This window comes from Megascapheus bottae, unplaced genomic scaffold (assembly GCF_031878675.1).
Source record: "Megascapheus bottae isolate mThoBot1 unplaced genomic scaffold, mThoBot2.hap1 HAP1_SCAFFOLD_208, whole genome shotgun sequence".
Classification (NCBI taxonomy): domain Eukaryota; kingdom Metazoa; phylum Chordata; class Mammalia; order Rodentia; family Geomyidae; genus Megascapheus; species Megascapheus bottae.
Window position 1 is genome coordinate 1 of NW_028327395.1, and position 243,821 is coordinate 243,821.

At 41.3% G+C, this 243,821-nt stretch overlaps 1 protein-coding gene and 3 pseudogenes across 1 annotated transcript; 2 read left to right on the top strand and 2 right to left on the bottom strand.

The window, feature by feature from the left end:
* Positions 1–17,563: 17,563 nt before the first annotated feature.
* Positions 17,564–25,717, bottom strand: LOC150039893 (poly(A)-specific ribonuclease PARN-like; annotated as a pseudogene).
* An 18-nt stretch (positions 25,718–25,735) lies between these two features.
* On the top strand, positions 25,736–197,924 carry LOC150039894 (piezo-type mechanosensitive ion channel component 2-like). Its single transcript, XM_090327524.1, is given in 49 exon segments — positions 25,736–25,774; positions 28,713–28,765; positions 35,227–35,389; positions 49,307–49,517; positions 50,986–51,199; positions 81,597–81,759; positions 84,559–84,678; positions 91,961–91,999; positions 93,245–93,380; positions 95,355–95,503; positions 99,550–99,780; positions 107,111–107,234; positions 109,296–109,582; positions 112,831–112,979; positions 115,481–115,654; positions 127,480–127,667; positions 129,881–130,041; positions 133,534–133,710; positions 133,984–134,109; positions 135,541–135,741; positions 136,538–136,742; positions 136,836–136,937; positions 138,504–138,669; positions 139,051–139,294; positions 143,075–143,171; positions 144,406–144,565; positions 145,955–146,044; positions 147,732–147,853; positions 148,703–148,774; positions 153,378–153,484; positions 158,960–159,074; positions 163,164–163,223; positions 167,275–167,441; positions 167,951–168,117; positions 177,214–177,382; positions 177,482–177,726; positions 178,597–178,706; positions 178,709–178,854; positions 180,814–180,993; positions 182,509–182,761; positions 183,815–183,947; positions 184,279–184,426; positions 184,508–184,722; positions 185,438–185,596; positions 187,475–187,622; positions 193,886–194,074; positions 195,106–195,198; positions 197,030–197,202; positions 197,854–197,924. Coding segments are annotated over 49 exon segments (7,395 nt in total). The 3' UTR covers positions 197,909–197,924.
* Positions 197,925–222,949: 25,025 nt separating this feature from the next.
* Positions 222,950–223,802, bottom strand: LOC150039895 (AP-1 complex subunit sigma-3 pseudogene; annotated as a pseudogene).
* Positions 223,792–232,269, top strand: LOC150039896 (proteasomal ubiquitin receptor ADRM1 pseudogene; annotated as a pseudogene).
* Positions 232,270–243,821: the final 11,552 nt, after the last annotated feature.

Consider the following 243,821-nt stretch of genomic DNA (forward strand, 5'->3'; position numbering starts at 1 on the left):
TACTCCAACACTTTTCTTAGAAGGACTGATGACTTTTAAATATTCTCTAGTTTTAAATTTCTAGTTCCTTCTCTCTTTCATTTATATATTTCCCTTAATTAGATTTTGAACTGAGAGCTTTAAGCTTCTTCCTAGGTTGGTGCTTTACCATTGAAGCACAAACTGTGGGTTGAAGAAGAGGATCTCTCAAACTATTTTGCCCAATCTGTCCTTGAATCTGTATCCTCTCCTTCTCAACTTCCCATAGCTAGGATGATAGGTGTGAGCCACTGGCACCTGGCTTGAGATAGGAGTTTTATTGTTTTGAAGAATATTCACAGGACAGAGGACATTTACAGGTGTTCTGTTTCATTTGACTGGGTACCAAGTGAAATCTCATGACTGGTTAGTCCAAATCCTGGTCTTTCCCTTTTACTTAGTAAACCACATTGGAACTCAGCTGGATCACAGTGATATCATCATCCAAGCATATAAGCTTAAATCTATTTCAAATTTATGTATAGTTCATATCCAAAGTGCAATCCTTAATGATTCCATAAAAATATTTAAACATTACTATGACCAATTAATAGAGACCCAACTTTATAATGAACTGATCCTTCCATACTATCTTTGACCTAGTTTCTGTATCCCTGAGAAATAGCTCTGTTTCCCTGGGGACTACCCCTGACTCCCTGGGGACCATTTCTGTCCCCCCAGGGACTAAGTCTGACTCCTTGAGGTCTAGTTCTGTCTATCATGGAGCTAGCTCAGACTTCCTGGGGCTACTCCTTCTAGTGAGTGCCTGGCTTTCCTCAAAGTCTGGCTAATGTCCTTTGTGGACACATAAAGATATACCATTGGAGGCAGAGTTTGTAAGAAACTTAAACACCATTCCCATTAACGTTGACTATAGAATGGTCATCAGAAGATGTTATTGGCCTAAAGTGAATGAAGTCCTGCTGCATACTTTCTCAGAAAAGCAGTATGGATGGGACACTGTCTTAGTACTCTACCGTGGCTATCAACCAGAACATCGCATGCTAGGAATTCAGGGCAACATGAATCACAGTAGTTATTAAAATCAAAGAACTTTTGCCACTGGTTTTAGTCTCAAAATCTAAAAAGAATCCAAGTTCCCCACATATGACACATGTCGAATTATTTTTATTAAAATGATATTGGAGGGACAGGGTAACAGTTTCCAAAAAGAAATATACTTCATACCTGACTTATGTAATTATAATTCCTCTGTACATCACCTTCACAATAATTTTTAAATGCTATTTTACATAAATGAACACATTTTGGCATCATTATTATATGCCTAGCAAGTGAGGAACAGTTATTACATGGAAATTTGTAGACTTCAAATCCCAGTTTTGCATTCTCCTGACTAAAATTGTTAGCATAAAGCTCTTTTGTTGTTTTGAGGGCTTGTTTTGGGCTTGAACTCAGAGCCTAAGTGCTGTCCCTGAGCTTCTTTTGCTCAAGGCCAGCACTCTACCAGTTGAGCTACAGGCCCACTTCACCTTTTTTGGTAGTTTAGTAGAGATAAGAATCCCACAGACTTTACTGTCTAGGCTGGCCTTGAGCTATGATCCTTAGATCTCAGCCTCCTGAGTACCTAGGACTACGGGCATGAGCCATTGGTGCCTGGCCTTCCAAGTTCTTTAAAAAAATGAAATATTAAACTCATGATTGAACCTTAGTAACAGGAAGATGTGATGTATAAGGATGGAGATTAGCAGTGTCGATTGGATATCAGCCAGCTTCCTGAGATAAGACCTGAATGCAGTAGGGCAAATCTCACTCTCTTCTTCCCTTCTCTCTTTTCCTTTCACCCTTCCCTCCCCTCTACTTCCCTCTTCTTTTTTTTCCTAATTTGTGAAGTGAGTGTCACAAATTGCCAGGCAGGTGCTGTTATCACTTGAGACATGCCCCTAGCACATGTTTCAGACTAGTTATTTTTGAGATAAGAGTTTCACTTCTTGACCTGGTGCTTGAGCTGCAATCTACCTAATTTGTGCTTCTGTTGTAGTTGAAAAAACATGTCCATGCTACTGAAGCCAGTGATGGGTTGAGATTGGGTTTCACGTATATGTTTAAGCTGGGAGTGTAGGTGTGACCCACCAACACCCAGCCATGTTTTATTTTTGTCCCTAGCAAGAGTTTCATTCATATTCTTCTGAAGTAGACATATTTAGAAGTTCAGAAGGGTGGTTGTCTGGACATTTGATTTCATCAAATTTGATGGATTCCCATTTGTACATTTTTGCTTTGTCCTTATGCAGAATCAGAAAGGTTCATTTCCTGGAACTGGAGAGCAAAATTGTTGATCAGTCTAAGGGTCTTGGGTCCTTTCCTCCACCAAATAAAGAATTATGAAGTAGAAAAAGTGGGAGTAGAGGTAACATTTATTTGCAAGTAAGAAGCCAGAGAAGTGCAGAGAGCCTTTTATTTATGATAGTTGGATTATTATAAGCCCCCAACCAGTACTCTTAACTAGATGGAGGAGAAGAGTACAGACTTCTCATTGAAAAAGAGACAGGAGGACCAAAAATTAGTAGCCCGATGGAGGCTAATGGAGTTTCTCTTTTTTATTTTTATTTTTGCCAATTCTGGGGCCTGAACTCAGGGCCTGAACATTGTCCTTGGGCTTTCTCAAGGCTAGAGCCCTACCTCTTGAGCTACCGCACCACTTCTGGCTTTTTCTATGTATGTGGTACTGAGGAATCAAAGCCAGTTCTTCATTCATGCTAGGCAAGCACTCTATCACTAGACCAGCTTCATAGTGCCTCTTTTGTCGCCCTTTGGGATAACTGAGCTGTCTGGCATCTGTTTAGATCATTCTCCTCATCCCAAAGGGAAAGGCACCTGTCTACTGCACAGATCTGTTCTAGGGTCATCACAGGCCTTGTCTTTGGGAAGAAGAGGTGTTACCTCTACTTGATCAAGGTCTCTCCAATATACTCAATTGTTCACCCTTTGCCTCACCATAATCTTCAGAAGCTAGAGAAGGAGAAAAGTGGCGTGGCAAAAAAAAGTGGCTACCAGGTACAAAGTTCGATAAGAAATACTCTGCTGCTGATTTGCACCATAGGAGAAGGATTATTAATAATTTATATATCTCCAAATAACAGGAAATGAGGGGTTTGAATGTCCTCACAAAGAAAAGATCTATAATTCAGGTGCCACATATTCTCCTTCTCCTCATCTCACCATTCACAGACATAGACTGCCAATGAAAAATCAAATCAAATCAAGTGACTGAAACATAAGGACTACATGTAGACTGGAGAGGAGAGCCAGGCCTGGGAGGGAAAAACCAGAACATTTCATTGGAATGGAATACCATGCCCCGGCAAGTCTGAGTAACAATAGAACAGGCTTGTCTGAGACCGGAAGTGCACTGACCACTTCTTCTTCCCTTACAGGCTCCACATGGGAGAAGGCTTTTCGGCAGATTGGCTTTGAAAGGTAAGCTGGAGTCAACAAGTCCCACTTTATTCTAGGTGGTTTTCCCATGCTAGATCAATATGAAATCCTAAGGGGTGAAAAACCCCTATTCTGAGGATTTCAATCCTCAAACCCCTCATTTCCTGGGCTTCCCATCCCTGTTCCTACACACCAATTAAAGAGACTGATAAACATCAGAGATCAGAGAAAGGAGATTTAGTGGAATGTAGCCATGTTGGAAAGACAGGGAGGCTCATGGACCCTGGGGTTGTCTTCAGAGTATTTTCATAAATTTTAGGTGTGTGTGTGTGTGTGTGTGTGTGTGTGTGTGTGTGTGTGTGTGTGTGTGTGTTGTGATGGTCACAGTTGAGAAGACTATTTTCTGCTATTATCACAAAATTGTTACCCATTAATCTTGTTACCCCAAGGTGACTTGGGAAGACTATTAAGAGAAGAAAACTTTAAAATGGCACTGAGTTGTCCCTCAGTTGTTAGGCCAGTGTCCAGGGAATTTTTGCTTTAAGGGGTCTGTCTTGCACCATTGCTTCAACTCTGTGGCCTTGGGTGAGTCACCTCTTCCTGAGTCTCAGGGTCTTTGTGAAAACCTGGGCTGGACTCACAAGGAAAATAGTGAATTGAAGCAGTGTGTGTGCAAAGTCCTGGCACTGGGATCCTAGTGATATGAAGGTAAGTTGGCTACTAAAGAACCTCTAGAAATGGAGCTAAATCTCCTCAACTGTCAGTGTCCTATATGACCTTCCCAGGGTGTGACTTTTCTCTGGAGAAATTTGTGCAGATAGTGACATGTACCTCAATTATTAAAATCAGGAGTAGGAAAAATTGGGACCCTATCACTATTAGCTGCCAGCACCTCTTTATCAGCATTTTCTCCAAGAAAAGAAGATGGATTCATTATCAGCATTCGGGTATGGGGCCTGCTCAGCATCCTAGAACCACTGGCTAAGAAAGTGAGAGCAAAGCAGAGGGCTATGTCCCAGGACCTTTACACCGTTTGTGCAACTGTCAGTCTAAGTGTAGCCACTAACAGACAAAAGTACTTTTCACTTTCTTTTGGTCTAAAAGTATATTTTACTAGTTCTTTTAAGTTTTTTTCTGGTGCTCAGACTAATTCTTTGTACTGCTTGGCTCCTGTATAATCCTAGCTATTCAGGAGGCTGAGATTTGTGGATTGTGGTTTGAATCTAGCCCAGGCAGAAAAGTTGTTGAAATTCTTATTTCTAATTAACCTGTGGAAAGCCAAAAGAGGAGGTGTGTCTCAAATGGTAAAGCACCTCACTTGAGCAAAAAAAGCTCAAGCATGGCTCCCAGGCCTTGAATTCATGACCCAGAATGAGTAATAGAAAAAAAATCAAGACTTAAAAAAGAATAAAATGTTTAAAATGCAGCCTTTCTCCAGTAGCCACAGAGAATACCCATCTGCAGCTCCTCTCTTGAAAAGCCATCTGTTGATGGATTCAAAGCCTCTTGTTTCTCTGTGCTCACTTTCAATCTTCTTGGCACCATTCCTGGCCTTTTTAGATTTGGCAGGGGGAGGGCATACAGTGCTGCTGATACTTCTCAGTTTTTCTTTGTGGGCCAGAGAGCTCCACAAGTAGTCTATAATCCTTGTTGTTTGGGAGATGAGGATGCGGGATCACAGTTCAAGGCCTGCCAGAGCATTATAGTACACGAGACTCTATTTCACCCAGTGGCTGGGCACCAGCACAAACCCCTGACATCCCCACCATCAAGCGAACTCACAAGTAATAGGCTTACAGCCAAAGCCAACCCAGGCATAAAGATCCTACCTTGAAAATAAGTTGAAAGGGGCTGGAGGCAGAGTCAAGTGGTAGAGCATCTACTTAACAAGCCCTAGGCCCTGAGTTCCATCTGTGAGAGTTTAGAGCAATTCTAAGAGATACTGATCCTGTCAGTGCTGCGTCCTCTTTCATCCACTACATCATGTTAAAGTGATCACATTAGAAGGGAAGGAAGTGATATTGTCAGCCGAAGCTTCGAAGCTTTCTCCTAGAATAAGAAAGCACAGATGTCTCAAACTATATGTGTGTGTGTGTATGTGTGTGTATGTGTATATAGGATAACCTAAAGGAAGAATTGAGGGGGCCACCCCTTAAGCCCTCCTTGGGAAATGTTTGCTTACTGGGGGGAGGGGCAACCTACTTGACCCTACTTGGATGATGTTTGCTGGGATGTGATCGGCTGTCCCTGTGGATATGTAGATACACACACATATACATGTATACATATATGTATGTACACATACACATGAATATATATAAATGCATGTGTATATACATATATACATATATATACACATATTATATGTACACGTGTATGTACATATACACATATACATGTATGTACACATATATTCAGAGGCAATATACATCAGGCACAATTGTACACATTGTCACAGTTTGTGTGAACAAATTAGTGATCTCAGAGCACGTTTGCCTTGCAAACAATTGAATCTCCATTCTTATTTTATTTTAGGACTCCCTATATAGAGAGATATTTTGAATCCTGAAAAGGAAGTACCCTATCTTGTGTGTCACCTCCAACACAATATTACGATGTTGCTGTCAACACAACAAAATAGTCTTAATTGTTTTCTATTTTTTTTATTTCCTAAACTTCAAAAGCTTGTCCAGGTGGATTACAATTTAATACGTCCACCTGAGTGTTCACTGCTTCTGGATCAAAGTCATCCCTTCCATCATTCTTATCTATCTTGTTGGTTCCCTTCTCCCACACACATTGCACATTTTTTTTGTAATCCTGAGGCTTGAACTCAGGGCTTGGGCACTGTCCTTGGACACTTTTTGCTCAAGGCTAGTACTCTACCACTTGAGGCACAGTGCCACATTTTGCTTTTTCTGTGCATGGAATTGAACCCAGAGCTTCATACATGCTAAGTGAGCACTCTACCACCAGGCTATGCTCCTGGCCCCACTTTTCACATTGTTTACATCCTTTTCATATGCACATATTGAAGATCCTGGCTGTTTGTCCACTCTTCCTTTACACCTTTGTCTACTTCCTATTCCCATCCCCCTTCACAATCTCATTTCAGCTTCTTGATACTTAAATTGTCTCTTCATGTCCAAAAGGTTTACTCAAAGTTAATTTAATATTTTGTTTTAAAAGAAACAAAAAACAATAACAACAAGACCCTGTACTTAACATATTAGAGCTTCCATCAGAGAGCTGGTGGTTCTGTGAAGCTTTTCAAAGTTTGTAATTAGAATAGACTCACATTTGTAATCCTTACACAAGACCTGAAGGATGAGAGTTGAAAACCAGCATGGGTACAGGCAGTTTCTGAGACTTCATCTTCAGTTAACCAGCCAACAGCCTGACTGGAGAAATGTATTGAGGGGTGGTAGAGTACCACCCATGAGCAATAAGCTAAGTAAGAGAACGAGGCCCTGAGTTCAAGCCCTGGTGCCAGCAGAAATAGGAAGAGGCAGACATACATACAGAGACAGTGACAGAGATAGAGAGACAGAGAAGTCCAAGACAGCAGCATCCAGCCATTTCCATTTTGGAAACCGTGTGTGTGTGTGTGTGTGTGTGTGTGTGTGTGTGTGTGTGTGTGTTGTGCATATATATGAATATTCAGATACAGTTTGTTATATGCATTATATACATTGTCACAGTTTGTGTGACGGAATCAGTAATCTCAGATCATATCTGCAACCTGCAAACCTACATACATCTCACCTCCAAATCCACCTTTGGATTGGAGTAAAAAGATTTGAGCATAGCAACTTGCCAGGAGAGGCAAAGGCTCTGCTTTCTGGGAGATCTTACTCCTACCTATTGAAAAATAATAGTCTTTTATTGATCACTTGCCATTTTCACTTAAAAAGAAAAGACATTATTGTCAATAATGGCACATAATCAGTACAGTGATTCAGCTTACATTAGTAATAACATTACTGTGTGTGATTTTATTTGATGTATGGAGTGGATTGTGGAATGAAATATCTTAATCTTCCTAAGAACGTATTAGAATATAAGCCACCCTAAAAATAGAGCAGCGCAATGAAACACATATGCTCCCAGGACCCTGTCCAATGTAGACGTAACTCAGAAGGCCCTGCATGGTCTTTAGAGGGGACTCCAGCTTTCTGCAGTGCTGTCTCGTCCAGGTCTGCTGTGACTCACAACTCAGGGCTTAGGCATTACCACTGGGCAAGATCTTTCCTGAGGGCTTAGGTCCACAGACCTCTCATGATACTTTTTACATCCTTCCATCATCACGTTAGATGTATTGTGTGGACATGATTTTCCTGTATGTACTCCCCACACAGAAGTCCCTGAACAGCTAAGGAGCCCACCATGCATGCAGGCTAAGCCCAGAGCTGTGGAGTAAATTCCATAGGGAAACTCATGGGCATTTGGTTGGAGCGTGCTAACAGAAGAGTAGACTCTGCAAAGAGCAAACTGGGAAAGGACCCCACCTTTTCCCAACTACCTTGTAGTAATCTGGTAGACAGTCACACTACCTACTGATAGAGCAGGCTTGCTTCTGAGAAGAATGGAAGGAAAATGTGACTTTAGTATGTGCATGGCATTATCTTATGTTGCTGACATGTCTGTCACTAACACCATTTCCAACTCTCCCTTCTCTGGGTTAATAAACTAAGCCTAGCACTAGTCACTCCCAGTGAAATGACCCTGTTGTAACATCTCCAGGGCAGGAATCATGCCTGTTTTGTTGGTGGAGCTGCTGTAAATCAAGTTAAATCCTTAGTCCTCAAGGACAGGAATGAAAACTTATTTGTGTCTGTACCATGCTGCCAGGACTATGAAATACCCAGCTTTTCACCCTGTACTATATTTGGGTAGGTTCCCGCGTTGCCATTTGTTGGAGCTTTGTTTCCCAGAACATCAATACTGAGAACTTTTCTTTTTTATTGTTGGGGTAATGTATAGAAGGGTTACAGTTATATTTGTCAGATAGTAGATGCATTACTTCTCAAACATGGATGTCCTTTCTCATGTTTTGGTGCCCCTTTCCCTCCCCACACTCCCTCCCAATGATCTTGTTTTACCCCTTCTGTTTCCTATTTCAAATAAACAAATATGTATATATATATATAATAAACTAGGTAACAAAGTCAGCTACCGTAACCACATGAGATTAACCATAAGGGGAAAAATAGAGAGCAGAAATAACTGAGAACTTTAAGAAGTGGGCGTTTAGTGTGTGTAACAGAAAGAGAGGAAGAAGGAGAGGGAGAGGGAGAGATGGGGGGGGACAGGTAGGCAGACAGAGATTGGCCGTAAGACAAAATAGGAAAAGTGGCCAAACTCATTCTTTTATTAAAAAATAAATAAATAAAGCCCCTGCTTGAGGGCACTCAGCCACTCCTATAAGACACAGACCCTGAAGATTTTCAGGAGCAGTCCTGAGCTGACACTTTTTCATGTTGAGTTGAAACTCTGTTGTACAAGTATTTCAAGATAACTTTTGAATGTGTTTAAAAATACTATTGTGAAATAGCTAAGTATTTTACTAAGTGCTAATATTGTTTTCTGTAAACACCCACCTAACAAGAAGCCACCTGCAGCACTTAAAAGGATTTTACATTTTAGATATGAGACCTTTGTCTGTTATATAGCTAGTGAAGATTTTCTCCCACTCTGTGGACTTTCTGTATAACTTGCTAGCTATGTCCTTTGTCATACAGAAGCTCTGCAATTTAATGCAGTCCCATTGGTCCAAACTTTCTTTAATTTGTTGTATTTCTGGGCCTTTGTTAAGAAAGTTTTGACTTGTGCCAAGACGCTCCTATTCTTTCCTGTAAAGTTTCAGGGTGTTGGCCTTTATCTCAAGATCTTTAGTCCATTTGGAATTAATTCAGGTGCAGAGTGACAAATAAGGATCCAAGTTAAGTTTTCTACATGACTTTAACCAATTCTTTTATTGTTGTTGTTGTTGTTTGCCACTCCTAGGGCTTGAACTCAGGGCTTCAGCACTGTCTTTCTCAAAACTAGCAATCTACCTCTTGAGCCACCACTTCTGCCTTTTACTATGTATGTAGTACCGAGGAATCAAGTCTGGGTCTTTGAGCATGGTAGGCAAGCACTCTACCACTAGGACAAACTCCCAGCTCCTCATGTTTAACCAATTCTGCGAGCACCATTGTTGAAGAGGCTGTCTTTCTGCCATCATATCATGGGATAAACATCATATCATGGGATAAACAAATTGGAAAATCACACACTGTGTCTTAAGTGCTCCCATCTGAAAATGACATTTGTCATTGTTGCTCGTGGTTCACAGGTGACTCTGTAATGTTTTCCAAAGAGACTAAAAGCAAAAAAACTACAAAGTTCTAGCAGTAGATGCAACAGTCAGGTCTGAACAAGGTCTGAATATGTTTGCTCTTTTTTTTTTTTGCCAGTCCTGGGCTTGGGCTGAGGGCCTGAGCACTGTCCTTGGGTTTTCTCAAGACTAACACTCTACCACTTGAGCCATTCTGGCTTTTTTTATGTATGTGGTTTGGAAGAATTGAACCTGGGTCTTTGTGCATGCTAGGCAAGCACTTTACCACTAGGCCAAACTCCCGGCCCCAATGTTTGCTCTTTTGCATCGAATAATAAGATTTGAGCATAGCAGCCTACCAGCAGAGGTGAAAGCTTTATTTTCTGGGAGATCTTACTCCCACCTATTGAAAAATAATAGTCTTCTATTTAGTTATATTTGTGTATCTGTGAGGAGATAACAAAAAATACATGATTTACATTCTTTCAGGCTATAGAAAGCTTTGTCTTCCTAAATTGTTTGCTTCCAACTAGAAAAATAATCAGCAAGTCTTTTATAAGGTTTAATCTGAACTTTATTTTTTTTCCAGATTTCAAAAGGTTGTATGGCCAGGGGAGTTCTAATTTCTAATGTGTCTGTCTGTCTAGTGACTCCTGTTCAGAGTTACCTTTCCCATCATTCCCCACTATCTGATCTGTTCCCTCCCCTCAGACCCATTTCACATTTTCAACTTTCTTGATCACAGACATATATTGACTATGCAAGCTGTTATTTGTCCCCTGTTCCCTTCTTTCATGTATTCTTCATTTTTCAAACAGTAACACTAGATAATGTATACTTGGTGACAAAATCTATTTGAAAACATGGCTGAAAGAAAATATCTACAGTCTTATGAACTCTGTCTTTGTTAAATAAGGTCATTATAACTAATATAGTCTGTGAGTTGATCTGAGCTATAGAGAACACTGTGGCCTGGAATGTAACAGCTGGAGTCCCCAGGGGCTTTGTTGGCACCTTGATAGGCACAGAATGGATCAGCATAGTGTCTTAGGCTTCATTAATGGCTTGTACAGTTGAGCTGTACAGCAAATTCCATGAAGAATTCAGGTCAAGTGTGGACAGCATGATGAATTAGAGGCAGGATCTCAGGGTGTTAGTAGCGGAGGTTGAATTGCAGTGTTTGGGGGCATGGTGTTAATTACCGATTATCCAAAAGCCAAAGGTTTATATTTCTTACTTGATCTGATTCCTATTTAGAAGTCTGAAATTAGCTTTGTTATAGGTTTGCACCCCTTTCTTATCTCAGCCAGTAGCATACCTTACTTAATGGCAAAGATATTATTGTTAACCTGAAGTAACAGCTTCAATTTAGGAGATTTCATGGGAACTGGGTTTCCCATCAGAATCCTGGGAAGTACATCATCCTAGATGAACAGCTGTTAATGGTTCTTTTATTTATTTTTCTGATTTATTTCTCTCTATATATCTATCATTTATTTTTTCATATATTTTTATTGTAATTAATAGAAGGGTTACATGATATTTGCCAGATAGATGGTGCATTAATTCCCATACATTGATACCCTTTCACATGTCTTGGTCCTCATTTCCCTCCCCCCCATCCCCACCCCTCATCTTGTTTTCCCCTCTTCCCTATGCAATTTCAAATAACCAAATACAAATATATCCGATATATCAGGTAACAAAGTGAGATACTGTAACAATATGAGATAACCAAGGAACAGCAAAAGAGATGAGAGATAACATAGCACCTTAAGAACAACAGTCATTCATTATATGGCTTATGTTTCTATATCTTAGAGATCCTTTCATTTAGCATCCTACTATATGGCCTTTTGTATCAAGGTTTTGCTCTATTACAAATCTCTGCTAGGAGAGCCCAAGGTTTCTACTGATTATGACAAATGAGGGAAACCATTGAGCTTAAGTTCCTTTGAGTCTGGCTTACATCACTTAATATGATCTTTTCTAAGTCTTTCCATTTCCTAACAAATGGGGCAATGTCATTCTTTCTGACAGCAGCATAGAATTCCATTGTGTACAAATACCACATCTTGTTGATCCACTCATCAACTGAGGGACATCTAGGTTGGTTCCATATCTTTGCTATGGTAAATAGTGCTGCAATGAACATTGTTGTGCTGGTGGATTTAGTATGTCTTTGTTTCTGGATGATTGGGTAAATGCCAAGTAGTGGAATTGCTGGGTCATAGGGGAGCTCTATGTTTAGTCTTGTGAGGAACTTCCATACTGCTTTCCATAGTGGTTGAACGAGTTTGCACTCCCACCAACAGTGTAGTAGTGATCCCTCCTAGCCACATCCCCTCTAGCATCTGTTGTTATCAGTTTTCTTGATCCTGGCCATTCTGACTGGAGTGAGGTGGAATCTTAAGAGTTGTTTTGATTTGCATTTCTTTTATGACCAGAGATGTTGAGCATTTCTTCATGTGTCTATAGGCCATTTTTGTTTCTTCTTCAGAGAATACTCTAAGTCTTTGGCCCATCTTTTAATGGGATGGTTGTTACTTTGGAGATCAGTTTTAGATTGATTCAATTTTTTGAGCTGTTGATATATTTTAGATATGAGGCCTTTGTCTGTTGTATGGTTGGTGAAGATCTTCTCCCAATCTGTAGGCTTCCTGCTTAGTTTACTAGCTATGTCCTTTGCCATACAAAAGCTCTGCAGTTTAATGCAGTCCCATTTATCCAGCCTTTGTCTGATTTGTTGTGAATCTTGGTCCTTATCAAGAAAGTTTCCACCTGTGCCAATGAGGTCTAGTGTATCTCCTATTCCTTCCTGTAACGTTTTCAGAGTGTCAGCTTTTACCTCCAGGTCTTTGATCCATTTGGAGTTAATTCTAGTACAGGGTGACAAAGAAGGATCCAACTTTAGCTTTCTGCATATTTTAACTAGTTCTGCCAGCACCACTTGTTGAAGAGGCTATCTTTCTTCCATTCTATTTTTTTGGCTCCCTTGTCAAAGATTAGGTGGCCATAGGTCTATGGTTTAATATCTGGGTCTTCAGTTCTATTCCATTGGTCTTCAGGCCTGTTCTTGTGACAGTACCAAGCTGTTTTGATAATTATAGCTCTGTAATAAAGTCTAAAGTTTGGAATTGAAATTCCTCCTGCTCTGTTCTTTCTGCTAAGAAGTGTTTTTGCTATACGGGGTCTTTTATTATTCCATATGAAATTTTGGATTGCCTCTACTGTTTCTTTAAAGAATGACATTGGGATATTGATTGGTATTACGTTGAATTTATAGATTGCCCTTGGCAAGATTGTCATTTTCACGATATTGATTCTTCCAATCCAGGAGGAAGGGAGGTTTGTCCATTTTCTCAGTTCTGCTTAAATTTCCTTTTTCAGGGTTTTAAAGTTTTCATCAAAAAGGTCCTTTACATTCTTAGTTAAAGTAATTCCTAGGTACTTTATTTTCTTTGAGGCTATTGCGAAAGGAGTTGCTTTACTGATTGTTGCCTCATTCCTCTCACTGTTGGCATAGAGGAAGGCAGTTGATTGTTGAGGGTTAATTTTATACCCTGCTACTCTTTGAAAGTTTTGAATCAGCTTAAGGAGCTTGGAATAGAGTCTATAGGATTCTTTAAATACAGGATCATGTCATCTGCAAAGAGGGAAAGTTTTACTTCCTCTTTCCCTATTTGGATTTCCTTTATGCATGCTTCTTGCCTTATTGCACTGGCTAGGAATTCTAGTACTATGTTAAAGAGGAGTGGAAAGAATAGGCATCCTTGTCTTGTTCCTGATTTTAGAGGGAATGGCTTTAGCTTTTCGCCGTTAAGTATAATACTAGCTGTGGGTTTGTCATACACAGCCTTTATTATATTGAGGAATGCTCCATGGATTTCTAGTTTCTCCAGAGCTTTTAACATAGAGGGGTGTTGGATCTTGTCAAATGCCTTTTCTGCATCTATTGAGGCAATCATGTGATTTTTGTCCCTGCTCCTGTTGATGTGTTGAATTATATTAATTGATTTGCATATGTTGAACCAGCTTTGCCTCCCTGTGATGAAACCTATTTGATCATAGTGTATAATTTTTTGATGAGTTGTTGTAGACAGTTGGCCAGTATTTTGTTGAGAAGTTTTGCATCGATGTTCATCAAAGAAATAGGTCTGTTGTTCTCTTTCTTTGATGAAGAAATGCTCAACATCTCTGGTCATAAAAGAAATGCAAATCAAAACAACTCTAAGATTCCACCTCACTCCAGTCAGAATGGCCAGGATCAAGAAAACTAATAACAACAGATGCTGGAGTGGATATGGCCAGGAGGGATCACTGCTACACTGTTGATGGGAGTTCAAACTCGTTCAACCACTATGGAAAGCAGTATGGCAGTTCCTCACAAGACTAAACATAGAGCTCCCCTATGACCCGGCAATTCCACTACTTGGCATTTACCCAATCATCCAGAAACAAAGACCTACTAAATCCACCAGCACAACAATGTTCATTGCAGCACTATTTACCATAGCAAAGATATGGAACCAACCTAGATGTCCCTCAGTTGATGAGTGGATCAACAAGATGTGGTATTTGTACACAATGGAATTCTATGCTGCTGTCAGAAAGAATGACATTGCCCCATTTGTTAGGAAATGGAAAGACTTAGAAAAGATCATATTAAGTGATGTAAGCCAGACTCAAAGGAACTTAGGCTCAATGGTTTCCCTCATTTGTCATAATCAGTAGAAACCTTGGGCTCTCCTAGCAGAGATTTGTAATAGAGCAAAACCTTGATACAAAAGGCCATATAGTAGGATGATAAATGAAAGGATCTCTAGGATATAGAAACAGAAACCACATAATGAATGATTGTTGTTCTTAAGGTGCTATGTTATCTCTCATCTCTTTTGCTGTTCCTTGGTTATCTCATATTGTTACAGTATCTCACTTTGTTACCTGATATATTGGATATATTTGTATTTGGTTATTTGAAATTGGATAGGGAAGGGGGGAAAACCAAGATTCGGGTGGGGGGTAGGTGGGGGGGAGGGTAATGGGGAACAAGACATGTGAAAGGATATCAATGTATGTGAATTAATGCACCCTCTATCTTTCAAATATCATGGAACCCTTTTATTAATTACAATAAAAAATTATTAAAAAATATGTGTAAAAAAAAGGACTTGCAGAGCTCTGTTAAAGCTAGACCATCATTTCTAGCAGAGAAAGCTGCCTTCGTTAAGGCTGAACAATCACTTCCTATGGAAGAGGAAAGAATAGTAAATTTGTTTTTTGCATAAAAGTCGTTCTTATTGCTGATGGGTCATATGATAGAGTTACGCTTCATTGTCAACAGATTACATTTTCCGTTTATTCTGCATATATGTGAAGCTATCCATGTGCACTCTAAATATGCTTATGGTGAAGAAAACTCTCATGGCCACACCTGTAATCCTAGCCACTCAAGAGATAGAAAGTTGGAAGATCTCAGTTTGAGACTAGCGAAGGCAGAAAAGTTTGCTATGTCCCATTTCCAAAATAACCAGCAAAGAGCAAGGGTGGAGGTTTGGGTCAAATGATAGAGCACCAGCCTAGCAAGTATGAGGCCCGGAGTTCAAAACTTAATACTGCCAAAAGAAAAAAAGTGTTTAAAGTTATTAGAAAGCAATAGGCTCGGGCCATGAGTTTGGTGAGGTTCAATTCCTCAGTACCACATACATAGAAAAAAAAAGCCATAAATGGTGCTGAGGCTCAACTGGTAGAGCTCTAGCCCTGAGAAAGTCCAAGGACACTGCCCAGGCCCTGAGCTCAAGCCCAGGACTGGCAAAAAAAAGCAATAGGCTATTAACAGGCATGGCCAGAGGAGGACTTAGTGATATTTAGTATCTTTATTTTTTTCTTTCAGGAATTGTAGGATTTAGAAATCATCTGGACATGGGTGACTCATGCCTGTAATCAATTTTTCAATTTTAAGAATATTTCCTTATACATAATGAGCTATTTTTTGGATAGACTTAACATGAAAAAAATTATTTATGATCCAAATTCACATAGCCTGGAGTCATTTACATGGTATTTTTAAATTGTATTTGTATTATCATTAATAGTTATGGAATTACCATTCCATGGATCAGTTTATGAATACAATACATCTTGATTGATGATATTTGTTAAACAATTCTCTATATGAAGCCAACCTTCAGGATTTGGAAATTTCCTCTCCTGTCGTCATCTTGATTATTGATAAGCTATCAATGTTCCCAGATTTGAGATTTTCAGACACAAGGTATTCACCCTGCCTTTGCATCCATCTACTAAGGTGAGTTCTAAGTGACGCTCTTTATTCTGAGAGGTTCAGAAGAATTTTTTTTTATGGATTGTGTGGAAGGCCCTGTTAGAGAGACAAATAACTGTGAATATTGCACCTCTCCTGGCCACAGTATGTGGTACCAGACCAAACTCCATCAGTGGACAGAGCCAAGTGGTGACCCAGGCCAGATCTACCCACCTCAGTTTGCTTGGCCTTGTAACTGTGAGCAATAAACAGTCTGAGAGGATGTCATTCCAAGAGCAAATGGAAAACCCTGATCAATGGCCAAGGTAATAGCACAGGAAAGAATAAATATCAGATTAGAGACCAGAGAGGCTCAGACAGAGCTTCAAATGGCTTGCACCAGAAGCCATGTATTGACTTGCTTGCTGTAAACAGAAAGAACACTGTTTTCACTCGGCCATCATGAGAAATGTTTGGGTTTGAAAACTTCTCTGCACTCTCCTCTGACCAGCTAACCATATTTATTTAGTCATCCCCATAGATAATCAAATTTCTTATAGGACTGGATGTCATTTTAGTGAATTTGCCAGTGATTTTCATCTTCTTCCTCTTCTTTTTGCATTAGAACACTAATGGATATAGATCACAGGGCAGGAGTAGGGAGGACAAGGAAAACTTTCTCCTGAGAAATCTGAAACCAAAAGATCAGCTTGGCCCTGGAGTTTCTGAGTGGTCATCAGATGTATCAAAAAACAGGTGCTTGACTTCTTCAAGAAAAAAAATCATAGTGAATAATATTAGCTCTGTTGGAATCTTTCTTTGTCACTAGGACACATTTTCCTGGGTGGCTTTGGTTTAGTTCCCATACCCTAGGAGAGTTACTGTGTTTTCACAGTCATGGATTCCTTAGTTTAGGGAAAAGAAAGAAGAAAGTTATGATCAAGGAAAACAACAAGCCCAGTGCCACTTCCTACTAAGAGAAATGAGAGGAATAGATAAGTGCTTCAGCCTAAGGTGGAAATGACAGGCACTGAGGTCTGCTGCTGTGCTCAGTAAAGGGTGCAAACAAGCAGCCACAGTCCCCACCCAGCACTGTTTTCAGCCTCACAAGTCATTGACTCTCTGTCCTCCAAGTCAGGGGGAGCCCAACGCCCTCAGCCCACAAGCACTGCAGTGACCTACGAGCTCTCTAGGCTGATGATAGCTGGTTGAACCATCCAGGGGGCTTTCAGTACCCAGAAACATGGCCCAAATCTTGGCTTTACGTGTTAGTGGCTTCCCAATAAGAAGAGAGATGTCAGGGGCTGGGAGTTTGGCCTAGTGGTAGAGTGCTTGCCTAGTATGCACGAAGACCCGGGTTCAATTCCACGGTACCACATACATAGAAAAAAGCCAGAAATGGTGCTGAGGCTCAAGTGTAGAGCTCTAACTTTGAGAAAGTCCAAGGACAGTGCTCAGGCCCTGAGCTCAAGCCCACGACTGGCAAAAAAAAAAAGAGAGATGTCATAATCTGAAGACATCTAGTCTGAGAACCTTAGGAGGAGAAAGCTGATAGGGAGCCCCACCAGGGGCTCTCGGCCTTTGTAGGCACCCAGAGGACATTGAGTGGAAGTGCTTGTTAAATGGCGTGCTAAAAGGAAAAATTCATTACAGCACCAACAGGCCATTACGGAACTTTTAGCCTTGCCAAATTGATGGGCCATAATAAATGATGATTTCTTGTTCAATTCAATTAAGAGATATTTAGTAAATAAGGACCACATGCCAGCCTTAAGCTCAATGTGGAGACAGAAGAGAAGCAGCAGAAGCCCCCTCTGTGTTGTTCACTGTTCTCAGAATGGACACAGGACACTGTGATGTCCACGTCCAGACAAAGCTTGTATGAAGGATCAGGAATCCCCAAGGAGGGAATCATGGTGGAACAGGAGAGGAAATGCATCTGACTTGGGAAGCTGGATGTATGGAGGTGAGTCAGAGGTTTAGTATTTGCCCTAGGAAAGAAAAGGGCAATGACAGCATTCAAGACAGGCTCAGTAGTATGTGACCTGGGTGAAGGGCAGTGGGATATGGTTCCCATTAGACTAGAAAGCTTGGATCTGGCCAGTAGGATCAATGGATAGATAGATAGATAGATTCTGTACAGATGTGAAAGTATACATGTATATATACATATACATATATATATATATATATATATATATATAGTACCGGTAGAGATAGATAGAGATAAATAGGTAGATAGATAGAACGATAGATAGATCCATGATGTTCTTATTTATGAAAATAACAAATCTTTCTGCAGGAGAAAAATCTCTCAATAACCTAATCACATAAATCAGTGATTTTTAATAGGTCTTGAACTTATTAAGACATCATTTCCCAACATTTCAAGCAAAATGATTCACCAAAGAAACAATTTCCACTGCATCCAGAACTGTTCATCTTACCCTTGCCATAAATTATTGTAGCAGGGAACTCCCTGGGGAGAAGAGCCAGGAGTAGCTTCTGTTAAAATAATACCATGCTTTAGGCTCATGGACCTCTGGACTGTATTGCTTTTTCATGCTGAGATGTCATAAAGAATTCTCACTAGAAATTAGTACAATTTTTGTTACTTTCAACACTTACACACTACCAGATATGGCTTATTTAGAATGCTCCTTTATATCAAGTGTCTGTTTTGGATTTTGGTTGCCATTGCTTCTTCACTTATTCATTTAAATTTTTACATTGTCTTTTTTCTATGTTTCTGTATTACACGTGCCTTTCCTCTCTGTTCCTCCTTAGCGTTATTTTATTTTGTGTCAATATTAGTGCTTAGACTCCAGGGCTGGATGTTGCCCCTTAGCTTTTCCATTTAAGGTTATCAGTCTACCACTTATGCTACAGCTCCACTTCCAGTTTTTTTTTTTTTTGCTGGTTAATTGGAAATAAGAGTCTTAAGAACTTTTCTACTTGGTTTGCCTTCAAACCAAGGTCCTCAGATCTCCTCCTGCATAGCGAGGATTACAGGCATGAGCTACTGGCTCATGAGCGCTCATGGTAAGGAAAACAAGCTTCAACCTCTACTCTTTTCTTATTTCTGGATCCTTTTCTCTCCTGTCTCTCTCTTCCCATCCCCTTCCTCTCAACATTCCTACCTTGATTTCTCGTTCTCCCTCTTCTTTCTCTCATACCTTTTCTTTTCCCTCTTGTAGCTTGTTATTTTCCCATCCCCCCTCCCTCTCTCTCTCCCTCTCTCCCTCCCACCTTCCCTCCCTCTCTGCCAGTGAGGTGTTATCTACATTCACTATGCCAACTACCTACTTCCAGTCATGGGACCCCACCACAATAAAAATGCATAGTATTTTCACCCCCAAAGTCTTCCCTCAGCAATGACTAAGCAGATGTGTTACAATGACTCATAGCTTTGGCTAGTCGTGGGCTAGAATCCTGCAGTCTATGCCTTTGTCTTCCTCCTTCCGCACAGCAACAACTTTAGATTTCTCTATCTGTGGATTCTCAACAATCCATCAGCCTCCACTTCTACTGGGTGGGTTGTTAGCATAGACTGGGTCACTGGGTGGAGTAATGATACTCAATTTACATGACTATGAATACAGCTACTAGTAACATTACGTGCAGGCCTTTGTGTGGCTGAGCACCTTGGTTCCCCTTCCTTCAGGGGATCCCCACTTTCCACTTTTAGTCTATCTGCCTCAACTCTGTGTCCCCCATAAATGTTTGTTGAATAGCCCCTGGTACTGGGACTTGACCTCAGAACCTTGCCCCTGCTTAGCCTGTTTATTTAAATGGTCTCTCTTGCTAGAGTCACTCCTTTGAGTGACAGCTTTGTGCTGTTTTGGGGACTGATCTCCTGAACTTTTCTTTTTTTTTTTCTATGAAAATTTCTTTAATTTGATCCTTTTGGAAATACACTTTCTCATTTTTATTTTCACAATACAAAAATGTTCAATGTCTACTAATGATCTATTGGAAGCAGACGATAGGGAGGAGGTTCTGAGCATGCAGTTGTCACTGGTGCTCACATCCAAGTCAGGGTTCACCATGATCTGCCTCTCCCCACCCCCTCCTCTCTCTCTCTCTCTCTCTCTCTCTCTCTCTCTCTCTCTCTCTCTTCTCTCTCTCTCTCTCTCTCTCTCACACACACACACACACACACACACACATTGCGTACACACATGCACACAGAAACATCAAGCAAGGATGAGCAATGAAGAAACTCTGCAGAGCGAGCCAAGCACTCACTTATAACAGCATTAGATTTTTCTCTGGGCCACTTCACAAAAGCTGGCATGGCAGGAGAGTGTAATGGCCCACGCCGGCTCCTCCAGGGATCCACCCTGCATCATTCCCACAGGAAACAAGCCTGACTGATGTTTTCAAGCAGCTGTGGTGGGAAGCTGTGGCCTCCAGGAGCCATGCCCTTGACCTCTGACTGCCCCACAGACTGGGACAGGCAGTAGAGAGCTCAAGCCTGAACCTGAGGCCAAGACACCAGATGTGGGCTCTGTTTTCATACAGACCAGCAGGAAAGCTTTCCAGGTGCAGAAAATAATTACCAGGTTAGTATAGTAACTCCGATGCTCACAACAGCCCACAGCTGTGATGTGTGTCCATAGTTAGTTTAGATTAAAAAGGAGAAAGAAAGAAAGGAAAAAAAAAGCAGCAGCCACCAAAGTAAAAACTGGAAACCCTCATGGTTTTGCCCCTTCCACACCATGCTTTTGTAACGCAATGCAGTGTGGTTTCCCAGCATGCTCCTCAGGTCTTGGTTACCTGGTGTCAGGAACTTCGAAGAGCTTGGCCAGGCTGACCATACGGCTCCCTAACAAAAGAAGCTCTTCCTTCATCCTTTTCAATTTCTTGGCCTTCTTGCATCCCTCCTTCTTGCTCCATCTCCCAAGCTGGCTTCTCCTGCATTGTAATCTTCTCTCCCACTGTGCTGGTAGCCAAGAAGCTGTTGGTGCAGAAGTCATGGTTTTGTCACTTATGAGACGAGGTTTTCGTGTCCAGCTTCTTCTGCTCCACTTCTTGCCAACTGTCTTCTTTCCGTTTTCTCTTGGTCTACTTGTCTTCCCATTTCTTCCCAACATTCTCAGCATAGTTTTGGATCCATAGCTTTCTGCATATTTGCTGGTATTCATATCAATCTTAACTAAGTCAGGCTGGCTGAGAGATGCGAAGGCCGATGTGCCATCAATCCAGGATTTGTGAATGTTACCAAAGGCACTGAAAAGCTGGTAAAGGTCACTGGTTTTCCACACCTTAGGAAATGTCACATAGAGTCATGGTCACATTTAGACTGCAAGTCTGGCCCTTCCAGGTTTAGATCAGGGGGTCTAGGATCCCCATGAGAGATAGCTTGTTTAAAAAAAGCTCGGTGAGTTTTGATTTGGCAGACACATGAATTTTTGGTGGACCAAGAAAAGAACCCGGATGTTCATGTGGGGCTGAAGCGCAGTCAGGTGATAGAAACATCACAGAGCTGCTCGCAAGCTTGGAAAACCTTCCGCACTTTCAACTTTAGGAAGGTTGAAAAGTGTCTCTTTTAACCACTTTTCCAATTCTGCAAGGGATGTGTTGTTAATGATTTCCTTAAAAGGCTGTGTGCTGGCCATCAATTTAGTATCCCAGAGCCTGGGAAAGACACACATCATCATCTCCTTAAAGCCATTCAAATGCGGAGGCAGAGGGCAGTAGAACTGGTGGACTGAGTGCATGATGTTCAGGAGCATATTGTGTCCCAGAATGAGTGATGGCATGAATGACTCTTGAGAATCCCACAGTGTCATTAAGTTCCTCCTGTTCTTTAGCATGTTTCTGCTGCTCCCTTCTCTTGTGTTCGTCCTCATTACTTTGCAGACAACTATGTACCGCTCCTTCTTTTCTGTTTCTCAAGTCTCAACATGAATGCTTTGGGGATACTTCCAGCTCAAAGTTTGATTAATTAGCTTTCTTTGGAACCCACTCCATGGCTCTAAATCCAAATTCTTGTTCTCTTCGCTTTGTAGTAAGTCTTCTATTTTCATTACAACTTGCTCAATAAGCTTCTTCTGATCTTCAGGAATCATCACAGGACACTGTGAAGTGTCGGGAGACATGTAGGCCAGTGCCCCCTCACCATTAGCCTGAGAACGTTTTTCATCATATTGCTCTCTCAGCTATCATTCTTCTTCCTGATTTAAATATGGAATTCCATTGAGAAAAACTTTATTAAAATCAAATCCTTGGCTTGCTAGGAAATCAGTGCTGGAGCTCTGACAAACGAATTTGACATCTGGTGAGGATCTACTGAAGGGCTTGGGAAAAACATAGAAGTTCAATGACTTTGTTATATGTTTTGAATCTGTGTGGTCTGTGTACTTAAAAGTGCAAAGGCCAAACTGAAACGGCAAAAAGTCCATGGAATGCCTTTTAAGCTTCTGATATCTCTCTTTTGGAGTGTCAAAACCATAAGTTAATGTGGTCACGGGGATCCATCACTGATTCCCCATCGATAGCAGAGGAATCTGCCTCCTCTATGGCCTGGTACACTTTATGAAGATTACTCTTCCTGTGGGGCCAGGTAGCTCATGAACTTTTCTGTCAGGACTGGCTTTGAACTGCAAACCTCTGGCTCTCAACTTCCTGATTACCTAGGATTACAAGTGTAAACACTAGCACCTGACTTGAATGTGCCTTTGAATACCATCACAATTGAATTGCCCAAGGAAGTATAATCTAAGGTAATTTTAGCAACTATATCCTGTAATATATCCCTGTTATAATATATAACTATATCCATGTTAGAATTTATTTTATAAACATATACATTCACTATTTGGGTTTATTTAATTTCCTTCTTATTTTTAATTGATACATAATAACTTCACGGATTTGAGTCTTGCGATGGGCTGTGATAAACTTTAGATATTATGTGATAATTAAATCAGTTGGTTTCGCTCCTTAAACATTTATCTTTAGGGTGAAATATTAATAATCCTTCTAACAGCTCTAAATGTACATTGCTGTCATCTCTACACCCTCCTGTCAGCAGAACTCCACTACTGTTGCTCCTATCTAATCATGACTTAATAGCCATTCATAAATCCTGTCATAGTAGCTGCCTTTCCACTCTGTGAAATCAACTACTGTGCGTGCGTGCGTGTGTGCTTATGTGTGTGTGTGTGTGTGTGTGTGTGTGTGTGTGCGCGCGCGTGTGTGTGTGTTGTATATGCCAACACTTGGGCTTGGATTCAGAACTTGGGTACTATCTTTTTAGTTCTTTTGCTCAGAGTTGGTACTCTACTACTTGTGCAATGGCTCCATTTTTTGGCTTTTTTGGTCCATAGTGGGAGATAAGTCTCATAGACTTTCCTGCCCAGTCTGGCTTTGAACCATCATCCTCAGATCTCAGCCTTCTAAGAGGTCAACTATTTTTATTCCACAAAATAGGAAGATTGTGTGGTATCAGACTTTCTATTCCCGGCTTCCTCATTTAACGTAGTGTCCTATTGGTTCATCTATGTGGTTCCAAGCAACAGCATTTCATTCTCTGGCTATATATCCAGATCACATGGTCATTCCAGTTGTGATTTTTTTTTAAAGTCCATGCTGCTTTCCACAACTTAGTCGTAACTAAACTAATATCTACAGTTTGGTTTGTAAAGGTTCCCTTTTCTTAACCTTCTGACAATTTACAACTCAGTTTCTCTCTCATTGATTGAATATTTTATTTCTGTAACAATTTTGATCTGTTTTTACAGCTTAACCTTTGTTAGAATAGACAATGACAAATTTGAAATACCTTATCTGTAGCATCACAGTTCAAATGCATTGAAAAGTTTTTAATCTTAATGACTAAGCCTGACCTAGCCTGAACTCACCAGGTGGTTGCAGATGGGGGAGGGTTTAATTTCTTGCATTCTACTACATTTCTGAAAACATAAAATATTGGTTGATATGCCCTTACTTTGTATTATTAAAAAAATCCTTAGTTATGGCTATAATGTTTTCCTAACTATTGAAAAGTAATGCCCAGTAAGGGAACTGCAAGCTAGGTAGCACACTATAATGACATACCTGTTAGTTTAGTTGTGGCTGTTTTATGCTGACTCCCTGAAAAGACAGCACAGGCTGATATTTCATGACATTTGCAAACTTCCCCACCTGGAGAAATGAGAGCTGCTCTTTCTCAGCAATGTGCATTCTGTATTCAAATCACAATCCTTACCCTTCCAAGCAACAAATGGAGTCCTCCTTTTTCTTTGGATATGTTCTGGTTTGAGCAGGGGCAGAGGGGGTGGGGAGGCAGGAGGGACTGAATCCCAATCTCTGCAGTGAGGCCTTCGGTTCAAGCAGAGCAGGTTTACACTCGCTTCTCTTTGACAAGGATTCATCAAAGTTTTGCAGGCCAATGAAATATTTATGACAGGAATTGTCTGGAAGCAGTCTGGGTGGGTGGGAGTATGTAGAAGAGTCAGTGCATTGTGGGTAGAAGAATTCATCCTAGGATTCGGCCCCTATAAAGTGTGGCAAGGTTGGGGAAGTGAAGTCTGAAAGGGAAGAAGACCAGTCGATCTGAGAACAGAAGTGTCTAGATGGGTGACATTCTGGAGGATCTCAGGGAACTCGTTCCTGGATATGGCTGCCATATTGAAGAAGTGTCAGTGAAGCGTCCAGAAATGGGCCTGCTGTCACTCTGGGCTGTCTCACCGAGAAGCACTGTATCCCTAGTGGAGGAACATAAGGGAGATGCAACCTGCCTATGCCTCAATGTTAGCTTTTACTGCACAAATACCTTCAGAAGCAGCAATTCAGATTGTGTGTCCATCTGTGTCTAATTCAGAACCATAGAGGGTTAGGAGGAGTCCCAAGCTTGATGGATTTGGGACAGCCACAGCCCAGCACTTAGGATGCGACTCTAAAGTGCAAATTACTGTTTTATACATTCATTCCCTACATCATCTTCTGAAAACATGAAGGATGAATTTCTTGAAGGCTCAAAAGACATAACAGTCATATTATGTAGAATACAGTGGTTGGCATTGTGGTTCAAAGCCTTAGGGCTTCAAAATCAAAAGATTTCTCAGTAAGTATTGTGAGTTCTATTTAATACACATTGGTAAAAACGCTCATGCTGTCTTTTTCCTTCTCTTTAAGCACTTTGGGACTCTTTTTCACTTGGTAACTCAGAGAATGGGGGAAACTCAAAGTCCTGGGAAGGGCTGGAAAGCTGGATTTGGAGTCAACAACATGGTGGATAGCAGATTCTGTGTATTTCAGGGCTGACCTGCATGTGGTTGCATATCTCTCTCCACCTGTGGTTTTTAGCTTTTTCTTTAGCCTTTTAAAAAATCTAATATTTAATTTTTTGTTATCTTCAAGTAGTTGCCCAAAAGGATTTCACTTCATCATATCAGTTTATGAGTACAATGAATCTTGATCAGGGTCACCTCACCCATCATTTCCCCTCATCTCACCTAACACCACTCATCTTCTCAAGTCACCTGGCTCCGTGTTGGCTAGACCTCATGTGCAGAACCTGTCCGGTTCTGCACACCTTGCCCTGATTTCTTTCCTTTCCCATCAAGCATTTAGGGATTGGTTTCTGCAACATGCACCTAATAAAGGGATCACATGGCACCTGGAATGGTTACCTGAAGCTCGTTAGTCCTGGCAGAAGCCAGGATTTGGGGGCAGGGATCAAATGGGGGCGTGTTAGAAGTGGACTCCATGTAGGGGTGGTTTATAGCATGGGTGGCAAAAGTGCAGGAGCTAAAGCAGCTGTGGTGGTTTGCAAATTACTTATATTAAACAACTAAGTGATTTGGTATATAATTAAATATATTAGAAATCAAGGGAACCAGATTTCTCACCACTAAAGTGAAGATTATAAACATAGAAAGAAAAGGCAAGAAGGAAGCCTGAGGTGGTAATTTTAAGTTGAAGTGATCAGAATGAATGCAAAGGTTTAAAAAAACAAACACAGAGAGTCATGGAAATAGTCACAATATGCACATTCGAGTATATGCAAATACATAGAGATATATTTCCTATTGGTCAAGTGAAAGAGCCCAGAACCAGGATCCCAGGAGCACGGCTCACTTAGAAAGCCCGAATATGTAGGCCAGCTCTGAATCTATGCCTGCACACTTCAAGCCCACAAACAAGAAAGGTGGAGAAGTAAAAGATGGGCCTGAAAATCTTGTTGCAATAGAGAACAAGCCAAAACCCCATTAATTGTGGGAAGAAGTCACAGACGCCAGCTTGGAGGGGCTCCCACAAGTCAAAAGCAATTTGAGCCTCATATGATTAACAATCATCTCAGGCCATCTAATAAAAAACAATTCAAGGATCAACACTGTGGTTAGGAAAGTAAATGGAGAGAAAAGGAAATGTTTACAGTCAGCAGAAAACTAAGTAATAAAGATAGGCAGAGTTCATTGCTACATGGTTAATATAGAATATATATATGTACATATATATGGTGGTTAATACAGAAAAGAATATTCTTTATCTGTAGGTTCAAATAAGGGATAGAACACTGATATAATTGGGGAGTGTGTCCCTCCAAATTTTAAATCAACTGCAGTCAGAAAAATGGTGATTTTTATTATATGTGTTATATATGTTATGTATATTACCTAAATATTACATTATCTAGTCATTGTTATAAAAGTATAATAACATATTATATATTATGCATTCAGATGTATATTAATATTATAAGAATTAATATACTAATATATAACATGTTTATATGTTATATATTATATAATATATGGCATATTATATATTAATATATAAACATATTGTATTAATATATTATATATTATATAGCAATATATACCAATAAATATATATTGTTATATATAATATTAATAATAAATAGATAATGCAATATTTAGGTAATAAGTTAAATAACTTGTTCTATGTTTGACCAACAAGAAAGTAGCTTTGCCAATACCTCTCCAAATGTCAAAGATTCTCACAGACCTGAAACCAAATAATCTTCTAAAGTACTTCTACCATTCATTCTTTCTTTTTTTGCCAGTCCTAGGCTTGAGCTCAGGGCCTGAGCACTGTCCTTGGACTTTCTCAAGGCTACAGCTCTACCACTTGAGCCTGAGCACAATTTTTGACTTTTTTCTATGTATATGGTACCGAGGAATCGAACCTGGGTCTTCGTGCATAGTAGGCAAGCACTCTACCACTAGGCCAAACTCCCGGCCCCCATTCATTCTTATATTTTATATTACAACATGACCACATGGCTTTTAATTCACTGGATGTATCATATTCTTCCTGATATCCTTCAAAACCCATCTCAGACTTGACCAACTGAAGGAACTGTCCTTTTCTCCTTTGGGGTACTGTAAATGGAAGTTAGTACTTCATACGTGCTGATAATATGCTAATCACTGAGCTACAACCCCAGTCCCAGTTCTTGTTTTTGGCTGAGCCTCTCATGTGCACACACACACATACACACACACACACACACACACACACACACACACACACACACACTTCACATGCTCTATTGACCATAGTTCATTGTCATGGTTCATTATACATGAAGACCTTATGAAACCCAATGCACATGAATCATAGTGCCTTACCCACATAGCAAAGTGCCTTACACACATTTTTTTACAAAATATGAACATGTTTTATTTATACTTAATAAACATTTATCTTAATTTATTTTTAAAGATTTTTATTAACATTGATTTTTACATCCTAATGCAAATGTCATGTTTAACAAACAAGCATTCAGAAAAGGAATCTTTATATGCAATCACTGGCACATAGATTTTAAAACATAATTAAAATAAAGCTGAGGGTTTGTATGTCATAGATATATATTAATCTATGTAATAAAACATTATGTCTATAGAGTATATAGCCCATCATTATGTCTTTGTAGTTATGTTTGTATCTCCAAGACCATGTCCATAACCTTGGGGACCCAAGTATTGAGTCATTGCTTTTGTACTGTTTGGATCTAATATCCACATATTTAAGAATACCTTGCGCCTTTTGTTTCTTTGGTCATGATTTCTCTCACTCAACATGATTCGCTCTAGTTTCATCCACTTCCCTGCAGATGCCATTATTTTATCTTGTTTGTTGGCGTGTGCGTGTGTGTGTGTGTGTGTGTGTGTGTGTGTGTGTGTGTGTGTGTGTATTGTATCCATTCATCTGCAGTAGGGCATCTGGGTTGTTCCCATCGATTGGCTATTGTGAATAGTTGCACAGACATTATTGGCTATTGTGAATAGTTGCACAGACATTATGGTGCTCACACATATGCTGTCATAGTGCCATGCACATATGCAATTTCTTGGTAAACACATTGGGCATGATATCTTGCTAATATATCATGACATCTGGTACACACATGTTATGGTGCTTTCCACACATGGATACTATGGTGCCTTACATACACATACCATAGCTTCTTGCACATGTATACATGCTCACACACATGATCAGAAGACTTTATATGTCATTTGGAGACTTGTTTGACCTTATATCGATCTCTCCTGTCCTAAAAAAGCTCATTGTTTTCCTCATCCCTTTGGACAATGCCTGTTAAATGTATATGTTACAGTAGACACACATGTATTTCTTGACATACAAATATTCCTACTCTTTCCTGAGGAGAATTTTTAGAATGTTTATCAGGAGGATATATGTGCCACTCTCATCCCATTTTCCTTCTAGCAGAATGAATTTGGCTCATTTTCTCAAGCTATTCCAGGAACCAATTTAAGCAGGTGAGAAGGCCTGAGCTAGCATTGCATTTGTGTCAGTGTGGTGGAATGATGGAGATGTGTTGTAAATTTCCCAGGAAGTGCACTCTAAGGAGCCTCAGTTGGTCTGTGTGACTGAGGTTGTCTTTCATCTGGAGGGCCAGCCCCCGAGGATGCATCCCTGTGCTTGAGAATGTTATGGTGCCGTTTTCTCTTCTGTTAAGAGTAGTTCAAGGCACGGTCCATCTCCCAGGGCTGGAGGAGATCTACAAATTATCTTTGATCTTTGGGCCATGGTTTCCTGGCCTGGGTGGATTAAAGAATTAAAGTTAGACACTGGTGGCCCACCATTGCAATCCCAGCTACTCGGGAGGCTGAGCTCTGAGGATCATGGTTTGAAGCCAGCCCAGGCTTCAATTCCCTGAAGTTTTTATAGCCAACTAACCAGCAAGGAACTGGAAATGGAGGAATTAAAGACTCAAAATGGAAGCTTCTGTTATTAGTTTTTATTTACTCTGAGTTGACTACATGTACACACAGTCATGTCCTCCGGTAACTCCTAGTCAAAATAGTGGTTTGGAGTGTGTAAGTTAAATGAGGTCCAGCCACAACCCAGGTAACCTTTAGAATTTTTGGTGAGTGAAGCAGTTGGATTCTGGGGTCTTCTCTCTTTTAGCATGTTATTATTAAATACACAGTCCCTGTCTATAAATGTTCATGCTATTACAGCTCAACCCAATGAAGATGCCTGAACTAAACAGAACTGTAGTTAAGATAAAGGAAAAAAACAATGGATGCATGTCTTGGTGTGTGAACTTCAGAAGCCATCAGAAAATCATGCACAAGCATTTTAATAGCTGTTATTTGCTTAAACTGTGCTCATTTGATATTTTAATCATGTTATTGCCATTTATTTGAAGTTGACCTTTCTACCAACTCCTCTGTACCAAAGGATTCACTCTTCTAAAGAACTGCCTAAGTGTAATTATTCTTTGTAAATTTTTATGTTTGTTTTTGGGTTTTTGTAGGGCTGGGTGTAGAAGCCAGACCCTTGCACATACTCTGCAAATGCTCTGTCTGAGCCTTACCCCAGTCCTGTCCTACTGTAACTGGAGGATTCTATTTCTATCAATACATTGACACACTCCTTCATTATTAGGACATGGCACTAGTCAGTCAAACTTAAGGAAAATTTTCAGAATCTTAGCATATGGAGAAATGTAACAGGTGCTAGGTCTTGTGACTGTTCATTGGGTTGGCCAATGCCCTGGTCTTGTTATTCTGGCAATCAGGGAACCTGCCTCTGTCTGGCAAACTGTTGTTTTAGGATTACTTGAAAGGAAATGTAGTATGTTGTTAAATGTCCTACAATACCTAGACTAATTAAGAGAGCCTTGAACGTATATTTTCTTTATACTATTCATTGCCTAGGATGCAGTTACCCTACTGACTTTGGTGAACACATATGAAAGGATAATTCTTGACTCTTCCCCTGTAACCAGGACTTCCTTTCTTGCATGTACAAAGCCCATATGACTTTCATTTCGAACTGAAGCTTTGCACTCCAGACTCTTGGCATCCCTCATGCACATCTTTAGTTTCAGAACCCATGACTATCTCTCCTGTGGCTCAGTGGCCTTCATAATCAGGGTCTTTCTTCCTTTGCTCCATATCTTTAAAGTCTGGCTATGTGAACTCTTTCAAAAAAAATCTCTAAGCTTAGTGCAATCTGACCTTGCCTTATCTTTCCATTTCTTTGATAAACCATTATGGCCCATACTCAATACTTTAGTATATGGTGATGAGTAAAAACTTAATATTTTTAAAGTAATGATGAAGATTTCTACCAGATTGATCCATTTAATATTCATAGATAACACAACAGCAATTATTTTTAAATGTTTCTCTTACATATATACTAAAATAAAGTATATATATATATGTAAGTATGTGTGTATGAGTATGTGTGTATGTGTGTGTGTGTGTGTGTGTGTGTAGGTAAGGGTGGGAGGGGGGATCTGTCACTGGATTGTTACCCAGCCTTTTTATGCTTTAGTTACTTTTTTTAGATAGCATCTCACATGTTTTTTTTTGTCTGGACTGTGAGTCTTACCCATGCTTTCTGTGTGGCTAGGATCTCAGGCAAACGTGCATCTAGATGCATAAAATATTTTCATTAATACTTTAAAATGTCCAATTTTGACAATTAAATCTTTCTGTAAATACAACTGGGGTTTTATTCATGGATCCTGTGATCTTCATGCCATTTCCTGGGCAATAATAACCTTTTCCTCACAAATGTTAGTGCTTTATTTTCCACAAACTATATGACGAGGGGTTTTGTGGTCCTATCTTATCTAATTCATCAGTCATGTTTGTGCAATCTTCATTTCTAGGAAGCACAGTGAATATTTGAAGGGCCACAGTGTCTTGGGCCGACATGCATTGAGCCGTCCTCTGAGTCATGCATACTGTTCCACACACTGAAAGTCCCCAGGACCCAGTGATAAACTAGAAGGAAGCCTGGTACTGGGTACACTGGTAAACAAGGGATTGACCCAAGCATTAGTCATTTTCAACCCCAGTGTGTGCAGAGCACAGGTTTCAATAGCAAGAAATCAGTTATTTGTGGACCATGTAGCTGAATAACAAGTTTGAAAGGACTCTACAATGGGGATGCTATGAATGAGACTTGCAAGAACATTTGTTTGTTGGATTTGTTTTCTTCGTAACGTCTGCTGGCCTCAGATTTACAGTCCTTCTGACTCAGCCTCTTAAATGCTCAGATTAATAACATGAACCACCCTGCCCAGCTCAGAAGAGAATTGAAAACGCATTCTTATCTGCATGCTAGTTGGGAGGAGAAACAAATTGAGGATAGAAGGAAATCATAGTGAGATATAAGGCAATCAAGTCCTGGGGAAACAAGAACTTAGTTCCCTGCCTAGGCAAAATGGGTGTTTTCTGAGGCTACAAGACTGGGCATCATCAGCTCAATGCTTCTAGAAATTAAACTCTGGGAGCAATGTGGAAGCTTGACTGGCAGAGGGGCATCCTGAGACAATTATCAGGATACTGTTATAGGCTGTACAGGCTAGACTGGGCCTGTCTTTGTGTACCTTAGTATAGTTTCTAATTTAGCCATCTAATTTTGTTAAAAAAAATCTAGACCGATGAGCATGGTCTCAGCTAGTGTCTCTCAAAATCTATAGAATGTCATAGATGCCAGATGTTATTTTGTGGTCAAATAAATTTGAGAAACACAGCTCAATACATTCAAATCATTTGTTCTACTTCAGATCTTCTCAAGTCTTTTAGGATAATAATATGAATTAGGAGTTTCTAACACCTTTTTTTGCCATGTGATTATACTGGAGATTTAACTCAAGGCCTGAATACTAATGCTTAGCTTTTTCAAACTCAAGTCTGGAAGTTTACCACTTGAGTCACAGATCTACTCTGGCTTCTAGGTGGTTAATTCAAGATAAATGTCTCATGGACTTTTCTCCCTGGGCTGCTTTTTTTGAACTTGATACTAAGATCTCAGCCTCCTGTGTAGCTAGGATTAAGGCATAAGCTACTTGTACCAGGCTTTCTAACACTTTTTTTCACCAGACTATTTTCCTTGTCTTACTTTTACTGCACAGCGTTCTGAACATTTCAGTTGAAATGAATATTCTTTATAAAACAATGATCAAAACAAAAAAGAAAGTTTTATTGAAAAGAGGGACTCTGAATGATATATCAATTACTCTATGACCTACCTGTTCATTTTATATACACTTTATTATGCTCTTCAAAAGTCTCATTGTTTCTGTGATGACAGTATATGAACATTAAATCTACAAGGCAAGTTTATAGCTTAGTACCTCAGTGCCTGACTCTATTTCAAATGAAAATCAGAGCCCAGCCCTGGAGCCTGTAGCTGGGTTTTACCACAGCAGGTGGTATGATTGCTTTTGCAAGCTATGTTCATTTCATTCTTCAGTACGTGTATGCCACAAAATGTCTCTTTGGGGACCACAAAGCACAAAGCTTAGGCTGTTGACTCAAAGCAACAGCAAATTGGACACTTAATGAAATCCACAGGTGGGAAAAGCCAAGTTCTGGCTTTTCTCCGCTGTATTGTGTGCAAGAAACTGAGCTCACATCAGAGCACATTACCTTTCTTTAATAACTTTTTTCTTTTTTTTTCTTTGATAACTTTTTACTTAGCCTCATCCTATATGACCATGTATACATAGCTTTTGAGCTATTATGACCCTATGCTGGGAGAATTCTGGACATATACTAATAGTTATAAATGAGGAAAAACATGGAGCCTGTGTTTCTTTGGGTCATGCTTACGTCACTTAATATGAATGAACTCCAGGATATGGAAACAAGAGCTTTATATTTGTGATTGTTGTTCTTAATGTACTATGTGAAGCTATTTATTTTTTATTCTTTTCCCCTTATGGTTTATCTCATGTTGTTACTATATCTGAATATGGTACCTGATATATTATATATGTTTTTATTTGTTTATTTGAAAAAGGGAAAGGAAGAGAGAAACAAGATGAGTGGGAGGGGGTAGGGGAAGGGAATTGGTAAAATAAAAACATGTTCAAGAAGTAATGTACCCATTACCTGATGAATGTAACTATAACCTCTCTGTACATCACAACAGCAATTTAAAAAAAGAACTTTTCCCCACAACTTCACTTTCTTTGTGAATTTCATGAAGTGCCTCAATTATTTTGCACAAAGATGCTTTAATGATATAATGTTGCTGGGTGCTGATGGCTCACACCTATAATCCTAGCTACTTGAGAGGCTAAGATCTGAGAATTGAGATTTGGAACCCAAATCCAGGTAGGAAAGTCTGAGGTTCTATTTCCAATGAACTAGTAAAAAGCCAGAAGTAGAGCTGTGGCTCAGGTGAAAGAGCACTAGTCTTGGGCAGGAAAAAAAAAACTAAGGGGGAATGCCCAGGCCCTGAGTTCAATCCCCATTATTAGTGCGTGCATATACATACATACACACATATAAATACATGTACACTCATATACTCATTGGGCATTTTTTCCAAGTTAAACTGCAGATAAGAGTCTCTACAACTTTTGTGCTCAGGCTAGCTTAGAACCAGGATCCTCAGATTGAAGCCTTCTAAGTAACTAGGATTACAGGAGTGCACTATCAGAATCTGGCAGGGTTTTCTTTTCCATATGTGAATGACAGGTAAAGATACCTAACTCTATTCAGGATTAATTAGATTAAATATCTCTTATTTAGCCTAAACAAAGTACTCAGGAAGTAGAGATCTTACTCAGATATTTTTATTGTGTAAATGTTAATAGTGGTCATCTCCAACTGATGAAGGTCATGTTATTTATTATTCTTTTAAATACAGATAATGTCAATGAGTATAAAATGCAATCACACAAAGTGGATATAAATACATATTTAGTCAGCCCTCTGTACCTACAAGTCCCATAGTTGTGACTCAACCACCACAGACTGAAAATACTCAGGGAAAAAATTACATCTGTGTTGAACATCACAGACTTTTTCACTTCTCTAAGCAATACAGTTGCGTTCAATAGTATTTGCATTGTTCCAAGTCATTTAGAGAAGAGTTAAACAAAAGGATATGCATGACAGTCATTCACAAATACATATATATTATTTGCCCCTGACTTTTGATTCATGTCCCTGATCAAGTTTTATCTCTGATGAACATTTCCTTCTTTGATGTTCTATTCTTTTTTTTTTGACAGTCTTGGGGCTTGAATCTCAAACTTGTTTTGATTTGTACTTCTTTTATGGCCAGAGATGTCAAGAGCATTTCTTCATGTGTCTATAGGCCATTCTTATTTCCTCTTCAGAGAAGTTTCTCTTTAACCTACCTTTCTTTGGGGATTTATTTTTGAGACTTAATATTTTTAGCTGTAGGTATATTTAGATATGAGGACTCTTCTTATCCTAAATTGAATATTCTTCCCTGAGATTGGAAGAATTAATCGAGGTCTACCTGTCTTTGAATAATATGAGAAATAATAGCAACTTAGACACAAAATAATCATGTGATCCCAGATTAGAGGATGGATTTCATGTCTTCTCCATTTTACCTGTTGGCTTTGATTTACATTTAGGATAAGGTATTTTCTAGCTGCTAACATCTGTTTTGTTGTTAATTGCTTCACCTACATCACAAGCAGTCGTATTCTTACTGCTCATGTGCCTTATTTAACAGCAATATAATTGGCTAGCATTCATTAGGAGTAACCATTGACTTAGAGTTCTTTGTAGTTCTTCAACTACCGTGAAATGCTGGGATCTTCCTGAACAATCGATTTCATAAGATGCCAAAGTCAGTGCAAAGCTTTCTGAGACTTACTGGGTAGAAATTGAGCACCTTTGACTTGAAATCATTAAAACTGAATAGAATAATACAACTAGAAGAACTTACTAAATGTCCTCTTCTCATTTTTTTTCCTTCATAGCTTAAAAGGAGCTGATGCTGGCAATGGCATCAGGGTGTTTGTGCCTGATATTGGAATGTTCATTGCAAGTCTGACCATCTGGCTTGTGTGCAGAAACATTGTTCAGAAGCCAGAGACAGAAGAAGCAGCACAGTATAATTCAGAGTGTGAAGAGGAAGAATTGGTAAGTCTGACTCCATGTGTCTTTCTTCTTTGAATGATAGGGCTGTGATTCATCCTTCTTTGAATGATAGATACATAGAACAGGACAGTAAGAGCTAAAGGGGCAGAGCAGAGGATGGCCAACTATGCACTGGCATGAATGGCCCTGCCAAAGGCATCGCCCCAGACACATGTCCTCTCCCAGACCTCAGAGATGAGGAGACAGATACAGGAGACTTGACATCAGCCCTTCACGAGGCCCTCAGCAGCTAGGAGCCAGCATTCACCCCATGGTTCTTCATCACACCCAAGCAATTGCCTTGTATTAGTTCAAGTGCCCAACACCGAAAAGTCATGCACAGAATTCTGACCCACTTGGTCTGGAAACCTTAGTTATTGCAAAATATTCAGCAAAGAAGTCGCATCTAGTGGGTTTTAGTGAAAGAGAATATTAGTTTTCCCTTGAAGTTTTCCCCTGTATCTTGCCCCTCCAAGTTTTATTGCCTTGGTTAAGTGATTTTGAAGATGACTAATAATTAAATATAATCCTATACTTTTAAAGGTAGGAGAACTTAAAGAGTGGCACAAATAATGAGTGAACTGTGTGTTTGTTAGCTTGTGGAAAGGTTTCAGACACAGCTGTTGGACCAGAAATGTGTTCTTGTTTCTGTCATGGTGTGTGGGAACAGGTCAGACACCTGTCACAATGTCCTGGGGCTTGCTCTGGAATACTGTTACATGATAATAATAACTTACTATGTCACAAAATCTGAGGTATCCCTCATTTCTACAAAGCCATTGAGCTTTTTAACACAGAGCTTAAATTGACAAAGAAAAAAGTTATTTAAAAATACTTAGACTAGATATTTAACACAAGATACAACTCCCAGATGTTTTTAGTCACAGGTTGTGGGGAGAAATTAAACATGTAAAACTAAAATTAATTGACATTGTTTGCTTTAATAATGTAAACCGCTAAGAAAGAGCTAAAGGAAGAAGGGTTTCAATTATATTAAATGATTTGTCCTTCATAAAAAGGCAGAAAATTGCCTCATATGCTTTAAAGGAAAGTAACTAGTAAAGGAAAGATATAATTCCATCCCATCCTATTGAAACTAGAAACTCTATTGCCATAAACTTTATGAGTTGAAGATATGGAATCATATTATGTGTCGATATTCTGCTGTTTTTTAGGGCAAAAAGCTGCAAAGTGTAAAAGACAATTAAAGCAAAGCAGCTTCTGAGGAGATTTTTTCCCCTCAAGTTTACAACTCCTAAAACAGGAGAAAGCTATAAAAGTGATTTGCTTTTGACTTTACAATTTTAAGACAGGGAACTAAAATGTTGAATATCTGGTTTTACATTTGGATTTTACACTATGTACAGTGTTAAGATTCTTTTTAATCATTACTAATTGTCCCTAGTTGGGTGGAAATAAATCCATTAACTCAGGTTTGGTTTGGTCAACTTCCAGCTTTATGCTAGCTAATTGGAGATATGAGTCTCTCAGATTTGTCTGCCTAAGCTGGCTTTGAACTCAGATCTTCAGATATTAGCCTCCTAAGTAGCTAAAGTAACATGTGTGAGCAATCTAACTCATAACTCAGGTTTTGCAAGCTTAGGACATTGTATTATTAAGAGATGATAATTTGTCAGTTATTTTCCTATCACAGTTGGAGTTGAAAAATATTCATGTTGATTGAGTTATCTAGCAATGATGGTTGTGTCATATTTCAGACAACTGTTGATTCTCTTCTTTGCTACACAGTGGAATGATCCATCTCCACACCAGAAAAAAACAAAGGCATTAATCACTTAGCACATAGTTGTCACCAATACCAAAGAAACTGTCAAACAAAGTCACTACCCCTTCATACCCTTCTAAACACCCACCCCCACAGTGCTTGCTCATTTTAGTAGCTTAAAAGTTGCTGTTTCTTTATGCCGTTCTTTGATTTGAGAGGTAGTGGGGCAATTTCAAAGTTGGGCTCCTCTAAGACTTACAGAAGCTTAGAAGCTTAATTTGGACAGTGTTTTTGAGGTGAAACAAGTGATCTGTGCCAATCATAACAGATCAGTGAACTACAAGACTTCTTATGAAGACAACATTCATCGTTAATCATAGACTCTGTTTGGCTTGCCAAGGCTAGGGAAATACTTGCTGACCCCCAGAAAGGCAGTTAAGCTCTGAGTGAGGGTTTTACCTCTAGAGAACACATTAATTCTTTCTGGAGAGCATGGGTTAATTCTCAAATCATGTTTCCTCCTGTACCATACCCCATTTTTATGTTTAGGCTTAAATATCCAAAACTTATGTATTATTAATTACATTACCTAAAGATAACAAAATATTCTAGACATCTTTCATTTCCAGCTTTGAAACTACTATGGCAAATAGCGGGGCTATTTTCCTCCTCAACTAAATTATAGATACTAATTTTCCATTTTCTTGGCCATTCCAGTCCACTAGATAACTTAAGAGAAACAAGATGCTAGGTGAATTCTTCCCAATTAATCTACAGGGAAATAATTCCTGCTTGTAACAATCTGGACTTGAGTCTGAAAGGAATGGGAACACACAGCCAAAATAAGCAGAAGAATTTATTTTATTTTTCAAGGGCCCAACATACTTCCTCTTGCTTATAACTCTTGGCTTTTACACTCCAGAATGTTTGGTTTTTGAGGATGCTGGAAGAATAGTGTTTGCTGGCATTGTTTCTTCTTTCATTTATCTCAGTGGAGAAATGGCAAGATTAATCCTCTGGAGCCCAAGAGAATTCTTTTCCAGCTGTAGCACTGTTTTAAAGTAGCAGCCAACATCAGGACAGGATTGCTGTCTTTGGGTCTTGGTTGATGTGATAAGGAAGCTTTGAGAAGTGTTCACCAATCCCAGGCTTCTATGGAAAGTACCTGGGAAAAGTGGAAGCCACAAAGCCATCTCAGTTGCCTTTGGCTTGCTCTGAAATTGCACAGAAGACAGACCTAAGCAAAGTACCCCATCTCTCACCTCAAAGAAGTTCTATCTGGATAGACATGATTCATTTCCTTTGTGTGTTTTCATTCAGAAACAGATCCACCAGTCAGAGCCAAAAAAATAGGTTATCCTCCAATATTTTGCTTATAAAACTTTATATTGTGAAAGCAAAATTAGGTAGAAAGTGTTATCTCGCAATGAAACAATACTAGACTGATGTCATGTGTATGTTGCTTTATTTGCAACCATAGTTTTGAAGCCTGATGTTTTTAAGCAAATAAAATTTCACGTGTTTTTAAACCACATTTCTGACAGATTCAGTTTTTTATCCAGTAGCAATTACAGTCATATCTTGCTTACTTAGATGTATCTTTACAAAGTTTCTTTAAATTCAATTAACTTTGTATCTTTAAATAGTTATTCAAGAGGATTCCAATTCATGATGTTAATTTATGTGTATATTGTGTAATAATCAGTGTCTCCTCTTCCCTCCTTCTTTTTTCCATCTAGTCCAACCCCGCCTAACCCTTCAAGTCATCGAAATATATCTTTTTAATAGCCAGACAAATCAAACAAATAGAAACATGAAGTATAAAGCATATACTCTTCCAGGTGTCCTTAGTTCACTTGGCAGCCATCCTAGGCAGAAAAGTGTGTTCGATTATCTCCAAAAGCCAGCCCAGGCAGAAATGTCTATGATACTTCATCTTCAAAATAAACAACAAAAAGCAGTGATGGAGGTATGGCTCAAGTAGGAGAGCAAGCAGAAGGCCTTGATACCAGCAAAAGTTCAATTAATTGCCAACATTTGGGGGGTGCAGAATTTAGACCCTGCTAATGTTCTTGGCAAGCTCCTTCTGAATCTCAGGTTTTGCCCTCTGCTCTCTTATCTACCACACCTCTTGGGCTGTGGTGACATCTGAGATAAATGACCAACCACGCTGTGCTTTCTACTTCAGCTTTCAGACCTTAGTTAATGTTTCTTTACAGAGAAAAAATGAGCAAGAAAGGGAGAAATCAGTCTTTATTGATGCCTTCTAATTAGGCATTATACATTTTCTCCATTCCAACCTGAGATTGCCTCTGAAGCCACTGGCTTTAAATTTCCTAGACCTGCTTTTCAAGTAGACAAAGCAATTATTTGCAACATGGAACCATTCAGGGCAGTGAAGAACTGGATAGCTGCCCAGGTGTCTTGCAAATCTTGCATTTTATGACTTGTGCCGAATGAAAACCTGTCCTGTGATTGTTCTAGGGAGGATGTTATTTCCAGGAAAGAAGAAATAAAGGAAGGAAGATAGGAAGGAAGGGAGGAAGGAAGGAAGGAAGGAAGAAAGGAAGGGAGGGAGGTAGGGAGGGAGGGAGGGAGGGAGGGAGGACAATTACAAAATATTTTTGTCTTATTTTATCCATTTATTGGCCATGTATAACAGTACCTGTTCTCTGCCTTTATCAAGGAATCAAAATGTCAAAGGATTTTTTAGTCCGTAAGGAGATTTCTAAAACAATATTTTTACAAATTCTTAAGAGTATTTTCTTCTGTTCTTGGAATAAATGATAGGTGACTTTATTCAGCAACGTACAAAAGCAAAGTATCTGCATGGAAACTTAGAGAAGTTACAGAGTTCCGGGTCCCTTCGTGGCAGATTCTGATCTCCCACATGAGCTTCCCAGAATACCAGCTATTGCTGTACCTGCTTTGTTAAGATCATAACCTGTCGTTATTCTCCATACTGCTCTGCATTGGTAATTAGCACCTCTCTCACACTAAGTCTATGAGGATGAGGATCCTTACTATCTTATTCTCTGTTGTAGACTGGAACATGACAAAATCAATGAAAACTGCACACTTCGTAGTGCTCATATGCTTACCAAGTTCATTGACGAAACACTAACTGATTCACACAGAAGCTTGTTCAAAGCAATCCAAATATAAACTGAAGGAATCAAAGAACAAGAATATGACTTAGGTCAAGTGTGGCTCAAAAGTTTTTATCTCCAGAGATATGGGGTGCAGCTATATGTTGGCAGGCCTATTTTTGCTTGTTTTTTGGTTGCAAAGGCAATGTAAAGAGGGGTTACAGTTACATATTAAGGTAATGAGTACATTTCCTTTTAAATAGTATTACTCATTCCTCGTATTCTCCCTTACCCTCTCCCTAGGACTCCCCTCCCCCCAAGTTTTAAAGTTCATTTCCAACATGGTGTCAGTATCACTGTTGAATTGGTTTACCCCTTGTCTGTGATTACCCTTCTCTTTCCCAAATCAGATAAACTTATACACAAGACAAAAGGGTATCAAAATCAGAAACCGTAACCAGGAGAAATAAACCAGAGGAGAAAAAAAATGAAATAACTGGGAGAGAGAGAGGGAGAGAATAACCACGAAAACTGTTCTTTCCATATCAAAGAAATCATTTTGATTAGTATCATTTATGTGGTCATAATTACATAGTTTTTGAAATATTCTGAACCTCTATTAAGACTATTCTAGGCATACACTATTACAAATGAGGGAAACCATGGAGCCTATGTTTCTTCGGGTCTGGCTTACTAGACCTAATATGATTTTTTCTAAGTCTTTCTATTTTCTTACAAATGGGGCAATGCCATTCTTTCTTAGTGAAACATAGAATTCCATTGTGCATATATATTTTTTGATCCATTCATTTACTGAGAAACATCATCTGGCTTGATTCTATATCTTAGCTATGGTAAACAATGCTGCAATGAACATGATTGTGCTGGTAGCTTTAGTATGGTCTGGTTTGTGATCATTTAGGTAAATGCCCAGGAGTAGGGTTGCCAGGTTATAGGGGAGCTCTTTGTTTAGTCTTTTTTTCCTAGTCGTGGGGCCTGAACCCAGGACCTGAGCACTGTCCTTGGACTTTTCTCAAGGCTAGAGCTCTACCACTTGAACCACAGCACCATTTCCAGTACCGAGGAATCAAACTCTACCACTAGGCCAAACTCCTGGTCCCTGTTTAGTCTTTTGAGGAGCCTCCATACTGCTTTCCAGAATGATTGAACCAGTTTTCACTCCCACCAACAATGTAATAGTTCCCTTTGGCCACATCCCTGTTAGCATCTGTTGTTATTTTCTTTCTTGATGGTGGCTATTATCAAGAAAACCTTATCACCTGTGGTGAGAATGAATCTCAATGTTGTTTTGATCAGCCATTCCCTAGAAGCTAAGAACATGTTATTCATCCAAAGAGGAGTTCACTTACTGGACATTTCTTCTGTATGGTTCCCACTATGTGTCAGGCGATCTGCAACTGATATCTAACAAGGATTATCTTTATTCTTTTTTATTTGCTTGCCAAGAATTTTTTCCTCATTAAAATCACATCAACTTTGGGAATAAGTCAAGTAGAGCTTTCCAAATCCCTGCAGACAGGTCCAATCCTTTCCACTCACAATGTCCTTAGGATCTTACATTTCAGCTTTATCGAGTTATATATACTTGGCTTATTTCCCCTGAGTACTAGATATTCTGTGAAGGTTCTCTGTCTCTCTCTGTCTCTTTCCCTCTGCCTCTGCCTCGCTTCTCTCCTCTCTCCTCTCTCCTCTCTCCTCTCTCTCTCTCCCTCTCTCTCTCTCTCTCTCTCTCTCTCTCTCTCTCTATATATATATATATATATATATATATATATATATATATATATATATATCTCCTTATTGCAGAGGTGATACCCAGTGGGGTTGTAATTATATAAGGCTAGTAATGAGTACATTTCTTTTAAGACAGTGTCACTTCTCCACTCTTTCCTCATTTTCTCCTGACTTTTTTCCCTCAGGGGGTGGGGAGGAAGGAAATGGGTGAAAACATGGGAGGGGGTAACAATATTCAAGAAGTAATATACTCATTTCCTTACAAATATAACTGTAACCCCTCTATACATCACCCTGACAGTAAAATAAAATTTTAAAAAAGACAAAACGTACATAAATCATAAACAGCAACAAAAGAGAAAAAATAGAATAAAAAGGAAAAAACACCTGGTATATTATATATGCATTTATTTGTTTATTGAAATAGAGAAGGGAAAGGGGAAAACAAGATGATTGGGAGGGGGAGGGGTGATGGAAACATGGGAAAAAACATGAGAAGTGGTGTTAATATGTGAGAAGTAATGCACCCACTACCTGATGAATGGCTGTAACCCCTCTGTACATTACCCTGACATTAAAATAAATTTAAAAAGAAAAAATAAAAGAAAAAGAAGAAAACAACACAAAAAGTAATATAAAAATTCTTTTGTTTTCAATTTCATAAGCTTTATTTTATATGATCATATACACATAGCTACTGAGCTTTCGTGGTCCTCTCCTAAGGATGCCCTCCAGGCTCTCTTTTCTACTGCATCCTGAACTCAAGATTTCGATTGAAGTAGAGGTTGTGCTTGATAATAAGGTGATGATAGGAGGATAAGTATTGGAGGAGTGAGAGGATGGATGGATGGATGGATGGATGGGTGGATAAATGGACTGGTAAACAGGTGGATTGGTGGGTGGGTAAGTATATTAATGGATGGGTGAGTGGATGGCTGGCTAGCTGGCCGCATGTATGAATGGGTATACAAATGGATGGATAGATGGGTAGATGAATGGAAAGACAAAAGGATGGACAGAGGATAGATGAATTTGTAGGTAGATAGGTAAGTGGATGGATGGATGGATGGATGGATGGATGGATATGGATGGGGAAGAAGGGAAGACTGTTGGACAAACAGCTTTAGCTACACTCAACCTTTATACCTTTATAACACATGTGTAAAGATATTTTTAAATGTTTCTTAATTTATTACAAATGATTATATGAGTTATGTGTTATGTGTCTTTCAGGAAACTTTTGAGACCGGAAAGACTTGTCTATTGTCAGAAGACTGCTTTTGTCTTCACTTTTTTTTTTTAATTTCCAGAAAAGCACCAGGATGTGGGATGTGTCATGTAAAAGGGCCAAACTTAGATACTTCCTATAAGAGAAAATAGATATAAAGCAAGAAGTGTTACTCTGGGGCCAAAATAGGTCCTACAGCTATGAACTTTCAGGTTTAAAGGGTGTGTGCTAGAAACAGGACTGTCAGGACTTACGGCTAACAATCTAGTTGGTCCATGTCATCTTAGTCTGTGCCTGTCTTTTATTAAACTCTCATTGCTCTCTATATGGAGTTTGAAAGAGAAACCTACATATTCACTTTTCCAGGTGGAATAGGCAAGTAATAAAACTGCCTTTATAAGTAAGGAAAAATAATCTTCCCCAAAGCAAGTCTAGCCAAAGAACATAATATTTGCTTCATCTGTGAAATGCTGTCACGTTAGGCTTGCATAACACACGTGATCACTCACAAATAACTCTGCCTTCCTCTCTCCTACTTCCTGCCTTCTCAGGGAATACTGGAAAGGCCATTTGTTGTCTGCTGTATGTCTCAACACCGTTGCCTCCCTTTCTTTGGCTCATCTGTTGAGCTGAGCCCATTCTGCTAAGATAAATTGTTAACTTTTAATAACAAACAATGCATAAACAATGGTGACACTTGAGAAAAATGCTCCCTATATCTCCCAGTCCTTTTGGCTCATTATATGTGAATATGATAAACTTCTAAAGAAATGTTTTAAAGTTTAGTTTTCACCATAGGGAAAAAGAAACAGATTTCCATCAAACATAAAGCTTTCCTCTGGAGTCAGAAGCGTCACTGAAGCCTAAAGAAGGTTACAGAGACTTCTTCAGAATATTTTCTCAGGAAGGGAGTCTGCTGAGCTTTTGCTCAAACAAGTTGTATTCCTACCGTGCTTGTTGTGAATTCCACTCCATTGTAAGATTCACCAACAACAGCTCGGGTATAGGGTCCAGCATGGCCACCAAGGGGCTTTTTCATCACATGCTCCTAGAACCCAATCCCATAATGCTCTAGGAGGTCTGTTTGAGCTGGGTGAACCTTGCTTCTGACCATCCCCAAATGGCCCTTCTTATTTTAGTATTTGTTCCTCCTAAGATGGGATTATATAGTGTTAGGGATATGGAAACATGAATGCTTGGGTCCTACCAAAAATAATTATGTCCTCTGTGTCAAAAGATTAGAAAGGACAGCTTGTAGTAATTAGGGTGAGATGTGAAAGCTGATTTGTAGTTAGGCTCTTATCTGGATACAGAGAAAAAGAAGCTTTGTATGAAGCTAATTCCACAGCACTATATAAAATGAGAGTTCTACCCTGCTGGGCATACATGGCTCATGCCTGCAATCTCAGCTACTCAGGAGGCTGAGATCTCCTAAAGCAGGGGATCAAAGCTTGGAATCAAGGATGTTTTGCAGTATTCATGGTGTTTTTTAAAATTTATTTGTAGTTGCTAAGAGCATTTATAATATTTATAGCATTCAATTTGCTATATTCTTGATTAAGTCATGGTATAATCTCATCAAGTCTTGCACTTTTAGCACAGCTATTAGCTGAAATGCTTATTTCTTTGTATTGAGTATATTTAAAATAATCTCTTTTAGCTATTTTGAAATACACAATACATTAGTAAATACAGTGGCCCACCACAGTGTACCATCTGTAACTAGAAAACTTTCTCCTACTCAAGTGTTACATTATACCCTTTGGCCAGTCTCTCTTCTTTCTCTGCACACCTCCCTACCCTCGCAGCTGACAAACACGATTCCACTCTGTGGAATCAACTTAGGAGGTTGACATTAGATTCCCCTATGCTGTGTGAGATCATACAGTGTTAGTCTTTTCAAGCTTGGCTTATGTCTCTTAGTATAAATCCTCTGGGCTCATCCTGTGTCACAAACGAAAGGATTTCCTTTGGAGAGCAGCAGCTTTTTAAAAGCGATGAAACAAAGGACTTTAAAAATGTCTTTCTGTGCGCCTCAGATTTTGACAAGGCTAATAAGTCTCCAAGCTTTTTCATTTGACTCTTTAAACTGTGTAGGGTTCACTTCGTTGTACATAGCTCATGGAACCAAGGGAATTAAATCTTTGTATCCAATTACTTCTTGTTGGCTTAAAGACCAAGTTGTAGTTTTTAGCAGGGACAGATGGAGACTCCAGCAAGCAAGATTTCTGTTAGTAAATACGACGGGGTGAGTCTCTGCTCTTGGAGGGCTCCTGTTTACATATCAGCAGATGAATCACTGAGAGGGAAATCCTGTGGGCATAGAAGCCAGGCCAATGGAGGTGACGAATGATAGTTTTGCCTCCCACCATCTGGGACAGTAGGGAGTTTCAGAGCCCACCTCACTCTGTTCTCTCTCCCAGCTTAGGGTTTCAAAAGCATTTCTAAAAGGGGACCCCAGGAATGTGGTATAAAACTAACAAATGTCTCAAGTACAGTGTGGTCTGTTGATAGAAATCACAGGGAGAAATACCCAGGAGAGGTCAGCCCAATGCATATGTGTGACCTCACTAAGGCTCCTGGACCAGACTTCTATTTGATTTCATCTACATCCGTAGCCATTCTGTAATTGAATCATAAGTCATTTGATAGGAAACTTTGCAGTGTGTTAACTTAACCCAGGAGGCCCTGGATGTGTTCTTTTTTTCCTTCCTCTTCAAAGGAAGTGAGGAAAGAGCTGAAACAAACTTCCTACCAGGAGAGAGACCTTCCCTGTGTCACTCCTCTAGGCACCAGGAAAGTGATGCTATACAGACTGGATTCTAATAGTGATTCTGCCTTAAGTGTGAGGAAAGGGGGCCTCTAGCAGGGAAGGCAAAGAGTTCTCCAGTTCCAGAGGCAAAGAGTTTGTAGGTTCTGGTTCCCTATATCTTTCCCTGCATGATCTGCTTCTAGGCTTCTAGGAAGGTCAGGTGGTCTCAGGTGGGCAGCATACAGGTGAGCCACCTCTAAATTCTCTCTAAGGGAACCCCGCAGAGCCCTCATGTAAAATCTACCAGTGTGCCAGGGAATCCCAGATGGACCATTTCTGTCCAACCCACTGTGCTAGCTGCTGGCTTGGTACTTCCAGACAGAACTTCGAAACAGTCTTCTAGATGCTCTATCTCAACAAAAGATATAAAGACAGGAATGACTTGGGCTCTCTACCTGCCATTCCCACCTCAGGTTTGGCAGCTTGACTGCCAAGCCATACTCTGTAGATTCTCAGCTTCAACTCAACTCCCCCCCCACACCCCCAAGCATCATCTGCTCCACTTCTGATTGCTCCTTCCCACTCATGTTCATTCCAGGCAACCACTAGAGAACAGAAGTACTTTGTAAAATGAAGCCTACCATATCCTTTATTAGAGCCCAAAGTCCAATCAGAGCAGGTTCAAGAGGAATTATGCATGGACACATGGAATAAATATCTACCCAAAATTTTTGGAAAATTTCATTTGGGAGTTAGAATACTTGTGAGAGAGGGGTGTATGGCTAAGGCCAGAAATCAGGGAATATTGTTTCTTAAATGGAGCGATCTGAGAGAAATGGAGACCAAGTAAGACAGGACTGAAGTGTCAATGACTAGGCTGTACTTCCACCTACTGTCTGAGGCATGTACAGCTTGCCTAACTCCAAGAGGAAGGCCGAGGGTATGGGGTATAGGCAGCCAGAGGAGAGGTAATCTGATGGACTAGACACAGCTTTCTCATCTTCCCTCTGTGAAATATAAAGCATGGCCAGCCAGTGAGAATTAGAGGAATGAAAATGTAGGAGTCGTACTCTGAGGGAGTGGGAGAGGTTATGGCATGGGACACATTCCCTTCCCTCGGGGCACTCCATAGAGCCTTTGGCCATCTCCCTCATCTGCCAGGAATGCTGTCCCCTGGGACCTCCATATGGCTGGTGACTTTGTGACACTCAGGTCTTTGCTTAAATTTCACCTCCTTGGGAAGGCCCTCCCTGGGTTCGAAACCTAAGTCATAGTCATGTCATGCTACGTGACTTTTTTGAGTAGCATTTATTCCTGAGATGCTTAACTTGTTGGCTTATCTTTTAGTTGTTTACATTTTTGTTGCTGTATCTCTTCATACACACACACACACACACACACACACACACACACACACACACACATATAAAGGGGGGGACGGGGGACTGGCCTTATATGTATACAAGCATTGTTGTAAAAAATAGCATGAGATATTTTTTCTGCTTCAGGGGAAAAATATAAAAGCAGTGATCTCTTAATGTTCACAGTTACTAGTTCCAAGATCCCTTGTGGATAGCAAAGTAGGTGGATTCTCAAGTCATTTACCTAAAGTGCATAGAAATGTGCATCTCCCCACATGCTCTTTAAACACCCCTAGATGGCTTCTAAGTTCAAGTACAATGCAAATACCATAAAAATGGTTATTATATTATATTGTTTAGAGGGAAATGTTTTGTGTATTCAGGATAGACATGGTTCTCTTCAAGTTTATCTCTACTGTGCTAAGCTAAATCCATGGATGTGAATGAAACACAAGTACACAGTTCCAAATACTTGCAATAGAACAGAGTGGAATCCAGTTTACCCGTGTGAACAGGAGTCAGCCCAAGATGAGGTCCTGTTGGGGTGTATGTGTACATGTCTATGCACATATGCACATGTCCAAAAGGTGTGTGCATTTGGTGATAATGTGCAACGGTGTGTACATGCATGTTGGGAAAATCTGTGTAAGTATGTGAGGTGCATCTGTATATGTGTGTATATGTATGTATAGGTATGTAGGGATTGTTTGTGTATATGCATGTGTTGTTGGGGTGTATTTCTGAAAGCATGTATGTGGACATAGGTATGTATACATGTGTATACATATGTCTCTATGGGTATGTTGTGTGTGGGATTTGTGTGTGTATGGCATGGGTGTGTACATGTTGTCTATGAGGGTGTGAGTGTATGTGCATACATGTGTGCATGTGCATTTGGAGGGGGAAGGGTGGAGGTGTATTTATAACCTGAATTCCTCAATTTCCTGTGGTTTGTACCTTCCCTGATCAACAGAAGTTCTCAGAATCCTCAGGGCTATTCAGGATGTCCTTAACCATGGTATTATCCTTCCTGGGTTTTTCCCTCCCAGCCAGGGAATGAAACATGCTGAGGACCAGACACCATCAGTGTGCAAATGTTTAAGCTGAACATCTCCAGAAAGAACTTGTGACATGGAAACCTGGAGGCCAGGCTTCTCTCTTTCATCTTTGAAGATGTCTGACAGGGCCTAAGTGCTGTGGCTCTGTGGCCAGCTGCCCTGTGCTGCCTCAGATGTGCAGGCTATTGGCCTAGGGACAAATGCAAACAGCTTCACAAGTTAGGCAGAATCTTTTGTCTTAGAGTTATTGCTTATATGGGAGATTTGTTAAAATTCCTTACCCTCCTAATGAGCAAAAATAAAAATCCCGACCAAGACTTCAACAAAGTAGCAAGATCCCCACCGCATTGCATTCCCAGTGGGAAGTAGCACAGGGAGATGTGTGTAGATGTGGTCCTTGAGTTTCCCCTACATGGCAGTTACACTGTGCTCACCAGGAGCCAGCCAGGGTGGCATCTCTGGAAATGTAAGGGTTAAGAAACACTGCCATAAGTAGCCAAGCAATTGGAGACTGCTCATCTTCTGGGCAGAAAACACTGCAGGTGGTGAACTAAGAGATGACCTGCTGACAGCTAGGTGCTGCTGTTTAAACCACCAGAACCTCGAGGGAAAACTAAATTTGAAGACTCAAACCCAGACATCCCCACATTGATATTGTTAATAGATGTGTCTCAGTTTCTTCTGCCTATCAAAAACAAGCACGCATAGGTTACTACCCAGGATTCTATGACTAGAGGCCTTTCCTAGGAAATGGCTTCTTCAGGATGGATCCAAATGTTTGAACTTCAGTACAGGGCTATCAGAAACCTAGGGATAAACTGGTGATCTGAATGCTTCCTGATTGGTGAAATTGACCTGTATGGTTAATTCAGAAATTGGGACCTGTATCACCTACCATGTTGAGTCATCAAAGATGTACACTGGAAGATATTTTGTTTGTTTTCTATTTAGGCTGGAGGAGAAAAAATGGACTCAGAAGAAGCACTAATCTATGAGGAGGATTTAGATGAAGGAGATGGGATGGAAGGAGAGATGGAAGAAAGTGCAAAGTTAAAAATGTTCCGCAGGCTGGCCTCAGTTGCTTCCAAGCTTAAGGAATTTATTGGCAACATGATAACCACAGCAGGCAAAGTTGTGGTGACCATCTTACTGGGCTCCTCAGGTGAGTATGATCTTTACTAAGAATCTACTGAGAAAACAGGTTGGTCTGTAAAGGAATAATGAAAAGCATGGTTAAAGCAAAGAAAAGCAAGGAAACAATTCTATTCCAGGACACTGGAATAACACTAAAGCTTTTTAAAGCCACTCACATATACAAACCACCCATAGAGAGTTCCTTTCCTGTTCATTTGTAGTTTTGGTGTTTGGGGATGTTTTCTCTATCAAATAATCTTTTTTTCCGTATCTAAGTCACTTCATTTTCTGTGTTTAGAGCAGAATAACAGCTCTTCTTCATCCTCTAAACCTTTGAATGGTGATCTGTTTCAATTAGTGATGTGAATGTACCCCTGACTAGTATATTGCAGAGGCATGTCTGTATACATGCAGTCATTTGAAATCTTAATTGAGTTCTCCAGGGTAAATTTCTTTTCCTTCTCAAGTTAGATAGCAGTCTTCCACCGCAGACACTTACTTCCTTTCAATTTTGGCCACCATTTACTTATTCCATGATAATATTGTCTCATTCTTTGCCCTCCTTCCATCCTGCTGCCCACTAGCACTCCAACTGTTTCCATTACAAAGACAAAAATAAGTCAATTGGCCAGGTGCCAGTGGCTCACACCTAGAATCCTAGCTACTGAGGAGGCTGAGATCTGAGGATCCCAGATCTAAGCTAGCCCCAGGAAAAATATCCATAATATCTTCTCTCCCATCAGCTCCCAAAAGGGAAGCTGTGGATCCAGTGATAGAATCTGAGTGAAAAAACTAAGAGACAGTGCTCAGGTCCTGAGTTAAAGCCATATACTATCACATACCCAGGCCACATAAAATTAAATTAAATTAAATTAAAATAGCTGCTTCTTCATGGGACAGGGCAAGGAAATAGGAAATTCCTCAAGGAATAACCCAATATTTCAATGAGGTAATCTTTCTAAATGGTCAAGAATATTTTAAAATATGTATAAAGCGTTGCCTGATCTTACATGTCCTCTTCTGGAGACCTTACCAGGTAGGACAAAGTTTTCATGAGACTTAAGCTGCCATCATGCATATTATTATAAGTCTTAGTCAACAGAAAAATATAAGGGATTCTAAAGAAAACAATGGAATGGATCTACATATGCTTCTGAAAGACTCCAGAAGAAGAAAGAGGGAAACATTTGAATATAAATGTAAATTCTACAGATGTGAAAAATTGATCTTTTCAGCTCAACTACCATTGGGATAATTTCTTCAAGTGCTTTCTTAGAGTACTTGTCAAATTACTATTTCATGTGTGACTTTTTTGCAATACATATAAGCAATATTCTGTTTACATCGATAGATTGTGGTGAATATTTTGAAAACTGGAGTGATTATTTTCATATGTAGAAAGGAAAATGACATCACTTCCATTTGTACATGTGCTGAGTGAAAGATGAAGTTCTATGACTGTTCCCTGTTACCTGACTGTGTTTCTTTCTCCTTAGGCATGATGTTACCATCTTTGACATCAGCTGTCTACTTCTTTGTATTCCTGGGCTTGTGTACCTGGTGGTCCTGGTGCCGGACTTTTGACCCTTTGCTGTTCAGCTGTCTCTGCGTTCTGCTGGCAATTTTCACTGCTGGGCATCTGATTGGGCTTTATTTATATCAGTTCCAATTCTTTCAAGAAGCAGTTCCCCCCAATTACTACTACGCAAGGTAAGATAAATTGCTCAGGCATTGTAAGTTGAGGGAGTTTCCTCCCCATGGCTTTTATGGTCTTGGTTAGGCCCTGTGAAATTTCAGGCTGATTCTGAATGCCAATTGTTGGATTAAACCAAGATTTGGTGGGGTAGGGAAGCAATCTAGCACTTTATTTTTGCTGATTCTGGGTGACACAGGGTAGAAGCCAAAGAATTTCCTGGGATACCTAAGACCTAGGGTCTTAGCTGTCAAAGGATTTCCTAGAAGAACTTATATGAAGAATAATCAGGGCATGTTTTAAGTATTCAGCTTTCACAGAAAGCTTTCACAGGCCAAAAAGATCATCATGAATTAAGCATTCAAAATAATAAAGAACTGATTATAAGAATTTAAAAACAAGCTAGGCACTGGGGGCTCATGCCTGTAATCCTAGCTACTTAGGAGACTGAGATCTGAGAATTGCAGTTCAAAGCCAGCCCATGAGATTCTTCTCTCCAATTAACCACTAGGAAACCAGAAATGGCACTGTGTCTAAAGTGGTAGAGCACTAGCCTTGAAGAGTTCAACACCCAGGCCCAGAGTTCAAGCCTCAAACTGACCCCCCCCCGAAAAAATGCATTAGAATCCAAGCATTTGGTCTAATGTGGGGGCAGGGCAAATCTAATTTTCCTCGGTAGAAAGGCAAGTAAGTATTATATCAACTTCTTACCATGGACATGGGAATTAGAGATAAAGAACCCAGAACTTTCAAAGTTTCTGAAACAATTCTAGGGCCTTTCTCCATTAGAAAGGGAAGACTTTTGACAAGGAAATGCCCAGAAAGGAAAAGTAGAAACAAAAAATTGCTATCTGTTCATCTTTTATGATTCTGACTACAGTCTGAGATTCTTATTTCAAGTGGGTCGAAAGCTGATTCCTGATATCAGAGTGTAACCACATTGATTATTTACTAAAGAAAAGTATCATAAGTTACAAAGATAGTTCAACAACATACTCAGTTGATCAACATTAACATTCCTAGCTAGGTGCCTGTGGCTCATGCCTGTTTTCTGAGCTACTCAAGAGACTGAGACTTGAGAATCATGGTTTGATGCCAAGCCAGGAAGGAAAATCTGTGAAACTTTTAAATCCAATTAATCACCAAAAAGCTGAACATGTTGTTATGGCTCAAGTAATAGGACAATAGCTTTGAGCAAAAAAGCTAAGAGATAATGCCTAGGGATAGCACCCAGGCCCTGAGTTCAAGCCTTAGGTCCAGCTTTGAATAGGTAAATGAATAAATAAATAACATTATCCAAAATGAGATGGCCTGATATTTCAGATTTTCTGAGCCTTTCAACATCAGAGGTACATAGTGTCAAGCCTTTTGGTTCAACCTGTACTATATTGGACATGCAAAGGATAGACATAGCTAAAATGGCTCCACGGGAATGTGGGTCTATGGTACATATATACAGAACATATAGAAAACAAAATTGTGGCAGGGAGTGTGGCCTAGTGGTAGAGTGCTTGCCCAGCATGCACAAAGACAAGGGTTTGATTCCTCAGTACCACATACAGAGAAAAAGCCACAAGAGCTGCTGTGACTCAAATGGTTGAGCATTAACCTTGAGCAGAATGTCCAAGGACAGTGCCCAGGCTCTGAGTTCAAGCCCCAGAACTGGCAAAAAAAGATTTATAGACAAAATGTGCTAAGAACTACACTAATTTAAAGGAGAAATCAATATCAACATTCAACACCAACACACATGTACAGTATGCCAGTATATTATATCACTAAAAGATGTTAGGAAGTTAGAGGAGTTTTCAATGTTCAGTGGACTTTAGGAAGTAGTATGCAAGTTTCTCAAGTGACTTAGTGGCAGGACAGGCAAATGTTGATGCTCTAGAAACTACTTAGGCACTTATTCACGAAGCCTCGGGATGTCTGCAACATTTAAATGATTTAACAACAATTATGACAGATCATAAAAGAAAGATAAAGACCACAAAATTATTTACATTAGGTCATCAGTAGAGGGTTTTCTATTGTCCTATTTGTCCTTTTCTGTCTATCAAAAAGTTCATAATTTAAAGTTGCAGAAAAGGAATCAAAATGTCAGGAAAGGCTGTGGAAATAAACATTGTTCCAGACTCCTGGTCTCCATCACTGAACGGTTCAGTGTATCTTGTCTTCCTATTCAGAAATGAGGAGACCATATTTGAAAAGAGCAGGATTGTTCATTTTCAGCTATACAAGTTTACATCCTTCTTTTAGCTGGTCTCAATATAGTTTGTATGCGGGCTTTATGTCAGATTTGACTGTAAAAAAATTCTAATTTGTGGTTATGTCCATATAATGCTGTCAAATGATAATCAAACAAATTCGAATACTATTTAAGTTCAGTTAAAGTAAATGGTGACTTGAAAACTCAAAAAGTCATATTTAGTGTAATGAGAATAGCACATTATATATATACAGCAAAAGTGGAGAGGCTCTTTAATGGTGCATATTGTATAATATTTATTAGGCAGGAAGGAATAAATGCATATATAAATACATTTAAAGTAAGGACTTTCTTTAATAGTACAAATTGCATCATATTTATTATATTTAGGAAGGAATAGATCTAAATTTTAGTGCAGTTTTTTATTTGTGGTTTTGTGAAACACATAGAAAATATGTTTTGTACTATTGAAAGAACCAACTATTATAGGATAACTTAATTGGAAATTTGCAAGTTCTCTTTTGGGCAATAGGTTGTGTGTGTGTGTGTGTGTGTGTGTGTGTGTGTGTGTGTGTGTGTGTGTGTGTGTGTGTGTGTGTGTGTGAAGCTTAGGATCTTTTCTGCCATCTAGGGGCAGCTAATGGGAAATACAACAACTATAATCATCCTAAAGCAGATCAGGCAAACTTTCTCAGTCCAGTGATTCAGACTTCGAAGGCTATAAGTCCGTCACAGGTGTTTCAAAGTGCAAGAACAGTGAAGACAAGATTTGAAGAATAATTAGAGATGTGTTTCAATGAAACTGTTTATGGACATCAACAGGAAAGGAAGAAGGAAAGAAGGGAGAGAGGGAGGGGAGGGAAGGAAGGGGAAAGAAAGAAAAGAAAGAAAGAGGAGGAAAAATACTATTTAAAAGATGTAACTCCACCTCCCAGACCTAAACACTGTTGATTTTAATATCTCTATTCTTCCTATGCACATATGGACATTTTCCAAAGCAGAGTTTGAATTCTACTGTACACCATGTTTTGTAATGTGGTACTGAATTTATTTTCCTCTGCCATGAACTGTTCTTCTAGAATATGTTTCTGGTAGGCTGCAATGTGTTGTATTGTGTAGTCACATTACCCTGCAGTCATCCCTGGGGTTTGACCAGCTAGATGAAATAAAACTCAGGATGAGCAAGCACCCTTTGCTTGACCCTTTGCTCTCTTAGTGTGAAGAGGCTCTCTGGGGCTGGGTGGTGCTTGACTCTGCTGGAGGAACTCGAGGTTCCCAAGGTCGGTGTTCATTTGGTGACTTTGGATGGCTTCAATCATGTGGGTGCTATGTGTGGCAATCTCAGGCCAGTTTGTCACACATCTGACATTTCCTTTCTTTCTAGGGTGACTTTTTCTTTAGCCCAGTGATCCCAAAATATTACAGGTTTCCTTTCACATTTACCCAGACCATGGTGAAGTTTTTTCTGTCACATCTTTTATTCAGAAGAAGATATAGAAAAGATGCTAAGACCATGTTGAAGAGAACAAAGTTGACATAGAACTTTGATGTGATGTTGGATCAAGAAAGAAAGTATGTGTGCCGGCACTTGTAATCCTAGCTTCTCATGAGTCTGAGATCTGAGGATCAAGGTTCAAAGCCAGCCACGACACAAAAGAACTTGAGACTCTTATTTTTCAATTAACCCCTAGAAAACTGGAAGTGGGGAAATTGGCTCAAGGGTAGAGCAGTAGCCTTGAGCTGAAGAGCTTAGGGACAACGTCCAGGCCCAGGGGAATGATGGTAGCCTTGAGCTGAAGAGCTCAGGGACTGTGCCCAGGCTGAGTTCAAGCCCCATAGCCCACCAAAAAAAAAGAAGAAAGAAAGTATGTGAACTTCTTCCATTTTTGTACATAGGAGTGATAAGAATGCACTTTCTAAAACAAATTTCATTATTATGACAAGTGTTCTTATGGGAACATTAAGACACTTATCCAGTGTTAAATTATTCTTGCAAAATTTGAGACAATTCAGTTTATTACAACCACAAAAAAAATAGTGCTCACAGTTTTTGGAGTAGATCCAAAAAATAAAATATCAAAATGAATCTACTTAATAGAAAAAAATGAGCATGTATACCAGTGGAAATAACCTAATAGGAAAAGGTCATATTAAAAAAAAACTGCCATTCTGGCAAGTATTGTTAAGAAACATGGCAAACTAAAATTTTGCCTTAGCTAATATATTTTCATGGAAAATTTCTGCAGGCAGTACAAACATATTCTGTTTGGAAAGATGAAGGAAGAATGATTTCACCAGCAAAATCTGTGCTAGATCATGGCTCAAATGGTATGGTGCCAGCCAAGCAAACAAGCTGAGTAATCATGCCACATTGTGTTTACGCAATAGAACTAGTTAAATGTCCAGATTTGTCCATTTATTTGGGTATAGATCCTTACCTGTTCCTGCCTGGAAGACTATCTGTCCAGCTATGTAATCTAGGAATACTGAACCACTTCTGTCCTATGGAGTCCTTGCAAAGACGGTATGCTGGGTAAGGGACAGGAGGTAAAGTGAATAATCCAGTGTGTACTTTGCTGTCATGAGTGTGTAGTTCCCATGGAGGGAACACACATATCTGCAGTGATCCCTCTTCTGTAGTCTCTGGTGACTCTACTAAGAGCCAATTCTAATAGCTTGGCAGCATACCTTTTACTGGTTTCCCTGTAAAGATGATACCTAAAGTAATTCTGAAGTGTATTCGTCTAAAAGCAGTGTTGGCATACAGTGAGCCTGTATTTGCTTTTTCGTATCCAAAGCAGGTAAGTGTGCTGGGCAGGGCAGGAGGCAGAAATAAATGATCGTCGTTTTCTTCATCATAACGTAGATACTGTGGAAGAGCTGGTGCCAAATACTCACACAGGAGGATGGGATCCTGAGGATCTTTGTTTGAAGCCATCCTCGGCAGAAAAATCCTTGAGACTCCATCTACATATGACCAGCAAAAAGTTGGGCTGGAGGCCTGGCTCAAATAGCAGAGCACCAGCCGAGCAAGCTAAGCAGGCATGAAACTCTGAATTCAAATAACAGTATTGGCTGCATAGATGATAGATCCATAGAAGTCAATGGATGGATAGAGATAGAGTGTAGATCGAAAATGGATGCTAGGTAGGAAGATAGGTAGATAGATAGATAGATAGATAGATAGATAGATAGATAGATAGATAGATAGATAGATACTCTTAGGAAGATAGATAGACAGACAGACAGACAGACAGACAGACAGACAGACAGACAGATAGATACTCTTAGGAAGATAGCTAGATAGCTAGATAGATAGATAGATAGATAGATAGATAGATAGATACTCTGAACCCATGTATTTATTTCTCTGACCTACTGATGAACACTTTGCATATAATATATAATGCTGTAAGGCAGAGGTAATTTTAGATTGTCTCTCTTACTCAGTGGCTAGCTTTTATTCTGACCCCCAAATTTTAAGGAACGTCACTCCAAGGCTGAACTTGTTTATTTACTCTCAATTTGTTATTCTGTGGCTTTGTTCACCTTAAATTTTGGAAGTGGAGAATGAAGAAATGGGAAGTGCTGGGAAAGATTCTCAGACTGTTCTCATGAAAATAGCACTCATATTAAGTAAATATACAATAGCTGTCCTGTTACCCTTTTTTATTTGCTATTTCCATGAATCGCAATGATTAGAAAATACATCATGTGTAATGAAGGAAAAGTTTATGTTTATTTCAGAATTAAAATGATGTAAGCAAAAGAAACAGCAAAGCTTGGAACATCAGAGGATTTTGGTTCAAAGCCAAGCCAGGCAGAAAAGGTATTGAGACTTCATCTCCACTAACCCAGCAAAATCCTGGCTTGAAGGAGTAACTCAAATGGCATTTCTCATTATGTGACAGCGAGTTTTATGATCGAGAATGAACCAAAGAATGTTAAAGTTCAATGTCATTCATATATTTATGTGATCTGTGTGATAATAGTCGTTTCTGGGTGAGCAGAAATAAAGGTCTTGGTGTAGGGTATCTCTCCAACTTCAGTACTTGGACTCTGAGTCCATTTGAACATGTACCATATCTTGTGATCAGTCACCCCTAAATGCATAACCACATATATGGTGTGGTACCAAAATCCTGCCCAGCCATGACACCTTACCTTGGGCATGCAACAACTGCTGCTTTTTACCAAGCCACAGGGTGTTTGCATGGATGTTTGAGTATTCTAGAATAGTCCTGTTTTGTCCTGCAAGTTCTTCTTAACCCTGCAATCAAGGGTCAAATGGTCCCCACGTATTAATAGTAATAAATGCTCTAGCTCAGAAATCTTGAATCTTAATTCCTAAGCATTGTACATATCAAAATCCTGCTTAAATACTCTGGCCTCATTCTGCTGGCTTGGTATGGAGTGACTTCACACTGAGCACAGCGTGGTGGTTGATGGCAAAGAGACTAGGCTATGGAGAAAGAGGTGATAGTGACTGGCAGGTGGCAATCACTTGCTATGTCTGAGACATGAGGAAGATCACAGCATAATGAGTCCAGCAGGAAATCAAGGAGTTAGGAAGTGGGCAAGATTATTACCCTGATTACCATGCCTGCCTGGCATAGGGATGCATTTGTATGTGCATGCTGATGAAAATCACAGACTACTGAAGGCATCAGACATTTTCAGGATTCACACACATGTCTCCTCAAATAATCCTAGCCTTATCTCCATTACACTGTCAGGGCCCTGCATGCACAATGAAGACCCCAGCCCAGCACCCCTCCCTTCACTAGAACGGTCCTTTCCTGCTTGCTTACTCATCTCACTGTTTTCTTTCCTCAAAATATTGCCTGGGCCCTTCTTTCTGGAACTTTCCCCTTCTGCTGTGCAGAACAAAAGTCCTCCTGGTAGAGGCAATCCCTTCTCAGCAAACACCTATCACTTGCTGAACGGTGTCCAGAGACTGTTTTTGGTGTATGGCCACCTAGCTAGGCCTGAATTCTGCCAGTGGTCCTTACGGGCTTCTGAACACCCAGGATTTAACAGGATGACCCCACATTGGACACTGGGGAACTCTTGGATCAACCTTGTTTTCTCACCACGTTTTCTAGTATTTTAGCTATGTGGACATAAACAGAATGTGAGATGTCAGTGTTCCAAAGGATCTGATGTGTCCGTACTCACTGGATCCCACTCCCGTGCTCGGTGTCCCAGCCCCTGGTTACTCACCATCAAGTTCAGTTAAGAAACTAAACAAGGTGCATGGAGAAGGAGTGTGATTCCTTAGGGGTGGGGCTAGCTAATATTTTGTTTTAGCTTAAAAAAAGAAATTAGAGGATAGGAGTTTGGCCTAGTGGTAGAGGGCTTGCCTACCATTCATGAAGCCCTGGGTTCAATTCCTCGGTACCATATACATAGAAAAAGCCGGAAGTGATACTGTGGCTCAAGTGGTAGAGCTCTAGCCTTGAGAAAGTCCAAGGACAGAGAAGTTAGTAATGGTTTAAACCAAGCATGATAGCTATTTCTGTAATCCCAGCACTGGGGAGTAGATGCAGTGGGATCATGAATTTGAGGTTAGTTTGGCCAGACCTTGTCTCCACAAAAGAAAAAAAATTATTATTATTATTATTATTATTATTATTATTATTATTATTGCCAGTCCTGGGGCTTGAACAGAGGACCTAAGCACTGTCCCTGAGCTTCTTTTGCTCAAAGCTAGCACTGTTGGCTACAGTCAGTATAGTTAAAGAATAAATAGATTTGATATTTGACAAAATAGATTTGAGATCATAATCAGTATATTCTTCTTGGGACACCCGGAGTTCTTTTCTAATCTGGGGCCTGCATGGCTGGCAGGGGAAGCCACGGGGCTGCAGAGTGATGTGCTGTGCTGGGCAGTGGGTGGGATAAATAACACAGGGTTTCTCAGTGCCTACTTGTAGGATATAACCGAAAAATGTTGAGTTCATTTTCCTTCTGCCACTGGAGTGTGTATATAAACTCTTCATGGTGTGATTTTTTTTATTAAATTTCCCTCTTTGAAAGTTAATATATAATATGTTCTTCAATTCTGATGGAGTTCCAACTTACATAGCATTCATGGCTTCAGACAACCGAACGCAAACACAACAAAGCAAGCCTCTTTTACTTTGTACCTTTTCTTAGCGTTTACTATTATCTTTTTATCACTGATCCAAAATTAATCTCTCTTAGTCCTGTATCTGGGAAAACTTAATTCCATTATTCTTAGTTTTTAATTCTAGATTTAGTTTGATTATTTTTAATGTTTTTCTTAGTATTATTTCTAGAAAACATAATTCAGTCGTTTACCAACATTAAGTTGAAGTTCTAAGTATGTATGTATGCCCATACATAAATGGGATTAAATGTAAGAGTAGCTTTTCTATGAATTCCATATTAAGTGATTTAATGTTTATGAAATAGTGCTTATAGACAGTAAAAACTGTAAAAAGGTGTTTGGAGCTTTAAGTTTGTTAAACAAGTTATCCTGAGTGCAAAGTGTTTGGCATTTGACTAGAAATTTAATCATAATATGTAAAAGAATATATCACCTATTTGGGCTTCAGGCAATTTAAGTTTGAGTGCAATTATCTAACTTAGAAATTGCTATCACTTTTGTGTCAGTTATTTTGTATGAGGCTTTTGTTGGTGACATTTGTTTTAATTCTCTCCAATAATACCCACATGTGCATGTGTGTGTGTCTTCTGGGGCTTGAACTCAGGGCCTGGGCATGTTCCCAGAGTTTTTGTACTAAAGGATGGTCCTCTAAAACTTGAACCATGGGTCCACTTAAGGCTTTTTCTTTTTGATGTTTAATTGGATAAAAGAATCTCATAAATTATTCCTACCTAGGCTAGTTGTTTGTTTGTTTTTTTTTTGGCCAGTCGTGGGACTTGAACTCAGGGCGTGAGCACTGTCCTTGAACTTTTCTCAAGGCTAGAGCTCTACCACTTGAGCCACAGCACCACTTCCAGCACTTTTTCTGTGTATGTGGTACCGAGGAATCAAACCCAGGTCTTCATGCATGCTAGGCAAGCACTCTATTAGTAGGTCAAACTCCCGGCCCATACTTACTCAAGTTTTGAACCATGATCCTCAGATCTCAGACTCCTGAGTAGCTAAGATTACAGACACAAGCCACCAGTGTCTAGAACCAGGTTAACTTTGCTTTTATTTTTTTTTGGTGCTAGTACTGAGGCTTGAACTCACTGTCGTGTCCGTGAGCAATTTTACTCTAGGCAGCCCTCTTCCACTTCAGCCAAAGCTTTATGTCCAGCTTTTTGGTAGTTAATAAGAGTCTCATGGACTTTCATGCCAGGCTGGCTTTAGCCATGATCCTCCAATCTCAGTCTCCTGAGTAGCTGCATTACACAAGTTGGCTACCTGCACCCACATATTAATTTTTAAACCCATTTTTTGTGTGAGGAAACTCTCAGATTTACAAAAGTTATAAAATGCATCCTAAGCAGGTTCATTTAATAACTATACTCTCCATGAAACAAAAGACCCAATTTATAATGTTTCTACTATCTTCCTTGAATATTTATGACAATCCCTTTACCAGGTTACTGACACCTTAGAAGCCACCCAGCCTTTGCATATTGCCACAGGAAGGCCTAGGCACTCAGTCATTTACATCCATTTTGAAATACATTAGCAGGCAGCCTAGCAAGCCAGACCTATTGGGTATGGAGTTGGCTGATTTCTCCAGATGAACAATTTCAGGATCCAGGCCAGTATATGAAAAATTAACTCTAAAGAGATTGTTTGAGAAAGAGTATTTTAGAACCAAACAATTATTTAACTATCAGACTTTAACAGAATGTGGGATCATCTTGTTTGTGAAAGTTAAGATCTTCCTTCATCTGAGTTCTGGAGTTTAACTGATTGCAGCAACACCTCATTAATTTTTCAGTTTGATTGTAGATAAGCCAATTGGGCTGCTTCCTAAGATATTTTAAGGATAAATATACAGAGACATATTGTCTGATGACTGCTGGGATTGTTGAAATTGTGAATGTCATTTGTGCAGTAACTTCTGCTTGTTAGTTCCAAGTAACCATGACTCAGTAATAAAAGATTTTCTTTGAGCATTAAGCCTAAGATGCTTTCATTTCTCTCCTCTGAAGAAACTTTCTGCTAAGAGACTTTTGGCAAATGTTTCCATAAACTTGCTAGTTATTCATTATTGATCACATTAGCTTGGTGTTTTCTTAAAAGCTTTCATGAGATATAGTTGATAGGAAATCAACTGGATACAACTGAAGGGTACATTTTCCTACATTTTGACAGAAACACTGGCAACACCATTGCCACAGTCAATGAGGCACACATAACGCACACTTACCCGTCTGATCTAAAGATTTCCTTGTGGCTTTATGGGATTTCTCCATTGCTCATCTTGCCTCCCTCTATAAACCAGTAACCACTGGTCTGCTTTCTGTAACTAGATGACTTGAGATTTTTAGGATCTCATAGAAACAGAAGCATGCAGAATGCCAAACATGGAGGCATGAGGTACTTCACTGAGCCTGGTCTAGTGACTGATACTCACCTGTGGTTAACCAAGAGTTCCATCTCCCTTGCATTCTCATTCACTTGTGGTAAAGTGAATTCTAGGCATTTTAACAAGTGTGTACTGACAATTTCTCCTGGGTTTCATTTGCTTTTCCCTAATGATGCAAAAGGCTGAGAATCCAGGAGCTGATTACATAATCGTATTTCTTTAGATGAAGCCTATCAAAATATTTGCCACTACAAAAGTTAGATCTGTTTGTTTTCTTGGTATTGAGTTTGGAGGAAACAACTGGGATTCCTGTTATTTGCCAAGTCATTATTTTGCTATGATCTCCCCAGTCTGGGAAGTGTTTCACCTAATGGTGGCTGTGCTAGAGCAATACTCTCATTTTGATAATGGCTACATGGCCAAATTGTTATTTTATCAATCATTCTTTCAATGTGGCATTTAAGAAATCATTTCCAAACTCTAATTCACAAATTTGATTTTTTCTAGAAATTGTATAGAGTATTTTGCTTATGATGTCATTTCAGAATATTCCTTCAAAATTGACTATTTATCAGAGTATTACCTTATATATTTCTTTTTTCTTTTTGCCAGTCCTGAGTCTTAAACTCAGGGCTTGGGCACTATCCTTGAGCTTTCTCACTTTATAAGGGTTAATGCTCTACCACTTGAGCCACAGCACCACTTCCAGTTTTTTCTGTGTATGTGATACCAAGGAATCAACCCTGGGCTTCGTGCATGTTAGGCAAGCACTCTACTGTTAGGCCACACTCCCAGCCCTATAACTGTAATTTTTAATGGGGATATGTTTAAATAAAATGCAGTTCTTTAAGTATGTCAAGACATTTAGATTCCTAGTTTATGTTTCACCCTAGATTTATTAGGTTATACAGTTATGGAAGGTTAGAAGATAAAAATATAAACAACAAGCATATTTTTATGTACTAGGGACAAATAGTAGTGCTACACAATAGAAGGGAGTCAATAATTTTACATAGCTCATGGTTGTGTGTGTGTGTGTGTGTGTGTGTGTGTCTGTGTGTCTGTGTGTGTCTGTGTGTGTGTGTTACTAAAGGAAGACTGTTGTTTTGGGTTAACAGATCAGAACAAGTCCAAATTAAGATCCACAAATTAATCCACAAAGCTGGAGGAAGGCCCCCGCCCAACAAGGATAACTTTCATAGGAAGGTACCAGTCCTGGTTGTATTGACAGCTACCTTTTCTGGGACCCCTATCTGGTGTAATACTTGTGGTATAATATTTGGCCCCTGCATTCTCATTTTGTTTCTTAAGCTTACATCTTCTGGAGTCCATACAGCTCAAAAGGCCATTAGAATGAGGAACCTCCTCGCCACTGTCCTCCAGAATTTTCACTCTAGAAGGTTGGTAGGGGGTCTTTCTTGTTTTGTAGGTTCCACATTGTTTTCTAAAGAAAGTATGTTACCCACAAATACTGTTTACCTTCATTGGTTTCCATTTGGATGCCTTCTTTTTCTTGTCTTTTCACACTTGCTGTGAACTTCTTAAAATGTGTTTAGTAGGTTGATAAAAAATTACCATCTATTCCCAGTTTATAAATATATAATTAAACAGATACAAGGTCATAGGCACATGCATACTACTGTATTAACTGAGTTATGGTATTTGTATTGGAGAATTCAAATGATGTAACGCCTTAAATAACTAACTGTCAGTGTAACGAAATCAAATACCAGGAATCTGATACTGAACATATGTGTGGAGAGGTAAAGGGAGATGGTAATGAATGAAAAGAATGAAGGGGGAGAATTCAGTCATAATAATCAATCTGGATCCCATGAAACTAGGAAAACTGAGAGTGGGTTTGGGAAGGATGGAGGAGCGTAATGAAAGGAGTGGCACTGATCAAAATACATTGTGCTTCTAAAGTGACATGTTGAATTATAACCCTCGTGTACAGCTACTTAATAATAATGAACACAAAATTTGAAAAATAAATGAAAGATCAGACAACAACAAAAGAGTGACTGTAGCAGAAGACATTACTAAATGGTCTAACTTGTCCACTGAAATCACAGTTGTGCATACAATACCTCCTGTACTAGGTACAAAGTTGTCCTTTGGACTGGATGCTGTACAAAGCAGTATTCTGCAAATCTAGCATAAAACACAATAACTGCCAATTGGCAAATCCCTGAGACATACATATGCCCCTAGAAACTTCAAAGGCATGATGCAGAGCCCAGGAGACTCAATGCAAAGTTTTCCCAAGTCTGAAAAAACAGCATAGTGTAAAATTTGACAGATTACAGTTTCTCACACAGAGAAAAAAATAAGTATCCATAGTTTTTGGCATGGAAACATGTTTAAAGCCAGAGTAAGAAAGTAATGAAAAGCATAGTTAAACATTGGCTGTTTTCCCTATGACATAATCCATGCAGGGAGATGGGGAAGGGAGGAGTTAGAAGCCAAAATTGAAAAAAAAGAAAAAAACTAATGTATAATTGGCTGTGTTACACTGAGATTGGTGGGATGCCATGAGAACTAGAGTGATCTTGCTGGAAAGAGTTCTTAGAATTAAGTCTTGTTCCCACAGAGAAATGCGTCTAACATGGAGGAGAAATTGTACAGTAGTTGGAAATACAGAAATTGCTTTCTGTAGATAACTGACAGCCTGTACGTATTCCTCTTGTGTGCACATTAATCCTACTGGGCTCTCTTCCCCTCACCCCACTGCCCAGACATTGGAATCTAGACCCTTTGGGTTGCACTATAAAACTTGGAATTGGGAAGAGATTTTGACTCTTTTTTTCAATAGCCCTGATGGCCCCAGGACTGTAGAGGCAAAGCCTTGTGCCAGGCAGTGACGATGGTCTGTCCTACTCACTGTCTATTCCCTTAGCAATCACTCCAGCTTTTGAAGGGTGATGGTGCTCCCTGAAGCAACCAGATCTGAATGATCAAAAAGATCCTCAAGACATTCTGCTTCACCCAGAGGGAAATTCTCTTCTCTCATCAAAGATTGCTGAACCCAAAGTCTCTCTATGTGCTAGTCTTGGAAAATTGCAACAGCAATAATATTATGTCATTTATAGATGAAGAGATGGACCAAGAAAAAAAATTATGCTAAGTAAAGTAAGTTAGTCTCAGAAAGACAAAGGTAACTCCAGTAAGTTTCATCCCTGTCATAAGCCAAGTTCATGCATGAATCATCTTTAACAATCACACTGATAATAAACAGAAAGTCTAGAACAACTATTTTGTGCCAGATTATGAGATATTACTTTATATGCATGAAGCGGAGACCCAGTTTTTAAACCCCAATCTCCAAATCCAGAAGTTCCAAGTTAGGTTTGTCCCTATGTGCCAAATAAAGAGATAAAGGGCTGAGATGGGAGATTGTCTGCACTCGTGGGAAGACAACACTTCAGTACATCTTTGGCTGAGTTCAGAGGTATAGATATTGGCTTTAAATTAAATAAGGATGCAAGAGATGAGAAATAAGCAGAGTTAACAGAGTGGCAAATTGAAGGAGCGGCTTTGTTGCCTATTAGCTCAGTCCTGACCATTGGAGGAGTTCTGAAAAATTATTGACACTTTATTGCCAGAACAGAACAGGAATAAAATAGTCTCCTGAATTTGGGGATGTTTTCTTTAAGATAATAATAAAAAAGCATTACTTGTTTGTGGGGTACTTTGCTTCTTACACCAAATTGTTTTGGGGCTTTCCTGGACCCATGGAGATTGCACAGTTGACTGCAGTAAAGTATAACTCAGATCAAGGGACACAAATACAAAGTTGAGGGACTTTTAGTTAACTCACAGGACACAGCAAAGTATCTTAAAATGATACATCCCATCACAATCTAGTAATTAACAACAGAGTAATGAATTAGCAATGGGTCAGCAGGAAATAGTTTTCAAGCAGTCTAATTTATAGTTCTAGCTTTTTTGTTCAATATAATCGGTGTCCTTGAACAGGCCATGGTTTGTCTAAACAAAAATAACAGAGGGCTTCAAGCAGATGTGAAAACCAGGCAGAAGAGGCCAGTGATGGCTAAGATTCTTTTCGGCTCAAAACCATGTATGATTTCATATAGATCTGCAAGCCTTAAAACAAGTCACCAGAAAGCTTGGAATAATGGGATTGTTTGCTTTTGTTACTACTCTTTACTAAGATTTAGTGTAAAAAAAAACTTCAGCAATAACCAATGCAAAGAAAAAGTTATTACCTGCCATGAATCTAAAATGTGGAAAAGGGAGAAGTGTGTCCAGAGAGAAATGACGTCTTGCAGACGATTTTTTACTTACTTTTGTGATGTTGATTAGTGCAATCCAGTGATGGGGAGAACCATCACAAACTAATTACAAAAGTAAAAGTTGCCTTATAAATTCCAATAGGATAAATGGAGCATAAATGACAATGATTTATTTGCAGTTGTTTATGTCACTTTCTTACATTAGTTACACTACAAAACAAGAGAATGTTTTAAACTTCTTAGCAATGGAGCATTTTAGTTTGTTTCAGTACTGGGACTTGAACTTGGGACCTGGATGTTGTCCCTTAGCTTTTTCACTCAAGGGTAGCATTCTACCAGTTGAGCTACACCTCCATTTATGGCTTTTTCAGTGGTTAATTAGACAGGACAGCCTCATGGACTTTCCTAGCTAGGCTAGCTTTGATTTGTGATCCTTAGATCTCAGCCTCCTGAGTAGTAGGATTACAGGTATTAGTTGCCAGCACCTAGCAGCAGTGGAGCGTTTGCTGAGATCCTGTTAAGGCAGATTTCATTTTAGTGAGAATTCCCAGGAATAAAAATGATCAATGTGGGAAGTGGGTGAGGAGTTTAATTATGTAGCTAAGTTTAACCATGGGCAATTGCCAGCACCACATTATGTGCATATTTTAATGAAATGAAAACAAAAAAAAAAACTACGAGAAAGATAAAGAGCAGGTATCTGGAAGGTGTCACTGTCTTCAGAGGAAGATATATTTTGTCCTGAACAACAAGTACGCTTGAGTGGCTTCTTGCTCAATATTCTAAATCTAGAGTGTCTGTTTCTTTTCTGCTTGTCTTCTTCCTCCTTACCTAAGAGGCAGAGGTCATTCTTGTGGCCTCCAGTCTGAGAAAGCTGCTTAGCCCAGCTGGGAACAGCACTGTGAGGTGCTCACTAGAGCAAACAGCTGCTTCTCCCTGCTCCTGAGGCCGACTTGTCCAAGCAGTGTTTGCAGCAGTGTTTGCAGGGTATGGTGGGATTTCACATCTGGCTTTCCATAAGACTATCTCTCTGTTGTGTCCACATACAGTAGAGAAGGGAAAGTGACACTTCAGGAGATACTGGTCATTACCAGGAGGACTTTTTCCCCTCATGAGTCAGTCATCCTTCAAAGGCAGACCTCTAAATACTCTCACAGAACTCTGATGCTTCCTTTAGGCTTTGGGGAGACAAGCCTCTAACAATTGCTGGTGACAGTTCACTTGTGAAGGGAAAGCAGCCATCCTTTGGCATCCTTCAGCTCCTCCATGGCCACGCCTCTACTTCATCCTAGAGTCCTCTACTCCTCACTCAGCCATTCTTTCTCTTCCTTCCTTATAGATCCCTCCACACCCTCCCACAGTCAGACGCCAAGTCTTCTCCCAGTCATCTTTCCACATGGTCGCTCAGCCATTTCTTTCCATTCTGCATTAGTCATCCCTCCATGTTCTCACTCAGCCATCGTCCATATCTTCCCTTAGGCATCCTTCTACATTGTCCCTCAGTCATTTCTCCATGTCCTCCCTCCACATTGACCTGTGCCAAGCAGACCTAGTGTATCTCCTATTCCTTCTTGTAAAGTTTTCAGGGTATACCTGCTTTAACTCAAGGTCTTTGATCGATCTCGAATTGCTTCGGGCGCAGGGTGACATATAACTTCAGTTTTCTACACATTTTAGTTTTCACAGTAGTGGTCCTTTCTATGTTTGGTTAAGTTAATTGCTAAGTATTTTATTTTTTGAGGTTATTTATTACAAATGGAGTTTCCTGATTTCAGTATCACTCCTCTCATTGGTGGCCTACAGAAAGACCACTAATATTTGTGGGTTGATTTTATAACCCACACAGAATGGGAGAAATCTTCACTAGCTGTACATCAGACAAGGGCCTCATATCCAAAATTCACTTAGAGCTTAAAAAATTAACCCCCACCCCAAAAGTAAGCCCTGAAAAGCACAACAATCCAACAAATAAATGGGCTAAAGATCTAAAGAGAGACTTCTCAGAGGAATTAAAAAAGAATGACTAATAGACACATGAAGACTTCACTGGCCATAAAAAATGGAAATCAAAACAACAGTGAGATTCTACCTCACTCCAGTTAGAATGGCCATTATCAGGAAAACGAACAATAACAAATGCTGGTGGGGATGTGGCCAAAAAGGAACCATTTTACACTGTTGGTGGGAATGTAACTTTGTTGAGCCACTCTGGAAAATAGCATGGAGGTTCCCAAAAGACTGTGATCCAGCAATCCCACTCCTGGGCATTTATCCAACGGAACACAAATGAGGCCAAACTAAAACCATCAGCACAACTATGTTTATTGTAGCACCGTTTATCATAGCCTAGATACAAAATCAACTTAAATGTCCCTCAGTGAATGAATAGATCAAGAACATGTGATATATATACATATATACACACACATATATATGCATATATATAATGGAATTCTACTCACCCATTAGAAAGAATGATAGTGGACCACTTGTAAGGAAATGGAAGGACTTGAAAAATATTACATTAAGCAAAGTAAGCCAGAACCAAAAAAACATAGGCTTCTTGATTTCCCTCATTTGTTGTAACTAGAATGTGCCTTTACTACAGGTAAACACACTGAATGACCAAAACAAACAAATAAAAACACGATATGATAAATTATATTGGACCCTGTCATTAGCCATAGGAAGCCATGCATAGGAGTAGTGAGACAAGGCTTAATAGCTATGGACAGATAATATATTAAACAATATTCTATGAAATGAACTCCAAAGAAGGAAACAAGAGATACTCTTTAGATGCCATTGCTGCCATTTTTGATTTTTTTTTCTTTTGTATTGTTTGTTACTTTCTTTGTATTTGGGAGGGTAAGGGGGAGTACATGAATTGTAGAAGAAGGATTAACAAATACAACAGTGATACTCACCAGACACTATGCAAAAATTAAACTGGATATATCCTGAGTGAGAATGGGAGGGAAAGAATGGGAGAGAGCAATGGAAGGGGAAAATAGTTTAAAAAGATTGTACTGACTTAGGTAACTGTAGATCTGTATAACTGTAACAGTTCTATATAACAACTACACAAAACAATAAAAATTAAAAACAATGACCCTCGTTGCTTCTTCAGTCATCTGTTTGCATAGAGTAGTAGCCCTTCTAGGAACTCTTCCTTCCTTTAATTCTCCATGTGAAAGAAATAATCTGGAGGGAACAAAGATGCTTCCACCTCTGTTTATATTGTATTTGTCCAGCACAGTTTGGCATCTAGCATTAAGACTATCTGTTCTTTTCAATCAGTGGGTGGGGCCCAGAGGGAAAGTTTGAAAATTGCTTTTCCCTGGTCTCCACCCAGGTTCAGGCCATAGACATTCTGGTATAGGGACCTAGAACTGGCATTTCTAGGCTTCTGCAGGAAATCTGAAAATTCCACTTTGGAAAGGCTGAGTCACATGCTCTTTGTGAAGTGAAGAGATAGAAACTATAATATAAACTCTGATCTTAGATGTTAGAGAAGCTGGTAACTCTTAGCTACACATGGGTGTGTTCAGCTCAACTCAACAGGAACAGGGTGGCAAAAACATGAACATCCCCAGGAATGTGAGGGCCAGACCTCCACTCTGGAAAGTGAGGAGCAAGAGAGCAGAGGCTCTGTAGGGACAGTCTTTGGAGAGGTGGTGGTATTGTATTGGGTTCCTTTTGATTTTGCCAAATAAAGAATTATGAGAGAGGGAAAGTTGGAGCAGAAGCAAAATTTATTCAGAAATGAGAATTAAGGTGCCAGGGAAGTTGTGGAAAGCTTCTTGACTACTGTTAGTTTGGTTAAAGCCCTCAGTTAGGACTCTCATTGGGAGACTCGCCTGAAGGTCAATTTAAGGGATCCTGTTACCTTATATGGTTTCGAACTGCCCCAATGGAGTGCCATTTCAAGGTAAAGTTGGGTGGGGGGAGGTAGATTATTTACTGCCAGCACCAAATGTTCTTCCTACTCTTACTGCCTGTACCAAGTAGGCCTAATGATGACCTCTCTAGGAAAGGTACCTGTCAGATGCTGGGAAACAAGCATAAGCTATGTAAAAAAGAGGCCTGTTGGACTTACAGGTCCCCTGCACCCTACAATAATTCCACCATCCACACAGAACTCATTTTCCCTGTGATAATTATTGCCTTCTACTCCAAGTATCTCCAGCATCATTTAGGAATCAGTGGAAGGAAAAGGTGAACTTCTTAAGCAGGCAAGTAGAATGCCTCAAACTTTCCACCCATTTTGTTAAAATAGAAAACCCTGCAGGGGGTTCAGGTTCTTTTTTGGAAAAATTTCATTGTCCAGTTTCATTTGTGGGTTGTACAGACCATCGACATTAAATGTAAAAACTGGGGATTTTTTTCCACTATTACAAATACTTGAAGATGGGAACAAGTTTATATCAAATAATATTTCAATATCCAGCCTCAGATGATTAAAGTTGAAGCCCAATGATAGCTATGACTAGTTTTATGGTTATTAAATGCCATCATACTGGTTAGAATTTGTCTAGGGTTATTCAGTGCTAACTTTACCTTGGGTAGTGAATTTTTTAACCAGGAAAAGTAGCTTATTGCCAGCATTGGTTAACAAGGCCACCTCCACAATGGGAAAGGGAGAAATGGTGCCTCTCCCTATTCAGGGGCACCCATACAACATAGAGGCCAAAGGTAGGAGGTGCTCTGTGTGCACAGCTATGCAGAGTGTGGGGACCTATCCCGGGAGAGTTCTAGGCAGGGTGGAGTTCTGGTCTGTGTGGAAGGTATTCTGCTGAGGCAGCTGGGGGTAAGAGACATAGCTGCCCCAGGAAGAGAAGTGGGAGGTGCTGAGGATCTGAGGTAGAGAACATGCTAACATTCCCCCCTTTGTTGTTTAATAAGTAAGGGTACAGGTCAAGGAGTATGGGCAGAGGTCATTTCTTCTGGAGCTACTTCCTACTGTCAATGGGCGAAGTATTCAAGGGACCCTGATTTGTTGTTCAATTGAGTACCATCCAAGAAAATTGACAGGTTGGTAAAAGTCTTCATCTTTTCCATGACAATATTTTAGTAGAAGGCAAAAACTTGCTGTTAGTGGACCCAAGGAATACATAAGCAAGGGTATGATTCATACTCTAAAGAGGCTATCGAAGACCTGAGATTGCCTTCTTGATCGTAGCATGGTACCTGACTCCCCATTCTATAGGGATACTTTATCTTATGATCACAGGAGCCTGAGTAGGAGGTAGCAGAAATATTTAAAGATATCAGAGGCAATGGCATCATGGTCTTTTCGGGGGCACTTTCTGCTAGTGTGGGGGCATCAAGGAGTCAATGGGGCTGGGGTCTTTAGAGTCTAGGTCTGCACTAGGCAGGGAAGGGCAGTGCAAGTGAAGCCCCTATTTGCCTTTAGTAATAGGGTGGCCTTGACTTGTTCCCAGGTGGTATCCTGAGTAATGGTTGTTATCCTGTCAAAAGAAACTTTTGTAAAGGTGAGATCAGGCAAAAGGCTGACAGGGTGGCAGGACCAGTTAACATCAATGATACTAGAGAACATAGCCTGGCCACAAGACAGAAAAGTTAGCATGGACCCAGTTGTGGCTCATTATAGTGAAGGAGGAATTTCCATATTACTGGACTGGGGGCAGGAAGAGAATGTCTGGGGTTTTTGGCATTTAGGTAAAGGAGAACATAGTGGACTGGTTGAGAATAACCAGTCTGAGACTAGAGTTGGATTGGTGTGGTTAAGGGTCCAACAGGAAGCCTTGGTAGACGTTCAGATTGTAGATGTCTGGATTATAGACTATGTATAGAGACCCAGAAAGCCACCAAGGCTAACTGTACTCAGTCTAAGACTTACTATAAATACAAATAGCAGGTAAAAATGGCAAGAATGTAAGTTGCTATCCAGTCATGGACCTTAGATGGGCAATCTTATTAACTATTTCTCTTGAGCTCCTGCTCTGATTAATTTTCAAAGGATGAGAATGGAGTGACTCCATTTAGAACGTGACACCATCTCCTCATACTCCTCTTCAGGGTTCCTTGTTTTCAAGACTGGCTTTGTCCTGGGAGTTCAGGTGCTCATTGCTATCGTGCGTCTCAGCTGGCCTTACTTTCACCAGATTTGAACACAAGGACTGGTTGCTGTCCCTGAGCACTTCTGATCCAGGCTAGCACTCTGCTACTTTTGAGCAACAGCATCATTTCCAGTATTTAGCTGGTTAATTAGAGATAAGAACCAGGCTTCTAGCAGTCTCAGATCAAAGGAATCTGCTACAAAAAAATATATATACTTTCAATAAAAGCTACAACAAGGAGACTAAAATAAGAAGTTGAGCTTTTCTATAACTTTAGACTTGACGAATAAGGTTTATTATTTTTCTTGTGGGTCTGGCTAAACACTGCAGAGGGTAAAACTCATTGGATATAATGAAAATTTTAAATCTGTTTAGCTGAATATAGCACTTTAAAATAAAAACTTGAAATAAACCAATGGCATACACACTTGGAAAGCACACATTAAAACTTGACTAACTCAATAGTATATTTGAACCTTTTGAGATTTGTAAGACAATTTTTTACTTTCCAAATCATTTTTTATCCAAAGGAAAACATTTTTGTCTTCTCACTTCCTTTCCCAAGGCCCTTTTCCTCATTTTTTACATTTACTTATTGGTTTTTTCCATAATTTGTGTTTTAAATTAACTCTTAGACACATTTGCTTGCACCCAAATCTGATGAGATTCTTTGTGGTTTATATTTAAAACTTTCCTCTTTTTTTCCCTTTGACCTGCCCCAAGGCAATTAACTGTGACTCCTACCACAGTTAGGCTGTAGAGACAGAGTAGTTTGTCAGACTGTGGCTCACATTACAGCTTTTATTGATAACAGTTTCCCATTTAACAAGCAGCACATTTGATAATCGACTCCTTTAACACAGGGTTTACATTAGCTTGTAGTCATAAAGCAAATAATTTTGTACCATGGTGACAGTTACATATTCTGAATATGTTCACACACACACACACACACACACACACACACTTATGCACAAGTTTTAAGAGGTGCTTAGAGTTTTGTAAAAAAAAGAAAATCGGTCATTTGAATTCTCTGGAATTTCAGCAGCAAAAATGACATCACTTTAAACCTCAACATGATGGAACCACGTGGTCAATTAGAAAATGAAAAACTTAAAAAACAAACACTTTGGGCAACAAACAAAATTTTTCAGGTTACCAAGACCGACAAATCTTAAAACAGAATATGTGTAGACATCTTTGTGAGCTTTAAATACTTGAATATGTTTTTTTTCCAAATATACTTAATACTGTTAGGAAACTAAGCCATGAAGCTAGTAAAGAAAGAGCAGAAACATAATATCAACAAACCAGATCAACTCTACTGGAGACCTGAATGGCACACCATGGTAAACTAAGGAAAGGCATAGTGCAAAATGGCAGCTGAGCTACTTGGAGCCTAAACAGGGCCTTGATCAGGAGGCAAAGAGTCTCCTGAGTTCATGGTATAGGTCTAGAAAGGTTCACTAACCTATTATCTACATCCCTGCCCCGCCTCTTGGAATTCAGGCACACCTGGGAGATAGGTCTCCCACTCCAAGAGTTTTTGTTTTGTTTTGTTTTGTTTTTAATTTTCCACATTGCCAAAATGGTGCCTGTTAAACCCAATTTTATACAAAATAAGATTTAGTCAACAAGCAGAATTTAAAAGAATCTCCATGCCTAAATATGCTGTGCTAATAGGAACAGAAAACCTTTCCTTTGTCTCTTCTGTGGCAGGTGTGAATCTCCAGGACCTGTAGAGAGAAGCCTGAATGGCTCGCCTTGCAAGGAAAGGCACAAGCAGAGAGGCAGGCCAGGGAGAAGGGCAGGGGAGGGGAGGGCTGTACACAGACAACTTTTCCACTCACAACTCAAAACCACTCTTCACTAAAGCATGACTGCCTAAGGTGGGGTCAGGGAATATGTGGACAGAGCTGAAGCAGCTTGTAGTGCTAGAAAGTAGGAAAGTGTGAAATTGGGCCAGAGTTCAAGCATTAGAGAACTTGAGAGGCCCTGAGCCCAACTTTAATAAAAGAGGGGAGGAAAGCAGGTAGGGAAGGGAAAAGAAGAGAAGAGAAAAGGAGAGGAGAAGAGAGGCTAGGGGAGGGGAGGGGAAGGGAGGAGTGGGGAAGTGAGGGGAGGAGAGCAGAGAGGAGGGGAGGGGAGGGGAAGGGAGGGGAGAGGAGGGGAGAGGAGGGGAGGGGAAGAAAAAGGAAGGAAACTATGGGCTTAGCAAAGGAACATAAGCACAAACTGAAAGATGTTTTAATGTTTCTAGCTGGAATGAGTTAAGCAACAAAATAAAGCTATATCAATTTGTACTACATCCATAATGACAAAAGTAAGCAACTAGATGAATAAATGTTCCCTGTTGGTTTATTGTAATTCAGTACCCCAGATGGATTCTAAGAGAGATAAATAAAGGGCTTAAGTAGAAACCCAAATGCAGTGTGGACTGTAATTAAAAGTGACTCCTCACTACTGGCTTGTTGGTTGTGACAAATCTGCAGTGGTAATGCAACAGGAGAGAGTGGGTATAGGGAATCCCATATTCTTACTATATTTTCAACTTCTTACAACTCTAGAATTATTTTTAATGTCTAAATAGTTAAAACATATCCTGATGTATTCTAGATATAGATATATTGATATATAGATGGTCTGTTATTTTTAACAGGTGCACAGTATTCCATAATGTACACAACTATATCAAATCTGATTCAAACATTCTGCCATATGTTCATTTAAAATTATCATCTTTGTGCAACTACTGCACATGTCCAGAAAAGGCCTAAATTCACATGTGTGCACACAGGCAAAAATATATATCAAAATTGTGCATAAAACCTAAGGCTTGCAAAGCTCTGGTAGAGAAAACTGGAGTTGGGAATCCACAATTTTGAAAATATTAAGATCTTGTAGATCTTAGTACTATCTACAATATTTATTTTTCTTTTCAGAAGTCATTCAAGTTAATGAGAAATATATCTTTCTCCTCTTGTAAATTCCCCCTGGTTCTAGATTCTTAGTCTGCGGGGGTTAATGTTAATCAATTTTTACTATCTTTATGTTGCTATATAAAGGAGTTTCCATTCAACAGAGCAGTTTATGAATACAGCTTCTTGATCGATGTCATCTCTTTTAACATTCTCATTCCCTCTGAGTCTGTGGGGTCTTTTTTAGTGCAATGAAATGCTCATAAGTTCAAATGAGTATATTACAAAGGTGCATAAAATATGCACAAATATCATCATTTACATACAACTATTATATGCGCTTAAAACACATACATTATGATTAGGTTTGTAACTATTATGTACTAATATAGTTGTCACCGATGTGCTTGTGAGGATTACGGAGTAGGCAGATGAAAAGAGGAAGGGTAGGCGAATGCAGTCATAATATTCAGTGTATATATGTGAAAATGAACTAGAAAAAATTGAGGGGATGGGTGGGGTTGGGGAGAGATGGGGAGAATGATAGATGGAGTGATACAGATCGAAATGCATTGTGCTCACAAGTTGACATGCTGACTTGAAATCTCTTTGTACAAGTAAAGATAATTTTTTAATTATGCAAAGAAAACTACACAAAGAGACCCAAAAGTTAATATATACTACTAAGAAACTTGCTTGCAGTCTAAAATAATTTTACATAAGACATTTCCAAATCACTTCTCAGAATTCTAGTTTGAGGACCGGGAGTTTGGCCTTGTGGTAGAGTGCTTGCATGTACAAAGCCCTGGGTCCAATTCCTCACAGAAAAAGCTGGAAATAGTGCTGTAGCTCAAGTGGTACAGTACTAGCCTTGAGAAAACTCAAGGACAGTGCCCAGGCCCTGAGTTCAATCCCCAACACTGGGGAAAAAAAAAGAATTCTAGTTTGAAGTGTCATGAGCCTTTCTAAAGCTTTAGTCATATCATACACCTAACCCTCACCATTTGTTATGTATGGCCAACTGTGGTGCCCTATACCTATAATCCCAGCACATGGGAGCCACAGACTCACAAATCTCAAGTTCAAGGCCAGCCTCAGCAACATAGTGAGTTTGAAACAAACTGGAAAAACAAAAGTTGCATTTTACTTGTTTTCCAAATGAGAAATTTGAAGTATAAAATAGTGGAGTGTCTAATTCAAGGTCACATGGAAACCATTCTTCCCACTCCCATTCTTCCCACTACACTTAAGCCTCGGATATTTTCAAGTTTATTGGGAGAACCATCCTAAAGTAAATCAATGGAAGATACTTGTTTATAAATCAAACTATTAAATAGAGAATATATGCCACCTGAATCCTCCTCATTTTTTTAACTTTTAAAATGGAATACATGTTTCCATTTTACTTTGGAGGCTAAAACCTGGAGTACCATGGTTCAAAGCCAGCTCAAGCAGAAAAAATGATTCTCTGTCTCCAAAAGAACCACTAAAAAGCAAGGATGGAGGCTCGACTTAAATAGCAGAGCACAGCTGAATAAGCAAGCTGAGTGAGAGCTGGTGGGTCCAGAGTTCCAAACACAGTAACTGACCAAAGGAAAAACAAAGTAAACTTGAGTGTGTGCACTAGAAGTATGACAACACCAGAACTTTTCCCCGACTTTGCAAAGCTGAGCATCAAGCAACAAGTCTCTTGTGTGTCTTCCAAGTCTACTTTTCCTTACTGCCTATATCCCAGCACTCAGATTTCCTAAGACACATCCACCTCTCCCGCACTGCCCTTCCATTTCTTTCTTCTTCTGGTTACCCAGAACTCGCCTATGGGTCATCCTGATAATCCTACTTACTGGGAAGGCTGAGATCTATGGATCAAGATTTAAACCAGCTCTGGTGGGACAATCCATGAAATTTTTATCTCTAGTATACCACCAAAAAAGCTGAAAGTTGAGTTGTGGTAGAATACTAGCCTTAAGCAAAAAGATCTCCAGGATATCACCAAGTCCCTCCAAGCCCCAGGACTGGAAAACTAAAAAAAGTAAAAAGATGTTATCTTTGTATAGTACTTTATAATAACAGGAAGGAGCCTATTTCCTGGTGGCAGGACAAGATTAAGCATTTACCTTAGACTTTAATCAACCTAATGCTTTTAGATAGCCAATGCTCACTTCAGAGGGCCAGGGTGAAAAGGGCTCTGAGCACTCAAGGAGAAAAGGTGTCTCATTTTGCACTCTTGAGGATAGTTACCCTTAAAAAAAAATAAAGTTACAAATGTTGGCAGGGTTTGCAAGGGTGTGCAGATATTGGAAACTAGTTTTTCTGATAGGACGTAAACAGGTAGAGCCACTATGGAAAACAGTATGGTGATTCCTCAAAAAGTAAAATTATAATCACGGTATAAGTCAGCAAATCCTGGTTAAAAGAATTGAAAGCAAAATATTGGGGAGATATTTGTACATGTGTATTCCCAGGACCATTATTCCTGAGTAAAAGTAGAAGTGCTATGTTGAGCACTGCATTGCACATCTGTAGTTTTGCTATTTGTGGGCCGAAATAGGAGGATCACATGCCCAAGGCTGGCTGAAGCAACATGGTGAGACCCTGTATTAAAAAAATTTATATCAATGATATCATAACAATGATTTAACTAAACAGATACCAGTACATGGCATATGCATGCAACTGAATAATATTCAGCCTTAAACAAAGGGAAATTCTGATACTTGCTGTGACATAGATGAACTATGACCTCAGCTAGCTACCAAGACACCAATACTGTAAGATCCCACTTATGTAAGGTATGGTTTGTAAGATACCCAGCTGAGTTCATAGAGACCCATTAGTACAAGGATGGTTTACAGGGATGGGGAGATTGGGTTGGGAAATGTTTAAGCAAGGGGTTGCAGTTTCAGTGTTGCAAAACTGAAAAAGTTCTGGATATTGGAATACTGAACATACCACTGAACTACACAGTTAAAATGATTAAAGTGGTCCATTTCAATGTTACACATATTTTACTACAGTTAAAATTACCTGTAAGTGTGGGTTGATTTCAGTATTGCACATGTCTTATAAATGGCCTGGGATCCTGTGGAGAGGCCAGGCAAATGTAGTCTGGGCCAAAGCTAGAAACAGGGGGAGGCAGTGTAAATCTGCCAACGCATATAAGAAGAAACAAATGTCTTGCCATTTCATCATTGCTTCTGCTGTCAACCATCATGACTGTTTCAGAGGAGGGAAATGGCAAAGGAAGAGCGCAGTGGAGTGGAGGTGTCTTTAGAGGTCCACAAGTTCCCAAAGCTCAGAAATTGAGCTTGTGAGCATCTGTCCTAGGGGGAGGATAATCAGAGATAGGAAGCCAATTATCAAAGATTCTCACATAAACTATCCATAAAACTGGACCCCACGGGACCAGGAGTTTGGCCTAGTGGTAGAGTGCTTGCCTAGCATGCACAAAGACCCAGGTTCAATTCCTTGGCACCACATACATAGAAAAGCCAGAAGTGGTGCTGTGGCTCAACTGGTAGAGCTCTAGCCTTGAGAAAGCCCAAGGACAGTGATCAGACCCTGAGTTCAAGCTCCAGGGCTGGTAAAAACACCCCTCCCCCCCCAAAAAAAACACCTGGACCTCAGATCAAACAGATGAAATGAATATTACAAAAGCAGAAACAAAGATGTATTTTTTGTTTCCAAATAAGCAACATACAGATTATTTTCAGTTTTGTCATTATACACTCCTGAGGCAAAAAGAGCCCCTCCCTTTTTTTCTTAAATTTGTGCTGGTCCTAGAGATTGAACTCAGGGCTTGGGCATGCTCCCTGAGTTTTGTTTTTTGCTTAAAGCCAGCACTCTACCACTTGAGCCACAGCTCCACTTCCAGATTTTTTCTGGTTAATTGCAGGTAAGAGTCTCACACACTTTCCTGCCAAGGCTGCCTTTGAACCCTAATCCTCAGAGTTCAGCCACCTGACTAGCTAGGATTACAAGCATGGGTCACCATTGCCTAGCTTCCAAGAGACATTTTTATAAAGAGATTCAGATAGTTATTCAAAGACTTTGGTGATTGGAGAAGGGTTTTCATTACAGATATAAGAAACATACTCACTACCTGACTTATGTAACTTTAACGCCTCTGTATATCATCTTTATAATAACAATAAAAAATAAATTTAAAAAAATTACAGGTACAGTTGTCCCTCTGGAGGCGCAGAAGGATAGTTCCAGGAGGCAGTGTGAATATGAATATATGGATACTCAAGTTCCTGTTATAAAAATGACCTGATGTTTGCATGTAATGTCCCACTTGAAATCATCCCTAGATTATTTCTTATAACTAATAGGAGATAGATGGTTCATAGATAAATGTTAGCCTGTCTTATGTAGGTATTTATTATAGAATACAAGTTTGTACATGTTCAGTAGAGACACAGTTTTGTCTGAAAATTTTATATTGGTTGGATCCATGAGTGTGGATTCATAAATAAGAAGGCTGACTCCATTTTTATTAAAACAGTTTGAATGCCAGACTTGTACCACTGTAAACATTTTAGCAATCATGTGGATATTGTCAACATAGAATAAGGTTTGTTAATACACAGTGAAAACCATTTTCCATCTATCTCCAGCCTTTGAGTCTTTTCCCCTGCTCAGGCTCATGGGATGAAAAAAAAAACACCAATCCCTCAACATTTCTCATTTCTCCCCTCTCATCTACTCATCTACTAACTGCCCCAGATCACACTTTCTTCCTGACAACATGTTCCTGTGCCCCCCCTTCCACATTCACTGGGAAAATACCTCCTGGCTCTTCTTCTCCCCTCAGGCTAGCCATCACATCATGTGGTCAACAGGCCGTGGGAGGGAGTTTGTAAGGGTTGACATGAGAATCACTGTTCTTTCTAAATGCAACACACCCTAGAAAGTAAATAACAAAGTAAACCTAACAGTTATATACTGAAGGGACCTCGAATTGTAACAACACAAACAATATGAGAGTCCAAGTATAAATTCCTCTGCTTAAATACAGATTCTTTCTACAGTATATAGTCTCTTGAGAGAGAGAGACAGAGAGAGACAGAAGCAAAGATGCAGAAACAGAGATAGAAAGAGAAACACAGAGAGAGTAATCTTTGTAGAGGACAATTCTACAGCTTCTTGACATGTTTCTTAGGTCCACATCTTGTAGTACAAAATGTAGGTTCTTCAATGTTTGTATAGAAATGTTAAAACCAGTTCAGAAGGTATAGAGTTCAATTTACAAGCAACTATGAAAAATCTCTGTGAAATGTGTTTATTTAGCATGTGTGTGTGTGTGTGTGTTTCTATGTATATATACTTGTTATAAAGTTTAAACTCAGGGCTCCTCCTTCTCCTTAACTTTTATTGCTTAAACTGGCAGTCTACCACTTGAGCCACAGCACCACTTTCAACTTTTTGGTGGTTAATTGGAGATGAAAAAAAAAAAAGTCTCACAGACTTTTCTGCCCAGACTGGCTTTAAACCTTGATCCTCAGCTCTCTGCCTCCAAAGTAGGCAGGAATATAAGCAAATAAATTTCTAAATTCATCACATTTTACAAATTTACACATTTTATACACCAATCATATTTTATACAGTTCTCTACTATGTAATTAGAAATAGTCTACTAGCATTAAAAAGAAATCCTTTCAAAGTTTAACAAATCTCATAAACTCATCTTTCAAAATGATGAGGGACAAAGCTTTGGGGAAAAAATCAATTTTCCCATAAATAAAATTTAACAGCAATATATCATAGAAATTTTACCATATAATATTTGCCTTTTGTGGTTCATTTGTAGAACTATGTCCAACTTCAATATTTGCCCCATAATATCAACACTAGCTGAACAGCTAATGCTAAGTCCAGCCAGAAACAAAATATTTGTTCATTTAGTTGGACTGGTAACATGTTACCACATACTTGGCACTTTCATAATGGAGCTGGTGGTGACCAAAATATAAATTTCTTTATTTAAAAAAAAAACTAGTAGAAGCTAATTTTGTGAAGTTTTTATGCTAGTACTGAGCCTTGAACTCAGGGCCTGAGTGCTGTCCCTTGGCTTTTCTTCTCAAGGCAGGAACTCTCACTCGAGCCACTTCCTGCTCTTTGACCATTAGTTAATTGGAGAGTTTCACCGGCTTTCCTGCTCAGGCTTACATTGAATTGTGATTGTCCAATCTCAGCCTGCTGAGTAGCTAGGATTATAGGCATGAGCCTCCGGTGCTGAATTTCTGAATCACTATAGAGCTCATTTGGTTAGTGTGGATGTTAATGTTGGATATATGTTTACATGTGACAAGGATGTATATATTATATACATATTGCAAATATCTGTATATAGTTATAGATTGGGGCTATCATGAATCATAGAGTTTGTAGCAGCTTTCAGGCCTTCTCTTTATTTGCTCACAGGTTGTTTGGTATCAAGTCAGTGATCCAAACAGACTGCTCCAGCACGTGGAAGATCATAGTGAACCCTGACCTGTCCTGGTATCACCATGCCAACCCCATCCTGCTGCTGGTGATGTACTACACGCTGGCCACGCTGATCCGCATCTGGCTACAGGAACCCCTTGTAAGGCCCAAACACTCTCTGTGATCTTGTCTGCAAAGTAACCTTAAATCTCTGGGTAAAGAGTTGCATCCCTCTAGCCCACTGACTAGTCAATACTCTAGTCCCTCCTGATGCGCACGTTCTGGTGGTGGTATCATAATTCTGCCAAGGAAAGCTACACTCTGGTAGCTCATGCTTCTAATTCTTTTTTGTTTTGCCAATCCTGGGCCTTGAACTCAGGGCCTGAGCACTGTCCTTGGGTTTTCTCAAGGCTAGGGCTCTACCACTTGAGCCACAGCACCACTTCTGGCTTTTTTCTATGTATGTGGCACCAAGGAATTGAACCCGGGTCTTCGTGCATGCTAGGCAAGCACTCTACCACTAGGCCAAACTCCTGGCCCTCATGCTTCTAATTCTAATCCTAGCAACTCAGGAGACTGAGATATGAGGATCATGGTTCGAATCCACCCTGGGCAGAAAGAACATGTGAGATTCTTGTCTCCCATTAAGCTACAAAAAGCCAGAAGTCAAACTGTGGCTCAAGTGGCAGAGTGCCAGCCTTGAACTAAAAAGAAAAAAAAAAAGCTAAAGGACGGAGCCCAGGCCCTGAGTTCACACACACACACACACACAGCAATCAATACACAAAGTTGCAAAGCGGACTGAGTGTGAAAGAGCAGATTTCTTTCACCCCTGTGTGCACTATGAGTGGTGGATGGTGAGCAGGAGAGTAGGTTCATTTGGACTGAGCCCTTGGTACGCTCCAAGTGTCGTGTTGTTTATATACATTATCTCAGTATGCTAAATTCCTCTGAAATGTATTAGGTTTGTTTTACAAACAAGGAAAGAAAGGTGTGACAGGTATTTTCTAAAATCTCACACTAAATGATACAAACCAGCTTATAGCCTAATTTGACAGCAAAACTTAGTCTTGAGAGACCGTGCAACCTCTATTACTACAATGATTGGAGTTTCCAAATCTTGTCCAGAGCTCTCATCCCCTGAGGACCCTGTAGTGCAAGGCCAGCTTTGGGGGTGCCTTGCCTAGCTGTGAGGCAGAGGGGTAAGGAAGCTCCCTGCCTACAGTATTGGCAACAAGGACTTGGGGTTTTTGAGGGGAAACTTCTCCTCTTTCGGTAGTAAACAGCTCAGTCTTCTATTCCTTCTCCTAAATGACTGTGAGGAGCTCAGAGGTGCATCAATGGCATGTAAAGGGAGAAAGTTGATACTACAGAGAGGACTGTGCTTTTCCCCCATCAACTGCCAGGGTGCTACTCACATCAGTACTTGGCTGAATCCAATCTCTCCTTGGGTATCATTTCCAGCCTGGATTCATTTCCTACTTTTACTTGGCTTCACACCATATGCTGTACCAGATCCACAAATCCAGTCTTCAGTCAGGGGCCTTGCTGTGTCTCATGATAATATAGGTGTTAAAATAGCATGACCTCAACAGACAAGGCCTGCAGTTGTTAAATTGGCACATCCTACAAGAGAAAAGCATGTCCCAACCCAGGCTTGGCAGTGTGCCACTAGAAACAGGGATGTGCTTTCCCTCTCCGTGTTATTTCTCCTAGTGCATGAACAGGCATGCAGGGCAAAGGCGACTAGCAAGGATAGATTACATCCTTGATGATGGGTCATCTCCCTTGAGGCCACCATAGAGAGCATTTAATAGCAGCAAGGTCACCTTGGATTGCCATGTGCTCGAATTCTCATAAAATATCCTATTCTTGGTAAAAAAAAATGTTTTTAACATTTTCATTATGTTTGCTTCCTCCACAAACATACCAACGAACGTAGATACTGATGTGTATCTATAGACTAATATGTACACAGAATTGACACACACGATTGAATTACTTCTAAATAATGTTTTATACATGGCAGAAACCAAGGAAGTGAGGAATAGTTCTCGGAGTCTTTGGCTCTCTCTGGGCATCAGATAAAGCAGTAGTTTGGTGAGATCCTTTTGCTCCCTCCAGGTCTGTGTGATAGCCTGGTATCCCAGACCTGGGGTTTCCAGGAAACAAGGGCAAGCAGAGAGAACCAGGAAAGCAATCTGGGCTGCAGTCACACTGGCCACAGCTTTGTTACAAGCAGAGACCTCTAGCTGTCCATGAAACACAGACATCACATCAGCATCAGTATTTCAGTTCATCTGTATTCTAAGTAGACTGGAAGTAGGACTTTTTTGCTGAGGTAATGTGAAAATAGAAGAGGCTGATTACATCCTGATCCCAGATACCTTAGTACATTCAATGAAAAAAATACAGGCCACCGAATGTGAGTGGTTCAGGCGAAAGTCTAGGGAACACTGCTAGGCACTAATGTCTCACTCCTGTGTCCTAGCTACTTAGGAGGTTCTGGTCAAAGGATCTGATTTTTCTGCCAATCCAAGAAGAAAGATTAGAGCGACTTTTATTTCCAGTTAACTGGCAAAAAGCTGGAAGTGGAAGTACTACTCACGCACTAGTGCTCAACCGGCCAAGGACTTGAGGTCAAGTCTCAGTAGCAAGACAGACAGACAGACAGACAGACAGACAGACAGACAGACACACACACACACACACACACACACACACCCCACATAAAATGTTTTTAAACTAAATGATTTGTGTAATTATTTTCTAGTTCTGTTTAGAATGTACTGAGAGACACTACAAATATTTAACATAAGTCATATGCTATCATATATGGGTCTATCTCAAGTACTGGACAATATGTAATAAAAAAAAACCCACACTCGTGGTATCCCCTGCTGCCTGCTCACAGATGAGCTTTGGGAGGCAGAGCTGTTCTTGTGGTTCTGTGTTTCAGGTACAGGTTGACAAGACAAAGGAAGAGGACCAAGCCCTGGCTTGCAGCTCTAATCAGAATACAGCAGAAAGGAGGCGGGGCCTGTGGTATGCAGCCCATTATCCAACTGATGAGAGAAAAGTAAGCCCAGGAGCCACGTACTCCATCAATAGTTTCTGCTGCTATGTTGGTATTTTACTGTTGAGTATGCGCTTTGTCAAGCTGCTGACGTGTCCCTGCTGTTAACATGAGGGCGCAGTTTGATTTACACAGCTAGGTGTCACAATATAGGAATGACTTGTCCAATGAAATCCTGAACAAATGTGATTCTGTATGGTCTTGCTTCAACTGAAGCCTCTTAGTCCTTAAATTAATCTTCTTAATATATCTACATCTCATATTTGAAGTAAACCATACTTAAACAAGCAAAACAAGAGTGGATGAGTCACACTTCTAATCCTAGTTACTTAGCAGGCCGAGATCCAGAGGATTTCTTCTTGAAGGCATCTCAGGCAGAAAAATCTCTGAGTCCCTTATGTCCAATTAAGCAGCAAAAAGCCAAGTTGGAGGCATTGCTAAAATGATAGAGCACCAGCCTGAGGAAGCAAGCCAAGTAAGCTCAAATCTCAGCACCAACATAAATTAACAAATAAGCAAGGAATCTGTGGACACCAGAAGAAAATCAGAGTTGAAATACATTCGGCAAGTGAGTTTGCTCTGTTGAGCCCCTTCCATAGTAATCAACAACCACTTAGGGGAGAACCAAGGTCTTGCTGAACAGAACCTGGACCCATCACTGTGTGAAGGCCTCACACTGGGATTGTCCTAAGGCCTGCAAGGTCTGCATCATCTGTAACAACAGTGTTTTCTACCTTCTTGATCATTCACTGGCCAGCCTGTGTGTTCACATGGCCTCGTGCAGTGCTGTGAGGACAAGTCCTCTTAGCATTCTTACTGGTATCAGCAAGGGGCTCCCGGCATAGAGAACACAGGAGTCCATTCAAAGATTCACATGGTAATTGGTGAGTTTATCTAAGATACTCAGCCCTGGCACCAGCATGGCTGTCCTACATTGAGAGGGATGTGACACTTGACAGTTTATGGAATCCCTTTGATTACATCACCCCACGTTTCAGGCTGTCACATTTAGTCCATTAAATAATAGATAGAACCAAGGGTAGCCCAACCTGTCCAGTGAGGCCTATAGAGCTCTGAGGTGAATAATATTCTCGAGACTACAACTATACTTAAAATCTAGCTGGGTCTGGTATGTACGCCTGTAATCCTACTGAATGCATAGGTAGGAAGACTGGGGTAGGAAAATGCCTGCCCTGGGTGAAAAATCGGAAAATAAAACCATATACTTATAGTTATCTGATATTTGATAAGGGAGCCAAAGACATACAGTAGAAAAATAATAGCCTCCTCAACAATTAGTGTGCGGAAAAGTAGGCATCTGTATGCAGAAAACAAAAATGGATCCTTGCTTGTCACCATGCACCAATATCAATTTACAGTGGAGCAAAGACTCCACATCGGGACGGGCACTGGTGGTTCATGCCTGTAATCCTAGCTGCTCAGGAGGCTGAGATCGCTGAATCACACTTCAAAGCCAACCCAGGCATGAAAGTCCAGGAGACTCTTATCTCCATTTTCCCATCAGAAAACAAGAGGCAGCACTGTGCCTCAAGGGGTAGGGCAGTAACCTTGAACTGAAGAGCTCAGGGGCAATGTCCAGGCCCAGAGTTCAAGCCCCATGACCAACCCCCCCCCCAAAAAAAAACACTCGATGTCAGACCCAAAACTTCAAAATCACTAACAAGAGAGAAAAAGAGAAACATTAGAACTTCTTGAAAAGAGTCCCAGGGCACAACAGATAGAGGATAGAGTTGCCAATATAAATATTTTCTGCATGGTTAAAGACTAGTTATTAAACTAGAAAGACAGTCAACAGAGTGAGAGAAGATCTTCACCAATAATATGTCAGTCTAATATCCAATATATGCCAGAAGCTCAAGAAAATAACTCTTCCCAGACCTAATAAACCAATCAGTAAATGGGCAAGGGAACTAAGGAGAGACTTTTCAGAAGAGGTAAGAATGGCAAAGAAACACATGAAGAAATGCTAATCATCCCTGACTGTATAGGAATTACAAATAAAAACAACTCTGAGGCTCCATCTCACCTCAGTTAAATTGGCCAATGTGAATTCAAACAACAAATGTTGGCAAGGATATGGGTGTGGAAAAGGGAACCTATTGCACTGTTGGTGAGAATGTAAACTAGTACAACCACTCTGGAAAGCTTTCTGGAGGTTCCTCCAAAAAACTAGACATAGAATCATGTTGAATAAGATAAGTCAAGACCTAAGGAACAAAAGGTGCATGGTATCCTTAATATGTGTCTATTAGATCCAAACAGTACAAGAATGATGACTCAATATTTGCATACCCAATGCTATAGACATGGTACTGGAAATATAAACACAACTACATAGATATAAAAACTTATGACTCTATAGACATAATGGGGTTTTTTGTCAGTCCTGGGCCATGAACTCAGGGCCTGAGCACTGTCCTTGGACTTTCTCAAGGCTAGAGCTCTACCACTTGAGCCTCAGCACCACTTCTGGCTTTTTTCCATATATGTGGTAATAAGGAATTGAACCCGGGTCCTCGTGCATGCTAGGCAAGCACTCTACCACTAGGCTAAACTCCAGGCCAGATGTAATGTTTTATTACATAGGTTAATATGTATCTATGACATACAAACCCTCAGCTTAATTTTAACTATGTTCTAAAATCTACGTGCCAGTGATTGTATATAGAGATTCCCTTCTTGAATACTTGTTTGTTAAACACATCATTTGAAATATGATGTAAAAATAAATGTTAATAAATTCTTTAATTAAAAAACTAGACATAAATCTTCCCTATGACCCAGCCAAACCACCTCTGGACATCTAAGCCGAACAGCATGAGTCAGGATCTGAAAAGGAGACTGCACAGCCATGTTCCTTACCACACTATTCACAATAGCCAAGATATGGAAAGGGACCTGATGCCCTAGAATAGATGAGTTGATGCCCCCCAAAATGCAAAAACAATAAAAGAAGAAGAAACCACAGCCGCACATGTTCTCTCTGATAAGTTCAAGTTATGTCTAAAATACACTGGGATATGACAAATTATGCAGGGTTCTAGATACACATAGTGAGACCAGAAGAGGAGACAAATGTAAAGGAGTAATGGCGCTCCCTCCCTCCCTCCCTCCCTCTCTTTCTCTCTCTCTATTTCTATTTTTGATGGGTTTGTCTTCTTTTCTTTATGGAAGGTATATTCATGTGTATATCATCAGGTGAGTAGGAAGAGGGTAGAGAACTCAAGGGGACAAAGGGGTGAAAAATGCAGCAGTGGCGCTCACTAGACACTGATATAAGTGAACTAGACAGTTCATGAGTGGAGGTGGGAAGGAGGGACGAGGGGAGACTGAGGGAACCGAAGATGCTGTATGAAAGGAAATGTACTCATTACCTGACTCTTGTCATTGTAATCCCTCTGTGTATTAATTTTTTAACTTAAGATCTTCTCAAAAATTAACTAAAGCCAAAGGGCTTTAAGCATGGCTCAGGTGGTCAAGCATCAAGCTAACAAGTGCAAGGCTTTGAGTGCAAAACCCACTACAGAGGAGAGGGGAGGGGAAAGGAGGGGAGGGGAGGGGAGGGAAAATGAGGGGAGGGGAAGGGAAGGGAAGGGAAGGGAAGGGGAAGGGGAAAGGGAAGGGGAAGGGGAAAAAGAAGGGATGAAATCTTTGCCTGAGGATTCAAAGGCCATAGTGAGTAAAACTGGGATGCCTGAGCATCATAAATCACAGTTGGGCTAACCAACTCTAACCACAAAGTAGTGGTCATAAGTGGAACCCTTCACTGCCAAGAATGCACAGAAAGCAAAAGAAAACCTGCTTCCTCATAAGAACAATCTTGCTGAACCGCTCAGGCCCATATAACTGTTTCTGTCCTGTCCATGCAGTTAGTGATTCCATACATCATAAAGACCTGAAAAACCCCCTGCCCCAGAAAATCCACAATGGCATCAGAGCATGTGACTCACATGGCTGTGGCAATACTCAGGTTCATACGTGTACTTTTAAAATAGAGGAACCTGGTGGCTTATGCCTGTAATTCTAGCTACTGCAGAGATCTGAGAATTGTGAGTCAAAGCTAGCCCAGGCAGGAAACTTTTGAAACTTATCTCTAACCACCAAAAATCCAGAAGTAGAGTACTAGCCTGAGTGAAAAAGCCGATTGAGAGTGCAAGGCCCCAGAGTTCAAGCCCTTGTTATCAGTACAATAGATAGATGACATATAGACAGACAGACAAACAGACAAATCTAAGGTGGGTCAGTCATGTCCTCCTCTACCATTACAGACACATAACTCACTCCCTGCCTCAGCCATGGTACCATGGTACCTGTGTAATGTGTCCTTTAGAAGTGGACCCCATTCTTTCTAGCACATTGTTATTGTATGTTTTCTGTGGCTGATACACAGACACATTGTGTAACCTCTGCTAGCTCCTTCAGGACAGCAGGTACAGTGCAAGCTTGTAACCCCAGAGAATCATGCATGCCATGGAACTTAGCAGTGTAGCAGGCCTTGCCACAAAATGAAAATTGTCAAGCAATGAACTTCTCACAATCCGTGTAGTGGCTAATGACTGTCAGCTTTTCTTCCATGTCAGGTTGGAAGGACAGGATATGCCTTGAATATTCGATGTGACCAAAAGATATCCACACAGCATACTGGTGTCAGCTGTCTACAGAAGAGGCCAGGCAGACTGAGGCCTAGAGCTACTTTTCTTATAGGATCAGTTGATAGAAATGTAGTTCTTCCAGTCTGGTTATTTAGCAATCATTATTTGAAAATAAAAGAAACAAGTCCATTAATTTAAGGAAAGTGATGATTAGTACTTAATGAAATTATAAAGTTTAAACATTTGAGTCTACTCAGAATTTTAGAAATCATTGAGACTCTGGAAACTTCCTAACATTTAAAAACTTCTGATGAACTCTTTTTATGATGGTTTGGTAAACAAATGTACATGTTTAATGTTGTATGATATCTAAATATTAATGTGTCATTAGAGTATTACATAATAGGGTTATTAGGCAAGGTGGCTTATGCCTGCAATCCTAACCACCCGAGAGCCTGAGATCAGGATTATGATTTAAGACTAGGTTAGGCAGAACTTTAAGAGACTCTCTCTTAAACGATAAAAGCTGGGCATGGGCCAGGAGTTTGGCTACTGATAGAGTGCTTTCCTAGCATGCACAAAGACTCAGATTCAATTGCTCAGTAGCACATACGTAGAAAAAGCCAGAAATAGTGCTATGGCTCAAGTGGTAGAGCACTAGCCTTGAGAAAACACAAGGGCAGTGCTCAGGCCCTGAGTTCAAGCCCCAGGACTGACAAAAAATATTGTTAAAGCTGGGCAAGGTGACCGCCCCTCTTGCCACAGTTATATGGGAAATGGGAAACAAGTGATCATCATGCAGGTCAGCCTGGAATAAATGTGAAACTGCTCAGAAACAGTAGCAAAAAAGGGCTAGAAGCATGGCTTAGAGGGTAGAGCACCTGCCTCGCAAGTCCAAGGCCCTAAGTTCAAACCCCAATGCTCTCAAACTAAATGAATGAAGAAATGAAAATAAATATTATGTAATGAAAAGTGTCAGTCAACACTGGTGTCTGTGTAGCTCAGCCAACCAACAACCTGGAAACCGGAGAGCACAAGGTACAGGTAAAAGATTCATTCAAGGTACAAAAGAGATCAGGAGATTTTACTCTAACGGATCATGGGAACTGCTCCAGTAGAATCTCCAATTCTACCTGCATCTCCCCTTCACAACGCTACCATTAGTAGAGTTTCTTGACGTAGCAAAATGGTCTGGATAGAAGATTAACATATCCTCCCATCTCTAACAGCATTCTCTTTGAAACCACTCATGCTTCACATTTATTATCAAAATGGTGTGTTGTAGCAGATCATAGCACAGATTGTTTGCCTTGTGTAAGCCTAAGAAAATATGTAAAAGCATAAAGCAATGCCAGTAGTTGGGTTTTTTAAGAATATACGTGGGATTAATTTTTTATAACATATAATAGGATTTTGTGTGTGTGTGTGTGTGTGTGTGTGTGTGTGTGTGTGTGTACGTGCGCGTATGCGAGCATACATGTCTGCATGTGGATGTGCACCGACACTGAGGCTTGAACTTAGGGTCTGGATTCTGTCTTTTAGTGTTTGCACTCAAAGCTGTTGCTCTACCACTTGGCCACAGCATCATTTGCAGCTTTTCAGCGATTAATTGCAGATGAGAGTCTCATAAACTCTTCTGCTCCAACTGACTTCCAACCATATTCTTCATATCTTAGCCTTCCTGAGTAGCTAGGATTACAGGCATAAATCATCAATACATGACAATAGGATTATTTTTAATGAATTACTAACTTATTTTTAAATGCCTCTCTTTTAGTTTTCTGGTGTGGTAGGTCATCTCCTAACAAAAGACTCTTTAGGACCCTGAGTGATTTTTAAGAATGCAAATGAGTCTTGTCTGCAAAATGTTGCAGAAATACCTTCTGTGTTGATTATGACTTTAGGGAATCCCAAACCACCTCTTATTAAAAGAGTTTAAAAGAAGCACAGTCATATAAGAATTTTTTGTTGTCAACAATATGTAAATTATAAAACAATCTCAAGTCAAGTGATGCTGGTTCATTTCTATATTGTTAGCTACTCAGGAGGTTGAGATCTGAGGATTGTAGTTTGAAGCTAGCCCAGGCAGACAATTCCAAGAGACTCTTATCTCCAATTAACTGGCAAGAAAGCTAGGAATAGAAGAGTTGCACAAATGGTAGAGTGCCATCTCTGAGTGAAAAGGCCAACTGCAAGCATGAGACCTTGAGGTCAAGCCCTAGGACTGGCGCACACACACACACACACACACACACACACACACATCAATATATCCCAGACTTCAGTATAAATCATTCATCCTAGTAAGAAACCTTTATACCTTGAAAAGTGAGTGCCTTAGGAATCTTTCTCCTATCTGATAGATATCTGGGAACATAAAAGTAAAATGCTTATCCTATAGAATTAAATTCTTGGACAGTGCAGCAGCATGATAACTATGTGGCTTATGGTGCTTATTTGCTGTGATAACTGAAGGTAACTTCAGATGCTGGGAAGTGATTTCAGTGAAATGTAACTGGTGTTATTGAACCCTTTGCATTTGCATGGCAGAATGAACCGTACCATGGAGTCAGCTGGCGTGGGTGCATGGATAGTAGTTTATAGATGTATAGAAACCTTCAAAATGCTCTTTGCTTACCTAATAACATACTGTTTTGCATTGCTTTTTGCAGCTTTTATCCATGACTCAAGATGACTACAAACCATCTGATGTTAGTATATTCTTAGACTTACCATTTATGCTTATGTAAGTGACTTGAAAATGACAAACAAAAGGAACACCTATGAGTCTGATTTAACAATCTAGATTGCCAAAGCTTTTCCATTACTTTATTTGCAGAAGTGATACCTCATTTATCACTGAGTATAACATACAGAATACATATGGCTGTTTTATGTATTTTGTACTGACTCTACTAATAAGTACAAAATTTAAAAAGAAAGTCTTGCATGCGCATTTACTTATGTATATGTTAAAATCAAAATACATAATGCCAGAGAAACTAGGGAAAATCCCAAGTATCTGCAGTCAGTAGACCAGACCTTGCAGTTAGGCAGAAATCCCAGACAGAGTCTAGCCTGAGACCTAAGGAATATTTGCATGTCTATAATCCTGGCTATTTAGGAGGCTGAGATCTAGGGATCCAAGGTCAAAGCCAAACAGAACAGGAACATCCATGAGACTTCTGTCTCCAAGTAACCATCAGAAAGCCACAAGTGGAGCTATAGCTCAAGTGGTAGAGTACTAGCCTTGAACGAAAGAGGAACAGTGTCCAAGCCCTGAGTTCAAGCCCCAGTATTGGGGATGGGAGTTGGGATGGAGGGCCAGGATGATCTGGTGGACCTCAAGGGCACAGAGATAAGTAGGAGTGCAGAAAGCTAAGGCTAAAGAAAGTATAAACATCACTACGGTCCTTTCCCCCAAGATCACACCACAGTAAGGCAGAGTGTGCAATGCATAATAGAGGTGCTGCAAGGCCAGGCCTGCATCTTATTACTGTCATTCAGGAGAGATCAGAATTAAAGGGACAGGCCTGGTGCACATACCTTTTCTTCTGGTTACTTGGGAGGCTGAGATCTAGAAGACCAAAGTTTGAAGCCAGCCTGTGCAGAAAAATTCATGAGACTCCATTTCCAAAACATCCAGCACAAAAATCTAGGCTTGAGGCATGGCTCAAGTGGTAGAGCACCAGAAATGCAAGCTCTATGTCCTTAGTTCAAACCTGGTATTGGTAAATAATAATAATAATAATAATAATAATAATAATAATAACCCTCATAATTTTAGGGAGAATTATCAGAGTCACTATTAGAATATTTGGATAATTGCCTAAATTGTCCAGCTTCTATTTACTTCTTCATCACTGGAATATTTGTGAGCATGGGGCGGGGTTTATGACATGCAGGCAGCCCACAGCTCTTGGCTCAGGTGTCCTGTTTGCTGGCTTCCTTTCTAGGGCCTGCTGGTGACAGTGAATGGCAATCCTGTGGACTATCATACCATCCATCCCAGTCTACCCATAGAGAATGGCCCTGCCAAGACCGATCTATACTCCACCCCCCAGTACCGGTGGGAGACATCAGAGTCCTCAGGTAAAGTACCTGCGGAGGAGGAGAACTTACCCAGGGCTCCATTTCCCTCTCATTCAAGACACACTGCATCTTTCCTGTTTGTTGCTTATGTGATTCTTTAGGAGTACAGGTATGCAAATGTTCTTTAGGTCTCAGGCCAGTAAAGCTAAGCTCATTTCCTTAATTTGTGCCTATATTTAATACCTACACTGCTTTTATTTAGTCATTTATCTATATTTGTTTGTTTGGTGTTGGTACTGGGACTTGAACTCAAGACCTGTGTGCTGTCCTTTTTCTTTTCTACTCAAAGCCAATTCTCTATCAGAGCTACATATACCTCCACATCTAGCTTCTGTGATGGTTAATTTGAAATAAGAGTCTCTTGAATTTATCTGCCTGATCTGGCTTCAACCCTTTGTCCTCAAATCTTACCCTCCTGAGTAGTTAGGATTACAGGTGACATGTTAACATTTTTTGCCAATCCTGGGCCTGAGCTCAGAGCCTGAGCATTGACCCTGGACTTCCTCAAGGCTAGAGCTCTATCACTTGAGCCACAGCACCACTTCCGGCTTTTTTCTGTGTATGTGGCAGCAAGGAATCAAACCTGGCTCTTTGTACATGCTAGGCAAGCACTCTACCATTAGGCCAAACTCCTGGCCCCAACAAGTTAACTTTTTAACAACATGAAACCTACATGAATGTATGCAGATTCACCTAGTTAGCTAGTTGTATACTAATATTTCTATTTGTTGCTGTTTCAATGATATCAGTAATTTCTTTTTTTTTTGCCAGTCCTGGGCTTGAGCTCAGGGCCTGAGCACTGTCCTTGGACTTTCTCAAGGCTAGAGCTCTACCACTTGAGCCTCAGCACCACTTCTGGCTTTTTTCTATATATGTGGTACCGAGGAATCGAACCCGGGTCTTCGTGCATGCTAGGCAAACACTTTAACCACTAGGCCAAACTCCCGGCCCTATATCAGTAATTTCTTGACAATGTATAAAAACATTTTAAGACAGTCATTTTTGACCATAAAAAACAACAAAAAAAAGAGGGGGAGGGATTTCTGGTAGCTCATGCCTATAATTCTAGCTAGACTGAGATCTGAGTGTTGGAAGCCAGCCTGGGCAGAAATCTCCAGGAGACTTTTCTTTCTATTTAACCAGCAAAACCAGAAATTTGGGCATGGCTCCGATGGTAAAAAAAAAAAAAGGCCCTCAGTTCTACTCAGCTCTAGCTTCAGTACTAGCACGCACACACACACACACACACACAGAGAGAGAGAGAGAGAGAGAGAGAGAGAGAGAGAGAGAGAGAGAGAGAGAGAGAGAGAGAGAGAGAGAGAGAACGAACTTGCACTTTTCCCTCAATAGGTAGCATTCTAGGTAGGAGACATCAAAGATCCAGAAGGGATGTCTCTCACACACCCTCTCCTTTCCTTTGGCACAGCAAAGCAAATAGCAAATAGCTTACCACTGGACTATTTTTGTAGTTTGGGGAAGAGTGGTGAGTCCACTTGTTATTGTCATTTGTTTTTTTTTAAGTCCAAATAGGAGAAAACGTCATGTGATATAGAAATTGGAATTCTGGAACCCTTGAAGAATATACTATGGTCAACACTCATCCCTTTTCTCTGTCAAGGCTAACTGGCTTTCTCTTGTCCTCCTACATATTGGGTTTTACTTTAGAAGCTCCATCACACTCATAGAAGGCTGCTCTGAAAATATGAATCCCAGCAGGTGGAGCTTTGAAGATCATGTTAGAGGATGCCGTCACACTCTCTCAAATGGAAATTTCAGGGTGCTGTATACTGTGACCCTCATCAAGCAGAAGTGGGTGCTTCTATTTGACTTCTGGGGCCATGATTCATTGCCACTTCCTCCTAAAATCTGTATTTTCAGGCTGTGCCCCAACCAGACCATTCTACATTGCCTGGGCCATTTGTACAGATATCACACATTTGCATGAATAGTTATATAAGGTATGTGTCTGTCTAGAAAAGAAAGAAGAAGAAGAAGAAGACAAAGAAGAATTTGAAGAAGAAAGGAGCCAGGAGGAAAAAAGAAGTGTCAAAGTTCATGCCATGGTCTCTGTGTTCCAATTTATCATGAAACAAAGTTATATTTGTGCCCTCATCGCTATGATGGTAGGTATATCTGCCCCCATTACCCGGTAGATATGAGCATCACCCAACACAGCACGGAAAAATGGTGCACAGGCCCCCGTGGCTGCAGAACCTACTGACATCTAACAACCAGCATAAGGAACTCACTCTTGTCCATGGCTTGGCAGACAATGGTGGGCTATTTTTATTTTTCATGGGATTTTTGTGCTACGGACTACAAAGTAATGTGCTCTTCAACTCATTTTCTTTTTAAATATTAATATATTTTTTCTCCAATTAGCTTATCAAGTCACATTGTCTTCTAGTTTGCCAACTTAAGGCCAAGAGCACATATTGGGGTATAGAAGGTATGAATGATGTTCACATTTGACATAAGCTTCTTGTATTACTTCCAAAGATACCAAGACAAGCGTCAAACTATCATGGATCCAACTGTGAGCTCTCTATTTCTACTGTTTCTGCTTATTTCTGTTTCCAAATTACAGCTCTGATGATAGTTCTTTGACTCTTAGAAGATAAAGAAAGTTCTAATGTTTCCCTTTCCTAAATACAAATTCTTGGGAGATCTGATTTATTTTTGAAAAACATAATACTTTTATTTATAGCATAGCTCTTCTAAATTCTGTTGCCAATGATGAGATTCCAGGGACAGCTTGGTGATACAAAATGAAAATACTTTAACTCAGGGGAAAAAATGTAGATATAACTTAGCCAGGCAGTCAGTCCCGACAATTTCTGAAATGAAGCTATGTATGACTTGGCTACAGATTCTAGAAAAGACACTATCATCTGGGAAAGGAGCTGGGAAAAAGTTCCTGAAATAAAAAGAGCTCACCTCAGGATCCCCAACTCTATTTGGTGTGTGTGTGTGTGTGTGTGTGTGTGTGTGTGTGTGTGTGTGTGTGTTTGTGTGCCAGTATTGGGTCTTGAACTCAGGGCCTGTGCACTGTCCCTGAGCTTTTGGAGTCAAAGCTAGCACTTAACCACTTTAGCCACATCTCTACTTTCAGCTTTTTGGTGGTTAATTTGAGGTAAGCCTGGACTAGCTTTAAACTGCAAAGCACAGATCTTAGCCTCATCTGTAGCATGAGCCACCAGCCCCCAGCTCCAACTCTGTTAGTTAAATAGAATTAAGTCTGCACTCTGATTACTTACAGAAATAAGTATATGGTGGTTTGAGTTCAAAATAAGAATTGTTCTATGTAGGTAGTATGAATTTAATTTATAATTCTTATTTAGCACCATACACTTATTTTTCTCTTTAGAGTTTGAAAAAATAGATTGAATACAATATCTTTTTTACGTAATAGAAAAGAAAATCTGTACTAAAACCAGCATGATTTTTCATTCAAGACATGAACTTTGGGGTTGGGAGTGTGGCCTAGTGATACAGTGCTTGCATAGCATGCATGTAGAGGTTCGATTCAGTACCACATACACAGAAAAAAGCCAGAAGTGGTACTGTGACTCAAGTGGTAGAGCTCTAGCCTTGAGAAAGTCCAAGGACAATGCTTAGGCCCTGAGTTCAAGCCCCAGGACAGGCAAAAGAAAAAAAAAGAAGAAGAAAAAAGAAAGACATGATCTGTTGTGTTTGGCTCAGTTAGTAGAGCATTAGCCAGTGAGTAAAAGCATCAGGTACTGAGTTAAAGTCCAGGTGTCATATCTCCAGTCCCAATAACCCCCCCCCAAAAAAGAAAGGAAGCAAAGAAAAAGAAAAAAAGGTGGCCACAAGTGACCAAGCCATGATGTTTGAGGTGTGGCTCAGTTGGTAGAGTGCTAGCCAGTGACCAAAAGTGTCAGGTGTGGAGAAGTCCCAGTTGCAGCCCCACCCAACAAAGGACATAATCCTGGCTGGTGGAGGAGCCTGTCCTCGGAAAGGCTGTCCATACTGCAACAGGCATTTTATGAAAGCAGAAGGCTTAGGAACCCAAGCCTCCTTACAATGATTTTATATTTCTTCAAAAATTCATGGTATGAGTGTGCCAACTTATCTGACAGCTCTGAAATCAAAGGTAGGAAACCACAGCTCACACTCAACTTCTTAACTACCACAACCCAAAGGTAGATTGCATTAAATTTCCCTGAAAATCCTCATTATTCATTGTTCTGTTGCTACCCTCACCCTGCCAAAAAGAACAATGTGAGGGAGGAAAATATCTGCTGCAATCACAGCTTTTTGAAGATTCTTTTTTCCTGAATGATACAAAGAAAGTGACAAATGTATCTTTCCTTTCCTAATGAGATAAGTTCATTGAATATATTAATATATTTATTAATATAATAATTTTAATATATTAATATATATTAATGAAGATAAATCCACTCAGTGTGTTCTTTTTATGTAAATACTCTAAGTATATCCTAAATTTTGATATATATTGTTTATAAAATATAATACTTTGAGGGAAATAGTTTGGACCTTTATGGTTATCAGTTTTTAACAATATAAGCAGTTTAATTTCCAGGATAATTACCATGTAATTTATCCAATAATTTTAAATAACTTATTGCTTTAAAAGCTAGTTCTGCTTTAGGGAAAATTTGCAATTTGCTGAAAAAAATATTCGTAGTGCCATGCTGGGTTCATTTACCTCATTTCTGCCCACTACATAAAGCAGACTATTAAAATGTTCTGGAATTTATAACTGTTTCTTGATATAATATTCAAAATTGTGTCTCATCTCACTAAGCCTTCAACATAGCTGCAAAATGTTTTAAAGGCCTTTTCCTAAAATAATATGGTAGTCAAAACTACAGTAATAGAGAACAGATTTCCTAGTTCACAGGATTCATGCAGCAGGTTTTAATTTGTATATATGTGTGTATGTGTGAGTGTGTGTGTGTGTGTGTGTGTGTGTATGTGAGTCCTGGGACTTGAACTTGGGGCATGGGTACTGTCACTTAGCTTTTTCCACTCAAGGCTGCTGTGACCTGAGCCACAGCTCCACTTTAAGCATTTTGCTGGTTACTTGGAGATAAGTGGCTCCAGGGCTTTCCTGCTTGGGCTAGCTTCAAATCTTAATCCTCAGATCTCAGCCCACTGGGTAGGTAGTTAAGATTACTGGTGTGAACCACTGGCAATCACCTTTTTTTTGCCAGTCCTGGGCTTGAGCTCAGGGCCTGAACACTGTCCTTGGACTTTCTCAAGGCTAGAGCTCTACCACTTGAGCTTCAGCATCACTTCCGGCTTTTTTCTATGTATGCAGTACTAAGAAATTTAACCTGGGTCTTTGTACATGTTAAGCAAGCACTCTACCACTAGGCCAAACTCCTGGCCCTAATCACCTTTATTAACTTGGCCTGTGTATGTATGTTTGCATGTGTGCAAGCTAAATGTTGAATTTATGTCCATCTATTAATTGATTCATTTCTGCCCCATTTATCTGTCCATCCTGTTTACCCACATAACCTTGTGATTCTCAAAGCTTCTGTTTCTTAGCCCAGAAATAGCTCACATTCACTATTTATAAATAATTGCTGGATCCAAACTGTTTGGGGAAAAGTCACTTGCATTTTTCTATGTTTGTTCTTTGTTATTGTTTGCTTTGTTTTGTGCTGGCTGTGGGACTTTAACTCGGGGCCTTGACATTGTCACTTAGCTTTGTCTATCAATGCTGGCACTCTACCACTTGAGCCATAGCTTCACTTCTGGATTTTTGGTGGTTAGTTGGAGATAAGAACCTCACAGACTTCCCTGTCTAGGCTCCCTTCAGTGATCCTCCGATCTCAGTCTCTTGAGTAGCTAGGATTATGGGTATGAGTTACCAGGCTCTGCAGTTGTTTTAATATTTCAAAGTGGGGTGGAGACAAAGAGACTTGAGGTGAGAGGGCCTTAAACTCCACTAGCTACAGGAAGCAAAAAGCCGGTGTCCTCCTCAACAAACCTCATCTCTTTTCCGTTCCCTGTTCCACAAGTCTGGGGTCTCTCTCCATTTCCTTTAGAACCCTGTCCTTTCCCTAGTTAACTTGTTATTCAAGGTTTGTCTATTAGATAACTGAACATAATATAAGTGGGAAGTACATCAACTAGTCTGTGACGGTGTTTTCCTTGATATTTCTCCCTGGAGGCTTGGAGCATCACCTACCACAGCTGGCTGACTTTCGTGCTGTTGATTTGGTCATGTACTCTTTGGATGATTCGAAACAGAAGAAAATATGCCATGATCAGCTCCCCATTTATGGTTGTTTATGGAAATCTGCTGTTGGTGTTACAGTATATATGGAGTTTTGAACTTCCTGAAATTAAAAAGGTACCTGGATTTCTAGAAAAGAAAGAACCAGGAGAACTTGCCTCAAAGGTATGTTGTTAGGAAAACAAGAAACCTAGAGACAAACAGAAAAACCGTAACAATAACCAAAAAAAAGTAATCATCATCATAATCTTATCCAGGGAAACTTTGAAAGACTAGGTTCTAAATACATATTGATTTTCACAAATGAACAGATGTGAGGCTGTGAGGAATAATTCATATTGCTCAAATGTCTCTTTCATCTAAGCATGGATGTGTATTATACCATGCTTTTGACTTTTACTAAAAATGGTAATTCTTTCCTCTCAAAGAATTATAGCATGAATTATTTTTATACTAGTGTACAATGGTATAGTTCAAAATAGTTTAGTAGCAATTAGATGTGTAAATTGCAATGTCAACAAATGTAGAAAAATGAATAGAAATAGAAATTTTATTTTGTCAGTCCTGGAGCTTGAACTCAGGGCCTGAGCACTGTCCTTGGGCTTTCACAAGGCTAGAGCTCTGCCACTCAAGCCACAACTCCACTTCCTGCCTTTTTCTATGTATGTGGTACCAAGGAATCAAACTCAGGGCTTTGTGCATGCTAGGCAAGAACTCTACAATTAGTCCAAAGTCTCAGCCCAAAATAGAATTCTTTTTTTTTTGTGGGTAGTGGGGCTTGAACTTGTCTTGAGTGCTGTCCTTGAGCTCTTCAGCTCAAGGTTACCACCCTACCCCTGGGCCTGGGCTTTGTCCCTGAGCTCTTCAGCTCAAGGCTACCACCCTGACCTTGAGCCCCACTTCTCATTTTCTAGAGGTTAATTGGAGATAAGAGTCTCGGGTCCTTTTGTGCCCAGGCTGGCTTTGAATTGTGATCCTCAGATCCTCAGCCTCCTGAGTAGCTAGGATTACAGGCATGAGCCACCATGTCCAGCTCCAAAATAGAATTTTTTAAAATACGATGTAAAATATACCAAGGGATTATTGGTTGATTGTCAATTTATTTATGAATTTGATTATAAGTTTGTTTATTAGTAAATTTTTATTATGGATATTTTGAAATGGATATGAAATATCAGCATTGCCCCTAAGTATATGCTAAAAAATATCAGAGAAATTATGATAGCTTTATTTTTGTGCTGACAAAATCATAATCATTCCATTGCTCGTTCATTTTATTAAGATATTTTAAATTTTTTATTTGAGAAGATTGTGTCCTAACTTACTGCCTGTTTAGTTAGCAAAGTGATATATTTTAAATGCATATTTGATTTTTGTACATGATTTTTCTTTAAGACAATCAAAGCAATCTAATATGCAAAAGGAAAAAGCTTCAAACATTCTCCCCACCATGATAGAGAAGAAATTTAGTGAGAAAAATAGAGACACTCATTAACATCACTGAAATTAATTTTTTCTGGGAGCAACAATTCCATCCTATATGGTGGGATACTTAGTACTACACCATAGGTTATATAAAGGAGGGCTATTGAGAAAAAAATCCTAGCAGGTGGCTCTCTGTGCTGTTTTTGTGGACTGTGAAAATGCTATCATTCATTCATCATAAACCCCACTTTCTTTCTGAGCTAAACTCCATGCCAAAACTCCCTCATAACACTGTTGCTCACAAGTGCCTATCAAGGTCTTTTCTTTCACTCTCCCTCTCTTTCCCTTAAATGCAGTGGGAACAAGCTCCCACTCATATTCAACTAGTATATCTTTTTCCATAAGGAAAAAACTTAAAGAAATTCAAATTTTGTCTTCCTTGGTTGTGTGAACTTTAACATGATCCAGAGTATCAGATGTTAACAAATGGGTGCCAGCAGAAGGTATCCCTACTACACTGTTGGTGGGGGTGTAAACTGGTTCAACCACTATGGAAAGCAGTATGGCGATTCCTCAGAAGACTAAACATAGAGCTCTCCTATGACCAGCAATCCCACACCTTGGCATTTACCCAAAAGCCCAGAAACAAGGACATATTAAAGCCACTAACACAACGATGTTCACTGCAGCACTGTTTACCACAGCAAAGATAATGGAACCAACCCAGATGCCCCTCAGTAGATGATTGGATCAACAAGATGTGGTACTTATACACAATGGAATTCTATGCAGCCATCAGAAAAAAATGACATTGCCCCACTTGTAAGGAAATGGAAAGACTTGGGAAAAAATCATATTAAGCAGAGTAAGCCAGACCCAAAGGAACACAGGTTCAATGGTTTCCCTCATTTTTAATAATTAGTACACATCTAAGACTCTCCTAGCAGAGGATTACAATAGCTCAAAACCTAGGTACATAAGGTCATATAGGATGAGACTAAGTGAAAGGAACTCTAGGATATGGAAACAAGAGCTTTATCTCGTGTGATTGTTGTTCTCAATGTAATATGCTATTTCTCTTCTCTTTTGTTGCCCTTTGGTTAATCTCATATTGTTACTGTATCTGACTTTGCTACCTCATATATTGTTTTTTTTTAATATTTTTATTGTAATTAATAAAAGGGTTACATGATATTTGCCAGATAGAAGGTGCATTAATTCACATACATTGATACCCTTTCACATGTCTTGGTCCCATTATCCTTCCCCCACCCTCCCCACCCGTCTTGGTTTTCCCCCCTTCCCTATCAAATTTCAAATAACCAAATACAAATAAATTCAATATATCAGATAACAAAGTGAGATACTGTAACAATATGAGATACCCAAGAGACAGCGAAGGAGATGAGAGATAACATAGTACATTAAGGACAACAATCATTCGTTATATGGCTTTTGTTTCAATATCCTGAAGGTCCTTTCAATTAGCTTCATACTATATGGCCTTATGTATCAAGATTTTGCTCTATTGCAGATCTCTGCTAGTAGAGCCCAAGGTTTCTACTGATTATGACGAATGAGGGAAACCATTGAGCCTAAGTTCCTTTGAGTCTGGCTTACTTCACTTAATAGGATTTTTTCTAAGTCTTTCCATTTCTTAACAAATGGGGCGATGTCATTCTTTCTGACAGCAGCATAGAATTCCACTGTGTACAAATACCACAACTTGTTGATCCACTCATCAACTGAGGGACATCTAGGTTGGTTCCATATCTTTGCTATGGTGAATAGTGCTGCAATGAACATTGTTGTGCTAGTGGATTTAGTATGCCCTTTTTTCTGGATGGTTGGGTAAATGCCAAGTAGTGGAATTGCTGGGTCATAGGGGAATTCTATGTTTAGTCTTTTGAGGAACTGCCACACTGCTTTCCATAGTGGTTGAACGAGTTTGCACTCCCACCAACAGTGTAGTAGTGATCCCTCCTGGCCACATCCCCTCCAGCATCTGTTATTATTCGTTTTCCTGATCCTGGCCATTCTAACTGGAGTGAGGTGGAATCTTAGAGTTGTTTTGATTTACATTTCTTTTATGACCAGAGATGTTGAGCATTTCTTCATGTGTCTATAGGCCATTTTTGTTTCTTCTTCAGAGAAGACTCTCTTTAAGTCTTTGGCCCATTTTTTAATGGGATGGTTGTTACTTTGGAGATTAGTTTTGGAGTGATTCAATTTTTTGAGTTGTTGATATATTTTAGATATGTACCTCGTATATTGTATATATGTTTATTTATTTATTTGAAGTTGGAAAGAGAAGGGGGAAAACAAGATGATTTGGAAGGGGTGGGGGAGGGAAATGGGGACAAGAACATGAGAAGGGGTATCAATGTGTGAGAAGTAATGCACCTACTACCTGGCAAATGTAACTGTAACCCTGACATTACCCTGACAATAATTTTTTTAATGGGTGCCAGGCCCAGGAATGTGGCCTAGTAGTAGAGTATTTGCCTACTATGCAGGAGGTCCTGGGTTTGATTCCTTGGTACCACACTCACAAAAATATGTCAGAAATGTTTCTGTGGCTCAAATGGTAGAGTGCTAACCAGGAGAAAGCTCAAGGTCAGTGCCCAGACCCTGAGTTCAAGCCCCAGGACTGGCAAAAAGAAATGGGTGCCAACTCAAAACTAAGGTTCTGTATTTTATAATAAATTTGATTTCAACCTAGAACTAAGTTTTTCAAAAGTATGAAGTAAGCAGCAAATCCTAATCACAAGACATTTTCAGGAAAATAGATGGAATTAGAGATTACCATGTTTGGTTCAAGCACAAATATTTCATGTTTCCATTTTTCTGTGGAATCTAGATCTAACAGGCATATGTGTGTATATATATTATTATGCATTACATATCATATAATCATGTGTATAATTAATTACATGTGTATTGTGTATGTGTATACATATAAATATATCAAGTATAATATGTACAAATATTACTGTGGGACTATTTATGAGGATGAAGAGAAGAGGAAGGGGAAAGAATGATAGAGGACAAATAATGTTGTCTATGTATGTAGACAATACAATCTCTCTGCAAATTGTTGTAAAATAGGAGGGGAGGGAGGCTAGGAAAAGAATAATGCAAGTTAGTATGATTCAATTATTATAAATGCTTACATCAAATTCTACAGTGAAACCCTCTGCACAATGATTTATACACTAAATTAAAAAACTGAATGACAGGAAAGTAAAAGATACCATGTTGGAAGTGGTCTGGTACTAGTATGAGTGGGACAATGGAGAGAGTAAAAGAGGGTGCATAGGGTCAATTACTGTATATACAAAATGCAACTAGAACAATGAAACCTGTTAAAGTTGTTTTAGGAAAGGCCAAGGGGATGCAAGGAGGCGGTGGAAGGAGGGAATTTGAACAGAGTACTTTGTGTGCATGTGTTTAGATATCACCATGAATCATTCATCATACAACTAATAGATGCTAATAAGAACTCTTGATTCTATATGTCTGGATTATACTCATCTTCCCCAGAGAAAATCGAGATCTGCTGCTGCCTTCTGCTAAGCTTTCTGCATTTGTCCCAGCTTTAGTCAATTCATGCCGACTTTCAGAATTTAGTGCCGAAGTTTCAGAAGTGCAAGCATTCTAGATCTTCACTTCATGAGATCCTGGACATGGATCGAGAAGCCCTTATTTATAGCATGATAAATATTTATAGCAGGACTTGTTTATAGCTTTGTTTGTACAAGGGGGAGTTCCCTCTATATATGCATACAATGTACCTTGATTCAGAGTTAACCACTCTTTTGCCACTCTCCCTTCTCCCCACTCCCACTTCCCAGTCTCAGAAATCTTCATTTTTTTCATTTTCAAACATGTACCTTAAGGATCTGGGTCATTTTTCTCCTCCCCTTTCCATTAGGATCCATACTCCAAACAGGACATGTTTCACCTTTCTAATAATCAGTTTTATTACAGTTATTCAAAGAGATTTCACCATGTGTTTTCACACATACAGAAACAGTACTTTAAACATATTGATCACATACCTTCCTGTATGTATTTACATCTATGTTTGCATTTTATATATAGTTCTCATATAAAAGAAAGCATGTGTGCTCTGTGTGCCCTTCTGGACTTTGCTTAATTCATTTAATATGGTCTCCATACACATTCATTTTCCTGCAAATGACATAATTCCATTGTTCTTTATGGCTAAATAATAGTACATTCATATGCATATTACATATATATTACATTATAAAGAATACTCTATTATATATCCATTATATACTCATTATATATGTACACATCATATATCATCGTATATAATACTCATAGATAGGATGAAGAGAGAGAGAGAGAGAGAGAGAGAGAGAGAGAGAGAGAGAGAGAGAGAGAGAGGGAGAGAGAATAAGAGAATTTTCTAGGTTGATGAATCAGTCTTAAAAGCATCTGGGCTATTTCCAAAGCTTGGCTATTGTGAATAATTCTGCAGTGCACATGCCTGTGCAGGCGCCTTTATTTCTTCATTTACATTCCTACAGATAAATGTCCAAGAGTGCTGTCACTGGATCATAAGGACATTCTATTGTTACTTTTCTTTTTGAGGAACCTCCTTTTGATTTCCATGTTAGTGTATGTGACCATAGCTTACAGCTTATAAGATTTCCTTTCTCCCTGCAACCTCACAAATACTTGTTGCTACTTGTGATCTTTAGAATGGCCATTCTGAATGAAGTAAGGAAAGCCATTTTGATTTACATTTCACTGACTGCTAAGGATAATAAGCATATCTTCATGTATTTATGGACCAGTTGTACACCTTTTGGGAAGTGTTTGTTCAAATCATTTGCCTTTAACTGTACTGTTGATTCTTTGAGATATTTTTGAATTCCTTGTAAATTCTGGTTATTAATTCTTTTTCAGGTGTATAGCTGAGTTACCATAGTACCTATTTCCTTTGCTGTACTAAAGCTTTTTAGTGTGGTGCAATCTCATATGTCAAGCCTTGCTCTTATTTGTTGAGCTATTTAGAGTTATAATCAGGAACTTACTGCTCCTGCCTAAATGCTCCAGTGCTTTCCCCATTCTTTCTGCTTCACAGTTTCAGATGTACATTAAGGTCCTTGATCCATTTGGTTAAAATTAGTACAAGATGAGGAATATGCATGTGGATATCCAGTTTTCTAAGCACTCTAAGATACATTTTGCAGCCTTTGCATTTTTTCCTCTTAGTATTCAGCTCGTGAGTGTTTTTAAATGAACAAACCATGTGATGTATGAATTGCATTGTAATGCCGTTATCAACAGAAAATGCTATTAGATATCAGATATTACATTCTCTAAAAATGTAACCTTTTCCCCTAGCCCTTAGAGAAATGTTAATCAAAAGTTTAGACACTAGAGCTTGGAATGTAGCCTAGTAGTTGAGTGCTTGTCTACCATGCATGAAGCCCTGGGTTTGATTCTTTAGTACACATATATCAATAAAAGCTAGAAATGGTGCTGTGGCACAAGTGATAGAATGCTAGCCTTGAGAAAGCTCAAGAACAGTGCCTAATCCTTGAGTTCAAGCACAAGGGCTGGCAAAAAAAATGGTTAGACACTTAAGACTCTTCTTTCTGTGCAGGAAGATTGAAGGGAAACAATCTGGGGTTCTATTTTCTAGAATGAAAATGTTTTGATATCTCTAGAACTCCTCAGAATTAGAGGAGTGTTACACATGAAACACATCCTCCTTTCCTAATCATAGTGACATCCCACTGAGGAGAAAATCAAGGACAGGGATCATGGAGGAACGTGGTTACTGATATTGATATATTCATCTTCCTGGAACAATATGCAGTGCCCATGTGCTTCTATCCTGCAACCCCCCCCACACACACATACGCACATCAAAGGTGGAAAAATCAATTCCTTTGTGTTGGAAACCTAGTGGAGGCAGTGATTTGATTTTAAATTAAAAGGCTAATAATATATGGTGCTTCCATTACCCTATAGAGGATGTGTTTGTACTGCAGATGGTACTGAGTTATTTTTCTCACTCTGATTTCAGATTCTTTTCACTATTACCTTTTGGCTGCTTCTGAGACAGCACCTCACAGAGCAAAAGGCCCTTCAGGAAAAGGAAGCTCTTTGGTCTGAAGTCAAGATTGGAAGTGAGGAGCTTGAAGAGAAAGGTAAGCCCTCTGGGGAGTATTGGAGTACAAATTTCTATGCTGAGCAGAATTACAAAGAGCTCCAAATACACCTGAAAAAAAATACACTCTGAGGGGCTGGGATTTTGGCCTAGTGGTAGAGTGCTTGCCTAGCATGCACAAAGACCCGGGTTCAATTCTTCGGTACCATAAACACAGAAAAGCCGGAAGTAGTGCTGAGGCTCAAGTGGTAGAGCACTAGCCTTAAGAAAGTCCAAGGACAGTGCTGAGGTCCTGAGCTCAAGCCCCAGGACTGGCAAAAACAAAACCAACCAAACAAACAAAAAACACCCTGGACTTTAGATGGAGTTAAAGTTGATTGTGAACTTGAAGCCACAAATAACAGTAGTAGAGACTGTAGCCTTTAATCTTAGTTCTTTAAAGTTTTATAAAATTTGATGTTAGGATAGAACCCATGATTTTAACACTGTAAGACTCCACAGGGCAATTTTACAATTCCCAATTGTATGTTCACAAAAGACATGGCCAAAAGAAGAAGCAACTGAGAGGCAGAAAAATGTAATGATTTCTTCAAGGGCATATGAAAAACTAATGTCATTTTTATTTTTTGAATGTGGTTTACTTTGTTTAATGTGATAGTCTCATGGCATAATTTCAGTGAGAAATGGAACCCAAGAACTGACTTAAATATGCTTAATTAAAATCCTCTTCTTTTCTAAAAAAAAATATCACTAAAGAATGGGAGGAAAGGAGGACGGGAAAGGAGAAGTAAGTTAGCTGATCAGCATCTCTATGCTTTTAATGATAAATAGGTAAAAGGGAACAGTTTGCTCCCCAACTCTGTGGACTTATCATTAGTGATAATATTGATATTTAGAGGACTGGAAACATTATGAGGTCAAGAGGCATTCTGTGTTGTAACTGTATATGACTTTGTTACTGGGTATATTGTATATATGTTTATTTGAAATAGGGAAGGGATTTGAAATAGGGAAGGGCAGGGAGAAAATGCAATGATTAGGGGGAGGGAAATGGGGTCAAAAACATGAGAAGGGGTACCAATGTGACAGAAATAACGCACCTACTACCTGATGAATGTAACTGTAACCCTTCTATACATTATCCCAACAATAAAATTAAAAAAGAAGCATTCAGTTTTGGACAGGTTACTCTCAAAAACCTGGCTAGTAACCTTAATGAGATTATCTCTGAGCATATAGCTGTATATTAAGTCACACAGTAACAAAATATATCGTGGAGAGTCAAATCTTGCCTTCATAGGATTGAATATCTACTCAGCAGATCAGTTAGCCAATTAATTTTGGTAAAGAATGGTTCATGTAAGATAAATAATCTAATCCTTCATTTTCACACATCTTACTCTGAGAATCTACTGAGTTTCTTGAATGGATTATTTAAATTAGATAGATTTGGTGACCCAGGGATTAAGTCCTGAGTATTAACATATTTCAAAACAAGATGAAGCATCTTAATTCCAATGCATAAAATTAATTTGTGATAATTCCTCATACATGATTTAAGCTAAATGATAGCTTTATTTGTAGTTTTAGATACTTACAGGCATACATTAAGATTAAGGTTGTTAGGATTAATTACAGTCAAGTACTGCTTAGATTGTATAGAGCCATGAAAGAATGAGAATTTAAAACTGATAGTTATTTTCACTTACATTATCATTATATATTTATTTTGTAGATTCTAAATCTATGAAATAACAAATTGAAGAAAAATTCTAGAAAGAGATTAGTATAAAATATTACCAAAGTTATTTTCTTTTAACTACATTTCAGGAAGGCTATGAATTCAGTGTCAATCTTGCTTTGTGTCTTAGACTAGTCTAAAATCACCCAAGTTGTGTACTAACTCATAAAATACATGCATTTTGTGGTGTTTGATGACATAAGTATCACATTTGCATACCATGGAACTATTTTCTCAATAAATCTCATTTTTAAACTAAAAAAAAATACATGCATTTGTGTCCCATGTACATTATAGAGCCAAAATGCAGTATCTGTCAGACAAATCAGAGTGGTAATGGCACTGTTTTCTATTTTGAAGATGAAGAACTTCAAGATATACAAGTGGAAGGAGAACCCAGGGAGAAGGAGGAAGATGAGGAAATAAAGGAAGAGAAGCAAGAGAAAATGAGGGAGGAGGAAGAGGAAGAGGAGGAGGATGACCAGGACATCATGAAAGTGCTAGGCAATCTGGTGATAGCCATGTTCATCAAGTATTGGATCTATGTCTGCGGGGGCATGTTCTTCTTCGTCAGCTTCGAGGGGAAAATAGTAATGTACAAAATCATCTACATGGTGCTCTTCCTGTTCTGTGTGGCCTTATACCAGGTAGGTAAAGATTGCTCTCCAGTTTTCAATGGTTTTTATCTATGAACTTTCTTTGCTGATATATATATACATATGCACAAATATATATGCATGTGTGTGCATGCATGTTCATCTGTGTGTGTGTGTGTGTGTGTGTGTGTGTGTTTGTATTGCCAGTCCTAGGGCTTGAACTCAGGACCTGGACACCGTCCCTGAGCTGTTTTTGCTCCAGGCTAGCATTCCAGCACTTGAGCCACAGCTCCAGTTCTGGCTTTTTCTATTTATGCAATACTGAAGAATCCATGACAGGGCTTGGGCATGCTACCACTAAGCCACAATCTCAGCCATTTTCCAATATTTTTAAGGGTTTATAATTCTATGAACATATCGTAGAGAATGACTAATAAAATTCAAGAATTATCCAGGTGTGGTGGCACATGCCTGTAATCCTAGCTACTCAGGAGGCTGAGATCTTAGTATCATAGATCAAAGCCAGCCTGGGCCCTAAAGACCATGAGACTCTAGAAAACTGGGAGTAGTGCTGTGGGCCGGTAGCCTTGAGCTGAAGAGCTCAGGGACAACACCCAGGCCTAGAGTTCAAGCCCCATAATCGACAAAAACAAAAAAACATTAAAAGAGGTATCAATGTATGTGAACTAACACACACTCTATCTGGCAAATATAACTGTAACCCTATTAATCACAACTTAAAAAAATTCAAGCATTGTCTTCAAAATCCTAAAATGGGAGGTGACTACTGTCAATTCATTCTCAACTATAAACTTTTAGATACTTAGATCAGAAAAAGTTCATTAATTTATCATAAAGTCTTAATTTAAAGAAGAAATCTGGGCTGGGAGTTTGGCCTAGTGGCTGAGTGCTTGCCTAGCATGCACAAAGCCCCAGGTTCGATTCCTCGGTACCACATACATAAGAAAAAGCCAGAAGTGGTGCTGAGGCTCAAGTGGTAGAGCTCTAGCCTTGAGAAAGTCCAAGGACAGTGCACAGGCCCTGAGCTCAAACATAGGACTGGCAAAAAATGAAAGAAAGAAAGAAAGAAAGAAAGAAAGAAAGAAAGAAAGAAAGAAAGAAGGAAAGAAAGAAAGAAAATAAGAAAGAAAGAAAGAAAGAAAGAAAGAAAGAAAGAAAGAAAGAAAGAAAGAAAGAAAGAGAGAAGAAAGAAAGAAATTTGTATAGCTAGATTATATTTTTGAATATATAATACATTAAAAGCAATGTTAAGATCATCTTAAACAATAGAGGATTCCCTGGTTAGCTATTATTTCAAAGCTTGATGTCAAGAAAACTACTAATACATGTGTGTATGTGTGTGTACACATTTGCATGCATGTGTACATTAAGTGCGTAAGTATTTTCTTAACTACAATTTGTAAAAAGATAATATTAAAATGATTTGGTGTTTGTACACACAGTTTTAACTGATCTAGAAGAAATCCAATGATAGTAATAATAAAATATTATAAATAAAATAATAAAATAGTAACAGTAAAATATTCTTGCAGGAACCAACAAACCAAATAAAGCCACAAAAATAAACCAGAGTATATAGGACAGAGATATAAAAGCTCTCAAAAATCAATAATAATCTTTAACATTGTTTTAGTGTGTGTGTGTGTGTGTGTGTGTGTGTGTGTGTGTGTGTGTATGCGCAAGTACCAGGGTTTGAACTCCGGGCCTAGGCTCTGTCCTTCAGTCTTTTTGCTTAAAACGGATGCCACAGCCACCCTAGTTGAATGGTTTGAGTATATACCAATTACAACACCTATATGGATTCTAGTCAATTCTTCCAGCTTTTTGGTGGGTAATTAGAGAGGAGTCTCATGGGCTTTCCTGCCTGGGCTGGCTTTGAGCTGTGACCCTTAGTGGCCAGTCTCTTGAGTAGGATTACAGGTGTGAGCCTTTGGCACCCAGATTTTGAACACTTTTTTAAAAGTATATGCTTACAAATGGGGTGATGTCATTTTTTTCTGATGGCAGCATAGAATTCTATTGTGTGTAAATACCACATCTTGTTGATCCACTTATCAATTGAGGGGCATCTAGGTTGGTTCCATATCTTTGCTGTGGTAAATAGTGCTACAGTGAACATCGTTGTGCTAGTGGATTTAATATGTCCTTGAACACTCCTAGCAGAGGTCTACAGGAGGACAAACCCTAGATACATAAGGCCATATAGGATGAGGCTAAATGAAAGGACCTCCAGGATATGGAAACAAGAGCTGTATAATGTGATTGTTGTTCTTAATGTACTATGTTATTTCTCATTTCTTTTGTTGTCCCTTGGTTATCTCATATTGTTACAGTGTCCTATCTTGTTATCTGGTATATTGTATATATGTTTATTTATTTGAAATAGGATAGGGAAGGGGAAAACAAGATGAGGGGAAGGGTGGAGGGAGGGAAATGGGGACAAAAACATGAGAAGGGGTATCAATGTTTGTAAAGCAATGTACCTTCTATCTGGTGAAGGTAATGTAACCCTTCTATTAATTACAACAAAAATAAAATAAAAAGTATATGCTAAACAATCTCTAATGACTATCCATAGCTTATGATAAAGACTCCTGTATGATTATTTTACATTGTTATTACTAAAACCCCATATTGGATTTCAGAACTGATGCAGTTTCCTTGACCAGTAACAACCACCATAACATAGTATTAGCTGAGTGCCATCAAAAGATGAGATAATGTGCTAGAAACCTTCTAAGTATCATCTTACTGTTCTCATTTTATATTTGTGCTCATCTTGGGGCTTGAACTCAGGCCCTGGGCAACGTCTCTTAACTTCATTACCCATGCACTAGACCACTTGAGCAAAGGCTCCACTTCGGGCTTTTTGATAGATGTAGATAGATACAGATACTTGGAGATAAAAGTCCTAGGGTCTCATAAGATGTTCCTGCCTGAAGTTGGCTTTGAAGTGTGAGCCTCAAATTTCATCCTCCTGAGTAGGATTATAGGTATGAGCCACCTGTACCCTGCTTTAGTGTCTGCATAACAGCTCTGCAAAGTATCTACTTACTGAGGAGAACACTGAAGTTGCTTAGCAACTGTTCACAATAGCTAGTATAACCCCAAGTCTAACGAAGATCCACCGACTTAAAGATGAACGCCTTAAAGAATTTTAAAAATCGGACTATTTTCCAACATTTTTCTATAGGATCACTTGTTTTAGTTAAATGATGTAAAAATGTGGTGAGTTTTCCAATAGCATGTTTGTCTTCTTTGTCTTTTGTGATTCTCAGGTGCACTATGAATGGTGGAGAAAAATCCTGAAATATTTTTGGATGTCAGTGGTGATCTATACTATGTTGGTGCTTATCTTTATATATACATATCAATTTGAAAACTTCCCAGGCCTGTGGCAAAATATGACCAGATTGAAAAAAGAAAAGTACGTGATTTTGGTGCAGGATGGAATGAGAAGCAGCTAAGCCAGTTGAATAGTCTGAGAATATGTTGCTTACAGCACCTAATGGATTCTAATAAAACAGGATGATTTGGGGAGCTTATACATACTGGGATATGAACTCTTTTTTCTTTGTTTTTCTTCTTTTAAAGCTTAAAATGTAGTAGCTATTCCACAAATATTGGCTGACAAATTAATGTTTTTCAGCCCTATTTCAAGAAAGTGTTCCTTTCTGTTGTTGGTTTATGGGAAATGCATCTGTACAGTACTACATCCAACTTCTGCCTTCTGTATGCAGCTTTGTCCTTTAGCTCAAAGACTTATGTAATTCATGTGCTCTACATCAAGCAAAGCCTTTTCTTTTCCATGTTTCTGGGCTTAGACTGAAAGTGAACTTAGAGCCATACAGAAGCCATTTGCTCAGGTACTGAGGGCCCAACGATGTAGAGATATCATGGCCTGTATGATTAATGGATGGTGCTTTCTCCTTTTCTAATTTGCTTCTCTAAACATCTGGAATTAGTTTGGAAGCCTGGCCAGCACTGAGAGTTGGATGATAAAGTATTAAGAAGAAAAGGAATAAAAAGGAGTCAAGCAGTGGGGTATTCTGTCTATAATCCATGCTTTTCATAAGGCAGCTATCTGAGGATCATAGTTCAAAACTAGCCTGGGCAAGAAAGTCTGTAAGGTTTTTGTTTTTGTTTCATTTTTTGTGGGTCATGGGACTTGAACTCGGCTGGGTGTTGTCCCTGAGCTCTACAGCTCAAGGTTACCACCCTACCCCTGGGCCTGGATGTTATTCCTGAGCTCTTCAGGTCAAGTCCACCACCCTACTCCTGGGCCTGGATAGTATTCCTGAGCTCGCCAAGCCCCACTTCCCTTTTTCTAGAGGTTAACTGGAGATAAGAGTCAGGTCCTTTTGTGCCTGGGCTGACTTTGAACCTTGATTCTCAGATCTCGGCCTCCTGAATGGTTAGGATTACAGGTGTGAGCCACCGGGCCTGGCAAGTCTATGAAATTCTTATCTCCCATAAATCAATTTAAAAAAAAAACAGAGGTAGAACGTTGACCAAGTGGTAGAGCACTGGCTTTGAGCAAAAAAACTAAGATGCAGCACCTGAGTTCAAGCCCCAGAACTGGTCCACACTGGCAACAAGAACAAAAAAAAATGTCATGTAGCTAAATAAACACATCTGCCATGTTTATTTACAAATTTTATTGACTACTCATCCTGGGGATACAATAGGAAACAAGAAAATCTAAGTCTTATGAGGTCTACCAACCACTTACTCTCTCCAAGTTTATTTCAAATTGTGGTGAGTCTGTGCAGGAAAAGTGCAGGCTGATGGAATGGTAGGGGAAACTATAAATTGTGGTTTCAATTGTCTTCTAAACAGGTGTCCTTTTAACTCTCCTTGAAGGTTAAGAAACAACTTGTATTGGGAAAAGTCGGGGTGGGTTTCAGGTACAGAAGAGAACTCCTGAAGGAACCAGTACCAGATTCAAATGTTCTGTGACAAGACTGAATGTGGCCTGATACATGTGAGGAACTCACAGAAGTTTTGCCTGTTGAGAGGAAAGGAAAGGGACAGTGGGGAAATTTCATTTGGACATTTCCAAGGACTTAAAGATCGCTGACTAATTGAGAAAACTTGAGGTGTAGTAAATAAAAATGAGACTACATCTTATATAACAGCTATGAGAAACAAGGGGAATTCTCTCTGACCAGATCAGGGCAAAGACAGATAGATTGCAACACTGGCTGGTTAGAGAATGTTAAAGCAAATGCAGAGGAATGTGTTAAGATGGGAAGGAATCATGGTTTCCTGAGTTCTGAACTTCGTGCAGGGCAGATGGGTATATTGTTTACTGATGCAGAGAAAACCAGCATAGAAATAGGAACATAAAGAGAAACTTCTCTAAGGAAAAGAGGGAGAGCATGAACAGTTTTCAGAACACTAAGTATGAAGTTACCTTGGAACAGCTAGTTTTCATTAGCAATGTGGGGATGAGAGCTCACAGGAAAAGGCATTTATGTCTTTGGTATTAGGATGGTGGATTAATCCCTGGGACATAGTGAGAGCACCAGGAGAAAAAGACAAGTGGAGAAGTGATCCCAAAGTGAGTCCTGGGGATATTTCAGTGTCTAGAGGTACAGAGAGACGGGGCAGGGTGGGGGGAAGGAGGAAGGGAGGTAAAGAGAGAAGGAAAGGAGAATATGGTAATGGAAAAGAAAGCCAGGAATGTGTAGTAATATCTTGACAAGGATTATTTCAGGGACAAGAGGAAGATAGATAGCCATTGAACTTGGCAGTGTCAAGGTTGTTTATGTCCATGGTAAAAGCAATTGGCTTGGATTAGTGAAAATAAAAACTAACTCAGGGTGGTGTTCAAGAAGGATACCAAGAATGAGGGTGATGAGAGAGCACCTGACAGTGCCTGCATTGTCCAAGAAATCATCTTGCTTTTTGTCTTGTTTTCAACAGGCTTGAGGATCTTGGCTTAAAGCAGTTTACTGTGGCTGAATTATTCACTCGCATATTCATCCCCACCTCCTTTCTGCTGGTGTGCATTTTACACCTTCACTATTTCCATGACCGCTTCCTTGAACTCACAGACCTCAAGGCCATCCCCAGCAAGGAAGACAACACCATCTACAGGTGAGCCAGTGAAGTACTTAACTCTTGTTATCAGGAAGTTAAGCTCTGTTAACAAGTTTTTGTGAATCTAGTGTTCTATTTCATGCAGAGAGGGAGGGAGGGACGGGGAGAAGGAGAGAGAGACAGAGACAGAGACAGAGAGAGACAGAGAGACAGAGAAAGTAACACAGAAAGAATACAGACTATTTGATAACACTTTCTGAAATAGTTTGGAATGAATTACAACTGATTCATGTAGAGTGTTCTCTAATCCCATAAGTAGATTCACAAGAGCTTTGATCATAATTCTAAAATCCATTGATGGGGCCAGAAGGTAGAGTGCTCACCTAGCATGTATGAAGCCCTGAGTTCGATTCCTTTGTACCACATATACAGAAAGAGCCAGAATAGTGCTAGCCTTGAGCAAAAAGTGTCCAAGGACAGCACCCAGACCCTAAGTTCAAGCCCCAGGACTAGCAAAAAAAAAATCATTGCCGATTCAGTGTGTGTGTGTGTGTGTGTGTGTGTGTGTGTGTGTGTGTGTGTGTTTGCAAATGCACACATGCATGCATGCTGGTACTGCAGCTTGAACTTGAACTTAGGGCCTTGAATTCTCAACTTTTTTTGCTCAAGGCTGTTACTACCACTTGAGCCACACCTCTATTTACCTCTATTTTCAGTTCTTTGTTGGTTAATTAGAGTTAGGAATGTCATGGACTTTTCTTCCTGTGCTGGTTTGGAACCATGATCCTTAGGTCATGAACCACCAGCAGCACCCAGTCTGGCGGTGGGTATTTTGTGTGTACACTGGTTATATGTTTTTAGGACATTCATAGCATAATTCAGGAGTGAGTTTTGCATTTTGCTAACTACGTATAAAAAAACACCACAAGAATATGATTTTTAAATTCTAGAAAGGGTGAACCTTAGCCAAAAGCAGAGAAACTGCAGTCTGCTAGCAATCAAGAAAGTATCTAAGAAGAGGAAATAAAGACAATGTCTTCTTTTAACTGTTTACTGTGGCTTTCTCTTCGTCAATAAATATAAATTATTTAGAAGTAATAGACAGGATATGGCTTCTCTATGTTTACTGAAACTATAATGGGTTATCACAAATCCTCCTTTGCTATCATGGGAAAATTATAATCATTCTCTTGATTTTAATGCTGAGCAATTTTGTTCTGTCCCATACTTAGTCTATGATTGAGTTCTTAGAAAAATACTTGCTACATGAAACTAATAGAGCAAAAAAAAGAAAAACTGACACTAGTATAAAAGCACAAATGATTGGAAATTTAATTCTTTAATTTCTAAGGAAATAATTGATCACACGATTACATCATGAAGTAGACTAAATCTCTCATTCTCAGTTTTCTGTTCCAGGAAGAACTGAAATTACAGGTAACTCTGAAATACTGCTATTTGATAATGAAATATACTTTGTGATACTGTAGGTTTGCTTTCTGTATTGGTTTAGTTTAATATCATACTTAGTTTTCATTCTGAGTAGACTCTCCAAGTGACCACCAGGCAATAGCATGGTGAGATGCCAGTCAGTGTGGTTCTTAGCCATCTTGCCTGTGTGCGGAAGGGGCTAAATGATCAGGCTTCCATACATTTACTCCAATCTTTGTAACTATAACCAGGCATTGGGAAATCTTAAGTGTTTTAGAAACCTGTGCTTGCTGATAATGGAAATCACCTTAAGTTTGAGTTTATAAAGACTGTGGCTATCTAGAAAAAGTGAGTTGTCCATTAAAAAATTATTATTTGATCACTTTTAATATTATCTTGATACATGTGCGTATCAGCCATGTATGCGCTCTAGTTAACTATAACTGTCAGCATTTCTCAGACATCATATTCAATAATGAATAAAAATATTTTAGGAGCTCAAGTGTTGCCTACCTTGAAAGTTCAGTGCCCTGTGTTCAGACCTTAGCATCACCCAACAATATTTCTAATTAGCAGAACATATTTATATTTGTGAAAGAAATGTAATTATTGATCATTACTAATAAGACTTTTGAAAATACTTTTTTTCCTAAATCCTTTCTTTTTCTTCCACATGAATTTTCTTGTCTTTCAAAGTTCTTTCCAGTATTCAGGGGCTTTCGTTGCCTTCATTAATAAAATAGAGCTATAGGCCACAATTTATTCAGAAAAGTCTACCTATTTTAGGATCAGCCTAACCATATCACAGGTTTTGGACGTCGTTTACATATAAGAGCTGAACGTGTTCCAGAATTGCCTTTGAGTCTGTTCTGCACTGCCTTTCCCAATTATGCAGATTCTGGGTAAGGAGAATTGTCCCACATTAATGTTGTCTGTTCACTTTGTGGCACTTACCCTCTCACAGACAAGAAAAAGAACAGACCTGAAGAACCTGGGGGCAATTTCAGATTGTTATCTCCTTTGCTCTCTGTGATTACTCCAAGATCACTCCCTAATAGTGAAATTTACAAGAAATTGTAAAGAAGAGATGGTGGTATATAAACCCAGTTACCTGAAAAAAAATTGAAGCACATGTGCTTCCTCTTTCAAAGCAGTAGAAAAACACTTCCCTTGAACCTGGGAGAAAATTTTAAAACTCACATAGGATATGTTTTGTCCTTTGAAATTTCCTGCAAAATTTCAATGTCAAAGTCCTCGAAAGTTAACTTTACACATAAAATTTATATCCTACCTTTGAGAAACTCTTCCTTATTGTGTTTTTCTAGCTAATAATGCTTTATATCACAGTATATTTTAATTGAACTCTTAATCAGTGATTGAATTAATAATAAAGAAAAAGACATTTTCCAAGTTGGGACTGGCTGCCTGGTTTTGCTTTTCCTGTGCTTATCTCCTTTCGGATGATTTACCAAAAACAAATGCCACAAATCTGGAATTAGGACTAATTGTAGTTATTAAACTGTCACACTATTGTTTCTGTCACTATTGTTTCTCCTGTCTGTTTATTGTTTATGTGTTCATACATGTAGTACAGACAGATGCCACTTCTGTGTGTAAAGTTAGTATTATGAAAATGTTCTATGATATACATAAGATGGAACTATTATAATTCAAATTAATCTCACTTCTATATTGTAATAGTATATTATATAAAATAATATGTTCATTATAACAAATTTGTCATTATTTAATAATAATTTACTAAGAATTCTTTATCAATTGTTCATGTCAGAAAATATCATTACACATACAGAAACAAAACAACTTCTTTCTCCAACATCAGCTTTTGAAGATCTGAAGGAAAATGTGTCCACTATAATTACTTTGTAGACTTCTTTGTAATTCTTATAAAGGAGCCAATAGTTATTTTTCATAAGATTTCATTAAAGCCAGGCACGGTGGCTCATGCCTGTAATCCTAACTATTCAGGAGGCTGAGATCTGAGGTTCAAGGTTCAAAGCCAGCCTGGGTACAAAAGGACCTGAGGCTCTTATCTCCAATTAACCTCTAGAAAACGGGAAGTGGGGCTTGGCTCAAGGATAACACGGTAGCCTTGAGCTGAAGACTCAGAGATAGTGTCAAGGCCGAGTTCAAGCCCCATGACCCACAAAAAAAAAGATTACATTAAAATATTTAAACATTGCTAGCGTTTAGCTGCATTGTGTGAACTGGAAGGTATAAGAATAGGACACATTTTCTCTCATGTATAGAAGTTAGATCTATATTATAAATATATATGTAAGCATATAAAAGGTCATGTTTATACCAACACATTAACTACAATATGGTGTATGTGGGGAGAGGCCTTTGGTGTAACTCCTTTGAACTACTAACTTGTAGTTTACCCAAAAGTAAAAAAAAAAAACTGGAACAAGTGTAATGAACGGGGTAAGGTCAAGGGGAGAGGGAAAGACAATGGAGAGAAGGGTGGGCGAATGCTAGGATAATGTTTAAAGCACATGAGTTGCCATGAAACTAGGTAAACTGAGGCTATGTGGGGTTGGGAGTGGTGGGGAAGATGACCAAAGGGATGATATTGATAACAGGCAGTTTGTACTCACAAATTGGCATGTTACATTGGAACTTTTCTCTATACTGAAGGATAAGTTGGCTGCCTGTGGCTCATGCCTATAATCCTAGCTGCTCAGGAGGCTGAGATCTGAGAATTGCAGCTCAAAGCCAGTCCCAGCACAAAAGTCCGTGAGACTCTTCTCTCCAACTAACCATCACAAAAACAAAACAAAACCTGGAAGTGACAGTATGACTCAAGTAGTAGAGCACCAACCTTGAGCTGGAGCTCAGGGATAGTGTCCAAGCCCAGAGTTCAAGCCCCACAACAGACACAAAAAGATTATTAAATAATAATAAAAAACTAGGAATAGTAGGGCAATGAAAATATTTGGGAGGTAAAAGAGAAGGGAAAAGGGGGCCACATTATTATTAAGCATGTTTCCTGCATGTGTCTGATTTCCTGTTTCTGTAGATTCTTGTTGCCTACGCTCTTTCCAGGCTGCACACCCTGTGTAGATGACGACACATCTGGTGATAGGAAGCCTAAAATATGGCCTACATCACTGTCTCTGTCTAACTGTTTTCTTCTCTCTCCCTCCCATCTCCCATTGCCTTCTTGTGCTTTTGTCTCACCTCGCAGCCATGCCAAAGTCAATGGCCGTGTGTATCTAATAATAAATAGGTGGGTACTTTGATGTTTTCTCTCTTGCTTGAAAATGTCTCTTGGTATGTTCAAACTCTTTCCTGCTTTATAAATTTAAAAAGAAAATGCCACCAGGTAGTGGACAGTGGCTTCCAGGTATGCTTGTGGAGGTATTCTGCAAACCAAGCTATTTGGGTGCTATGCCAAATGGCACTGCCAGGTGGTTGTGGAGGTTGCTGAGGGTCTGCTGGTGCTCAGCAGTTACTCTCAGTCCTAACTTAACATTTCATTGACTTTATTATCTTGTGGTAGAATCCGTTCAAGGCTTACCTGAGAGTCCGTCTCATTCTTGAGCATATCTACTGAAGAGCTCAGCTCAAGAACCACCTCCTACACACACACACACACACACACACACACACACACACACACACACACACACACACACACACACACAGGCTCTCATAAATGCCAACATCTTGCTAAAAGTCATCTGCCCTTCATCTGAATTCCTATGGCACTTTGTCACTGGGGCTGTCCTGACACTCTGCCTTTCAGACCTCCATCACCTGCTTGGCTTATCTCGCTTGCATAAGCTCCTCAGGCCTGAATGATCTAAGGTATTCACAAGTCACTCTCTCCTAGCCTTACTTCTTGGTTGATATTCACAGCAATGTGTGGTTGACAGACATCAAAATTTCAACTGTATCTCTAGTTGCAAGATCAACACAGATTTGAAGAAAGATTTTTTTTTGTCTGTTCTGGGGCTTGAACTCTGGGCCTGGGCACTGTCCCTGAGGTCTTCAGCTCAAGGCTAGTGCTCTACCACTTGAACTACAGCACCACTTATTGTTTTCTGGTAGTTAATTGAAGAGTCTCATGGATTTTTGTGCCCAGGCTGGCTTTGAATTGTGATTCTCAGATCTCAGCCTCCTGAATAACTAGGATTATAGGCATGAGCCAGTGGTGCTTGGCAAGAAGGATATTTCCTAGCCAGTAGTTTTCATCATAAGTCTGCAGCACTGGAATGAGGTCCTCCTTTCAGATGAGGACCAATGACTTGGAGAGAGAAAACCCGCACTGAGTATTCACCCATTACAAAAGTGAGCTTTGTAAGTGCAAGGTGCCCACAAAATGTCCCACAAGAACTGAGCAAAGATCTTTAAGGTTCTGTATCCTCAAACTATATTTTTGCCGTTCCTGGGGCTTAAACTCAGAGCCTGAGCACTGTCCTAGGGCTTTCTCCGAAGCTAGTACTCTACCACTTGAGCCACAGCACCACTTTTGGCTTTTCTATGTATGAGGTACCAAGGAATCAAACCCAGGTCTTTATGCATGCTAGGCAAGCACTCTATCACTAGGTTAAACTCCCAATCCTATTCTTACTCCATTAAGCATGTCAATGAAATTTTTCACTCTCAAAAATTCCATATCAGTAGTAAAGTTAGTTTTTAGTTAAGAGAAATATACATTTTACAATAAACTTGAGTAACAAACCAGGTTTTGGTTTTCTATTGAATTCATGTTTTTCTTAGGGTAAGTGGAGCTGTGGTTCAAATAGTAGACCTTCTAGTCAGCCTTAAGTGAAAAAGCCAAGCAAGAGTAAGAGGCTCTGAGATCAAGCCCCAGTACTGGCACCAAAACAACAAAAGTTTCTCTTTGAGAAAAATCCTAATGCAGATAACTAGGTCTGGCAAACCCAAGGAGGCAAAATGAATGAATGGATGCAGTCCTGGAGAAGGTGTAGGGGAAAATAGAATGAAACTTCCCTGGCCCTGGGGTCTGTCAGGGCCCAGAGTTCTGGACGGCATCAGAGAGAAAATTCTGCCTGTGGCTTTTAGCTGCTAAGTAGAGAAATAAGATGTAAGAGACACCAGTCAGAAATCTTGAGCATCTCCATAAACCCTACCTCTCCAAGCCAAAGGAATGACCCTCTCTTTCTCTGTGCCTCTTAACATTTAGTTTTACTCAGTTAAGACATGGCTGCCATCAAGTATCAACATCAACCAAAATAGTTAAAATCTTGGAATACTCAGACTTTACCATGATCTTCTCAATTCAATTTCTCCTTTATAGAGGAAAGTTTAATATAAAAGATGTCAGAGACGATGCCGCTGAGGACACATCAAACAAACCAAGGGTCCCTCTTTTCACAATGTATTCTTCTTAAATGTGATGTGTATAGTATGTCCAAATTTGAGTAGGACCTACAAGAACCTTAAAATGAGAGGTGTCTCCTTATGAAGTGTGCATACACTCACAAGTTACTTTGTTACTGTTGTTTTATGAGGAGAAAAAAATATCTTTAGAAGGGTAATTTACAAATTAAAAGAAGAATTCGACCTACAATTCAGCATACTGGTGGATTAATACTTAGACAATATTTTACAAGATGTAGAGTAATAGAGCATGTTGAGAACTGTGAGCCATCTTGATAAAGCCCTAATAATGTGAAAGGTGCAGGAAATCAAACTTACTTAATATAATAATCAGTGTGAATTAGAATATTTTAGCTTTCAGAAGCAAAACCTAATCCGTACAGTCTTGTGTAGTAGGTATTTGTGAAGGAATCACTACCATTCGTATGTAAGAAACAATATTAAATTCACAAATCAGTTGATTCTGTGTGAATACAATCCCCTAAAATTAATTATAGATTCTAGAAAATCAATTATCCTAAACCTTACAAATATTCTACTTTAAATATTACTGAGGTCATACACTAAAATAATGGAAGATATTTCACTTTAACTGTTAATTGATACCATAAACTACAAATTTGTCTAATGAAAAGAGTGAATACAATTTACATTTCATATATTCCAATTTCAAATAATTTGAAATGAATAAAAGCCAAACACTAATGCCTCATGCCTTTGATCCGAGCTACTCAGGAGTCTGAGATCTGAGGATCTCAGTTCAAATCCAGCCTGGGTAGAAAAGTTTATGAGACTCTTATCTCCAACAAACCAGCAAAAAAAAAAGCCAGATGTGGGGGCCGGGAGTTTGGCCTAGTGGTTAAAGTGCTTGCCTAGCATGCACAAAGACCTGGGTTCGATTCCTCGGTACCACATACATACAAAAAAAAAAAGCCGGAAGTGGTGCTGAGGCTTAAGTGGTAGAGCTCTAGCCTTGAGAAAGTCCAAGGACAGTGCTCAGGCCCTGAGCTCAAGCCCAGGACTGGCCAAAAAAAAAAGCCAGATGTACAATTGTGTCTCAAAGAGTAGAATGCCAGACTCAAGCAAGAAAGCTCAGGGACAGTGTCCAAGCCCTGAGTTCAAGACCCAGCATGTGTGTGCATGCATGCACACACACGTATGCATGCACACACACACACACACATACAGAATAGAATATAAACTAAGGAGTTTTATAATGACAACATTTTCATACAGAAAGTAGCTTAACAGATGGTTTTTCAAAATTGAGTCATCATTCGAAAGTAAAATTTGTTTCTTCTGTTTCAAAGAAGATTGTGTCCCCAGAGCGTAGAATGTCAAACTTGACACTCAGTGGATCACAGTGAGTACCAAAATCAGCACTGTCTTGGCCAAGGAACTGGCTAAAGCTAGACTAGAATTCCTTCTTCAAGGAGAGAATGCCCACAACACATACTGAAAATAAAATGATGTGGGTACAAAGGGAGAGATGCATAGATTGAGGGCATGAAGGGGAGAGTGGAGGAATAAATGAACAGATAGATAACATCTCTTAGAATTGGAAAGGAGAAACAGTTTACCTATGAAACACGCAGTAAGAGCTTAGAGCCTAAACCAATATAAAGGCAAGGCCACAAAAGGATCTGTAAACATGAAGTAAATGTAAAGAGAAGACTGTGAATTCCTCACAGAGACAGGCAGGTGGAATCATTTCATATGAGGGAAGAAAGGAGATTCTCCCAGACTACAGTGGGCCCATCCATGTGTCTATCTGGAGTCCTACAACAAAAAAAACTTTCCTCTGAATTATAAATAAGTAACACAAAATGATCAGTGAAGAATTGTAAGTATTTCACAGAAAAAGCCAGAAGTGGTGCTGTGGCTCCAGTGGTAAAGCACTAGCCTTGAGAAAGCCCAAGGACAGTGCACAGGCCCTGAGTTCAAGCCCCAGAACTGCCCCCCCAAAAAAATAGCATTCTCAGTTCCTTAGCCTGACATTTTGAGGATGTATTCATTCACCAGAATGTGCTTTTAACATTGATTTTGAGGGAGAAAAATGTCAAGATTTTTTATGATTATTTACTAAGGGGAAGAAAGGCTGAGTTCATAGTTTTCTGGGTCAGCTGATCTGTGTAGCAGACTAGAACCTGTTCACCCTCTGTGGATGCGCATGACACATCCATAATGAAGGAAGTCTGCCTCCCAGTATATAGAGTTTTCAGAAGCCATACCCAACAGTGTGAATAAACAATAAGACTGTTGTCTCCAACATTCCCAGGAAGAAGCATCAGAATGTGTTCTGAAGGTTTCTTTTAAGTACACAAACTGCCAAAGAATGGGCTGAGGAGCGAATTATACCGTTTAGCATCTTCTCTCATGTCCATTGTTGAGTGGTCCCTTGTAAGAACATTATTTCTAATTCTGCCTTACATTAGAGAGTTATTAAAACTCAGTATAAGAAAATCTCAAAGATGGTTTAATGTCACTACATACTTACAGAAGTTTCTTTGTTTTCTATATATCACATGAAGTAGGCACAGCCATTTCCAGCTTTTACAGACCAGCAAACAGAGACTTACAAGGCATGTTAAATAGTTGGCCATTTCACACAGTAGGAAATGATCTCATTGGGCTTCAACTTGTTTTTGCTGTTGTTCCAGTACTGGAGCTTGGACTTAGAGCTTCATGTTCTCGCTTAGCTTTTTCATTCAAGGCCGGTGTCTACCACTTGAGTCACAGTCTACCACTTGAGTCACAGTACTCCTTCTGGCTTTTTGCTAATTATTCAGAGATACTAGCCTCATGGGATATTCTGAACTGTGGTCCTCAGATCTGTTTTATGAGTAGTTAAGATTATAATTGTGAGCCATTGACACCCAGCCTTCAGTCTGCCTTTCTAACTCCAAAACCCCATACTTTCAACATTCTTTTTTTATTTCCTCCATAAAAGTATGGTAAAATAGAGATAGATAGATAGATAGATAGATAGATAGATAGATAGATAGATAGATAGATAGATCAACAGATATTAAGAAAAACTCACACTGATTATTTTAAAAGCATTATTATTCAATCATGTATTTAAAACTTTTTCATGTCTACATGTTTCAGACACATCAATTCTATGAATATCCCATGCAAAATACCATTCACCAGAGTTCCCAGATAGCCAGCAAACTCCTATGCTAGAATGTAACAGTCCCATATACATTTTCCCCTTTTTCTCTGCCACCTGTTACAACTTTCAAGGTTCAATCGCTTTTTCCAAAGCATCCTAGGTGTTGCCTGGCCCATTTCCTTATAAGGATTGTGTCAGAGTACAGTGAGCAGCATGAGTGGTGAAATTTCAGAACTCTTCCATCTTCAGCCCCACCTGTCTCGTAGGGGATTACAAGTTTCTAGAAAGAATTGCAGATCTTCCGAAGGGCTTGTTCCAGGTCTTCCTTTGGTTCCTCCATTTAATGACTGACCTCTCTGCCCAACGCTCAGCAGTATGGGGACATTTTGCTCTATGGTTCAGGTAAATCCTGAACCATAAGCAGCCTTTTGTGGCTAATGGTTTTTTGTTCCATAACTAATGGTGATTATTAACATGTTGTCTTCTTGTCTGTATGATACAGACTTTAAAATGCAGTCTGAGGTGGTCATAAAATCTTGGTTCTAATGACAGACAGTGTCTTCTCACACAGTATAATCTGACACTGCTTGAAGTGAAGAGATAGATGGCTGTGGCCACATCCAATTGCATTTAGGACATAGAAAAAGCAGCCTAATGACACAGGTTTAAAAAAGAACTAGGCCAGGCTCCGGTGACTCACGCCTAGAATCCTACCTACTTAGGAAGCTGAGATCTGAGGATCAGGGTTCAAAGCCACACAGGGCAGGAACTTTCATATGACTCTTATCCTCAGTGAAGCACCAAAAAAAGCCAAAAGTGGAGCTATGGCTCAAGTGGTAGAGTACCATCATTGAGCAAAAATAATCTCAGAGGTAGCACCCAAGCCCTTAGGATCAGCACACACACACACACACACACACACACACACACACACACACACACACACACACACCCCAACATGGAAGAGAAGAATTGTACTTGTCATTTACCTTATGAGAGATACTGTAGGGTCAGAGTGGCTGTCTGCACTCAGTGAGAACTTCCTTCTTACTGAGGCTAAGGTTCCTTCCCCATTTCTGCCACTGCTGCCACCAGCATAGCTGCCATCAGTGACCCTCAGGCATGATTTCGTGCCGATCCATCCCAACTCCTGAGAGCATTTTGCTTCTGTTGCACTGGTATTTGAAGCTGGTAGCATGGGGTTCGCTACTGCCAAGGTTGATTGAGAACACACATTGTTAAAGAATTTGAAAAAGGAAACCTTCCTGCTTTTTACAAGATGGTTGGTTGTGTTCCTAAAAGGCACAGGAGTCTCTGTGTTCTCCTCCTTACAAACCCGCAGTCCTATCCACTCAGATCCGTCGCTGAGCCTAGGGTCCTAGCCAAAGCTCGCTACTCATGCCATCCCGCCATGCACTTGGCATTAGGCCGTTCCTGCAAGAGGCATACAGGAATGCAATAGTGGGTGATGTGTCGCATGATGTATGATCTCTGACTCTCCTTATAATTCTTCTGTTCTCATCTCCTTTTTTTCCCTCTCTATTTCAATTACTTTGAGCAGCATCAAGAAAAAATTACCAATCCACCAAAATGAGTAAGTCCCCCCGTGAAGTCATGAAATGCTTGCTCTACATGTGCCATTTCATGCTTCTACATCCTAAACTCTGACCATTGCCTCCTCTGGGGGGGGGGGGAATGTCAAGTTTAGGTGTCAATAGCTCTCATTCCTGATTAGTCACTGGAACTTGAATATGAAAAGTTACTAAAACCTTGACTTGAGAGTTTGTTTTTCAAAAGAACTTAAAACAAACCAACCAAACATGGCAAGATGCTAACACCCCACCTTGCAAGGTCTTTGTACGTGTACTGATTCTCGTTTCATTTATCCTCCTTTGACTTGCCCCTTGCTCTTCTCTCTCATGGTCCTCTTCTTCTGACTCTGTTGTTCTCTGCCAAACAGATTGGCCCATCCTGAAGGAAGCCTCCCAGATCTGGCCATGCTAAAACCTGTGATACCAAAGCTGGTGGAGCCCGGGGAGGAGAAACTAGAGGGATACTCTGAAAAGGCCAAGAAGGGTGAGCTTGAGAAAGACAGTGAGGCATCAGAGGATGACGAAGAGGAGTCAGAAGAGGAGGAAGAAACATCAGGTAACTATCTCACTCCTAGCATTTGTTCTGACTGATTGAATCATTGACCTGCTCCATAGGATCTGTATGTGAGTTGGAGAAATAAAAGCAGGAGTTTTCCTGGATTTTGGCAGATATATATTTGGTTGGATTTGATTGCTATAATATTCTTGGTTCAACTGTTCCAATTATTTCCTTCTAATCTGACTGAGAAAAGAGGAAATGGCTGTTACTAAATCCAGACCAGCAGGCAGGGCTTTGGTTTGGAGACCACAAGGGACCAGAAGGACATATGTCACCATCCCCTATAGAGGATACAGCAGCCCCTGTGCAGGTGCCGGTCTCAGCTTTATACATTTTCTTGAGGAAGTCTGTCAAGGATTTTCCTGGGATAGAGGAACTAAGAATGAAGAAAATGTGCAATCAGTCCCACCACTGATCATTTTAAGGCAGCTCCTAAAGATGTTACCTAGGCATTTTCTCTGCCTACTCTGATGTCAAGGGGTTTCTTCCCCTTTATTTGTAGACTTAAAATAAAAATATTTTAACAGGATACGATGGGGATCAAATGGCCTTAGTAATCAGGAAATGTTCCCTGACAGAGTATGCAAAGGACAGAGCCACTCATCTGTGCCACAGTATCCAGGGCATATAAGAGGAAGCAAAATGCCATCTCAGAGGCAGAACACTGAGGTAGCACCTTTGCTTTTTGTTTTGTGCTGACCCTGGGGCTTAAAATCAGGGTCTGGTTACTGACCCTGAGCTTATTTGTTTTGGTGCCAGCCCTGGGGCTTGAGTTTAGGGCCTGAATACTGTCCTTGAGCTTTCTTAAGGCCAGAGCTCTACCACTTGAGCCTCAGCACCACTTCTGGCTTTTTCTATGTATGTGGTACCCAGGAATTGAACTCGGGTCTTCGTGTATGCTAGGCAAGAACTCTTACCACTAGGCCCAACTCCCAGCCCAACCCTGAGCTTTTTTAACTCAAGGCTAGCACTCTACCCCTTGAGCCAAAGCTCCACTTCTGGCTTTTGGTGGTTCATAGGAGATAAGAGTCTCATGGACTTTTTCTGCCTGAGTTGTCTTTGAACCATAATCCTCTGGTTTCAGCTTTCATGTGAGCACCGGTACCCAGCCTGCTGCCCTTGTTTTTAATGGTCTTTTCTTCTGTATAAAAATAGAAATTACAAAGCACATAAGGAGGAAGATTCCTCTCAGAGACAAGTTCCTCCAGCAAACCTAGTCACTGCTCCCGTTCATCTCAGAAGGCAGGAAAGGACCAGAGACATCCCCACATAGCTGAACACCACCTGCACCCCAGCGTGAGGGATTCAGACTCAGATCTTCCTCTGTTGACTTCAGGGAGGTTGAACTTTACTAGTGGCACGTTTACATTCACACATCATCACATGTAATAACTATGTACACCACCCAATCATGTACCCAGAACTTTCCATTGACCGGTTTCTGTGTCATGTTATAAATAAGCATTTTTCACAACTGCAACCTTACTAAATATTCAGAACTATGTACAATAATGTTAAATTTACTTATGGTGCCAGGTAGAGAGTGTGAACTTCTGTCTACAAACATAATGGAATAATCCATGATGTGGATACGACAGGCCAAAGTAAACCTGTTGCAGCTTTCAGTCAGAGTAAGCCAGCACAGTTCTAGAGAGAAGCATATCCTGTGTGTCTACCCCAAGGTGGAAAGAATAAACTGTCATGATAAAATGAAAACAAAAATGGTTAGACTCTGCATTTGATCACATTTCCTGAATCTGTGGACTGGGCCATCCAGTCATTTTTTCATTTGGAAAAGGGGTGCGCAGGCTGCACCCACTTCTTGAAGATTACAGACAGGTATGTCCTCTCAGAGAAGAAGGAGAGCTTTAGCTCATGACTTCTGACACCATCATTTTAACAAGAAACATGGCATTGACAGAGAGCTTGGGATACTTAGAATTCCCAGGGAACTAGGGAATCATTATTTCCTCCAAATGCTTCTTTACATCAGTATTACGGAAGTGTGGTTACAGTGACATTGTCTCTGATCTCAGTTTACGATGTCCATGTGATCAGAATGCCTTGGGGCTTTCAGATCCTCATCTCTGCAGATTCTCTTGAATCTCACCACTACAACTATTTTGCAGCCTCTTTGAAAGTTATAAGACATGCATTAATGAATAATACAGACAGTCCTCATGCTCTTGGGTGACCTTACTGTCTTGCAGATCTAAGAAACAAATGGCACCTGGTGATTGATCGCCTCACTGTGCTCTTCTTAAAATTCCTGGAGTATTTTCACAAGCTGCAGGTGTTCATGTGGTGGATCTTGGAGTTGCACATCATCAAAATCGTCTCCTCCTACATTATCTGGGTTACTGTGAAAGAGGCAAGTGAAAGTTTGTTGTATTATCAGACAGAATAGAATCAATCACAATGGCCCATCCATCTGTTTCCTTCTCCATCTCTCCTTGGTGCTTTTCATTCCGTGCCTATTGTATTAGAACATCACAGCTAGGTGCATGACCTTTGACATTCAGAAGACACAAGGAACTCAGAAGACAGAAAGACTGGAGAGAAAATCGGGTGGCTTAGGTCCTAAATGGCTTGGTTGTGATGCCCTACTTTCTTATTTTGATCTAGTCACAGTGGATTTTTTTTTGTTCTTTGAGACAAGCCACTAAGTATCTGATCCATTTGTATAAAGCCTCTGTTTTCTTGTCCGTAAAGAAAAATTACCATTCTGTCAGCAATTGTTTCACTTTTGCTATGGAAAATTGACTTTCTCTGAACTGAGGTTTTATTGAGTCCCTATTTTAACAAGTGGTTTTTGTATAATGTTTGCATATTTTATTTTAATTTTATTTTTGAGATGCTCACAATTCAAACTATCTGCTAGCAACTAAGCCAGGTAATCGCTATCTGCAGTCCTTAAAAAGTTTAACTAAATTGGCCACTGGTGGCTCAGGCCTGTACCTATGTGACAACTGCACTTGATCTCACTTCTTGTGTTCCTCCAATCAGTTGTTAAAGAAGCTCAAGCCACGTCCGTCATTATCTTTTTTTTATCCAACATGTTTTGCATTATTCAACCAATCTTCCCAGAGAGTAAATGGGATCGTGACAGTCTCTTACTTATAACATCACCATAGAGTTCCCCCCACCTCTACCTCTCTCTCTGTCATGTCCCTCCCTCTACCCCTCCTTCCTCCTTCTTCCTCTCCCCCCCCCCTCTTTCCCTCCAGTGCTCACAAATGCATGGTGTGAAACACTTCATTTAACCTTATTATTCCTTCTTTTTAGATTATTTTTCTAATACTGGGGCTTCAATTCAGGGCCTAGGCGGCACTGTCCTTATGCTTTCTCAAGGCTAATATTGAGCCACAACTTGAGCCACAGCACCATTTCTGGCTATTTTTTTTTGTGCATGTGGTACAGAGGAATGGAATCTAGGGCTTTGTGCATGGTAGGCAAGCACTGTACCAGTAGGCCATGCTCTGGCCCCTTATTATTCATAAACTCAAGAGCATGAGTGGGTTTTAAAGTCCTCTGGAGCCAGGCATCAGGTTTATAATCTTAGGTACTCAAGGAAGCTGAGATTTGAGGATCAATGTTCAAAACCAAGCCAAAGAGGAAAGTTCATAAGAGTCTTCAATAAATCACCAAAAGATAAAAGCGGCACAGTGACAGCCTTGAGTGAAAAAGCTAAGGGACAGTGTTCAAGTATCCAGGCCCTGAGTTCAATCCAAAGTCCCAACACACACACACACACACACACACACACACACACACACACACACACACACAGTTCCCCCCACACAAACACTCACACTGCCTTTCCAGCACACACACCATTTACCTATCAGTGTGTGTCCCTCGTATGTTCTCTCTTAACTATAAGGCCTTGGACCTGCCTTGTCTTCTCCCCATCTATCTTGTGCTTACACTTCCGGTCTCAATTTAGGTCTAATGTCTTTTTTGTGTGTGTGCCAGTCCTGGGGCTTGAATTCAGGGCCTAGGTACTATCCTTGAGCTACTGGAGTTGCAGCACCACTTCTGCCTTTTTCTGTGTATGTGGTACCAAGGAATTGAGCCCAGGCTTTGTGCATGCTAGGCAAGCACTCTACCACTAGACCATGCTCCCAGCCAAGCCTACTCTTTTAACCTTCCCTCGTATAGCCCATAGAGCTCTGGACTTGATACATGTTTGACTTTATAGTAAATTCACGCTGTTATTTTCTTCTTGTAGCATTAAATGTTTCTAGGGCATTTTTTTCTGTGCCAGTACTAGAACTTGGACTCTTGGTAGGCACTGTCCTTTAGCTTCTGCACTCAAGACTAATGTTCTACTACTTGAGCCACAGCTCTACTTCCAGCCTTTTGGTGGTTCATTGGAGATAAGAGACTCACAGATTGTCCTGTTCAGGCTGACTTTAAACCACAGTCCTCAGATCTCAGCCTCTTGAATAGTTAGGATCACAGGAACCAGCTCCTAAGGCATTATTTTAAGAATATTCAACATATTCCATGACTGGATACAACAGAGGTGCTTCTGTACTATTAATGGAAAGGAAAGTCATTAGACATGGGGGAATATCTCCTTGATACATAACCTCATTTGCAGCTAAAAGCCAATATATTTGAGTTGACTTTATTGTTCTCCTTCCGAAATCCTGTGCCCCACCCCCTCAGCGTTTTCTATCTTAGCAATGATTCTAGCATTGATTCAGTTTGCCATGAAGAAACCTGAGGTAATGTCTTACACCTTTCCCTCCAAGTCTCCAACCTGCTTCCATCAAGTGATTCAGCGACAAATCCAGCTCATGTTCCACTTAAGTCCATCTCATCTCATGTTCCATTTAAGTCCAGTGCAACTGCCTTAATGCTTCCTTCCAACTGTGACTCACATCCTTAGCCCCTGTAAATCCCAGGGTAACTGGTCTCTGACCTCAAGTCTGACCAATATCACATCCTCTATTTTTCCATCACATTTATCTAAGGAAGCTAGAGATCATACCTTACTTTCAAACTCTTTGTCAACAGGTCCTTTAAGCCTCTCTGTTTGCTGCAGAATGAGTTCATGTGCCATTGCATGGCTCATGCGAGATACGTTGAAATTTGACTTCTGATTATGTCTCTATCTTCCCTCATTGTGGCATTTTACTTTATTTTACTTCAGTTCATTTTTTTCTGTTCTTTTATGTGCCAGTACTGAGTCTTGAACTTAAGGCCTAGGCACTGCTCCTTAGCTTTTCTTGCTTCAAAGCTGCTGCTTTACCACTTGAACCCCAGCTCCACTTCTACCTTTTTGGTGGTTAATTGGAGATAAAAGTCTCACAGACTTTCCTGCCCATGATCCTCAGACCTCAGCCTCCTGAGTAGCTAAAATTATAGGTATGAGCCTATAATCCTAGTGCCCAGTCTACTGTGGCATTTTATACTTCCAACTCTTAATTCCCCATGGTCTGTAGTCATCTTTTCTCATCATTTGTTTCCATACTTTCTTGCCTTTGCTTCTGCATAGCTGACTGGAATTTACTACCCACCTCTCACATTCAGTACTCACCCCATTCACCTGGTTCTGCTCTTTGTGAACCCACTCATCAGACCAACGATCCCTTGTAAATGCTCTCACAGAAACTCACATACATCTGTAACCTAGCTATTGCTGTTGTTTTATAGCTATTAAATTATCCTATGTCTTATCTGTCTTCCATATAAAATGTAGTATCCTCCAGACCATAATTCACTCATTCCCTCATGTCCCTGTGCATGCCAAGAACACAAGCAACACGTTCAACTGGAGAAGTCAAGTTGTCTTGCCTTTGATGTTATTTCATATCATATCTTTTTGTCCCCATTTCTGATTTTATGTTTCCAGGTGTCTCTGTTCAACTATGTATTTTTGATATCTTGGGCTTTTGCTCTGCCATATGCCAAGCTGCGCCGTGTGGCCTCAAGTGTCTGCACTGTGTGGACGTGTGTGATCATCATCTGCAAAATGTTGTACCAGCTACAAACCATTAAACCTGAGAACTTTTCTGTCAACTGCTCCTTGGTGAGCTTTGAGGATGGGAGACCTCCCTGAATGTCCGTTAGGGAAGCAAGGCAGATACTTAGAGTCTACCCCCACCACTCCCCATTCAGCACATGCAGCCTAGATTGTAGGCGAAGTTGTACAGTCTGGCTCTGTTAGCCTGGACCTGCATCTACTTTGGAGTTTAGATCCCCCTTGAAATGAGCTCCCAAATCTACCATGCCCAGAGCTGAGGGAGAAAAGCCTGCCCATGTCCACTTGGCAAACTGACTCTACCTTCTCTCTCCTTTTTAGCCAAATGAAAATCAAACCAATATCCCCCTTCAAGATCTAAACAAATCTCTGCTCTACAGTGCTCCTGTGGACCCAACAGAATGGGTTGGCCTGCGGAAGTCTTCTCCTTTGCTCGTCTACCTGAGGGTAATGCGTCTCCTGTGCCTAGCCTATAACTGCACAGTTACAATTTGCAGTCCTCTCCCAGGACAGTCTCAGTGTCCTGTGTGGTCATCACTGCATCTTCTTCCATGGTTTTGAGAGTCACCTTGGCTGCAAACAAGTGGATATTAAAATCAGTACTCATCTTATATGCTGAAGGGAAGTTGTCCAAGCAGTCTCATGTTGGTTAGATAAAATATGTTAAGGAGCTCACAATATAAAGAGCAAGTTTGATGGAAACATCAGAACTAAAATATATCCAAAATAAATTGCAAATCTTTTAAAAAGCATAATGTTAACTTGGCCAGAAACAAAGAAGAAAAATTGTCTGAAAAGGAAATGCTATAGTTTACAAGAAACTAGCATTCCATTGCAAGAAATTTTTAAATTGTCTCTATATTTTTAAAGGGTATATATTATAGCTAGAAACAATAAAATACATATCTCTGAAAAAACTTTGATAACAAATACTCATAGAAACATACTACAAACAGAAGAACATAATTTTTCACATTTTACTTTGACAGATAATTTAAGCAGTCATGGTCATATTATACTAGCCATTCATATAAAATAAAACCATATACTTGGCAGTTAGGGGTGTGTGTGTGTGTGTGTGTGTGTGTGTGTGTGTGTGTGTGTGTGATTTTTGCAAGTACTGAACTCAGGGTAAGGGTGCTTTTGTTTAGCTTTTTCTATCAGGGCCTGAGCACTGTCCTTGAGATTTCTCAGGCTAGTGCTCTACCACTTGAGTCACAGCACCACTTCTGGTTTGCACATGCTGTGCAATTTCCAGTTTTTCCTTACATGGTAGATAGTGTTAAAAGTCGCTCTTAGAAGGATAAAATACATTAATATTTGAAAATAGCAATTATACTAATATCTGTCAGCTATTTCCCTGCATGTTAATTATTTCCATCATTATCGTTATAAGAACTACAATCTTACCCTCATGAGCATTCTTTCTGGGGTCGGATATCAGTGATATTAAAGCGTTCCCTCTAGCTGGCACCCCACTTCTCCAGCATAGTGTAATCCCAGGATATCTCCCTGCTATCATTGCACTTACACTTCCTATAAGGTCAGACTGCCTTCTTCCAATAGGCAGGCACTCTGCTTCCTTAGCATATGGAGTGTACTTAGCAAGTAAATAGGAGTGACCAGTGTGATGTACAGAGATTTTACCTCCTGTTCCTGGGGCACCCAGCCTGAGTCCTCAATGGAGATGACTCCACAACAAATAAGACAGGGAGAATCAGTCTTCCATTCAATCCTACCATGAATTACTAGTAGGATATTATAAAAATGTCCTTTTAGATATCCAGAATTAAGTACAGTGATGGGGATTGCTTAAAACTAATGAATTGTAAAGCATTTGGTCTACCCTGTTTTTGTTTTCCTTCTTATGATTTGTAGAATAATCTTCTGATGTTAGCTATTCTGGCCTTTGAAGTCACCATCTACCGCCATCAAGAGTACTATCGAGGTCGGAACAAGCTCACAGCCCCTGTGTCTAAAACTATCTTTCATGACATTACAAGACTTCACCTAGATGATGGGCTTATCAATTGTGCCAAATACTTCATAAACTACTTCTTCTACAAATTTGGCCTGGAGGTAAGTTTTCATACCAAGGTGATTTATTTCTATTTACCATGAAAAGTCAAGTAGCATCTTTGGCTAGCTGGTCACCAGAGCCTCACTATCTATCTTTAGCCAGGAAGTTTGATCCTCTTGAGATATACAGATGCTGCTGCTGTTGCTGCTGCTGCTGCTGCTACTACTGGTTAGCGTGGCTGGGAATTTTCCACACTCAAAAGCCATTTCTCCAACTGCAACAGAGGCCTCTCTAGAACCATCCAACTATATGGAGACCAGTTATCATAATAGTTCCATATAAGGAATAAAATTTTAATTGCTGGGTACTGGTGGCTCATTCCTGTAAACCTAGCTACTCAGGAGGCTGAGATCTGAGGATTGCAGTTCAAAACCAGCCCAGGTAGGAAAGTTCCTGAGATTCTTATCTCCAATTAATCACCAAAAGTCAGAAGAGGAGGTGTATCCCAAGTTGTGGACCACCAGCCTTGAGCTCAAATCTAACCAAGAGCGTGACCTGATGCCCTGTATTTCATCCCCCAGTATCTGCACCTTCAAAATTATAATACTGACCTTTTGTTTTTACACTATTTTTATGCAAGTTCAAACTGCAGCCACAATGAATGCTATAACCTGACATGATTGTGGTAAGGCTATCTCTTTAGTATGAGGTGGTTATTGTGACAATGGCATAGTCTATCTTCCCACTCAGTAGAGACAGCCTGAGCACTGTAGGTCTCTACCCCAGCAGGTGCACTGGCCCACAACCCCTTCCCTGTAAAGCCGATCTCTCTTGCATCTTATCACCCTTACACAGACCTGTTTCCTAATGTCAGTGAATGTAATCGGTCAGCGAATGGATTTCTATGCCATGATTCATGCCTGCTGGCTGATTGCCGTCTTGTATCGACGCAGAAGAAAAGCCATCGCTGAGGTCTGGCCCAAGTACTGCTGCTTCCTGGCCTGTATCATCACCTTCCAGTACTTCATCTGCATTGGCATCCCACCTGCCCCCTGCCGAGGTGAGCCCCGTCCCCCGGCTTTTAGCAAAAGTCATTATCAATGGCCACTGGAGAATTGATGTTTGCTGTTTATCTCGGCCCTCCCCCCAACAGATTATTCATGGCGATTCAAGGGTACCAACTTCAACGACAACATTATCAAATGGCTGTACTTCCCTGATTTCATTGTGCGACCCAACCCTGTGTTTCTGGTCTGTAAGTGTTTCCACCACAGGGTTCATGACATTCATACGCGAGTTTACATTGGCTCATTATTCTTCCCATGGTAGGCATTAGTGCTTTTGCTTCTTTCCCTGAACTTCACAATCATGTAAAGGGTTGTTTTATTCATTAATATTGCAAGTCATTAATGGTTCCTACTTGCTCTATTACATTTGCAAATATTAATAAATCAACGTTGAAGTCCCACATTCACTTGTATAACTCCCTTTCCAATATGTTCCCTTCTTAGTCACAGGTATCTGCATAACCCATCTTTTTGAAGGTAGTAGAGAGGGAGGCCTCTCAGATTGAGTTGTGATCAGGTTTCAAGATGCCACTATCAGGCAGGCCAAAATGAAAAACAAGGCTGTAGTGGCAAGAAAGAGGCTTTCAGGCAGGAATGAACAGGTCAAAGCCTTTGAAAGAAGCCAGTAAATAAAGGATTGGAGCAGTTTCTTTCCCTTCCCCCAAACACACACACAGAGTAGGGAGTGTCAGACAATACAGAGTACTTGATTGCCCTAAATATTTCAGGATTTTAGGACCAACAAAGCAACCTATGACTTGGCTCTGGTGACCTGGCCTTGGGGTCTGTGCCAGGCAGCTCTTAGATATTCTTCTTCCTGTCTTTCTCTCTGCCCCCTTTAGTGTATCTAAGCTCAAGGAATATCATGTGGGTACTAATGCACAGGGAATGGCACAAGAATGTCACATCTATCACATGTAAAAGATAAGAAAGAATATGGGGAAGGTCCAGGCTGGGAATGTGGCACTTGCCTAGCATGCATGAAGGCCTGGGTTCAATTCCTCAGTATCATATACCCAGTAAAACCCAGAAGTGTGCAATGGCTCAAGTGGCAAAGTGCTAGCATTGAGCAAAAGAAGTTCAGGAACAGTATCCAGGCCTGAGTTCAAGTCCCAGGACTGGGAAAAGAAAAAAAAGAATATGAGGAAGAAAAGTGCTCCAGTAGCTTTCTCAAAACTAGGAAGAATCCTGGCATGCATAGCTAATATTTCCAATCCTAGCCATTCAAGATGCTGAGATATAAGAGCTTCAGTTCAAAGTCAGCCGAGGCAGAAAAGTCTGTGAGACTCTTATCTCCCATTAACCAGCAAAAAGCTAGTAGTGGAGGTGTGGCTAAGGTGGTGGAGTACCAGTGTTGACTAAACAAACCCAAAAGAAAAGACCTTGGCTCCAAGTTGAGCCTCAGTACCAAAAAAAGAAAGAAAGAAAGAAAATCCTAATGGGAAATTAATGCAAATCCACACTGTCTCAGGAAAAATTCTCTACAACTAGAAGCCTAGTAGTGAACACCTCACACTGGTATAAAGCAATGTGCAAACAAATCCCAGGCTTTCTCTTGGGGAGGCCCAGCCTGTGTGTTCTATCTTTCCTCTGGCACACTGGCAAGTAATGACTTTTACTAGACCCTGAAAGCCTAGGGTGCGAACTTTGGGGATGCACTTTCCCACAGGTGTTGGTGGCTAGTTCATGCTGCTTGTGACACTGGACCTCAGAACAGGAGGTGATATGGTAGTCACCTCCCTTTGTCTTGCCAGATGACTTCATGCTGCTCCTGTGTGCCTCCTTGCAACGGCAGATTTTTGAGGATGAAAATAAGGCTGCAGTACGAATCATGGCTGGGGACAATGTGGAAATTTGCATGAACCTAGATGCAGCTTCATTCAGCCAACACAACCCCGTGCCAGATTTTATTCACTGCAGGTAACAATGGCTTCGTCTCCTCAAGTCATCCAGACATGAGCATTGCATACAGATGGCTCCTCTGCTTCAGATCTCTCTAGAACACTACTTAAAAAGAAGCTATTTGCGAGAAATTTGACTAAAAGAAAATGATAAGCATTCATTCACACAGGGTTTCCCCAATTCATGTTTGTATATTACTACTTATGCCAGGGTTTCCTGTACACCAGGCCAGTGGGAAAGGAAAGATGGATGCAGGGATCATAGTATGGTTTCTCAACTATTCCAATATCAAGGATGAATTTCCCCCCTTCATACAGTGGCATTCTTGACCTTGCTTCTTGCTTGTTATGTTGTTGTCTTTTGACTGTTTGGAGGTTGTTTCCCCCCTCCCCCTGCCAGATCTTACTTGGACATGTCCAAAGTGATCATCTTTAGCTACCTCTTCTGGTTCGTCCTCACCATCATCTTCATTACGGGAACAACTAGGATCAGCATCTTTTGCATGGGCTACTTGGTGGCCTGTTTCTATTTCCTGCTCTTTGGAGGCGATCTGCTCCTGAAACCCATCAAGAGCATCCTGCGTTACTGGGACTGGCTGATTGCATACAACGTGTTTGTGATTACAATGAAAAATATCCTGTCAGTAAGTGGAACCCTCTCCTATATAACACACTTGTGGTTTCCATGTAAGAGTAAACAATCCTCGTGCCTCTCACATGACCTTGTTAAAAGCCTGCTGAACATTTAGGATCCAAATGATGGTTCACTCCTTTTTTTATTGAACCAGATTAGGCCAAATTCTTTCTACTCATTTTTCACTCCTTGAAGGCCATACTTCAAAGGGATCTGTATTCAAAGGAATGAATTCTAAAATGTATTTCACTAATTAATCCTATCCTTCTTGAGGAACAATTTGTCATCACTCACTGCATGGTTTTGAAGTGACTCTAGTAACCTGAATCAGACTTACAGAATCCTCATAGTATTTGAAAATAAAATGCTCTTCCATAAAAAGAGTCATAGGAATGTGTAATAAACTGAGCAGTTTTATAGACTGTTATGTGGGGTAGGGAATGATGAAGAGGGACTGGGAATGTGTCCGTGGTAGAGTGCTTGTCTAGCGTGCATAAAGCCCTGGGTTCGATTCCTTAGCACCACATAAAAAGAAAAAGCCAGAAGTGGTGGTGTGGCTCAAGTTATAGAGCACTAGCCTTGGGAAAACTCAAGGACAGTGCTCAGGCCCTGAGTTCAAGTCCCAAGACTGGCAAAAGAAAATATCTTACATATCTGGGTGTGGTAGACATTAGAGAGAATTCAACATTGTGATGGCTTCTAAGCAGAGACATCCAGATGAGTAGAGACATCTTGTTTGCTCTGCCAGTGAATACCTGTGTCCTTTCTTTACCATGACAAATGAATTACAGTGCCCAGTTGTAATTCTATAGTACTGATCATTCTATTGCACTGATCTTCTAGACCCCAAGGGCACCCCTTCAGTTATTTGGTGCTGCCAATATTTGGTTAAGAACCTTTCATGAGCTCATCAATAGCATTATGTTGGACCAAAGAGATCCCCAGAGGACAAAGTCCACAACTGTCTCCAACCTGGGTATCAGACTTGTGGTGTTGTCACTGAGGAGAATTTCTGGACACATTGAAGCAGAGACAAGTTTATTAAGGAAGCAGAGCAAAAGAGAAGGCAACATACACAAATTGGATGCAAATATACAAACACACACAGAGTACTCAGTGGTGTAAGTATAAGTACTCAGTGGTACTTATACATGAAAATAAGACAGAAGAGTTAACATTCCTCTTTGTTCTGGATACCTGGTATATCTAATCATTCTTGACATTATCATGCGGGACCAAAGAGATATTAAAGCTAGCCAGTTTGCTAAATCTGGGCCTTAATTTCTTTTCTTTTGACAAAGTCTCCTTCTAGTACAAAACTAGTTTTCCTTGAAATATTTACCCAGAATATTCTTATCCAGAACCCTGGATACAAAGTTAAAGGCACTGTCAGTTCCTACAGTCTCATGGAAGAGTAGCAAAACCTAAGAAAAAACATGCCAAGTCAAGCCATCTATCAATAGCAAGTGTATTCGTAGCTCCGTCTTCTTCTGCCTTCATATCCTGATTCTAGCATGGCTCAGGCAGAGGGAGTTCATGCTGCTTCAGCTGCTTCTCAACTCTGTGCCTGGTTCTTACAGCTGGAACTGGTACTGAGTTAGAAAAGCAATGATGTAATGATCCACTGCTTCTTTCCCACTTAGGGATTTAGGGATGAGATCATCCACCATTCAATTGCAAAAAGCTATTGCAGACTTGAGTTGGGAGATTATATATAATGTATAGCATTGTGTTTAGGGGTCTAGGAGGGCCAAGCATATGCAGTCATAAATACTTGAATAATTTATTTTGCCTCGCGTCTGTTGAAAGATGAATTGTCTAGTTGATGGTAGAGGCAGCTTTGGGCAGGTCAGCACTTTACCCCATTCACATTAATTTACACTTGGAAAGTATTGAGAATCGAAAAAGAAGGTATAGACAGGAAAACAAGCCATTCCACGCTGGAGCCAAGCTCGTGATGAGGGGTTTAAGCTAACCCATCCATCCACCTATTTGTTCATCTGTCCATTGTCATAGTCTTCTTTGCTGAGTGAAGAGCTAGAGATAAATAGGACTCAGTTTGTAACCCTTAAGGAACCAACTTTCTAAAGAGGAAGATATACCTGTTTTAAAATTATGGCAATAGAGGTTGGGAATTTGGCCTAGTTGTAGAGTGCTTACCTAGCATGCACAAAGACCAGGGTTTGATTCCTCAGTTGCACATACATAGAAAAAGCCAGAAGTGGCTCAAGTGGTAGAGTTTTAGCCTTGAGAAAGCCCAAGGACAGTGCTCCTGAGTTCAAGCCCCAGGACTGGCAAAAACAAAATTATGGCAATAAAATCATCTGTGAGAACGATTGCCACATTTTAAGAACAAAACAAATATAAAAGTTAGCCTAGATCTCACCTTGTTGTATGATGGATCCAGTCCTGAGAACACAGAAGCCCCCCATGTAAAAGCCCAACTTTGGAGTTTGTATTGTAGCACTAGTGGATACTACAGGCTCTCCAATCTCAAAGCCCTGCCTAACTGTGTTGAACTAATACATGGTTTCCATGGCCAAAACCTACACAGGTGCATAACAAAGTAGAAAACAAATCAGATGTGAACACAATCAAAGTCAGTCAAAAACCAGTGAACACTCAAATCAAGCAAAGATATCCACTATAAGGCCAAACAAATCAATTGAGGGCAAAATCAGTTGGAGATAAATGTCTCACAGACTGTTCTGACTACTCTGGCTTTGAATGGCCATCATCAGATCTCTGCCTCCTGATGAGCTAGCATTACAGATATGAGCCACCTGATCCTGGCTGGAACCCATCTTTTAAGTTGATACTTACAAGGAACAAAAGCTTGGTAGCACACAAATATGTCTGGGATTCCTGGCTAAATAGCCTCCGCTTTAGGAGCGAGGTCTAAGGATTAGTACTCACAGGATCCCAGCTATACACACAGTGAATCATCATCACCTGTATGTGTTGGCCAGCAGTAGTTAATGCTTATTTAAAATTCACCTCCCAGGGAACTTAACATAACTGTCTTGATACATTCATTTTTTAAAACAGATATTTACTAGTCATCATCAGCAACAGTAATAACAATAAAAGATTCCTTTATCCATAGAATTAGCCAAATAAGCCCCAAAAGACTTCCTTGGTCTCCCCTGAAGACTAGACACCCATGTCCTTCTTGGACACCCATGAATGATATGCAAGTAGTTGTTTGTCTACATTATTTAAGGAATAATGACAAACAGAAACCTTCGCAGATTCAATAAGGAGCCATCAGTGATTTTTCACATATTTGCTAGCCAAGGTTGGTTGAATCCCAGAAACAGCCAACAGGTACAAAAGCCAAGCCCTGCTTACCATTCCTTCCTTCAACTCCACCCTGCAGCTTAGGTCTGGAATGCTCTCCTTGAGGGACAGCATAGATTTAATTGTTAGACCTGTGAGAAAGGAAGTGTACCAAAATCAGAGTCCTAGATTTCAATGAGTATCCATTCTCAGAGTTTGTTTCTTCCAAAATAGCTGAGAATTTCTTCCTTGAAAAGAAGTGTTTTTGCAGAAGCATCACATTGGAGACCTTCCTTTCATTCATTAGGTATAATTTCTAGAATTTACATTGCTCTCTGAGCAGCTAAAGTAAGCCTCCATGGTAACTGGACTTTTAGTTTAGGTATGGACAGCCCTCTGTAATCATTGTCACTGGGTCTTTGTCAATTCCTGCACATGCTGGGGTCAGAAGAAACCAAACTTTCTTTTTGGATCCCGTGATGGAGAATTGACCTCCCCATTTGTTTTTCAGATAGGAGCATGTGGATACATTGGGACACTGGTACAAAATTGTTGCTGGTTGATCCAAGCCTTTAGCCTGGCCTGTACAGTCAAAGGCTATAAAATGCGTAAGTATGCGAGGCAGAGATGTTCTCATTTTAAAAACAGGGCCTAAGTACATTCATTAAAGATGTGAAATTGGAGCTCAATTTCTCCCTAAATAAAAGCTATAGAACTGCAATGCATTGTGTACAGACTGTTCATAGTATGAGGAGCCCCAATTCCCAGAGTCCCTGGACCATTTTCTAGAAACTCCCAAAGCCCCAAAGGATTTGGGGATTGGATGCAATGCAGTAGTAACTCCATATGCTTTCTGAGATGTGGTTAGTAAGCATTCCAGATGTCTATCCAAAATTACAGTTGTTCCAGTTAGAACTTTGAAAACAGACATGTTGGAAAATGCCTACAAATCCCAGCTACTTAAGAGGCAGAGACAGGAGAATGGAGAATTGGAAGTGAGCAAGAACTTAATCTCAAAAACAAACAAATGGGCTGGAGATGTGACTCATGACTCAAGAACTGGTAGCTGGTAAGTACATAGCACATACATACATATATGCATACATTCATACATATATACATGCATACATACATACAAATATAGATGAAAGAGGTGTAGAGGTAAAAATCGAGAAATATCTTGGGCCCTCAAAGTAAGTCAGACTTCCAGGCCTTCTTTCCTGTTGAATCTCAGGGAGCTTCTTCATATTTAGAAAAATCATTGGAAGGACCCCCAGAGGTTCCTGGAGTTGACTTCTTTCTGCCATCTGCTTCTTGCACCGAACACCCAGGATACATCACACATGGTCTGTTGTGGTGTGCAGATGCTCATGTGCATGCCAACATGACGTTCTTCTGAACAATGGTGTCCAGTCAGGCTGAATCAGACTGCACACAAGCCATCCACCTGACAAAATGTGCTACCTGCCATCCCTCCTTCAATCACCCCATCCTGTACTCAGTGTCAGGTTGGGTAGAGAACTCTGTCCTAGAATAGATATTGTCTTTTGTGTCAGTGCATTTCCTCTATCATTAGGACATTATTTTTCCATGAACCTTTTTGGAGATTCCTGAAGAAAGAAATGTTCCGGGGGCTTCCTTGTGCCTCAGGGTCAAGAGCTCACGATGGGGTCACCTTATGAGTCCATGTGGACATTGGAGCTCAAATGCTCGTGGGGAGACCAGATAGCAGAGTGCTGCTCTTGTGCCTGCGTGACTCGTAGGACTGTGGAAAGCACAGATTTCCACAGTAGCGGTGGGAGTGGAGTTAATTTCTGTATTGCCCTTGCTGCACTCCCACAGCTAACGAGGACTCGTCCTGTAAGTTGCCCAGTGGAGAGGCGGGGATTATCTGGGACAGCATCTGCTTTGCCTTCCTTCTGCTGCAGAGGCGAGTCTTCATGAGCTACTATTTCCTGCACGTTGTAGCAGACATCAAAGCCTCTCAGATCCTGGCCTCCAGGTTGGTCAGGCACGATGGGATTCCATGGTTGATTTTCTTAGGAAACATACAAAAAGGAATGCTTCCCTATATTTTTCTGTTTTAACTTGTTGGGAAAGCCCACGGGAAATTAAGAAACTTCTTCTAGGAAAATCAGGGCAAAAAAAAATTACAAATAAGACTTTGGGGATCTCAGATAGACATGGTAGTACAATGTGACACTTTATCAAAACTTAGGACATGTGTAAGTGGTACATAAGTATAATTGAGTCCCTATATACACACTCCTCACGGGAAGCAGTCCATGCTGGCCTCCAGCAGTAACAGGAATTTCTCAAATGAAAATATACAAATGGTGGCTGTGGTGTAACTTAGAGTACATGCACAAAACCTTAGTTTGGAAGGGAGAAAAGTAGAGAGGGCAGGTGGGAGGGAAGGAGAAAGGAAAGGGAGGGAGCAAGGGAGAGAGAAAAGAGGCAAGGGAGGAATAGAAAAAGAAGGAGGGAGGGAGGGAGGGAGAAAAGGAAAGGAAAAACGTTATCCAACAAGTATATAAAGAAATACTAACCATCACTGATAATCAACAAAATGCAAATCAAACCAGAGTTATTTCACTTTACCTCATTAGAATGGACACCACAATATAAACATATATATAATTCAAATTAACAATTTATATATAATCTACTTTATGTAAAAGTATATATTGTGAATAATTTTATTGTTGGGGAGGGAAAATGGGAGCAAAACATAAGAGAAAAAATAGTGTTTGAGAAGAAGTGTACTCACTAACTTACGTATGTAACTGTAACCCCTTTGTACATCACCCTGACAATAAAATTAAGTTTACAAGAAGAATCATAAAAACCATGGAATCGCTACAAAAAAATTAGCACTAGTTTAGAGATTAAAAAAATAATTATATATATATATGTTATATATAGTGATAAGGATAGAGTGAGAAGTGGATCCTTATGTACAGTTGGTGGGAATGTAAATTAATGTCAGCTTTATGGAGAACAGTATGGAGGTTCCTCAAAAAGCTCAAAATAGAACAATCATCTGACCCAGCAATCCTACTTGTGGTACCACTCATACAAGGTCAAGTGTATAATGCTTAGGCATGGTTTCTGGCATGCCTTCAAAGAGACTGACTGCTCTTTGGAAAATACTATTTTCTCTTCACTGATCTCCCAGACTAGTGAGCAGCTCACTTGCTCCCAGGAACATTTTCTTGTTTATCTACCAGGAAAAGGCTTCTAGAAGGGGGTTGGTAACCTCCAGCCAGGAAACTTCAGTCAGCCAACAACAATGGGAAGCCAGGCCTTCTAACCCATAAGTGATCATTTTCAGAGTAAAATAGAAAAGGCAGGAATACTAACTCGTTTTGTCTTCTGTCTCCCTTTATAGAAGGGCTGAACTCTTTCAGGCCACAATCGTGAAAGCTGTGAAAGCAAGAATTGAGGAAGAGAAGAAGTCTATGGATCAGCTGAAGAGACAGTAAGGACGTCTTGATTCTCTCTCATTCTTCACTTTTCCATTATGTACAACTATCAGCTGAGTCTCAGGTTTTTCAAATCCATGAAAAATCTACTTGTGTCAATGTTCCATATACTCACTCCTCTGTCAGAGAAAATCACTGATACCTGCTAGGCTGTAAAGGAACAGAAATATGGCTCGCTCCAAGATGGAAAAGCGAACACCTTGAAAAAGACCTGTTACAGTTGTTTAACTTAAGATCCCTGAACAGGCCATTTAAAGTCTCATAAATTAGGTCTCATAGTTCTACTTTTCTGAATTAAAAACAAAAAAAAGATTAACTAGCTAATGAATGAATCAGGGTCTTCCCCAGTGCCAAGCACTGCAGTGTTCATTGCAGCTGTGAATTGAGAAAGTGAAGTGGGGTCAGCTTTGGAAGCATCTGTTGAAATCATAACCGATGGGCAACCTGATATTGGCCCATTTAAGAGTCCATGCTAACTAGAGAAGTTTCTAGAAGTGAGACTCATCTTTCCCTGAATTTGATGCAAACACTCTTCCCACTGTACCCTTCTGGACAGCTCAAAGGATAGATAGTCTGACCCTTTCAGGAGAGTCAAGAATTCTGTTGAAAAGAATGTTCTCCGGATAAAATTTTCAATAATGAATGGAACTTCTAAAGAGTGGTACCACTTATTTGTTTGGGGGCAGGTCTGAAAGTTGGTGGCTACAGAAGTGGATGGCCAAGAAAATGGAAGTGCTCAATAATCAGCTCAGCAGGAATGTTCTTTTAGTTTACAAGAATAGCTCCATATCATGCTGAACTCATATCTCACTTTCCTTCTCATAACCAAAGATATATCCTTGTATAAATTAAATCATTCCATAGCATGATTCTTTTCACAAAGGTGCAAGTAATGCGCCAAAAAATAATGCGAATGCATTATGGTGCAACAGTTGTTATAACAAATTTCAACCCACATTTAGATGGTGTTTCTCACTTCTCATAATAGAAGTAATGCATCCTGATGAATTTTTCCACTTGTTTAAAAATTCAAAACTTGAGAAATAAATAACTTGTCCTTCCTGATATGGTATGTTCACACTGGCTGTGATACAAGAGGTGAATACACATCAAAAATTGCAGGCCAGGCCAGGAGCGTGGCCTAGTGGTAGAGTGCTTACATGAAGCCCAGGGTTCCCTTCCTCAGCACCACATACACAGAAAAAGCTAGAAGTAGTGCTGCTGCTCAAGCGGCACAGCACTAGCCTTGAGAAAGCTCAAGAATAGTGCTCAGGCCCTGAGTTCAGACCCCAGGACTGGCCAAAAAAATTCTATGCTAAACCTTAACCTTTATGGGTCATCCTGAGTCTAGCATCTGTGAAGCATGAAGTAGCCACATGAATTACATGTAATATATATAATGTATATACTATGTATTGTATATGTGTAATATGTAGGTAGTTAATATGTAATATATATTATATAATACTATACAGTATATAGTATCTATTGTATACTATATATTATATAATATACAATATATGGTTATATGCATTACACACAACACACATTGCTTATTAATAATGAATCTCATCACAATTCTTGAAGTTGACTACATTGTTTGTGATTTTATTTATTTATGTCCATTGGCCCTAAAATACCTGCATGTGTTCCCAGCACTACTAATTTCGCTTTATTTTATAGAATGGATCGCATCAAGGCCAGGCAACAGAAGTACAAAAAGGGTAAGGAGAGGATGCTGAGCTTAACCCAGGAGTCAGGGGAAGGCCAGGACATCCAAAAACTCTCTGAAGAAGATGATGAAAGTACGTGGAGATATTTTCTTCCTGTTCAATTACCTTGATGTGGTCAAGAAGCATGATATTGAGGCACTTTTCTTTTTGCCAATTTTACCAATGTATTTTATTTTTAACTTTGCAAGTTTTACTTTCCCACTGTGGATGGGGTCTTTCTATTTGTTTCATTTCTCTGTCATGAATGAATAATATTACAAGTAGCCTTAGCTTTATCTTATAAGAGACATGCTGCTAAAGAAGTTGGCATGGTTTTGCGAAATGTGTTTATTGAGGGGAGCTATTCCAGCTAGGCTGCCATTGGTTTCTATAAATTTTATGTAAATTAAATATGCATGCATATTCTATGTGGCACCTGAGTATTGATAACTAAAGTATCAATTATTACCTGTTCCAGTGAGAGCTGTCATGAAGTATATATTTATAGCAATATAATCTATTACATCTAATTAGATATTTAGTCTATTCAGCTCAAGCTTTAAGATTTATGAGTTTTTTAATCTTATCAAAACTTGCATGTTTATCTGTTTGAAGGGAATCAAACAATAATGCATGATATATTTCCAATATATAGCATCTGTTCATCACCTTGTTTCAACCATGCCTTAAAATAATCACCATGAACTTTCTGGCCATTACAATGTATGCATTTTAATAAATTATTTTACTGAACCATTTGCCAGTAAAATAATTTGTGAAAATACACATACACTTTTCAGCCTTAGTATATATAGTTCTTTTCCTGACCTCTGATGTACTTTCGCAACTGACCTAGATTTGACAATTGAGTTATTAAAACGTGGTTTCAAATTTTGTTTGCTCACTTTATAAGAATTAATGTTTGGACATATTTTATTTTAGGAGAAGCAGACAAACAGAAAGCCAAGGGCAAAAAAAAGCAGTGGTGGCGGCCTTGGGTTGACCATGCTTCCAGTAGGTTTCTCAATACTCTTCCAATCTCACTGACTCTACCCTTATATCCTTGACCAGAATTCAGGCTCTCCCCATGACCTGTGTGTCCTATGCATGGTTTAACCCTTGTGACTTGACAGGGAATTAAGAGTGTAGGAAAATTGCAGCATCGATGGGTCTATAGGCTCTATAGATCTATTCTTCTAGAGATAATATACGAATAGATAAGAAAATAATAACCACCTAATACAGTTGGCTGAAGAAAGCTCAACATTTAGGCTTACAGACTCTTGAGTGCAATTTATAGGCTCGGAAAGCAAAGAAATGATTATAATTCTCTCTAATTTGGAGGTCCAGAGTTCTTCTGGTATCTGTTTAATAACTAAGAATAAACTTCCTCCACAAAAAAAATCTGGAAGTAGAGCTCTCGCTCAAGTAATCAAATGCTAACATTGAGCAATAGAAGCTTATGGACAGTATCCAGGCCCTGGGCTCAAGTTCCAAGACCAGAGCACACGCGCGCGCGCGCGCACATACACACACACACACACACACACACACACACACACACACAATCATCATCACAATGAGTTTGTGCTCCGCTAGTACTGATTGAAAACTTATCACTACATTCAAAGAGTCTGTAACCCTTTCTTTAAGAAACTAGACATATGGGGACAAAAACATGAGAAGGGGTATCAATGCGTGAGAAGTAATGCACCTACTATCAGGTGAATATAACTATAACCCCTCTATACATTACAATAAAAATTAAGAATTTTAAGTAAAAATTCTCATGTATTAAAAGCCTTTATTAAATTCTGAGATTAGAAATCCAGTAAAAAAAAAACTGGATATAGATGTCATGAGTCTTCTGTTCCCTCATTCCAAAAGCTTATATTTTTATTGGTATTCTATGTTTTGGCAGTATACTAAGTATAGAGTTGAGGGATAACTCACAATGAAAGCATTTACCTTCTCACTTCACCTCCTGTCCAGTCTCAAAATGGCTATAAAACTGCACCACACAGCCAGCATGTGGCACAGCCTCACAACCACCTGCCACTCAGAATTGATCAATTCACAACAAAAAACAGAAAATCATAACCAGATAGCCACATAGAATATAGTGAATTTCCTTTCTGATTGTAAAAATGAACTATGAACTACAAAGTTCACTGGGTATATTCGTTCTGCTTAGCATAGAAATCGGCACTGTTGGCCAGGGCTTTGTAATGGAATGACCCAAATTAATGTAAACCCTCCTTAACTATATTAGAATATTGAATAATCATTATTTTAAAAATTATTTGCCATGTCTTCAGTCTTTTTTATCATATGCCACATCTCTGTAATTGTGGCTAGCTAGTCTCATCAGACAAGGAATGTCACCAAAGCGCATGACCTCATGCAGCGGTGGGAAAGACCCTATTAGTAGAAAATCAAATCAGTGCTAATCTTTCCCTTACCTAATTTTGGTATCACCTAGATCTGGTTTGGACCTCTCTTCTCCCAGTAGTCATTTTCCACAATCAGCAAGTAGGATAATGAAAAAAATATTTGAAATATGGCTTAGTATATCTAGATAGAATAAAATTTAATCTTCAATATTGAATTTTAACATTATGATGAAAAGTGAGTTCTAAAGAGTTTTATTTAATTTTCTGCCCAGGTCAAAAGACTAACAAGTTGAAAACAAGTGTAATTTTTCCATTTACTGTTTATTGGCACAATAGTCAGCTACCATTATGGTAACAGACTGAGAGAACTGCCTGTTCCTGTCAAGTCACAAGTAAACTGTGCTTACTTTTCTATTTTTAAAATACCTCTGCTAGTTAGTGAGACCTATCCATTTCAAAACCATGTCCTATTGAACGCTTGTCTTTTCAGCTGAGGTAAATCACTTTGGTTGTCCCTCCTTTTTGCATCTAAACATTGTATTTTCAAAGAAATTGGATATGGTCTTTGGTAATCACCTTACAAGTTGATAATAGTTTAAAGAATTTCCTGTGAAGGTTATTAATGTTAGATTTTATGACTCATTTCACCCTCATTATATCAAATTCATGAAGACTGGTATTAAAACTAAATGTGCCTTGTTACAGTACTTGATGGTGCAATAATGCAGAAATGTGTGTAATTCATGGTTTGGAATCATTCTGAGCTGTGCTGTTAAATTTTCTCTGCAAACTACATTTTCTTTTACAAGCTTGAGAAGAACACAAGAAAGAAAAACATATTCTACTTTTTATGGTCTTTAATGGGTTCCAGAACTCACCTTTAGATCTGGAAGAATTTTTTTAAAGCCCTTATTCTGATCTGTTGAATGGCAGGGTTGGGCTTTCAAACTAAGGACTATTATGGTTGCAATATTAATATAAGTCTGTCAGTGGTGTTACCATGTTGCCATGGTCAGTAGTGAAGATTTTAGCATGGTTTGCAGGTACCTAAGCCTCTAGTTCCATACCTTTGTACACACATGGGATTGCATTATTGCTATTCAATGATACCTTCCATACCCATATCAATTCTGTACTACTTAAATTAATGACAAGCCTTGTTTTATCGTTAATCATGTGAAATAAAGGGCAAAGTTTCTCAGGATGCAAGTGGTGAGATTTAAAAATTAATGCCCCACTAAAGGAGTCAGTGATGACATTTCCATCCATGCAATACACGTGTGTGTGTGTGTGTGTGTGTGTGTGTGTGTGTGTGTGTGTGTGTGTGTGCCTGGGTGAGCAGCTGGCCCTCCATATGAACTAACAAACCTGGAGGAGCTTTCCATTTACTACCAGCAGATGTAACATGAGAAAGCATTCTCTTTATTTTTAAGCTTTGTTATAATGATATTTTATAAAAGTCATGAGACCTTTAAAAGAACATTTCCTTTTTGTCTTAGTGTGCTAATAGCACTTGGTTGTATGACAAATTGTTTATATTTTTAATGGTAAAAGCCAGTGCTTGAGGTGAAAATCACTTGAGCTCATGGATATGCATAAAGGCTACAGAAGAAGGTATGATTGAATACACTTAGCTATGGATTGATTTCGATGTCTATAATGAGGGTAAAAAGTTCCATCCTAGGATAATCTGTGTTTCTCCTGAATGACCATATGACAGTAGTCCATGTCACTCTCCTGTGAGTCTCTTGGCTTACATGAAGGCATTACTTTCATGGTCTTCTTCTATGTCAAATGTAATGCTACAACTTTGATTTGTTCTTGCTTATTCTTACCTTATGTTATATTGCATTTATTTCCTCAGGCCTGGACCCAGTACTCTGGGCCTGGTTTGTTCTTCAGAATCACAATAACAAATTACAGTGTTTCTGTTCAAGGATATAAGGCCCAATTCATTCACTCTGTATCTTCATGAAATGGAGGCTTCTGAGTCATCTGAAATCATGGGCAAAATCATTGGACTTTTGACCATGTGTAGTGACAGCCAAGCAACTAATTTTAAACAAGCCAAGGTTTTCCATTACCTTATGAGACGTAAGGCCAAAAGATTACTTCAACTATCACATTTTCTCACCTAAAAGATGGATGCCTCAGCTTTGGAAACCCAAATATGATTTGAAAATATGAATGTTTTCCTGTAGTGGTGGTACAGTTCTTGTAGCATAAGAAATGTACATACTGGGAATCCTTTCTCTAGTAAACATAATCCCTAGCAAACTGATTGTGATTGGGGTTTTTGAATCTTTAAATCTCTGGACAATCCCCACTCTCTCTGCTCCCAACTCGACACAGGCACCATTTTCTTGTAGGGAAAGCATGAGGCTAGGCAGAGACAGTGCACACTGTGCTTTAAAGCTTACGGTCAGTAGAATTCTTTCTTGAATTCCCTTAGGCTCCAGGGTATGGCTTGTTGACCAGGATCCTTACAGAGCTAATTCTCTGTGGACCATTTCTGCCATCCCTGTTGGTCCCCTAGCTATAGGTAGAGCAGCTGACACGGTGGTAGTATTTCTGTTGTTGTCATTGTTTCCATTTTCATTTTAAATGTTACCTAGTCATTTTCTCCTCGTGGTGGTGTTGTCGTTGATGTTGTTGTTGTTTTAACTCTCTCAAGCGTCTTGTCATATATGTTGTCTTACATGTGATGTGGAGAAGCCAGGTCTACAAAATGTAAAGTGAAGTAGAAGGTTGGTGGCACTGATCTGGGTCCTGAGTCAACCCAGTTGGCTTACCTATAACAGATGTCTGGTCTTCCATTCACTCTGGCCTGGTCTAAATGATCCAAATCATGGAATTATGAAATAATCATTATCAATTAGTTTCCCATCTCGGTAACAAAACTGGTTGTTGCTCAGTTCAGTAGATTCAGCCAGGTAAAACTTCCAACCAAGGGGGGAAAAAACCCAGAGTGGATAATTCCATTCTTCTTATTTGGCCCAAACAAAGCCACATACTCTATGTACTCAGTCAGATCCATACCAGGCAGCCCTAACCTGGACAGGCTCTTGTCATCTCCTGTACCTTCCTCCCATCTAATGTCTCTTACTGTGGTCCTTGTTTTGTTTTGGGTGACCATTTGCACATCTTGAAGGGGCATTTCATTAATAAGCCCCCATTGTCTCCTGTCCCTTCCAAGAAATAAGTAAATATTTTGTTTCACATAGTGGTCAGGAGTGGAGATTATTATTTGTTTGAGACGGATAGTGAAGAAGAAGAAGAGGAAGAATTAAAGAAGGAAGATGAGGAGCCTCCAAGGAAGTCAGCGTTCCAGGTAATGGTGGGGTCGGGGAAGTGATGACCTTGGATAGCTGGAACTCCTTTAATGGTTACATCTGATGTATGTACAAGTCCCGCCTCTCGGATGATGCAGATTGACATCTGAGATTGTTGATTTCTAATTAAACTGCAGCATTTGCAAGTGTTCAGGCAAGTCTTCATTCCCTGTCATCAAAACATGTTCCTACACAGTAAAATATGTTCCCCAGGTGCCCTTTGTTTTGTTGTTGTTGCAAGAGTAGGTGAAGAGATATCCTTGGCCTTGCTTTTAATTCTTTGAATGGACTTCCCAATTCAATATGGGAAGGAGCTGATTATGAAATTCAGTTTCACTTATAGTGCTGAAGATTTGAGAATGTATTGAGGCAATATTTCAGTGCACTTCTGAGCTTTGCAGCAGAACTCAGCTCTTGTTGATCAGCTAAACAGAGTTACGGAGCCTTAGTCCTTGCTTACTGAAGACCAGGCTCCTCAACAGAGATCACGTGGGAGATGAAAACTTGTGATATATTCCTCTTTCCAGTGGGCCACGCACCAGAACAGTTCATTCCCATTTCTTAAGAGTACGGGACACCTAGAATCCAATTCACCAAGCCACGGGGTGGTTAAAATCAATATCAGCTTGCTGGCCGGGCCTTTGTAAATAGACAGCTTGCACCCATATGCCTTCCCCACGACGATGGAGAACTAGATGCTTCCTGGAAACTCCTTGACCCAACACCGCCTCCCTGGCTCTACTCTTCCCTGTGTGTTTCTTGGTGTATGTTTCATGTTTGTGTGCATGTATGCAGCTGCCCTGCCAAATACTACTGACCCAACATGTTTATTTTTCTTGTATTGAGTTTTGTTGTAAGCGCTTCTCAGCAAACAGCAAAGAAAAGAATCTGGATCATCTTCATTCTGTATGGATCACATACCATGACTGACTTCATTTCTTATTCCTAATTGACAAGTGGAACACATTTTATTCTAGTTTCTAGGGCTGGCACATTTGGATATCATCGCTCTTAATTATTAGAGACAAACTCATAAGACAGCATATATTAAATTGTTAGTGTTTGGGGTTTTGTTTTCTACTAATTACTCTTGCTTTGTCCTTCTTTGTAGAGAGCTATTGGGAAGTTTGCCTCAGCCATTTTAGCCTTGCCAAAGTCTGTCATAAAACTTCCCAAAACTATTCTTCAATATTTAATCAGAGCTGCAAAGGTATTTCTTGTTTTACTGACATGTAGTGTGTAATTCTCTGCTCTGTAGAACTTTAGAAAAACATCCCGGGATCTGCATTTTCTCTGTTCTATAGATCATGCAGTGAAGGAATTCTAAGATTGTGAAATATTAGGAAAGCTTTCCAAAAAGACTTCATAGAAGCCAGATTTCTTATTGGACCTCAAAGACTACTGAAAAAATAGAAAGAAAAAATGCAGATCCAAATCTACTTTCTCTTCTCATAGTTTCGCGTAAGTTACAACTCATTTTTAAAGGGTCACCTCTGATTGCATGCATCAATTCTCATAAGTAAAACATAATAATTTTTCTCAGAAAGCTGGTTAAAAAAAAACATGAGTAACCTAATAAAAGACTCCTTTGGTTCCAACTCCTTCCTGGCTTCTGATTGCTCTCCATCTTCCCTAATTGGCACTGACTGTCCAGGTCTTGAGTTCAGTATTTCTTGACTGTAGATTGCTCAGCTAGGAACAGTCTCAATAGCCCTAATATCCATGCACCTTGGAATAAAGTGTTAAAAAAAACTGTTGATTCATCTGATTGATGCACAATAGAAGTTATTCAGCTTCCTGAACTAGTCACTTAATTATTGAAAATAAAAAAATAACATATATAACTCTGCTTCTAATTTTATCAGATACTTATCCTCTGAAAACTCCAAGAGTTTCTTCTAAAAACTTTCAATCTTTATGCTCCTGTGTGTTAAGCAAGAGATGAGAGACACAGACCAGTGCACCTCGCATCTTGAAATGGCTGATCTGATTCAGGAGTGGCCACATCCAGCCCTTCCAGATTTAAACCCCAGAGATGGGCCACAATTGAAAAGTCATTGCTTTGGTTCCTGTGGGCCTCCTTTTCCCTCCTGAAACCACTTCTAGGATTCTCTAAGCCACAGTTTAAAATGAGAAGATTCCGCATAACTATCCCCTTTCTTAGTACTAAGACAATCATCTAAAGAATGATGATTTTGATAAAGAAGGTGCTGATCACATTTGTATTAAAAGACAAACTAGGAAATATCACCAATTTCTGTAAAGACTAAAGTTTTAAAGAATAAATGTAAAGACTAAAGTTTTAAAGAATAAATGTAAAGACTAAAGTTTTAAAGAATAAATGTAAAGACTAAAGTTTTAAAGAATAAATGTATTTTTGCTTCATCATTTTTCAGTGAAAATGAATACTTCCCCCCCAAGAAAATGGATAAGATTTAAGATGAAATCATTTAGGATAAAAATTTAAACTAGAAGCCAGACACTGTGCCTCATGTCTGTAATCTTAGCTACTCAGGAGGCTGAGATCTGAGGATCAAGGTTCAAAGCCAGCCTGGGCACAAAAGGACCTGAGACTCATCTCCAATTAACCTCCAAGTGGGGCAGGCTCAAGTGTAGGGTGGTAGCCTTGAGCTGAAGAGCTCAGGGGCAGTGCCCAGGCCGAGTGCAAGCCCTATGACCCACCAAAAAATAATTTAAATTAGAGCCAAGAGTGTGACCTAGCAGTAGAGCGCTAGCCTAGCATGGGTTTGATTCTTTGAAACTATAACACAGAAAAGGTTGGAAGTGGTCCTGTGGTTCAAGTGGTAGAGTGCTTGCCTTGAGAATGCTCTAGGACAGTGCCTAGGCCCTGAGTTCATGCCCCAGGACTGGCAAAAAATTAAACTGAAATCAGGGGCACACATAGTAGTTGCTTTCACATATTCATGAATCTTGAAGCTCTCAGGTAGCGTTGTGAGAACCTGGCTCCCCCTGGCACCATCTGACTCCCCGTAAAACCTCCTGATGTCCTTCATCCCCACTCTAGCTCTCCAGATGAACTTGTCAGGTTGGGTAAGACCTAGACTTGCCAGGTAATAAATAGGAAGTTCAGTAAATGTCACTCAACTAAAGATTGGAACCCTTCCCTGCCTCTGTTTATCAGTCTTTGAAAATAGTCAGACAACAGCAAAACCTAACCTTCAAAAGCTCCTGGAACTGTAACATAGTTGCTTTTCAAATTGCTAACCTGAAGAAAGGTTTCCTAGAAATAAGGTATTAACTGCTCCCTCTAGATCACTTCTTCTGCATTCTCTAAATCTAAATATTCACCTCAGGGAGACCATATCGGAAGGTTTCAGGCCCTCAGAAATCAAATGTCAAGATGTTAACCGGACTTTCCCTGTAACTCTATCCTTAAACCATCCTCCCTGGAATTCCCCTCTCCCTCACAGTTACTGGCTCTTCTTCAGAGCAAAAGATTTCCTCCAACTTGTGTGTCTAATGTGTTCACAAATCCTAATTACGTTCTTGTTTTCTATTTCGAGGATTTGAAAACATTACAATGGCCTTGGTTTAAAGGAAATATCACCAGATGTTCTTAAGCCTGCAATTTTTTGATAGCCAGGCTGTTTTATTTAAAAAAAAAACCATTTAGGAAAATTATCTGCTGATGAACTTACATACAAGACAAAGGGTCCAGAAAGTAAAACCGTGACAAAAGGGGAAACAACAGAAAATAACAATAAACTTCCAAATAGAATAATAAAAAAAAAACTCTTGTTTCAATTCTTGAGGAGGTAAAGGGGAACTACAAACCTGGTAGTACAAAAAAGTGAACTAATTCAGCAGTGACACTAGAAACTATGTTGGAAATGAAATCTACAGTTTGTAGGGGAAGGGGAAAGAGGGAAAAACTGGGAGAGAATGAGGGAGGGGAAGCAACTGTTCAAAAAGAAATGGACTCATTACCCCACTTACGTAACTGTAAGCCCTCTGCTCATCCCTTTACAATAATTTTTTTAAATGACATGTAGAAACAAACTTTTTCAGTTTTTATTTCTAAAAATAAGAGTTGTAATAATGATCTAAAGAGTTAGTCAATAATGTAACAGAAATGAGTTTTCAGTTTAACCAAAGTTACTTCATTCTGAAACTGCTCTGGATTAAAAAAAAAACTTATTTTCCTATCTATCTCCTAGAAATATACGCTTCTAAAGAGATAAGTAAAACCTGCAAATGTTTTATGTATAATCATTCACATCCTTTCAACACAACTGTTACTGTGCTGAAACAAGTTTGCGTTTTAAAAGTCTTAAACCTGAGAGATATCCTTGATAGAATTCCCAACTAACATGTTCAGTAAACTTCTGCCATAACTTCCTTTCTATATTCCTTCACATCACAGTTTATCTTTTCATTTCCATACATTTTTCACATGAAGTAGAATAATTTTTTGCTTCCTGGCTTGATTATCCAGAAATACTATTTGGGTAATTTGAGTAGCCTTCCCATACAATTTAGATTTCTACTAGTGAGAAATTTCTAATTCCCTTATGACCTCTTTACTTCTGTCTATGGAAAAAGTTCAGTCTGTCTTCTACTGATATCACAGTGCCAGTTGTTGGCTTTCCTGTGTTTTTCAAAGGTTTCAACCATGTTACTAGCATAGGGCAAAATGATAGTGTCTAAGTCATAAGAACCTGAGAATATTTCTTCAATCTCATCATTATAATGGAAAAGCCAGCTTCCCTGAGACCCAGGTGTTTGAAATGCATGTGGCATGAGTGCTTGGCTTGTTTGTGTGTCCTGTTTTCTTTTGTTTCTTCTGCATGCCTTGGTGGGTGGGCTGTACAGAACACCCTCTTTCCTGACTACTTGTCCTGAGATATTGATGCAACTGTCTTCTGCTCTTGATTGCAACCCAAGCACCACAGTTTTCTTTCCATACTGTCCTGGAATAACTAACTAATGGCAATGCCACAATATTTCTCCTCCCAAGAGACTAATCAATCCACAAAACTCATTTTCAACTTGCTGGTAATAGCTATTACTCACCAAGGAGAGTATCGAATGTGAAAACCTTTATTCTCAAAGTAAAGAAGATGTTGGTTTTTGAATGGAAAAACTAATAAGCTGAGTGAGACATTCTGTTTATTTCATGTTGTGTAGTGCAAAGAGAATATCCATAATTGAGCAAAATAAGTGGCAAGGTATCTGGGAGACCTGACGGTTTGTATATACTAAGTTTATGTCAGGATCATTTGTGACACCAAACAAAATACATTCCCATGGTATCTGTTTTCATGTATATCTCATGATTAAAAAAATAATAACATAACAGCCACGATCAGCTCAACATATACAGGTGGGAGAGGGATGTTTAGTTTACACTGGGAGAAAAAGTAGTATTTCTTAAAGCTAGAAAGTATGGTGTAGGTCTTCTTTCATTTCAGATTAGTAGAAGGTCAGAACATAATTGAAATTTCTTCTCTCAGTTTGTTTATCAAGCCTGGATCACAGATCCTAAAACAGCACTGCGGCAGAGGCGGAAAGAGAAAAAGAAGTCTGAAAGAGAAGAACTAAAGCGGAGGCTTAAAGGATCTGGGGAGGGTGAGTGCTGAACAGGGCGTGGTTTACAACTAGTATGTCCATTCCTGTGGCCTCAAGGAGAGGGAAAGCACACAAAGAAGAGTCTCATGGCCTGTTCTTTGAGCTCTATAGGGGATGGACAGAGAGCTTTATTGTCCTTAATTTCTCATAGCTGACCATTAATTTGTGAAATCCTTACTACTCAGGAGCTGAGATCTAAGAATCTAAGAATCATGTCTCAAAGCCAGCCTAAGCAGGCTTTGAATTAAACACACATAGATACACAGAGACAGATGGGGGGGGGAGGGAGGGAGAGGAAGGGAGAGAGGGGAAGGGAGAGAGGGGGAGGGAGGGAGGGAGGGAGAGAGAGAGAGAGAGAGAGAGAGAGAGAGAGAGAGAGAGAGAGAGAGAGGAGAGAGAGAGAGAGAGAGAGAGAGAGAGAGAGAGAGAGAGAGAGAGAGAGAGAGAGAGAAAGAAATAGACCTGTGTCTCTAGTGTCTCTAGCTTTGAACAAAAAAGCTCAGGGACTACCCAGGTCCTGAGTTCAAGCCCCGGGACCAAAACAAAAACAACAAAATGAAAAACAATAAAATGGGGAGAAAAGATCAAAATTAACCTGAAGAAACTAGAAAGATAAACTTTTTAGATGACATTAAATTATCAAAAAGAGATACAAGACAATGCCTGACGATTAAGTTAAGGAGTGCTTTTTTGTGAATAGTCAACAAAAAAGACAAAACTTAGTCATTTCCATTCAAAACAGCAAGTAAACAGGTACTACTTGCCTATAATCCTAGCTACTCAGCTGAGATCTGAGGATCTTGGTTTGAAACCAGTAGGACAGAAAAGTCCATGAGAAAAAAAAGTCCATGAAACTCACTAACAAAAATCATCTCCACTTAACTATCAAAAATCCAGAAGGTGTGGCTCAAGTGGCAGAGCACCAGCCTTGAGTTGAAAAATCTAGACGATAGCACCCAGGTTCTGAGTAAGTCCAGTATCAGCATATGTGTTTCTGTGTCTGTGTATGTGTGCATATACACATATACACATGCGCACTTGAGCTGCCATAGCCTCCCAAGATGGGACTCAGTAAAAGCAGAGCCTTAAAATAAGTGTTCCTCTCTAAGAATACTAACATCCCAAATCTGGCTTGCTTCAGACACTCTGAATGTTAGAAATAATAATACATTTGCTGGGGCCGGGAGTTTGGCCTAGTGGTTAAAGTGCTTGCCTAGCATGCACGAAGACCCGGGTTCGATTGCTTGGTACCACATACATAGAAAAAGCTGGAAGTGGTGCTGAGGCTCAAGTGGTAGAGTTCTAGCCTTGGAAAGTCCAAGGACAGTGCTCAAGCCCTGAGCTTAAGCCCAGGACTGGCAAAAAAAAAATACATTTGCTTTAAGATGAAATAAAAATAGCCATTAAAAGCTATCTGACCAGGGCCGGGAGTTTGGCCTAGTGGTAGAGTGCTTGTCTAGCATGCACAAAGACCCGGGTTCGATTCGTCGGTGCCACATACATAGAAAAAAAGCCAGAAATGGTGCTGAGGCTCAAGTGGAAGAGCTCTAACCTTGAGAAAATCCAAGGACAGTGCTCAGGCCCTGAGCTCAAGCCCAGGACTGGCAAAAAAAAATAAAAAGCTATCTGACCAAAAAGATTAGTCTTCAGGATATGTTAAGAATGCCTACAATCAACAGATGTTGATTTTATTAACCCAGTAAAGGAATACATACAAAATAATTCACAGACCTGTAAACAAAGGTGTTACAAAGGTGATCAGCTTCAATAGTAATACAAGAAACAAACGAAACGTCACGTAGTGACTTTCAGTGTTGTTTATGTTGTTTTGAACATTGTTGCTTACCTACTGGATTTGCAAGAGCCTGAGCATTTCATGTGTCACGGTTCGGGAGTTGATGATATGTGCTCACACGTGGAGAAGTGTTAGGAAGGAGTTTATATGGAAGAACCTAGTGAGCATTATGGAGAATGAATCAGTCCCATTCTCAGATATGTGCCTTGACTTCAGCAAAATTTGTATCTGTGAATCACATATTTAAGACTATCCATTGGGAAAAATCATATCTATCAAATATTATTTGTTAAAAACAGCAATTTGGAAATGTTCTTCATGTGTCTCTAGAAAGAAGAAAAATGTGTATATTGTGTTACCAATGAATTACAGAACACTGTTCAGTAGTTTCTTGACATATTTTTAAGTGAAAAATATCACTCTGGAAATGGCATTTACCTAATGCAATGATTCATGAAACAAACAAACAAAAAAAACCACAGACCATACTTTGCACTTTCATGGGTGCAGAAAACAGTGTCTAAATGCAAGAGAAATATCACAAAGAATTCTGCACTTGTTTTATGGATAACATAACCCTTGTGAGTGAGGGAGCCTTAGCCTCATCTCCTCTAGCTTTATGCTTTACAAAGGGAGTGTGATCATTCATTCCTTATGCAATTAAAAAGTAGTGAAAGAGAAAAGGTGAAAAGTAAAAATTTCTTCAACCCCAAACCCTTCTTTCTTTTAACCTTTCTTCTCCCTGATATCATCTGGCAGCATTCATTTTAAGGTACTTCATTTGTTTGAAAAGATAAAGTTGATGCACACTTGAAAGTAGTACACAAGTGGTAATAAAGCAGGGCACAATCCGCCCCAACCCATGCCTTGGGGCCCGGCCTCTATGCCCACAAATCCTCACTTCCCCACATGCATATACTTTCTTTATTAGTTTTTCAAAAATGAGTTGATACTGCACAAATTACTGAATTTTCACGAACAATACATCAAAACAATGTTCTGACTGTGAAACTATGTCATTTTAATAGTTCAAAAGGCTCCATAATATATACATGAATAATTATTTCCATTATTTCAAAAAGATTGTATCTAGACAATCTTTTTTTGTGAACAAAAAGATTATGTCTAGTTTTTTTATCCACATTGAACGAGTGAGAGTAGATATCCTTTGTTTTGTGTATATGTGTGTATGTAGCGCACATACATGTTCATGTATGTGCATGCATGTGTGTTAAAAGTATAGCAAAAGTTAAGAACATACACTTCTAACAGAGCACGTTCTCAAACGTGGGAAGTCTACGTATATCCCTACATGTGTTAGGTCAAGAAAAATGCATTTCCTGTACCTCTGTATTCCAAAGACATCACTGCTTTTTAAAAATGTTTGAAAATGGAGTTTTGAGCGAAAAGCCCCAGTTCAGAATTTCCAGTCAAAGTGGACTGGACCATCTATTCCTGTCTCTACACTCGGATTACAGAGAGGAGTTTGATGGTTTACAGAAAAAGAAGGTTGGGGTGGGGAGTTTGGCCTAGTGGTAGAGTGCTTGCCGAGCATGCACAAAGACCCGGGTTCAATTCCTCTGTACCACATACATAGAAAAAAGCCGGAAGTGGTGCTGAGGCTCAAGTGGTAGAGCTCTAGCCTTGAGAAAGTCCAAGGACAGTGCTCAGTTCCTGAGCTCAAGCCCAGGACTGGCAAAAAAAAAAAGAAAAGAAAAAGAAAAAGGAAGGCTAAGGAAGCCAAGTGACACTGAAATTGCCCCTGGGGTATTTGTATGCATGTTAGGGAAGATGGGGCCAGACATGTGATTAAATGATCCTGGCCAAAGGTGTGCTCAGGTTAATGGTTGGTTTGTTTCCCAGGATGTTGGGTAGTGTCCGGTCACAATAAGAAGGCTTCAGTTGTCTGAGAGACAGCTTCTGCTATTGTCCCAAGATGTTTACGAATTGTTGGTGTCCTTCCTGAAATCTCAAGGTGATGACCAGAGGAGAGAATTACTAAGAGAAAAATATTAAAAATGGCAGAGAGGGGCAGAGAAGCTTACCAAGATTAACAATAACAGTAGTACCAGCATTGTACTGGTGTAAAAGGAATCAATTTCATCTTCTTTATTAAAGAATTTATTAACATTGATTTTTACATCATATTTCAAATGGCATGTTTAACAAACAAGTGCTCAAGAAGGGAATCTCTATAAACAATCACTGGCACATAGTTTTTTAGAACATAATCAAAATTAGGCTAAGGGTTTGTATATCATAGCGATTTCATCTTTGTTGAACTCACTTGACAGGCCCAGTGGAATGGGAAGATCGTGAAGATGAACCAGTCAAGAAGAAATCTGATGGACCAGGTAAGAAAGTAAAGGCAAAGATAAAGAAATTTGAAGCTGATTCTTGGCCAGATGGCAGAGAATGGAAGGCTGCCCTACCTGGAGTAAATCCCCGAGTTTCTGGACTGAAGCAAAATAATCAGCGAGCTCCAGCAACTCATCTCTCTTAAGACTGAGCAGTGATTCTGAGAGCAGAGCTGACCTCTGCACCACTGAGTAAAAATGCTGTCTGTTTATAAAACTTTTCCTGTAAGTACTTATAAAAGGCGTTTCAGAAACAAGTGCTATGCCTCACAGAAAGCAGTAGAATTAAGACACACACACACACACACACACACACACACACACACACACACACTGGCTATTAACTTTTCTGTTTCCTTTTCTTTGCATAATCTTTTTAAGTTTGCTTTTCTCATTGATCACAATAACCATATCTATTTATGTGGCACAGTGTGATATTTAGATACATATTTATAAAAGTGTGATGACGATATCAGAGTAATTAACACATCTATAACCTGACAAATTAATCATTTCTTTATGTTAGTAGCATTCACTATTCTCTCTTCTAGCTAACATATACTATAAATGATAGAGTAAATGCAGAAAGAAGAAAGTGAATGTCTGATGAATAGGACTAGGGAGAATCTAAATGCCCCAGAAGCTTCAGAGCAACCCATTCCTTTTGAGAGGAGAACCAAAACCTCGTAAGAGTGACTTGCTCCGGATCCTAAGAAATAGAGATGGGTAGAAGCCTGTTGTGCTCAGCTTTGGTGCAGTCACAACACCACTCTGGTAGTTCTCTGCCAGGGAGGATGGTTTCTCCATGCAGGATGGAAAGAATAAACGCAAAAACAAAATCTGGGCTGGGAGTGTGGCCTATGGGTAGAATGTTTGCCTAGCATGCATGAAGCCCTGGGTTTCATACACAGAAAAATCCAAAAGTGGTGCTGTGGCTCAAGTGGTAGAGCACTAGCCTTGAGCTGAAGAACTCAGGGATAGCACCCAGGGCTCAGAGGTCAAGTTCCACAATTGACCAAACACACACACACACACACACACACACACACACACACACACACACACACACACACAGAAAACAAAAAAAAATCTATGAATGAATATGCTGAGTAGGGCAGAAAACATGTAAATCTCTCCATCTTGAGCTTCAAAACGACTGCACACAGTACTTAACAGACAGGATTGTCCCAAGATTGTCTCCTACTCCTCAGGCAAATACTAAGCTTCCAAAGCCTCCATTTTCTAATTCAGGCACCCTTACTTCCATTACTCCCAGGCTGCATTACCACATAATTGAATGTGCATGTTTGCAGAGCTAGGCATCATATTAGTGACATAAAGCTTTATACAACTTTTTCCAGCATTTCAAATTGCAATCTTCTTTGACAGGCACTTTTCCAAGTTCTATTGCCATAGTAACTTGTTTAACTCCTTTAAAATTGACCGGGTATCAATGACTCATGCTGGTAATCCTAGCTACTCAGGAGGCTGAGACCTGAGAATCACAGTTCAAAGTGAGCCTGGGAACAAAAGTCTATGAGACTCTTATCTCCAATTAACCACCAGAAAACTTGAAGTGGCATTGTGGCTCATAGTATAGAGTGCTAACCTTGAACCAAAGAGCTCAGGGATGCACCCAGGCCCAGAGTTCAAGTCCCACAACTGACAAAACTAAATAAAACAACAACAACAACAAAAACTCTTACCCACATTTAATGAAGAAGGAACTGAGACATAAAGAAACGTGCTTTCTTTTTGTGGTTTTACTGGGATTTGAACTTGGGGCTAATCACTTGGCAGCATGTGCTCTACCACTTGAATCACTACACAGCACAGAAAAATGCAGCTGAGGTTTGTATTCTAGCAGTTTGCAGCTGAGGTTTGTATTCTAGCAGTTTGAATCCAGAATCTGAGTTCTTCATCACTACCTCTGCTGCTCTGGGACTCAAAAGTTATTTTTTTTTATTGCCAGTCCTGGTCTTGAGCTCAGGGCCTGAACACTGTCCTTGGACTTTCTCAAAGCTAGAGCACTATCACTTGAACCTCAGCACCACTTCCAGCTTTTTTTTCCCCTATGTATGTGGTACTAAGGAACGTGGGTATTTATGCATGCTGGGCAAGCACTCTACCACTAGGCCAAACTCCAGGCCCCAGTTAATTTTTTTTAAAGTCCTCTCCTTCCCATTTCTAATTCTTGTTGCTACCTCAGCTCTTGAGTCTGCTTTAACATCACCTCTAGCAAAGCAAAACTGTAATGTCATCATTGTGTTTATTTTTGCTACTTCTGGTAAAATGGGGACATTTGTCTTGTAGTACACACTGTAAATTATTGTTGAACAAGTGATGAAAAAGGGAATAAAGTGATCAAATGTTTTATGGCCAATAACAAATACCACTTGAAAGAAGTAATTATACATAGTAGAAAAATCTAAGTTCTCAAAACTTAAGAAGCTGCTAAAGCAAACTGGTGAATTTAACCCTAATTTACATTCCCTTTTGTGTCTACGTGAAGCATCTGTAGGCCCAACTACACTTGGGTTGTCACCACTTGCATTGGCCAAGGTCATTTTAAGGCAGCAGGGGTGGGGAGAGAAATTTAAGCATTCTTGGCTTCTTCCTCAGAATTGTTCTTCTGTGGCATCTGCTAGGACCTCATTTCCCTTCTTTGCCTAACAAAGGAAACTCTCTTCCAGCTTCCTAAAATGCAGCTCCTGGAAGACCCTCCCTCATTTTGATTCCATATTTAAAGCATGCGACATACTATTTCCATACCCTATGTATACTGAAGTGATTGCTACAGTCCAACAAGTAACTCTAACCATCACCCCAGACTCAACTTTTTTTTTTCAATTGTCAGTCATGAGGCTTGTACTCTGGGCCTGGGCGCTGTCCCTGAGCTCTTCAGCTCAAGGCTATCGCCCTACCCTGGAGACACAGCCCCACTTCCAATTTTCTAGTGGTTAATTGGAGATAAGAGTCTCAGGGACTTTAGTGCTCAGGGCCAGCTTTGAACTAGCATCCTCTGATCTCAGCCTCCTGAGTAGCTAGGATTACAGGCGTGAGCCACTGTGCACAGCTTGAGTTAACTTTTCGTGTGAGCACATACAGTCTACTCATTAGTAACTTTGCAGCACTTTTTTTTATTACTAATTACGGATGCATATGTACCACACGGCCAATCTGCGTAAGTACAGGTGTGTACTCTTTGAGCTACTTGATTCCTTTCCCATTTCCGCCTTTCCCAGGATTCAATTCTACCCCGTGAGCTTGACTAGCTTAGGTTCCATATGTGAATGAGATCATTCAGCATTTATTTATCAGCATTCAACTTATTTCATTTAAGGTCCTTCATGTTCATCCATGTGGTTGTAAGTGACAAGATTTCCTTCCTTCTTAAAAAATTAATACTTGAAAGAATAAGGTCCCTATAGCTGTGGAAACATCTCAGACTTTCCTCAGAAGTCAAGAGCTCATATATAAATTTCTTAGCATGCTGGGGGTGGCTTATTTGCTTTGTCAATACTTGGGGAATATGTACTCTGAACAGTGCAACCATGTGACAGCTCCTTATTCCCCAGTCACAGCCACAGAATAGGATGAAAACCCACCTGTAGCAGGACTCCCAAAGCTTTGATTGGTGGGAGAAATCAATCCCAGGTGCAGAATTTTGTGGCGAGCCCAACTTGGGTGAAGCTAGAGCATTCAACAACAACAGCAACCCTATAATATATATATATATATATGTATATACCTATATATACATAGCCTTTTGTCAATGTAATGAACTCTTCATGAAAAAAGGAGGATGGCCTGGGATGTGGCCTAGTGGTAGAGTGCTTACCTAGCATGCACAAAGCCCTGGGTTCAATTCCTTAGTACATGCACAGAAAAAGCCAGAAGTGATGCTGTGACTCAAATGGTAGAGTGCTAGCCTTGAGAAAGCCCAAGGACAGTGCCCAGATCCTGAGATCAAGTCCCAAGACTGGAAAAAAATAATGTACAGCCCTGCATGACACCAAAATCACTTGTGGTACTGTGTTTCTCCTAGATAACATCATCAAGAGGATATTTAATATTCTGAAGTTCACCTGGGTCCTGTTCCTGGCAACTGTGGATAGTTTCACCACCTGGCTTAACTCCATTTCAAGGGAGCACATTGACATATCAACTGTGCTGAGGATTGAGAGGTGTATGCTGACCAGAGAGATTAAGAAGGTAATACTGTGGCCATGATTATTTGAGCTTGTTGCCAAACATTTCAACTCCTTTCTTCTTGGTTTTGGAATAGTTGTATAGACATAATGAGCTACAAAACTTGCCTACAGGTCATGAGCACCTTCTACACATAGATTATTCATTCTCCCTTCTCCCCTCCTCAGAGTTCACAGATATATAGACTTTGCTGTAGCCTATAAAGAACTTCAATTAATCTTTGGAAAAATTCAGATGAGTATAGCAACAATAAAGTATACCATAGTCATGAACAGCTTATAAATTCTATTCAGAAATAGTAGCCTGCTTCTGGAAAAGCACTATGACCGAGACATCATCACCCATGTACCAAAGGCTTCCTCTTTAAAATTATCTAGTGATACTGAGTGGCATTAATGCTCATCTTCCCTAACAGGGTGTATTTAGGCCAGCTATGTGTAAGTACTGAGCATTGCTGATCTGGTATAGAGTGGTCCCCAGGAATGATGGTGACACCCCCCCTTTCTCCACAGGGCAATGTGCCAACCCGGGAAAGCATCCACATGTACTACCAGAACCACATCATGAACCTCTCCAGAGAGTCAGGACTGGACACCATTGACGAGCACCCGGGAGCCACCTCGGAGGCACAGGCAGCCCGCAGAATGGATAGCTTAGATTCCCATGACAGTATCTCCAGGTACTGCACTTCCCAAAATGTGGGTTTTCTTGGCCCCAGGTAAATGCAGTCAGTGGCATCACACCTGAGATGAGGATGGGTGAAAAATGAAAGTCAAAAAGGTGCCTCGTGCCCCTGGCCCTACAGGTGATGTATTCCCACACTGCAGTGTTGAAAGAACCTCGTTCCCTAGACCCTCTAATGAAAAGCAGGCGGTGATGTTGAGTACAATTCACAGGCTCAGTGGTGAGATTTCCAAGCTTGAAGTAAAGCACAGTAGCCCCTTCCCAACCTCTAAATTACTCTTGGGTCAGGCCTCCAAAACATTTGCTTCATCAAGAATCTACCCTGCTCCTTTCTGCCTTCTACTGCTTTCCTTAAATGTTTCTGCTGACAATGGTTCCAAAAAAAGCTTTCGTTCTGTTAGCTTGTTTCTATTTTCTCTGGACTTTGCAGCAGACCTACGCACTGACCTCCATGCAGCTGGACTCCATGCGGATAGAGGCAGGCTCTGCTGCAGCACTCAAGCTGTACCTTAGCATCTTACCAGATGCTATGTGCTTCTCTAGCCAGATATTTCAAAGACAAGAGGGAGTTACCGAGCAGTTACAGAGCAATGCCTTTGAAGGAAAAATGGGTATGACCTAGGATGCTTAGCTGACTGAAACAATTGCACGTCGTAGTCTTCTGCTAGCTCAGAATGTTATCCCTGAGGATATCTGTATGTTTACTTTTGTTTTCATAAATTTTGTTGTACATCACCTATTCCAGGCCAGTTCCTGGGCTCAATTCTAGCCAAACACAAATAGATAAGGGACTAACCCACTAGATACATGATGTGAGCCTGGGAAAATCTGAGACACTTCCATTGTCTCCTCTAGTACGTGCTGAGATGAGAAAGTGCACACTGGAACTATCATCACGAGTTATATCTCAGGGCTAAGGAAGATGCTAAAGGCTAGGGTGACATTTCTCCATTTCCAGATGAAATGGGGAAAGGGGGATTGAGACCATTCAGTCAAAACCAAAACCCCAAATAGAAACTGGAAATCAAAATCGAAATGTCTGGGAGAAGTGGTTTAAAAATAATTGTTCCTTTTACCCTGAAGGACTTGTTTTTGAACTAGTACTCAATTGCAATATTTTAGCTTCTCTGATTCAGCTTGTTATTTTTTCTACTCCACAATTATCTATGGATGCAAATAGATTTATATTTTTTAGCATGGAAAGATAATTGTTATAGATATATCTGTTGCTGTTATATGTACACATTTTTGTCTGGGCTACAAACTCAAGTTTTAAAATAGTATATATTCCAATTTGTATTCTTTATTGTTATTATAAAGATGATATTCAGTGGGGTTACAGTTACATAAGTCAGGTAACAAGTATCTTTTGGGAGGGTAGGATATGGGGCTTGAACTCAGTGCTTGGACACTGTCCCTGAATTCTTTTCCTCAAGGCTAGCACTCTATGACTTTTTAAATTTTTTACTTTAGGCTGGAAATGTGGCCTAGTGGTAGAATGCTTGCCTAGCAGGCCATTAAGTCCTGAATTTGAGTCCTCAGTACCACATAAACAGAAAAAGCCAGAAGTGGTGCTGTGGCTCAAGTAGTAGAGTCCTAACCTTGAACAAAAGAAGCTTAGGGACAGTGCCCAGGCCCTGACTTCAAGATCCAGGTCTGGAAAAAAAAGTTACTCTTTATTGTTATTATAAATGTGATGTTCAAAGAGATGGCAGTTATATGAGTCAAGTAATGAGTACATTTCCTTTGTGCAGTGTCTTATTTCACCTTGCTCTCTCCCAGTCCCTTCTTCCTATCTCTACCCACAAATTGTATAGTTCACCTTCATCAGCATCCAGCGAACTCCACTGCTGCACTTTCGCCCCTTTTCCTTTGAGTTCTCTACCCCCTCATCCTCCAGAAAATATACACATGAATACACCATACACAAATGAGTACATTTCTGTTTGGACAATGTCACTCTTTCCCTCACTCTCTCTCGCTCTCTCTCCTAGTTTTTCCCTCCTGTCCCCCATCCACAAGTTGTCTAGTTCATTTTCAACTAATGTCTAGTGAGTATCATTGCTTTATTTGTTCACCTTTGTCCGTCTATTTCTGTGCCCCCCCCGGCCCCGCTTACCCTCCCAGAGACAGAGAAACAAACAAACAAACAAGACAAGTAAAAGAAAGCAAAAGGAACAGGGGCTGAGAATTTAGCCTAGTGGTGGAGTGCTTGCCTAGCATGCACGAAGACCCGGATTCGAGTCCTTGGTACCACATACATAGGAAAAAAAAAACTGGAAGTGGTGCTGAAGCTCAAGAGGTAGAGCTCTAGCACTGTCCAAGGACAGTGCTCAGGCACAGAGCTCAAGCCCAGGACTGCCAAAAAAAATAAAAAAAGGAACAACAAGGGAAAAACCTCTTGTTTCCATTCCTGGAGGCCCAGCAGTCTTCTTAAATTTATTTTTTAGTAACATGTCTCTATATCTATAAATCAATGTACTTCAATGAAATCTCTGTTCTCTCCTTAATTTGCTTTAATGCCAAAACTTAAGATTCATTTAACTCACATTCTGTCTAAACTCTCATGTATTACATTTTATCTCACCAAGCAATCAGTGCTAAGGATGTAGCTCTTGCATGCTAAGTATGTATGAGGCCCTGGGATTGGACCCTAGCATTGTAGTCAGAACAGAACAACAATCAGAGTGAACATGAGCAGGTGAACACACATACACGCACAGGTATAGTGTTCAGGATGGTAGAGCAATGAACATTCTGATTGTGTTGAGTACTAACTACAAGGTCCATATTCATCCACTTTAGAGCCTGTTTATAAACAAAAACCTCTCATAAATAAAGGCACACATCTTCTGAGAAATGTTCCATCACCTACCCACTCATCCATCTACCCACCCACCTTTTACTCACTTACCAGTCCATCCCTCCATCTGTCTGTCTAATCTCATGTCCATTTACTCACCCCATCCATCCATTTGCTTCATATTTAAAAATGCGTACTGCCCTCAGTTTTTTTGTTTTTTGTTTTGTTTTGTTTTTTTTGCCAGTCGTGGGCTTGAGCTCAGGGCCTAAGCACTGTCCTTGGATTTTCTCAAGGTTAGAGCTCTTCCACTTGAGCCTCAGCACCATTTCTGGCTTTTTTTCTATGTATGTGGCACCGAGGAATTGAACCCGGGTCTTCGTGCATGCTAGGCAAGCACTCTACCACTAGGCCAAACTCCCGGCCCAAAGACATTCTTTTTTTTTTTTATTTTTTTTTTGGCCAGTCCTGGGCTTGAGCTCAGGACCTGAGCACTGTCCTTGGACTTTCTCAAGACTAGAGCTCTACCACTTGAGCCTCAGCACCACTTCTGGCTTTTTTCTATGTATGTGGTACCAAGGAATCGAACCCGGGTCTTCATGCATGCTAGGCAAGCGCTTTAACCACTAGGCCAAACTCCCGGCCCTGCCCTCAGTTTTTGAGCAAGGCTTTTCTGTGTATGTCTAGGGTGGACAGAATCTAACCCAAACAATAGCTTTTCAGGTGCCAAATTTAAAAGGTTCGGGTAGCTCTGCCTTATTTATGCAAAAATAAAATCATATTCAGTTCAAATTATTTCCTTCTACACAATGAAGGATCTTATTCTATATATGCATACTATGTTATTCCATTGTTATCTTTCCTTCAAGAAAGTATGTTGTCTCTAATGTGATTTATAATGTTTTCTTAAATGTCTGTTTTTAACATTTTTGTCTTGTTTTATAATAAAGGGATTGTTTTTGTCCCTAAGATATCTAAATGGAAAGGAAAATTAATGGAATAGTTTTTTTTCATGAGTTAGTACATTGATGGTAATGGTAGCATTAACCCCTTGTTAAAGAGGCAAGACACATATCATTGTGAAATTGTGTAATATTTTTGTAAAAAAAAAATAAGGATTTCTTCAGCTTTCTGAAAACCCTACCTGGACTTGCTTGAACAAATAGTTTGATACGCATATATACAGAGAGAGAACAAAGAAAACTGAAATAGTTCACAAAGAAAACCTGCATGATTCGTATACTAGTGGTTCTTAACTCTAAAATTTATACCTTGTCTAAGGAGATTAACTGAATACACATCAAAAGTGAGGAGGAAAAAAAAGGGGTAAACTGGTAAAAATAAAGTCATGAGATTGATTTTTAATTAGGTACTATACTCATGATCAAAACCTATGAGTTAGCCACACACTGGTAGCTCAAGCCTATAATCCAAGCCTTTCAGGAGACTGAGATATGATGATCATGATTCAAAGCCAACCCTGGCAGAAAGTTTATGAGGCTCTTATCTCCAATTAACTATGAAAAAGCCAGAAATGAGGCTATAATTCATATGGTACATCACCAGCTTTGAGTAAAAAGCTAAGAGGCAACAAGTCCTGAGTTCAAGCCTCAGTACAGCATATGAGAGAGAGAGAGAGAGAGAGAGAGAGAGAGAGAGAGAGAGAGAGAGAGAGAGAGAGAGAGAGAGCGCGAGAGAGAGAGAGAGAGAACAAACTTGTGAGTTTGGAGATATTGGAAATTATTGGTTGCTTTGAGTTAAACACTGTCAAAATATCTCCCAAATTATAAAGTAGAAAGTCAACAAATATGCTAGGAAACTGTAACCATTAAAAATTGGTCTGGTCTGTAATGTATTTTGATTTTAAACTCACAAAAGAGGAGATACAAGAAGTCCATTTTGTTGGGAGCTAGGTGAGTTTTTGTGCTGACTGAGCCTCATTTTCAATTTATACTTTAGAACTTCCAAATTTTCCAGCAGAAATTGGTCAATGCTAAGGTCTCCATGAAGTTATAATGCTAGAAAATAGCAGTGTCTTCCCCAGGAGAGATTCTTCCAGTGGAAGCTGGCTCGGATCTTTCATTCCTGGGACAGGTCTAGTGACCTGTCACTAACCTGGCTTTGCTAGGATTCCTTTATTATTTTCTTTTAGTACTCTGACTTTTTATATTGGTTGATATCTTGGTATATGTCAAACCAGTATCTTTTCTGTGTACATTGTTTGGCTTAACCAAATATCATTCAGAAAACGGTGGGAAAAGTCAGTTTTGTGGCATTATTCCAGAGCATTCTGGTGAATTTTTTCAAAAGAAAAGTGAAATTCATTCAAATTGTATGCAAAATTAATTTTCTTGTTTATGCAATTGGGTTGATAAATGTTCTCGGTGAACTTAGTGTTACCCTTTCCAGAGAAATCTCATTTTTTTTGGTCAAAAACAAAAGAACAACTCCATTGCAATCTTATAATGATAGAAAACCTACCTTTTGAGAGAATGACTGAAACATATAATTATTCTGTTTCCCTGGCCCACCCAGAAAGTGTCATTTGAAAATTTATTATCGCCAATGTATTTTTTTTTAATTCCAGCCTTCTTCTATTTTGTTAGCCTGCTAAACAGGTCCTCGCGGCTGCGTGGTCAGGTTTGGTGGTGGTGTTGATTGTGTTGTGCGTTATTTGCTTGGCAGTGTATAGGTTGGTTGATTATATGTGAGCTGATGGACCAGTGGTCTTTTAACTCTGTGTTTCTATAACTGTTTGCGATGCTAGCTGCTACACCGAAGCCACCATGCTGTTCTCAAGGCAGTCTACCCTTGATGACTTAGATGGACAAGACCCCGTTCCTAAAACAAGCGAGCGTGCTCGGCCTAACCTCCGTAAAATGCTCAGCATGGACTTGTCTTCCTCTTCAGCTGACAGTGGCAGTTTAGCATCAAGGTGCTTAACTCGTTCGTGCATGCTTTGTTCTGAAATCTGGTTCCCTTCCCCCTTGATGTCTTTGCAGAGATAAGTTTTATCATGTATGTTGAGTTTCTTTCTTAGCTTGCCTTGGAAGCATGTGCACGACTAACAAAAACAGAACTGTAGCCCCTTCTGAGGCTGACTGTCCCCCAGTGTCCATGACACTAACCCCACTTCAGTTTTGTCTATCAGGGCATTCTTTAAAATTCTGACTGTAAATACTCATGTGTAAGCATGCTACCTATACTTGATTTACAGGTTCTATTGGCAGCCTTCATATGGCGAAACCTCAGGAATTATAGAAACTTTTTCTTAGGATTTAACCCAAGGAGACATACTCTACAAAAGAACACACCCTGAAAAGCTGTCGTGCATAGCCATTTTTAGTTGATTCCGAATAAATCTGCCAATGTCTTATGTGTGTAGCTAACCTAAAAGTCATACCCAGGCAAATAAGTCACACCTATAATCCCAACTAACCCAAGAGGCAAAGATGAGATGGTTCACAATCGGAGGCCAACCCTAGCTAAAAAGGTCATGAGCGAGCCTCCATCTCAACCATTAAACTGGTCCTTGGTGGTATGTGCCTGTCATCCTAGCTAGATGGGATGTACAGACAGGAAGATGTGGTCCAGGGCAGCCTGAGCACGCCTTGAGGCCTATCCAGAAAACTGAAACAAAAAGCCTGAGGACATGGCTTAACAAGGCTGGATGACTGCCCATCAACTAGAAGCCCCAAGATCAAACTCCAGCACCACACACCACACACAAAAAAGAGCCAGAATGTTTTACCACTGCCTTTTTAAGAGAATATTATTTCGAATGTATCTCCATTGTAGGCTGCCACTTGTTTTGTTTGCAATGAAGACTTTGTAAATATTTATTAATATGAATCAATTGTACAAAGAGGCTTCGTTGTGATATTTAAACATGCATGTAAGATACTTTCATCAAAATCATCCCAACCACGTTGCTGGTTTTTTTTAGCCCACCCCTCTCATTTTTAACAGTTTATGATGAACTTCATCATTTAATATTCATCCACATATAATAGCTTATGTTTTTATTGAATCCTGTCCCCTGCAAAGGTAACTACTTAGAAATGAATTATCTGTAAACAAAGCCAAGACATTTAAAAAAAATATTTTAGGGGTAGGTGCCAATGGTTCAGCCTGTAATCCTAGCTTCTCAGGAGGCTGAGATCTGAGGATCAAAACCCACCCAAGCATGAAAGATTATGAGACTCATCTCCAATTAACTACCAAAGGAGCCAGAAGTGGAACTCTAGCTCAAGTGGTAGAGCTCTAGCACTGATTTAAAAAAAAAAAGTGCTCAGTGCCAGGTCCGGAATTCAAACTTCAGGACACACACATACATACACACACACACACACACACACACACACACACACACACACACACACACACACGTGTATAGATAGATAGATAGATAATATATGTGTTATATATATATATATTAGTGTGTTTAAGGATACCAGCTAGATTGTGCTTATCCTGACATGAAAATAACCCAGTCTAAAAGAAATGTAACTCTGATAGCTCATGGTGACAAATTTGATGATGCTTACTTTGGTTTCTGGCAGCTGTGGGGATGACTACAACACTGCATGCTGCAGGATGTAGGCTGGGGGTTTGGTTGGAGCTTGCTGACTTCTGAAGGAGCCCATAGCCTTCAGGCTCTCATGTGATACCCCCCCCAACCTTAGGAACTCTGCTTACCTTGACTCCCAAACATTAGGAAGTCAGAACTTGGGTAGGGTTGCTCCTATAATCTGAAAATCCATGGGGTAGTGAGACAATGTCTCTGCTTGTTAGAGAGCTATATCTAGAGGAGGTAGGTATCTAGTGAATCTCTTGTTAGGCCTTGCATTCCCGGAGCTGTCTACATGATGTGCATTCTTAAGACCAAAGCTCTGAGCAAGTTTAAGGGTTCGACCTGGTTCTTCTGTCACAAGATGCCATGTGGGCTCTTCCCTGCTCATTCATACTCATTGGCATGAGTACATACCAATAAAAATAGATTTTATCTGTACATTTGAAGATCTCCATGTTTCTAGGGCCTACTTGCTCATGTATTTCATGTAGACACGAGTGCATACTTCAGAATCTAACAAATTATATACACCCTCCACCAGGCTCCAAATAATCCTGTCCTCTTCGGAGGTGGGGAGAAGTCCTCAGGCTTCCTCCACCTCCAACGAAAGGACACAGCAACATAGGCATGTCAGGAATGGCCTCGCATGGCTTCTCTGTTTTCTGTTCCAACCTTTCCTGCATGCAGATAGGGAAAGCTGGACAAAAAGGGTGGAAAGGAAAGGGAGGAGACAGGGGAAAGTATACCGTGGCCACAGCGTGTAGAGAAATTCTGAAAGAGAGACCAATAAGTAATAGTACACAGATGCCTTTAGGAGCCTGGAAGAGAAAGGACAACATCCCAGAGTATAGCGGGCCATGAGAGGGAAGCCATACTGAGAAGGTAAAGATTTCCAGAAAAATGACTGCAGCTCATGGGAGCTGTTGGTCAGTAATCACTGGGTCAGCTCAGCTGGCGATCACTCCTCTCATCCCAGTCGATCTGAGTGGGTCCTTTACGTAGGACTGAGAGTAGAACATATCTTAATTTAAAAAAAAAATGTGGGGCCGGGAGTTTGGCCTAGTGGTTAAAGTGCTTGCCTAGCATGCATGAAGACCCGGGTTCGATTCCTCGGTACCACATACATAGAAAAAAGCCGGAAGTGGTGTTGAGGCTCAAGTGGTAGAGCTCTAGCCTTGAGAAAGTCCAAGGACAGTGCTCAGGCCCTGAGCTCAAGCCCAGGACTGGCAAAAAAAAAATGTGTGGCACTAGCATGGCTTGTTCTTTGCATCTCCACTCCTCTCTTCTTCAGAGACATCTGCTGATGGGTAGGCTATGCTGACTAGATGATGATGATTTAGAAATAAACCCCAAAGCTCATGGCTGTGAACTTTGTTTGAAAAAAAAATATATATATAGAGAGAGAGAGATAAGCCTCTGTACATAGATGAAATTTGCATCTTGAGAGAAATGTGACTTGCTTCGGTTTTGAACGGGGTCCGTGCTCACTGTCCACTTCTATATCAGAAAGGCTGCTGTGTGTGCTGTTTCTGCAGACCAGGAATTAGTCTGATGGAACAAAGCAGATGGAATGCATTTTTGAAAATGGGGTATTTCTTTTCCTCTCTTGCTTGATGTTTTCTCTTGGGAGTTCTGAGGCATGTCTTGAGAGTTCAGGCTAGTCGTGGGGAGTATGCACGCTAAGATGAGTGCTCTGTGCCCATCCTCTCTCCTAACAGTGAACCTACACAGTGCACCATGCTGTACTCACACCAGGGGACCACGGAAACCATTGAGGAAGTGGAGGTGGAGGAGGCGGAGGAGGAAGCCATGGGCTTAGAGCCTGAGCTCAGAGAAGCTGAGGAGGAGAAGCAGGAAGAAGAGGAGGAAGAGGAAGAGGAGGAAGAGGTGGAAGAGGAGGCGGAGGAGGAGGAACAGGAGGAAGAGGAAGAGGAGGAGGAAGAGGAGGAGGAGGTGGTGGTGGTGGAGTTTGATGCCGAGGCAGAGGAGGTTGGCCTCACTCCTGATGAAGAGTTGCCCCAGTTCTCCACAGACGATGGGGATGTGGAGGCCCCTCCCTCTTACAGCAAGGCTGTCAGCTTTGAGCACCTGTCCTTTGCCTCACAGGACGATTCTGGAGCCAAGAACCACATGGTGGTTAGCCCTGATGACAGCCGCACAGACAAGCTAGAATCCAGCATCTTACCACCCCTCACTCATGAGCTGACAGCCAGCGAGCTACTGCTCAACAAGTAAGACCAGGCAGCAGGCCCAGCTCTTTACACAAACACGTATCTTCTGACCTCATGAATGGCCCAGCTCAGCCCCAGTCATCAAGAGCTCACTAGCAACTCTAGGACTTCTTATTCTTTAGTACCTACATGACTGAGTCACAGTCACGAGTCACTGAGTCACGGCCTTGAAGCCGTGTTTCTAAGGAAGTCTAGAGAGGACTCTTGTGGTTCTTGCTTCTAATCTCATCAGGAGATTGAGATATGAGGATTGTGTTTGAAAGCCTGTCCAGGCAGAAAAGTCCATGAGACTCTTATTTCCAGTTTACCAGCCAAAAGCTAGCCTAGAGGTTTGGCTCAAGAGGTAGCCACCAAGTTTCAGTGAAAAAGCCAAGGGAGAATGGGAGGTCTTGAGTTCAAACCTGAGTATCGGCACACAAAGAGATCTAGACATCCTAATCTGGACATCTTAAATCCAAAATACTTTAAATGCCAAGCATACGAAGTAGATCAACTCATCCCATGAAACTTTTTTCATGCACAAAATTTGGTAAAATAATTTTGAAATTGCCTCCTGGCTATTCGAATACAATAATTAGGATACATAAACTTGATGTTTAGATTTGAGTTTCCAACCCAAAATGTTTCATTATGAAACTCAAATCTCTTAAATTTTGAAGAAGGGAAAAAAAAAAGATCTGAAATCTGGAACACTTTCCAGTCCCAAGCATTTCAACAAGGGATTCTCAAACTGGATAAAATTGACTAAAAAAAAAATAGTGGGAACTAGGAAGTCAGGGCAAAGACTGGGGCTGGGGGAATGCAACAAGAAGGGTCATGCTAAATGAAATACAGTCAGAGACAAAAGTCTGATGGTGTTCACTGTAACAGGATGTTCCATGATGATGAGCTGGAGGAATCAGAGAAATTCTATGTGGGCCAGCCCCGCTTCTTGCTGCTGTTCTATGCCATGTACAATACTCTGGTGGCCCGCTCGGAAATGTGTGCTACTTTGTGATCATCCTCAACCACATGGTGTCTGCCTCTGTGATCACTCTCCTGCTACCCATTCTCATCTTCCTCTGGGCCATGCTGTCTGTCCCCAGACCCAGCCGGAGGTTCTGGATGATGGCTATTGTCTACATCGAGGTAGGCCCGTCACCCACCCAGCCTTCTTTGACTCATGTCGTTTTCATCAGCAGTTACCTAGTGTTGATATTTATATACCTCCTCATAGTTCCCGTAGCATGTGGTGAATGATAGTGCTGTTTTGTTTCAAGGGGACAGCTTGAGTGAGATCAAATAATTGACTTGGAGTGTCTCAGTTGTGGAATGGTGGGACGTATTGATACCTGGTTGTGACCGGCACAGTAGTAATCACTGAGATAGTAGCTGTCTTTTGTAAACGAAGGCAGAGTGCTGGCACAAGCAAATACTCAACAATTAGACACTGCAATAACAAAAGGCAAGAATATACTTTGAGAACTGGGTATTGATGCCTTATGATTGTAATCTTAGCAACTCAGGCCGTTGAGATCTGAGAACTGTGGTTCAAAGCCAGCCAAGGCTGGAAAGCTTGTAAGATAACCTGTCTCAAACTAACTGTAAGTGGAGCTGTGGCTCAAAGTGGTAGAGCACAAAAAGCTCATGAACAATGCCCAAGCCCCAGGACTGACATCAAAAAGAGAGAGAGAGACAGAGAGAGAGAGAGAGAACATACTTTGAAAATTGGGCTCATGTTCATGCTCATAATCCTATCCACTCAAAGAGTCTGAGATCTGAGGATGGAGATTCAAAGCCAGCCTGGGCAGATAAATCTGACTTTTATCTCCAGTGAACCAGCAAAAAGTGCCTGAAGTGGAAATGTAGCTCAAGTTGTAGAGTGCCTTGGGCAAGAGAACTAACAAAGAGCACTAGGCCCTGAGTTCAAGCCCCAAAACAGCACAAAAAATCATTTTGAAGATACTTTAGTACAACATACATATTTTCCATACATCCCAATAGAAAATCGAATAAGCACACAAAAAATCCAAATGACAGAAAGGACACAGATAAGTACTTATTAGAGAGTACTTATTTGGCTAGAGCAACCTGTTTTTCTAGCCTGTCCTTTGAAATCCAGAGATGATTGTAAAGTCCCAAAAAGCCCAAGGGAATCCTTGCAGCCTCGTGCCAGGCTCCTGTGATGAGTAGTATGGGTAGGTCTGTGAAGAAGGCTGAGTTTCCATCCAGGCACCTAAGGATACTGTCAACAGCACTGCACGTGCGTCTTAAGGTACAGGACTTAGACGTCCAGTTTGAGCCTAGAGATTCCATAGGCTTACAAGTCATTCAACAGGCAATTAAAACAAGATATAAAGAGAATCATCTCACAAGTACTGTTTAAAGCATTGGAAATATGTACCTTCTTCCTGTAAAGAAAATAAAGGTTATAAAGACAAAGACATAGCTATTATTCTCATTGAAATATTAATCCAGCCTTACCAAAAATAGCCATTGTTTGAACATTCCCATTGTTATATCTCTTGGGATGTGATGAATCCATCATAAGTGATGGAAACCTCTCTGTTTTCTTACCCCTCTTTCTGTGAGGGATTTTTTTTCAGACCCCCTTCCTCACCTAAGGATGAGTAAGGGCGGTACCCATAGCATGAAAAGGAAGATAAGAACTGCTTATGCAGCATTCATCTCAAAACTAGAAATGTTCTTGGTGGAGTTGAGCTACCTACCTTCTGTCACATGAAAGGTGACATACATGGAAACCAAGTTGACATTAGAATATGAACCACATGCCAAAAAAAAAAACCATAAGAACTGTGAGACTTAAGGAAATCAGTATGAAAGCTACTTCCTCAATATGAGATGACACTTGCCTAAACAGCAACACACAGTACATGATGGTCTCCCTGTGTCTACAACTTATGACATCTGTGACCATGAGACTCTGCTTTTGTTATGAGGTCTAGTGATACTGGTATTTCACATAATTGTAGGTATCCCCCCCATCAAAACGCTGAAATGCATATTTTCCTCTAGTTCTGTGTCCATGCTTCTCCTACATACCTATTCCTAAAGAATTTCCTTTGAATTTCTGTCATCCATATGTAGGTGGCAATTGTAGTCAAGTATTTCTTCCAATTTGGATTCTTCCCCTGGAATAAGAATGTGGAATTGTACAAGGATAAACCTTACCATCCCCCAAACATCATCGGAGTGGAAAAGGAGGGCTACGTGCTTTACGACCTCATTCAGCTCCTGGCCCTGTTCTTTCATCGCTCCATCTTGAAGGTACTGGTTGCTAATGGTTCATCAGCTCATGGTGACGCCCCAGCCCTTGTGCTGGTTCCCTGGAAAGCTTGAACAATGGGATTTAGGATGGGGTTAAAGGGTCCATGGGTAGCCTCTGCTCATCTGCTCCTTAAATGACAGTTATATCTATGTAGTGCCCATTTCTCTAAATAGTTCATAAGGGAAACTGGTGTTGATCTGTATTTCAACCCTGGGTTGATCATAATTACTCCACATTTGTGGAAGCTTCCTAAGTACTGAGATCTTAGCCGACACACCAAACTCTACCTTGCTTCAGCTAGAAACTCAGGAAACACTCAGAAATGGATCACAAGGCCTCTCATCCCCATTACACCGCGTGCCTACTCCTAGTGTTACTGCTTCCATAGGGGTTCTCTTGTGAATCCATCCATGGTGGCTAAAGACCACAGCTGGTACAGCCAATTTGCTGTAGAGGGTGCTCTTCACCATGTGACTCCAGAAAGACCCCCGGCAGGGCAGAGCTAAGGAGTGGTGTGGGATCTTTCTTCTCACACACTGTCATAAACAAAGCTTTATTGTGCCATTCCATGTTAATGAAATTCAAATTATCCCATAGTATTTTTCTGTACTCATGTCCTCCTGTTACTTGAAAGTTAGCTTTTGATAAAGTGTTTTAAATGTATTTTATCAACTAGTGTATCAGTTCCGAGGATCCTTTTGGGCACAGGCTTGGAGTTTACACACACACACACACACACACACACACACACACACACACACACACACATTGTCTTTTGGTGAACTGATCATTTTCTGACTTGATCTCCAACCACTTGGCCTCTTAAATATAAGTCATAAGAAGGACCAAGCCTGACAGATCTCCCAGTCAGAGGACAACCCCATTGGAGTACTTCATGCACAGGGCAAGGCTGTCCTACATGCTATAGCTTCATGCAGGCAGCCTTTGGCTCCAGGGAGATCCCCAGGCTCTCCGCCTCTTGTTCTGCCATTTTTCCTCTCTTCATCAGCTCCTCATTCCATTTCCATTAAGTAAACACCAGGCTCTTGCAGAGAGCATCATATTTGAGTAGGATATTTGCCTCATATTTGAGAATATTTGCTTTGTTCCTGAATCTCCCTGATGTGAGCCAGCGGTCACTTCTCACTGTGAGGCTGTAGGAGGGATAGGACCACTATGGGAAACAGGGGTGCTGGTGGATTTGGAGTGCAGGGGAATTCTCAGGGCTACCTCATTGCAACACTCCCAATGCTAGCTTTGAACACAAAGACGTGTTCTGGAAAACGCTTTTGTCCAAGCAATTATTTCATCTTTATTCCAGCTGCCAGAGCTTTCTTGATCTTCTCTATCAATCCATCAGACTGCTTGCTGCCAGCCCTCTCTCTTTTCCTGGGACCATCGTCCAGCTTCTGTACACTTCTCTCCCTTGGTTCACTGGGTTTAATACTGTACGACAGAATGCCAGCTCCCCCACTGGAAATGGTCACTTCCCTTGTCACTTTCTGTCTCCTCAGTGTCATGGCCTGTGGGATGAAGATGACATTGTTGATAGTGGCACAGACAAGGAGGAATCGGATGATGAGCTCTCTCTCAGACATGGCAGAAGAGACTCTTCAGATTCACTCAAGTCCATCAACCTCGCAGCGTCCGTGGAGTCTGTGCACGTGACATTCCCAGAGCAGCCTACGGCCTTCCGCAGAAAACGTTCCAGCAGCAACACCCAGATCTCCCCAGGATCCAGCTTCTCTTCAAATAGGTCCAAAAGAGGTATCTGCCACATGGCGTCAGGCTGAGCTCATCTTGCTGGAACCTGTGGGTCATAGGAAGTGACATTACTAATTAGCTGTTATCAAGAGATGGATATTGTAACACAAGTCTAAGTCTTGCCTCTGCTGGTATGGTTTCTTTGCTCTAAATATCTGACTCCTTGCAGGACTGACAACTTCAGAACATTGCTAGCGAGAAAATGTCAAACATATGATTTGTTCGGGATGCATAAATATTCTGCTGGAATGGTATTCAGAGAACTAAGTCCTTTGAAAAGTGGATTTTAATTTAGCCAGTGGGGGCTTTTCACAAAACTACCTAGTTAATTCCTAAATGACTTACTACTTGCTAAACAGCCAGTGTGATCAGAAAGTAGATTTGTTCCGGGCTCACGCCTGTAATCCTAACTACTCAGGAGGCTGAGATCTGATCAAACCGAAAACTGGAAGTGGTGCTTTGACTCAAGTGGTAGAGCCCTAGCCTTGAGCTGAAGAGCTCAGGAACAATGCCTAGGCCCAGAGTTCAAGCCCCATGACTGATGAAAAAGAAAAAAGAAAGAGAAAGTAGATTTGTCCTACAGTTGCTACTCTTAGAGTAACTGAGTAACTAGGCCTTCATATTTGTGGAAACTAGTATTTATTTGGAAATTGCCAAATGCTTGGGGATGTTTGTCCTCAGAACCTGCTTCTGAGGCAGACAGACACTGGCAGACCTCATTTTTGTCATTATACCCTTAGTGAAGTCGAGGCATGAAAACAGGGATGGGCCATAGGTTCTACCAGGACTGTTGAGCACATTCAAGGCTGTTCTTCCAGTGTGTCCCTAGAAAATCCTTGAGCAGCGATTTCAGAGCTAAACCCCAAAGATGTTGTTCAGTGACGCAGAGTTGAGAAGACAGCCTACTAGACACTAGTTCGTGAAGCCATCTGCCCAAGTGCCCTCCAACCATTAAGCATGTGGGCTCCACGGGCTGCCCCGATACTGTGAGTGACAGGTCTGACTCACCCCTCACCCAGCATCTTGTGATTTCTCTCCATTCTTTGTTGCTTTTAGGCAGTACAAGCACCCGGAATAGCAGCCAGAAAGGAAGCAGTGTTTTGAGCATTAAACAAAAAAGCAAAAGGGAACTTTACATGGAAAAACTTCAAGAGCATTTAATCAAAGCAAAGGCATTTACAATAAAGAAGTGAGTATACCAGAAGTTAGTCACAGAGCTGGGGAAGTGGCTTTACTGATTTTTTACAACCAGAGGTGAGATGTACCCCCAACCCACTTTCCAAGGCTCAGAATCCTCTTTTGTGCCACAAGCAAGGGAAGAGATGTACAGTATCATCTTCAGAGATCATACCTGTCTTGGCAAAAAAAAAAATCCTATCTGCCCTCCTATAAGGATCTGTCTCCAGAAAGATTATCCTGAGACTGAGAACAGAATGATCTATTGATCATAGGGGCTAATTATTCTCTCCTCATCCTCCTCCTCCTTCTGAAGCAAGTATGTGTTATTTTCTGACTTGCAGGACTCTGCAAATTTATGTACCCATCAGACAGTTCTTGTATGACCTCATTCACCCAGACTACAGCGCTGTGACTGACGTGTATGTGCTAATGTTCTTGGCTGACACTGTAGATTTCATCATCATTGTCTTTGGCTTTTGGGCCTTTGGGGTAAGTTTGAGCAAAGGCCTCTGAATGCCCATCATTTACTGGGCAGTACCACTCAGGCCTAAACCTCATGTCTCTTCCCAGAAACATTCGGCGGCTGCAGACATTACCTCTTCACTGTCGGAAGACCAGGTCCCTGGGCCATTTCTGGTAATGGTGCTCATTCAGTTTGGAACCATGGTGGTGGACCGAGCACTCTACCTCAGGAAGACTGTGCTAGGCAAGGTCATTTTCCAGGTCATCCTTGTGTTTGGGATCCACTTCTGGATGTTCTTCATCTTACCTAGTGTGACTGAGAGGTGAGATCTTTATGAGCAGAGACAGAAGGAAATGAGACGCAAAAGTTTGGGATCTCTTCTAAACTGAGTGCAAATCCACACTCCCTTTATTTATTTATTTATTAGTTATTTTTCAGATAAGCGCTCACATTTTTGCCCAGGACTAGCCTAGATCAAGATTATCGTGGGTCCTAGTGGTAGAGTACTTGCCCAGTATGCACAAAGCCCTGGGTTCTATTCCTCTGTATCACATCCATAGTAAAAGCAGGAAGTGGTGCTGTGGCTCAAGTGGTAGAGCCCTAACCTTGAGAAAGCTCAAGAACAGTGCCTAGGCCCTGAGTTCAAGTCCCAGGACTGTAAAAAAATTATCCTACCTCTGCTCCTTGCAGAGATGGAACAATAGGTGCTATGCCTAGACCCCAAATATAACTGCCAATCATGATTGCTTTTAATCTAGACTAAAGTAGTTACATCACTTGTGTTTTTATAAGTTATTAATAGATGCACTGAATAGCAATTGACTGTAATCATGGCTTTTGAAACTAACTGCACATTGGAAGTTCCATTATTTGATTCTCTTGCCCCACCTTTTATCTTCGGCACACTGCTGTGTATGAAGAATTCCTTAGAATTGCTTTAAGTGGCAAAAAATGAGATTTGTTGATTTTAAATTGCAACTTGTATCTCTTTGAAGCAGCAAAATATTCTCATGACTTTGTATATTTTTACATTTTAGGAAATTCAGCCAGAACCTAGTTGCCCAGCTTTGGTACTTTGTGAAGTGTGTTTACTTCGGGCTGTCAGCCTATCAAATCCGCTGTGGGTACCCGACACGAGTGCTGGGAAACTTTCTCACCAAGAGCTACAATTATGTCAACCTCTTCTTGTTTTAAGGGTGAGGAAGCTGTGTGTCACTATCACTGTTGGAGTGTAGGCTGACAGCTGTTTTCTGTATAGAAAGGAAGAAGGCAACTGCAGAAATGGCAGTCATGAAATGCCTTTTGAGTGTAATTGCCCCTCACCTGCCAAGAAAGCTATTCTAGGATCAACTACATGATATGATTTTCTATTTCAGTATCCTACTTAATTACTGTGAAAATACTTGGGGGTGAAAATGGGGTTATGGGCAGGCACTAGTTCATGCCTGTAATCCTGTCTAATCAGCAGACTGAAATAAGAGGATCACAGTTCCAAACCAGCCTGGACACAGAAGTTCTTGAGTCTTCAAGCCAATTAACTACCAAAATAAATAAATAAATAAACAAACAAACAAATAAATAAATACATGCTGGAAGTGGAGCTGTGGGCTCAAGTGGCAGAGCATTAGTCTTGGGCAAAAATAGCTCAGGGACAGCGCCCAAATCAAGCTCCAGGAACAACAACAACAACAATAATAATAATAATACTAATGGCTGTGTGATCCTAAAATATTAATAAACTGAGCGCATAGACTAGACCATTAAAAACACTTTGGGAATTTCAAGAGGGATTTTTATCCCACCAAAAGCCACCTGAGCAGGGTGCAGTGATTCACATCTGTGATGCTAGCTACTCAGGAGGCTGAGATTTGAGGATCTCACTTCACAGCCAGCCTGGGCACTAAAAAGTCCATGAGACTCTTAACTCCAATTAATCTCCAGAAAACCGGAAGTGCCACTGTGGCTCAGGGGTTAGGGCAGTAGCCTTGTGCTGAAGAGCTAAGGGACAACCCAGGCCCAGAGTTCAAGCCCCATGACCAACCAAAAAAAAAAAAACAAAACATCTGAATGCTATCAGCATGCTTTGCTGTGGGTAGTATGTTCTTCAGTGCCATGATTCAGTGCATCTTCTCTCCATCGCCCTGGATGTCAGTCACATTACCACATGAGACACATGAGACACATGAGACACCTAAGCACTGGCTATCCAGTCCAGAAGAGGAATGGGGGATATCCAGCTCTTGTGAACAACAACACATTGAGCATTCAGTTCTAGGTTGGGCCTAGGCCTAGTACATATGTCTTTTAGGAGCCAAAAGAGCCCAGGTGGGAATTTCTCAGTGATCAGAATTCTAGAACAGTCTCTAGTTCCCCAGGCTGGGAGAAGGTCTGTGCCCTTCTTAAATCTGAATCTTCCCCCATGCCTAGAGGAGCCTAGGCCAAGCTACAACATGCAAAGGAGGCTAAGACAGAGGCGACTGGTCCTCCCACAGAGCTTCCTCCTGCCCTCGCCTCCCAGAGGCATGTCCTATCCCCCTGACATTTCCCTTTTGCCCTCATCTTCTCTTACCAGATGTATTGTCTTTACTACTACATCCATCAGGAAGTAACACATAGTTCAGTAACCCTATGGCCAACAGATAATCATAAACAAATAAATGTGAATGAAACTTATGTCATTAAAAATGGAACCCAGCCCGATGCTGGGGATCACACCTAGCTACTCAAGAAACTGAAAGCTGGAGATCATGGTTTGATTCTAGCCTGTGCAGAAAATCCATGAGACACACACACACCACACACCCCTGCATGCATGCATGCATGCATGCATGCATGCATGCAAACAAATAGAAATAGTAATTGATTATATAATTACCAGAGAACATGATAAGAATGAAAAATACTAATGTACATATTGAGCTCATAATGCAAGTTTGATTTTCCTGGGAGAGTCACCTTGAGAGTTTGTCTTCAGCCATTAGGTTTAAACAAAGGAAGTGCATGCATTCTTGAGGTGAGATAGATAATGGGGCCACCACACAAAGACTTCTCTGACCAGAGGTGGTTTCTGGCAGGTTCCGCCTGGTTCCATTCCTGACTGAGCTGAGGGCAGTGATGGATTGGGTATGGACAGATACAACCTTGAGCCTCTCCAGCTGGATTTGTGTGGAGGACATCTATGCCCACATTTTCATCCTGAAGTGCTGGCGGGAATCAGAAAAGGTAAGAAGCCCATAAAAGTGCCTCCTTCTCATTTGTTTCACTTGTAAAGCAGATTGCTTACAAGGATCATATAGCTGGTGGGAGTTTTATGGCCAAATGAATGCAGGCAGAGGCAAAAATGGTCATGGCCTATAAATAATTGTGCATTGATTTGCAACTCACTGGAGTTGGAGGTTTTGATCTTACTTTTGCCGGTGTCAGCAATAGCATTCAAATATTTTCTGCCTCTGGGTGCAGTATACTAAAGTTATTGTCACAGTGCTCTCTGGGGCAGAGGCTATGGAGTGTGGAAGATGGCCGGAGCTCATGTTCACCTTCTTTCAGGACAGCTAGGGAATGAACCTCTTTATACAAAAGAAATTCAAGTGTAAGTATTTCTTTATTCCACTGTGTTAAATATTCAAATACAGATGAGATTTGTTGGATTTTTCAAAAGTTTAGGTAGCATATAAAGTAAGAACCTCTTGTGTAATAGCAATAAAAATACCCAGAATCACACCTGTAATCCTAGTTCTAAGCCAGCCTGAGCAGGAAAGACTGTGAGATTCTTAATCTCCAATAAACTACAATCAACAGAAAAGAAAGCCAAAAGTGGAGCTGTGGCTCACTTTAGTGAAAAAGTTAAGGGCCAGGTGTGGTGACCCAGGCCTGTAATCCTAGCTGCTCATGAGGCTGAGATCTGAGGATCAAGATTAAAAGCCAGCCCAGGCACAGGAGGATATGAGACTCTTATCTCCAGTTAACCTTTAGAAAATGGGAAATGGGGCTTAGCTCAGGGTAGGTTGGTAGCCTTGAGCTGAAGAGCTCAGGGACATGAGCACCTAGGCCAAGTTCAAGCCCTATGACCCACCAAAAAAAAAAGCTAAGGGACATCATGCAAGGTCTTGAGTTCAAGTCCCATTATTGGCATGCAAAAAACATTATTCTTTGGAACTGTCTCCCCCGATCTACATAAATTCTCTTGTGTACTTTGAGTTTCTGGTGCTTTTTTCACATTCCAGACATAGGCCCATCATGCTGCAGCCTCTGTGTTTATGAGGCTAGTAGAGCAAAAGAGATAGCACTAATGCAGGTGCTCGAAATTGTCTTGGCATGGTCTTACGTTAAGGGAGCAAAGGAACTGACATAATAACAGGATGCCTTGATCTACGTTTTGGGGGGGAGGGTTTGGGGGGGTGGAGGTTGGAAGCACTGGGATTTGAACTCAAGGCTTCCTTCTTGCTGAGTACTTGCTCTACCACTTAAGCCATATGCCTTAGCAGCCCTCTTTATGTTGATGTTTTGTTTTTTTTTTTTTTGACAGAGTTTCACTTTATACCTGGGACAGCCAGAACTGCAGTCCCCAAGTTGCTAGAATGATAAAGAGTGAGCCATTGTACTCAACTTGGTTCATTTTTGTTGTTGCTGCTCTAACAGAAACCCTGAGACTGGGTGATTTTTAAAGAAAGGAAGGTTGTTTGGGTTCCCAGTTCTGGCTTCTACTAATGAATTCCCACTGATCCATGCATGACAGAAAATCAGGGAAACTGCCGGGCTTATGTTGAAGAAGAAAGAAATTAAGCTCCTATGATAGCAAGCCTGTTTTCCCAACAGACATCAATCCATTCACAAAGTCAAAATGCCTTGTAAAGCCTTCGTTACCCCTCAATACTGTCAGCTTAGAGATCAAGGCAGCACAAACTGTGTGTAAACCAGAACACAGGAGCGAAGAGCCACCATACCAAAGAGGCACTGAGAGTAGAAATCATTACATATGAGAAAAAAAATAATTTTTATTCTAAGGAGAATAGATGTTTTCAGCAACTTGAAATAATGGAAAGAATGCAAACTAGAATTGATTTGTGAGATAATCAACAAGCTAAACAGAAAAGAGAATTAAGACGAGTAACCAAAAGGTCCATAAAAAGAAAAGAAGATGGCAATTAAAGTCACTCTGTTACTAAATTGGCTGCTTCAAGGGTAGGTTGCTAAGATATGTACCAGCCACACAGATAGATATCATGGCAGCACTCGGCTCACTCTCAAGTGTTAGATCACTCACACCATAACAAAGCACCTGTGATATATCAGCTTAAAGAGAGGAAAGATTTGTGACTTGCTATCTTGACCACTTGTTCTTATTACTTTGGGCACTGGGCAGCACAGCTCGCCAAGGCAGGAGCCATGTAGCAGAGTCCTGTATTCAGCACATGGTGACTGGGAAGTAGAAAGAGAAAAACATCAAAATCCCACAGTCCTCCACCAAGGTCTTCCCCCTAAGACCCAGCCCCTTCCAGGAGCAGGAAGAATTTAGCACACAGACCACCAAGGGGCATTCCAGATTCAAACAGAACTTCAGCCCTGGAAGTCATTTTTCCACAGATAAATGATCAGTTGTGTATCTCCGCTAACAACGCTTAGTTCAAAAACTGGTTTCTCTTTCAATGGTCATGTTCATTGGGAATCCATGGGAGACTTTTTCTTCTTTCAGGTCTGCCAGATGCCTAAGTTTCTTACATAAAATGATGTTGTAGTGTATGTGTATATACCAAGGATAATCTGTGTACTTTGTCATCCCTAGATTACTCATAAAGCCTAAGAATGCAAATGCTAAGCAAATACAGGGCTGACCGTATTGTTCGGGGAATAATGACAAGACAAAAAGTCTCTAATGACACAAATTCCCACTCAGGTGTTCCTTTTTGTATTTTTTGTACTGGTGCTTTGACTCAGGGGCCTGAGTTTGCTAGGCAGGTGTTTACTACTTGAACCACACTCCAATCCTCTTGTGCCTTTGCTATTTTTCGGTCGGGTCCTTACAACAGGGGCATGCAAGCATGCAAAGTTTTTGCCTGTGTTGGCTTCAATCACAATATTCTTCGAGTGGCTAAGATTACAGGTGTGAGCTGTTCCACTCAGTATATTTGATAGGTTGATTTCCTACAAACACAGTATAATACAGTTGATGAACAAGAACAATTTCCAGAAAGGCACATGCCCACTCATGCAGGCCACTTATTCCTGGGCAGATTCCACAATGATTTCCTTACAGCTGCTTCCCAGAGCGCTCCAGGAAGCTGGTGGGAAATGTAACAGAGCAGGGCTGCTGAACTGAGTTTCCCCACTGGCCTGTAGTAAAGAGCTAAGTGCCTAGGAAAGGGATGACTGAGTAGTTCAGAGAAGAAAATGGCAATCCCTTAGAAAAGTGGCCACCTGCCTGGAGATAGATCCAGAGTTCATCCTGAACCACCCAGGGAGCACAGCAGGGAGGAACAAGAGCTAGCTCCAGCGGCTATTGAGATAGCTGAGGACTAGGGCCCACTTTAGCAGAACAGACCACAGCTGTCCATGACAGAGATAAGACACATCTGCTTTGCTGGGGGCTTAAATCAAGTAGCAGAATGCTGGAACAAGTTCCAGTCCCAGTACCATCAGAGAGAAAGAGAGAGAGACAGAAAGAGAGAGAGAGAGGCAAAGACAGAAAAACAGAGAGAGAGAGAAAGTGAGACAGAGAAAAAGGAAGGAAATGAGACAGGGAGAGAGAAAGAGAGGAAGGAAGGGAGGGGGAGGGAGGTAGAAAGGGGAGAAAAGAATGAAGAAAGAAAAGAAAGAAAGGAAGGAAGGGCAAGAGAGACACATTTTTCTTGATCTCACAGATTCCTTCACAATGCAGAGTTATTATGGTGTACTGACAGGAGTGCCCTCAACTTGCTTCATTGACTGAATAGTGGAAAATCAAATCAGCTCATTTGTGTATACACACACACACACACAAACTCACACACCATATTTGATAGATATTAATCAACTAATTAATTTATCAGTTAATTCAATATTAAAATACTGAACTCTAGTTTTATTTGTGAAGCTCTAAATTAGAATATTAGAATTTGTGTGCATCTGTAATCTCAACTACTAAAGAGGAAGAGGTTGGAGGATCTTGGTGTCCGGCCAGCCCAGATAAAGTTAATTAAGAAAACAAAAACCAAAACTAAAAATAAAAGGTATCGGGGGACCAGGAGCATAGCCTAGTAGTAGTGTGCTTGTCTAGCATGCACAAAGCCCTGGGTTTGATTCTGTTATGGGGTCAAGAGGAGGGGATTCCACATCCCTCCAGGTGGGGATTCCACGTCCCACCAGAGTCCACCACACAGAGACAGTCTCATATAAAAAGGTGAATTTATTGGAGAAATAGATGGTGAACTGACCAGCCAGGGACACAGTGCAGACTCGGGAGCTGACACTGTGACCCTGAGCGGCTCTCACGCAGGGTTTTTAAGGGCAAAACCCATGTGGTGGAACCTGGCCACACAGGTGGCCAATGGGATAGTTACATACACAGAGGGACCATAGCCAGCTCCAGCCACACGCAGGTAGCCAATAGGGTTACAGCCCAGTGTTTGCATTTACCTATCACCTTAGTTGGAGTTGCAAATTGGGAAGGTCTCCACACAAAAGGGGCCCACCCCCACCCAAGCTGATATCCCTCCTCATGGGGGTGGGGAGAAGGTCAAGGTTGCCCCTCCCTAGAAGTGCAAAGGCGACTGGGCTGTACCAGATATCCCTCCTCATTGGGGGGGGGTGGGGAGGTCAAGGTGGCTGGGCTGTACCATTGTCGACCTTCCACAATGGGGCAGGGGAACTCTTAGGCATTCTGGGTGGCACCAGTCCCTGCTCCCCTCTACACTCCCTGCTCCCCTTAACAATTCCTCAATACCACATACACAGAAAAGGCCAGAAGTGGTGCTGTGGCTCACGTGGAAGAGCGCTAGCCTTGAGCAAAAAGTGTTCAAGAACAGTGCTCAGACCCTAAGTTCAAGCCCCAGGACTGGCAAAAAAAAAAAAAAGTAGTGTGTGGATGGACAGAATATGTGTCTAGCAAGCACAAGTTCAGTCCGGGTACTGGAGGTGGAGGGACTCGGAGAGAACAAAGGAGAAAGTTTTCCGCAGGAATGCAGGGGTGGATCTGGAGCACTTTTGCGCCTAAGGAGCAGAGCTTCCCCTCTCACTGCCCACAGCACTTAGTGGAATCTTACTGCCTGCTTCAAATCCAGTGGAATGACCTCCTGCCTTATGGGTGCAGCGTGCAGACTCCTCCTCCTGCCCATCACACTCCTGCACTCCTCTCACTTCTCCACTCTTACCCAGGGGAACCCAGGCCCTCATACATCAGGAATTCAATTTTTGTGTATGTGTAGGTATTGGAGTTTGAATTGAGAGCTGGAGGCCCTTGTTCAACATTTCCCCTCATGGCTAGCACTGTACTTCTTGAGCCACACCTCCAGTCTAGTTTTTTGGTTTTGGGAGTGGGGGGTTTGCCAGTCCTGGACTTGAGCTCAGGGCCTGAGCACTGTTGTTGGACTTTCTCAAGGCTAGAGCTCTACAAATTGAGCCACTGCATCACTTCTGGTTTTTTTCTATGTATATGGTACCGAGGAATCGAACCCAGGTCTTTGTGCATGCTAGGTAAGCACTCTAACACTAGGCCAAACTCCCTGCCCTAGTTTTGCGTTTTGTTTGGTTGGTTGGTTTTATTTGCTGGTTAATTAGAGATAAGAGTATCAGGAACTTTTCTGCCCTGGATGGCTTCAAATCGTGATCCGCAGATCTGAGCCTCCTGAGAAGTGAGGATTATAAGCAGAGCCTCTAGCACCAGCTTCAGGAATGCCATTTAAAAGTCTTTCTATCCTCTATGCAGGGAAGGCTGACTTCAAGACGCTGGTTTTAAGTATTCAGGAATTTAAAATTTCTTTTCCATACATAATGCCTTAAAAACATTCAATTTAGTCTGCAGGATGTGTGACCCACACTCACAAACAAAACACACAACTTTTCAGGATACTTTTTTTTTTCTTTTTGCCAGTCCTGGGGCTTGAACTCAGGGCCTCAGCACTGTGCTTGAGATTTTTTTATGCTCAAAGCTAGCACTCTACCTCTTGAGTCATGCTCCACTTCTGGCTTTTGTGACAGTTAAACAGAGACAAGTGTCTCATGGACTTTTCTGCCCAGGCTGGCTTCTACCCATAACCCTCAGCTCTGAGACTCCTGAGTGGCTAAGATTACAGGTGTGAGCCCCCCTTCAGGATTCTTTGGCAGCACTCTGTGGACCAGAGGACATGTTGTAAGCTTGACACAGCGTCACTCCACTTCTCAACTTTGCTCTAAGGTTGGGACAAGGTTGCCATCCCCATGTCAGTGTAAGTAGAAAAGAATCAGTCCTGTGAACTCTCACTGCACCTCTCCCAGCATGTGTGCCCAGGCCTCTTGGAATCCTTCTCTTGCAGAGATACCCTCAGCCCCGGGGCCAGAAGAAGAAGAAAGTGGTAAAATATGGCATGGGCGGTATGATCATTGTCTTGCTCATCTGCATTGTCTGGTTCCCGCTGCTCTTCATGTCCTTGATTAAATCTGTCGCTGGAGTTATTAACCAGCCTCTGGATGTCTCGGTTACCATCACCCTGGGAGGATATCAGGTAACCTAGGTCTAACCTACCTTCCAGAGCCTTTCTTAAGGCTGCATTCTCTCAGCAACACCTTCAAGAATAGTTAGCGATGGCTGGCAGTTCCAATATCCTGTCCTGGTATTGACTATTTAGCCAACACTGTGTGAAGTTCATGCAAGAGATGGAGAAAAAAAAATCAGTTCATTGCCTCGCATGCATAAGGCCTTGGATTTGAACCCTAGTACCATCAGCCATCTGGTTTGAACACACAAACAATCGCTGCATAAACATTATATCTGGCCCTTGCAAGATGGCTCTGATTTTTAATTCCAAATATTCAGTAGGTGGAAGAGAGTGACTTGAGCTAGGTACTGTGGCTCACAACTTAGCAACTGAAGAGGCTGAGCTCTGAAGATCATAGTTGGAAGCCAGGGTGGGCAGGAAGTGAGAAACTATGAAACTATCTCCAATTAACCACTAAAAAGCTAGAAGTGGAGCTGTAGCTCAAGTGGTCACGTAACAGCCTCAAGCAAAAAAGCTAAGGAACCTTGTCTATACCCTTCGACCAATATATACTTTCTCTCTCACCCCTCCCTCCTCTTTCTCTCTGTCTCCCCTCTTTCTCCCTCTCCCCCTCTCCTTCCCCACCCCCTCACACACACACACACACACACACACACACACACACAGAGTGGTTTGATGCCAGTCTGGGAAGTTAGCAAGATCCCCCATCTCAATAAATAAGATGAGTGTGGTGGCAGGTGTTTGTAATCCTAGCTAGGCAAGAGGCATAGGAAAGGAGGATCCTGGTCTGAGGCCATTCCTGGGCAAAAATGCAAAACCCTATCAAAAACATCACCTAGAGCAAACAAAGCTGGGGAGTATCCTTCAAGTGGCCCCAGGTTAAACCCCAGACTACCAAGAGAAAGACACAGAGAATGATCTCTGAGGCCAGATACCTCAGGATGCTAGATGGTTGTACTGTGCAAATGTATTTCTTCTAACATAGGGGACAGAGAAGTGTCAGCAATGCTTATAGCCTGTGTGCCTTTGTTTTCCAGCCTATTTTCACAATGAGTGCTCAGCAAAGCCAACTGAAAGTGATGGACCAGCAAAAGTTTAATAAATTCATAAGAGCTTTCTCTAAGGACACCGTAAGTAAATACTTGCAGTAGATCTCTGAGAAGACCTTGCTTTACGTGAGCCCAGGACTTTAAATTGCTTAATACTTTGCCATGGCTTGTTATCAGGCATAAATGGTGATAGACATAATTTAAATTAACAATAGTTTAATGTGAGTTCAATAGCTTTTAAGCCTTTTTTTTAACTTTTAAGCTACAGTAGATATGGCTCTTTGGCATGTCTATTATGCTGAGAATCTATCCTCAGAAAATAATTCAAATTAGGAGAAAGCACATGTCTGTTATTTGCTTAATAACAGAGATAGTTGGGTTTGAGGGTTGGTGGATGGGTGAGATCATGAGCATTCTATTAGTTTATCACTGGTCCTCTTCCCTGGACATGGCGGGAGAAAGAGCTTCCATTCTTTGCTCTATTTACATACTCATGAAGACTTTCTAGTCAACTTCTTTTGTAAAAGGTTGAACCAGGTGCCGGGATGTTCACACTTATAATCATAGCTATTCAAAAGGCTAAAATTTGAGAATTGTGGTTCAAAACCAGCTCACAGGCAGGAAAGCCTGTGACACTCTTTTTTTTTTTCTTTGCGGGGCTTGAACTGAGAGCCTGGGCACTGTCCCTCAGCTCTTCAGCTCAAGCCTACTGCCCTACCCCTTGAGCCACAAGCCACTTCCAGGTTTCCGGTGGTTAATTGGAGATAAGAGTCTCATGGACTTTAGTGCCTGGCATAGCTTTCAACCACAATCCTCAGATCTCAGCCTCCTGAGTAGCTAGGAATACAGGCATGTGCCACCACGTCCAGTTGTCTGAGAGGCTCTAATCTCTGGCTAACCACCAAAAAAAGACAGAAGTGGAGCTATGGCTCAAGTGATAGAGTGCTAGCCTGGGTACTACAACACCCAGTAGCACGCCCAGGACCAAAATAAAAAGAAATCATCAGTGGCTAGGAGTTTGGCCTAGTGGTAAGAGTGCTTGCCTAGCATGCTCGAAGACCCGGGTTGGATTTCTCAGCACCCCACATACATAGAAAAAGCCACAAGTGGTGCTGTGGCTCAAGTGGTAGAGTGCTAGCCTTGAGAAAGCCCAAGGACAATGCTCAGGCCCTGGGCTCAAGCCACAGGACTGGCAAAAAAATCATCATCATCACAAAGCCTATGACAGCTACCCAGACTAAAACAAACTGAAAGTGTGGCCTAGTGGCAGAGTGCTTGCCTACCATGCATGAAGCCCTGGGTTGGATTCCTTGGTACCACATACACAGAAAAAGGCAGAAGTGGTGCTGTGGCTTAAGTGGCAGAGTGCTAGGATTACAGGAGTGAGTCACTGGCATCATGAAAATGAGTTCTGTAAGTCATGTTTAGGCCCGGGCATTGGTGGCTCAGGTCTGCAATCCTAGCTACTCTGAGGCAGCCAGGGTAGACAAATTCTTATCTCCAGTTAAATTGTATAAAATTACCATCATCATACTACACCCTATCAAAACGAATTTTGGAACTAGTAAAAGACAGCCAAGATGTTCTAGGTGAAAATCTTGAAAACTATCTCTGACTTCATAAATTTCTGTCTAAGAAGAGAAGAGACACAATGACAGTAATAAAAAAAAAACCCTATCTGGATATCCATTATTGCTTAACTGGAGCATTTCTGTGGGGGTACATCACTGGGGTTCAGCCAGCTGATTGACAGCTGCCATCCCTGAGAGCAAAATGGGACGTAGCATCTGTGTATCATAAATAATCCTTTCCTATCAAGAAATCTCTTTGCTATCACAGGGAGGAGTAATTGTTTTCTTTATAAGCATTATGTTTCTAATTAATTTATGCATGTGCATTTGTGCACATACAGGGCGCTATGCAATTTCTGGAGAATTATGAAAAAGAAGACATAACGGTAGCAGAATTGGAAGGAAACTCCAATTCTTTGTGGACCATCAGCCCTCCCAGTAAGCAGAAAATGATACAAGAGCTCATGGACCCCAATAGTAGCTTCTCTGTTGTTGTTTCATGGAGTATTCAGAGGTAGTTACTGCATTTCCGTGCATCATTCCCCAGCCCCATCTAGGATTATGGACTTTCAGCTAACTTCCTAAAAAAAAAATTCTGGATTTCCTCACCTAGGGGAGGGGCTCTGAATCATGAGAAAGTTTCTTTCCCACAAAGCTCTTCCCTATGTGTCTGTGTCCTGGCAGAAATCTTTCTCTATGCATCTGGGTGGGGAGTTCCCAAGATATACTGTAGTGGACAAGCGGGTCAAGGCATTGAGGAGTCCAGTCTGTAGCCCTTCCCACTGAGGCTTCTGGAATCGTGTGTGAAGGAGCTCAGTATGTTGGAATGTAGAGGTAGATACATCTTTTCCTTTCTTGATTTGTGTGGGTGTCTCTATCGGAGCGACTAGTTCACTTGCGGGGTTTCATGGTTGAGTGTCAAGGTTAGGGCTCGCAGTTATGTCCAGCTGAGATTTCAGGACTTAGTGAGCAGTGCCTGGCCTCCCTTGTCAAGAAAACCCCCAGCCACCTTCAGTTCCCCTGTCTAGTCCTTCTCTGTGTTTGTATGGCGGTGAGCAGCATCTGCTCTAGGGAGAACAGAGAGACCCAGTTCCTTCAGGTAGACATCCTGGCTCTGAATGTTAAGATCCAAACCAAGTGTGTGCTATGTCTGTTTGGCTCTAAGGACAGCTCTGAAATATCCCATGGCAGAGCAACTCACTCCTGAGCAGTGCAGCTGACTTACATACCAGGTACTCAAGAGCCTGAGATCGGAGGATCCCAGTTCAATCCACAGACACTGAGTCTGTGAATTACAATCAACTCCAAACGTGGAGTGGGCTTGGGACTGAAAATGAAGAGCACTGAGTATTAAAAACGGTGGACAACAGCCATGCCCTGAGTTCAAGATCCAGAATGGAGAGAAAAAATAAAGGGAAAGCATTTCTTTTTGGAACTGGATCCCACTTTTGCCTTCTTAGCACTGTTCTTTCTGACCCCTTTCTCTCTACCTGAAAGAGTAGCACTTTGGTCCGGAAGTAAGAGCACGAAGGAGAAACGATCTCTGACAATTTCTCGTAAATCTGCATGCTGTCTCTGTAGGAGGGACAGAGAGAAGTGACAAATGGGAAAGTGAGAGAGAAGGGAGACAGGCTTGGTTTTGTTTTAGAGCCAGGCCTGCAAGTTGCCTGAACAGGAGGTTTTCAAATGATTGTATGAAGCTCCCAAGGACCCAGGAGCTGGAAGCAATTTCTTCTTCATGTCCCAGTGGAGTCCAGCCCAGTTGTATTAGACAACTGTGCTTGGATTTCCTTTGGACAGAAATGTAGAATTACCACAGAAATCCTGGACAGCTCCTCTGGGTCTCTGTCCAGCTTCAGTGAGACAATGCACTGAACATTTGCCGGTGCATGAACAGGCATAATGCAGGCACTGTCCCTGTTTTCCTGGCTAGCAGCCCAGGTCATACAGGCTTGGCTCTGGGGCTGGTGGTGAAGCTGGCTAGTCCCTGTGTGTGCACAGCTTCTGTGGAGAGAAGGACCCACCTGGAGACCTCTTGCCATGTGCTGTCCAGGCGCTGGATGGCTCTGCTGTGCAGAGCAGAGAGGATGGCATGGAGGGAGGAGAATTTCCTGAGGACTCTGCATTCCTACATGTGGGGAGCCAAAGCGGCCGCCACCGTTCAAAACCGTTATATAACCTCATCAGTTATATATAACGGTTATATAACAGCCACGGTCTGACCAATTCCGAGCATTAAAGTTGCCTTGGCAACAGGGCAGCCAATGAGAAAGAGCCCAGTGTCCCTTAGGGCTATAAAAACCGCTGCTTTCGCTGCCCAGGGCCCCTCCGCTTCAGCTCTCCCCTCAAGCAAGTTGCTCTTCAATAAAGCGTGATACAAGAAGGATCCTCATGTGGTGGTCGTTCTTCCCTGCTGGACAGGGGCGTCGATCCCTGCACCTGCATGGGAAGGGTGTGTGAGCCTTGCATGCTACTGCTGCCACCTGATGCCTTGCTGGCTGGGCTAAGCCAGGGTCAGTACAAGGATTCTGGGGAGCTGCTTACAGGGCTTCAGAGGGGAGAGAGGGCTGACCAGGCCTGGGTGAAGTTGCCCCTGAGTCGTGAGTATGAGGAAGGAGTGAGCACCATTGCATGTGTGGTATGTGGGAGTCCAGACAAGATGGCCCTGGGCAGGAGGGCCTGGAGTCCACACAGGGCTCTGAGCACATTGGAACATCTCAGAACATAAGACCCTGAAGGGAGAGTCTCTAGGCAGCAGCTGTGTCTTACCTTGGCCACTGAGATCCAGTGCTCTAGCACCCTTGCCCTGGAGCAGGGCTGCATGCTGTGGTCCCCTACGCAGGTGGTGAGCACGCAGGAGAACACCTGGTCAAACTGTGTGAAGGTGGCCCGGATGGTGGGGGCCAAGTTCTCCATGTCGTGTCTGTCCTTCTGGGAAATGGCAGAATGCAGGCAGTGGTGGGGCACCACCTTCAGGAACAGCTCCTGCCAAAGGAAGGAGTGTCTCATTGCCTGGCACACAGCATAGTGCCCAGCCCCAGATTGGGTCCCGTAGTTGGGCTGAGAACTCTGGCTGTGTAGGGGTCTCTGAGGCTTGGGCATGGGTTTGTAGGGATGTCATGCCACTTCGCAACCCTGGAGGCCACCTGAGTGTCCCTACCTCATGTCAGGGTCTGCTGTGCAATGTGACTCTTCCTCCTTGGCCTAGGCCGAATTTCTGCCCTCCCCAAGTCACCCCATGCCTGTCCTTTGGTTCATATCCACTGATGCTGCTTCTGTAGCACTTTCTGTTTTCTGCACTAGGCTCTGGCACACACACCAGAATCCTCATGATTGCTTGAGCTCATGTGGTCCCTGCCAAGTGCCGAGGAGCTGCGATTCTGGCTGCACCTCTCCACGCATAGCTCCTGGGACACAGAGGTGTCATATACACTTTAGTGTCTGCATTTAAAGAGTGTTGCTAGGAAGCGTGAACCAAAGTGAAGCTCAGGCTGGATGAAAGCTTGGGCTCTAGGGGAAGGAGAAGGATGAGAAAGCAGCCATGCAGAGAAGGAAGCCCGGTCCACCCTGTGCTGCCCAGGGCCTCACCGAGTCCATCCTGGTGAGCTGCTCAGCCACCAACAGGGGAGGGAAATCTAAGACCTCATTCTTCTCCTTGTTCAGTCCCTCCCCTGTGCTCCCTGAAGAAGGACAGGAAGATCCTGTGAGGAAAGCATGCCGGGTCCTATTTTGATTCTCCATAAATTAAGGGATCCCACCCAAGCTGTGGGCCAGGTTGGTGGTTCCCAGGATATGGATTCCAGGGTCCCTTGGGAGTCTACCATGAGGCCAAGTTTCAAACTGGCTCCCAGTCAGCAGAGCAAAGGAGGCTGGTACTGCATGTGACATAGCCTCAGAGTCCCGGGAACACATGGCTGCCACCCACACCTGATGCTGCTGCTCCCATCTCATGGTACAGTAGAGTCAAGGCTGACTTTGGGTGTTGGTCTAACCCTGGTAATGTTCCTGCAATTAGGCTGCACGCCAGAGCTTGGGGCTCAATGCTGCCCTCTTAGACAAACACTGGGCTAATGCTAGAGCTGCAGGAGAAGACAAGGCCCTCTCCATGAGGATTTGTCCTGAGTGTTTGAAAAGAGAATAAAGACCCTCTTCCCTTTGACTTCCCAACCTGGATCCCTCTACCCATCCTCATTTTCAACTTCTCTGCACAGTCTCTATGTTCCAGCGTGTTTCTTCTTCCTGGCACAAGGCCTTTATTAGAGCCTTCTCCACCCTCTGATGGTCCACATTCTTCCCGCCTCTTTCCTCTGCCTTCCCACCCAGTTTCCACACCATCAGGCTGTGTCTGGCTGGGCTCTCTGGCCTCCATCTGAGCCAGGAGCAGTTGTGCACGGTTCTCCACATATGATCCAGTCATGTGCCTCTTCAGGTGAGCCAGCAACTGCTTGAGGCAGGCAAAGTGTGCAGGCTGGCAGAAGTCCTCCCAGTACTCGTCCAGCCACAGGTCCAGGATAGAAGAGAGGGCACTAGGGGCAGATGGGGGGCAGCAGAGTCAGAAACCTGGCCAGCGGCTACCCCAGACACTCTCAGCACTCATTTGAAACATGGACATCAGTATCTCCCCAAGCCAAGCTTCTTTGCTGGTGGAGGTAGTGACAGTGCTCAGGAACCAAGGAAGGATTGAAGGGAATTCCAGGGAGCGAGCCCCCAATCATGGGAGGAGCAATTTTCCCCTCTCCAGGGAACTCCCCATACTCCTGCAGCTCTCTAGTCCCTCCCCACTGCATGGAGTCTCCGTGGGGTCTGTTGTATGCCTGGCATGAACTGGCTGCTGGTGCACATCCACTGGTGACTCTGCTGCCTCCGTTCCAAGAGCCACACGTGGGCTATCTCCCCACCTCACTGTTCTCTTGGTGACCCAGCCAGGCCTTCTACTCCTCCAGCCTTCCTAGGGTCAGCAGAAGTCCTAAAACATGACATCAATGCTCTAATCCTGTTTGCGAGGCCATGGTGAGGGCAGGCAAGGCTGGGCATCAGGGACTGTGGAGAGGATGGGTTGGCACAGGGCTCAGCTCTCCCAACAGCACTGTCGGTCATGGGTCAACCTCCTCCTGCATACATATGCCACACTTCAACCCTGTGGTGAGGACGTCAAGATCTCTGGGATCCTGAGCTCGCCCACCACGCTACACTCAAACCTGGCTCCACTGTGCACACAGATGCCCTCCTTTGAGAGCAAAGTCCACTCACTTTCTGAGTTTGTCCTGTGGCATGCCATCCTGGCTGGAGAAAGGCAGGATTTCATCCTGTGTAGAGGAGTCCTTGAAGGCCTCACCTCTACTGAACCTGTGGAGGAATTGCACAGTTACTGGCTGTCTCTTCCTGTGTTTTATCCGGCTTGCAACAGTGCGGCTTATTTGTGCTTTCTCCCTACAAACATGTCCAGACCCGGAGGGGCTTCAACCTATGTGCAATGGAAAGGGACAAGCCTTTTCTCCCTTGAGAATCCTGTGGGCCGAGGGTCTCTCACTCTGCCTTCAGCTATCCCTGCTCTATGTGTAGTTGAGGAATCATTCTCCAAACAGGGAAAGTCTGCTTTGTCTGAGGGCTCAGAGCTTGGAGGCAGAAAGCTGTGTCCTGAGGAAGAAGGTCACAGGACTGAGCCTACACTACCGGGGAGCACACAAGGCATTTCCCATGGCCCTGGCATAACCTAAGATGCTTCTCTGCCCACCCCCACTCCACAGGATCAGAGTAGCCCTGAGAGTTGTGCAGGTCATTCCCAGGGTCCCGTGGAGAAAAAGAGTCCACTGCCCTTGCAGTTGGTACTCACGTTTGGAAGAGCAGGTCCAGGACGTGTTCGGTGCTGGTGAATTTTCGGTAAGTGGAGAGGAAGGTGGGGATGAAGAAGTGTTCCCCGGTCAGCTGGGCAGGCACCAAGTGTTCCACCAGCTGCTCCAGGGTGCCTGCCCTGCAGCCCTCGTCCTGGCTTGGAGCTTCATCCTGGAGTGGGACCAGGGGAATAGTTTAAGCTGAAACTAGGGAACCAAAGAGGACTGTGACATACAGTCTAGGGAATTACATTAAAATGAGTTCCTATTCTCTCTATGTATGTCTTGCTGTCTTTGTCTCTGTATCTCTCTCCCTGACTCTCTCGGTCTCTCTGTCTTACTCTCTTGTAACTCTCTGTCAGTCCTTCTGGCTCCATGTCTTTCTGTCTGTCTGTATGCCTCTCTCTGTGTCTGTGTCTGTCTTTCTGTCTGCCTCGCCCCCCCATCTCTCACATACACACACACACACACACAGACACACACACACACACACACACACACACACACACACACATACAAATGAGCTGGTAATGACTGGAGACTTAGATGTGGTGGGCTTTCCAGCCACTTACTGGCCTGGGCCTCCATGTCACCTGTGGGGTCCAATGACCCAGAAGTTTTCACTGCCAGGACTGGCCTTGTTTGCACACACGTGTGCCAGGCACCCTCTGCGCTCTTCCATGGGGCCTGAGACTCTCCCATTTGAGGAAAAACTGGCAAACATCTCCTGAACGTCTGCTAGCCACACAAGTGAGTTGTGGGGGGTTTGTGTTGACTGTGGGTGCTGGGATACCAAGGTTCTAAGTTCCATTGTGAAGGCAATGAGGTCATTTGTGGAGGTCCCTTCAATTGACCCCTTCCTTCTGACACACCCTCTCCAAAGGTCCCCTTCTCTATCCTTGTGCTGGCTCCGAGCAGGACATAGCTGTCCAGTGTTACCCCAGCACCTCAATTCTATGGTCCCGGGGTAGATCTGTGTGGAGTAGACACCACCATGGAGGAGACACAATTGGGTTCTTAGCCTCACGGGACCCAACCTTAAACCCCTTTTCTCTCAAGTCCCACTCTGCTCCTCACTTGTCTTCTAAGACACGAAAGGGAAACCTTAAGATGAAGATTCCTGAGAGATTCTATGGATTCCCCAGTGGTCAGGCTTCAGGGTCAAGTCTCACCAGTTGCCATGCTGCAAGTAGAAAATCACGGAGGCTCAGGCCAAGGTGCTCTGTCCCTGATACACAGTTGTTGTCTAGACAGGGCACAACCCCTTCCTTACTGGGACCGGAGGATTGACACCTGGGTAGAGCTTGGCTGAGTGTGGTCTCAAGGGAAGTGTGACTTCCTCATTTTGTGGCAGTCAGCAGTGGGTTTGGGGAACACTGTATTTCAGTATGGACCTGTGCGGCCACTTCCTGGTCTGGGAAGTGTGTTGTGTCATGTCTCTCCAGCCACAGGGACCTCTTTTCTAACCTGCTCCTGGACACACGTGTGCTTCTGCTGTCTTCCTGGTGTCTTCATCGCTCCCCCCACATTCTCCCACTTATTCCTAGAGAGTTTGGCAGGGGCCTGAGAGGCTGAATGGACATCTGCCCTCAGGAGTGAGGTGGAGGACTGGACCCCTCCTTCCTCCAGCTTGCAGAGGACCCCATGCAGCCCGCAGGCTCTCCCAGCTGCGGTCACATAGCTTGCATCCCATGAGCACCTGGGTATTGTCAAGGTCTCCAACCTTGTCCTTCCTGTCTTTAGGAATTTGTACTCAGGACCTGGATCTTGTTCTAGAGCTCTTTTTGCCTAAAGCTAGAGTACTACAGCTTTAAGCCCCAGTGGCTATGTGTGAGGAACATTTCATGGGGACTTTTCTACACAGGCACCATGATCCTCTGATCTCAGCCTCCCACCAGCACCAACCAGGCTCTCACTGTGATTTTTATCCCTATGTAAAGAAGTTACATTATTTTCACAGATGTGTAGAATGGTTACAGTTACATAGGATATGTATTGAGTTCTTTTCCTTTGGTCCAGTGTCATTCCTTCCGCAAACTATCAGTTTCCTTCTTCTGCTTCTACATGTGACTTGTCTAGATTTCTTTCAGTACAATGTCTATTGAACATCAGTGATGAACATTTTCACACTTTTGTCCTGAGTTCTATGTTCCTACCCAAGATAGACTCAAAACAAGTGTACAGAAAGAAATAAGAAAACAGAATCAGCAAAACCCCACAAGAAAAAAATGTTTTTCTATACAGTGTCGTTCATAGAGATATGTTTCTGAGTACGTATATATACCTGTCTATTTATATTTATATATATATGGCAAACAGATTAGTATATGGGGTAATTTTTTTGTCAGATGTTTCAGCCTGGTCTTCACAGATGATTTAGTTGGGTTAACATTTACTTTGCTGAGAGTAGATTGTTAACATCTATTGTTGAACGGATCCATTGTCTTTGGGTAGCCTCAGGACACTGTTTTAAAGTATAATAGTTGATTCATTGGTTTGTGCATCAATATTTACCTCTTCTTGAGTGTTTTCCCCTTAGATCATTCCCTTCATTAATATGCAGTGTCCTTCATTATCTCTTTCTACTGATTTGAATCAGAAGTCTATTTTATGGTGTAACCTCATAGAAACCCCACATTCAGCCAGATATGAGGAATGATGTGCATGTTTGGTATTCTTTTAGGCTATTTGTGTATCCTAACAGTGGATCATTGTTGGAGAATGTTCTGTGTGCAGCTTCTTGAATGTGAGTTTCATGGTCATCTGGTGACATACTCCTTTGAGGCCTATTAGCCCCATTGGCATTATTTGAATTCAGAAATATGTTTGTCCATTTTCTGCAGTGAAATCACTTTTCTAGCAATTATTGGACTGCATAGAAGTCATCATCAGACATGGAACATCTGTCCAAGAATGAAGCTTCTTTAACAGTGGAAGACCTACACACTGAGGAGAGTCATTAGATCTAGGGATGCTGGAACTCTTGACTACATAGAGCAGCTGCTTTCTATCTCCACTATGTTACATCATACCCTTGAGTTTCTTGAGAACACTCACACACACACACACACACACACACACACACACACACACTTATATATACTTATATATTTGTGCATCTCTCTCTTCTATGGCTATATGTAAGTAATTGTCAGAAGCCTAGACTGAATTGCCAAATCTAATTTTGCTTTTCTTTTACCAGTCTGGATATCTTTAAATACATGCTTGGGAGCTGTCCTTAAACTTTACTTTTTCCTATGGCTAGAGCTCTAGCATTTGAGCCACAGGGTCACTGCCTGCTTTTTTGGAGTAGTTATTTGGGGTTTAGTGTTTCCTAGAGATTCTGGCCAAGGCTCTACCTCTTGTTTCTCAGCACCTCTTTGCAGGTTTTCCTGTTTCTGTTGTACTGTGGAGTTGAACCTAGGGATTTGTGCATGCCTGGCAAGCAGTCTACCCCTAGGCCACATTCCCGGCCCTGTGCATTTAAATGGAATACCATGTGTTGTAAGTCCAGTGTATGTTCTCTGCAATTCCAGTGACATTTTCTGAGAGGCTGCAGTCCTGTGTGGGTGGGTGACCACGGGTCTCTTGAACCTCATGCCTATGGGATGACCACCATTCATAAGGAGGATTGGAGCAAGGTACTCCTATCCCATTGAGTGTCCTCCATACTCAATCATGTACTAACGAGGAGTCCACTTATTGAAAAAAGAACAGTGATTAAGGTTTACAGGCTCATGGGGTTGTCTATCTTAAGAATAAGGTCTCGAGTTCAATGCATAACAAAAACAAGCAAACTAACAATCCAAAAATCATCTGTCCTGCCTTGCTTTGATTCATTCCTTTTCTAAGATGAAAGAAACACGCTCATATAGTGAATGATTGTTGTCCTTAATGTACTCTGTTATCTCTCATCTCCTTTGCTGTCCCTTGGGTATCTCATATTGTTACAGTATCTCACTTTGTTTTCTGATATATTGAATTTATTTGTATTTGGTTATTTGAAATTTGATAGGGAAAGGGAGAAAACCAAGACGGGGGGGGGTAGTGGGTACCTAGACATGTGAAAGGGTATCAATGTATGTGAATTAATGCACCTTCTATCTGGCAAATATCATGTAACCCTTTTATTAATTACAATAAAAATATAAAAATACGTACTTTGGGTGTCAGGATAAGTAAGTAAATGAATGAATGTATAATAAATAAATTAATTTAAAAAAAAAGAAAGTAACAGGCTCAGTGGTAGCGGCTTATGCCTGCACTCTAGCTACTCTGGAGTCTGAGATGTCAAGGAGATTCAAAGGCAGCCTATGGAGGAAATTCTGTGAGAGGTAAAGGTCCAAGTATCCACGTGGTACCATAGGAACGTGTGTCTCATGCGGTATAGTACTAACCTGAGACAGGAAAGCTGAGGGACTCTAGCAAAAAGAACTTAGCCCCTGGCAATATTTGTGTTCCCTTAGGATGACTTTCACCTGGCCTTCCATTTTGAGACCAAGCATACTCCTTATGTTTCATCCTGAGTAGTGTGTCATCACATGTTTACACGAGTGTGGATTAGCCAGAGAGTCAACGAATATGAGTACACATCTCTAATTTTTGTTTGTCATTCATTTAGTACGCATGCACATGACTATTGACAAAGCATACTTAACAGCTCTATGCTAAAAGAAAAAGGCACGTGGAATATGCGAACATAGGGTCAGGTGAATTACTTAAAGAATTATTAACCACACATACACACAAGCACAGACACACACACACACATAGGGAGAGGAGAGCCGTTAATGACCAGGAAATTTACATATGTTCAGCTACCCAGACTCTCACTGCCCTGAACCTCCCCATGTCACCTGTTGGGTCCAGTAACAGCATCTCCAGAAGTGTCCACGGCCAGGCCTGGCCTTGTTTGGACAGACGTGGGCCAGGCACCCTCTGTGCTCTTCCATGAGGCCCGAGCCTCTCCCATTTGAGAAAAATCTGGCAAACATCTCCTGATCGTCTGTTAGCCACACAAGTGAGCAGTTGGGGGCTTGTGTTGACTGTGGCTGCCGGGATACCAAGGTTCTAAGTTCCACTGTGAAGGAAGTGAGGTCATCTGTGCAGGGCCCTTCAGTTGAGCCCTTCCTTCTGACACACCCTCCACAGATGACCCCTTTTCCCACCACTTGCTAGTCCTGAGCATGACCTCATCCATTCAGAGTTTCAGCCACTGTTCAATACTACTCTCCCCAGGTAGCCCTGGGTGCAGCAGCCACACCACCTTAGAGGAGATACAGATGGGCTCTGTGCCTCCTGGTGCCCAGTCCTGTATCCCTTTAACCACAATTTCCAATGTCCTAAGCTGGTGACTTCAAAGAGATAGAACAGGGCAATGGTAAGGAGAGGAGTCATGTAAGATTCTATGGGATGCCCGGTGGACAGGCCTCAGGGCTAAACTCCACCACGTCCCAAGCTGCAAACAGAAAAGCACTGAGGCTCAGCCCAGTATGTTCTGGCCACTGACAGAGTCTCTCAGTCTACAACCACAAGACCGTCCTCACAGGGCCCTGAGATTGAGGCCTGGCTGAATCCTGTCTGTCTGATGGAGTTAGGAAAATTTGATTTCGTCCAAGTGTGTGGCTATCAGCAGTGGGTTAGGGGACACTGTATTTCAGCTTGGAAAGGTGATGTCATTTCCAGGCCCTATGATATTCCTTGACACCTGTCCCTTCATGTCCCCTCATCCACACTGACCTCTGGACTGGGATGCTCCTATTTATGCCTCCAATGGAGCTTGGAAGACAGATATGAAGTGGTTAATGTTTGTTTTCTTTCCTGGTGCCAGTTGTGAGGCCTACATTCTGGTTTTGGGCAATGTCCTTGAGCTTCTTTGCTCCAGGCTGGTACTCTATCACTTCAGCCACTCTTCTACTTTTGACCTTTGAGTGTCAGGAACTTTTCTTCTGGAGACGGCTTGGAACCTCAGTCTCCACATCTCAGCCCCTGAGAAGCTATTAGTACAGTGGTTCCTCATTGGCGCCTGGTTTCTATCATGAATTTTCACTGTTGTGTATCACATCTCCTTTTCCTTTCAACTGCTGGACCCACTGTTGTTGTCGTGACCTTCCTGACAGGCCAATATCTGAAGGTCCTTTCGTGGACTCTATGTCATAGACCTTCGCGTGGCCTGCCGAGGAAAATGCAAGCAGTGATGATGCCATTCCACTCCCTAGGATTCTCCTCTCTGCTGCTTGTCATGAGCCTGGTCAGGTCTGGAATACTTTTCCTCTCTACGTCCATGACGGACCTGATATAGCCCATGAACACATGGCATCAAGTTTTTCCAGTGCTTTCTTAGATGTTTGAACTCAGGTCTATGTTCTTCCACTGGTCCTCAGTACTGGGGTAATTGAGGAGTGAGGGAAGAAATTAGGTCACTGTGAGTGTGTCCTTAAATGGGATATTGGGATGAGGGGGTCTTGTGTCTCTGTTTCTGTCTTTCTCTGTCTCTGTCTCTGTCTCTGTCTCTCTCTATCTGTCACTCTCTCTGTCTCTCTCTCTCTCTTTGTCTGTCTGTCGCTCTCTCTCTCTCTCTCTCTCTCTGTCTCTCTCTGTCTCTCTCTGTCTCTCTCTGTCTCTCTCTCTCTCTCTCTCTCTGTCTCTCTCTCTCTCTCTCTGTCTCTCTCTCTCTCTCTCTCTCTCTCTCTCTCTCTCTCTCTCTCTCTCTCTCTCTCTCTCCCTCCCTCCCTCTCTCCGTATCTCTTCCAGACCCTGTGAGGTACTTAGGCCTCCCCTTTTAATTGTATTCTAATGTCAGGGAGATGGATGGGGGATTACAGTTACATTCTTCACACATTGGGTACATAACTTCTTGAACACTGATTCCCCTTCCTATGTTGTTTTCTCATTTTTCTTCCCGCAACCTCTACTCAATCATTTGTGTTTCCTCATTCCTTCTCTATTTCAATTAAACAAGTAAAGTATATAAAATATACCATAGGCCTCCTCTTCAACTACATGGTGCTATCTTGATGTACTGTGCACAAAGCAATATAGCCAACAGATACATTGACCCGAACCATGAGGCAATATAAACCGTTTTTCCTTTTCAGTGGGTGTTCTCAATTGTTTGGGGACAGGTATCTGACTCTCCAGGTGAAGTGAGTTTTCCATTGAGATGTCTACAGGAGGCCTTCAGGATCCCAATCAGACAAGATCAGAAAAAACAGACTAGATACTCTATATTTCAAGCACTGAACATACACACAAGGAATATGAAAATTACAAGAGACAAACTGAAAGAAACATGGGAACATCATTTCAGATTAATAAAGAAAATGATCTCTTAAGAAGTGTTAACAATTTTTACACATGTAGCTCTCATGTTGGTGCATCTAAACTAATGAAGCAAACAGCACTTCATTTGCTAGTGCAGATGGAGTCCAACCTAGTGTTAGTTGGGTGTGGTGATGCCTCAGTCTCCAACAGGCAGGATACCCAGACCACTCCTGGACTCAAAACATGAACCAAGAAACATCAGAATTGAATGGCACTATGAACCAAATGGACTTAATCGACAGATACAGGCTATTTTTTTATTTTTTATTGTGATTAATAGAAGGGTTACATTATATTCACCAGATAGAAGGTACATAACTTCACAAACATGGATACGCTTCCTTATGACATGGTCCCCATTTCCCTCCCACTCTCCCCCCGCTTATCTTGACTTCCCTCCTTCCCTATCCAATTAAGCACATATAAAATATATCAAATAACAAGGTGAAATATTGTAACAATATGAGATAACCAAGGGATGGCAAAAGAGATGAGAGATAACATAGTACATTAAGGATAACAGTCACTCATTATATGGCTTTTGTTTCCTTCTCCTGGAGGTCCTTGCATTTAGTGTCATACTATTTGGTCTAATGTCTCTAGATTTTGTTCTATGGTAAATCTCTGCTAGGAGAGCCCAAGGTTTCTACTGATTATTACAAATGAGGGAGACTTGGTGTTCCATTGATATAGACTGACTTACTTCAGTGTTGTCCCACCATACCTTATATGATGTAGATTTTTATGCTTTGTTCTTTAGGAAAACGTATTTTTTATTTTATATTTATTTTTATTTCATTGTATAGAGGGGTTACAGTGATATTCGCCAGATGGAAGGTGCTTTACTTCTCACACACTGATATCCTTTCTTATGTTTTTGTCCCCATTTCCCTCCCACACCTCCTCACCTCATTTTTCCCCTCCTATTTCAAAGAAACGAGTAAACATCTTTATAATTCACCAGGTACCAAAGTGGGATAATGTAACAATAAGAGATTAACCAAAGGGCAATAGCAAGGCCACGCTGCGCACCTCCAGCTCCTCCTGCAGCCACTTGGTGCTCTTGCAGGGCATGGCTCCAGGGATGCCAGCTGCAGGCCCCGCGCCCGCGCTGGGCTCCGTGCCTGCCTGGCTGTCCCTGACCCCCATGCTCCCCAGAGCCGACATGGGCACCGCCCTCCACGGGGGACGCGCAGCTGGGTTTTCATGGGAGGCGTGGGGGGGGGGAGGCAGGGCCGGGGCCCTGGGCCGGGGAGGGGGTGGGGAGCTGCTGAGGACGGGGGACGACCCCGGTCCCCGGGTGCCCGACCCCGGTCCCCGGGTGCCCGACCCCGGGTGCCAGGGCCTCAGCGGACGCCCCACCCCGCCCCGCCCCACCCCGAGCCCTCCAGGGAAAAAGCCTGGCTCCAAGCCTGCAGAGCCCTCCCTGCCCCGGCCCTCAGGCCATCCCAACCGCCTGGCCCCTCAGGCCCTCCAAGCACGCCCTGTGGCCCTGTGGCCTGACAGCTTCTTTGTCTTCTTGTGTCCAAGTCAATGCTCTCTGAATGTTCTGTGTGGTGGTGCATCATGCATGAACCTTTGCTCAGGGTTGTCATTGGTGAAGTGGTTTCACACAGTAGTCAAAACTTGAGGTGCTGTTGAGTCACTACCATGCCCTGCAAGGGGGCAGAGTTGCAGCCTTTTTTTATATTGCCTGCCTAAATTTGAAGTATTAGAAGAAATTGTGCCATGGGACGAAAACTTATCGAGTTTTGAAAAGTAATACAAACAACAAAACTGCAACACTATTTTTAAAAAGATGACCGAGTTAAAATTATTGAACCATTATCTTACACCTCCTTAAAAAATATTTGAGAACAAGGTACATGCATTATGTGTCACATTACTGGGCAAACTGTTCAAATATTTTTTTTAAACTTCCCTGTATAGAAAAAAAAAATCATTAAGGATGTAAAAGCCATGCTTGCCTATTTGCTGTATACATGTAATGAAATTGTAGATAAAGTGTAGTGCATTGAAACAAATGAACAAAAGTAGATACTTTTACTATACAAGGGTGCTGGTGGAGAAAAAAAATATATGTATTTTTGGAAATGTAGCATTTTATACTTTCAAGTGTTATTAAAAAAAGAAAAAAGAACAAAGAAACCCTTTATTTCATTAACTAATTTTTTTGTCAAGAAACAAAAGACCAAAAGAGCCTTTTTGTCTTTCTTTTTTATTTTTTAAGTATTGGAATAAGTCTAAAGAAAAGAAAGTGCCTTATTTTCCTTCCTGGTCATTTAGTCAAGTGTCTTGTAAGATCAGCTCCTCCCTCAGAGTAAAAGTGAATGCATGCTACTCAGTCGCCCAGTATGTGAACGAAGATAGGAGGGAAGGTGAGAGTTGATGCTTTGAATTCTACGATTTGTGCCACGTTACCTGGATGCAAATTTGCCGAATCTGATACTGTGAAAAAAATTCATACCTTTCCTTAGGTTTGACTAGTAAGTTTTAAAATGTCATTCTTTTAAAAATCGTAATTGAGTACTTTGGGTTATTATAGTCTGTACTATTAGCCCAGAGGATTCTAAGAGAAAAATTATGTGAGATCTGCACATCATTTTACAGGCAAAATTAGAGCTTTATTTTCTTCAGAGAAGAGGGGATATCTGGGATTCTTTTTTTTCCTCTTATTAATTGGAGATAATAGTCTACCTAGCAGACTTCGTCACAGAAATGATCTTTTGCCATTTTCATTCTGAAAATGTTTCTAAGTGATCCACATTTAATCAGTCTTTATCTCCTACCAGATAACTTGTCCATCACTTTGCTGGCTTAGTAGTCACCCCTACACACACATTTTTGCCCTTCCCTGTTTTTTAAACTTTCAAAGAATGTGAAAAACTAGCATCATTGTGCATAGAAATATGGAACTGAATTTCAGTTTGAGCTTCCAGTTTCTTGTGAAGTTCAAACCATTTTGTAGTTGAAGTGATTTGTGTGCAAAGCCTTCATCTAAACACTTGAGTAAATAACCATGAACCGCTCAGTACCAGATGTGGCAAATCTCAAGTGACGGTGGACCCTTAGCTCATCAGCTCGACCCTCTTCTGTACCTTCTCAGCTCCACAGTCAAGGTCAGCAGGAAGCCTAGTGGGCACCTTCAAGGTGACCTCTATCATCTTGTCTCACTTGGAACCATTTTCAGTTTATTTACTATGCGATAGACATTGCTTCGAACTCAGCTAGCTTTGGTTTAATGTGCCACGGCTTTGTCTTTCTGTTACACATATAGTTGTTTTGATTTATTTACAACATATGCTGTGCCATTTTGGTTTTTATTTTGTTTGGTTGGTTAAATAAATTTGCGACACTCAAACACTTGAGGTGATAGTAACAAAATAATACCAGTATTTGATTCAGTTTCACCTCAACTGTGTTATACCTGGACATTTTAGATGTTTATCAAAGGTCTTTTATGGGGAAGAAAGTAAATGTATGAAACAATAAATGTGTGACATTTATGAGTGATGTTGGCTCTGAACAAACTTTTGAAAACTTAGTTGACAAAATTTTGGATCAACTGAAAAAAAGCATGACTTTTGAAATCTCTGAATGCCTTGGTTCTCAGTATTATCATTCTTTATTGAATTTATTTCTTATTAAAGTATGTAGTTTTTAAGACTGTTTCTGACGGTATTATGTAATTTTTTTAGTGTGGGTAGATGGGAGTGTCGCTTGTATGTTACCGTACAGCTGACATGTATTTTTTGTCTATTTTTATTATCTTAGTAATTTCATGCTATGTATGTACCATAACCAACCTATCGCCTATGAGAAACATGTAAGATAATGTATTTACAGCCATTGTTACAAGTTTATAATGTATTTTTCTATCTTGTTTTATATGTATGTTATATAACATTCAAAAAGAATTTTTTTCTTGATTGAGAAAAGGATACAAATGCAAAATCCACAATTTTGATAACTGAAAATTGCCAATTGTTTTGCAGTACTTTATTATATCGGGTGTCTTGTCTTTCTTGGGCTTTTAGTTAGCTAATGAATGAATACATTAGACACTTTTGGGTTTTAGTTGGGATTTTACATAGCTTGCATTTTAATTCTTTGGTTCTTTGCTGTTTCTATTAACCCATAGCATTATTTGAATAAATGTTATAATATCAACCTACTAAAAAAAAGAGTAAAAAGGAAAGAAAGAGCAGAAAACCAATAGCAACAACGTCCATCAATCCAGTAGAGAGCTGAAGTGGGACACCTTGATGATTTGAGGAGAGCCAGGAGATGGGGTACTGTACATGAGGCCTGGTTTAATGGCTTCTGGGCTGTCTGATCATGAATCAGGTTCAGGTCAGAGGACAAGGTCACAGGAACCTAGAGAGTCCCAAGTTGAAGACACAAGACTGACAGGTCCAGTAACCTACCATCCAGGTCCCTACCCCTGACTCTCAGACATCAGGGAGGCCCATCACCCGGGGGGTGATGCAGTCAGGATGTTGCTCAAGGCTATTGCTCAGCCACCTGAGCCAAAGCACCACTTCCGGCTTTTTTAAATGTATGTGGTAGTGAGGAATGGAACCCGTGTCTTCCTACATGCCAGACAAGCACTCTACCACTAAGCCAAACTCCCAGCCCTGCAAAGAGAATTTTTAACAGCCTAAGAAACCTATGTGTAGCACTGGCATGGGACTTGATGCTCTTTCTGCGCTCTTATCTGCTCATTGGCATGTTGCCTTGTATTTTCTGCGCAGCTCTCCATGTTTGCTTCAGGCCTTGCAGGGCATTGCTCTGTAGGGCAGATAAGATGGCACATACGGAGCTGATATTTTTGAGATGGTGGCATGTCTAGAGATGAGGAATGTGTGAGTTGAGCTGTGGAGCAGCCCCCGGGGTCCTGCTATGATCTTACATCTCCACCTTGATTACTGGAATGAATGCTAGGGAGCCTGAGGAGATGACTCCGTCCTAGTGGAAGCAGAGCAGGAGGGCACATGGCTGGAACCTGGGCCGAGCCTGAGGAGGGGTTTGTGGACTCAGGAAGCAGCTGTGAGTGAGCAGGCAGCCTGCTGGTCGGGATGGGAAAGGGAAGAAGGGTCCCAGGCCCCTCCTGCAGCATACCAAAGCCACCTCCATCCAGTGCTCCAAGACCTCTGCCCTGTCTGCTGCCTCAGCACTGTGGTCCAACAAGGACATTGTAATGCCACAGCTTGCAATTTGATGACAATGTTGTAAAATGGCCAGCATTGTAGGTGCCAAGAGGTCCTGACACTCCTTATCCAGGTTGGAATTCACGTAGCTCAAACAATGATAAAGTCTGAGCTCTTTCAAGAGCCTCTGGAAAGGGAAAACAAATGGTCAGTGGGACTCTGCCTGAGGCCTCCCGAGGCTCTGCCTGGGATGGGAGGCAGGACTAGGCACTGGGTCTCAGGAAGCAGAGCTGCATGTCTAGGTGTATCTCCATGCTCTTTCCTGCACCTCTGAGAGCCCCTGGCCTATGTGTGTCCCTAAGAATAGCATAAGGGCCTAGAGAGGAGGGCAGGGCTGGACCAATTTCATTCTGCCAATCATGAGGTGCCTTGGCCTGCATGTCCCAGGTAGGGCACATTTGCCTTTCTCCACCAGCCCTCCTTTCTGTCTGCAGGCCACAGGCATTTGTTTCCACCCTGTGGCAGATGCTGAGTGCCATGGGATCTCAACAGCCACCAGGCCCCCAGTGAGGGTTAAGAATTCAAAGGCGAGTGGAGAGACCAAGGGAACTGGGTTTCTGTGTGCTTGTCCTTGTTACTCCCTGAGCCATCAGGATCCCTGGACACTCTGTGGTTGCAATTGTCCCTGAAGAAATCAAGATGGTTTGACTTGGTGAACCCAGACCTGGTCCTGGGTTTTGCACCCACAAGGCTGGGATGTGCAGTAGAAATGTTCTCTGCACAGGGAAATGGTGGGTGTGGGCAGTAGAGGGGAGAGGGAAAGACTGCATGCCCAGGGCTGCCAAGCTACTCACCACAGCCATGAGTGAGAACTGTTTGGCCTTCTGGTCAGGCAGCCACTCCAGCAAATGTGCTGTGCTCATGTCCTCATTTAACTTCAAGAAGGAAATCCGGGATGACACCCTGGAGGACACCTGAAAATCCCCCACTGCCAGGGACTCCCAGGGAGCTGGGTCTCTTTCAGGTGCCATGTCTGCCTCTCTAGCCCCCAGGGATTCAGCTGGCTCAAGCTCCACAGCACTCCAGTGGAGAACTGGAGTCCTCAGAGATTGACAGGTCATGGTCGTGATTTTTGCCTTCCTGAGACCTTTGCCGTCCATTTCCAGGGGTACAGATGGCCTGGGGGCTTCATCCTCAATGGGTGGCACAAGTTCCTGAACAGATGGCTCAGGCTCTTCCTCTGCTGGGCGGAGACAAGCCGCCTCTGCAGCAAGGAGGCAAGCTGCCTCTTCCTCCAGCAAAGGACTCACATCTGATGCAAATCTTCCTTCTTCTGCAGCCTTTACCTCTGGCCCACAGGTCTCTGCCACATTGCTCATGGGAGCCTCGGCTTGATCTGCATCAGCTGCTGGTGTTGGGGCTGATGGGGGATTTGCTTCAGCCTTGCCTTGAGTAGCTGGGTTTCTTCAGTGGACACTGGAACTTCCTCATCATTTCCTGGTTCTAGAGTATTTGGTTTCAGTGGATTAGGTCCTCCAGGCTCAGAGATGGCTGCCAGTGCTCCTAAATCAGAGGGAAGAGCTCAGTCTGGGACTACTACCTCCACACTAGTACTTGGGGCAGGTGGAAGGCAGGGAGTCATGAGCTTACCTGCACAAGGCTTCATCTCATCTAAGACAGCTGGTACAGCCAAGTACGAATATGCATCTCTCAGAGTCCTACTCTGGAGCTCGCCAGCAGAGCTTGGAGCTGAAGGGGACTCTGAGGCAGCTCTTAGATCCAGCTCTGGCCAAGATGCTCGGATTCCTTCCTGGGTGGTGGTTGTCTCCAGGGCTTCATGCATGGCATGCAATACTGCAGAATTACCAAGGACTGGAGCTGCAGCCAATATTTTAGGACAAGATTCCCTACAGGATGTCTTCCCCTAAGTCTTCCCTAATGTCAGGAGACCCCTGCCTGCCTGAGAAGCCCCAGTGCTTTGACTCCGCCACAGGAAGTGTTCCAGACTGCTTTCCAAGGCCTCTGGTCTCCTTGGCCCCTTTGCCTATGGCTTCCTTCAATTGGAGATGGCTTAGAATCTCCCAGCTGTTGTCTCCTTCACATCCCCTGCTACTCACCTTCAAGTTCTGGCTGTTTGGAATTCCTGAAGTCCAGCTGGGTGAGCAGAAGGCAGGCCTGGTGCTCCTCCATGGAGCCGGGCCTATTCAGGTGGAGGTATGCCACAAGTTGTTGCAGGCAGGACGAGTCCCGTGCTTCCAGGATATCCTCAGGGTTCTCCCTCATCCACCAACCAACGATGAAGGCGAAGGCTCTGGGTGCAGAGGGAGAAGCAGCCGAGTCAGAGGCTGGGCCTCTCCTCCACTCAGATCCTCTCAAGCTCATGTATGGAGCTGTGGTCATGAGACCGCTCATGTCCAAGTCCCTGGCAAGCCAGGTCACCTGGCTGGGCTGCAGGCAATATGTTCAGGAGGATGAGACTAGACTTAGATCACAATTGTGAACACCACCCTCCTCTTTCCACATGCCCCGCACCTACCTTCATTTGTCCCTGGAAACCTCCCCAACCTATCCACTCTGGGATTGTCATCCTGTCCCTAGGTCCTTCTCGAGCCCTGCGTGTGCTCATTGAGATAGCCTCTACTCACCTCCATGTCCTTAAGCCCTTTGTGAAGTGTCTTTCCCTGATTTCAACCCACAGGGCACACCCTGATCCTTGAGCCCTCACAGAGTCCTCAGGAAGCCCACTGAATGTCCATGATTGGGAAGTATGGCCTACCCTAGTCTCCCTAGTCCTGATTTTCCCAGGGTAGGCAAAGGTGACTGGGCTGTCTTGGTCCCAGAGCTTCTCTCATCCTCCTCAGGAATAGAGGAACCCACCCCCAGCTCCCTGTGTGGACAGTTTCCTGCAGGTCTCAAGCTCTCCTTCAGAACTCTCAAGTCAGGTGGGTACCATTTCACTTTCCCGAGGCCTCCCGGAAAGCAGCTCCTAATGCCCCCGCTGTGAAAACAGAGTCCCTCCTCTTCCTCCACCACACTCGCTGTTGTAGTTGTCCTTTTGCTCCTGCCGTCTCCCCCTCAAGTTCTTGAAATGAGTGGTACCTGGGGAATAACATGAGGAAGTCACATGCACTGTCCCTGAGTGTGATGGGTGCAGTTCTTGGTGGCTTCTGAGCACAGGATGGAGCTTGGGATGACAAGAATCACCCTGTTCTTTACACGAGTGGAGCCTGATATACCTCTGGACAGAAGGTGAAAAGGCCTTTACCTGCCTCCTACATATCTGAATGGGCATGGGTTCTCTGTGTCCCTCTAGTGCTTCCTAGTGCGATTCAGATAAGTTCAGGACCCTAGAAAGAACCTCAATCACCTTGAGAATTTGGAAAAGGTTTTGCTTAAGGTCTCAGACAGTGAGGCCACAATGGAGAGAAGGGGGTGTTGATGAGAGGGGAGCTTCTCCAGGCCCCACCCACAATTCTGCACACCCAGCTGTTGAAGGCATGGACCAGGACAGGCATTTTCACAGCCCGTGCCTCTGGTCCAGCCTCAGGCAGTGTGGGTGTTGTCCCTAGCATGCTACTTCGCAGGATTCAAGCAGATTCATGTCGGGGCACCAACTTGGGCCAGATCCTAGCCATTGGGTCCAGCTGCTTACCTGCTGAACAGCGGGGTCCGTATGTGCTGTGTGGTAGTGAAGGTGTGGAAGGTTCCCAGGACTATTGGGATGAAGGAGGCATCCCGGAAGAGCAGGGCAGGCACCAGGTGCTCTACCAGTTGCTCCACTTTGCCTCCCCGCAGGTATCCTGCCTTGCAGGGATCAGCAAGGCTTGGGGCTAAAATCTCCCCATACTGGGGTGAAGAAGGAGAAGCAATGGGAAAAGGCTCCTGGCCATACAACAGCTTGGGGCACAACCCCTTTCCCTCCCTCACACACACTCATGTACCCACATCCCACCCAGAATGCAGACACTCATGCCACACAGTAGTAGGTGTGTGGACCCCTGTCCTTCCTGCGCACATGATTCCTCCATACACCTGTGGGATGCAGGGTGGGTTTCTGAGCAGGCCACCAGGCCAAGGCATGACCCATTGTCTGCCAATGAGATCAAACTCTCCAATTTGATTCTGTCTGTGGAATATGGGACAGCAGCAAGAAAACATCCTGGTGCTTCCAAAGTTTGCACACAAATGAGCTGGCTCAGCTGCAGCGCAATATATGAGCTGCTAAGCAGTGCCCCCATTGTTGCCTGGCCCCCCTTTTTTTTGTCCTGTCATCTCTTTAGGTGATGTCACCAACCCTGCCCCCCAAGAGCCTGAGCCTCACACCTGACCCCTCCAAATGTCCACTGGCTGCTCCCTGGGACCTCTTGCAGGTCAGGAGGAAAACTAGACACAGTCCCCTCCACATACCTTCCCACGGTCCTCTGTCCAGCAAATGTCCTGGTGTTGAGGACATACTTACTGGCTTTGGCCTGGCACAATCATACATCTCAAATGTGTTTTACACTACTAGTGTTAGTGCTATGCTTCAGTCCCCCAGTCAATCCACTTTGCAGGGATTCCACTTAGCACCTGCTTGTGAGGGTGAGGATGTCATCCACTGAATAATACCCTGTGTCCTTTCTAGGCTTGTGAACACTGAGAGCTGCTGTCAGCCTTTATACTGCCTCAAGTAGAGATGTGGTCTCTGCATATTCTGTCTTGACAGAGAATAAATTTCGTTCGTATGTGTTGTGACAAAAAGGAGATAGAGAAGCTACTCACATCCATGTCCTGAGACAGGACATGCCACAGGAATCACACACATTGTCCTTTGCCAGATGCCAATGGCTCACACAATCCTAACTGCTCAGGAAACTGACCTCTGAAGAACATGTTTCTGAGTCAACCTAGACATGAAAGACTATGAGAGTCTCATCTTCAATTAATCAGCAAGAAGTAGGAAATTTGATTCATGGCCAATGTGTTGGATTAGCAGGCTTGAGCATAAAGATTCAAGACCCATTGTCCTATTCAAGTGGCAGAACCAGCACAGCAAGAAGTACTACATGGGCATGTATCTGTGATGTCTGCATCACTTCTTGCGCAAGGCAGATGAAGGTGACTCTAGGTAGAAGTGACAAACAGAAATGGAACTCTAAGACACATATAAGGTATCCACATGAATCCATTCACTGGTACACTCATAGACACACACACACACACACACACACACACACACACACACACACACACACAAGCAAGCACCCACACAAACAGAACTTTGGTAAGGACAGAAGAATAATGAAAATGATGAGAAGGTAATGTTCCCTTCAAAGAGCGACACCTTTGCAATCCCTTCACCCAGAAGAAATGGCAATACAACTGGATGGACAGAATTAGTTGGATCTATAATGAAAAAAATGCCATCACCCCTCCCTGTATCTTAGCAATTTATATAAAAACCACTTCCTTATTCCACAAAATACAGATGACAATAGCATCTTGGTCTCCTTCTTATATATGGTAGCAAATACAAACAAAATTGGGTGGATTGTGTAGTGCTTCATTGTATCTGTTACCTTGGGATTCAGCCCTGAATGGAAAAGTGATTCAAAGTGACATAGTAATGTTAAGAAAAGAAATAAGGCCATATAGTATGAAGCTAATTGAAAAGACCTCCAGGATATTGAAACAAAAGCCATACAATGAATGACTGTTGTCCTTAATGTACTATGTTATCTCTCATCTCATTTGCTGTCCCTTGGATATCTCATATTGTTACAGTATCTCACTTTGTTATCTGATATATTGGATTTATTTGTATTGGGTTATTTGAAATTGGATAGGGAAGGGGGGAAAACCAAGACGGGGGGTGGGTGGTGGAGGGGAAGGTCATGGCGACCAAGACATGTGAAAGGGTATCAATATATGTGAATTAATCCAACTTCTATCTGGCAAACATCATGTAACCCTTTTATTAATTACAATAAAAAATAAATATAAAATAGAGAACGGGGGAAAACAAGATGAGGGGTGGGAGAGGGGGAGGGGGGAAGGGAAATGGGGACCCTGACATGTGAAAGGGTATCAATGTGTGGGAAATAAGGCACCATTTATCTGGCAAATACCATGTAACCCTTCTATTAATTACAATAAAAATACAAATAAATAAATAAATATAATAAAAGAAAAGAAAAAGCAAATAGTAAGATGGTTGACATTTGTGAGGAACTTGAATCTGTAGGTAAATTTGTGGATGCTCTGCAGTTGTGAGAATACATATATGGCTTATGCCAATAGAAGATCTTGGGAGGGTCTTATACCACATTCGAATATTTCAGGAAAAAAACAGAGTCAATTCATTATGTTTACAAATTTCTTTTTCTGAAGACACCTGTCTTTGTCAAGGGGCAAAGTGGGATGGGCAATGAGGGGCACAGGAGAGCCTTCCATACCCAACAGAGACAAGAAAGGAGGAGGGTGCCTCCGTGCTGGGAGGTCAGGGAAGTCCAGAAGAGGGAGAATCGTCCAGGAGATTAGGTAAGGATGAAGTGAGAAACTGAGGAGCAGGCAGAAAAAAACATCAGAAATAAACAGACTTGAGGTGGAATGATGACCCCAATGATCACAGTGTTCCAGGAACTAAAGTGCCATATCTGTAATGCTTTTTACCAAAAAGCCCTCCAAGTCCATCCAGAGCAACACACAGCATAGAGTGATACACATCTCCTGACTGGTGAACTCAGGGAGATAGTAGGAATGTCAGCATTTGGTAAGTTCCTGTTGGGGAGAGGTCCCTGAGAAGCCCACTTGGGACTGGTGACACACTGAGACCAGATTGTGCTGTCATAAGATGTGGGACCCTATGGAAACACTGGGTGAGGGCAGGCAACCAGCTGCTGGCTCTGGGTGGAAAGACCTGCTCCAACACAATCACTCAGGACTTCTTTAAACACATAGCCCAGAAGGATAAGGGTTCAATGGATGAGTGCATAGGTTGAGGGTAGGCCAAGAAGTTTTTTATGGAAATGGAGACTTAAGTACAGGAGACAAGGAGTCTAAGAGAGAGCTAAAGGAGGGAGCAGGACACAGAACCAGCCCTGATGCACAGAGCACCAGTGCACACACAAGAGGCAGGTGGTTATTGTTGTTCATTGGCAGCATTCCAGCACTACAGCAAGTAGCTGAGAGAAGCCAGGCCTATGGAAGAAAGGCTTGCAGGGCCTCATTGTTGTGGGACTTCTCCCCCAGGGTCAGTTGGGCCTTGTTTCCTGAGCCACCCTCAGCTCTGGAAGGTTCTTTCAGGATTAGCTGTCATGGAAAAGTCTGAATCCACATGAAGCTGAATGGACACAGAGAAGAACCCAGAAGGTCCTCATTCTTCCTCCACTGCTCAGAGACATTGTACACCGGTAGATGACCCACGTTTGGACCTTGTTCTGCAGGGGGAAGGGAATCCCCATCGTTAGGTAGAGAATTGATTGGCCTGGACCCTGGAGGACCCACCCCGGAAGTCCACTCTGCTCCTCCCGGATCTCCCCGCCCCTTCCGCTGAGGACCCAGAAATAACGGCTCCTCAGGTCCAGTGACTCAATGGCTGACAGTGCGGGTCCTCACCGCCCTGGACTCCCCTTCCTCCCTCTGGAGCCGTCCACGTGGGTCCTCCTGGGCTAGGATGGGGAATAGACTGGAGGGGAGGTGAGCCCTGTCCCGTCCTCCCCAACCCTCCTGCCTGTCCCCTCCATCCTCCTCCGCCGACCTAGTCACCTAACCTCCCACTGGGTTTCCCCTCTGAACAGTCCCACGACCTCTTCGTGGCACCAGGACTGGCCCCGAACCTCCACTTTGCACGTGGATGTGTGGAACATTAACTGAAACCACACCCTTGATAACTATGTCCATGGTTGAATAGGATGCAAAGCTCAGAAACATGTTGGCCTCCCACATCTAAGACATTGTGCTCATTTACCACGTGTATTTATTTTTCTTTAAGAGATGAATACTTACAATGTATTCATAAGCAGGAGCTATTACAGTATGTATGGTTTTTCATCCCTCAGAAAATCAAATTCCAAAAATATATATTGCAATTATTTCTTACAAATAATCTCATGGAGTTTTAAAATTTTACACACTATTCAGTCTGCCAAGTTATACAGCAGTTATCTCCAACACAGAGGCAGATTAAGTCATCATATACAGTATACTATAGACATAGACATTTCAAATATACTATATTAGCCAACGTGAACATTTGCTAGTTAAGTAAGAATCCCTTTCTTTAAGTTACTTGTGGCATGGCTCTGCACTGGATACAAAACAATGAGGATTTAAAATTCAGCACTTGCAGCACTCGGAGTCTTCAAGTCGGTTAAACTGTAGGTTTGTTCATGGATTCTTCCATTGTCATTTGAGCTTCTCTTCTCAACCAGCTGCTGTCCCTAGTGGAGACACTAGGAATTGCATCCTCTACACTGTCTTCCCTCTCTCTCCTCTTTCTCTCTCTCTCGCCTCCTGTAACATGTCAGACTCTTCAATGGCTTTGACAGCTATTTTCTTGGATGTTTCCTGAATTTCGCCACCTATTATAAACTCATCAAGGATAAAATATGCCTTTTCAAAATTAAAGATGATACCCAGCTCGCAGACCTTTTATAAACAAGTTTGAGCTCCTTCCAGTCAATGAAACTGCTTGTTCGATGACCTCGAGAGAGAATAATCTGAACAATTTCCCGGGTTATTTTTTTCCTCTCTTTGTCAGGGAGAGTGGTGTACCACTTCTGTAGCCGTAATTTCCCTTGTCGACTGAACAGCAAGATGAAATGTATCATGGTGACCCGGACCCGCCGCCACCTGCACCCCGAGATCCGCGAGTGCCCAAGCCCGCTCGGGTACCAGGTAAGGCGCCCGCCTCACCTGTAATATCTCCTGTTTGAGTATGAAGTAAACCTGATGCCTTTAATGCCTTTCCTAAATGTTTGGTTTGTAAAACTTGAAATATTATTAGCAGTTGAGTTCCTGTATATTGCTGAACTTTTAAAAATATTTACAGAGATCAGAGACAATGTATCTCGTATGAATGTCCTAAATTCATTTGTATGTTTGGAATTGGAAGAAAGAAGAATAACCAAAGATGGTAGAGGAGATAGATATTCAGTAGTTTTGATGTCTTAAAAGCTGCTAGCTAGGCTGGGATGGAAAAATTTTAAACCTTTGAATATAAAGACATTCTTATGGGGTTATATTTTCTATAAATTATTTACCCAGGTTTTCAGACATCAGAAATGATGTCTGTGACATCTCTTACTATAATACAATTCAGTGGTAGGGATTCATAACAATGGCAGCGATTATTATTGCTACCACTATTTAAAGACAATCTCTTCTATTCCAAGCAATCTTAGTTATAGTTACTTGAGAAAGTTTCACATGCTTTTGAATGTAAATCTAATATGTTTTGTTTCTTACTTTGGGCATTGATTACTTTGGCAGCATATATAGGAAGTACATGTTTCTTTTATCTTCCTGCCCTTCCTACCCCCAAAGACATTATTATTGCTGCTAGACATTATCATTGTGAATCTGTGTCACCTTTATACTGCAGATTATGCATTACCAGGTATTAATGTAATCAGAGATATTATGAGGAATTAGTCATGGTAGTTGTCCTGGTGCTTCATCATGTCTTTCCATGATACTTGCACATGAGTTTCGAGGTATTGTGTCACTCGAGTGGCCTGGTCAGGGACGGGACCTTCTAGGGTTTCCTAGGACAAGTGCATGCGTGGCTTGGGGGCTCTGGGGAGAACTCATGTGGCAGACTCTTAGAGGATACAATGGAAAATGATAGCGTTGCTCCTACTCAGAAGATATTTAGGAGGAAAATGCTAAGCCAAGAGGAGAAATTGACCAATTCCAATTGATTTGAAGGAAATAATTCAGATAGTATATGAAGTAATCACTAGGCTTTGAATTTCTAATAGTTATTCAAATGAATGATTTAGAAGTATAATTATGGCCCCGGATAGAAATTTAATCAAATTTGTTTAGATGTTATTCAGTTGTATATTTAACTTGTGTGGGTGTGTATGTGTGAGTGAGTGTATGAGAGTGAGTGTGTGTGTGTGTGTGTGTGTGTGTGTGTGTGTGTGTGTGTGTGATCTGAGGTTGAACTGGAGGCCTCATACTTCCCAGGCAGATGTTCTACCACTAAGCCATGGCCCCAGTTCCTTTAACTTAAAAGACTTGGTAAAACTTACTTTTCATAACAATTCATGTTGTGTAAGTTTTTATGATTCTATTTTTGGATAAAAGTATTTTCATACCTCATTAAATGCTTTACAAATATTCTTGATAATTCCTATTTGACACTTGGCTATGCACAGGGGTTCTCAGGTGTGCTGGGAGTCACCTACAGAAGATGATCATCTTCATGTGGCACACTGGGGTAAATTCTGAGGGGCTTAGGGATACACTTTATATGGGCTGTGGTGAAAGTAATAATCATGTTTCTTTATATTATATAATTATAAGAAGATTGCCAAGTGAAAAGATAATATTCAATTTGCATAAAATTTTCAAATAAAATATTTTTAAAATTCCAAAAAAAAAGAGATGAATACTTCCTTGAAACAAAATTTCTAAGGACAGTTTCATTTTCTTCATGTGTGTGTTTATTTGATTTACATTTCTCTTTCACAGCATAATGAAATTCTACTCTTGTACCCATTTGGAGAGGATGGTGGGGGATGAAATTAAGCAACTATTGGTAAGTATCTACGACGACGACTAGAGTTTACTTCACTGCAGTGTTTATTATAATTGAATGATGATAATTAATATCAATTTCATACAGACTAGTGAAGGAATGATTTCCTAACTCCTCATCATTGGGAATGCATTCTGTGTAACTTATCTTTAGGTGTTAGGTGGGTGAGGTAAAAGGGCTGCCCTGAGTATTGAGAATGACATAGATGCACACACTCTCTATGATTTGGAAGGCAGGTGGCTTGCAGGTTTGCAACCTGTGGCTGGGGCAGGCCTCACATGCGGCCTGGCCTGCGGTGGATGCTGGGTAAATGCTCCAGTAACTCTGTGAAGTCTTTCCTCAGCAGTAGCTGAGGTTCAGTATTGCAGGGCAAAGACAGACAGAAAGAAGGACCCGCCGCCTACAATTCTTACACTAGGAGAGTCAGATTCATGATTCTTAGCTCTGGATTCCTGATTTTGATAGTTTCTTCCCAAGAGAAGATATCAACAAGTAGCCAGCTGGCCTAGTGTGACCAAAAACCATTCCATGTGCTATTTTCACTAACCTTGATATGAGTGCCTGTGGTTTCCTTCAGATACATTGTCTTTCCTGCCTTCTAATACATAGCTCCTCTATCAGTTATAGCTTCATTTTTAAAGTCTGTATAAAAACCTTCTGCTCTGCCTCTGTAGACCTGGCAAACTCCTGTGTTCTGTCCTTCGTCCCTTTGTTTCTGTGTGAATACCCTGTTTGTCTGCTCCTCACTAGGCAGTGGAGTTCTGTAGCCAGGGCAACAAATGTTGGGTCATTGTGGTTAAGAGAGGAGTGCTGTGGTCCAGTGTTTTGTGAGATTCTTGTTGGGTTTTTGCCTGTGATCTGTCTCGTAGGTAAACAATATTCACTGGTTAACAGGTTCTACTGGAGTTTTTGTTTCTCTGTCCAAGAAGTCTGGCTCCTTTTTCAAGTTACACTTGAACTGCAGAGTCTGGTTTTAAGTTTATTGGGGATGCTTTCTTTTACCCTTCTTCCTATCACCCTGATCTGATTAGTGTGTCCACTGTGACACTCCGAGTTGCTTCCTAGTAACTTTTTTTTCGATAATTAACTGACATGTTAATTTTTATTTTAGAAAGCTAGTATTTCCTGAAAGATCTAAATGCAGCTGTATTTCTTTGATTACTAGAGTTGACTTTGGTCCAACATTAGGAAGGATTTTCCTGAATATAGAAACAAGACTGGACAGGAAAGACTGTTTCTGAGCCTGGGCCCTGTCCCTCTTGCTTGCCACTTAGTGCTCAAAAGTGAACAGATGTGCAAGATTGCCTCAGCTCCTGGCCTTTCCTCCCTCCTGTTAGAAACTCTGGGCAGGAGGGGAGCATGGTCTAGTGCTAGAGTGCTTGCCTAGCACGCACAAAGTTTGATTCCTTAGTACCACATACAATGCCAAGAAGGTGGTGCTGTGTCTCAAATGGTAGAGTGCTAGCCTTGAGAAAGTCCAAGTTCAGTGCCCAAACCCGGGAGTTCAAGCCCCAGGACTGGCAAAAACAACAACAAAAAAAGTACAAGTCTCCAGTGTCAGGAATGAATAGACACACAAGTGATACAAATTTTGTCAAGCAATTTACTTTTGCTCAAAAGGGTGCAATGCCTCACTCTACCCAGAGCTAAGCAGGCACACTGGGCAGAGCAGTTTAGTAGGTTTTTATCCCAGTCCAAACTGTCCCTTGTCAAGGAGTTAGGCTCACATTCTAAATATAACTGATTACCAACGTTAGATTGTTTTTTTAAAAGGTTTACAATTTTTTTTTCATCACAGCTGGCTGAAAGCAGAACTGGGAACAGAGTGGCTGACAGACACAGTGAGAGAGGTTGATGAAGTCAGCAGAAAGCTCCCATTTAAAAGGGGGAGGTCTGGGGCACATGGCTGACACCTGTAATCCTAGCTACTCTGGAGGCTGAGATCTGAGAATCAAGGTTCAAAGCCACCCCAGGCACAAAAGGACCTGAGACTCTTATTTCCAACTAACCTCTAGAAAACAAGTGGTGCTTGGTTCAAGGGTAGGATGGTAGCCTTGAGCTGAAGAGCTCAGGGACACCTCCCACCCAGACCTAGGGGGAGGATGGAAGCCTTGAGCTGAAAAGAGCTCAGGGACAGTTCCCAGGCACAGTTCAAGCCACGTGACCCACAGAAAAAAAAGGGGAGGGTCACGTGTGTTTGGCCTAGTGGTAGAGTGCTTGCCTAGCATGCACAAAGACCAGGGTTCAATTCCTCGGTACCACATACATAGAAAAAAGCTAGATATGGTGCTGTGGCTCAAGTGGTAGAACTCTAGCCTTGAGAAAGTCCAAAAACAGGTTCAGGCCCTGAGCTCAAGCCCAGGACTGGCCAAAAAAAAAGTGGGGGGGAGGGGACTTAATTCCATTGATAAAGATTTCTCTAACAAGCAACACACTTGGCAGTTGCAGTTTTATTCTTTGAATTCCTTCGATAAATATTTATCTCCCTAATTTGGCGAGTGGGTCACAGCAGCACAGCTGATAATTGCAATTTCACTCTTTTAACTCCTTCGGCACAAGATTTGCATTCCTCACATGGCTGCTGGTCATACACAGCACAGAAATAAGTCTTTAAAAAGCAAATAATAGAGGGGGGAAGGGAAATGGGGACCATGACATGTGAAAGGGTTTCAATGTGTGGGAATTAATGCACCATTTATCTGGCAAATATCATGTAACCCTTCTATTAATTACAATAAAAATATATTTTAAAAAAGCAAATAATACCAAAAAATATCAATATACAATACAAAAGCATTTCAGTTTGACAGAAAAGACTACTTTTTCCTCACACTCCTCTCCCTCACCCTCAGAAAAGGCTGGTGTAGGTGCAGTGGCTCATGCCTGTAATCCTAGCTACTCAGGAGGCTGAGATCTGAGGATTAAGGTTCAAAGTCAGCCTGGGCACAAAAGAACCTGAGACACTTATCTCCAATTAACATCTAGAAAAATGGAAGTGAGACTTGGCTCAAGGGTAGGGTGGTAGCTTTGAGCTGAAGAGCTCGGGGACAGTGCCCAGGCCAGATCAAGCCCCATGACCCACAAAAAAAAGGGGGGGGGGGCTGGAATCTTATCTCTCACCACCAGGTGGCAGTGCTGATCTCACCTCAACTCCTGCAGCCCCTAAATAACCTGACCTATGGAAATCAGCTCTGAAAACAGGGATGCGGGCTCTGCCTTCATAAAAGTAGACAGTCAGTAGACTTCCTAGAGAGAAACAAGCAGACGTTTGGAAGGGAAGAAAACCCTGAATCATGGTTATGCAGTTGGGGAGTGGCAGGGGGAGACAGCAACACTTAACTACCTTGTGAAAATACAGTGGAGCATATGAAAAGTGAGGGTGAATTTTTTTCTCTATTTAATAAAGATGAGGAGAAAAGGCATGTAGCTGAAGGTAGATGGTGGTCAGGTATCTTTTTTGGTCCAAGAAGACAACTTAGCCAGGGTTATTAGAAAGGTAAGAGAGCAAATAAAACTATGGGAAATAGACATGGGCTCTACAGCTCACCTTCCCCTCCTCCTCCTTGCTCTCAATTTCTACATCTCTAGTACAGAAGAATCTTCTGTACCCAGACACCAATTCAAGGAGATCCTTTTCCTCCACAGCCAGGCAACAAAAAAAAGGACTAATTTCTGAGAAGCCAAGGAATTGAACCTGTGTCTTTCTGCATGCTAGGCAAGCACTCTACCACTAGGCCACACTCCGGCCCCTTCCTAGTAACTTTTTTTTTCATATCCTTTTATCCTGGTTTATTTTCTTAATTTGAGAATGGGCATCTAATTTTTAATCATCAAGGTACATGAAAAAATTTATTGTTGTGGTAATGTATAGAGGGGTTACAGTTACATTCGTCAGGTAGTGGGTGCAAGTAGCCAGCTGGCCTAGTGTGACCAAAAACCATTCCATGTGTTATTTTCACTAACTTTGATATGAGTGCCTGTGGTTTCCTTCAGATAAATTGTCTTTCCTGCCTTCTAATACATAGCTCCTCTATCAGTTATAGCTTCATTTTTAAAGTCTGTATAAAAACCTGCTCTGCCTCTGTAGACCTGGCAAACTCCTGTGTTCTGTCCAACATCCCTTTGTTTCTGTGTGAATACCCTGTTTGTCTGCTCCTCACTAGGCAGTGGAGTTCTGTAGCCAGGGCAACAAATGTTGGGTCATTGTGGTTAAGAGAGGAGTGCTGTGGTCCAGTGTTTTGTGAGATTCTTGTTGGGTTTTTGCCTGTGATCTGTCTCATAGGTAAACAATATTCACTGGTTAACAGATTCTACTGGAGTTTTTGTTTCTCTGTCTAAGAAGTCTGGCTCCTTTTTCAAGTTACACTTGAACTGCAGAGTCTGGCTTTAAGTTTATTGGGGATGCTTTCTTTTACCCTTCTTCCTATCACCCTGATCTGATTAGTGTGTCCACTGTGACACTCCGAGTATGCTTCCTAGTAACTTTTTTATTTTTGTTTTTTTTGGCCAGTGCTCTGGGTCTAAGCACTGTCCTTGGACTTTCTCAAGGCTTGAGCCACTTGAGCCTCAGCACCACTTCTGGCTTTATTCTATGTATGTGGTAGCAAGGAATTGAACCTGTGTCTTCCTGCATGCTAGGCAAGCACTCTACCACTAGGCCACACTCCGGCCCCTTCCTAGTAACTTTTTTTTTCATATTCTCTTATCCTGGTTTATTTTCTTAACTTGAGAATGGGCATCTAATTTTTAATCATCAAGGTACATTTTAAAAACATTTATTGTTGGGGTAATGTATACAGGGGTTACAGTTACATTCGTCAGGTGTGGGTGCATTTCTTCTCCTTCTTATGTTTTTGTCCCTGTTTCCCACTCCCCTCTCATCAAGGTACATATTAAAAGAGAAAAACTTTAGATCATTGGTGAAGATAATTCTCTAGCAAAGGATTTTTTTCCCCTCTCATATGAGACAATGGACTTGTCAGAGTGGTTTGGTTTCTTGTAACACTTTTCAACTTCATTCCCTTTTGCTCAAAGTTTTATGCAATGGCAGTCTGGTAATTTTATATTTCATTGTGTATTATTGGATTTACTTTTAGCCTCCCTCAACATATACAATAACTTGAGAGTAAACTTCTGGGCTGAGTTGCATGTTGGGATGAATGTCAATCAATAGGCCATTCTGGAATGAGCATGTGGATTTAATCATGTAATTCTGAAAATTAGGACGGGGAAGAGCGAGCCCGGACCGTGCCTCTCGGTCAAGCGTAGGCGCAACCAGGATGACGACGTCGGGCGCCCTGTTCCCGAGCCTGGTGCCAGGCTCGCGCGGGTCCTCCAGCAAGTACCTCGTGGAGTTCTGGGCAGGGAAGATGACCCTGAAGGGGACCACGGTGACCCCGGACAAGCGGAAAGGGCTCCTGTCAATCCAGCAGACAGATGACTCGCTCCTCCACTTCTGCTGGAAGGACAGGACGTCAGGGACCGTGGAGGACGACCTGATCATCTTCCCTGACGACTGCGAGTTCAAGCGGGTGGCCCAGTGCCCCAGTGGGAGGGTCTACGTGCTCAAGTTCAAAGCTGGGTCCAAAAGGCTCTTCTTCTGGATGCAGGAGCCCAAGACTGACCAGGACGAGGAGCACTGCCGGAAAGTCAATGAGTATCTGAATAACCCCCGATTCTGGGGCACTGGGGGCCAGCGGGAGCGGTGGCCACGAGCTCTCGGCCCTGGGTGGTGAGGGTGGCCTGCAGAGCCTGCTGGAAACATGAGTCACCGCCAACTCCTGCAGCGCATCCGACCGGCTAGCCTTGGAGGACTGGGTGGGCTCAGGGCCCTCACAGGGCCAGGCCTGGCCAGTCTTGTAGGTAGCGGCGGGCCTCCAGCGAGCAGTTCTTCCTCCAGCTCTGGAGCCAGTCGGCAGCTGTCACCCCATCCTCCACCACCTCCTCTGCCCGTGCCCTCCCAGCCCCTTCTGCCCCAGCTGCTGCCTCGGCCACCCGCCCGAGCCCCAAGCCCAGTTCAAGTAATGGAACGGGTAAGGCAGCCAGTCCGACCCAGCCCATCCAGCTGAGCCACCTGCAGAGCATTTTGGCTACCATGAACGTGCCGGCTGGGACAGCTGGCGGCCAGCAAGTGGACCTGGCCCGCGTGCTGACCCCAGAGATCATTGCCCCCATTCTGGCCAACGCCGATGTCCAGGAGCGCCTCCTGCCCTACTTACCCTCGGGTGAGTCGCTGCCCCAGACCGCGGACGAGATCCAGAACACGCTGACCTCGCCCCAGTTCCAGCAGGCCCTGGGAACCTTCAGTGCAGCCTTGGCCTCGGGGCAGCTGGGCCCCCTCATGGGCCAGTTTGGCCTGCCCGCGGAGGCCGAGAAGGCCGCCAACAAGGGGTATGTGGAAGCATTTGCCAAAGCTGTGCAGAACAATGCCAAATCTGAGCAGAAGGAGGGCGACGCAAAAGACAAGAAAGATGAAGAGGAAGATATGAGTCTAGATTAAGTTATTTACTGTCTTTTAAGGAATTTGAATTCTTAGTCACGTGACTCTTGTAGTGGCATTTGTGATTTATTGCATACCTTTTCCTGTTCCAACTCACCAATAAAAGTCCTTTCTTTTACCTGAAAAAAAGAAAGAAAATTAGGACAAATACAAGAATGTAAATTGTTATATCTTAACTGAATAGAAATAGAACTAACAAAAATCAGGATGTGGACAAGAGAAATGATATAATGCTAATAACCTCCTATGTTAAAGTAAAAGAGAGACTTTATATGATACCAGGTTGAATGATCTAGTTAATAAACTCCAAGAGTACCAACTTTTATTAGATTTTAGAATTCCTTTCATTAACCTTATAGGAATGTATTAAAAATCCTACCTTGTAAAATGCTTTAGGTAATGATTAGCAATCTCTTTCATTTCTGCTTGATGTTTTAATGAAAAGTAAACACAGAATCACGTGTATTTGTTTTTTTTACTGTGTCATTTATTTATTTATTGCTTATTTTCTCATCAGTCATGGGGCTTGAATTCAAGGTCTGGGTACCGTCCCTGGGCTTCCTTTGCTCAAGGCTCCTAGTCTACCACTTGAGCCACAGTGCCATTTTTGGCCTTTTCTGAGTATTTGATTGGAGGTCAGAGTCCCCTGAACTTTCCTGCCTGGGATGGCTGTAAACCGAATCCTCAGACTGGACTAGCTGGTGTTACAGGCATGAGACACCAGCACCAGGCTGTGTCTTTTTTTTTCTTTTTTTGGCCAGTCCAGGGATTGAACTCATGACCTGATCATTGTCCTTGGACTTTCTCAAGGCTAGGGCTCTACCACATGAGCCTCAGCACCAATTCTGGCTTTTTTCTACGTATGTGGTACTGAGGTCTTCATGCATGCTAGGCAAGCACTCTACCACTAGGCCAAACTCTTGGCCCCTTTACTGTGTCTTTTAATCTGTGATCATCAGGCATACCACATTCTTCTTTCATTTTTTGTTCACTGAACATGACCAGGAAGATGCTTAATGAATGTGAAGAACCAATACAATATTTCCACTGAGAAAAAGAAGTCTTTTCATTATTAACTTGGCCATAAGTGGTTCATAGATACGTAGTAAACAATGTAAAAAAGGATTTAAGGCTATAGTGCTTTGTGAAGTCATTTATTGATTTATCTTTGTGTGAGTGTTGGGGCTTAAATTCAGGGCCTGGGTGCTATCCTTGGGCTTTCTCAAGGCCAGCACTCTACCACTTGAATCATAGTACCACTTTTGTCTTTTCTATGCATGTGGTAGTGAGGAATCAAACCCAGAGATTCGTGCATGCTAGGCATGCACTCTACCACAAGGCCATGCTCCTGGCCCAGTTTTTAAAGCAAGGTGCAACTGAGTGGTAGATTGTCTTTCAATACATATGTACACCACATATGTACACACACATACATGTATATATAAATAAGTTGGCTGTACTAGACTTTGAGCTTAAAGTTTAATTGCCTACCAGGCATGCTTTCTATTACTGAGCCACTTCCCCAGGCATTTGTTTCACTAGTCATTTTTTTTTTAAATCTGGGTCAGACCATGACTACCTGTTTTAGTTTTTCCATTGTAACTGGGATAAGAATCTCAGGCCAGTGGCCTACCTGACCTTTCTGTTGAGTTTAGGGAATTTTTGTGCCTAGAGTGTCCTAGAATCACAAACCTCTCCATCTTAGCCTCGTGTGCTAAGATGATAGGCAGAAGTCTCCACAGTCAGCTATGTATTAAAGAAGAGGTCTCATAAACCTACATACTCAGAATAGCTGCAAGCTACCATTCTCCCAAAGTCCACCTCCCAGGTAGCTAGCAATACAGTCATTATAATGCCTCAATCCAGCTGATTTTAACTTAACTGAGTAACTAGTGCTTCACTCCACACATGACCCTTGCATGGAGAGTCACTGCTCTTGCACCCTCTCACAGGAATGCTCTAATTGAGTTATTTGTGAACCAACACGTTTGCCAACCCTCCACATGTCTTCATAATTTGTCATTTCCCTATGCACAGATGGCTTCTTTCTGCAAATTACTGTCACTTTTTGCCTGTGGACATTTTTTTTTGCCTATAGTAGCATGCTCAGCCTATGTAAGGGGCAATCTGGAAGTCCCTTAGGCACTAAAGCTCCAGGACAGCCCTTAAACAATAATGAATATGAGTTAGTGAATAAAATATCCCAGCTTCCTTACTCCTCTAATGGATCAACTCTGAGATATGTCCCAGAACCTTCTAGCACTGGTCCCTGGAGGAAGAGCATTCTCTCTCTCTCTCTCTCTCTCTCTCTCTCTCTCTCTCTCTCTCTCTCTCTCTCTCTCTCTCTCTCTCTCTCTCTCTCATTTCCTTCATTTACCTCCCATTCTTGGAAGGACCTATTTTAGTCCAGTTCTTACATCTGAATCTATTTCTCCATGGATAAAACTGAAGGCAGGGCTAGGAGTTTGGCCTACTGGTAGAGTGCTTGCCTAAGCATGCAGGAAGACCAGGGTTCGATTCCTTAGTACCTCATACATACAGAAAAGCAGGAAGTGGTGCTGTGTCTCAAGTGGTAGAGCTGTAGCCTTGAGAAAGCCCAAGGACAGTGCCCAGGCCTGCCGCACAACCCAGAGAAGTGAAGGCAGTAGCTTGTCACATTTTGTGTCAAGGAAAACTGATATGACTGCATCTGTTTCAGGGAAATTGGATAAGCCTTTGTTCAGAGTCCATCTGCCTGAGTTAAATACTGAGCAGGAACGGGTGTTTTTCAGAGTAAACCCAAAGTGATAGATGGAAAATTGTTTAAGCAGTCTTATGTGTATTTAAATTTTGTTATAAATATCTTTAATAACTTGACATTATTTTATTTTGGTTCCGTTGTTCTAAGCTGTCTAATTTATAGCCACTGGTTTCACATAAACATCAAATAGACACTGGAGGCTGTTATAGTAAAAGAAAAAGGCAGGGAGACTTCCACTGGGCCTTATAACATAGGAATCTAAAGAACTGCAATTTTAATGTATAGGAAACAACGTGTGTGTGTGTGTGTGTATGTGTGTGTGTGTGTTTGTGTGTGTGTGTGTGTGTGTGTGTGTGTGTGTGTGTGTGTGTTTGTGTGTGTCTTGGTCCTGGGTTGACCTCAAGGTCTAGGTGCTTTCTTGAGCTTTTAATTTTCTTCTCAAGGCTAATGCTTTAGAACTAGCCACACCTTGAGCCATATCTGGCTCCACTTCTGGCTTTTTGGTATTTAATTGCAGATAAGCGTTTCATGTACTGCCAGGTGCTACTGGCTCATGGCCTGTCATTCTAGCTACTCAGGATGCTGAGATCTGAGGCTCACAGTTCAAAGCCAGTTAGGGCAGAAAAGTCTATGCCACTCTTCTCTCCAATACAATATTCAAAAGAAGCCAGAAGTGGTGCTGTGGTTCAAATGGTAGAGTGTTAGCTTTGAGCAAAAGAAGCTCAGATACAGAGAGTAGGCCATGAGTTCAAGCCCCTGGACTAGCACAAAAACTAAAAACAAGTCTCATTTACTTGCTTGCAGAGACTAATTTCAAACTGCAATCCTCAGATCTCAGTTCAAGCCCCAGGCCTGGCAAAAAAGAAAAAAGGAAAAGAAAAGAAAAAGTCTTCTAAATGATACAAAAAAGAATTCAAGTCTGCTGTAGATTTTCAGGTGTCTAGTACAGTAGGCCATGTGACTAAGTTCACTTTTCAGTACCATAAGCTTCAGTAAAAATCGACCGCAAAAGGCATACAGTTCAAGCAGAGTATGTAGCTCAAGGTTTAAGAAATTAAGGTTTTGCAAAAGCCATATAATGAATGATTGTTGTCCTTAATGTACTATGTTGTCTCTCATCTCCTTTGCTGTCCCTTGGTTATCTCATATTGGTATAGTATCTCACTTTGTTATCTGATATATTGAATTTATTTGTATTTGGATATTTGAAATTTGATAGGGAAGGGGGGAAAACCAAGACGGGTGGGGGGTGTGGGGGGGAGGGAAATGAGTACCAAGACATGTGAAAGGGTATCAATGTATGTGAATTAATGCACCTTCTATCTGGCAAATATCATGTAACCCTTTTACTAATTACAAGAAAAAAAAGAAATTCAGGTTTTGGGTTCCCAAATGAAAGCTTCATTTCACCAACAATCTACTTCTCATCATCCAAGCTCCCACTTTGCTACTTGTCCAAATATGCCACCCAAACCATCCACAGACAGACGGCCCCCGCCACCTCAAGTAATGCCACCACTATTACCTACGGGTACGAGCAACTGGGCCTGATTTCCTGTCACAATGCATCACAACCCAGCTTGTAGAGATCAAGGGGCCTCTGCTGGATCTTAGCCCCATCTGCTTCATGCTTCCTGGTTAGCCCATCTGCAGTTTCTACATCCACACACCACAGTATTTCTTCTCAACCAAAGATAGCAATCTAATGACGTGGCAAGACTCTTCAGTGATCTGGTAGAGGAAGATCTGTTTTGAAGGATAAAATATCACTGGGTAGCTTCAATGATTAGAACAGAAGTGTTGCATCTGTCTTTCTCATCCCACCTTTCCAGAGGAACAGAACACAATTAAGACAATTACTGAGCTTATAGGACACCCAGTCCCTTCCAAATGTGGTACAAGTATACAAGGAATTCGATTGGGGGGATTCAGGGAGGCTTTGAATCATTAAGGACAGGTCAGTGAGCCCTTCCTGTGGGCAGAGTCCATGCTCCTTCAGCTGCATGTGGTATACAGTTTAGACCTCTACCTTACAGGTAGAGCCTCCCTCAACCTACCCTAGAAGCAAGTTTTCGTGTGTGTGTGTGTGTGTGTGTGTGTGTGTGTGTGTGTGTGTGTGTCTGTGTCTGTGTCTGTGTTTTGTGTCTTGTTGTGGGGCTTGAACTCAAGGTCTGCGCACTGTCTTGAGCTCTTTTGCTCAAGGCTTGTGCTCTATCACTTTGAAGCACAGTTCCAACTCCAGTTTTCTAGTGGTTAATTGGAGATAAGGGTCTTATGGACTTTCTCATGTGGGTTGGCTTTGAACCATGATCCTCAGATCTCAGCTTCAGGAGAAATTGATGGCTGGTGATGTATTCCCTATATTAATTTCAATATGATGATAGATTTGCTTCTCCTTCAAACTTAAGATTCAGATAGAGAGAGAGAAAATTTAGCCAGAACTTTCTTATAAAGAAGAGCAACACTTTAGAAGAAGAAAAAATGGTGGTATTAGAGATAGTGTTTTAAATTGTGACAATGAATTTGCCTATTCTCATAAAATTCCCCTGTAGTTATACAAGAGAGAGTGATTTTTAATAGTCTAATTCTGAGCGGGGTATGGTGGTACATTTTAATTGTCCCAGAAACCTTGGAAACCTGAGATGGGAATATCAGTTGAGCCTAGCTGTTTCAAACAGTCTGGACAACACAGCCAGAGTGTAAAATACATGCACATACACACAACTGAGCCAGCAAGTGAGATATAGAGAGAGAGGGAGGAGATGGGGGAGAGAAAATATCATAATTCTTACTGTATTTGTGGGCTGTCTTTTTGAGTTGTTCAAAGTCAACTATAGTCTAAAAATAGTAATAAAAACTCCAGAAAATTCATAAATTTTATTTCTTTAATTATTTCTTTTTGTATGGTGCTGAGGATCAATTGTGGAGCCTGTAGATGCAAGGTGAATGCTCTCATGCTGAGTTATACGTAATTTAAAGCTCCCATATTTTTTTTCTATTTTTTGGCAGTCCTGGAGGTTAGGACTTGAGCCCTGACCTTGGACTTTTCTCAAGGCTAGAGCTCTACCACTTGAGCCTCAGCACCTCTTCCAGCTTTTTCCTATGTGTGTGGTACTGAGGAATCAAACACCGGTCTTCCTTCATGCTAGGCAAGCACTCTACCACTAGGCCCAATTCCCAGCCCTCCCACAAATTTTTAGTTACTCACTACTCTGAGTAGGATGAGGATGAAATCTAACACCTGCCTTTCACCTTGCCTATGTCCAGCTGTGGGCCTCACCAACCACTGACTGCCTCTTAGAGATAAATTCCATACTTGTTCATTTTCAAGACCAACCGTTGGATTCTGAGTGAAAATTTCCTAGCAGCTTGCTTACATTCGGACTTTTGGATGTGAAAAAATTCATGCATTGGAAAACCCATAGATAAACAGGAGTGTGATTAGCATAGGGAAGAACAGATTTCAATAAAATGAGGAAATAGATGAAATGGGATGTGTCAGAAGGCAAAGGATCCTTCCTGCTACAAAGGAAAAAGGGGGAGGGGCTGTGGAGGCTGCCCAAAACCTATAGCTAACATTCAACTTCAAGAGGGGCATGCATTTGAATTGCTCAATAAAACTGAATGTAAGGGACCTGGAGCATGGCCTAATGGTAGAGTGCTTGCCTCCCATGCACAAACTCATGTGTTCTATTCCTTAGCACCACATACACAGAAAAAGCTGGAAGTGGTATTGTGGCTCAAGGGTAGGCCTTGAGAAAGCCCAAGGATAGTGCCCAGGCCCTGAGTTCAAGCCCAGGACTGGCAAAAAAAAAAGGAATGTAAATTAGGCACCATCCAAGACAGAATGGGAACTCTATATGTCTTGGCTCAGTGATGGAGTAGGGAGAGATGTCCATGTGTGAAGTGCCCCTGTGGCTCAAGTGGCAGATCACTAGCCTTGAGCAAAATGTGTCCAAGGAGGCACCCAGGCTAGAGCTCTACCACTCTCTAGCTCTACTCCTGGGTCTTCGTGCATGCTAGGCAAGCACTCCACCACTAGGCCACAATTCTAACTCACCAAATAATGGATTTTATTATGATATTTCCACCCGTGCACAAGAGAACTGTGTGCTTATTCACATTCTCATCATGGTGCCTATACACCTTCCTATCCTTCCCTCTGCTTAGGCCTTTTTTATTTGGATGTTTGATTACTTGTACATATGGGTCTAGACTCCAAATGTAAGAGAAAACATGTGGTGGTCACAAGTCTGACACATTTTCCTTGGCTTTTCTGATGTCCACTTCCTCTCATTTTCTTGGAACTAACACACTTTTATTCTCATAGATGACTGAACAATACTCCATTGTGTGTGTGTGTGTGTGTGTGTGTGTGTGTGTGTGTGTGTGTGTGTGTGTGTGTGTATTTTTTCCTGCCTCCGTTCATCTGTTGACAGAAACTTGAGTGGCCACATAAATCTTTACTGTTATAACAGTGCCACAGTAAACATGAGTGTCCAGTTCTCAACAATACTGAATTTATACTGTCTGTGACGTGTTTCACTAATTAGGTAGGAAATTTGAACAGGTTCACCATACCTCTCTCATTTGGGAAGCTCCAACATTACGTTGTTGGAAGAGACATGTTGATTTCTCAGGAACCGTTCCGAATCCCAAACTGCTCCTCATAGGAGGAAATGGAATGAATCTCCTGCCCTCCAGTTTTGGCTTTTAAATATTAATTTTTTCCACTTTTTAAAACTTACAAAATAGTTCCTGTTGCTTCCTCCATTCTTCCCTCCCTCCCTTCCTCCCTTCCTTCCTTCCTTCCTTCCTTCCTTCTTTCCTTCCTTCCTTCTGCCCTACTTCCCTCCCTCCCTCTCTCTTGTCTCCCTCCTCTCTTTTTCTCGCTCTTACTCTCTGACTCCTCCCTTTCTCTTTTGCTGTCAGTACTGGGACTTGAACTCACAGCTACTGGCTCTTACTTATGTCAGAGTTGGCCCTTCTCACTTGAGTTGTGTCTCTACTTCCGACTTGTTGGTGGTTACATTTAGACTTTCCTGCCTGGGCTGTCTTGAGCCATGATCCTGAGGTATCAGCCTCCTCAGTAGCTAGGATTTCCCGTGTAAGCCTCCAGCGATTGTTGATACCAGTGTGAGGGCCTGACAGTGGTATGTACTTTCACCAGCCCTCCTCACCTCCAATTTCACTTTGTGCTTTCTCTGCCTTCCTGTGAGCTCACTTGGACCATGTGAGAAAGTCCAGTTCACCTCTTAGGTTGGGTTACTGTGGCTGAGATTAACGGTGTGGCAAGCTGGCCTAGAGGTGTCCTGTGCTGTTCATCATTGCACTGAATGGTTGTCGGGTCATCTGCTTGAGCACTAATTTCTGTAGTTTCCCAAACCCCAATGCCACCGAGGTATGATATTGCTCTCCTATTAAAAGGAATCATTCATAACCCTAGCCACTGATGATGGTGTGAACGGAACCTGAATGTCAATTTAGACAGGAAAGTTTGAGGGTCCATCTCCAATTCATCAGCAAAATGCTGGACTGGAGTCATAACTTAAGTGGGAGAGTACCTGCTGTGAGCACAGAACTCTCTCTCTCTCTCTCTCTCTCTCTCTCTCTCTCTCTCTCTCTCTCTCTCTCACACACACACACTCACACACACACACACACACACTCACTCACTCACGCAAACAAAAGAGGGAAGAAGGAAAGGTCTGGTGTGGTGGACTCCTCTGTGAGAGGCCTGTAGACATTCTGGTCAGCTTTCTCTGGGGATGAAGCACTGGAGATGACTGGTATCCCATGATGCCATCTTGCCTTCTCCATGCTGGGATCACCTGCTTAGCCCTCTCAGAAAGCACCATGTGATCTCCAAGTACACTGCTCATCTGTCTCTGACCACAACTCCTGGAGCTCACAGCATAGGTTTGATTTTCCTGAAAGGCCAGATCCATGATCCTTCCCCTGGGACTCAGAGAAGACATTTAATTATTTGTGAACCTCAAGTTTCCTCTATAAAACGAAGCTAATCATATCTCATACATTATAGAGATGATCTGAGAGATGAGATGAAATCAAACATTCTAAACATGTAGCTAGGTCCTAGATCTTGTATGCTCTGCCTCCCAAGTGCTGGTATAACAGACCTGTACAATCACACTTGCAACTAAGTTTTTCCTTTGCTTTCTTCACCTTCCAGGTACTGAACTCAGGACCTTGGGCATGTTCCTCTACCAATCCTCAGTACTGGGGTATTTTAGGAGGAAGGGAGGAAATTACGTCACTGTGAGCATGCCCTTAAATGGCATAGTGGGGATGATAGTCTCTGTGTGCCCTCTCTCCCTCTCCCCCCCTCTCTCTCTGTCTCTCTCTGTCTCTCTCCCCACCCCCCAGCCAGTGAGTTACACAGGCCTCCTCTTCTATCACATGTTCCTGTTGATATACATTGCTCAAAACAATATAGCCAAGAGATATGTTTGGATGAGGCAATGTAAACCTTTTCTTCTTTTCAGTGGATTGTCTCAACTATTTTGTAACAGACAGCTGACTCTCCAGGTGAAGTGAGATTTTCTTTGTATTGTGTAACCCAGGTACACAGTGATGAGAAACCCAAAGGAAAAACTCTGACTGTAAATCTGTCACATTTTCTGTTGATGCCATAGTTTTAGATGTTTAAATATTCATGTGTTTGGCAAATACATTAGAACCCGAGTGATAAATGGAACTGTATAGAAGGTTACCTGTGATGTTAAAAGGGTCCCCAGTGATTAACAACTGTGCATTAGTAATTCTGACGATGACATGCCCTTAAGTTTCATACTGTTTCTCTCTTCCCTCTTGTTCGACTATAACAGTAGGTCCATGGCATTAAAAAGAGCAGAGGAGAATGCAGATCAATAATGATTGGCTTACAGGGAATTGGAAGTCCAGAAACTATATATCTTTAACATTTGATTTTTCTTTTAGCAGGAAATGTGTGGTAGCAGCTAAGATTTTCTAGTTTTTTTTTTTTTGCCAGTCCTAGGTCTTGAACTCAGGGCCTGAGCACTGCCCTTGGGCTTTTTCCTCAAGTCTAGCATTCAAACACTTGAGCCACAGCACCACTTCTGGCTTTTTCTTATGTATGTGGTACAAGAGGAATCGAATCCGGGTCTTCATGCATGTTAGGCAAGCACTCTACCACTAAGCCAAACACCCAGCCGAGTTTCTAGTTTTTAAAAACACATATATAGCCAGGTGCTGGTGGCTGCTGCTCCAATCCTAGCTACTCAGGAGGCTGGAGCTTGAACTCAGGGCCTGTGTACTGTCCTTGGGTTTTCTTAAGGCTAGAGCTCTACCACTTGAACCACAACACCACTTAGAGATTTTCTTTTTCTTCTCTCTCTCTCTCTCTCTCTCTCTCTCTCTCTCTCTCTCTCTCTCTCTCTTTCTCTCTCTCTCTCTCTCTTTCTTTCTTTCTTTTTTCTTTCCTTCTTTCCTTCTTTCTTTCCTTCTTTTGTGGTGTGTCATTAGACTTGAAGTCTGGGCCTGGGCATTGCCCCTGAGCTCTTTTTCAGCTCCAGGCTATCACCCTACCGCTTGAGCCTCAGCACCATTTCTGATTTTCTAGTTGTTAACTGGAGATAAGAGTCTCATGGACTTTATTGCCCGGGCTTGCTTTTATCTGCAGTCCTTAGATCTCAGCCTCCTGAGTGGATGGTATTACAGCTGTGAGCCACTGTGCTGGGCTATTATGACTGTCTGTGTAGGTGGTACAAGGAATCAAAACTGGGGCCTTCGTGCATGCTAGGCAAGTACTCTACTAATAGTCCACACTCCTGGCCACACCAATCATTTTTATGGGGAAATCTTGGTTTTTGAATAGAAAGAAAAGATGTTATAGGATTTTCTAATCCAATGTTTCATTTATCATTGATGGATTTTTTCCAGTAGAATATTTCACTTGTGATGTTTTTCTGTACTTCATTGTGTTGATATAGTATGGCTTATTTTCTGTCTTCTTTCACCCATCATGATGCCATAAGCACTCAATGCATATGATAGTATTAATAACCCTATTAACGGCTAATATTTGTCAAGTGTTTCCTCTCTATGGATCAGGCAGTATTTAACCAGTCACGTAATATGCTATAGCTTACAACAGCCAATGAGGTAAATCTATTACAAGTGCCATGTATCACACAATAATGGAAAGAAAAGTTTCAAGAACTTACCAAGTACTAGGCAGAAGTGAGTAACAAAGCAGGGATTTGCACCCAGGCAACTTAAACTCAGACTCTAAGTCTCATAGTTGCTGTAAATCCTGCTCAGCCCAATTATTCCTAAGCCATGCAACTTCATATTTGTTCTCATAGGAGGCACTGAGGATTTTGGGGAATAGAATATTGTCCTATTAATCTTTACATATCCATGACTTAGTGAAATGTACAGCTCATATCATGAATTTAGTATGTATTTTTCAAAAGTGAATTAATTTCTGATTTGGGCATAAAACATTGGGAAAACATCACAGAATGCTGTACTGACTCAATAAAATTTAAGTGGAGTCCACAGTATTTTCTACGATTTTTCTCACTCTACTAGTAACTTGCCATTCCCCATCAAATAGTGGAATTAGGAAGTCACATGCTGTGGTTCATGTGATAATCTACTAAGCAGGAGGCTGGGATATGGAGGATGAGAGATTCAAGGTCAGGCAGAAAGTTCTGTGAGTTTGTCTCCAAAATAGCCAGCAAAAATTAGGATATATGGCTCAAGTATTAGAGTGTCAGCAAAGCAAGCAAGTCAAGAGAGCATGAGGCCCTGAGTTCAAACATTAATGAAATAACCAGCAAAGTTAGGATATATGA